We start from the raw sequence: 288,358 nt of genomic DNA, 5'->3' as shown, positions 1-288,358 counted from the left end.
TTACTTTATTGTTATAAGAGTTTCCATGGTAAGTAAGCATGAATATTCCACATGGATTAAATTTTTCCGGATGAGCCAATAGAGAGCTTCGACCTGATTACATTGAGTGTAAAATCACTTCTGTATCTTCTATAGTAACGGAGATAAGCAAGTTTGAAATTTTATATAATGTTTTTGTAAAATGTGATTCCAATTATGTATTACATTGTTTCAACAATCAAAGTGGTTATTTAAAATCTCCACGACGACGACTACAATCATGCACAAATAGATTGTTTACTTTATTGTTATGAGAGTTTCCATGGTAACTAAGCATGAATATTCCACATGGATTAAATTTTTCCTGATGAGCCAATAGAGAGCTTCGACCTGATTACATTGAGTGTAAAATCACTGCTGTATCTTCCATAATAACGGAGATATGCGAGTTTGAAATGTTATATAATGTTTCTGTAAAATATGTTTCCAAGGATGTATTACATTGTTTCAACAATGAAAGTGGTTATTTCAAATCTCCACGAAGACGACTACAATCATGCACAAATAGATTGTTTACTTTATTGTTATGAGAGTTTCCATGGTACCTAAGCATGAATATTCCACATGGATTAAATTTTTCCGGATGAGCCAATAGAGAGCTTCGACTTGATTAATTTGAGTGTAAAATCACTGCTGTATCTTCTATAGTAACGGAGATATGCGAGTTTGAAATGTTATTTAATGTTTCTGTAAAATATGTTTCCAAGGATGTATTACATTGTTTCAACAATGAAAGTGGTTATTTCAAATCTCCACGAAGACGACTACAATCATGCACAAATAGATTGTTTACATTATTGTTATAAAAGTTTCCATGGTAACTAAGCATGAATATTCCACATGGATTAAATTTTTCCGGATGAGCCAATAGAGAGCTTCGACCTGATTACATTGAGTGTAAAATCACTGCTGTATCTTCGATAGTATCGGAGATATGCGAGTTTGAAATTTTATATAATGTTTTTGTAAAATATGTTTCCAAGGATGTATTACATTGTTTCAACAATGAAAGTGGTTATTTCAAATCTCCACGAAGACGACTACAATCATGCACAAATAGATTGTTTACTTTATTGTTATGAGAGTTTCCATGGTACCTAAGCATGAATATTCCACATGGATTAAATTTTTCCGGATGAGCCAATAGAGAGCTTCGACCTGATTACATTGAGTGTAAAATCACTTCTGTATCTTCTATAGTAACGGTGATAAGCAAGTTTGAAATTTTATATAATGTTTCTGTAAAATATGTTTCCAAGGATGTATTACATTGTTTCAACAATGAAAGTGGTTATTTCAAATCTCCACGAAGACGACTACAATCATGCACAAATAGATTGTTTACTTTATTGTTATAAGAGTTTCCATGGTAAGTAAGCATGAATATTCCACATGGATTAAATTTTTCCGGATGAGCCAATAGAGAGCTTCGACCTGATTACATTGAGTGTAAAATCTCTTCTGTATCTTCTATAGTAACGGAGATAAGCAAGTTTGAAATTTTATATAATGTTTTTGTAAAATGTGATTCCAATTATGTATTACATTGTTTCAACAATCAAAGTGGTTATTTAAAATCTCCACGACGACGACTACAATCATGCACAAATAGATTGTTTACTTTATTGTTATGAGAGTTTCCATGGTAACTAAGCATGAATATTCCACATGGATTAAATTTTTCCTGATGAGCCAATAGAGAGCTTCGACCTGATTACATTGAGTGTAAAATCACTTCTGTATCTTCTATAGTAACGGAGATAAGCAAGTTTGAAATTTTATATAATGTTTTTGTAAAATGTGATTCCAATTATGTATTACATTGTTTCAACAATCAAAGTGGTTATTTAAAATCTCCACGACGACGACTACAATCATGCACAAATAGATTGTTTACTTTATTGTTATGAGAGTTTCCATGGTAACTAAGCATGAATATTCCACATGGATTAAATTTTTCCTGATGAGCCAATAGAGAGCTTCGACCTGATTACATTGAGTGTAAAATCACTGCTGTATCTTCCATAATAACGGAGATATGCGAGTTTGAAATGTTATATAATGTTTCTGTAAAATATGTTTCCAAGGATGTATTACATTGTTTCAACAATGAAAGTGGTTATTTCAAATCTCCACGACGACGACTACAATCATGCAAAATAGATTGTTTACTTTATTGTTATAAGAGTTTCCATGGTAACTAAGCATGAATATTCCACATGGATTAAATTTATCCGGATGAGCCAATAGAGAGCTTCGACCTGATTAATTTGAGTGTAAAATCACTGCTGTATCTTCTATAGTAACGGAGATATGCGAGTTTGAAATGTTATTTAATGTTTCTGTAAAATATGTTTCCAAGGATGTATTACATTGTTTCAACAATGAAAGTGGTTATTTCAAATCTCCACGAAGACGACTACAATCATGCACAAATAGATTGTTTACTTTATTGTTATAAGAGTTTCCATGGTAAGTAAGCATGAATATTCCACATGGATTAAATTTTTCCGGATGAGCCAATAGAGAGCTTCGACCTGATTACATTGAGTGTAAAATCACTTCTGTATCTTCTATAGTAACGGAGATAAGCAAGTTTGAAATTTTATATAATGTTTTTGTAAAATGTGATTCCAATTATGTATTACATTGTTTCAACAATCAAAGTGGTTATTTAAAATCTCCACGACGACGACTACAATCATGCACAAATAGATTGTTTACTTTATTGTTATGAGAGTTTCCATGGTAACTAAGCATGAATATTCCACATGGATTAAATTTTTCCGGATGAGCCAATAGAGAGCTTCGACTTGATTAATTTGAGTGTAAAATCACTGCTGTATCTTCTATAGTAACGGAGATATGCGAGTTTGAAATGTTATTTAATGTTTCTGTAAAATATGTTTCCAAGGATGTATTACATTGTTTCAACAATGAAAGTGGTTATTTCAAATCTCCACGAAGACGACTACAATCATGCACAAATAGATTGTTTACATTATTGTTATAAAAGTTTCCATGGTAACTAAGCATGAATATTCCACATGGATTAAATTTTTCCGGATGAGCCAATAGAGAGCTTCGACCTGATTACATTGAGTGTAAAATCACTGCTGTATCTTCGATAGTATCGGAGATATGCGAGTTTGAAATTTTATATAATGTTTTTGTAAAATATGTTTCCAAGGATGTATTACATTGTTTCAACAATGAAAGTGGTTATTTCAAATCTCCACGAAGACGACTACAATCATGCACAAATAGATTGTTTACTTTATTGTTATGAGAGTTTCCATGGTACCTAAGCATGAATATTCCACATGGATTAAATTTTTCCGGATGAGCCAATAGAGAGCTTCGACCTGATTACATTGAGTGTAAAATCACTTCTGTATCTTCTATAGTAACGGTGATAAGCAAGTTTGAAATTTTATATAATGTTTCTGTAAAATATGTTTCCAAGGATGTATTACATTGTTTCAACAATGAAAGTGGTTATTTCAAATCTCCACGAAGACGACTACAATCATGCACAAATAGATTGTTTACTTTATTGTTATAAGAGTTTCCATGGTAAGTAAGCATGAATATTCCACATGGATTAAATTTTTCCGGATGAGCCAATAGAGAGCTTCGACCTGATTACATTGAGTGTAAAATCACTTCTGTATCTTCTATAGTATCGGAGATAAGCAAGTTTGAAATTTTATATAATGTTTTTGTAAAATGTGATTCCAATTATGTATTACATTGTTTCAACAATCAAAGTGGTTATTTAAAATCTCCACGACGACGACTACAATCATGCACAAATAGATTGTTTACTTTATTGTTATGAGAGTTTCCATGGTAACTAAGCATGAATATTCCACATGGATTAAATTTTTCCTGATGAGCCAATAGAGAGCTTCGACCTGATTACATTGAGTGTAAAATCACTGCTGTATCTTCCATAATAACGGAGATATGCGAGTTTGAAATGTTATATAATGTTTCTGTAAAATATGTTTCCAAGGATGTATTACATTGTTTCAACAATGAAAGTGGTTATTTCAAATCTCCACGAAGACGACTACAATCATGCACAAATAGATTGTTTACTTTATTGTTATGAGAGTTTCCATGGTACCTAAGCATGAATATTCCACATGGATTAAATTTTTCCGGATGAGCCAATAGAGAGCTTCGACCTGATTACATTGAGTGTAAAATCACTTCTGTATCTTCTATAGTAACGGAGATAAGCAAGTTTGAAATTTTATATAATGTTTCTGTAAAATATGTTTCCAAGGATGTATTACATTGTTTCAACAATGAAAGTGGTTATTTCAAATCTCCACGAAGACGACTACAATCATGCACAAATAGATTGTTTACTTTATTGTTATAAGAGTTTCCATGGTAAGTAAGCATGAATATTCCACATGGATTAAAATTTTCCGGATGAGCCAATAGAGAGCTTCGACCTGATTACATTGAGTGTAAAATCACTTCTGTATCTTCTATAGTAACGGAGATAAGCAAGTTTGAAATTTTATATAATGTTTTTGTAAAATGTGATTCCAATTATGTATTACATTGTTTCAACAATCAAAGTGGTTATTTAAAATCTCCACGACGACGACTACAATCATGCACAAATAGATTGTTTACTTTATTGTTATGAGAGTTTCCATGGTAACTAAGCATGAATATTCCACATGGATTAAATTTTTCCTGATGAGCCAATAGAGAGCTTCGACCTGATTACATTGAGTGTAAAATCACTGCTGTATCTTCCATAATAACGGAGATATGTGAGTTTGAAATGTTATATAATGTTTCTGTAAAATATGTTTCCAAGGATGTATTACATTGTTTCAACAATGAAAGTGCTTATTTCAAATCTCCACGAAGACGACTACAATCATGCACAAATAGATTGTTTACATTATTGTTATAAAAGTTTCCATGGTAACTAAGCATGAATATTCCACATGGATTAAATTTTTCCGGATGAGCCAATAGAGAGCTTCGACCTGATTAATTTGAGTGTAAAATCACTGCTGTATCTTCTATAGTAACGGAGATATGCGAGTTTGAAATGTTATTTAATGTTTCTGTAAAATATGTTTCCAAGGATGTATTACATTGTTTCAACAATGAAAGTGGTTATTTCAAATCTCCACGAAGACGACTACAATCATGCACAAATAGATTGTTTACATTATTGTTATAAAAGTTTCCATGGTAACAAAGCATGAATATTCCACATGGATTAAATTTTTCCGGATGAGCCAATAGAGAGCTTCGACCTGATTACATTGAGTGTAAAATCACTGCTGTATCTTCGATAGTATCGGAGATATGCGAGTTTGAAATTTTATATAATGTTTTTGTAAAATGTGATTCCAAATATGTATTACATTGTTTCAACAATCAAAGTGGTTATTTCAAATCTCCACGACGACGACTACAATCATGCAAAATAGATTGTTTACTTTATTGTTATAAGAGTTTCCATGGTAACTAAGCATGAATATTCCACATGGATTAAATTTTTCCTGATGAGCCAATAGAGAGCTTCGACCTGATTACATTGAGTGTAAAATCACTGCTGTATCTTCCATAATAACGGAGATATGCGAGTTTGAAATGTTATATAATGTTTCTGTAAAATATGTTTCCAAGGATGTATTACATTGTTTCAACAATGAAAGTGGTTATTTCAAATCTCCACGAAGACGACTACAATCATGCACAAATAGATTGTTTACTTTATTGTTATGAGAGTTTCCATGGTACCTAAGCATGAATATTCCACATGGATTAAATTTTTCCGGATGAGCCAATAGAGAGCTTCGACCTGATTAATTTGAGTGTAAAATCACTGCTGTATCTTCTATAGTAACGGAGATATGCGAGTTTGAAATGTTATTTAATGTTTCTGTAAAATATGTTTCCAAGGATGTATTACACTGTTTCAACAATGAAAGTGGTTATTTCAAATCTCCACGAAGACGACTACAATCATGCACAAATAGATTGTTTACTTTATTGTTATAAGAGTTTCCATGGTAAGTAAGCATGAATATTCCACATGGATTAAATTTTTCCGGATGAGCCAATAGAGAGCTTCGACCTGATTACATTGAGTGTAAAATCACTTCTGTATCTTCTATAGTAACGGAGATAAGCAAGTTTGAAATTTTATATAATGTTTTTGTAAAATGTGATTCCAATTATGTATTACATTGTTTCAACAATCAAAGTGGTTATTTAAAATCTCCACGACGACGACTACAATCATGCACAAATAGATTGTTTACTTTATTGTTATGAGAGTTTCCATGGTAACTAAGCATGAATATTCCACATGGATTAAATTTTTCCGGATGAGCCAATAGAGAGCTTCGACCTGATTAATTTGAGTGTAAAATCACTGCTGTATCTTCTATAGTAACGGAGATATGCGAGTTTGAAATGTTATTTAATGTTTCTGTAAAATATGTTTCCAAGGATGTATTACATTGTTTCAACAATGAAAGTGGTTATTTCAAATCTCCACGAAGACGACTACAAACATGCACAAATAGATTGTTTACATTATTGTTATAAAAGTTTCCATGGTAACTAAGCATGAATATTCCACATGGATTAAATTTTTCCGGATGAGCCAATAGAGAGCTTCGACCTGATTACATTGAGTGTAAAATCACTGCTGTATCTTCGATAGTATCGGAGATATGCGAGTTTGAAATTTTATATAATGTTTTTGTAAAATGTGATTCCAAATATGTATTACATTGTTTCAACAATCAAAGTGGTTATTTCAAATCTCCACGACGACGACTACAATCATGCAAAATAGATTGTTTACTTTATTGTTATAAGAGTTTCCATGGTAACTAAGCATGAATATTCCACATGGATTAAATTTTTCCGGATGAGCCAATAGAGAGCTTCGACCTGATTAATTTGAGTGTAAAATCACTGCTGTATCTTCTATAGTAACGGAGATATGCGAGTTTGAAATGTTATTTAATGTTTCTGTAAAATATGTTTCCAAGGATGTATTACATTGTTTCAACAATGAAAGTGGTTATTTCAAATCTCCACGAAGACGACTACAATCATGCACAAATAGATTGTTTACTTTATTGTTATGAGAGTTTCCATGGTACCTAAGCATGAATATTCCACATGGATTAAATTTTTCCTGATGAGCCAATAGAGAGCTTCGACCTGATTACATTGAGTGTAAAATCACTGCTGTATCTTCTATAGTAACGGAGATATGCGAGTTTGAAATGTTATTTAATGTTTCTGTAAAATATGTTTCCAAGGATGTATTACATTGTTTCAACAATGAAAGTGGTTATTTCAAATCTCCACGACGACGACTACAATCATGCACAAATAGATTGTTTACTTTATTGTTATGAGAGTTTCCATGGTAACTAAGCATGAATATTCCACATGGATTAAATTTTTCCTGATGAGCCAATAGAGAGCTTCGACCTGATTACATTGAGTGTAAAATCACTGCTGTATCTTCCATAATAACGGAGATATGCGAGTTTGAAATGTTATATAATGTTTCTGTAAAATATGTTTCCAAGGATGTATTACATTGTTTCAACAATGAAAGTGGTTATTTCAAATCTCCACGAAGACGACTACAATCATGCACAAATAGATTGTTTACTTTATTGTTATGAGAGTTTCCATGGTACCTAAGCATGAATATTCCACATGGATTAAATTTTTCCGGATGAGCCAATAGAGAGCTTCGACCTGATTAATTTGAGTGTAAAATCACTGCTGTATCTTCTATAGTAACGGAGATATGCGAGTTTGAAATGTTATTTAATGTTTCTGTAAAATATGTTTCCAAGGATGTATTACATTGTTTCAACAATGAAAGTGGTTATTTCAAATCTCCACGAAGACGACTACAATCATGCACAAATAGATTGTTTACTTTATTGTTATAAGAGTTTCCATGGTAAGTAAGCATGAATATTCCACATGGATTAAATTTTTCCGTATGAGCCAATAGAGAGCTTCGACCTGATTACATTGAGTGTAAAATCACTTCTGTATCTTCTATAGTAACGGAGATAAGCAAGTTTGAAATTTTATATAATGTTTTTGTAAAATGTGATTCCAATTATGTATTACATTGTTTCAACAATCAAAGTGGTTATTTAAAATCTCCACGACGACGACTACAATCATGCACAAATAGATTGTTTACTTTATTGTTATGAGAGTTTCCATGGTAACTAAGCATGAATATTCCACATGGATTAAATTTTTCCTGATGAGCCAATAGAGAGCTTCGACCTGATTACATTGAGTGTAAAATCACTGCTGTATCTTCCATAATAACGGAGATATGCGAGTTTGAAATGTTATATAATGTTTCTGTAAAATATGTTTCCAAGGATGTATTACATTGTTTCAACAATGAAAGTGGTTATTTCAAATCTCCACGAAGACGACTACAATCATGCACAAATAGATTGTTTACTTTATTGTTATAAGAGTTTCCATGGTAAGTAAGCATGAATATTCCACATGGATTAAATTTTTCCGGATGAGCCAATAGAGAGCTTCGACCTGATTACATTGAGTGTAAAATCACTTCTGTATCTTCTATAGTAACGGAGATAAGCAAGTTTGAAATTTTATATAATGTTTTTGTAAAATGTGATTCCAATTATGTATTACATTGTTTCAACAATCAAAGTGGTTATTTAAAATCTCCACGACGACGACTACAATCATGCACAAATAGATTGTTTACTTTATTGTTATGAGAGTTTCCATGGTAACTAAGCATGAATATTCCACATGGATTAAATTTTTCCGGATGAGCCAATAGAGAGCTTCGACTTGATTAATTTGAGTGTAAAATCACTGCTGTATCTTCTATAGTAACGGAGATATGCGAGTTTGAAATGTTATTTAATGTTTCTGTAAAATATGTTTCCAAGGATGTATTACATTGTTTCAACAATGAAAGTGGTTATTTCAAATCTCCACGAAGACGACTACAATCATGCACAAATAGATTGTTTACATTATTGTTATAAAAGTTTCCATGGTAACTAAGCATGAATATTCCACATGGATTAAATTTTTCCGGATGAGCCAATAGAGAGCTTCGACCTGATTACATTGAGTGTAAAATCACTGCTGTATCTTCGATAGTATCGGAGATATGCGAGTTTGAAATTTTATATAATGTTTTTGTAAAATATGTTTCCAAGGATGTATTACATTGTTTCAACAATGAAAGTGGTTATTTCAAATCTCCACGAAGACGACTACAATCATGCACAAATAGATTGTTTACTTTATTGTTATGAGAGTTTCCATGGTACCTAAGCATGAATATTCCACATGGATTAAATTTTTCCGGATGAGCCAATAGAGAGCTTCGACCTGATTACATTGAGTGTAAAATCACTTCTGTATCTTCTATAGTAACGGTGATAAGCAAGTTTGAAATTTTATATAATGTTTCTGTAAAATATGTTTCCAAGGATGTATTACATTGTTTCAACAATGAAAGTGGTTATTTCAAATCTCCACGAAGACGACTACAATCATGCACAAATAGATTGTTTACTTTATTGTTATAAGAGTTTCCATGGTAAGTAAGCATGAATATTCCACATGGATTAAATTTTTCCGGATGAGCCAATAGAGAGCTTCGACCTGATTACATTGAGTGTAAAATCACTTCTGTATCTTCTATAGTAACGGAGATAAGCAAGTTTGAAATTTTATATAATGTTTTTGTAAAATGTGATTCCAATTATGTATTACATTGTTTCAACAATCAAAGTGGTTATTTAAAATCTCCACGACGACGACTACAATCATGCACAAATAGATTGTTTACTTTATTGTTATGAGAGTTTCCATGGTAACTAAGCATGAATATTCCACATGGATTAAATTTTTCCTGATGAGCCAATAGAGAGCTTCGACCTGATTACATTGAGTGTAAAATCACTGCTGTATCTTCCATAATAACGGAGATATGCGAGTTTGAAATGTTATATAATGTTTCTGTAAAATATGTTTCCAAGGATGTATTACATTGTTTCAACAATGAAAGTGGTTATTTCAAATCTCCACGAAGACGACTACAATCATGCACAAATAGATTGTTTACTTTATTGTTATGAGAGTTTCCATGGTACCTAAGCATGAATATTCCACATGGATTAAATTTTTCCGGATGAGCCAATAGAGAGCTTCGACCTGATTACATTGAGTGTAAAATCACTTCTGTATCTTCTATAGTAACGGAGATAAGCAAGTTTGAAATTTTATATAATGTTTCTGTAAAATATGTTTCCAAGGATGTATTACATTGTTTCAACAATGAAAGTGGTTATTTCAAATCTCCACGAAGACGACTACAATCATGCACAAATAGATTGTTTACTTTATTGTTATAAGAGTTTCCATGGTAAGTAAGCATGAATATTCCACATGGATTAAAATTTTCCGGATGAGCCAATAGAGAGCTTCGACCTGATTACATTGAGTGTAAAATCACTTCTGTATCTTCTATAGTAACGGAGATAAGCAAGTTTGAAATTTTATATAATGTTTTTGTAAAATGTGATTCCAATTATGTATTACATTGTTTCAACAATCAAAGTGGTTATTTAAAATCTCCACGACGACGACTACAATCATGCACAAATAGATTGTTTACTTTATTGTTATGAGAGTTTCCATGGTAACTAAGCATGAATATTCCACATGGATTAAATTTTTCCTGATGAGCCAATAGAGAGCTTCGACCTGATTACATTGAGTGTAAAATCACTGCTGTATCTTCCATAATAACGGAGATATGCGAGTTTGAAATGTTATATAATGTTTCTGTAAAATATGTTTCCAAGGATGTATTACATTGTTTCAACAATGAAAGTGGTTATTTCAAATCTCCACGAAGACGACTACAATCATGCACAAATAGATTGTTTACATTATTGTTATAAAAGTTTCCATGGTAACTAAGCATGAATATTCCACATGGATTAAATTTTTCCGGATGAGCCAATAGAGAGCTTCGACCTGATTAATTTGAGTGTAAAATCACTGCTGTATCTTCTATAGTAACGGAGATATGCGAGTTTGAAATGTTATTTAATGTTTCTGTAAAATATGTTTCCAAGGATGTATTACATTGTTTCAACAATGAAAGTGGTTATTTCAAATCTCCACGAAGACGACTACAATCATGCACAAATAGATTGTTTACATTATTGTTATAAAAGTTTCCATGGTAACAAAGCATGAATATTCCACATGGATTAAATTTTTCCGGATGAGCCAATAGAGAGCTTCGACCTGATTACATTGAGTGTAAAATCACTGCTGTATCTTCGATAGTATCGGAGATATGCGAGTTTGAAATTTTATATAATGTTTTTGTAAAATGTGATTCCAAATATGTATTACATTGTTTCAACAATCAAAGTGGTTATTTCAAATCTCCACGACGACGACTACAATCATGCAAAATAGATTGTTTACTTTATTGTTATAAGAGTTTCCATGGTAACTAAGCATGAATATTCCACATGGATTAAATTTTTCCTGATGAGCCAATAGAGAGCTTCGACCTGATTACATTGAGTGTAAAATCACTGCTGTATCTTCCATAATAACGGAGATATGCGAGTTTGAAATGTTATATAATGTTTCTGTAAAATATGTTTCCAAGGATGTATTACATTGTTTCAACAATGAAAGTGGTTATTTCAAATCTCCACGAAGACGACTACAATCATGCACAAATAGATTGTTTACTTTATTGTTATGAGAGTTTCCATGGTACCTAAGCATGAATATTCCACATGGATTAAATTTTTCCGGATGAGCCAATAGAGAGCTTCGACCTGATTAATTTGAGTGTAAAATCACTGCTGTATCTTCTATAGTAACGGAGATATGCGAGTTTGAAATGTTATTTAATGTTTCTGTAAAATATGTTTCCAAGGATGTATTACACTGTTTCAACAATGAAAGTGGTTATTTCAAATCTCCACGAAGACGACTACAATCATGCACAAATAGATTGTTTACTTTATTGTTATAAGAGTTTCCATGGTAAGTAAGCATGAATATTCCACATGGATTAAATTTTTCCGGATGAGCCAATAGAGAGCTTCGACCTGATTACATTGAGTGTAAAATCACTTCTGTATCTTCTATAGTAACGGAGATAAGCAAGTTTGAAATTTTATATAATGTTTTTGTAAAATGTGATTCCAATTATGTATTACATTGTTTCAACAATCAAAGTGGTTATTTAAAATCTCCACGACGACGACTACAATCATGCACAAATAGATTGTTTACTTTATTGTTATGAGAGTTTCCATGGTAACTAAGCATGAATATTCCACATGGATTAAATTTTTCCGGATGAGCCAATAGAGAGCTTCGACCTGATTAATTTGAGTGTAAAATCACTGCTGTATCTTCTATAGTAACGGAGATATGCGAGTTTGAAATGTTATTTAATGTTTCTGTAAAATATGTTTCCAAGGATGTATTACATTGTTTCAACAATGAAAGTGGTTATTTCAAATCTCCACGAAGACGACTACAAACATGCACAAATAGATTGTTTACATTATTGTTATAAAAGTTTCCATGGTAACTAAGCATGAATATTCCACATGGATTAAATTTTTCCGGATGAGCCAATAGAGAGCTTCGACCTGATTACATTGAGTGTAAAATCACTGCTGTATCTTCGATAGTATCGGAGATATGCGAGTTTGAAATTTTATATAATGTTTTTGTAAAATGTGATTCCAAATATGTATTACATTGTTTCAACAATCAAAGTGGTTATTTCAAATCTCCACGACGACGACTACAATCATGCAAAATAGATTGTTTACTTTATTGTTATAAGAGTTTCCATGGTAACTAAGCATGAATATTCCACATGGATTAAATTTTTCCGGATGAGCCAATAGAGAGCTTCGACCTGATTAATTTGAGTGTAAAATCACTGCTGTATCTTCTATAGTAACGGAGATATGCGAGTTTGAAATGTTATTTAATGTTTCTGTAAAATATGTTTCCAAGGATGTATTACATTGTTTCAACAATGAAAGTGGTTATTTCAAATCTCCACGAAGACGACTACAATCATGCACAAATAGATTGTTTACTTTATTGTTATGAGAGTTTCCATGGTACCTAAGCATGAATATTCCACATGGATTAAATTTTTCCTGATGAGCCAATAGAGAGCTTCGACCTGATTACATTGAGTGTAAAATCACTGCTGTATCTTCTATAGTAACGGAGATATGCGAGTTTGAAATGTTATTTAATGTTTCTGTAAAATATGTTTCCAAGGATGTATTACATTGTTTCAACAATGAAAGTGGTTATTTCAAATCTCCACGACGACGACTACAATCATGCACAAATAGATTGTTTACTTTATTGTTATGAGAGTTTCCATGGTAACTAAGCATGAATATTCCACATGGATTAAATTTTTCCTGATGAGCCAATAGAGAGCTTCGACCTGATTACATTGAGTGTAAAATCACTGCTGTATCTTCCATAATAACGGAGATATGCGAGTTTGAAATGTTATATAATGTTTCTGTAAAATATGTTTCCAAGGATGTATTACATTGTTTCAACAATGAAAGTGGTTATTTCAAATCTCCACGAAGACGACTACAATCATGCACAAATAGATTGTTTACTTTATTGTTATGAGAGTTTCCATGGTACCTAAGCATGAATATTCCACATGGATTAAATTTTTCCGGATGAGCCAATAGAGAGCTTCGACCTGATTAATTTGAGTGTAAAATCACTGCTGTATCTTCTATAGTAACGGAGATATGCGAGTTTGAAATGTTATTTAATGTTTCTGTAAAATATGTTTCCAAGGATGTATTACATTGTTTCAACAATGAAAGTGGTTATTTCAAATCTCCACGAAGACGACTACAATCATGCACAAATAGATTGTTTACTTTATTGTTATAAGAGTTTCCATGGTAAGTAAGCATGAATATTCCACATGGATTAAATTTTTCCGTATGAGCCAATAGAGAGCTTCGACCTGATTACATTGAGTGTAAAATCACTTCTGTATCTTCTATAGTAACGGAGATAAGCAAGTTTGAAATTTTATATAATGTTTTTGTAAAATGTGATTCCAATTATGTATTACATTGTTTCAACAATCAAAGTGGTTATTTAAAATCTCCACGACGACGACTACAATCATGCACAAATAGATTGTTTACTTTATTGTTATGAGAGTTTCCATGGTAACTAAGCATGAATATTCCACATGGATTAAATTTTTCCTGATGAGCCAATAGAGAGCTTCGACCTGATTACATTGAGTGTAAAATCACTGCTGTATCTTCCATAATAACGGAGATATGCGAGTTTGAAATGTTATATAATGTTTCTGTAAAATATGTTTCCAAGGATGTATTACATTGTTTCAACAATGAAAGTGGTTATTTCAAATCTCCACGAAGACGACTACAATCATGCACAAATAGATTGTTTACTTTATTGTTATAAGAGTTTCCATGGTAAGTAAGCATGAATATTCCACATGGATTAAATTTTTCCGGATGAGCCAATAGAGAGCTTCGACCTGATTACATTGAGTGTAAAATCACTTCTGTATCTTCTATAGTAACGGAGATAAGCAAGTTTGAAATTTTATATAATGTTTTTGTAAAATGTGATTCCAATTATGTATTACATTGTTTCAACAATCAAAGTGGTTATTTAAAATCTCCACGACGACGACTACAATCATGCACAAATAGATTGTTTACTTTATTGTTATGAGAGTTTCCATGGTAACTAAGCATGAATATTCCACATGGATTAAATTTTTCCGGATGAGCCAATAGAGAGCTTCGACTTGATTAATTTGAGTGTAAAATCACTGCTGTATCTTCTATAGTAACGGAGATATGCGAGTTTGAAATGTTATTTAATGTTTCTGTAAAATATGTTTCCAAGGATGTATTACATTGTTTCAACAATGAAAGTGGTTATTTCAAATCTCCACGAAGACGACTACAATCATGCACAAATAGATTGTTTACATTATTGTTATAAAAGTTTCCATGGTAACTAAGCATGAATATTCCACATGGATTAAATTTTTCCGGATGAGCCAATAGAGAGCTTCGACCTGATTACATTGAGTGTAAAATCACTGCTGTATCTTCGATAGTATCGGAGATATGCGAGTTTGAAATTTTATATAATGTTTTTGTAAAATATGTTTCCAAGGATGTATTACATTGTTTCAACAATGAAAGTGGTTATTTCAAATCTCCACGAAGACGACTACAATCATGCACAAATAGATTGTTTACTTTATTGTTATGAGAGTTTCCATGGTACCTAAGCATGAATATTCCACATGGATTAAATTTTTCCGGATGAGCCAATAGAGAGCTTCGACCTGATTACATTGAGTGTAAAATCACTTCTGTATCTTCTATAGTAACGGTGATAAGCAAGTTTGAAATTTTATATAATGTTTCTGTAAAATATGTTTCCAAGGATGTATTACATTGTTTCAACAATGAAAGTGGTTATTTCAAATCTCCACGAAGACGACTACAATCATGCACAAATAGATTGTTTACTTTATTGTTATAAGAGTTTCCATGGTAAGTAAGCATGAATATTCCACATGGATTAAATTTTTCCGGATGAGCCAATAGAGAGCTTCGACCTGATTACATTGAGTGTAAAATCACTTCTGTATCTTCTATAGTAACGGAGATAAGCAAGTTTGAAATTTTATATAATGTTTTTGTAAAATGTGATTCCAATTATGTATTACATTGTTTCAACAATCAAAGTGGTTATTTAAAATCTCCACGACGACGACTACAATCATGCACAAATAGATTGTTTACTTTATTGTTATGAGAGTTTCCATGGTAACTAAGCATGAATATTCCACATGGATTAAATTTTTCCTGATGAGCCAATAGAGAGCTTCGACCTGATTACATTGAGTGTAAAATCACTGCTGTATCTTCCATAATAACGGAGATATGCGAGTTTGAAATGTTATATAATGTTTCTGTAAAATATGTTTCCAAGGATGTATTACATTGTTTCAACAATGAAAGTGGTTATTTCAAATCTCCACGAAGACGACTACAATCATGCACAAATAGATTGTTTACTTTATTGTTATGAGAGTTTCCATGGTACCTAAGCATGAATATTCCACATGGATTAAATTTTTCCGGATGAGCCAATAGAGAGCTTCGACCTGATTACATTGAGTGTAAAATCACTTCTGTATCTTCTATAGTAACGGAGATAAGCAAGTTTGAAATTTTATATAATGTTTCTGTAAAATATGTTTCCAAGGATGTATTACATTGTTTCAACAATGAAAGTGGTTATTTCAAATCTCCACGAAGACGACTACAATCATGCACAAATAGATTGTTTACTTTATTGTTATAAGAGTTTCCATGGTAAGTAAGCATGAATATTCCACATGGATTAAAATTTTCCGGATGAGCCAATAGAGAGCTTCGACCTGATTACATTGAGTGTAAAATCACTTCTGTATCTTCTATAGTAACGGAGATAAGCAAGTTTGAAATTTTATATAATGTTTTTGTAAAATGTGATTCCAATTATGTATTACATTGTTTCAACAATCAAAGTGGTTATTTAAAATCTCCACGACGACGACTACAATCATGCACAAATAGATTGTTTACTTTATTGTTATGAGAGTTTCCATGGTAACTAAGCATGAATATTCCACATGGATTAAATTTTTCCTGATGAGCCAATAGAGAGCTTCGACCTGATTACATTGAGTGTAAAATCACTGCTGTATCTTCCATAATAACGGAGATATGCGAGTTTGAAATGTTATATAATGTTTCTGTAAAATATGTTTCCAAGGATGTATTACATTGTTTCAACAATGAAAGTGGTTATTTCAAATCTCCACGAAGACGACTACAATCATGCACAAATAGATTGTTTACATTATTGTTATAAAAGTTTCCATGGTAACTAAGCATGAATATTCCACATGGATTAAATTTTTCCGGATGAGCCAATAGAGAGCTTCGACCTGATTAATTTGAGTGTAAAATCACTGCTGTATCTTCTATAGTAACGGAGATATGCGAGTTTGAAATGTTATTTAATGTTTCTGTAAAATATGTTTCCAAGGATGTATTACATTGTTTCAACAATGAAAGTGGTTATTTCAAATCTCCACGAAGACGACTACAATCATGCACAAATAGATTGTTTACATTATTGTTATAAAAGTTTCCATGGTAACAAAGCATGAATATTCCACATGGATTAAATTTTTCCGGATGAGCCAATAGAGAGCTTCGACCTGATTACATTGAGTGTAAAATCACTGCTGTATCTTCGATAGTATCGGAGATATGCGAGTTTGAAATTTTATATAATGTTTTTGTAAAATGTGATTCCAAATATGTATTACATTGTTTCAACAATCAAAGTGGTTATTTCAAATCTCCACGACGACGACTACAATCATGCAAAATAGATTGTTTACTTTATTGTTATAAGAGTTTCCATGGTAACTAAGCATGAATATTCCACATGGATTAAATTTTTCCTGATGAGCCAATAGAGAGCTTCGACCTGATTACATTGAGTGTAAAATCACTGCTGTATCTTCCATAATAACGGAGATATGCGAGTTTGAAATGTTATATAATGTTTCTGTAAAATATGTTTCCAAGGATGTATTACATTGTTTCAACAATGAAAGTGGTTATTTCAAATCTCCACGAAGACGACTACAATCATGCACAAATAGATTGTTTACTTTATTGTTATGAGAGTTTCCATGGTACCTAAGCATGAATATTCCACATGGATTAAATTTTTCCGGATGAGCCAATAGAGAGCTTCGACCTGATTAATTTGAGTGTAAAATCACTGCTGTATCTTCTATAGTAACGGAGATATGCGAGTTTGAAATGTTATTTAATGTTTCTGTAAAATATGTTTCCAAGGATGTATTACACTGTTTCAACAATGAAAGTGGTTATTTCAAATCTCCACGAAGACGACTACAATCATGCACAAATAGATTGTTTACTTTATTGTTATAAGAGTTTCCATGGTAAGTAAGCATGAATATTCCACATGGATTAAATTTTTCCGGATGAGCCAATAGAGAGCTTCGACCTGATTACATTGAGTGTAAAATCACTTCTGTATCTTCTATAGTAACGGAGATAAGCAAGTTTGAAATTTTATATAATGTTTTTGTAAAATGTGATTCCAATTATGTATTACATTGTTTCAACAATCAAAGTGGTTATTTAAAATCTCCACGACGACGACTACAATCATGCACAAATAGATTGTTTACTTTATTGTTATGAGAGTTTCCATGGTAACTAAGCATGAATATTCCACATGGATTAAATTTTTCCGGATGAGCCAATAGAGAGCTTCGACCTGATTAATTTGAGTGTAAAATCACTGCTGTATCTTCTATAGTAACGGAGATATGCGAGTTTGAAATGTTATTTAATGTTTCTGTAAAATATGTTTCCAAGGATGTATTACATTGTTTCAACAATGAAAGTGGTTATTTCAAATCTCCACGAAGACGACTACAAACATGCACAAATAGATTGTTTACATTATTGTTATAAAAGTTTCCATGGTAACTAAGCATGAATATTCCACATGGATTAAATTTTTCCGGATGAGCCAATAGAGAGCTTCGACCTGATTACATTGAGTGTAAAATCACTGCTGTATCTTCGATAGTATCGGAGATATGCGAGTTTGAAATTTTATATAATGTTTTTGTAAAATGTGATTCCAAATATGTATTACATTGTTTCAACAATCAAAGTGGTTATTTCAAATCTCCACGACGACGACTACAATCATGCAAAATAGATTGTTTACTTTATTGTTATAAGAGTTTCCATGGTAACTAAGCATGAATATTCCACATGGATTAAATTTTTCCGGATGAGCCAATAGAGAGCTTCGACCTGATTAATTTGAGTGTAAAATCACTGCTGTATCTTCTATAGTAACGGAGATATGCGAGTTTGAAATGTTATTTAATGTTTCTGTAAAATATGTTTCCAAGGATGTATTACATTGTTTCAACAATGAAAGTGGTTATTTCAAATCTCCACGAAGACGACTACAATCATGCACAAATAGATTGTTTACTTTATTGTTATGAGAGTTTCCATGGTACCTAAGCATGAATATTCCACATGGATTAAATTTTTCCTGATGAGCCAATAGAGAGCTTCGACCTGATTACATTGAGTGTAAAATCACTGCTGTATCTTCTATAGTAACGGAGATATGCGAGTTTGAAATGTTATTTAATGTTTCTGTAAAATATGTTTCCAAGGATGTATTACATTGTTTCAACAATGAAAGTGGTTATTTCAAATCTCCACGACGACGACTACAATCATGCACAAATAGATTGTTTACTTTATTGTTATGAGAGTTTCCATGGTAACTAAGCATGAATATTCCACATGGATTAAATTTTTCCTGATGAGCCAATAGAGAGCTTCGACCTGATTACATTGAGTGTAAAATCACTGCTGTATCTTCCATAATAACGGAGATATGCGAGTTTGAAATGTTATATAATGTTTCTGTAAAATATGTTTCCAAGGATGTATTACATTGTTTCAACAATGAAAGTGGTTATTTCAAATCTCCACGAAGACGACTACAATCATGCACAAATAGATTGTTTACTTTATTGTTATGAGAGTTTCCATGGTACCTAAGCATGAATATTCCACATGGATTAAATTTTTCCGGATGAGCCAATAGAGAGCTTCGACCTGATTACATTGAGTGTAAAATCACTTCTGTATCTTCTATAGTAACGGTGATAAGCAAGTTTGAAATTTTATATAATGTTTCTGTAAAATATGTTTCCAAGGATGTATTACATTGTTTCAACAATGAAAGTGGTTATTTCAAATCTCCACGAAGACGACTACAATCATGCACAAATAGATTGTTTACTTTATTGTTATAAGAGTTTCCATGGTAAGTAAGCATGAATATTCCACATGGATTAAATTTTTCCGGATGAGCCAATAGAGAGCTTCGACCTGATTACATTGAGTGTAAAATCACTTCTGTATCTTCTATAGTAACGGAGATAAGCAAGTTTGAAATTTTATATAATGTTTTTGTAAAATGTGATTCCAATTATGTATTACATTGTTTCAACAATCAAAGTGGTTATTTAAAATCTCCACGACGACGACTACAATCATGCACAAATAGATTGTTTACTTTATTGTTATGAGAGTTTCCATGGTAACTAAGCATGAATATTCCACATGGATTAAATTTTTCCTGATGAGCCAATAGAGAGCTTCGACCTGATTACATTGAGTGTAAAATCACTGCTGTATCTTCCATAATAACGGAGATATGCGAGTTTGAAATGTTATATAATGTTTCTGTAAAATATGTTTCCAAGGATGTATTACATTGTTTCAACAATGAAAGTGGTTATTTCAAATCTCCACGAAGACGACTACAATCATGCACAAATAGATTGTTTACTTTATTGTTATGAGAGTTTCCATGGTACCTAAGCATGAATATTCCACATGGATTAAATTTTTCCGGATGAGCCAATAGAGAGCTTCGACCTGATTACATTGAGTGTAAAATCACTTCTGTATCTTCTATAGTAACGGAGATAAGCAAGTTTGAAATTTTATATAATGTTTCTGTAAAATATGTTTCCAAGGATGTATTACATTGTTTCAACAATGAAAGTGGTTATTTCAAATCTCCACGAAGACGACTACAATCATGCACAAATAGATTGTTTACTTTATTGTTATAAGAGTTTCCATGGTAAGTAAGCATGAATATTCCACATGGATTAAAATTTTCCGGATGAGCCAATAGAGAGCTTCGACCTGATTACATTGAGTGTAAAATCACTTCTGTATCTTCTATAGTAACGGAGATAAGCAAGTTTGAAATTTTATATAATGTTTTTGTAAAATGTGATTCCAATTATGTATTACATTGTTTCAACAATCAAAGTGGTTATTTAAAATCTCCACGACGACGACTACAATCATGCACAAATAGATTGTTTACTTTATTGTTATGAGAGTTTCCATGGTAACTAAGCATGAATATTCCACATGGATTAAATTTTTCCTGATGAGCCAATAGAGAGCTTCGACCTGATTACATTGAGTGTAAAATCACTGCTGTATCTTCCATAATAACGGAGATATGCGAGTTTGAAATGTTATATAATGTTTCTGTAAAATATGTTTCCAAGGATGTATTACATTGTTTCAACAATGAAAGTGGTTATTTCAAATCTCCACGAAGACGACTACAATCATGCACAAATAGATTGTTTACATTATTGTTATAAAAGTTTCCATGGTAACTAAGCATGAATATTCCACATGGATTAAATTTTTCCGGATGAGCCAATAGAGAGCTTCGACCTGATTAATTTGAGTGTAAAATCACTGCTGTATCTTCTATAGTAACGGAGATATGCGAGTTTGAAATGTTATTTAATGTTTCTGTAAAATATGTTTCCAAGGATGTATTACATTGTTTCAACAATGAAAGTGGTTATTTCAAATCTCCACGAAGACGACTACAATCATGCACAAATAGATTGTTTACATTATTGTTATAAAAGTTTCCATGGTAACAAAGCATGAATATTCCACATGGATTAAATTTTTCCGGATGAGCCAATAGAGAGCTTCGACCTGATTACATTGAGTGTAAAATCACTGCTGTATCTTCGATAGTATCGGAGATATGCGAGTTTGAAATTTTATATAATGTTTTTGTAAAATGTGATTCCAAATATGTATTACATTGTTTCAACAATCAAAGTGGTTATTTCAAATCTCCACGACGACGACTACAATCATGCAAAATAGATTGTTTACTTTATTGTTATAAGAGTTTCCATGGTAACTAAGCATGAATATTCCACATGGATTAAATTTTTCCTGATGAGCCAATAGAGAGCTTCGACCTGATTACATTGAGTGTAAAATCACTGCTGTATCTTCCATAATAACGGAGATATGCGAGTTTGAAATGTTATATAATGTTTCTGTAAAATATGTTTCCAAGGATGTATTACATTGTTTCAACAATGAAAGTGGTTATTTCAAATCTCCACGAAGACGACTACAATCATGCACAAATAGATTGTTTACTTTATTGTTATGAGAGTTTCCATGGTACCTAAGCATGAATATTCCACATGGATTAAATTTTTCCGGATGAGCCAATAGAGAGCTTCGACTTGATTAATTTGAGTGTAAAATCACTGCTGTATCTTCTATAGTAACGGAGATATGCGAGTTTGAAATGTTATTTAATGTTTCTGTAAAATATGTTTCCAAGGATGTATTACACTGTTTCAACAATGAAAGTGGTTATTTCAAATCTCCACGAAGACGACTACAATCATGCACAAATAGATTGTTTACTTTATTGTTATAAGAGTTTCCATGGTAAGTAAGCATGAATATTCCACATGGATTAAATTTTTCCGGATGAGCCAATAGAGAGCTTCGACCTGATTACATTGAGTGTAAAATCACTTCTGTATCTTCTATAGTAACGGAGATAAGCAAGTTTGAAATTTTATATAATGTTTTTGTAAAATGTGATTCCAATTATGTATTACATTGTTTCAACAATCAAAGTGGTTATTTAAAATCTCCACGACGACGACTACAATCATGCACAAATAGATTGTTTACTTTATTGTTATGAGAGTTTCCATGGTAACTAAGCATGAATATTCCACATGGATTAAATTTTTCCGGATGAGCCAATAGAGAGCTTCGACCTGATTAATTTGAGTGTAAAATCACTGCTGTATCTTCTATAGTAACGGAGATATGCGAGTTTGAAATGTTATTTAATGTTTCTGTAAAATATGTTTCCAAGGATGTATTACATTGTTTCAACAATGAAAGTGGTTATTTCAAATCTCCACGAAGACGACTACAAACATGCACAAATAGATTGTTTACATTATTGTTATAAAAGTTTCCATGGTAACTAAGCATGAATATTCCACATGGATTAAATTTTTCCGGATGAGCCAATAGAGAGCTTCGACCTGATTACATTGAGTGTAAAATCACTGCTGTATCTTCGATAGTATCGGAGATATGCGAGTTTGAAATTTTATATAATGTTTTTGTAAAATGTGATTCCAAATATGTATTACATTGTTTCAACAATCAAAGTGGTTATTTCAAATCTCCACGACGACGACTACAATCATGCAAAATAGATTGTTTACTTTATTGTTATAAGAGTTTCCATGGTAACTAAGCATGAATATTCCACATGGATTAAATTTTTCCGGATGAGCCAATAGAGAGCTTCGACCTGATTAATTTGAGTGTAAAATCACTGCTGTATCTTCTATAGTAACGGAGATATGCGAGTTTGAAATGTTATTTAATGTTTCTGTAAAATATGTTTCCAAGGATGTATTACATTGTTTCAACAATGAAAGTGGTTATTTCAAATCTCCACGAAGACGACTACAATCATGCACAAATAGATTGTTTACTTTATTGTTATGAGAGTTTCCATGGTACCTAAGCATGAATATTCCACATGGATTAAATTTTTCCTGATGAGCCAATAGAGAGCTTCGACCTGATTACATTGAGTGTAAAATCACTGCTGTATCTTCTATAGTAACGGAGATATGCGAGTTTGAAATGTTATTTAATGTTTCTGTAAAATATGTTTCCAAGGATGTATTACATTGTTTCAACAATGAAAGTGGTTATTTCAAATCTCCACGACGACGACTACAATCATGCACAAATAGATTGTTTACTTTATTGTTATGAGAGTTTCCATGGTAACTAAGCATGAATATTCCACATGGATTAAATTTTTCCTGATGAGCCAATAGAGAGCTTCGACCTGATTACATTGAGTGTAAAATCACTGCTGTATCTTCCATAATAACGGAGATATGCGAGTTTGAAATGTTATATAATGTTTCTGTAAAATATGTTTCCAAGGATGTATTACATTGTTTCAACAATGAAAGTGGTTATTTCAAATCTCCACGAAGACGACTACAATCATGCACAAATAGATTGTTTACTTTATTGTTATGAGAGTTTCCATGGTACCTAAGCATGAATATTCCACATGGATTAAATTTTTCCGGATGAGCCAATAGAGAGCTTCGACCTGATTAATTTGAGTGTAAAATCACTGCTGTATCTTCTATAGTAACGGAGATATGCGAGTTTGAAATGTTATTTAATGTTTCTGTAAAATATGTTTCCAAGGATGTATTACATTGTTTCAACAATGAAAGTGGTTATTTCAAATCTCCACGAAGACGACTACAATCATGCACAAATAGATTGTTTACTTAATTGTTATAAGAGTTTCCATGGTAAGTAAGCATGAATATTCCACATGGATTAAATTTTTCCGTATGAGCCAATAGAGAGCTTCGACCTGATTACATTGAGTGTAAAATCACTTCTGTATCTTCTATAGTAACGGAGATATGCGAGTTTGAAATGTTATTTAATGTTTCTGTAAAATATGTTTCCAAGGATGTATTACATTGTTTCAACAATGAAAGTGGTTATTTCAAATCTCCACGAAGACGACTACAATCATGCACAAATAGATTGTTTACTTTATTGTTATGAGAGTTTCCATGGTACCTAAGCATGAATATTCCACATGGATTAAATTTTTCCGGATGAGCCAATAGAGAGCTTCGACCTGATTAATTTGAGTGTAAAATCACTGCTGTATCTTCTATAGTAACGGAGATATGCGAGTTTGAAATGTTATTTAATGTTTCTGTAAAATATGTTTCCAAGGATGTATTACATTGTTTCAACAATGAAAGTGGTTATTTCAAATCTCCACGAAGACGACTACAAACATGCACAAATAGATTGTTTACATTATTGTTATAAAAGTTTCCATGGTAACTAAGCATGAATATTCCACATGGATTAAATTTTTCCGGATGAGCCAATAGAGAGCTTCGACCTGATTACATTGAGTGTAAAATCACTGCTGTATCTTCGATAGTATCGGAGATATGCGAGTTTGAAATTTTATATAATGTTTTTGTAAAATGTGATTCCAAATATGTATTACATTGTTTCAACAATCAAAGTGGTTATTTCAAATCTCCACGACGACGACTACAATCATGCAAAATAGATTGTTTACTTTATTGTTATAAGAGTTTCCATGGTAACTAAGCATGAATATTCCACATGGATTAAATTTTTCCGGATGAGCCAATAGAGAGCTTCGACCTGATTAATTTGAGTGTAAAATCACTGCTGTATCTTCTATAGTAACGGAGATATGCGAGTTTGAAATGTTATTTAATGTTTCTGTAAAATATGTTTCCAAGGATGTATTACATTGTTTCAACAATGAAAGTGGTTATTTCAAATCTCCACGAAGACGACTACAATCATGCACAAATAGATTGTTTACTTTATTGTTATGAGAGTTTCCATGGTACCTAAGCATGAATATTCCACATGGATTAAATTTTTCCTGATGAGCCAATAGAGAGCTTCGACCTGATTACATTGAGTGTAAAATCACTGCTGTATCTTCTATAGTAACGGAGATATGCGAGTTTGAAATGTTATTTAATGTTTCTGTAAAATATGTTTCCAAGGATGTATTACATTGTTTCAACAATGAAAGTGGTTATTTCAAATCTCCACGACGACGACTACAATCATGCACAAATAGATTGTTTACTTTATTGTTATGAGAGTTTCCATGGTAACTAAGCATGAATATTCCACATGGATTAAATTTTTCCTGATGAGCCAATAGAGAGCTTCGACCTGATTACATTGAGTGTAAAATCACTGCTGTATCTTCCATAATAACGGAGATATGCGAGTTTGAAATGTTATATAATGTTTCTGTAAAATATGTTTCCAAGGATGTATTACATTGTTTCAACAATGAAAGTGGTTATTTCAAATCTCCACGAAGACGACTACAATCATGCACAAATAGATTGTTTACTTTATTGTTATGAGAGTTTCCATGGTACCTAAGCATGAATATTCCACATGGATTAAATTTTTCCGGATGAGCCAATAGAGAGCTTCGACCTGATTAATTTGAGTGTAAAATCACTGCTGTATCTTCTATAGTAACGGAGATATGCGAGTTTGAAATGTTATTTAATGTTTCTGTAAAATATGTTTCCAAGGATGTATTACATTGTTTCAACAATGAAAGTGGTTATTTCAAATCTCCACGAAGACGACTACAATCATGCACAAATAGATTGTTTACTTTATTGTTATAAGAGTTTCCATGGTAAGTAAGCATGAATATTCCACATGGATTAAATTTTTCCGTATGAGCCAATAGAGAGCTTCGACCTGATTACATTGAGTGTAAAATCACTTCTGTATCTTCTATAGTAACGGAGATAAGCAAGTTTGAAATTTTATATAATGTTTTTGTAAAATGTGATTCCAATTATGTATTACATTGTTTCAACAATCAAAGTGGTTATTTAAAATCTCCACGACGACGACTACAATCATGCACAAATAGATTGTTTACTTTATTGTTATGAGAGTTTCCATGGTAACTAAGCATGAATATTCCACATGGATTAAATTTTTCCTGATGAGCCAATAGAGAGCTTCGACCTGATTACATTGAGTGTAAAATCACTGCTGTATCTTCCATAATAACGGAGATATGCGAGTTTGAAATGTTATATAATGTTTCTGTAAAATATGTTTCCAAGGATGTATTACATTGTTTCAACAATGAAAGTGGTTATTTCAAATCTCCACGAAGACGACTACAATCATGCACAAATAGATTGTTTACTTTATTGTTATAAGAGTTTCCATGGTAAGTAAGCATGAATATTCCACATGGATTAAATTTTTCCGGATGAGCCAATAGAGAGCTTCGACCTGATTACATTGAGTGTAAAATCACTTCTGTATCTTCTATAGTAACGGAGATAAGCAAGTTTGAAATTTTATATAATGTTTTTGTAAAATGTGATTCCAATTATGTATTACATTGTTTCAACAATCAAAGTGGTTATTTAAAATCTCCACGACGACGACTACAATCATGCACAAATAGATTGTTTACTTTATTGTTATGAGAGTTTCCATGGTAACTAAGCATGAATATTCCACATGGATTAAATTTTTCCGGATGAGCCAATAGAGAGCTTCGACTTGATTAATTTGAGTGTAAAATCACTGCTGTATCTTCTATAGTAACGGAGATATGCGAGTTTGAAATGTTATTTAATGTTTCTGTAAAATATGTTTCCAAGGATGTATTACATTGTTTCAACAATGAAAGTGGTTATTTCAAATCTCCACGAAGACGACTACAATCATGCACAAATAGATTGTTTACATTATTGTTATAAAAGTTTCCATGGTAACTAAGCATGAATATTCCACATGGATTAAATTTTTCCGGATGAGCCAATAGAGAGCTTCGACCTGATTACATTGAGTGTAAAATCACTGCTGTATCTTCGATAGTATCGGAGATATGCGAGTTTGAAATTTTATATAATGTTTTTGTAAAATATGTTTCCAAGGATGTATTACATTGTTTCAACAATGAAAGTGGTTATTTCAAATCTCCACGAAGACGACTACAATCATGCACAAATAGATTGTTTACTTTATTGTTATGAGAGTTTCCATGGTACCTAAGCATGAATATTCCACATGGATTAAATTTTTCCGGATGAGCCAATAGAGAGCTTCGACCTGATTACATTGAGTGTAAAATCACTTCTGTATCTTCTATAGTAACGGTGATAAGCAAGTTTGAAATTTTATATAATGTTTCTGTAAAATATGTTTCCAAGGATGTATTACATTGTTTCAACAATGAAAGTGGTTATTTCAAATCTCCACGAAGACGACTACAATCATGCACAAATAGATTGTTTACTTTATTGTTATAAGAGTTTCCATGGTAAGTAAGCATGAATATTCCACATGGATTAAATTTTTCCGGATGAGCCAATAGAGAGCTTCGACCTGATTACATTGAGTGTAAAATCACTTCTGTATCTTCTATAGTAACGGAGATAAGCAAGTTTGAAATTTTATATAATGTTTTTGTAAAATGTGATTCCAATTATGTATTACATTGTTTCAACAATCAAAGTGGTTATTTAAAATCTCCACGACGACGACTACAATCATGCACAAATAGATTGTTTACTTTATTGTTATGAGAGTTTCCATGGTAACTAAGCATGAATATTCCACATGGATTAAATTTTTCCTGATGAGCCAATAGAGAGCTTCGACCTGATTACATTGAGTGTAAAATCACTGCTGTATCTTCCATAATAACGGAGATATGCGAGTTTGAAATGTTATATAATGTTTCTGTAAAATATGTTTCCAAGGATGTATTACATTGTTTCAACAATGAAAGTGGTTATTTCAAATCTCCACGAAGACGACTACAATCATGCACAAATAGATTGTTTACTTTATTGTTATGAGAGTTTCCATGGTACCTAAGCATGAATATTCCACATGGATTAAATTTTTCCGGATGAGCCAATAGAGAGCTTCGACCTGATTACATTGAGTGTAAAATCACTTCTGTATCTTCTATAGTAACGGAGATAAGCAAGTTTGAAATTTTATATAATGTTTCTGTAAAATATGTTTCCAAGGATGTATTACATTGTTTCAACAATGAAAGTGGTTATTTCAAATCTCCACGAAGACGACTACAATCATGCACAAATAGATTGTTTACTTTATTGTTATAAGAGTTTCCATGGTAAGTAAGCATGAATATTCCACATGGATTAAAATTTTCCGGATGAGCCAATAGAGAGCTTCGACCTGATTACATTGAGTGTAAAATCACTTCTGTATCTTCTATAGTAACGGAGATAAGCAAGTTTGAAATTTTATATAATGTTTTTGTAAAATGTGATTCCAATTATGTATTACATTGTTTCAACAATCAAAGTGGTTATTTAAAATCTCCACGACGACGACTACAATCATGCACAAATAGATTGTTTACTTTATTGTTATGAGAGTTTCCATGGTAACTAAGCATGAATATTCCACATGGATTAAATTTTTCCTGATGAGCCAATAGAGAGCTTCGACCTGATTACATTGAGTGTAAAATCACTGCTGTATCTTCCATAATAACGGAGATATGCGAGTTTGAAATGTTATATAATGTTTCTGTAAAATATGTTTCCAAGGATGTATTACATTGTTTCAACAATGAAAGTGGTTATTTCAAATCTCCACGAAGACGACTACAATCATGCACAAATAGATTGTTTACATTATTGTTATAAAAGTTTCCATGGTAACTAAGCATGAATATTCCACATGGATTAAATTTTTCCGGATGAGCCAATAGAGAGCTTCGACCTGATTAATTTGAGTGTAAAATCACTGCTGTATCTTCTATAGTAACGGAGATATGCGAGTTTGAAATGTTATTTAATGTTTGTGTAAAATATGTTTCCAAGGATGTATTACATTGTTTCAACAATGAAAGTGGTTATTTCAAATCTCCACGAAGACGACTACAATCATGCACAAATAGATTGTTTACATTATTGTTATAAAAGTTTCCATGGTAACAAAGCATGAATATTCCACATGGATTAAATTTTTCCGGATGAGCCAATAGAGAGCTTCGACCTGATTACATTGAGTGTAAAATCACTGCTGTATCTTCGATAGTATCGGAGATATGCGAGTTTGAAATTTTATATAATGTTTTTGTAAAATGTGATTCCAAATATGTATTACATTGTTTCAACAATCAAAGTGGTTATTTCAAATCTCCACGACGACGACTACAATCATGCAAAATAGATTGTTTACTTTATTGTTATAAGAGTTTCCATGGTAACTAAGCATGAATATTCCACATGGATTAAATTTTTCCTGATGAGCCAATAGAGAGCTTCGACCTGATTACATTGAGTGTAAAATCACTGCTGTATCTTCCATAATAACGGAGATATGCGAGTTTGAAATGTTATATAATGTTTCTGTAAAATATGTTTCCAAGGATGTATTACATTGTTTCAACAATGAAAGTGGTTATTTCAAATCTCCACGAAGACGACTACAATCATGCACAAATAGATTGTATACTTTATTGTTATGAGAGTTTCCATGGTACCTAAGCATGAATATTCCACATGGATTAAATTTTTCCGGATGAGCCAATAGAGAGCTTCGACCTGATTAATTTGAGTGTAAAATCACTGCTGTATCTTCTATAGTAACGGAGATATGCGAGTTTGAAATGTTATTTAATGTTTCTGTAAAATATGTTTCCAAGGATGTATTACACTGTTTCAACAATGAAAGTGGTTATTTCAAATCTCCACGAAGACGACTACAATCATGCACAAATAGATTGTTTACTTTATTGTTATAAGAGTTTCCATGGTAAGTAAGCATGAATATTCCACATGGATTAAATTTTTCCGGATGAGCCAATAGAGAGCTTCGACCTGATTACATTGAGTGTAAAATCACTTCTGTATCTTCTATAGTAACGGAGATAAGCAAGTTTGAAATTTTATATAATGTTTTTGTAAAATGTGATTCCAATTATGTATTACATTGTTTCAACAATCAAAGTGGTTATTTAAAATCTCCACGACGACGACTACAATCATGCACAAATAGATTGTTTACTTTATTGTTATGAGAGTTTCCATGGTAACTAAGCATGAATATTCCACATGGATTAAATTTTTCCGGATGAGCCAATAGAGAGCTTCGACCTGATTAATTTGAGTGTAAAATCACTGCTGTATCTTCTATAGTAACGGAGATATGCGAGTTTGAAATGTTATTTAATGTTTCTGTAAAATATGTTTCCAAGGATGTATTACATTGTTTCAACAATGAAAGTGGTTATTTCAAATCTCCACGAAGACGACTACAAACATGCACAAATAGATTGTTTACATTATTGTTATAAAAGTTTCCATGGTAACTAAGCATGAATATTCCACATGGATTAAATTTTTCCGGATGAGCCAATAGAGAGCTTCGACCTGATTACATTGAGTGTAAAATCACTGCTGTATCTTCGATAGTATCGGAGATATGCGAGTTTGAAATTTTATATAATGTTTTTGTAAAATGTGATTCCAAATATGTATTACATTGTTTCAACAATCAAAGTGGTTATTTCAAATCTCCACGACGACGACTACAATCATGCAAAATAGATTGTTTACTTTATTGTTATAAGAGTTTCCATGGTAACTAAGCATGAATATTCCACATGGATTAAATTTTTCCGGATGAGCCAATAGAGAGCTTCGACCTGATTAATTTGAGTGTAAAATCACTGCTGTATCTTCTATAGTAACGGAGATATGCGAGTTTGAAATGTTATTTAATGTTTCTGTAAAATATGTTTCCAAGGATGTATTACATTGTTTCAACAATGAAAGTGGTTATTTCAAATCTCCACGAAGACGACTACAATCATGCACAAATAGATTGTTTACTTTATTGTTATGAGAGTTTCCATGGTACCTAAGCATGAATATTCCACATGGATTAAATTTTTCCTGATGAGCCAATAGAGAGCTTCGACCTGATTACATTGAGTGTAAAATCACTGCTGTATCTTCTATAGTAACGGAGATATGCGAGTTTGAAATGTTATTTAATGTTTCTGTAAAATATGTTTCCAAGGATGTATTACATTGTTTCAACAATGAAAGTGGTTATTTCAAATCTCCACGACGACGACTACAATCATGCACAAATAGATTGTTTACTTTATTGTTATGAGAGTTTCCATGGTAACTAAGCATGAATATTCCACATGGATTAAATTTTTCCTGATGAGCCAATAGAGAGCTTCGACCTGATTACATTGAGTGTAAAATCACTGCTGTATCTTCCATAATAACGGAGATATGCGAGTTTGAAATGTTATATAATGTTTCTGTAAAATATGTTTCCAAGGATGTATTACATTGTTTCAACAATGAAAGTGGTTATTTCAAATCTCCACGAAGACGACTACAATCATGCACAAATAGATTGTTTACTTTATTGTTATGAGAGTTTCCATGGTACCTAAGCATGAATATTAGTAGTATAATCAACCCGGTTCACAGCCCGAAAATGGCGCTCGGTGGCGCTCGCAGTGTTGCCAACGCCTTACTCGAAAAAATCACCAAGGTTTTTATCTTGGTCTAACCTAATTTAAAGCAAGGAGCTGGCAATACTGCGAGTCTCACCGAGCGCCATTTTCTCGCAGTGTTGCCAACTTGTTCTTGACCTATTTTTTATTTTACGATGTTTTATGCACTAAACTAACCTACAATGAGAGTAGTACAGTGGCACGGGTTCACCAACCGAAAATGGCGCTCGGTGGCGCTCGCAGTGTTGCTAACTCCTCACTTGAAAAAATCACCAAGGTTTTTGTTTTTGGGTATAACCTAACCTCAAGCAAGCTGGCAACACTGCTTGAGGGCTTGTTCTGCAGTGTTGCCAACTTTTTACTCGAAAAAGTCACCAAGGTTTGTTTTTGGGTCTAATGTAACCTAAAGCAAGGAGCTGGCAACACTGCTTGAGGCTTGTTCTGCTCGGGCGAGGCGTAGTTTTTTACAGTGTATGTTAACCTCACCCGTTGCCAACTCGTCGTAGCTTTTCACGGTGTATAATTTTTTAGCTTTTTTTTGTGTGTGAGTGTACGTGTTCGGGCGAAGCGTAGCTTTTTACGGTGTATGTTAACCTCACCACTGTTTCCAACTCGTTGTTGTTTTTCACGGTGTATGTTAACCTCACCAGCGTTGCCAACTCGGGCGAGGCGTAGCCTTTTACAGTGTATGTTAACCTCACTACTGTTTCCAACTCGTCGTAGCCTTTCACGGTGTATGTTAACCTCACCAGCGTTGCCAACTCGGGCGAGGCGTAGCTTTTTACGGTGTATGTTAACCTCACCAGTGTTGCCAACTCACCCCACGAAAATTTCACCAACTGATATTTTGAAGCTTTTCACGGTGTATGTTAACCTCACCACTGTTTCCAACTCGTTGTAGCCTTTCACGGTGTATGTTAACCTCACCAGCGTTGCCAACCTCTTACTCGAAAAAATCACCAAGGTTTTTGGTCTAACTTAACCTAAAGCAAGAAGCTGACAACCTTGCTTGAGGCTTGCCTTGCAGCGTTGCCAACATCTTACTCGAAAAGTCACCAAGGTTTTTATTTGGTCTAACCTAACCTAAAGCAAGGAGCTGGCAACTTTGCTTGAGGCCTTATAGTGCATAAAGCAGTGTTGCTAACCTACTGGTATTTTTGCCATAGCTTTTTTTTACAAAAAAAAGAGAGAGGGAAGAGTTAAACAACCGACAGTGTTGCCAACGCCTACAGTTTTTTTTTCTTACTTGGCAAGGGCTACCTTGCTTGAGGCTTAGCCAATTTATATACTGACGTAACATACATATGCTGGGTAAGGAGAACCGGCAACAAATATATACTGCCGTAAAAGAGAGAGATGGATGGATGGATGGATGGCAACACAGTATGTGCGTGCGTGTGTGTGTATAATATGTAGCATTATTAACTAGAGTGTGTTGGCAACCCACCTGCAACTAAAAAAATAGAGATAGAGATGCCAATGTTGCTGTAAGATAAAAGGAGAGAGACCTATCGTGACTTTTGTAAACCTCTCTCGCGGAAACGATGTGCTGCACATGTATACGTGCGCGCGTGCTTATTTTTATTTTCGTATTGTGAGGCAAACAAACAAATAATAATTGTTGTTTTTTAGGATGCCTGGCCCCTACAACCTCGCCAGGGTGCGTGGTGCCCAACCAAAAAAGTAAAAGGTTTTCTAACGGCTGCGGTTCTAGATAGCCGCACCTCTGTAGAGTTTCACGTGTTTTTTTTCTTGTATGGTAGTGGTAGTGCTGGCAATAGTGGGTGGGTTAATTGTTGTTGTAGTATTTTGGTTATTTGGCAGAGTGCTACAACCTATTGGAAACATAATGATTAGTGCTTACTGTTTTTGAGTTATTTTAAATTTAAATTTCAAGATGTAATTTCTAAGTTGTTTTGTAACTCGTAAACTATGGGTTGTAGAAAACCCATTCTTGTTTTATCTGCTATTGCCCGACAAATACTATAAACACAAATAATGTTTATTGCTTGATTTAAAAAAATAAAGATCGAAAATAATTTTGTTTTCTGAAAATAAAAAAAAATGTGTGTATGGAAAATACGATTGTGTAATTTTTTTATGATGTATGTTTGCATGTAAAAATAAGTATACCTGAAAGTTTTAGAATTTCAAAATAGCTATATATATTTGCTATTATATCAGCCAAAATAATAGAATATATATAAACAAGTATATTTTCATAGTTTCATACCTCTACTAGATTGGTAGAAAAATATACTAATAGGCAATAAAATCTGAAGAAAATTTGTGTCTAACAAAAATAAACTAAATAGAATTACACATGCATACAATATTTATTGTGTTTTTTTTCTATCTACAATTATATTTTTCTTATATATTTTTTTAATTTTTTTTATAGAGTTGATTAAAGCATATATTTGAGGAAAGCAACACCACCCATATATAAATAAACATACCCCGAAAAAATGCGCTCCATGAAAAGTTGCCCTGTGTGCGAAAAAACTATATCAAGCGAACATTTTGCAAGACATTGTCGCACCTGCGCGCCAGGCAAGCATTTGGCTGCCACCGAATTATGTTCTGGATGCAATAAACACATCACAATTGCGTATGCCAAAAAACATAAGCTTACTTGTTTAAGCAAAAGTACATCTGGGGCTCAACCGTCGACCAGCTCAACCAAGAGGAAGGCAGAAGCAGCCTCCATCAATGCACCACCCGCCAAACGCGTCAAGCCTGCGATAAAAGCAGACCAGTCTGCTTTCCAGCGTTCGTTAGAGGACTTTCCTTTTATTTCGGAGGGCTCATGCGACGTGCGTAGCTTTTTGGAGAACGTGCAAGCGCAAATTATTTCCGTCCTCGGCGATGCGCTTGCAACACACTCCGCCAAATTCTACGCATCGCTACGTTGTCAGTACAAAAAGCCGTCTGATGAAATTTACAGCTTCTGCCACAACACCAAGGCGAAGACGCTGCATCTGACGGATGTCGAAAACCTCGAGGACATCTACAACAAGTTTGTCGAGGAGCTGCTGGCAAAGCAAGAGGGGCATGAAGCTAAGGGTTCGGGGGGTTCGCTGTGTGGCAAGCCTCACGAACTGCGCGTCAAACTTTCCAAGTTTATGCCTCTCTCCGCCTCCAGCTACGTCCGTTTACCATCTGCTATTTAGGATAAAAAGGCCGTCCTGAATATTCAGAACAGTGACGCCAAGTGCTTCCTATGGTGTGTGCTTGCAGTGTTACACCCTGTCCACTGGAAAAACCACCCATACCGAGTTAATCACTACATGCAGTACGAGTTGGAGCTGGAAGATGCGATGGCTGGGATCGACTACCCGGTGGCGCTTTCGGACATTCGAAAGTTCGAGGCCCGTACACACAACTCTCGGTTGGCCATCAACGTTTATGGCCTCACCGACGAAAATGTGGTGTACCCTATCCGGGTGAGTGACGTGGACGACGACGGTGCGCAGGAAATTCATCTTCTGCTCATCAAGGACGAGACCCACCACCATTACACCCTCATTCGCTCGCTCTCTCGGCTTGTTTCGAGCCAACGGAGCAGTGATAGTCACCACGTCGAGGTGTGTCGCAGGTGCTTGTCAATGTTCGACGGACAAGATCAACGCAGTTACCAACACATCAGAGGTCCCAACATCGCTGCCGAGAAGCTCGCTAACCACAAGCTCTACTGCAATGCTAACGAACCGGGGGTGGCAGACTTGCCCAAACCTGGCACCATGGAGCGTTTCCACATGCACGGTGCCATGGTGGAGCACCCTGCTATCATCATCGCGGATTTCGAGGCCTTCCTCAAACCCCTGTCTACTTGCGATCCCGATCCCGAAGTTTCTTCCACTACCCCTTACCAACTCCACGAGGCATCCAGTTTCGCATACGTTGTGGTGCGACGAGACCAGTACATCGCCCCCGAGCCTTATGTGTACCGTGGTCCCGACGCAGCCAAACACTTCCTCGAGAGGATGGTTGTCGAGGCCATCGAAATAGGGAAGGTATTGTTGGCCCCCAAGTCTATGCTCCCGCTGTCCACCGACGATCAACATAGACATGACGAGGCCATCGCTTGCCCTGTCTGCGTCAAGGAGTACACTACCAAAAACCATAAAGTCCGTCACCACGATCACTTTAACGGTAGGTACGTTGGTCCTTGGTGCAACGATTGCAACCGCTTGGCCCGGGACCCGCGCTTCATCCCTGTGTTTTTTCACAACGGCTCGGGGTACGATTTTCACCACCTGATCAAGCATCTTGGGTACGACGACATGCGAATCAACGTCCTGGCACAAAACGAGGAGCGTTACATCAGTGTGAGCAAACTAGTGTCGATCCCGGGAGCAGACTCTACCGTCGAACTTCGCTTCCTCGACTCCCTGAGGTTCCTCCCGGCCAGCCTCGATGCCCTTGCAGGGAAGCTTAGCGACGAGAAAATGCTCATCACCTCTGCGAATTTTCCGAACTTGGACGCCAGTCTCTTCAGGCGTAAGGGGGTCTACCCCTACGAATACGTCACCGACTCTACCAAGTTTGCGGAGACGTCGCTTCCTCCTCGAGCAAACTTCTATAGCAAACTGCGAGGCTCGGGCATCTCTGAGGATGACTATAACCATGCTCAGTCCATGTGGCGCGAGCTGGATTGCCAAAATCTCGGAGACTACCACGACGCCTACCTCAGACTTGATGTGACGCTCCTCGCCGACGTGATCCAGGCGTTTCGTGCAACTGCGAAGACCATCTACCACCTGGATCCCGCCTACTTCTATAGTCTCCCCGGACTGGCATGGTCAGCCATGTTTCTGGTGACGAAAATTGAGCTGGAGCTTCTTTCGGACGTGGACATGATGCTGTTTGTGGAACGTGCCGTGCGGGGTGGAATGGTCCAGGTGTCGCAACGGCACGCGCGCGCCAACAATCACCACACGGCCATCGGTTACGACCCCTCACAACCGTCGAGCTACATCATGCACACGGACGTTAATAACCTCTACGGACACTCCATGATGCAGCCACTCCCCTTTAGAGGGTTCGAGTGGGCCGATCCTTCCAAATTCGACATCGAAAGCTTCGACGATTCGGAACATGGGTTCTTCGCCGAGGTGGACCTTGAGTTCTCCGAGAAGCTGCAGGATTTGTTCTGCGATCTTCCCCCTGCACCCGAGTTCAAGTGTCCACCCAATTCCAACCAGAAGAAGCTCGTCATGGATTTCGAACCCAAGAAGAATTACGTTCTGCACTACCAGAATCTCCGGTGCTTGATGCAGCGAGGGGTCACGGTCCACGCAGTTCACCACATCCTCAAGTTCGAGCATTCTTCATGGTTGCGTCCATATATCGAAGTCAACACTAAACACCGCACCGCAGCCACGTCCGAGCTTGATAAGGATTTCTTCAAGCTCATGAATAATGCGGTGTTTGGCAAGACCATGGAGAATGTGCGAAATCATGTAGATGTGAGGCTAATATCAAACAAAGCACAATGTCGCAGGCTCGTAGCAAACCCGTTATTCAAATCGAGGACTATTTATAATGAGCAGCTTGCTCTGGTGCATATGAGGAAGAACAAGGTGATGCTCAACAAGCCAATTTATGTTGGTGCCTCAGTATTAGACCTGAGCAAACTGCACATGTTTCAAATATATTATGGGATACTACGCCAGCACTATAACGACAATATCAACCTACTCTACACGGACACAGATAGTTTGATGTACCACGTTCACACAACCGACGCATACGGGGATATAGCCACAGTTCCAGCTCTTGAAGAGCTCTTCGACACCTCGGGCTATCCCCAGCCGAACCAGTACGACATCCTGGTCCGCAACAAGAAGGTGCCTGGCAAACTCAAAGATGAGAAGGACGGAGATGTGATTCTTGAGTTTGCAGGTCTTCGCGCCAAGGCCTATACCATCAAAGCCGAGGGTAGCGTTACCAAGAAGGCCAAGGGTGTCGGCAGACAGGTGGTTCGGCAGCATCTCACATTCGAGGACTTCGTGGATTGCCTCAAGACCAGGTCGTCGGTTCTAAGAGCAGAACAGCGCATCCAGAGCGTCGACCATGTGTTGACCACCAACAAAGTGAGGAAGATTGCCCTGGATCCCAACGACGACAAGAGGTGCGTTCTCCAATGTGGAATCCACACACTGCCGTGGGGGCACTATCGCTTAGCAGAAAGCAAAACCTGCAACATATGCCCATCTTCAACAGAAGATTCATAAAAACAAAACAAAAAAAAAAGAAAACAAAAAAAAAACAACACTGACTGTTATTACAAAAAAAAAAAAACACTGACTGTCATTACAAAAAAACTTTGACCGTATTTTAAATAACCAGCATACCTATGAATCTCTTTGGTTTCCGAAAACAAACCAACATGGAGACTGTACACCGCGCGACGACAGATCATGAATTTCTACCTTCCATGTTAACTAAACTCAACGGTCTACTGATTGTTCACCTTAATAGCATTTGGACGAAATTGGATGACGATGTAGGCAAGATGTTTTACGTCTTCAACAACAATTTACATTTTTACAAAATTCCGATCGATGGAAAACTTCAAATCACCGTGAATCCGGAAAACGTAGGCGAAATCAAAATATCTACCGGCAAGAACATTTTTCGAATCAAGCACGACAAGATGCTTTCTAACATTACGTACGATGTTTCTGCAGGAGATTGTTTATACGTTGAACTCCTAGGAGATTACGACAAACTCATTCCTCTCTTCGTTGAATTACGAATCGTCTATCCTATTATAAATAACCGTTAACCAAAATGCCTAACGACATTTTCGGCAACACTAAGCGTGTAGACCACGCAGAAGAGATTCTCATGTTGGACGTCCGAATTAAAAAGTTGAGGAGCGATTTGATCGCTTTGCAGGAGACCTTAAACAAAAGTTTAGAGTCGGAAATCGCTACGCTCCAAACGCAATGTCTCGACCCCATTCTGAAAATCGATTCCGAACTGAAAACGCTCATAAAAAATTATGTCGACGTACCTTCTTACGACAACGTTCAAAATATACAGTTGAGCGTGGATAAGCTTCAAAATGATTTGGCCAAATTGCAGCAATTTCAATCGAAAAATGAAGATTTGGAAAAATTGAAACTCGAAATCGAAGAACGAACTTCGACAATCGAAAAGAATTTCTCTGAACTTCAAACCGTCGTGAAGGATATTGATGTAGAACGCTTACATGTTGTTGTTTCCAAATTACAAGAAGAATTCGCCGGCACGTTGGAAGAAATTAAATCCAAGTTACAGACTTTGGAAGATACCATGACGAACCTACCATCGTCAGACGAACTCCAAGTCATCAGCAAAAGCGTTGCGAACATAAAAATTCAATTGGAGGCTTATCAAGATTTCGAACACATTCAAACCACCATCGCTACGCTTCAGGCGTCTCTGGAGTTGATCAACGAAGAAATTAAAAATATTCACACTGAAGCCAGTGCGTTGACGAGCATACAAGACACGTTAAGCACGGTTCAGCAGAAGATCGAATATTTAGAAAATTTGAACGTCGAAACGAATCTTGCTCATTTTCATCACGTACTGGACAACATACAGGCCGACTTGGAATCGTTACGGACGAGCGTACCTTCGAGCGAAGATTTGGAAAAATTGAAAACGGCGGTGACGGCACTATCCGATTCGAGCGACATCAAAAGTTCGTTGAGCGATCTCGAGAGTAGGGTGGCCAATCTCCCCACCTCAAAAGAATTACACGCTTTGAAAAGGAACATATCACGTATGCTGAAACGACTGGAAACGGAAACGGCGAACGTGGAACAGATTCGAGACGAACTTACTTCGCTGGTGTCGATGCTGCCCACTTCGCAGAGCGTCGCCGACCTTCACATGCAGTTTACCGAGATGCGAAGCATCGTGAACGATCTTACCGAGAAAAGTTCGAAATTGAATCAAGTCGAGAATCTTCAGAGTATTGTCGTCAACATCAGAGATCAAGTTGGAGTGCTGGAATCCACGCAGGAATCGACGCTGGCCTCTTTCGGTGCCAAGTTGCAAGAACTCAACGAAAACTTCAAGCAGTTGAACGTGGAAGTGAAAATCAAACCGTCATTTTCTACAGTAACAAATACCATCGTCGAACATTTGTTGCCCGTACAAAATACACTGGGACAGCTTCACAGCAACCTCGTTAGCGTTGATACTAAATTCGCTAAACTGCATTCTCTGCAAGCCATCGAAATCAACAGCGTACCCAATCAACAGAGAATCTCCACGTTTGTCGAAGGTAACAAACTGTACATGTTGCATCCTTATCATCCGTACTACAAGTTTCTCCTCGATGGCACGATTCAGATAAATGAATTTTCGTACTGGTCTCACGGCAGAAAAGCTAGCGTTCCCACCATGACCTTGATATCGAATCGTGGTGTCCAGAAAGCAGGAAACATTCCTCTGGCACGTTGGAACGAAACGCGCAACATATATGAAATACACGAAGACGAAGATCTCACCGTTTTTGACGTGAGTGCCGGCGATAAGCTGATCATTCAAAACACGAGCGAAGTGCCACCCTCTTTGAATCCCATCACGCTGGTGCTTCTCTTCAAACGTAATCTCTAAAAAATGTCTAGGCAAGCCATCGTCGAAGAATTGCATAAACCTGCACGCCGCAACTACGAACGTTTAGCTGTGGTAACCAAGGGAATCGACGACCTCTGGCAAAGTGACCTCGTGGAGATGAGTAGCGGCAATCTAAAAAATTTGCATAAATTGAACAAGGGCAACAAGTATCTCCTCACCGTCATAGACACGTTTTCGAAATTCGCATGGGCTCTACCTTTGAAAGCCAAAACGGGAACGTGCGTCACGGAAGCATTCAAGACAATTTTTCGCGAAAGCGGCAGACGGCCACGGTTTTTGCAAACGGACAAGGGGAAGGAATTTTACAACGCCGTATTCCAAAAGTTTATTCGGAAACACGACATTCGACATTATTCAACCTTCAGTCACATCAAAGCCAGCATCGTGGAAAGATTTAATCGAACCTTGAAAACACACATGTGGAAACGATTCACGCTTCGAGGAAATTACAAATGGGTCGACATACTGCCGGAACTCGTCGACACCTATAATGATAGGGTACACAGAACGATAGGCATGAAGCCAGCTGACGTTACGAAATCCGACGAGCAGCGTTTAATTTCTACAGTTTACTGTCCAAAGTACACTCCCACGACTACCAAGAAATCAAAATACAAAATTGGAGACCAGGTGAGGATCAGTAAATTCAAACGCACCTTCGAGAAGGGTTTCACACGAAACTGGAGCACAGAACTTTTTACGGTGGTTCGAGTTTTACCCGGAAACCGGCACACGTATATAATAAAAGATAGTAGCGACTTGATTTTGAAAGGAAGATTTTACGAAGAGGAACTCTCTAAAACAAAACATCCCGACACGTACCTCATCGAGAAAGTATTGCGTAGGAAAGGCGACAAACTGTTTGTCAAATGGCTGGGACTTCCGGAAAAGAGTTGGATCGACGCGAACGAAGTAATCTTGTGAGTACGTGGAACGTGGTGAAGCGTCTACCGGATTCGGAAAGTCAAACGAAAAAAAAGAACGGTGAGTTGCTTCCCGACAGCATCCGCTGTCTGATCGTAGGTCCTTCGGGGTGTGGGAAAACAACACTGCTCGTGGACAATTTTCTCCTCGCACCGAATTGGTTAGATTGGAAGAACAGGCACCTCTACGTGTTCTCGAAAAGTTTGGAGCAAGCGAAATACCAGCAACTGATGAAACTGTACGATGGTCTGGACATTGCAACGTTCTCTTCGGAAATAAAACCACTCGACGATTGTCGTGAAAATTCAGTTGTTGTGTTCGACGATGTTATCCTGGAAAATCAAAATGAAATTCGCAATTTTTTCACGCAAGGTCGTCACAAAGGAATAGATTGCTTCTTCCTAGCTCAAACGTTTTCCAAAATTCCAAAACAGTTAGTACGCGACAACGCTAATTTTATATGTTTGTTTCGTCAAGATCACACCAACCTCAAGCACGCGTACGATGACTACGTAGGCGGAGACATGAACTACAATCAATTTTCGGAACGCTGCTGCTCCCACTGTTGGAACAGTGACGATTTCGGATTCGCGACGATCGACATGACGAGGAAACCCAACGATGGAAAATACAGAAACAAAATCAACGACTTTCTAAACGTTGCAACGTTGTGAGAAACGACGTGTATAAATAACGTTATGACGAAACGAAAAATCGAAGACGAAAATCTCAAGCTTCGCGATTACCTCGCGAAACGCTTCAAAGGGTGGAAATCCGAGAATCGCGGATTCTACGAAGAGAAGAAACGTCAAGATCAACCTGTGATCGACGCCATCAGCGATCTAGGTAAAGAAATTAAAGGCGTCACGGAACAAAATAAAAATTTGATCAACGAACTCGTACCACTTGCAGCTAAAAGTTACACCGTACCCACGCCCATTTCGAGCATTCCTTCGACGCCGTTTGAATTGAAGGACGTACCGGCACGACATCGAGCCATAGGTAACACACCGTCGTCTTTGGATAAAATCGAGTTGGGGCCTTTGGCACGAGACTACCTGAGCACGGGAAAATTCGACAAGGATGAAGTGTTCGGATTGTATCCGAGCATGGAGAGCAACGAAGGCGGCGGTGTGGTTTGGAAGATTGGAAAATCGAAGGTGAGTTTCGAAGGCAACGACATTAAAGTTAATTTAGGCGAGAAGGATAGTTGGAACAGGTATCCGGGTACGGTGGGACTGTGGGAACTCGTTGCCAAAAAGCAGCCGAAAGATTACACCGACGAAGATTACCAGAGTTACAAGGAAATTTTGATCATGACGGATGCCTTGTACCAGAACAACGACGCCTCGCAGAATAGGGTGAAATCGAGCAGCGGTGAGAAGTACAGAAATCTCATCAAACCGATATGGAACCAGGTGAAAACGGGTAGTGGCGTCAAACTCTACAACACCCTGCCCAAAGAGTTTGTGTGGGTGGACGACGTACGCAAGCTCATAGACCGTTTGTTGGTTATTGCAGGAGAGGAGAATGCAGGCAATCGTAATTTCTACAACGAGAAGATAGGAATTGTGGACATGATCAGCACAAAACTTTCCAACTTCATCGTGAACGACGACAAGGGCATAGGTTACCTCATTAAAATTATCAACACGCTGCCTCCGAGATTCTGGAACGTGGCCGAAGGAAAGGGACTCGTGAACGACATCATCAACAAGTTACCTTTCGAGATGCATTTACCCGGCTACCAGTACTGCGGACCGGGTACCAAACTCGAGAAAAGATTGGAGAGAGGAGACAAGGGCGTGAATCCGTTGGACGCCGCATGCAAAGATCACGACATCGCCTACAACACCACTCGCACCGATCTGGATGCACGTCACGAAGCAGACAGAAAGTTAGAGCACGCAGCTTTCGAAAGATTCGTCAGCAGAGACGCTTCGCTGGGAGAAAGAATTGCAGCACTGGGCACCACCATCGCCATGAACACGAAACAAAAATTTGGATGGGGTGTGTAGAAATAAAAAAATTTCTCGAACCGTGAAAAAAATTTCTTCGGCATATAAATAACACTACGTAAAAAAAAAAAACTCCAGTTGTGTTTGCCATTTATAAAATGAGTAAACAATCACTAGACGCCCAAGCATTAAAACAAATGCTAAATTCATCAATCGAATATGTAAAAATTCAGGAATTGGAAGTGGACAAACCTTACACGATAACTTCCGGTTCAATTGTTTCTACCCAGTATGGTCCCAAGGCGCGTCTGTTCCTCAACGCACAATACAGTCTATTTTTACCAGATCGATACGCTAACATGTTATCCGACGAGAAGCTAGCTATTTTAATCGAGAACAAAACTCAAATCGTGTACAAGGGTACAAAGGAACTTCTTGGTAAGAAAACAAAGCACGTAATAGAATTTGTGTAACGACTCTGCGCGAAGTATATCCTTGAAAAAAATTACACGGAACAAAAAAATCTCAGAACATTTATATATAAATAACATACCAAAAAAAATTACACAAAAAAAATCCTAGAACATATATATAAATAACATACCGTGAAGATAACATATAGAGCATCAACATGAAGCCCAAAGGTGTCGTGTACCAGATACCATACTCCAATCTGAAAAATCTAGGTGCCCTCGATGGGTTACTCACCAAGAAACAACGCGAGAAGAAACGTTCTTGCTTGATGAAAGGACACGGAATGAAATTACTTCTCAGCACACCTCAATTGAGACGCTTGCAGCGTTCGCGGAAACAGCAAAAGATCGGAGGTTTCATATTCAGCATCCCAGCCATCCTGGCAGCATTGGGGGCCGTTGGAAGTTTGGCTGGCGGAAGTGCCGCCATCGCGAAAACAGTCATCGACTCGAAGAAGAACAAGGCGGAATTGGAAGAACAGAAACGTCACAACCTGGCTATGGAGAAGAAGGGGAAAGGTATAACCAAAAAACAAAAAAATAACCTCGATGTTTTGAAGAAATATAAAAAAAAGAAGAAGCCCTGTCCAACTTCGATATTGAATCTCTGATCGAACTGTTGGGAATAAAAAACTTCAGGGGTGTTTTCATGTCCGATTCTCTACCCTCTGCTGTGAAGAAAAAAGAGTATGGCGTGGTCAACCTGGACAGTTACAAAAATCCTGGTACACATTGGATATGCTACCTCAAAATTGATGATAACAATGCATTTGTTTTCGATTCGTTCGGTGGCACACCACCTGCCAGGTTGGTGAAGTATCTCAGTGTTGCCAACCTCTACTACAATGACAAACGCATCCAGGGTTTCACCGATGTTAACTGCGGCCACCTATGCCTTTCCGTTCTCGCATACATGTCTAAAATAAATAACCCGTCGGTGGAACATTTTCAGAAAGCATTGTGGAATCTTAAACACGATGGGCGTGTTCCATCTCACGAGCGAATCTTCGATCTTGAAACTCACGCTGCACGACGACATCGTCTATCCTAAATCCATAGCTCTGCGTGCATTCTACAGCATGTACCTCATACCTAACGTCACGCAGCACAACAACAAAATTAGCGTCGGAAGCGAACACATCGTCGTCACGCCAGGCCAATACAATCTTTCCACTTTGCAAGCTCAATTACCCAAAGGCACGTACCTTTCTCAAAATTCGGTCACGCACAGAGTGGAAATCCTATCGGCGACGGAGACCGTGGACCTGGGTACCATGGGTGAACTTTTAGGTTTCGAGAACAACACAAAACTCGAAGCTGGCATCAAGCACACAGCAGTCAATATTCCTAAATTTCTAGCCATAGAGACTCTAAACGTTCACTGCAACGTGGCGGAAGGCATGATCACGAAATCCTCGGACGGATTGTTAGGAAGTCACAAGCAGACGGGAATCATAGCCACTTTCAAACCCAGTTCCGAATTCATGGAACCGATCATCTACACGCCCTCTTCGCCGATCTATTTTCCAGTATGTCGCAACCGCATAGACGACATAGAGTTGGTGGTGACGAACGAGAAAGGAGAGGTGGTGGATTTCGCAGGTGCCACTACGACGGCCATCGTGGAGATCAACGTATAATAAATAACACACATAGTGAAAATGGAACAAATCGAAAGTTACGAATTGCAATCTTTTCCTCCGAACCGTCGCACGTTCGCCAATCTCAACGAAGCAAACAGGGAGATCGAATACGACGTGGACGTAGGCGACGGGTTCGTTCATCCTCACAGAGCGGACCTCTACCTTCAATTCGACGTGGTGAAGAAGGAAAGCGGAGACGCATTTTCGCCCAATGCAAATTTGATACTCGTGGACAACTTCGTGCCTCATCTGTTCTCGCAGGTGGAGGTGAGGAAACACAACACCGTCATAGACAGAATAGACTATCCAGGCATCACGTCGACGGCAGTGGGAACATTGAAATTATCCAAAACAGACGCGGCATACTACCAGGCGGGAGGATTCGAAGCAGGGACGAAAATATCAACAAAAAGTCACACGGTACTCTTTCCCATGCGTCTGCTACAGGGATTCTTCTCCGACTACAAAGAGATCATGTGGAAGGGAGGATTGCGCGTCACGTTTCGAAGAGCAGCCAACGACAACGACGCGCTGATGCGATACACCAACTTGAACGCCGACGGCACGCCGATAGCCAACACATTACCCGAAGCAGCCAAGTGCGTCATCCGGAGCATGGAGTTGAGAATGCCGATCGTAGAATACGAAACAAACTACGCCCTCAAGTACAAAGCGGAGATCTTGAAGAGTCCGCAGGTGCCGATTCGCTTTCACGGTTACCAGTGCGTGCAGAAGGTGGCGTCGGGAAGTCACATGGAATTCGACGTGACAACGCAGTTCAACAACATACAGTTCGACATGCCAGATTTCGTCGTGGTACTCTTTCAGACCGGGCGCGATAAAAATCAGGAAAAAAATTCCAGCAAATTCGACAACTGCAAAATCAAGAATGTTTATCTGAAGAATGGAAGAAACGAAGTGTTCCCGCGCGAGAATTACAACCTCGACATGACCAAAGACGATTACCTAAAACTTTACGAAGCTTACACCTCTTTCAAACGCGTGACCGAGGGAAACGTGGACATGTACTACACGCCCAGCGAATTCATAACCCACAGACCCATGTCCGTCATCAATACCACGAAGAGGAAGCAGGTGGTGGTCAACGATCGCACCAACATCAAGGTCGTCTGCGAGTTCAACAGTCCGCTGCCCGAGGACACCGTATGCAGTGTGATCCTAGTCGCCGAAAAGTCCTTCGTCCACGACGTGAAGAACGAGAGAGTCACAGAGCAATTTTAACAAGTTTTTAATATTTTTTCTTGCACAATAAAAAAATTTTGTACTAGCACAATCAGTTTCAATAGCACAATACAAAAAATTTCACTAGTTCAAGATCAGTTACAATATCAATTTCATCACTTATCAGTTACAATATCTTTTTTTTTCTCATCAGTTTTTGCACTATAACACAAGACAATCAGAAATTTTTGCACAAAAATTTTGTTGTTGTTGTTTTTACATGGGAAAATTAACAATAAAATTCTTTTTTTATTGTTTCAGATGCTGTCGAACATCAAAAAAAAACACATACACATACAAACACACTAAAAAAATAAGCATGCAACTTTATTTGTAACACACACATACATTCACCATCTTCATCAAGAAAATATTATAATAAACATAATTATTTTTATCTATCACACAATAAAACTCTATATCCAAAATATTACAACATCAAATAACACTAGAGTCGTTAGTACACGTTGCATGTATTACGGAGGTCCTCTGTAGGGTTTCATGGAAGTTTGGGGGAAAAAAAAAAAACACGTGAAACTCTACAGAGGTGCGGCTATCTAGAACCGCAGCCGTTAGAAAACCTTTTACTTTTTTGGTTGGGCACCACGCACCCTGGCGAGGTTGTAGGGGCCAGGCATCCTAAAAAACAACAATTATTATTTGTTTGTTTGCCTCACAATACGAAAATAAAAATAAGCACGCGCGCACGTATACATGTGCAGCACATCGTTTCCGCGAGAGAGGTTTACAAAAGTCACGATAGGTCTCTCTCCTTTTATCTTACAGCAACATTGGCATCTCTATCTCTATTTTTTTAGTTGCAGGTGGGTTGCCAACACACTCTAGTTAATAATGCTACATATTATACACACACACGCACGCACATACTGTGTTGCCATCCATCCATCCATCCATCTCTCTCTTTTACGGCAGTATATATTTGTTGCCGGTTCTCCTTACCCAGCATATGTATGTTACGTCAGTATATAAATTGGCTAAGCCTCAAGCAAGGTAGCCCTTGCCAAGTAAGAAAAAAAAACTGTAGGCGTTGGCAACACTGTCGGTTGTTTAACTCTTCCCTCTCTCTTTTTTTTGTAAAAAAAAGCTATGGCAAAAATACCAGTAGGTTAGCAACACTGCTTTATGCACTATAAGGCCTCAAGCAAAGTTGCCAGCTCCTTGCTTTAGGTTAGGTTAGACCAAATAAAAACCTTGGTGACTTTTCGAGTAAGATGTTGGCAACGCTGCAAGGCAAGCCTCAAGCAAGGTTGTCAGCTTCTTGCTTTAGGTTAAGTTAGACCAAAAACCTTGGTGATTTTTTCGAGTAAGAGGTTGGCAACGCTGGTGAGGTTAACATACACCGTGAAAGGCTACAACGAGTTGGAAACAGTGGTGAGGTTAACATACACCGTGAAAAGCTTCAAAATATCAGTTGGTGAAATTTTCGTGGGGTGAGTTGGCAACACTGGTGAGGTTAACATACACCGTAAAAAGCTACGCCTCGCCCGAGTTGGCAACGCTGGTGAGGTTAACATACACCGTGAAAGGCTACGACGAGTTGGAAACAGTAGTGAGGTTAACATACACTGTAAAAGGCTACGCCTCGCCCGAGTTGGCAACGCTGGTGAGGTTAACATACACCGTGAAAAACAACAACGAGTTGGAAACAGTGGTGAGGTTAACATACACCGTAAAAAGCTACGCTTCGCCCGAACACGTACACTCACACACAAAAAAAAAGCTAAAAAATTATACACCGTGAAAAGCTACGACGAGTTGGCAACGGGTGAGGTTAACATACACTGTAAAAAACTACGCCTCGCCCGAGCAGAACAAGCCTCAAGCAGTGTTGCCAGCTCCTTGCTTTAGGTTACATTAGACCCAAAAACAAACCTTGGTGACTTTTTCGAGTAAAAAGTTGGCAACACTGCAGAACAAGCCCTCAAGCAGTGTTGCCAGCTTGCTTGAGGTTAGGTTATACCCAAAAACAACCTTGGTGATTTTTTCAAGTGAGGAGTTAGCAACACTGCGAGCGCCACCGAGCGCCATTTTCGGTTGGTGAACCCGTGCCACTGTACTACTCTCATTGTAGGTTAGTTTAGTGCATAAAACATCGTAAAATAAAAAATAGGTCAAGAACAAGTTGGCAACACTGCGAGAAAATGGCGCTCGGTGAGACTCGCAGTATTGCCAGCTCCTTGCTTTAAATTAGGTTAGACCAAGATAAAAACCTTGGTGATTTTTTCGAGTAAGGCGTTGGCAACACTGCGAGCGCCACCGAGCGCCATTTTCGGGCTGTGAACCGGGTTGATTATACTACTAATATTCCACATGGATTAAATTTTTCCGGATGAGCCAATAGAGAGCTTCGACCTGATTAATTTGAGTGTAAAATCACTGCTGTATCTTCTATAGTAACGGAGATATGCGAGTTTGAAATGTTATTTAATGTTTCTGTAAAATATGTTTCCAAGGATGTATTACATTGTTTCAACAATGAAAGTGGTTATTTCAAATCTCCACGAAGACGACTACAATCATGCACAAATAGATTGTTTACTTAATTGTTATAAGAGTTTCCATGGTAAGTAAGCATGAATATTCCACATGGATTAAATTTTTCCGTATGAGCCAATAGAGAGCTTCGACCTGATTACATTGAGTGTAAAATCACTTCTGTATCTTCTATAGTAACGGAGATAAGCAAGTTTGAAATTTTATATAATGTTTTTGTAAAATGTGATTCCAATTATGTATTACATTGTTTCAACAATCAAAGTGGTTATTTAAAATCTCCACGACGACGACTACAATCATGCACAAATAGATTGTTTACTTTATTGTTATGAGAGTTTCCATGGTAACTAAGCATGAATATTCCACATGGATTAAATTTTTCCTGATGAGCCAATAGAGAGCTTCGACCTGATTACATTGAGTGTAAAATCACTGCTGTATCTTCCATAATAACGGAGATATGCGAGTTTGAAATGTTATATAATGTTTCTGTAAAATATGTTTCCAAGGATGTATTACATTGTTTCAACAATGAAAGTGGTTATTTCAAATCTCCACGAAGACGACTACAATCATGCACAAATAGATTGTTTACTTTATTGTTATGAGAGTTTCCATGGTACCTAAGCATGAATATTCCACATGGATTAAATTTTTCCAGATGAGCCAATAGAGAGCTTCGACCTGATTAATTTGAGTGTAAAATCACTGCTGTATCTTCTATAGTAACGGAGATATGCGAGTTTGAAATGTTATTTAATGTTTCTGTAAAATATGTTTCCAAGGATGTATTACATTGTTTCAACAATGAAAGTGGTTATTTCAAATCTCCACGAAGACGACTACAATCATGCACAAATAGATTGTTTACATTATTGTTATAAAAGTTTCCATGGTAACTAAGCATGAATATTCCACATGGATTAAATTTTTCCGGATGAGCCAATAGAGAGCTTCGACCTGATTACATTGAGTGTAAAATCACTGCTGTATCTTCGATAGTATCGGAGATATGCGAGTTTGAAATTTTATATAATGTTTTTGTAAAATGTGATTCCAAATATGTATTACATTGTTTCAACAATCAAAGTGGTTATTTCAAATCTCCACGACGACGACTACAATCATGCAAAATAGATTGTTTACTTTATTGTTATAAGAGTTTCCATGGTAACTAAGCATGAATATTCCACATGGATTAAATTTTTCCGGATGAGCCAATAGAGAGCTTCGACCTGATTAATTTGAGTGTAAAATCACTGCTGTATCTTCTATAGTAACGGAGATATGCGAGTTTGAAATGTTATTTAATGTTTCTGTAAAATATGTTTCCAAGGATGTATTACACTGTTTCAACAATGAAAGTGGTTATTTCAAATCTCCACGAAGACGACTACAATCATGCACAAATAGATTGTTTACTTTATTGTTATAAGAGTTTCCATGGTAAGTAAGCATGAATATTCCACATGGATTAAATTTTTCCGGATGAGCCAATAGAGAGCTTCGACCTGATTACATTGAGTGTAAAATCACTGCTGTATCTTCTATAGTAACGGAGATAAGCAAGTTTGAAATTTTATATAATGTTTTTGTAAAATGTGATTCCAATTATGTATTACATTGTTTCAACAATCAAAGTGGTTATTTAAAATCTCCACGACGACGACTACAATCATGCACAAATAGATTGTTTACTTTATTGTTATGAGAGTTTCCATGGTAACTAAGCATGAATATTCCACATGGATTAAATTTTTCCGGATGAGCCAATAGAGAGCTTCGACCTGATTAATTTGAGTGTAAAATCACTGCTGTATCTTCTATAGTAACGGAGATATGCGAGTTTGAAATGTTATTTAATGTTCCTGTAAAATATGTTTCCAAGGATGTATTACATTGTTTCAACAATGAAAGTGGTTATTTCAAATCTCCACGAAGACGACTACAATCATGCACAAATAGATTGTTTACATTATTGTTATAAAAGTTTCCATGGTAACTAAGCATGAATATTCCACATGGATTAAATTTTTCCGGATGAGCCAATAGAGAGCTTCGACCTGATTACATTGAGTGTAAAATCACTGCTGTATCTTCGATAGTATCGGAGATATGCGAGTTTGAAATTTTATATAATGTTTTTGTAAAATGTGATTCCAAATATGTATTACATTGTTTCAACAATCAAAGTGGTTATTTCAAATCTCCACGACGACGACTACAATCATGCAAAATAGATTGTTTACTTTATTGTTATAAGAGTTTCCATGGTAACTAAGCATGAATATTCCACATGGATTAAATTTTTCCGGATGAGCCAATAGAGAGCTTCGACCTGATTACATTGAGTGTAAAATCACTGCTGTATCTTCGATAGTATCGGAGATATGCGAGTTTGAAATTTTATATAATGTTTTTGTAAAATATGTTTCCAAGGATGTATTACATTGTTTCAACAATGAAAGTGGTTATTTCAAATCTCCACGAAGACGACTACAATCATGCACAAATAGATTGTTTACTTTATTGTTATGAGAGTTTCCATGGTACCTAAGCATGAATATTCCACATGGATTAAATTTTTCCGGATGAGCCAATAGAGAGCTTCGACCTGATTACATTGAGTGTAAAATCACTTCTGTATCTTCTATAGTAACGGTGATAAGCAAGTTTGAAATTTTATATAATGTTTCTGTAAAATATGTTTCCAAGGATGTATTACATTGTTTCAACAATGAAAGTGGTTATTTCAAATCTCCACGAAGACGACTACAATCATGCACAAATAGATTGTTTACTTTATTGTTATAAGAGTTTCCATGGTAAGTAAGCATGAATATTCCACATGGATTAAATTTTTCCGGATGAGCCAATAGAGAGCTTCGACCTGATTACATTGAGTGTAAAATCACTTCTGTATCTTCTATAGTAACGGAGATAAGCAAGTTTGAAATTTTATATAATGTTTTTGTAAAATGTGATTCCAATTATGTATTACATTGTTTCAACAATCAAAGTGCTTATTTAAAATCTCCACGACGACGACTACAATCATGCACAAATAGATTGTTTACTTTATTGTTATGAGAGTTTCCATGGTAACTAAGCATGAATATTCCACATGGATTAAATTTTTCCTGATGAGCCAATAGAGAGCTTCGACCTGATTACATTGAGTGTAAAATCACTGCTGTATCTTCCATAATAACGGAGATATGCGAGTTTGAAATGTTATATAATGTTTCTGTAAAATATGTTTCCAAGGATGTATTACATTGTTTCAACAATGAAAGTGGTTATTTCAAATCTCCACGAAGACGACTACAATCATGCACAAATAGATTGTTTACTTTATTGTTATGAGAGTTTCCATGGTACCTAAGCATGAATATTCCACATGGATTAAATTTTTCCGGATGAGCCAATAGAGAGCTTCGACCTGATTAATTTGAGTGTAAAATCACTGCTGTATCTTCTATAGTAACGGAGATATGCGAGTTTGAAATGTTATTTAATGTTTCTGTAAAATATGTTTCCAAGGATGTATTACATTGTTTCAACAATGAAAGTGGTTATTTCAAATCTCCACGAAGACGACTACAATCATGCACAAATAGATTGTTTACTTTATTGTTATAAGAGTTTCCATGGTAAGTAAGCATGAATATTCCACATGGATTAAATTTTTCCGGATGAGCCAATAGAGAGCTTCGACCTGATTACATTGAGTGTAAAATCACTTCTGTATCTTCTATAGTAACGGAGATAAGCAAGTTTGAAATTTTATATAATGTTTTTGTAAAATGTGATTCCAATTATGTATTACATTGTTTCAACAATCAAAGTGGTTATTTAAAATCTCCACGACGACGACTACAATCATGCACAAATAGATTGTTTACTTTATTGTTATAAAAGTTTCCATGGTAACTAAGCATGAATATTCCACATGGATTAAATTTTTCCGGATGAGCCAATAGAGAGCTTCGACCTGATTAATTTGAGTGTAAAATCACTGCTGTATCTTCTATAGTAACGGAGATATGCGAGTTTGAAATGTTATTTAATGTTTCTGTAAAATATGTTTCCAAGGATGTATTACATTGTTTCAACAATGAAAGTGGTTATTTCAAATCTCCACGAAGACGACTACAATCATGCACAAATAGATTGTTTACATTATTGTTATAAAAGTTTCCATGGTAACAAAGCATGAATATTCCACATGGATTAAATTTTTCCGGATGAGCCAATAGAGAGCTTCGACCTGATTACATTGAGTGTAAAATCACTGCTGTATCTTCGATAGTATCGGAGATATGCGAGTTTGAAATTTTATATAATGTTTTTGTAAAATGTGATTCCAAATATGTATTACATTGTTTCAACAATCAAAGTGGTTATTTCAAATCTCCACGACGACGACTACAATCATGCAAAATAGATTGTTTACTTTATTGTTATAAGAGTTTCCATGGTAACTAAGCATGAATATTCCACATGGATTAAATTTTTCCTGATGAGCCAATAGAGAGCTTCGACCTGATTACATTGAGTGTAAAATCACTGCTGTATCTTCCATAATAACGGAGATATGCGAGTTTGAAATGTTATATAATGTTTCTGTAAAATATGTTTCCAAGGATGTATTACATTGTTTCAACAATGAAAGTGGTTATTTCAAATCTCCACGAAGACGACTACAATCATGCACAAATAGATTGTTTACTTTATTGTTATGAGAGTTTCCATGGTACCTAAGCATGAATATTCCACATGGATTAAATTTTTCCGGATGAGCCAATAGAGAGCTTCGACCTGATTAATTTGAGTGTAAAATCACTGCTGTATCTTCTATAGTAACGGAGATATGCGAGTTTGAAATGTTATTTAATGTTTCTGTAAAATATGTTTCCAAGGATGTATTACATTGTTTCAACAATGAAAGTGGTTATTTCAAATCTCCACGAAGACGACTACAATCATGCACAAATAGATTGTTTACATTATTGTTATAAAAGTTTCCATGGTAACTAAGCATGAATATTCCACATGGATTAAATTTTTCCGGATGAGCCAATAGAGAGCTTCGACCTGATTACATTGAGTGTAAAATCACTGCTGTATCTTCGATAGTATCGGAGATATGCGAGTTTGAAATTTTATATAATGTTTTTGTAAAATGTGATTCCAAATATGTATTACATTGTTTCAACAATCAAAGTGGTTATTTCAAATCTCCACGACGACGACTACAATCATGCAAAATAGATTGTTTACTTTATTGTTATAAGAGTTTCCATGGTAACTAAGCATGAATATTCCACATGGATTAAATTTTTCCGGATGAGCCAATAGAGAGCTTCGACCTGATTAATTTGAGTGTAAAATCACTGCTGTATCTTCTATAGTAACGGAGATATGCGAGTTTGAAATGTTATTTAATGTTTCTGTAAAATATGTTTCCAAGGATGTATTACATTGTTTCAACAATGAAAGTGGTTATTTCAAATCTCCACGAAGACGACTACAATCATGCACAAATAGATTGTTTACTTTATTGTTATGAGAGTTTCCATGGTACCTAAGCATGAATATTCCACATGGATTAAATTTTTCCTGATGAGCCAATAGAGAGCTTCGACCTGATTACATTGAGTGTAAAATCACTGCTGTATCTTCCATAATAACGGAGATATGCGAGTTTGAAATGTTATATAATGTTTCTGTAAAATATGTTTCCAAGGATGTATTACATTGTTTCAACAATGAAAGTGGTTATTTCAAATCTCCACGAAGACGACTACAATCATGCACAAATAGATTGTTTACTTTATTGTTATGAGAGTTTCCATGGTACCTAAGCATGAATATTCCACATGGATTAAATTTTTCCGGATGAGCCAATAGAGAGCTTCGACCTGATTAATTTGAGTGTAAAATCACTGCTGTATCTTCTATAGTAACGGAGATATGCGAGTTTGAAATGTTATTTAATGTTTCTGTAAAATATGTTTCCAAGGATGTATTACATTGTTTCAACAATGAAAGTGGTTATTTCAAATCTCCACGAAGACGACTACAATCATGCACAAATAGATTGTTTACTTTATTGTTATGAGAGTTTCCATGGTACCTAAGCATGAATATTCCACATGGATTAAATTTTTCCGGATGAGCCAATAGAGAGCTTCGACCTGATTAATTTGAGTGTAAAATCACTGCTGTATCTTCTATAGTAACGGAGATATGCGAGTTTGAAATGTTATTTAATGTTTCTGTAAAATATGTTTCCAAGGATGTATTACATTGTTTCAACAATGAAAGTGGTTATTTCAAATCTCCACGAAGACGACTACAATCATGCACAAATAGATTGTTTACTTTATTGTTATAAGAGTTTCCATGGTAAGTAAGCATGAATATTCCACATGGATTAAATTTTTCCGGATGAGCCAATAGAGAGCTTCGACCTGATTACATTGAGTGTAAAATCACTTCTGTATCTTCTATAGTAACGGAGATAAGCAAGTTTGAAATTTTATATAATGTTTTTGTAAAATGTGATTCCAATTATGTATTACATTGTTTCAACAATCAAAGTGGTTATTTAAAATCTCCACGACGACGACTACAATCATGCACAAATAGATTGTTTACTTTATTGTTATGAGAGTTTCCATGGTAACTAAGCATGAATATTCCACATGGATTAAATTTTTCCTGATGAGCCAATAGAGAGCTTCGACCTGATTACATTGAGTGTAAAATCACTGCTGTATCTTCCATAATAACGGAGATATGCGAGTTTGAAATGTTATATAATGTTTCTGTAAAATATGTTTCCAAGGATGTATTACATTGTTTCAACAATGAAAGTGGTTATTTCAAATCTCCACGAAGACGACTACAATCATGCACAAATAGATTGTTTACTTTATTGTTATGAGAGTTTCCATGGTACCTAAGCATGAATATTCCACATGGATTAAATTTTTCCAGATGAGCCAATAGAGAGCTTCGACCTGATTAATTTGAGTGTAAAATCACTGCTGTATCTTCTATAGTAACGGAGATATGCGAGTTTGAAATGTTATTTAATGTTTCTGTAAAATATGTTTCCAAGGATGTATTACATTGTTTCAACAATGAAAGTGGTTATTTCAAATCTCCACGAAGACGACTACAATCATGCACAAATAGATTGTTTACATTATTGTTATAAAAGTTTCCATGGTAACTAAGCATGAATATTCCACATGGATTAAATTTTTCCGGATGAGCCAATAGAGAGCTTCGACCTGATTACATTGAGTGTAAAATCACTGCTGTATCTTCGATAGTATCGGAGATATGCGAGTTTGAAATTTTATATAATGTTTTTGTAAAATGTGATTCCAAATATGTATTACATTGTTTCAACAATCAAAGTGGTTATTTCAAATCTCCACGACGACGACTACAATCATGCAAAATAGATTGTTTACTTTATTGTTATAAGAGTTTCCATGGTAACTAAGCATGAATATTCCACATGGATTAAATTTTTCCTGATGAGCCAATAGAGAGCTTCGACCTGATTACATTGAGTGTAAAATCACTGCTGTATCTTCCATAATAACGGAGATATGCGAGTTTGAAATGTTATATAATGTTTCTGTAAAATATGTTTCCAAGGATGTATTACATTGTTTCAACAATGAAAGTGGTTATTTCAAATCTCCACGAAGACGACTACAATCATGCACAAATAGATTGTTTACTTTATTGTTATGAGAGTTTCCATGGTACCTAAGCATGAATATTCCACATGGATTAAATTTTTCCGGATGAGCCAATAGAGAGCTTCGACCTGATTAATTTGAGTGTAAAATCACTGCTGTATCTTCTATAGTAACGGAGATATGCGAGTTTGAAATGTTATTTAATGTTTCTGTAAAATATGTTTCCAAGGATGTATTACACTGTTTCAACAATGAAAGTGGTTATTTCAAATCTCCACGAAGACGACTACAATCATGCACAAATAGATTGTTTACTTTATTGTTATAAGAGTTTCCATGGTAAGTAAGCATGAATATTCCACATGGATTAAATTTTTCCGGATGAGCCAATAGAGAGCTTCGACCTGATTACATTGAGTGTAAAATCACTGCTGTATCTTCTATAGTAACGGAGATAAGCAAGTTTGAAATTTTATATAATGTTTTTGTAAAATGTGATTCCAATTATGTATTACATTGTTTCAACAATCAAAGTGGTTATTTAAAATCTCCACGACGACGACTACAATCATGCACAAATAGATTGTTTACTTTATTGTTATGAGAGTTTCCATGGTAACTAAGCATGAATATTCCACATGGATTAAATTTTTCCGGATGAGCCAATAGAGAGCTTCGACCTGATTAATTTGAGTGTAAAATCACTGCTGTATCTTCTATAGTAACGGAGATATGCGAGTTTGAAATGTTATTTAATGTTTCTGTAAAATATGTTTCCAAGGATGTATTACATTGTTTCAACAATGAAAGTGGTTATTTCAAATCTCCACGAAGACGACTACAAACATGCACAAATAGATTGTTTACATTATTGTTATAAAAGTTTCCATGGTAACTAAGCATGAATATTCCACATGGATTAAATTTTTCCGGATGAGCCAATAGAGAGCTTCGACCTGATTACATTGAGTGTAAAATCACTGCTGTATCTTCGATAGTATCGGAGATATGCGAGTTTGAAATTTTATATAATGTTTTTGTAAAATGTGATTCCAAATATGTATTACATTGTTTCAACAATCAAAGTGGTTATTTCAAATCTCCACGACGACGACTACAATCATGCAAAATAGATTGTTTACTTTATTGTTATAAGAGTTTCCATGGTAACTAAGCATGAATATTCCACATGGATTAAATTTTTCCGGATGAGCCAATAGAGAGCTTCGACCTGATTAATTTGAGTGTAAAATCACTGCTGTATCTTCTATAGTAACGGAGATATGCGAGTTTGAAATGTTATTTAATGTTTCTGTAAAATATGTTTCCAAGGATGTATTACATTGTTTCAACAATGAAAGTGGTTATTTCAAATCTCCACGAAGACGACTACAATCATGCACAAATAGATTGTTTACTTTATTGTTATGAGAGTTTCCATGGTACCTAAGCATGAATATTCCACATGGATTAAATTTTTCCTGATGAGCCAATAGAGAGCTTCGACCTGATTACATTGAGTGTAAAATCACTGCTGTATCTTCTATAGTAACGGAGATATGCGAGTTTGAAATGTTATTTAATGTTTCTGTAAAATATGTTTCCAAGGATGTATTACATTGTTTCAACAATGAAAGTGGTTATTTCAAATCTCCACGAAGACGACTACAATCATGCACAAATAGATTGTTTACATTATTGTTATAAAAGTTTCCATGGTAACTAAGCATGAATATTCCACATGGATTAAATTTTTCCGGATGAGCCAATAGAGAGCTTCGACCTGATTACATTGAGTGTAAAATCACTGCTGTATCTTCGATAGTATCGGAGATATGCGAGTTTGAAATTTTATATAATGTTTTTGTAAAATGTGATTCCAAATATGTATTACATTGTTTCAACAATCAAAGTGGTTATTTCAAATCTCCACGACGACGACTACAATCATGCAAAATAGATTGTTTACTTTATTGTTATAAGAGTTTCCATGGTAACTAAGCATGAATATTCCACATGGATTAAATTTTTCCTGATGAGCCAATAGAGAGCTTCGACCTGATTACATTGAGTGTAAAATCACTGCTGTATCTTCCATAATAACGGAGATATGCGAGTTTGAAATGTTATATAATGTTTCTGTAAAATATGTTTCCAAGGATGTATTACATTGTTTCAACAATGAAAGTGGTTATTTCAAATCTCCACGAAGACGACTACAATCATGCACAAATAGATTGTTTACTTTATTGTTATGAGAGTTTCCATGGTACCTAAGCATGAATATTCCACATGGATTAAATTTTTCCGGATGAGCCAATAGAGAGCTTCGACCTGATTACATTGAGTGTAAAATCACTGCTGTATCTTCGATAGTATCGGAGATATGCGAGTTTGAAATTTTATATAATGTTTTTGTAAAATGTGATTCCAAATATGTATTACATTGTTTCAACAATCAAAGTGGTTATTTCAAATCTCCACGACGACGACTACAATCATGCAAAATAGATTGTTTACTTTATTGTTATAAGAGTTTCCATGGTAACTAAGCATGAATATTCCACATGGATTAAATTTTTCCGGATGAGCCAATAGAGAGCTTCGACCTGATTAATTTGAGTGTAAAATCACTGCTGTATCTTCTATAGTAACGGAGATATGCGAGTTTGAAATGTTATTTAATGTTTCTGTAAAATATGTTTCCAAGGATGTATTACACTGTTTCAACAATGAAAGTGGTTATTTCAAATCTCCACGAAGACGACTACAATCATGCACAAATAGATTGTTTACTTTATTGTTATAAGAGATTCCATGGTAAGTAAGCATGAATATTCCACATGGATTAAATTTTTCCGGATGAGCCAATAGAGAGCTACGACCTGATTACATTGAGTGTAAAATCACTTCTGTATCTTCTATAGTAACGGAGATAAGCAAGTTTGAAATTTTATATAATGTTTTTGTAAAATGTGATTCCAATTATGTATTACATTGTTTCAACAATGAAAGTGGTTATTTCAAATCTCCACGAAGACGACTACAATCATGCACAAATAGATTGTTTACTTTATTGTTATGAGAGTTTCCATGGTACCTAAGCATGAATATTCCACATGGATTAAATTTTTCCTGATGAGCCAATAGAGAGCTTCGACCTGATTACATTGAGTGTAAAATCACTGCTGTATCTTCTATAGTAACGGAGATATGCGAGTTTGAAATGTTATTTAATGTTTCTGTAAAATATGTTTCCAAGGATGTATTACATTGTTTCAACAATGAAAGTGGTTATTTCAAATCTCCACGAAGACGACTACAATCATGCACAAATAGATTGTTTACATTATTGTTATAAAAGTTTCCATGGTAACTAAGCATGAATATTCCACATGGATTAAATTTTTCCGGATGAGCCAATAGAGAGCTTCGACCTGATTACATTGAGTGTAAAATCACTGCTGTATCTTCGATAGTATCGGAGATATGCGAGTTTGAAATTTTATATAATGTTTTTGTAAAATGTGATTCCAAATATGTATTACATTGTTTCAACAATCAAAGTGGTTATTTCAAATCTCCACGACGACGACTACAATCATGCAAAATAGATTGTTTACTTTATTGTTATAAGAGTTTCCATGGTAACTAAGCATGAATATTCCACATGGATTAAATTTTTCCTGATGAGCCAATAGAGAGCTTCGACCTGATTACATTGAGTGTAAAATCACTGCTGTATCTTCCATAATAACGGAGATATGCGAGTTTGAAATGTTATATAATGTTTCTGTAAAATATGTTTCCAAGGATGTATTACATTGTTTCAACAATGAAAGTGGTTATTTCAAATCTCCACGAAGACGACTACAATCATGCACAAATAGATTGTTTACTTTATTGTTATGAGAGTTTCCATGGTACCTAAGCATGAATATTCCACATGGATTAAATTTTTCCGGATGAGCCAATAGAGAGCTTCGACCTGATTAATTTGAGTGTAAAATCACTGCTGTATCTTCTATAGTAACGGAGATATGCGAGTTTGAAATGTTATTTAATGTTTCTGTAAAATATGTTTCCAAGGATGTATTACATTGTTTCAACAATGAAAGTGGTTATTTCAAATCTCCACGAAGACGACTACAATCATGCACAAATAGATTGTTTACATTATTGTTATAAAAGTTTCCATGGTAACTAAGCATGAATATTCCACATGGATTAAATTTTTCCGGATGAGCCAATAGAGAGCTTCGACCTGATTACATTGAGTGTAAAATCACTGCTGTATCTTCGATAGTATCGGAGATATGCGAGTTTGAAATTTTATATAATGTTTTTGTAAAATGTGATTCCAAATATGTATTACATTGTTTCAACAATCAAAGTGGTTATTTCAAATCTCCACGACGACGACTACAATCATGCAAAATAGATTGTTTACTTTATTGTTATAAGAGTTTCCATGGTAACTAAGCATGAATATTCCACATGGATTAAATTTTTCCGGATGAGCCAATAGAGAGCTTCGACCTGATTAATTTGAGTGTAAAATCACTGCTGTATCTTCTATAGTAACGGAGATATGCGAGTTTGAAATGTTATTTAATGTTTCTGTAAAATATGTTTCCAAGGATGTATTACATTGTTTCAACAATGAAAGTGGTTATTTCAAATCTCCACGAAGACGACTACAATCATGCACAAATAGATTGTTTACTTTATTGTTATAAGAGTTTCCATGGTAAGTAAGCATGAATATTCCACATGGATTAAATTTTTCCGGATGAGCCAATAGAGAGCTTCGACCTGATTACATTGAGTGTAAAATCACTTCTGTATCTTCTATAGTAACGGAGATAAGCAAGTTTGAAATTTTATATAATGTTTTTGTAAAATGTGATTCCAATTATGTATTACATTGTTTCAACAATCAAAGTGGTTATTTCAAATCTCCACGAAGACGACTACAATCATGCACAAATAGATTGTTTACATTATTGTTATAAAAGTTTCCATGGTAACTAAGCATGAATATTCCACATGGATTAAATTTTTCCGGATGAGCCAATAGAGAGCTTCGACCTGATTACATTGAGTGTAAAATCACTGCTGTATCTTCGATAGTATCGGAGATATGCGAGTTTGAAATTTTATATAATGTTTTTGTAAAATGTGATTCCAAATATGTATTACATTGTTTCAACAATCAAAGTGGTTATTTCAAATCTCCACGACGACGACTACAATCATGCAAAATAGATTGTTTACTTTATTGTTATAAGAGTTTCCATGGTAACTAAGCATGAATATTCCACATGGATTAAATTTTTCCGGATGAGCCAATAGAGAGCTTCGACCTGATTAATTTGAGTGTAAAATCACTGCTGTATCTTCTATAGTAACGGAGATATGCGAGTTTGAAATGTTATTTAATGTTTCTGTAAAATATGTTTCCAAGGATGTATTACACTGTTTCAACAATGAAAGTGGTTATTTCAAATCTCCACGAAGACGACTACAATCATGCACAAATAGATTGTTTACTTTATTGTTATAAGAGATTCCATGGTAAGTAAGCATGAATATTCCACATGGATTAAATTTTTCCGGATGAGCCAATAGAGAGCTACGACCTGATTACATTGAGTGTAAAATCACTGCTGTATCTTCCATAATAACGGAGATATGCGAGTTTGAAATGTTATATAATGTTTCTGTAAAATATGTTTCCAAGGATGTATTACATTGTTTCAACAATGAAAGTGGTTATTTCAAATCTCCACGAAGACGACTACAATCATGCACAAATAGATTGTTTACTTTATTGTTATGAGAGTTTCCATGGTACCTAAGCATGAATATTCCACATGGATTAAATTTTTCCGGATGAGCCAATAGAGAGCTTCGACCTGATTAATTTGAGTGTAAAATCACTGCTGTATCTTCTATAGTAACGGAGATATGCGAGTTTGAAATGTTATTTAATGTTTCTGTAAAATATGTTTCCAAGGATGTATTACATTGTTTCAACAATGAAAGTGGTTATTTCAAATCTCCACGAAGACGACTACAAACATGCACAAATAGATTGTTTACATTATTGTTATAAAAGTTTCCATGGTAACTAAGCATGAATATTCCACATGGATTAAATTTTTCCGGATGAGCCAATAGAGAGCTTCGACCTGATTACATTGAGTGTAAAATCACTGCTGTATCTTCGATAGTATCGGAGATATGCGAGTTTGAAATTTTATATAATGTTTTTGTAAAATGTGATTCCAAATATGTATTACATTGTTTCAACAATCAAAGTGGTTATTTCAAATCTCCACGACGACGACTACAATCATGCAAAATAGATTGTTTACTTTATTGTTATAAGAGTTTCCATGGTAACTAAGCATGAATATTCCACATGGATTAAATTTTTCCGGATGAGCCAATAGAGAGCTTCGACCTGATTAATTTGAGTGTAAAATCACTGCTGTATCTTCTATAGTAACGGAGATATGCGAGTTTGAAATGTTATTTAATGTTTCTGTAAAATATGTTTCCAAGGATGTATTACATTGTTTCAACAATGAAAGTGGTTATTTCAAATCTCCACGAAGACGACTACAATCATGCACAAATAGATTGTTTACTTTATTGTTATGAGAGTTTCCATGGTACCTAAGCATGAATATTCCACATGGATTAAATTTTTCCGGATGAGCCAATAGAGAGCTTCGACCTGATTACATTGAGTGTAAAATCACTTCTGTATCTTCTATAGTAACGGAGATAAGCAAGTTTGAAATTTTATATAATGTTTATGTAAAATATGTTTCCAAGGATGTATTACATTGTTTCAACAATGAAAGTGGTTATTTCAAATCTCCACGAAGACGACTACAATCATGCACAAATAGATTGTTTACTTTATTGTTATAAGAGTTTCCATGGTAAGTAAGCATGAATATTCCACATGGATTAAATTTTTCCGGATGAGCCAATAGAGAGCTTCGACCTGATTACATTGAGTGTAAAATCACTTCTGTATCTTCTATAGTAACGGAGATAAGCAAGTTTGAAATTTTATATAATGTTTTTGTAAAATGTGATTCCAATTATGTATTACATTGTTTCAACAATCAAAGTGGTTATTTAAAATCTCCACGACGACGACTACAATCATGCACAAATAGATTGTTTACTTTATTGTTATGAGAGTTTCCATGGTAACTAAGCATGAATATTCCACATGGATTAAATTTTTCCTGATGAGCCAATAGAGAGCTTCGACCTGATTACATTGAGTGTAAAATCACTGCTGTATCTTCCATAATAACGGAGATATGCGAGTTTGAAATGTTATATAATGTTTCTGTAAAATATGTTTCCAAGGATGTATTACATTGTTTCAACAATGAAAGTGGTTATTTCAAATCTCCACGAAGACGACTACAATCATGCACAAATAGATTGTTTACTTTATTGTTATGAGAGTTTCCATGGTACCTAAGCATGAATATTCCACATGGATTAAATTTTTCCTGATGAGCCAATAGAGAGCTTCGACCTGATTACATTGAGTGTAAAATCACTGCTGTATCTTCCATAATAACGGAGATATGCGAGTTTGAAATGTTATATAATGTTTCTGTAAAATATGTTTCCAAGGATGTATTACATTGTTTCAACAATGAAAGTGGTTATTTCAAATCTCCACGAAGACGACTACAATCATGCACAAATAGATTGTTTACTTTATTGTTATGAGAGTTTCCATGGTACCTAAGCATGAATATTCCACATGGATTAAATTTTTCCGGATGAGCCAATAGAGAGCTTCGACCTGATTAATTTGAGTGTAAAATCACTGCTGTATCTTCTATAGTAACGGAGATATGCGAGTTTGAAATGTTATTTAATGTTTCTGTAAAATATGTTTCCAAGGATGTATTACATTGTTTCAACAATGAAAGTGGTTATTTCAAATCTCCACGAAGACGACTACAAACATGCACAAATAGATTGTTTACATTATTGTTATAAAAGTTTCCATGGTAACTAAGCATGAATATTCCACATGGATTAAATTTTTCCGGATGAGCCAATAGAGAGCTTCGACCTGATTACATTGAGTGTAAAATCACTGCTGTATCTTCGATAGTATCGGAGATATGCGAGTTTGAAATTTTATATAATGTTTTTGTAAAATGTGATTCCAAATATGTATTACATTGTTTCAACAATCAAAGTGGTTATTTCAAATCTCCACGACGACGACTACAATCATGCAAAATAGATTGTTTACTTTATTGTTATAAGAGTTTCCATGGTAGCTAAGCATGAATATTCCACATGGATTAAATTTTTCCGGATGAGCCAATAGAGAGCTTCGACCTGATTAATTTGAGTGTAAAATCACTGCTGTATCTTCTATAGTAACGGAGATATGCGAGTTTGAAATGTTATTTAATGTTTCTGTAAAATATGTTTCCAAGGATGTATTACATTGTTTCAACAATGAAAGTGGTTATTTCAAATCTCCACGAAGACGACTACAATCATGCACAAATAGATTGTTTACTTTATTGTTATGAGAGTTTCCATGGTACCTAAGCATGAATATTCCACATGGATTAAATTTTTCCGGATGAGCCAATAGAGAGCTTCGACCTGATTACATTGAGTGTAAAATCACTTCTGTATCTTCTATAGTAACGGAGATAAGCAAGTTTGAAATTTTATATAATGTTTCTGTAAAATATGTTTCCAAGGATGTATTACATTGTTTCAACAATGAAAGTGGTTATTTCAAATCTCCACGAAGACGACTACAATCATGCACAAATAGATTGTTTACTTTATTGTTATAAGAGTTTCCATGGTAAGTAAGCATGAATATTCCACATGGATTAAATTTTTCCGGATGAGCCAATAGAGAGCTTCGACCTGATTACATTGAGTGTAAAATCACTTCTGTATCTTCTATAGTAACGGAGATAAGCAAGTTTGAAATTTTATATAATGTTTTTGTAAAATGTGATTCCAATTATGTATTACATTGTTTCAACAATCAAAGTGGTTATTTAAAATCTCCACGACGACGACTACAATCATGCACAAATAGATTGTTTACTTTATTGTTATGAGAGTTTCCATGGTAACTAAGCATGAATATTCCACATGGATTAAATTTTTCCTGATGAGCCAATAGAGAGCTTCGACCTGATTACATTGAGTGTAAAATCACTGCTGTATCTTCCATAATAACGGAGATATGCGAGTTTGAAATGTTATATAATGTTTCTGTAAAATATGTTTCCAAGGATGTATTACATTGTTTCAACAATGAAAGTGGTTATTTCAAATCTCCACGAAGACGACTACAATCATGCACAAATAGATTGTTTACTTTATTGTTATGAGAGTTTCCATGGTACCTAAGCATGAATATTCCACATGGATTAAATTTTTCCTGATGAGCCAATAGAGAGCTTCGACCTGATTACATTGAGTGTAAAATCACTGCTGTATCTTCCATAATAACGGAGATATGCGAGTTTGAAATGTTATATAATGTTTCTGTAAAATATGTTTCCAAGGATGTATTACATTGTTTCAACAATGAAAGTGGTTATTTCAAATCTCCACGAAGACGACTACAATCATGCACAAATAGATTGTTTACTTTATTGTTATGAGAGTTTCCATGGTACCTAAGCATGAATATTCCACATGGATTAAATTTTTCCGGATGAGCCAATAGAGAGCTTCGACCTGATTAATTTGAGTGTAAAATCACTGCTGTATCTTCTATAGTAACGGAGATATGCGAGTTTGAAATGTTATTTAATGTTTCTGTAAAATATGTTTCCAAGGATGTATTACATTGTTTCAACAATGAAAGTGGTTATTTCAAATCTCCACGAAGACGACTACAAACATGCACAAATAGATTGTTTACATTATTGTTATAAAAGTTTCCATGGTAACTAAGCATGAATATTCCACATGGATTAAATTTTTCCGGATGAGCCAATAGAGAGCTTCGACCTGATTACATTGAGTGTAAAATCACTGCTGTATCTTCGATAGTATCGGAGATATGCGAGTTTGAAATTTTATATAATGTTTTTGTAAAATGTGATTCCAAATATGTATTACATTGTTTTAACAATCAAAGTGGTTATTTCAAATCTCCACGACGACGACTACAATCATGCAAAATAGATTGTTTACTTTATTGTTATAAGAGTTTCCATGGTAACTAAGCATGAATATTCCACATGGATTAAATTTTTCCGGATGAGCCAATAGAGAGCTTCGACCTGATTAATTTGAGTGTAAAATCACTGCTGTATCTTCTATAGTAACGGAGATATGCGAGTTTGAAATGTTATTTAATGTTTCTGTAAAATATGTTTCCAAGGATGTATTACATTGTTTCAACAATGAAAGTGGTTATTTCAAATCTCCACGAAGACGACTACAATCATGCACAAATAGATTGTTTACTTTATTGTTATGAGAGTTTCCATGGTACCTAAGCATGAATATTCCACATGGATTAAATTTTTCCGGATGAGCCAATAGAGAGCTTCGACCTGATTACATTGAGTGTAAAATCACTTCTGTATCTTCTATAGTAACGGAGATAAGCAAGTTTGAAATTTTATATAATGTTTCTGTAAAATATGTTTCCAAGGATGTATTACATTGTTTCAACAATGAAAGTGGTTATTTCAAATCTCCACGAAGACGACTACAATCATGCACAAATAGATTGTTTACTTTATTGTTATAAGAGTTTCCATGGTAAGTAAGCATGAATATTCCACATGGATTAAATTTTTCCGGATGAGCCAATAGAGAGCTTCGACCTGATTACATTGAGTGTAAAATCACTTCTGTATCTTCTATAGTAACGGAGATAAGCAAGTTTGAAATTTTATATAATGTTTTTGTAAAATGTGATTCCAATTATGTATTACATTGTTTCAACAATCAAAGTGGTTATTTAAAATCTCCACGACGACGACTACAATCATGCACAAATAGATTGTTTACTTTATTGTTATGAGAGTTTCCATGGTAACTAAGCATGAATATTCCACATGGATTAAATTTTTCCTGATGAGCCAATAGAGAGCTTCGACCTGATTACATTGAGTGTAAAATCACTGCTGTATCTTCCATAATAACGGAGATATGCGAGTTTGAAATGTTATATAATGTTTCTGTAAAATATGTTTCCAAGGATGTATTACATTGTTTCAACAATGAAAGTGGTTATTTCAAATCTCCACGAAGACGACTACAATCATGCACAAATAGATTGTTTACTTTATTGTTATGAGAGTTTCCATGGTACCTAAGCATGAATATTCCACATGGATTAAATTTTTCCGGATGAGCCAATAGAGAGCTTCGACCTGATTAATTTGAGTGTAAAATCACTGCTGTATCTTCTATAGTAACGGAGATATGCGAGTTTGAAATGTTATTTAATGTTTCTGTAAAATATGTTTCCAAGGATGTATTACATTGTTTCAACAATGAAAGTGGTTATTTCAAATCTCCACGAAGACGACTACAATCATGCACAAATAGATTGTTTACATTATTGTTATAAAAGTTTCCATGGTAACTAAGCATGAATATTCCACATGGATTAAATTTTTCCGGATGAGCCAATAGAGAGCTTCGACCTGATTAATTTGAGTGTAAAATCACTGCTGTATCTTCTATAGTAACGGAGATATGCGAGTTTGAAATGTTATTTAATGTTTCTGTAAAATATGTTTCCAAGGATGTATTACATTGTTTCAACAATGAAAGTGGTTATTTCAAATCTCCACGAAGACGACTACAATCATGCACAAATAGATTGTTTACTTTATTGTTATAAGAGTTTCCATGGTAAGTAAGCATGAATATTCCACATGGATTAAATTTTTCCGGATGAGCCAATAGAGAGCTTCGACCTGATTACATTGAGTGTAAAATCACTTCTGTATCTTCTATAGTAACGGAGATAAGCAAGTTTGAAATTTTATATAATGTTTTTGTAAAATGTGATTCCAATTATGTATTACATTGTTTCAACAATCAAAGTGGTTATTTAAAATCTCCACGACGACGACTACAATCATGCACAAATAGATTGTTTACTTTATTGTTATGAGAGTTTCCATGGTAACTAAGCATGAATATTCCACATGGATTAAATTTTTCCTGATGAGCCAATAGAGAGCTTCGACCTGATTACATTGAGTGTAAAATCACTGCTGTATCTTCCATAATAACGGAGATATGCGAGTTTGAAATGTTATATAATGTTTCTGTAAAATATGTTTCCAAGGATGTATTACATTGTTTCAACAATGAAAGTGGTTATTTCAAATCTCCACGAAGACGACTACAATCATTCACAAATAGATTGTTTACTTTATTGTTATGAGAGTTTCCATGGTACCTAAGCATGAATATTCCACATGGATTAAATTTTTCCAGATGAGCCAATAGAGAGCTTCGACCTGATTAATTTGAGTGTAAAATCACTGCTGTATCTTCTATAGTAACGGAGATATGCGAGTTTGAAATGTTATTTAATGTTTCTGTAAAATATGTTTCCAAGGATGTATTACATTGTTTCAACAATGAAAGTGGTTATTTCAAATCTCCACGAAGACGACTACAATCATGCACAAATAGATTGTTTACATTATTGTTATAAAAGTTTCCATGGTAACTAAGCATGAATATTCCACATGGATTAAATTTTTCCGGATGAGCCAATAGAGAGCTTCGACCTGATTACATTGAGTGTAAAATCACTGCTGTATCTTCGATAGTATCGGAGATATGCGAGTTTGAAATTTTATATAATGTTTTTGTAAAATGTGATTCCAAATATGTATTACATTGTTTCAACAAAGTGGTTATTTCAAATCTCCACGACGACGACTACAATCATTCAAAATAGATTGTTTACTTTATTGTTATAAGAGTTTCCATGGTAACTAAGCATGAATATTCCACATGGATTAAATTTTTCCGGATGAGCCAATAGAGAGCTTCGACCTGATTAATTTGAGTGTAAAATCACTGCTGTATCTTCTATAGTAACGGAGATATGCGAGTTTGAAATGTTATTTAATGTTTCTGTAAAATATGTTTCCAAGGATGTATTACATTGTTTCAACAATGAAAGTGGTTATTTCAAATCTCCACGAAGACGACTACAATCATGCACAAATAGATTGTTTACATTATTGTTATAAAAGTTTCCATGGTAACTAAGCATGAATATTCCACATGGATTAAATTTTTCCGGATGAGCCAATAGAGAGCTTCGACCTGATTACATTGAGTGTAAAATCACTGCTGTATCTTCGATAGTATCGGAGATATGCGAGTTTGAAATTTTATATAATGTTTTTGTAAAATGTGATTCCAAATATGTATTACATTGTTTCAACAATCAAAGTGGTTATTTCAAATCTCCACGACGACGACTACAATCATGCAAAATAGATTGTTTACTTTATTGTTATAAGAGTTTCCATGGTAACTAAGCATGAATATTCCACATGGATTAAATTTTTCCGGATGAGCCAATAGAGAGCTTCGACCTGATTAATTTGAGTGTAAAATCACTGCTGTATCTTCTATAGTAACGGAGATATGCGAGTTTGAAATGTTATTTAATGTTTCTGTAAAATATGTTTCCAAGGATGTATTACATTGTTTCAACAATGAAAGTGGTTATTTCAAATCTCCACGAAGACGACTACAATCATGCACAAATAGATTGTTTACTTTATTGTTATGAGAGTTTCCATGGTACCTAAGCATGAATATTCCACATGGATTAAATTTTTCCGGATGAGCCAATAGAGAGCTTCGACCTGATTATATTGAGTGTAAAATCACTTCTGTATCTTCTATAGTAACGGAGATAAGCAAGTTTGAAATTTTATATAATGTTTCTGTAAAATATGTTTCCAAGGATGTATTACATTGTTTCAACAATGAAAGTGGTTATTTCAAATCTCCACGAAGACGACTACAATCATGCACAAATAGATTGTTTACTTTATTGTTATAAGAGTTTCCATGGTAAGTAAGCATGAATATTCCACATGGATTAAATTTTTCCGGATGAGCCAATAGAGAGCTTCGACCTGATTACATTGAGTGTAAAATCACTGCTGTATCTTCCATAATAACGGAGATATGCGAGTTTGAAATGTTATATAATGTTTCTGTAAAATATGTTTCCAAGGATGTATTACATTGTTTCAACAATGAAAGTGGTTATTTCAAATCTCCACGAAGACGACTACAATCATGCACAAATAGATTGTTTACTTTATTGTTATGAGAGTTTCCATGGTACCTAAGCATGAATATTCCACATGGATTAAATTTTTCCGGATGAGCCAATAGAGAGCTTCGACCTGATTAATTTGAGTGTAAAATCACTGCTGTATCTTCTATAGTAACGGAGATATGCGAGTTTGAAATGTTATTTAATGTTTCTGTAAAATATGTTTCCAAGGATGTATTACATTGTTTCAACAATGAAAGTGGTTATTTCAAATCTCCACGAAGACGACTACAAACATGCACAAATAGATTGTTTACATTATTGTTATAAAAGTTTCCATGGTAACTAAGCATGAATATTCCACATGGATTAAATTTTTCCGGATGAGCCAATAGAGAGCTTCGACCTGATTACATTGAGTGTAAAATCACTGCTGTATCTTCGATAGTATCGGAGATATGCGAGTTTGAAATTTTATATAATGTTTTTGTAAAATGTGATTCCAAATATGTATTACATTGTTTTAACAATCAAAGTGGTTATTTCAAATCTCCACGACGACGACTACAATCATGCAAAATAGATTGTTTACTTTATTGTTATAAGAGTTTCCATGGTAACTAAGCATGAATATTCCACATGGATTAAATTTTTCCGGATGAGCCAATAGAGAGCTTCGACCTGATTAATTTGAGTGTAAAATCACTGCTGTATCTTCTATAGTAACGGAGATATGCGAGTTTGAAATGTTATTTAATGTTTCTGTAAAATATGTTTCCAAGGATGTATTACATTGTTTCAACAATGAAAGTGGTTATTTCAAATCTCCACGAAGACGACTACAATCATGCACAAATAGATTGTTTACTTTATTGTTATGAGAGTTTCCATGGTACCTAAGCATGAATATTCCACATGGATTAAATTTTTCCGGATGAGCCAATAGAGAGCTTCGACCTGATTACATTGAGTGTAAAATCACTTCTGTATCTTCTATAGTAACGGAGATAAGCAAGTTTGAAATTTTATATAATGTTTCTGTAAAATATGTTTCCAAGGATGTATTACATTGTTTCAACAATGAAAGTGGTTATTTCAAATCTCCACGAAGACGACTACAATCATGCACAAATAGATTGTTTACTTTATTGTTATAAGAGTTTCCATGGTAAGTAAGCATGAATATTCCACATGGATTAAATTTTTCCGGATGAGCCAATAGAGAGCTTCGACCTGATTACATTGAGTGTAAAATCACTTCTGTATCTTCTATAGTAACGGAGATAAGCAAGTTTGAAATTTTATATAATGTTTTTGTAAAATGTGATTCCAATTATGTATTACATTGTTTCAACAATCAAAGTGGTTATTTAAAATCTCCACGACGACGACTACAATCATGCACAAATAGATTGTTTACTTTATTGTTATGAGAGTTTCCATGGTAACTAAGCATGAATATTCCACATGGATTAAATTTTTCCTGATGAGCCAATAGAGAGCTTCGACCTGATTACATTGAGTGTAAAATCACTGCTGTATCTTCCATAATAACGGAGATATGCGAGTTTGAAATGTTATATAATGTTTCTGTAAAATATGTTTCCAAGGATGTATTACATTGTTTCAACAATGAAAGTGGTTATTTCAAATCTCCACGAAGACGACTACAATCATGCACAAATAGATTGTTTACTTTATTGTTATGAGAGTTTCCATGGTACCTAAGCATGAATATTCCACATGGATTAAATTTTTCCGGATGAGCCAATAGAGAGCTTCGACCTGATTAATTTGAGTGTAAAATCACTGCTGTATCTTCTATAGTAACGGAGATATGCGAGTTTGAAATGTTATTTAATGTTTCTGTAAAATATGTTTCCAAGGATGTATTACATTGTTTCAACAATGAAAGTGGTTATTTCAAATCTCCACGAAGACGACTACAATCATGCACAAATAGATTGTTTACATTATTGTTATAAAAGTTTCCATGGTAACTAAGCATGAATATTCCACATGGATTAAATTTTTCCGGATGAGCCAATAGAGAGCTTCGACCTGATTAATTTGAGTGTAAAATCACTGCTGTATCTTCTATAGTAACGGAGATATGCGAGTTTGAAATGTTATTTAATGTTTCTGTAAAATATGTTTCCAAGGATGTATTACATTGTTTCAACAATGAAAGTGGTTATTTCAAATCTCCACGAAGACGACTACAATCATGCACAAATAGATTGTTTACTTTATTGTTATAAGAGTTTCCATGGTAAGTAAGCATGAATATTCCACATGGATTAAATTTTTCCGGATGAGCCAATAGAGAGCTTCGACCTGATTACATTGAGTGTAAAATCACTTCTGTATCTTCTATAGTAACGGAGATAAGCAAGTTTGAAATTTTATATAATGTTTTTGTAAAATGTGATTCCAATTATGTATTACATTGTTTCAACAATCAAAGTGGTTATTTAAAATCTCCACGACGACGACTACAATCATGCACAAATAGATTGTTTACTTTATTGTTATGAGAGTTTCCATGGTAACTAAGCATGAATATTCCACATGGATTAAATTTTTCCTGATGAGCCAATAGAGAGCTTCGACCTGATTACATTGAGTGTAAAATCACTGCTGTATCTTCCATAATAACGGAGATATGCGAGTTTGAAATGTTATATAATGTTTCTGTAAAATATGTTTCCAAGGATGTATTACATTGTTTCAACAATGAAAGTGGTTATTTCAAATCTCCACGAAGACGACTACAATCATGCACAAATAGATTGTTTACTTTATTGTTATGAGAGTTTCCATGGTAACTAAGCATGAATATTCCACATGGATTAAATTTTTCCTGATGAGCCAATAGAGAGCTTCGACCTGATTACATTGAGTGTAAAATCACTGCTGTATCTTCCATAATAACGGAGATATGCGAGTTTGAAATGTTATATAATGTTTCTGTAAAATATGTTTCCAAGGATGTATTACATTGTTTCAACAATGAAAGTGGTTATTTCAAATCTCCACGAAGACGACTACAATCATGCACAAATAGATTGTTTACTTTATTGTTATGAGAGTTTCCATGGTACCTAAGCATGAATATTCCACATGGATTAAATTTTTCCGGATGAGCCAATAGAGAGCTTCGACCTGATTAATTTGAGTGTAAAATCACTGCTGTATCTTCTATAGTAACGGAGATATGCGAGTTTGAAATGTTATTTAATGTTTCTGTAAAATATGTTTCCAAGGATGTATTACATTGTTTCAACAATGAAAGTGGTTATTTCAAATCTCCACGAAGACGACTACAATCATGCACAAATAGATTGTTTACATTATTGTTATAAAAGTTTCCATGGTAACTAAGCATGAATATTCCACATGGATTAAATTTTTCCGGATGAGCCAATAGAGAGCTTCGACCTGATTAATTTGAGTGTAAAATCACTGCTGTATCTTCTATAGTAACGGAGATATGCGAGTTTGAAATGTTATTTAATGTTTCTGTAAAATATGTTTCCAAGGATGTATTACATTGTTTCAACAATGAAAGTGGTTATTTCAAATCTCCACGAAGACGACTACAATCATGCACAAATAGATTGTTTACTTTATTGTTATAAGAGTTTCCATGGTAAGTAAGCATGAATATTCCACATGGATTAAATTTTTCCGGATGAGCCAATAGAGAGCTTCGACCTGATTACATTGAGTGTAAAATCACTGCTGTATCTTCGATAGTATCGGAGATATGCGAGTTTGAAATTTTATATAATGTTTTTGTAAAATGTGATTCCAAATATGTATTACATTGTTTTAACAATCAAAGTGGTTATTTCAAATCTCCACGACGACGACTACAATCATGCAAAATAGATTGTTTACTTTATTGTTATAAGAGTTTCCATGGTAACTAAGCATGAATATTCCACATGGATTAAATTTTTCCGGATGAGCCAATAGAGAGCTTCGACCTGATTAATTTGAGTGTAAAATCACTGCTGTATCTTCTATAGTAACGGAGATATGCGAGTTTGAAATGTTATTTAATGTTTCTGTAAAATATGTTTCCAAGGATGTATTACATTGTTTCAACAATGAAAGTGGTTATTTCAAATCTCCACGAAGACGACTACAATCATGCACAAATAGATTGTTTACTTTATTGTTATGAGAGTTTCCATGGTACCTAAGCATGAATATTCCACATGGATTAAATTTTTCCGGATGAGCCAATAGAGAGCTTCGACCTGATTACATTGAGTGTAAAATCACTTCTGTATCTTCTATAGTAACGGAGATAAGCAAGTTTGAAATTTTATATAATGTTTCTGTAAAATATGTTTCCAAGGATGTATTACATTGTTTCAACAATGAAAGTGGTTATTTCAAATCTCCACGAAGACGACTACAATCATGCACAAATAGATTGTTTACTTTATTGTTATAAGAGTTTCCATGGTAAGTAAGCATGAATATTCCACATGGATTAAATTTTTCCGGATGAGCCAATAGAGAGCTTCGACCTGATTACATTGAGTGTAAAATCACTTCTGTATCTTCTATAGTAACGGAGATAAGCAAGTTTGAAATTTTATATAATGTTTTTGTAAAATGTGATTCCAATTATGTATTACATTGTTTCAACAATCAAAGTGGTTATTTAAAATCTCCACGACGACGACTACAATCATGCACAAATAGATTGTTTACTTTATTGTTATGAGAGTTTCCATGGTAACTAAGCATGAATATTCCACATGGATTAAATTTTTCCTGATGAGCCAATAGAGAGCTTCGACCTGATTACATTGAGTGTAAAATCACTGCTGTATCTTCCATAATAACGGAGATATGCGAGTTTGAAATGTTATATAATGTTTCTGTAAAATATGTTTCCAAGGATGTATTACATTGTTTCAACAATGAAAGTGGTTATTTCAAATCTCCACGAAGACGACTACAATCATGCACAAATAGATTGTTTACTTTATTGTTATGAGAGTTTCCATGGTACCTAAGCATGAATATTCCACATGGATTAAATTTTTCCGGATGAGCCAATAGAGAGCTTCGACCTGATTAATTTGAGTGTAAAATCACTGCTGTATCTTCTATAGTAACGGAGATATGCGAGTTTGAAATGTTATTTAATGTTTCTGTAAAATATGTTTCCAAGGATGTATTACATTGTTTCAACAATGAAAGTGGTTATTTCAAATCTCCACGAAGACGACTACAATCATGCACAAATAGATTGTTTACATTATTGTTATAAAAGTTTCCATGGTAACTAAGCATGAATATTCCACATGGATTAAATTTTTCCGGATGAGCCAATAGAGAGCTTCGACCTGATTAATTTGAGTGTAAAATCACTGCTGTATCTTCTATAGTAACGGAGATATGCGAGTTTGAAATGTTATTTAATGTTTCTGTAAAATATGTTTCCAAGGATGTATTACATTGTTTCAACAATGAAAGTGGTTATTTCAAATCTCCACGAAGACGACTACAATCATGCACAAATAGATTGTTTACTTTATTGTTATAAGAGTTTCCATGGTAAGTAAGCATGAATATTCCACATGGATTAAATTTTTCCGGATGAGCCAATAGAGAGCTTCGACCTGATTACATTGAGTGTAAAATCACTTCTGTATCTTCTATAGTAACGGAGATAAGCAAGTTTGAAATTTTATATAATGTTTTTGTAAAATGTGATTCCAATTATGTATTACATTGTTTCAACAATCAAAGTGGTTATTTAAAATCTCCACGACGACGACTACAATCATGCACAAATAGATTGTTTACTTTATTGTTATGAGAGTTTCCATGGTAACTAAGCATGAATATTCCACATGGATTAAATTTTTCCTGATGAGCCAATAGAGAGCTTCGACCTGATTACATTGAGTGTAAAATCACTGCTGTATCTTCCATAATAACGGAGATATGCGAGTTTGAAATGTTATATAATGTTTCTGTAAAATATGTTTCCAAGGATGTATTACATTGTTTCAACAATGAAAGTGGTTATTTCAAATCTCCACGAAGACGACTACAATCATGCACAAATAGATTGTTTACTTTATTGTTATGAGAGTTTCCATGGTAACTAAGCATGAATATTCCACATGGATTAAATTTTTCCTGATGAGCCAATAGAGAGCTTCGACCTGATTACATTGAGTGTAAAATCACTGCTGTATCTTCCATAATAACGGAGATATGCGAGTTTGAAATGTTATATAATGTTTCTGTAAAATATGTTTCCAAGGATGTATTACATTGTTTCAACAATGAAAGTGGTTATTTCAAATCTCCACGAAGACGACTACAATCATGCACAAATAGATTGTTTACTTTATTGTTATGAGAGTTTCCATGGTACCTAAGCATGAATATTCCACATGGATTAAATTTTTCCGGATGAGCCAATAGAGAGCTTCGACCTGATTAATTTGAGTGTAAAATCACTGCTGTATCTTCTATAGTAACGGAGATATGCGAGTTTGAAATGTTATTTAATGTTTCTGTAAAATATGTTTCCAAGGATGTATTACATTGTTTCAACAATGAAAGTGGTTATTTCAAATCTCCACGAAGACGACTACAATCATGCACAAATAGATTGTTTACATTATTGTTATAAAAGTTTCCATGGTAACTAAGCATGAATATTCCACATGGATTAAATTTTTCCGGATGAGCCAATAGAGAGCTTCGACCTGATTAATTTGAGTGTAAAATCACTGCTGTATCTTCTATAGTAACGGAGATATGCGAGTTTGAAATGTTATTTAATGTTTCTGTAAAATATGTTTCCAAGGATGTATTACATTGTTTCAACAATGAAAGTGGTTATTTCAAATCTCCACGAAGACGACTACAATCATGCACAAATAGATTGTTTACTTTATTGTTATAAGAGTTTCCATGGTAAGTAAGCATGAATATTCCACATGGATTAAATTTTTCCGGATGAGCCAATAGAGAGCTTCGACCTGATTACATTGAGTGTAAAATCACTTCTGTATCTTCTATAGTAACGGAGATAAGCAAGTTTGAAATTTTATATAATGTTTTTGTAAAATGTGATTCCAATTATGTATTACATTGTTTCAACAATCAAAGTGGTTATTTAAAATCTCCACGACGACGACTACAATCATGCACAAATAGATTGTTTACTTTATTGTTATGAGAGTTTCCATGGTAACTAAGCATGAATATTCCACATGGATTAAATTTTTCCTGATGAGCCAATAGAGAGCTTCGACCTGATTACATTGAGTGTAAAATCACTGCTGTATCTTCCATAATAACGGAGATATGCGAGTTTGAAATGTTATATAATGTTTCTGTAAAATATGTTTCCAAGGATGTATTACATTGTTTCAACAATGAAAGTGGTTATTTCAAATCTCCACGAAGACGACTACAATCATTCACAAATAGATTGTTTACTTTATTGTTATGAGAGTTTCCATGGTACCTAAGCATGAATATTCCACATGGATTAAATTTTTCCAGATGAGCCAATAGAGAGCTTCGACCTGATTAATTTGAGTGTAAAATCACTGCTGTATCTTCTATAGTAACGGAGATATGCGAGTTTGAAATGTTATTTAATGTTTCTGTAAAATATGTTTCCAAGGATGTATTACATTGTTTCAACAATGAAAGTGGTTATTTCAAATCTCCACGAAGACGACTACAATCATGCACAAATAGATTGTTTACATTATTGTTATAAAAGTTTCCATGGTAACTAAGCATGAATATTCCACATGGATTAAATTTTTCCGGATGAGCCAATAGAGAGCTTCGACCTGATTACATTGAGTGTAAAATCACTGCTGTATCTTCGATAGTATCGGAGATATGCGAGTTTGAAATTTTATATAATGTTTTTGTAAAATGTGATTCCAAATATGTATTACATTGTTTCAACAATCAAAGTGGTTATTTCAAATCTCCACGACGACGACTACAATCATTCAAAATAGATTGTTTACTTTATTGTTATAAGAGTTTCCATGGTAACTAAGCATGAATATTCCACATGGATTAAATTTTTCCGGATGAGCCAATAGAGAGCTTCGACCTGATTAATTTGAGTGTAAAATCACTGCTGTATCTTCTATAGTAACGGAGATATGCGAGTTTGAAATGTTATTTAATGTTTCTGTAAAATATGTTTCCAAGGATGTATTACATTGTTTCAACAATGAAAGTGGTTATTTCAAATCTCCACGAAGACGACTACAATCATGCACAAATAGATTGTTTACATTATTGTTATAAAAGTTTCCATGGTAACTAAGCATGAATATTCCACATGGATTAAATTTTTCCGGATGAGCCAATAGAGAGCTTCGACCTGATTACATTGAGTGTAAAATCACTGCTGTATCTTCGATAGTATCGGAGATATGCGAGTTTGAAATTTTATATAATGTTTTTGTAAAATGTGATTCCAAATATGTATTACATTGTTTCAACAATCAAAGTGGTTATTTCAAATCTCCACGACGACGACTACAATCATGCAAAATAGATTGTTTACTTTATTGTTATAAGAGTTTCCATGGTAACTAAGCATGAATATTCCACATGGATTAAATTTTTCCGGATGAGCCAATAGAGAGCTTCGACCTGATTAATTTGAGTGTAAAATCACTGCTGTATCTTCTATAGTAACGGAGATATGCGAGTTTGAAATGTTATTTAATGTTTCTGTAAAATATGTTTCCAAGGATGTATTACATTGTTTCAACAATGAAAGTGGTTATTTCAAATCTCCACGAAGACGACTACAATCATGCACAAATAGATTGTTTACTTTATTGTTATGAGAGTTTCCATGGTACCTAAGCATGAATATTCCACATGGATTAAATTTTTCCGGATGAGCCAATAGAGAGCTTCGACCTGATTACATTGAGTGTAAAATCACTTCTGTATCTTCTATAGTAACGGAGATAAGCAAGTTTGAAATTTTATATAATGTTTCTGTAAAATATGTTTCCAAGGATGTATTACATTGTTTCAACAATGAAAGTGGTTATTTCAAATCTCCACGAAGACGACTACAATCATGCACAAATAGATTGTTTACTTTATTGTTATAAGAGTTTCCATGGTAAGTAAGCATGAATATTCCACATGGATTAAATTTTTCCGGATGAGCCAATAGAGAGCTTCGACCTGATTACATTGAGTGTAAAATCACTTCTGTATCTTCTATAGTAACGGAGATAAGCAAGTTTGAAATTTTATATAATGTTTTTGTAAAATGTGATTCCAATTATGTATTACATTGTTTCAACAATCAAAGTGGTTATTTAAAATCTCCACGACGACGACTACAATCATGCACAAATAGATTGTTTACTTTATTGTTATGAGAGTTTCCATGGTAACTAAGCATGAATATTCCACATGGATTAAATTTTTCCTGATGAGCCAATAGAGAGCTTCGACCTGATTACATTGAGTGTAAAATCACTGCTGTATCTTCCATAATAACGGAGATATGCGAGTTTGAAATGTTATATAATGTTTCTGTAAAATATGTTTCCAAGGATGTATTACATTGTTTCAACAATGAAAGTGGTTATTTCAAATCTCCACGAAGACGACTACAATCATGCACAAATAGATTGTTTACTTTATTGTTATGAGAGTTTCCATGGTACCTAAGCATGAATATTCCACATGGATTAAATTTTTCCGGATGAGCCAATAGAGAGCTTCGACCTGATTAATTTGAGTGTAAAATCACTGCTGTATCTTCTATAGTAACGGAGATATGCGAGTTTGAAATGTTATTTAATGTTTCTGTAAAATATGTTTCCAAGGATGTATTACATTGTTTCAACAATGAAAGTGGTTATTTCAAATCTCCACGAAGACGACTACAATCATGCACAAATAGATTGTTTACATTATTGTTATAAAAGTTTCCATGGTAACTAAGCATGAATATTCCACATGGATTAAATTTTTCCGGATGAGCCAATAGAGAGCTTCGACCTGATTAATTTGAGTGTAAAATCACTGCTGTATCTTCTATAGTAACGGAGATATGCGAGTTTGAAATGTTATTTAATGTTTCTGTAAAATATGTTTCCAAGGATGTATTACATTGTTTCAACAATGAAAGTGGTTATTTCAAATCTCCACGAAGACGACTACAATCATGCACAAATAGATTGTTTACTTTATTGTTATAAGAGTTTCCATGGTAAGTAAGCATGAATATTCCACATGGATTAAATTTTTCCGGATGAGCCAATAGAGAGCTTCGACCTGATTACATTGAGTGTAAAATCACTTCTGTATCTTCTATAGTAACGGAGATAAGCAAGTTTGAAATTTTATATAATGTTTTTGTAAAATGTGATTCCAATTATGTATTACATTGTTTCAACAATCAAAGTGGTTATTTAAAATCTCCACGACGACGACTACAATCATGCACAAATAGATTGTTTACTTTATTGTTATGAGAGTTTCCATGGTAACTAAGCATGAATATTCCACATGGATTAAATTTTTCCTGATGAGCCAATAGAGAGCTTCGACCTGATTACATTGAGTGTAAAATCACTGCTGTATCTTCCATAATAACGGAGATATGCGAGTTTGAAATGTTATATAATGTTTCTGTAAAATATGTTTCCAAGGATGTATTACATTGTTTCAACAATGAAAGTGGTTATTTCAAATCTCCACGAAGACGACTACAATCATTCACAAATAGATTGTTTACTTTATTGTTATGAGAGTTTCCATGGTACCTAAGCATGAATATTCCACATGGATTAAATTTTTCCAGATGAGCCAATAGAGAGCTTCGACCTGATTAATTTGAGTGTAAAATCACTGCTGTATCTTCTATAGTAACGGAGATATGCGAGTTTGAAATGTTATTTAATGTTTCTGTAAAATATGTTTCCAAGGATGTATTACATTGTTTCAACAATGAAAGTGGTTATTTCAAATCTCCACGAAGACGACTACAATCATGCACAAATAGATTGTTTACATTATTGTTATAAAAGTTTCCATGGTAACTAAGCATGAATATTCCACATGGATTAAATTTTTCCGGATGAGCCAATAGAGAGCTTCGACCTGATTACATTGAGTGTAAAATCACTGCTGTATCTTCGATAGTATCGGAGATATGCGAGTTTGAAATTTTATATAATGTTTTTGTAAAATGTGATTCCAAATATGTATTACATTGTTTTAACAATCAAAGTGGTTATTTCAAATCTCCACGACGACGACTACAATCATGCAAAATAGATTGTTTACTTTATTGTTATAAGAGTTTCCATGGTAACTAAGCATGAATATTCCACATGGATTAAATTTTTCCGGATGAGCCAATAGAGAGCTTCGACCTGATTAATTTGAGTGTAAAATCACTGCTGTATCTTCTATAGTAACGGAGATATGCGAGTTTGAAATGTTATTTAATGTTTCTGTAAAATATGTTTCCAAGGATGTATTACATTGTTTCAACAATGAAAGTGGTTATTTCAAATCTCCACGAAGACGACTACAATCATGCACAAATAGATTGTTTACTTTATTGTTATGAGAGTTTCCATGGTACCTAAGCATGAATATTCCACATGGATTAAATTTTTCCGGATGAGCCAATAGAGAGCTTCGACCTGATTACATTGAGTGTAAAATCACTTCTGTATCTTCTATAGTAACGGAGATAAGCAAGTTTGAAATTTTATATAATGTTTCTGTAAAATATGTTTCCAAGGATGTATTACATTGTTTCAACAATGAAAGTGGTTATTTCAAATCTCCACGAAGACGACTACAATCATGCACAAATAGATTGTTTACTTTATTGTTATAAGAGTTTCCATGGTAAGTAAGCATGAATATTCCACATGGATTAAATTTTTCCGGATGAGCCAATAGAGAGCTTCGACCTGATTACATTGAGTGTAAAATCACTTCTGTATCTTCTATAGTAACGGAGATAAGCAAGTTTGAAATTTTATATAATGTTTTTGTAAAATGTGATTCCAATTATGTATTACATTGTTTCAACAATCAAAGTGGTTATTTAAAATCTCCACGACGACGACTACAATCATGCACAAATAGATTGTTTACTTTATTGTTATGAGAGTTTCCATGGTAACTAAGCATGAATATTCCACATGGATTAAATTTTTCCTGATGAGCCAATAGAGAGCTTCGACCTGATTACATTGAGTGTAAAATCACTGCTGTATCTTCCATAATAACGGAGATATGCGAGTTTGAAATGTTATATAATGTTTCTGTAAAATATGTTTCCAAGGATGTATTACATTGTTTCAACAATGAAAGTGGTTATTTCAAATCTCCACGAAGACGACTACAATCATGCACAAATAGATTGTTTACTTTATTGTTATGAGAGTTTCCATGGTACCTAAGCATGAATATTCCACATGGATTAAATTTTTCCGGATGAGCCAATAGAGAGCTTCGACCTGATTAATTTGAGTGTAAAATCACTGCTGTATCTTCTATAGTAACGGAGATATGCGAGTTTGAAATGTTATTTAATGTTTCTGTAAAATATGTTTCCAAGGATGTATTACATTGTTTCAACAATGAAAGTGGTTATTTCAAATCTCCACGAAGACGACTACAATCATGCACAAATAGATTGTTTACATTATTGTTATAAAAGTTTCCATGGTAACTAAGCATGAATATTCCACATGGATTAAATTTTTCCGGATGAGCCAATAGAGAGCTTCGACCTGATTAATTTGAGTGTAAAATCACTGCTGTATCTTCTATAGTAACGGAGATATGCGAGTTTGAAATGTTATTTAATGTTTCTGTAAAATATGTTTCCAAGGATGTATTACATTGTTTCAACAATGAAAGTGGTTATTTCAAATCTCCACGAAGACGACTACAATCATGCACAAATAGATTGTTTACTTTATTGTTATAAGAGTTTCCATGGTAAGTAAGCATGAATATTCCACATGGATTAAATTTTTCCGGATGAGCCAATAGAGAGCTTCGACCTGATTACATTGAGTGTAAAATCACTTCTGTATCTTCTATAGTAACGGAGATAAGCAAGTTTGAAATTTTATATAATGTTTTTGTAAAATGTGATTCCAATTATGTATTACATTGTTTCAACAATCAAAGTGGTTATTTAAAATCTCCACGACGACGACTACAATCATGCACAAATAGATTGTTTACTTTATTGTTATGAGAGTTTCCATGGTAACTAAGCATGAATATTCCACATGGATTAAATTTTTCCTGATGAGCCAATAGAGAGCTTCGACCTGATTACATTGAGTGTAAAATCACTGCTGTATCTTCCATAATAACGGAGATATGCGAGTTTGAAATGTTATATAATGTTTCTGTAAAATATGTTTCCAAGGATGTATTACATTGTTTCAACAATGAAAGTGGTTATTTCAAATCTCCACGAAGACGACTACAATCATGCACAAATAGATTGTTTACTTTATTGTTATGAGAGTTTCCATGGTAACTAAGCATGAATATTCCACATGGATTAAATTTTTCCTGATGAGCCAATAGAGAGCTTCGACCTGATTACATTGAGTGTAAAATCACTGCTGTATCTTCCATAATAACGGAGATATGCGAGTTTGAAATGTTATATAATGTTTCTGTAAAATATGTTTCCAAGGATGTATTACATTGTTTCAACAATGAAAGTGGTTATTTCAAATCTCCACGAAGACGACTACAATCATGCACAAATAGATTGTTTACTTTATTGTTATGAGAGTTTCCATGGTACCTAAGCATGAATATTCCACATGGATTAAATTTTTCCGGATGAGCCAATAGAGAGCTTCGACCTGATTAATTTGAGTGTAAAATCACTGCTGTATCTTCTATAGTAACGGAGATATGCGAGTTTGAAATGTTATTTAATGTTTCTGTAAAATATGTTTCCAAGGATGTATTACATTGTTTCAACAATGAAAGTGGTTATTTCAAATCTCCACGAAGACGACTACAATCATGCACAAATAGATTGTTTACATTATTGTTATAAAAGTTTCCATGGTAACTAAGCATGAATATTCCACATGGATTAAATTTTTCCGGATGAGCCAATAGAGAGCTTCGACCTGATTAATTTGAGTGTAAAATCACTGCTGTATCTTCTATAGTAACGGAGATATGCGAGTTTGAAATGTTATTTAATGTTTCTGTAAAATATGTTTCCAAGGATGTATTACATTGTTTCAACAATGAAAGTGGTTATTTCAAATCTCCACGAAGACGACTACAATCATGCACAAATAGATTGTTTACTTTATTGTTATAAGAGTTTCCATGGTAAGTAAGCATGAATATTCCACATGGATTAAATTTTTCCGGATGAGCCAATAGAGAGCTTCGACCTGATTACATTGAGTGTAAAATCACTTCTGTATCTTCTATAGTAACGGAGATAAGCAAGTTTGAAATTTTATATAATGTTTTTGTAAAATGTGATTCCAATTATGTATTACATTGTTTCAACAATCAAAGTGGTTATTTAAAATCTCCACGACGACGACTACAATCATGCACAAATAGATTGTTTACTTTATTGTTATGAGAGTTTCCATGGTAACTAAGCATGAATATTCCACATGGATTAAATTTTTCCTGATGAGCCAATAGAGAGCTTCGACCTGATTACATTGAGTGTAAAATCACTGCTGTATCTTCCATAATAACGGAGATATGCGAGTTTGAAATGTTATATAATGTTTCTGTAAAATATGTTTCCAAGGATGTATTACATTGTTTCAACAATGAAAGTGGTTATTTCAAATCTCCACGAAGACGACTACAATCATTCACAAATAGATTGTTTACTTTATTGTTATGAGAGTTTCCATGGTACCTAAGCATGAATATTCCACATGGATTAAATTTTTCCAGATGAGCCAATAGAGAGCTTCGACCTGATTAATTTGAGTGTAAAATCACTGCTGTATCTTCTATAGTAACGGAGATATGCGAGTTTGAAATGTTATTTAATGTTTCTGTAAAATATGTTTCCAAGGATGTATTACATTGTTTCAACAATGAAAGTGGTTATTTCAAATCTCCACGAAGACGACTACAATCATGCACAAATAGATTGTTTACATTATTGTTATAAAAGTTTCCATGGTAACTAAGCATGAATATTCCACATGGATTAAATTTTTCCGGATGAGCCAATAGAGAGCTTCGACCTGATTACATTGAGTGTAAAATCACTGCTGTATCTTCGATAGTATCGGAGATATGCGAGTTTGAAATTTTATATAATGTTTTTGTAAAATGTGATTCCAAATATGTATTACATTGTTTCAACAATCAAAGTGGTTATTTCAAATCTCCACGACGACGACTACAATCATTCAAAATAGATTGTTTACTTTATTGTTATAAGAGTTTCCATGGTAACTAAGCATGAATATTCCACATGGATTAAATTTTTCCGGATGAGCCAATAGAGAGCTTCGACCTGATTAATTTGAGTGTAAAATCACTGCTGTATCTTCTATAGTAACGGAGATATGCGAGTTTGAAATGTTATTTAATGTTTCTGTAAAATATGTTTCCAAGGATGTATTACATTGTTTCAACAATGAAAGTGGTTATTTCAAATCTCCACGAAGACGACTACAATCATGCACAAATAGATTGTTTACATTATTGTTATAAAAGTTTCCATGGTAACTAAGCATGAATATTCCACATGGATTAAATTTTTCCGGATGAGCCAATAGAGAGCTTCGACCTGATTACATTGAGTGTAAAATCACTGCTGTATCTTCGATAGTATCGGAGATATGCGAGTTTGAAATTTTATATAATGTTTTTGTAAAATGTGATTCCAAATATGTATTACATTGTTTCAACAATCAAAGTGGTTATTTCAAATCTCCACGACGACGACTACAATCATGCAAAATAGATTGTTTACTTTATTGTTATAAGAGTTTCCATGGTAACTAAGCATGAATATTCCACATGGATTAAATTTTTCCGGATGAGCCAATAGAGAGCTTCGACCTGATTAATTTGAGTGTAAAATCACTGCTGTATCTTCTATAGTAACGGAGATATGCGAGTTTGAAATGTTATTTAATGTTTCTGTAAAATATGTTTCCAAGGATGTATTACATTGTTTCAACAATGAAAGTGGTTATTTCAAATCTCCACGAAGACGACTACAATCATGCACAAATAGATTGTTTACTTTATTGTTATGAGAGTTTCCATGGTACCTAAGCATGAATATTCCACATGGATTAAATTTTTCCGGATGAGCCAATAGAGAGCTTCGACCTGATTACATTGAGTGTAAAATCACTTCTGTATCTTCTATAGTAACGGAGATAAGCAAGTTTGAAATTTTATATAATGTTTCTGTAAAATATGTTTCCAAGGATGTATTACATTGTTTCAACAATGAAAGTGGTTATTTCAAATCTCCACGAAGACGACTACAATCATGCACAAATAGATTGTTTACTTTATTGTTATAAGAGTTTCCATGGTAAGTAAGCATGAATATTCCACATGGATTAAATTTTTCCGGATGAGCCAATAGAGAGCTTCGACCTGATTACATTGAGTGTAAAATCACTTCTGTATCTTCTATAGTAACGGAGATAAGCAAGTTTGAAATTTTATATAATGTTTTTGTAAAATGTGATTCCAATTATGTATTACATTGTTTCAACAATCAAAGTGGTTATTTAAAATCTCCACGACGACGACTACAATCATGCACAAATAGATTGTTTACTTTATTGTTATGAGAGTTTCCATGGTAACTAAGCATGAATATTCCACATGGATTAAATTTTTCCTGATGAGCCAATAGAGAGCTTCGACCTGATTACATTGAGTGTAAAATCACTGCTGTATCTTCCATAATAACGGAGATATGCGAGTTTGAAATGTTATATAATGTTTCTGTAAAATATGTTTCCAAGGATGTATTACATTGTTTCAACAATGAAAGTGGTTATTTCAAATCTCCACGAAGACGACTACAATCATGCACAAATAGATTGTTTACTTTATTGTTATGAGAGTTTCCATGGTACCTAAGCATGAATATTCCACATGGATTAAATTTTTCCGGATGAGCCAATAGAGAGCTTCGACCTGATTAATTTGAGTGTAAAATCACTGCTGTATCTTCTATAGTAACGGAGATATGCGAGTTTGAAATGTTATTTAATGTTTCTGTAAAATATGTTTCCAAGGATGTATTACATTGTTTCAACAATGAAAGTGGTTATTTCAAATCTCCACGAAGACGACTACAATCATGCACAAATAGATTGTTTACATTATTGTTATAAAAGTTTCCATGGTAACTAAGCATGAATATTCCACATGGATTAAATTTTTCCGGATGAGCCAATAGAGAGCTTCGACCTGATTAATTTGAGTGTAAAATCACTGCTGTATCTTCTATAGTAACGGAGATATGCGAGTTTGAAATGTTATTTAATGTTTCTGTAAAATATGTTTCCAAGGATGTATTACATTGTTTCAACAATGAAAGTGGTTATTTCAAATCTCCACGAAGACGACTACAATCATGCACAAATAGATTGTTTACTTTATTGTTATAAGAGTTTCCATGGTAAGTAAGCATGAATATTCCACATGGATTAAATTTTTCCGGATGAGCCAATAGAGAGCTTCGACCTGATTACATTGAGTGTAAAATCACTTCTGTATCTTCTATAGTAACGGAGATAAGCAAGTTTGAAATTTTATATAATGTTTTTGTAAAATGTGATTCCAATTATGTATTACATTGTTTCAACAATCAAAGTGGTTATTTAAAATCTCCACGACGACGACTACAATCATGCACAAATAGATTGTTTACTTTATTGTTATGAGAGTTTCCATGGTAACTAAGCATGAATATTCCACATGGATTAAATTTTTCCTGATGAGCCAATAGAGAGCTTCGACCTGATTACATTGAGTGTAAAATCACTGCTGTATCTTCCATAATAACGGAGATATGCGAGTTTGAAATGTTATATAATGTTTCTGTAAAATATGTTTCCAAGGATGTATTACATTGTTTCAACAATGAAAGTGGTTATTTCAAATCTCCACGAAGACGACTACAATCATTCACAAATAGATTGTTTACTTTATTGTTATGAGAGTTTCCATGGTACCTAAGCATGAATATTCCACATGGATTAAATTTTTCCAGATGAGCCAATAGAGAGCTTCGACCTGATTAATTTGAGTGTAAAATCACTGCTGTATCTTCTATAGTAACGGAGATATGCGAGTTTGAAATGTTATTTAATGTTTCTGTAAAATATGTTTCCAAGGATGTATTACATTGTTTCAACAATGAAAGTGGTTATTTCAAATCTCCACGAAGACGACTACAATCATGCACAAATAGATTGTTTACATTATTGTTATAAAAGTTTCCATGGTAACTAAGCATGAATATTCCACATGGATTAAATTTTTCCGGATGAGCCAATAGAGAGCTTCGACCTGATTACATTGAGTGTAAAATCACTGCTGTATCTTCGATAGTATCGGAGATATGCGAGTTTGAAATTTTATATAATGTTTTTGTAAAATGTGATTCCAAATATGTATTACATTGTTTCAACAATCAAAGTGGTTATTTCAAATCTCCACGACGACGACTACAATCATTCAAAATAGATTGTTTACTTTATTGTTATAAGAGTTTCCATGGTAACTAAGCATGAATATTCCACATGGATTAAATTTTTCCTGATGAGCCAATAGAGAGCTTCGACCTGATTACATTGAGTGTAAAATCACTGCTGTATCTTCCATAATAACGGAGATATGCGAGTTTGAAATGTTATATAATGTTTCTGTAAAATATGTTTCCAAGGATGTATTACATTGTTTCAACAATGAAAGTGGTTATTTCAAATCTCCACGAAGACGACTACAATCATGCACAAATAGATTGTTTACTTTATTGTTATGAGAGTTTCCATGGTACCTAAGCATGAATATTCCACATGGATTAAATTTTTCCGGATGAGCCAATAGAGAGCTTCGACCTGATTAATTTGAGTGTAAAATCACTGCTGTATCTTCTATAGTAACGGAGATATGCGAGTTTGAAATGTTATTTAATGTTTCTGTAAAATATGTTTCCAAGGATGTATTACACTGTTTCAACAATGAAAGTGGTTATTTCAAATCTCCACGAAGACGACTACAATCATGCACAAATAGATTGTTTACTTTATTGTTATAAGAGTTTCCATGGTAAGTAAGCATGAATATTCCACATGGATTAAATTTTTCCGGATGAGCCAATAGAGAGCTTCGACCTGATTACATTGAGTGTAAAATCACTTCTGTATCTTCTATAGTAACGGAGATAAGCAAGTTTGAAATTTTATATAATGTTTTTGTAAAATGTGATTCCAATTATGTATTACATTGTTTCAACAATCAAAGTGGTTATTTAAAATCTCCACGACGACGACTACAATCATGCACAAATAGATTGTTTACTTTATTGTTATGAGAGTTTCCATGGTAACTAAGCATGAATATTCCACATGGATTAAATTTTTCCGGATGAGCCAATAGAGAGCTTCGACCTGATTAATTTGAGTGTAAAATCACTGCTGTATCTTCTATAGTAACGGAGATATGCGAGTTTGAAATGTTATTTAATGTTTCTGTAAAATATGTTTCCAAGGATGTATTACATTGTTTCAACAATGAAAGTGGTTATTTCAAATCTCCACGAAGACGACTACAAACATGCACAAATAGATTGTTTACATTATTGTTATAAAAGTTTCCATGGTAACTAAGCATGAATATTCCACATGGATTAAATTTTTCCGGATGAGCCAATAGAGAGCTTCGACCTGATTACATTGAGTGTAAAATCACTGCTGTATCTTCGATAGTATCGGAGATATGCGAGTTTGAAATTTTATATAATGTTTTTGTAAAATGTGATTCCAAATATGTATTACATTGTTTCAACAATCAAAGTGGTTATTTCAAATCTCCACGACGACGACTACAATCATGCAAAATAGATTGTTTACTTTATTGTTATAAGAGTTTCCATGGTAACTAAGCATGAATATTCCACATGGATTAAATTTTTCCGGATGAGCCAATAGAGAGCTTCGACCTGATTAATTTGAGTGTAAAATCACTGCTGTATCTTCTATAGTAACGGAGATATGCGAGTTTGAAATGTTATTTAATGTTTCTGTAAAATATGTTTCCAAGGATGTATTACATTGTTTCAACAATGAAAGTGGTTATTTCAAATCTCCACGAAGACGACTACAATCATGCACAAATAGATTGTTTACTTTATTGTTATGAGAGTTTCCATGGTACCTAAGCATGAATATTCCACATGGATTAAATTTTTCCTTATGAGCCAATAGAGAGCTTCGACCTGATTACATTGAGTGTAAAATCACTGCTGTATCTTCCATAATAACGGAGATATGCGAGTTTGAAATGTTATATAATGTTTCTGTAAAATATGTTTCCAAGGATGTATTACATTGTTTCAACAATGAAAGTGGTTATTTCAAATCTCCACGAAGACGACTACAAACATGCACAAATAGATTGTTTACATTATTGTTATAAAAGTTTCCATGGTAACTAAGCATGAATATTCCACATGGATTAAATTTTTCCGGATGAGCCAATAGAGAGCTTCGACCTGATTACATTGAGTGTAAAATCACTGCTGTATCTTCGATAGTATCGGAGATATGCGAGTTTGAAATTTTATATAATGTTTTTGTAAAATGTGATTCCAAATATGTATTACATTGTTTCAACAATCAAAGTGGTTATTTCAAATCTCCACGACGACGACTACAATCATGCAAAATAGATTGTTTACTTTATTGTTATAAGAGTTTCCATGGTAACTAAGCATGAATATTCCACATGGATTAAATTTTTCCGGATGAGCCAATAGAGAGCTTCGACCTGATTAATTTGAGTGTAAAATCACTGCTGTATCTTCTATAGTAACGGAGATATGCGAGTTTGAAATGTTATTTAATGTTTCTGTAAAATATGTTTCCAAGGATGTATTACATTGTTTCAACAATGAAAGTGGTTATTTCAAATCTCCACGAAGACGACTACAATCATGCACAAATAGATTGTTTACTTTATTGTTATGAGAGTTTCCATGGTACCTAAGCATGAATATTCCACATGGATTAAATTTTTCCGGATGAGCCAATAGAGAGCTTCGACCTGATTACATTGAGTGTAAAATCACTTCTGTATCTTCTATAGTAACGGAGATAAGCAAGTTTGAAATTTTATATAATGTTTCTGTAAAATATGTTTCCAAGGATGTATTACATTGTTTCAACAATGAAAGTGGTTATTTCAAATCTCCACGAAGACGACTACAATCATGCACAAATAGATTGTTTACTTTATTGTTATAAGAGTTTCCATGGTAAGTAAGCATGAATATTCCACATGGATTAAATTTTTCCGGATGAGCCAATAGAGAGCTTCGACCTGATTACATTGAGTGTAAAATCACTTCTGTATCTTCTATAGTAACGGAGATAAGCAAGTTTGAAATTTTATATAATGTTTTTGTAAAATGTGATTCCAATTATGTATTACATTGTTTCAACAATCAAAGTGGTTATTTAAAATCTCCACGACGACGACTACAATCATGCACAAATAGATTGTTTACTTTATTGTTATGAGAGTTTCCATGGTAACTAAGCATGAATATTCCACATGGATTAAATTTTTCCTGATGAGCCAATAGAGAGCTTCGACCTGATTACATTGAGTGTAAAATCACTGCTGTATCTTCCATAATAACGGAGATATGCGAGTTTGAAATGTTATATAATGTTTCTGTAAAATATGTTTCCAAGGATGTATTACATTGTTTCAACAATGAAAGTGGTTATTTCAAATCTCCACGAAGACGACTACAATCATGCACAAATAGATTGTTTACTTTATTGTTATGAGAGTTTCCATGGTACCTAAGCATGAATATTCCACATGGATTAAATTTTTCCGGATGAGCCAATAGAGAGCTTCGACCTGATTAATTTGAGTGTAAAATCACTGCTGTATCTTCTATAGTAACGGAGATATGCGAGTTTGAAATGTTATTTAATGTTTCTGTAAAATATGTTTCCAAGGATGTATTACATTGTTTCAACAATGAAAGTGGTTATTTCAAATCTCCACGAAGACGACTACAATCATGCACAAATAGATTGTTTACATTATTGTTATAAAAGTTTCCATGGTAACTAAGCATGAATATTCCACATGGATTAAATTTTTCCGGATGAGCCAATAGAGAGCTTCGACCTGATTAATTTGAGTGTAAAATCACTGCTGTATCTTCTATAGTAACGGAGATATGCGAGTTTGAAATGTTATTTAATGTTTCTGTAAAATATGTTTCCAAGGATGTATTACATTGTTTCAACAATGAAAGTGGTTATTTCAAATCTCCACGAAGACGACTACAATCATGCACAAATAGATTGTTTACTTTATTGTTATAAGAGTTTCCATGGTAAGTAAGCATGAATATTCCACATGGATTAAATTTTTCCGGATGAGCCAATAGAGAGCTTCGACCTGATTACATTGAGTGTAAAATCACTTCTGTATCTTCTATAGTAACGGAGATAAGCAAGTTTGAAATTTTATATAATGTTTTTGTAAAATGTGATTCCAATTATGTATTACATTGTTTCAACAATCAAAGTGGTTATTTAAAATCTCCACGACGACGACTACAATCATGCACAAATAGATTGTTTACTTTATTGTTATGAGAGTTTCCATGGTAACTAAGCATGAATATTCCACATGGATTAAATTTTTCCTGATGAGCCAATAGAGAGCTTCGACCTGATTACATTGAGTGTAAAATCACTGCTGTATCTTCCATAATAACGGAGATATGCGAGTTTGAAATGTTATATAATGTTTCTGTAAAATATGTTTCCAAGGATGTATTACATTGTTTCAACAATGAAAGTGGTTATTTCAAATCTCCACGAAGACGACTACAATCATGCACAAATAGATTGTTTACTTTATTGTTATGAGAGTTTCCATGGTACCTAAGCATGAATATTCCACATGGATTAAATTTTTCCAGATGAGCCAATAGAGAGCTTCGACCTGATTAATTTGAGTGTAAAATCACTGCTGTATCTTCTATAGTAACGGAGATATGCGAGTTTGAAATGTTATTTAATGTTTCTGTAAAATATGTTTCCAAGGATGTATTACATTGTTTCAACAATGAAAGTGGTTATTTCAAATCTCCACGAAGACGACTACAATCATGCACAAATAGATTGTTTACATTATTGTTATAAAAGTTTCCATGGTAACTAAGCATGAATATTCCACATGGATTAAATTTTTCCGGATGAGCCAATAGAGAGCTTCGACCTGATTACATTGAGTGTAAAATCACTGCTGTATCTTCGATAGTATCGGAGATATGCGAGTTTGAAATTTTATATAATGTTTTTGTAAAATGTGATTCCAAATATGTATTACATTGTTTCAACAATCAAAGTGGTTATTTCAAATCTCCACGACGACGACTACAATCATTCAAAATAGATTGTTTACTTTATTGTTATAAGAGTTTCCATGGTAACTAAGCATGAATATTCCACATGGATTAAATTTTTCCTGATGAGCCAATAGAGAGCTTCGACCTGATTACATTGAGTGTAAAATCACTGCTGTATCTTCCATAATAACGGAGATATGCGAGTTTGAAATGTTATATAATGTTTCTGTAAAATATGTTTCCAAGGATGTATTACATTGTTTCAACAATGAAAGTGGTTATTTCAAATCTCCACGAAGACGACTACAATCATGCACAAATAGATTGTTTACTTTATTGTTATGAGAGTTTCCATGGTACCTAAGCATGAATATTCCACATGGATTAAATTTTTCCGGATGAGCCAATAGAGAGCTTCGACCTGATTAATTTGAGTGTAAAATCACTGCTGTATCTTCTATAGTAACGGAGATATGCGAGTTTGAAATGTTATTTAATGTTTCTGTAAAATATGTTTCCAAGGATGTATTACACTGTTTCAACAATGAAAGTGGTTATTTCAAATCTCCACGAAGACGACTACAATCATGCACAAATAGATTGTTTACTTTATTGTTATAAGAGTTTCCATGGTAAGTAAGCATGAATATTCCACATGGATTAAATTTTTCCGGATGAGCCAATAGAGAGCTTCGACCTGATTACATTGAGTGTAAAATCACTTCTGTATCTTCTATAGTAACGGAGATAAGCAAGTTTGAAATTTTATATAATGTTTTTGTAAAATGTGATTCCAATTATGTATTACATTGTTTCAACAATCAAAGTGGTTATTTAAAATCTCCACGACGACGACTACAATCATGCACAAATAGATTGTTTACTTTATTGTTATGAGAGTTTCCATGGTAACTAAGCATGAATATTCCACATGGATTAAATTTTTCCGGATGAGCCAATAGAGAGCTTCGACCTGATTAATTTGAGTGTAAAATCACTGCTGTATCTTCTATAGTAACGGAGATATGCGAGTTTGAAATGTTATTTAATGTTTCTGTAAAATATGTTTCCAAGGATGTATTACATTGTTTCAACAATGAAAGTGGTTATTTCAAATCTCCACGAAGACGACTACAAACATGCACAAATAGATTGTTTACATTATTGTTATAAAAGTTTCCATGGTAACTAAGCATGAATATTCCACATGGATTAAATTTTTCCGGATGAGCCAATAGAGAGCTTCGACCTGATTACATTGAGTGTAAAATCACTGCTGTATCTTCGATAGTATCGGAGATATGCGAGTTTGAAATTTTATATAATGTTTTTGTAAAATGTGATTCCAAATATGTATTACATTGTTTCAACAATCAAAGTGGTTATTTCAAATCTCCACGACGACGACTACAATCATGCAAAATAGATTGTTTACTTTATTGTTATAAGAGTTTCCATGGTAACTAAGCATGAATATTCCACATGGATTAAATTTTTCCGGATGAGCCAATAGAGAGCTTCGACCTGATTAATTTGAGTGTAAAATCACTGCTGTATCTTCTATAGTAACGGAGATATGCGAGTTTGAAATGTTATTTAATGTTTCTGTAAAATATGTTTCCAAGGATGTATTACATTGTTTCAACAATGAAAGTGGTTATTTCAAATCTCCACGAAGACGACTACAATCATGCACAAATAGATTGTTTACTTTATTGTTATGTGAGTTTCCATGGTACCTAAGCATGAATATTCCACATGGATTAAATTTTTCCTGATGAGCCAATAGAGAGCTTCGACCTGATTACATTGAGTGTAAAATCACTGCTGTATCTTCCATAATAACGGAGATATGCGAGTTTGAAATGTTATATAATGTTTCTGTAAAATATGTTTCCAAGGATGTATTACATTGTTTCAACAATGAAAGTGGTTATTTCAAATCTCCACGAAGACGACTACAATCATGCACAAATAGATTGTTTACTTTATTGTTATGAGAGTTTCCATGGTACCTAAGCATGAATATTCCACATGGATTAAATTTTTCCGGATGAGCCAATAGAGAGCTTCGACCTGATTAATTTGAGTGTAAAATCACTGCTGTATCTTCTATAGTAACGGAGATATGCGAGTTTGAAATGTTATTTAATGTTTCTGTAAAATATGTTTCCAAGGATGTATTACATTGTTTCAACAATGAAAGTGGTTATTTCAAATCTCCACGAAGACGACTACAATCATGCACAAATAGATTGTTTACATTATTGTTATAAAAGTTTCCATGGTAACTAAGCATGAATATTCCACATGGATTAAATTTTTCCGGATGAGCCAATAGAGAGCTTCGACCTGATTACATTGAGTGTAAAATCACTGCTGTATCTTCGATAGTATCGGAGATATGCGAGTTTGAAATATTATATGTAATGTTTTTGTAAAATGTGATTCCAAATATGTATTACATTGTTTCAACAATCAAAGTGGTTATTTCAAATCTCCACGACGACGACTACAATCATGCAAAATAGATTGTTTACTTTATTGTTATAAGAGTTTCCATGGTAACTAAGCATGAATATTCCACATGGATTAAATTTTTCCGGATGAGCCAATAGAGAGCTTCGACCTGATTAATTTGAGTGTAAAATCACTGCTGTATCTTCTATAGTAACGGAGATATGCGAGTTTGAAATGTTATTTAATGTTTCTGTAAAATATGTTTCCAAGGATGTATTACATTGTTTCAACAATGAAAGTGGTTATTTCAAATCTCCACGAAGACGACTACAATCATGCACAAATAGATTGTTTACTTTATTGTTATGTGAGTTTCCATGGTACCTAAGCATGAATATTCCACATGGATTAAATTTTTCCTGATGAGCCAATAGAGAGCTTCGACCTGATTACATTGAGTGTAAAATCACTGCTGTATCTTCCATAATAACGGAGATATGCGAGTTTGAAATGTTATATAATGTTTCTGTAAAATATGTTTCCAAGGATGTATTACATTGTTTCAACAATGAAAGTGGTTATTTCAAATCTCCACGAAGACGACTACAATCATGCACAAATAGATTGTTTACTTTATTGTTATGAGAGTTTCCATGGTACCTAAGCATGAATATTCCACATGGATTAAATTTTTCCGGATGAGCCAATAGAGAGCTTCGACCTGATTAATTTGAGTGTAAAATCACTGCTGTATCTTCTATAGTAACGGAGATATGCGAGTTTGAAATGTTATTTAATGTTTCTGTAAAATATGTTTCCAAGGATGTATTACATTGTTTCAACAATGAAAGTGGTTATTTCAAATCTCCACGAAGACGACTACAATCATGCACAAATAGATTGTTTACATTATTGTTATAAAAGTTTCCATGGTAACTAAGCATGAATATTCCACATGGATTAAATTTTTCCGGATGAGCCAATAGAGAGCTTCGACCTGATTACATTGAGTGTAAAATCACTGCTGTATCTTCGATAGTATCGGAGATATGCGAGTTTGAAATATTATATGTAATGTTTTTGTAAAATGTGTTTCCAAATATGTATTACATTGTTTCAACAATCAAAGTGGTTATTTCAAATCTCCACGACGACGACTACAATCATGCAAAATAGATTGTTTACTTTATTGTTATAAGAGTTTCCATGGTAACTAAGCATGAATATTCCACATGGATTAAATTTTTCCTGATGAGCCAATAGAGAGCTTCGACCTGATTACATTGAGTGTAAAATCACTGCTGTATCTTCCATAATAACGGAGATATGCGAGTTTGAAATGTTATATAATGTTTCTGTAAAATATGTTTCCAAGGATGTATTACATTGTTTCAACAATGAAAGTGGTTATTTCAAATCTCCACGAAGACGACTACAATCATGCACAAATAGATTGTTTACTTTATTGTTATGAGAGTTTCCATGGTACCTAAGCATGAATATTCCACATGGATTAAATTTTTCCGGATGAGCCAATAGAGAGCTTCGACCTGATTAATTTGAGTGTAAAATCACTGCTGTATCTTCTATAGTAACGGAGATATGCGAGTTTGAAATGTTATTTAATGTTTCTGTAAAATATGTTTCCAAGGATGTATTACATTGTTTCAACAATGAAAGTGGTTATTTCAAATCTCCACGAAGACGACTACAATCATGCACAAATAGATTGTTTACATTATTGTTATAAAAGTTTCCATGGTAACTAAGCATGAATATTCCACATGGATTAAATTTTTCCGGATGAGCCAATAGAGAGCTTCGACCTGATTACATTGAGTGTAAAATCACTGCTGTATCTTCGATAGTATCGGAGATATGCGAGTTTGAAATTTTATATAATGTTTTTGTAAAATGTGATTCCAAATATGTATTACATTGTTTCAACAATCAAAGTGGTTATTTCAAATCTCCACGACGACGACTACAATCATGCAAAATAGATTGTTTACTTTATTGTTATAAGAGTTTCCATGGTAACTAAGCATGAATATTCCACATGGATTAAATTTTTCCGGATGAGCCAATAGAGAGCTTCGACCTGATTAATTTGAGTGTAAAATCACTGCTGTATCTTCTATAGTAACGGAGATATGCGAGTTTGAAATGTTATTTAATGTTTCTGTAAAATATGTTTCCAAGGATGTATTACATTGTTTCAACAATGAAAGTGGTTATTTCAAATCTCCACGAAGACGACTACAATCATGCACAAATAGATTGTTTACTTTATTGTTATAAGAGTTTCCATGGTAAGTAAGCATGAATATTCCACATGGATTAAATTTTTCCGGATGAGCCAATAGAGAGCTTCGACCTGATTACATTGAGTGTAAAATCACTTCTGTATCTTCTATAGTAACGGAGATAAGCAAGTTTGAAATTTTATATAATGTTTTTGTAAAATGTGATTCCAATTATGTATTACATTGTTTCAACAATCAAAGTGGTTATTTCAAATCTCCACGAAGACGACTACAATCATGCACAAATAGATTGTTTACATTATTGTTATAAAAGTTTCCATGGTAACTAAGCATGAATATTCCACATGGATTAAATTTTTCCGGATGAGCCAATAGAGAGCTTCGACCTGATTAATTTGAGTGTAAAATCACTGCTGTATCTTCTATAGTAACGGAGATATGCGAGTTTGAAATGTTATTTAATGTTTCTGTAAAATATGTTTCCAAGGATGTATTACATTGTTTCAACAATGAAAGTGGTTATTTCAAATCTCCACGAAGACGACTACAAACATGCACAAATAGATTGTTTACATTATTGTTATAAAAGTTTCCATGGTAACTAAGCATGAATATTCCACATGGATTAAATTTTTCCGGATGAGCCAATAGAGAGCTTCGACCTGATTACATTGAGTGTAAAATCACTGCTGTATCTTCGATAGTATCGGAGATATGCGAGTTTGAAATTTTATATAATGTTTTTGTAAAATGTGATTCCAAATATGTATTACATTGTTTCAACAATCAAAGTGGTTATTTCAAATCTCCACGACGACGACTACAATCATGCAAAATAGATTGTTTACTTTATTGTTATAAGAGTTTCCATGGTAACTAAGCATGAATATTCCACATGGATTAAATTTTTCCGGATGAGCCAATAGAGAGCTTCGACCTGATTAATTTGAGTGTAAAATCACTGCTGTATCTTCTATAGTAACGGAGATATGCGAGTTTGAAATGTTATTTAATGTTTCTGTAAAATATGTTTCCAAGGATGTATTACATTGTTTCAACAATGAAAGTGGTTATTTCAAATCTCCACGAAGACGACTACAATCATGCACAAATAGATTGTTTACTTTATTGTTATGTGAGTTTCCATGGTACCTAAGCATGAATATTCCACATGGATTAAATTTTTCCTGATGAGCCAATAGAGAGCTTCGACCTGATTACATTGAGTGTAAAATCACTGCTGTATCTTCCATAATAACGGAGATATGCGAGTTTGAAATGTTATATAATGTTTCTGTAAAATATGTTTCCAAGGATGTATTACATTGTTTCAACAATGAAAGTGGTTATTTCAAATCTCCACGAAGACGACTACAATCATGCACAAATAGATTGTTTACTTTATTGTTATGAGAGTTTCCATGGTACCTAAGCATGAATATTCCACATGGATTAAATTTTTCCGGATGAGCCAATAGAGAGCTTCGACCTGATTAATTTGAGTGTAAAATCACTGCTGTATCTTCTATAGTAACGGAGATATGCGAGTTTGAAATGTTATTTAATGTTTCTGTAAAATATGTTTCCAAGGATGTATTACATTGTTTCAACAATGAAAGTGGTTATTTCAAATCTCCACGAAGACGACTACAATCATGCACAAATAGATTGTTTACATTATTGTTATAAAAGTTTCCATGGTAACTAAGCATGAATATTCCACATGGATTAAATTTTTCCGGATGAGCCAATAGAGAGCTTCGACCTGATTACATTGAGTGTAAAATCACTGCTGTATCTTCGATAGTATCGGAGATATGCGAGTTTGAAATATTATATGTAATGTTTTTGTAAAATGTGATTCCAAATATGTATTACATTGTTTCAACAATCAAAGTGGTTATTTCAAATCTCCACGACGACGACTACAATCATGCAAAATAGATTGTTTACTTTATTGTTATAAGAGTTTCCATGGTAACTAAGCATGAATATTCCACATGGATTAAATTTTTCCGGATGAGCCAATAGAGAGCTTCGACCTGATTAATTTGAGTGTAAAATCACTGCTGTATCTTCTATAGTAACGGAGATATGCGAGTTTGAAATGTTATTTAATGTTTCTGTAAAATATGTTTCCAAGGATGTATTACATTGTTTCAACAATGAAAGTGGTTATTTCAAATCTCCACGAAGACGACTACAATCATGCACAAATAGATTGTTTACTTTATTGTTATGTGAGTTTCCATGGTACCTAAGCATGAATATTCCACATGGATTAAATTTTTCCTGATGAGCCAATAGAGAGCTTCGACCTGATTACATTGAGTGTAAAATCACTGCTGTATCTTCCATAATAACGGAGATATGCGAGTTTGAAATGTTATATAATGTTTCTGTAAAATATGTTTCCAAGGATGTATTACATTGTTTCAACAATGAAAGTGGTTATTTCAAATCTCCACGAAGACGACTACAATCATGCACAAATAGATTGTTTACTTTATTGTTATGAGAGTTTCCATGGTACCTAAGCATGAATATTCCACATGGATTAAATTTTTCCGGATGAGCCAATAGAGAGCTTCGACCTGATTAATTTGAGTGTAAAATCACTGCTGTATCTTCTATAGTAACGGAGATATGCGAGTTTGAAATGTTATTTAATGTTTCTGTAAAATATGTTTCCAAGGATGTATTACATTGTTTCAACAATGAAAGTGGTTATTTCAAATCTCCACGAAGACGACTACAATCATGCACAAATAGATTGTTTACATTATTGTTATAAAAGTTTCCATGGTAACTAAGCATGAATATTCCACATGGATTAAATTTTTCCGGATGAGCCAATAGAGAGCTTCGACCTGATTACATTGAGTGTAAAATCACTGCTGTATCTTCGATAGTATCGGAGATATGCGAGTTTGAAATATTATATGTAATGTTTTTGTAAAATGTGTTTCCAAATATGTATTACATTGTTTCAACAATCAAAGTGGTTATTTCAAATCTCCACGACGACGACTACAATCATGCAAAATAGATTGTTTACTTTATTGTTATAAGAGTTTCCATGGTAACTAAGCATGAATATTCCACATGGATTAAATTTTTCCTGATGAGCCAATAGAGAGCTTCGACCTGATTACATTGAGTGTAAAATCACTGCTGTATCTTCCATAATAACGGAGATATGCGAGTTTGAAATGTTATATAATGTTTCTGTAAAATATGTTTCCAAGGATGTATTACATTGTTTCAACAATGAAAGTGGTTATTTCAAATCTCCACGAAGACGACTACAATCATGCACAAATAGATTGTTTACTTTATTGTTATGAGAGTTTCCATGGTACCTAAGCATGAATATTCCACATGGATTAAATTTTTCCGGATGAGCCAATAGAGAGCTTCGACCTGATTAATTTGAGTGTAAAATCACTGCTGTATCTTCTATAGTAACGGAGATATGCGAGTTTGAAATGTTATTTAATGTTTCTGTAAAATATGTTTCCAAGGATGTATTACATTGTTTCAACAATGAAAGTGGTTATTTCAAATCTCCACGAAGACGACTACAATCATGCACAAATAGATTGTTTACATTATTGTTATAAAAGTTTCCATGGTAACTAAGCATGAATATTCCACATGGATTAAATTTTTCCGGATGAGCCAATAGAGAGCTTCGACCTGATTACATTGAGTGTAAAATCACTGCTGTATCTTCGATAGTATCGGAGATATGCGAGTTTGAAATTTTATATAATGTTTTTGTAAAATGTGATTCCAAATATGTATTACATTGTTTCAACAATCAAAGTGGTTATTTCAAATCTCCACGACGACGACTACAATCATGCAAAATAGATTGTTTACTTTATTGTTATAAGAGTTTCCATGGTAACTAAGCATGAATATTCCACATGGATTAAATTTTTCCGGATGAGCCAATAGAGAGCTTCGACCTGATTAATTTGAGTGTAAAATCACTGCTGTATCTTCTATAGTAACGGAGATATGCGAGTTTGAAATGTTATTTAATGTTTCTGTAAAATATGTTTCCAAGGATGTATTACATTGTTTCAACAATGAAAGTGGTTATTTCAAATCTCCACGAAGACGACTACAATCATGCACAAATAGATTGTTTACTTTATTGTTATAAGAGTTTCCATGGTAAGTAAGCATGAATATTCCACATGGATTAAATTTTTCCGGATGAGCCAATAGAGAGCTTCGACCTGATTACATTGAGTGTAAAATCACTTCTGTATCTTCTATAGTAACGGAGATAAGCAAGTTTGAAATTTTATATAATGTTTTTGTAAAATGTGATTCCAATTATGTATTACATTGTTTCAACAATCAAAGTGGTTATTTCAAATCTCCACGAAGACGACTACAATCATGCACAAATAGATTGTTTACATTATTGTTATAAAAGTTTCCATGGTAACTAAGCATGAATATTCCACATGGATTAAATTTTTCCGGATGAGCCAATAGAGAGCTTCGACCTGATTACATTGAGTGTAAAATCACTGCTGTATCTTCGATAGTATCGGAGATATGCGAGTTTGAAATTTTATATAATGTTTTTGTAAAATGTGATTCCAAATATGTATTACATTGTTTCAACAATCAAAGTGGTTATTTCAAATCTCCACGACGACGACTACAATCATGCAAAATAGATTGTTTACTTTATTGTTATAAGAGTTTCCATGGTAACTAAGCATGAATATTCCACATGGATTAAATTTTTCCGGATGAGCCAATAGAGAGCTTCGACCTGATTAATTTGAGTGTAAAATCACTGCTGTATCTTCTATAGTAACGGAGATATGCGAGTTTGAAATGTTATTTAATGTTTCTGTAAAATATGTTTCCAAGGATGTATTACACTGTTTCAACAATGAAAGTGGTTATTTCAAATCTCCACGAAGACGACTACAATCATGCACAAATAGATTGTTTACTTTATTGTTATAAGAGTTTCCATGGTAAGTAAGCATGAATATTCCACATGGATTAAATTTTTCCGGATGAGCCAATAGAGAGCTTCGACCTGATTACATTGAGTGTAAAATCACTTCTGTATCTTCTATAGTAACGGAGATAAGCAAGTTTGAAATTTTATATAATGTTTTTGTAAAATGTGATTCCAATTATGTATTACATTGTTTCAACAATCAAAGTGGTTATTTAAAATCTCCACGACGACGACTACAATCATGCACAAATAGATTGTTTACTTTATTGTTATGAGAGTTTCCATGGTAACTAAGCATGAATATTCCACATGGATTAAATGTTTCCTGATGAGCCAATAGAGAGCTTCGACCTGATTACATTGAGTGTAAAATCACTGCTGTATCTTCCATAATAACGGAGATATGCGAGTTTGAAATGTTATATAATGTTTCTGTAAAATATGTTTCCAAGGATGTATTACATTGTTTCAACAATGAAAGTGGTTATTTCAAATCTCCACGAAGACGACTACAATCATGCACAAATAGATTGTTTACTTTATTGTTATGAGAGTTTCCATGGTACCTAAGCATGAATATTCCACATGGATTAAATTTTTCCTGATGAGCCAATAGAGAGCTTCGACCTGATTACATTGAGTGTAAAATCACTGCTGTATCTTCCATAATAACGGAGATATGCGAGTTTGAAATGTTATATAATGTTTCTGTAAAATATGTTTCCAAGGATGTATTACATTGTTTCAACAATGAAAGTGGTTATTTCAAATCTCCACGAAGACGACTACAATCATGCACAAATAGATTGTTTACTTTATTGTTATGAGAGTTTCCATGGTACCTAAGCATGAATATTCCACATGGATTAAATTTTTTCGGATGAGCCAATAGAGAGCTTCGACCTGATTAATTTGAGTGTAAAATCACTGCTGTATCTTCTATAGTAACGGAGATATGCGAGTTTGAAATGTTATTTAATGTTTCTGTAAAATATGTTTCCAAGGATGTATTACATTGTTTCAACAATGAAAGTGGTTATTTCAAATCTCCACGAAGACGACTACAAACATGCACAAATAGATTGTTTACATTATTGTTATAAAAGTTTCCATGGTAACTAAGCATGAATATTCCACATGGATTAAATTTTTCCGGATGAGCCAATAGAGAGCTTCGACCTGATTACATTGAGTGTAAAATCACTGCTGTATCTTCGATAGTATCGGAGATATGCGAGTTTGAAATTTTATATAATGTTTTTGTAAAATGTGATTCCAAATATGTATTACATTGTTTCAACAATCAAAGTGGTTATTTCAAATCTCCACGACGACGACTACAATCATGCAAAATAGATTGTTTACTTTATTGTTATAAGAGTTTCCATGGTAACTAAGCATGAATATTCCACATGGATTAAATTTTTCCGGATGAGCCAATAGAGAGCTTCGACCTGATTAATTTGAGTGTAAAATCACTGCTGTATCTTCTATAGTAACGGAGATATGCGAGTTTGAAATGTTATTTAATGTTTCTGTAAAATATGTTTCCAAGGATGTATTACATTGTTTCAACAATGAAAGTGGTTATTTCAAATCTCCACGAAGACGACTACAATCATGCACAAATAGATTGTTTACTTTATTGTTATGAGAGTTTCCATGGTACCTAAGCATGAATATTCCACATGGATTAAATTTTTCCTGATGAGCCAATAGAGAGCTTCGACCTGATTACATTGAGTGTAAAATCACTGCTGTATCTTCCATAATAACGGAGATATGCGAGTTTGAAATGTTATATAATGTTTCTGTAAAATATGTTTCCAAGGATGTATTACATTGTTTCAACAATGAAAGTGGTTATTTCAAATCTCCACGAAGACGACTACAATCATGCACAAATAGATTGTTTACTTTATTGTTATGAGAGTTTCCATGGTACCTAAGCATGAATATTCCACATGGATTAAATTTTTCCGGATGAGCCAATAGAGAGCTTCGACCTGATTAATTTGAGTGTAAAATCACTGCTGTATCTTCTATAGTAACGGAGATATGCGAGTTTGAAATGTTATTTAATGTTTCTGTAAAATATGTTTCCAAGGATGTATTACATTGTTTCAACAATGAAAGTGGTTATTTCAAATCTCCACGAAGACGACTACAATCATGCACAAATAGATTGTTTACATTATTGTTATAAAAGTTTCCATGGTAACTAAGCATGAATATTCCACATGGATTAAATTTTTCCGGATGAGCCAATAGAGAGCTTCGACCTGATTACATTGAGTGTAAAATCACTGCTGTATCTTCGATAGTATCGGAGATATGCGAGTTTGAAATTTTATATAATGTTTTTGTAAAATGTGATTCCAAATATGTATTACATTGTTTCAACAATCAAAGTGGTTATTTCAAATCTCCACGACGACGACTACAATCATGCAAAATAGATTGTTTACTTTATTGTTATAAGAGTTTCCATGGTAACTAAGCATGAATATTCCACATGGATTAAATTTTTCCGGATGAGCCAATAGAGAGCTTCGACCTGATTACATTGAGTGTAAAATCACTGCTGTATCTTCCATAATAACGGAGATATGCGAGTTTGAAATGTTATATAATGTTTCTGTAAAATATGTTTCCAAGGATGTATTACATTGTTTCAACAATGAAAGTGGTTATTTAAAATCTCCACGAAGACGACTACAATCATGCACAAATAGATTGTTTACTTTATTGTTATGAGAGTTTCCATGGTACCTAAGCATGAATATTCCACATGGATTAAATTTTTCCGGATGAGCCAATAGAGAGCTTCGACCTGATTAATTTGAGTGTAAAATCACTGCTGTATCTTCTATAGTAACGGAGATATGCGAGTTTGAAATGTTATTTAATGTTTCTGTAAAATATGTTTCCAAGGATGTATTACATTGTTTCAACAATGAAAGTGGTTATTTCAAATCTCCACGAAGACGACTACAAACATGCACAAATAGATTGTTTACATTATTGTTATAAAAGTTTCCATGGTAACTAAGCATGAATATTCCACATGGATTAAATTTTTCCGGATGAGCCAATAGAGAGCTTCGACCTGATTACATTGAGTGTAAAATCACTGCTGTATCTTCGATAGTATCGGAGATATGCGAGTTTGAAATTTTATATAATGTTTTTGTAAAATGTGATTCCAAATATGTATTACATTGTTTCAACAATCAAAGTGGTTATTTCAAATCTCCACGACGACGACTACAATCATGCAAAATAGATTGTTTACTTTATTGTTATAAGAGTTTCCATGGTAACTAAGCATGAATATTCCACATGGATTAAATTTTTCCGGATGAGCCAATAGAGAGCTTCGACCTGATTAATTTGAGTGTAAAATCACTGCTGTATCTTCTATAGTAACGGAGATATGCGAGTTTGAAATGTTATTTAATGTTTCTGTAAAATATGTTTCCAAGGATGTATTACATTGTTTCAACAATGAAAGTGGTTATTTCAAATCTCCACGAAGACGACTACAATCATGCACAAATAGATTGTTTACTTTATTGTTATAAGAGTTTCCATGGTAAGTAAGCATGAATATTCCACATGGATTAAATTTTTCCGGATGAGCCAATAGAGAGCTTCGACCTGATTACATTGAGTGTAAAATCACTTCTGTATCTTCTATAGTAACGGAGATAAGCAAGTTTGAAATTTTATATAATGTTTTTGTAAAATGTGATTCCAATTATGTATTACATTGTTTCAACAATCAAAGTGGTTATTTAAAATCTCCACGACGACGACTACAATCATGCACAAATAGATTGTTTACTTTATTGTTATGAGAGTTTCCATGGTAACTAAGCATGAATATTCCACATGGATTAAATTTTTCCTGATGAGCCAATAGAGAGCTTCGACCTGATTACATTGAGTGTAAAATCACTGCTGTATCTTCCATAATAACGGAGATATGCGAGTTTGAAATGTTATATAATGTTTCTGTAAAATATGTTTCCAAGGATGTATTACATTGTTTCAACAATGAAAGTGGTTATTTCAAATCTCCACGAAGACGACTACAATCATGCACAAATAGATTGTTTACTTTATTGTTATGAGAGTTTCCATGGTACCTAAGCATGAATATTCCACATGGATTAAATTTTTCCAGATGAGCCAATAGAGAGCTTCGACCTGATTAATTTGAGTGTAAAATCACTGCTGTATCTTCTATAGTAACGGAGATATGCGAGTTTGAAATGTTATTTAATGTTTCTGTAAAATATGTTTCCAAGGATGTATTACATTGTTTCAACAATGAAAGTGGTTATTTCAAATCTCCACGAAGACGACTACAATCATGCACAAATAGATTGTTTACATTATTGTTATAAAAGTTTCCATGGTAACTAAGCATGAATATTCCACATGGATTAAATTTTTCCGGATGAGCCAATAGAGAGCTTCGACCTGATTACATTGAGTGTAAAATCACTGCTGTATCTTCGATAGTATCGGAGATATGCGAGTTTGAAATTTTATATAATGTTTTTGTAAAATGTGATTCCAAATATGTATTACATTGTTTCAACAATCAAAGTGGTTATTTCAAATCTCCACGACGACGACTACAATCATTCAAAATAGATTGTTTACTTTATTGTTATAAGAGTTTCCATGGTAACTAAGCATGAATATTCCACATGGATTAAATTTTTCCTGATGAGCCAATAGAGAGCTTCGACCTGATTACATTGAGTGTAAAATCACTGCTGTATCTTCCATAATAACGGAGATATGCGAGTTTGAAATGTTATATAATGTTTCTGTAAAATATGTTTCCAAGGATGTATTACATTGTTTCAACAATGAAAGTGGTTATTTCAAATCTCCACGAAGACGACTACAATCATGCACAAATAGATTGTTTACTTTATTGTTATGAGAGTTTCCATGGTACCTAAGCATGAATATTCCACATGGATTAAATTTTTCCGGATGAGCCAATAGAGAGCTTCGACCTGATTAATTTGAGTGTAAAATCACTGCTGTATCTTCTATAGTAACGGAGATATGCGAGTTTGAAATGTTATTTAATGTTTCTGTAAAATATGTTTCCAAGGATGTATTACACTGTTTCAACAATGAAAGTGGTTATTTCAAATCTCCACGAAGACGACTACAATCATGCACAAATAGATTGTTTACTTTATTGTTATAAGAGTTTCCATGGTAAGTAAGCATGAATATTCCACATGGATTAAATTTTTCCGGATGAGCCAATAGAGAGCTTCGACCTGATTACATTGAGTGTAAAATCACTTCTGTATCTTCTATAGTAACGGAGATAAGCAAGTTTGAAATTTTATATAATGTTTTTGTAAAATGTGATTCCAATTATGTATTACATTGTTTCAACAATCAAAGTGGTTATTTAAAATCTCCACGACGACGACTACAATCATGCACAAATAGATTGTTTACTTTATTGTTATGAGAGTTTCCATGGTAACTAAGCATGAATATTCCACATGGATTAAATTTTTCCGGATGAGCCAATAGAGAGCTTCGACCTGATTAATTTGAGTGTAAAATCACTGCTGTATCTTCTATAGTAACGGAGATATGCGAGTTTGAAATGTTATTTAATGTTTCTGTAAAATATGTTTCCAAGGATGTATTACATTGTTTCAACAATGAAAGTGGTTATTTCAAATCTCCACGAAGACGACTACAAACATGCACAAATAGATTGTTTACATTATTGTTATAAAAGTTTCCATGGTAACTAAGCATGAATATTCCACATGGATTAAATTTTTCCGGATGAGCCAATAGAGAGCTTCGACCTGATTACATTGAGTGTAAAATCACTGCTGTATCTTCGATAGTATCGGAGATATGCGAGTTTGAAATTTTATATAATGTTTTTGTAAAATGTGATTCCAAATATGTATTACATTGTTTCAACAATCAAAGTGGTTATTTCAAATCTCCACGACGACGACTACAATCATGCAAAATAGATTGTTTACTTTATTGTTATAAGAGTTTCCATGGTAACTAAGCATGAATATTCCACATGGATTAAATTTTTCCGGATGAGCCAATAGAGAGCTTCGACCTGATTAATTTGAGTGTAAAATCACTGCTGTATCTTCTATAGTAACGGAGATATGCGAGTTTGAAATGTTATTTAATGTTTCTGTAAAATATGTTTCCAAGGATGTATTACATTGTTTCAACAATGAAAGTGGTTATTTCAAATCTCCACGAAGACGACTACAATCATGCACAAATAGATTGTTTACTTTATTGTTATGTGAGTTTCCATGGTACCTAAGCATGAATATTCCACATGGATTAAATTTTTCCTGATGAGCCAATAGAGAGCTTCGACCTGATTACATTGAGTGTAAAATCACTGCTGTATCTTCCATAATAACGGAGATATGCGAGTTTGAAATGTTATATAATGTTTCTGTAAAATATGTTTCCAAGGATGTATTACATTGTTTCAACAATGAAAGTGGTTATTTCAAATCTCCACGAAGACGACTACAATCATGCACAAATAGATTGTTTACTTTATTGTTATGAGAGTTTCCATGGTACCTAAGCATGAATATTCCACATGGATTAAATTTTTCCGGATGAGCCAATAGAGAGCTTCGACCTGATTAATTTGAGTGTAAAATCACTGCTGTATCTTCTATAGTAACGGAGATATGCGAGTTTGAAATGTTATTTAATGTTTCTGTAAAATATGTTTCCAAGGATGTATTACATTGTTTCAACAATGAAAGTGGTTATTTCAAATCTCCACGAAGACGACTACAATCATGCACAAATAGATTGTTTACATTATTGTTATAAAAGTTTCCATGGTAACTAAGCATGAATATTCCACATGGATTAAATTTTTCCGGATGAGCCAATAGAGAGCTTCGACCTGATTACATTGAGTGTAAAATCACTGCTGTATCTTCGATAGTATCGGAGATATGCGAGTTTGAAATATTATATGTAATGTTTTTGTAAAATGTGTTTCCAAATATGTATTACATTGTTTCAACAATCAAAGTGGTTATTTCAAATCTCCACGACGACGACTACAATCATGCAAAATAGATTGTTTACTTTATTGTTATAAGAGTTTCCATGGTAACTAAGCATGAATATTCCACATGGATTAAATTTTTCCTGATGAGCCAATAGAGAGCTTCGACCTGATTACATTGAGTGTAAAATCACTGCTGTATCTTCCATAATAACGGAGATATGCGAGTTTGAAATGTTATATAATGTTTCTGTAAAATATGTTTCCAAGGATGTATTACATTGTTTCAACAATGAAAGTGGTTATTTCAAATCTCCACGAAGACGACTACAATCATGCACAAATAGATTGTTTACTTTATTGTTATGAGAGTTTCCATGGTACCTAAGCATGAATATTCCACATGGATTAAATTTTTCCGGATGAGCCAATAGAGAGCTTCGACCTGATTAATTTGAGTGTAAAATCACTGCTGTATCTTCTATAGTAACGGAGATATGCGAGTTTGAAATGTTATTTAATGTTTCTGTAAAATATGTTTCCAAGGATGTATTACATTGTTTCAACAATGAAAGTGGTTATTTCAAATCTCCACGAAGACGACTACAATCATGCACAAATAGATTGTTTACATTATTGTTATAAAAGTTTCCATGGTAACTAAGCATGAATATTCCACATGGATTAAATTTTTCCGGATGAGCCAATAGAGAGCTTCGACCTGATTACATTGAGTGTAAAATCACTGCTGTATCTTCGATAGTATCGGAGATATGCGAGTTTGAAATTTTATATAATGTTTTTGTAAAATGTGATTCCAAATATGTATTACATTGTTTCAACAATCAAAGTGGTTATTTCAAATCTCCACGACGACGACTACAATCATGCAAAATAGATTGTTTACTTTATTGTTATAAGAGTTTCCATGGTAACTAAGCATGAATATTCCACATGGATTAAATTTTTCCGGATGAGCCAATAGAGAGCTTCGACCTGATTAATTTGAGTGTAAAATCACTGCTGTATCTTCTATAGTAACGGAGATATGCGAGTTTGAAATGTTATTTAATGTTTCTGTAAAATATGTTTCCAAGGATGTATTACATTGTTTCAACAATGAAAGTGGTTATTTCAAATCTCCACGAAGACGACTACAATCATGCACAAATAGATTGTTTACTTTATTGTTATAAGAGTTTCCATGGTAAGTAAGCATGAATATTCCACATGGATTAAATTTTTCCGGATGAGCCAATAGAGAGCTTCGACCTGATTACATTGAGTGTAAAATCACTTCTGTATCTTCTATAGTAACGGAGATAAGCAAGTTTGAAATTTTATATAATGTTTTTGTAAAATGTGATTCCAATTATGTATTACATTGTTTCAACAATCAAAGTGGTTATTTCAAATCTCCACGAAGACGACTACAATCATGCACAAATAGATTGTTTACATTATTGTTATAAAAGTTTCCATGGTAACTAAGCATGAATATTCCACATGGATTAAATTTTTCCGGATGAGCCAATAGAGAGCTTCGACCTGATTACATTGAGTGTAAAATCACTGCTGTATCTTCGATAGTATCGGAGATATGCGAGTTTGAAATTTTATATAATGTTTTTGTAAAATGTGATTCCAAATATGTATTACATTGTTTCAACAATCAAAGTGGTTATTTCAAATCTCCACGACGACGACTACAATCATGCAAAATAGATTGTTTACTTTATTGTTATAAGAGTTTCCATGGTAACTAAGCATGAATATTCCACATGGATTAAATTTTTCCGGATGAGCCAATAGAGAGCTTCGACCTGATTAATTTGAGTGTAAAATCACTGCTGTATCTTCTATAGTAACGGAGATATGCGAGTTTGAAATGTTATTTAATGTTTCTGTAAAATATGTTTCCAAGGATGTATTACACTGTTTCAACAATGAAAGTGGTTATTTCAAATCTCCACGAAGACGACTACAATCATGCACAAATAGATTGTTTACTTTATTGTTATAAGAGTTTCCATGGTAAGTAAGCATGAATATTCCACATGGATTAAATTTTTCCGGATGAGCCAATAGAGAGCTTCGACCTGATTACATTGAGTGTAAAATCACTTCTGTATCTTCTATAGTAACGGAGATAAGCAAGTTTGAAATTTTATATAATGTTTTTGTAAAATGTGATTCCAATTATGTATTACATTGTTTCAACAATCAAAGTGGTTATTTAAAATCTCCACGACGACGACTACAATCATGCACAAATAGATTGTTTACTTTATTGTTATGAGAGTTTCCATGGTAACTAAGCATGAATATTCCACATGGATTAAATGTTTCCTGATGAGCCAATAGAGAGCTTCGACCTGATTACATTGAGTGTAAAATCACTGCTGTATCTTCCATAATAACGGAGATATGCGAGTTTGAAATGTTATATAATGTTTCTGTAAAATATGTTTCCAAGGATGTATTACATTGTTTCAACAATGAAAGTGGTTATTTCAAATCTCCACGAAGACGACTACAATCATGCACAAATAGATTGTTTACTTTATTGTTATGAGAGTTTCCATGGTACCTAAGCATGAATATTCCACATGGATTAAATTTTTCCTGATGAGCCAATAGAGAGCTTCGACCTGATTACATTGAGTGTAAAATCACTGCTGTATCTTCCATAATAACGGAGATATGCGAGTTTGAAATGTTATATAATGTTTCTGTAAAATATGTTTCCAAGGATGTATTACATTGTTTCAACAATGAAAGTGGTTATTTCAAATCTCCACGAAGACGACTACAATCATGCACAAATAGATTGTTTACTTTATTGTTATGAGAGTTTCCATGGTACCTAAGCATGAATATTCCACATGGATTAAATTTTTTCGGATGAGCCAATAGAGAGCTTCGACCTGATTAATTTGAGTGTAAAATCACTGCTGTATCTTCTATAGTAACGGAGATATGCGAGTTTGAAATGTTATTTAATGTTTCTGTAAAATATGTTTCCAAGGATGTATTACATTGTTTCAACAATGAAAGTGGTTATTTCAAATCTCCACGAAGACGACTACAAACATGCACAAATAGATTGTTTACATTATTGTTATAAAAGTTTCCATGGTAACTAAGCATGAATATTCCACATGGATTAAATTTTTCCGGATGAGCCAATAGAGAGCTTCGACCTGATTACATTGAGTGTAAAATCACTGCTGTATCTTCGATAGTATCGGAGATATGCGAGTTTGAAATTTTATATAATGTTTTTGTAAAATGTGATTCCAAATATGTATTACATTGTTTCAACAATCAAAGTGGTTATTTCAAATCTCCACGACGACGACTACAATCATGCAAAATAGATTGTTTACTTTATTGTTATAAGAGTTTCCATGGTAACTAAGCATGAATATTCCACATGGATTAAATTTTTCCTGATGAGCCAATAGAGAGCTTCGACCTGATTACATTGAGTGTAAAATCACTGCTGTATCTTCCATAATAACGGAGATATGCGAGTTTGAAATGTTATATAATGTTTCTGTAAAATATGTTTCCAAGGATGTATTACATTGTTTCAACAATGAAAGTGGTTATTTCAAATCTCCACGAAGACGACTACAATCATGCACAAATAGATTGTTTACTTTATTGTTATGAGAGTTTCCATGGTACCTAAGCATGAATATTCCACATGGATTAAATTTTTCCGGATGAGCCAATAGAGAGCTTCGACCTGATTAATTTGAGTGTAAAATCACTGCTGTATCTTCTATAGTAACGGAGATATGCGAGTTTGAAATGTTATTTAATGTTTCTGTAAAATATGTTTCCAAGGATGTATTACATTGTTTCAACAATGAAAGTGGTTATTTCAAATCTCCACGAAGACGACTACAATCATGCACAAATAGATTGTTTACATTATTGTTATAAAAGTTTCCATGGTAACTAAGCATGAATATTCCACATGGATTAAATTTTTCCGGATGAGCCAATAGAGAGCTTCGACCTGATTACATTGAGTGTAAAATCACTGCTGTATCTTCGATAGTATCGGAGATATGCGAGTTTGAAATTTTATATAATGTTTTTGTAAAATGTGATTCCAAATATGTATTACATTGTTTCAACAATCAAAGTGGTTATTTCAAATCTCCACGACGACGACTACAATCATGCAAAATAGATTGTTTACTTTATTGTTATAAGAGTTTCCATGGTAACTAAGCATGAATATTCCACATGGATTAAATTTTTCCGGATGAGCCAATAGAGAGCTTCGACCTGATTACATTGAGTGTAAAATCACTGCTGTATCTTCCATAATAACGGAGATATGCGAGTTTGAAATGTTATATAATGTTTCTGTAAAATATGTTTCCAAGGATGTATTACATTGTTTCAACAATGAAAGTGGTTATTTCAAATCTCCACGAAGACGACTACAATCATGCACAAATAGATTGTTTACTTTATTGTTATGAGAGTTTCCATGGTACCTAAGCATGAATATTCCACATGGATTAAATTTTTCCGGATGAGCCAATAGAGAGCTTCGACCTGATTAATTTGAGTGTAAAATCACTGCTGTATCTTCTATAGTAACGGAGATATGCGAGTTTGAAATGTTATTTAATGTTTCTGTAAAATATGTTTCCAAGGATGTATTACATTGTTTCAACAATGAAAGTGGTTATTTCAAATCTCCACGAAGACGACTACAATCATGCACAAATAGATTGTTTACATTATTGTTATAAAAGTTTCCATGGTAACTAAGCATGAATATTCCACATGGATTAAATTTTTCCGGATGAGCCAATAGAGAGCTTCGACCTGATTACATTGAGTGTAAAATCACTGCTGTATCTTCGATAGTATCGGAGATATGCGAGTTTGAAATTTTATATAATGTTTTTGTAAAATGTGATTCCAAATATGTATTACATTGTTTCAACAATCAAAGTGGTTATTTCAAATCTCCACGACGACGACTACAATCATGCAAAATAGATTGTTTACTTTATTGTTATAAGAGTTTCCATGGTAACTAAGCATGAATATTCCACATGGATTAAATTTTTCCGGATGAGCCAATAGAGAGCTTCGACCTGATTAATTTGAGTGTAAAATCACTGCTGTATCTTCTATAGTAACGGAGATATGTGAGTTTGAAATGTTATTTAATGTTTCTGTAAAATATGTTTCCAAGGATGTATTACATTGTTTCAACAATGAAAGTGGTTATTTCAAATCTCCACGAAGACGACTACAATCATGCACAAATAGATTGTTTACTTTATTGTTATAAGAGTTTCCATGGTAAGTAAGCATGAATATTCCACATGGATTAAATTTTTCCGGATGAGCCAATAGAGAGCTTCGACCTGATTACATTGAGTGTAAAATCACTTCTGTATCTTCTATAGTAACGGAGATAAGCAAGTTTGAAATTTTATATAATGTTTTTGTAAAATGTGATTCCAATTATGTATTACATTGTTTCAACAATCAAAGTGGTTATTTAAAATCTCCACGACGACGACTACAATCATGCACAAATAGATTGTTTACTTTATTGTTATGAGAGTTTCCATGGTAACTAAGCATGAATATTCCACATGGATTAAATTTTTCCTGATGAGCCAATAGAGAGCTTCGACCTGATTACATTGAGTGTAAAATCACAGCTGTATCTTCCATAATAACGGAGATATGCGAGTTTGAAATGTTATATAATGTTTCTGTAAAATATGTTTCCAAGGATGTATTACATTGTTTCAACAATGAAAGTGGTTATTTCAAATCTCCACGAAGACGACTACAATCATGCACAAATAGATTGTTTACTTTATTGTTATGAGAGTTTCCATGGTACCTAAGCATGAATATTCCACATGGATTAAATTTTTCCTGATGAGCCAATAGAGAGCTTCGACCTGATTACATTGAGTGTAAAATCACTGCTGTATCTTCCATAATAACGGAGATATGCGAGTTTGAAATGTTATATAATGTTTCTGTAAAATATGTTTCCAAGGATGTATTACATTGTTTCAACAATGAAAGTGGTTATTTCAAATCTCCACGAAGACGACTACAATCATGCACAAATAGATTGTTTACTTTATTGTTATGAGAGTTTCCATGGTACCTAAGCATGAATATTCCACATGGATTAAATTTTTCCGGATGAGCCAATAGAGAGCTTCGACCTGATTAATTTGAGTGTAAAATCACTGCTGTATCTTCTATAGTAACGGAGATATGCGAGTTTGAAATGTTATTTAATGTTTCTGTAAAATATGTTTCCAAGGATGTATTACATTGTTTCAACAATGAAAGTGGTTATTTCAAATCTCCACGAAGACGACTACAAACATGCACAAATAGATTGTTTACATTATTGTTATAAAAGTTTCCATGGTAACTAAGCATGAATATTCCACATGGATTAAATTTTTCCGGATGAGCCAATAGAGAGCTTCGACCTGATTACATTGAGTGTAAAATCACTGCTGTATCTTCGATAGTATCGGAGATATGCGAGTTTGAAATTTTATATAATGTTTTTGTAAAATGTGGTTCCAAATATGTATTACATTGTTTCAACAATCAAAGTGGTTATTTCAAATCTCCACGACGACGACTACAATCATGCAAAATAGATTGTTTACTTTATTGTTATAAGAGTTTCCATGGTAACTAAGCATGAATATTCCACATGGATTAAATTTTTCCGGATGAGCCAATAGAGAGCTTCGACCTGATTAATTTGAGTGTAAAATCACTGCTGTATCTTCTATAGTAACGGAGATATGCGAGTTTGAAATGTTATTTAATGTTTCTGTAAAATATGTTTCCAAGGATGTATTACATTGTTTCAACAATGAAAGTGGTTATTTCAAATCTCCACGAAGACGACTACAATCATGCACAAATAGATTGTTTACTTTATTGTTATAAGAGTTTCCATGGTAAGTAAGCATGAATATTCCACATGGATTAAATTTTTCCGGATGAGCCAATAGAGAGCTTCGACCTGATTACATTGAGTGTAAAATCACTTCTGTATCTTCTATAGTAACGGAGATAAGCAAGTTTGAAATTTTATATAATGTTTTTGTAAAATGTGATTCCAATTATGTATTACATTGTTTCAACAATCAAAGTGGTTATTTAAAATCTCCACGACGACGACTACAATCATGCACAAATAGATTGTTTACTTTATTGTTATGAGAGTTTCCATGGTAACTAAGCATGAATATTCCACATGGATTAAATTTTTCCTGATGAGCCAATAGAGAGCTTCGACCTGATTACATTGAGTGTAAAATCACTGCTGTATCTTCCATAATAACGGAGATATGCGAGTTTGAAATGTTATATAATGTTTCTGTAAAATATGTTTCCAAGGATGTATTACATTGTTTCAACAATGAAAGTGGTTATTTCAAATCTCCACGAAGACGACTACAATCATGCACAAATAGATTGTTTACTTTATTGTTATGAGAGTTTCCATGGTACCTAAGCATGAATATTCCACATGGATTAAATTTTTCCGGATGAGCCAATAGAGAGCTTCGACCTGATTAATTTGAGTGTTAAATCACTGCTGTATCTTCTATAGTAACGGAGATATGCGAGTTTGAAATGTTATTTAATGTTTCTGTAAAATATGTTTCCAAGGATGTATTACATTGTTTCAACAATGAAAGTGGTTATTTCAAATCTCCACGAAGACGACTACAATCATGCACAAATAGATTGTTTACATTATTGTTATAAAAGTTTCCATGGTAACTAAGCATGAATATTCCACATGGATTAAATTTTTCCGGATGAGCCAATAGAGAGCTTCGACCTGATTACATTGAGTGTAAAATCACTGCTGTATCTTCGATAGTATCGGAGATATGCGAGTTTGAAATTTTATATAATGTTTTTGTAAAATGTGATTCCAAATATGTATTACATTGTTTCAACAATCAAAGTGGTTATTTCAAATCTCCACGACGACGACTACAATCATGCAAAATAGATTGTTTACTTTATTGTTATAAGAGTTTCCATGGTAACTAAGCATGAATATTCCACATGGATTAAATTTTTCCTGACGCGCCAATAGAGAGCTTCGACCTGATTACATTGAGTGTAAAATCACTGCTGTATCTTCCATAATAACGGAGATATGCGAGTTTGAAATGTTATATAATGTTTCTGTAAAATATGTTTCCAAGGATGTATTACATTGTTTCAACAATGAAAGTGGTTATTTCAAATCTCCACGAAGACGACTACAATCATGCACAAATAGATTGTTTACTTTATTGTTATGAGAGTTTCCATGGTACCTAAGCATGAATATTCCACATGGATTAAATTTTTCCGGATGAGCCAATAGAGAGCTTCGACCTGATTACATTGAGTGTAAAATCACTTCTGTATCTTCTATAGTAACGGAGATAAGCAAGTTTGAAATTTTATATAATGTTTTTGTAAAATATGTTTCCAAGGATGTATTACATTGTTTCAACAATGAAAGTGGTTATTTCAAATCTCCACGAAGACGACTACAATCATGCACAAATAGATTGTTTACTTTATTGTTATAAGAGTTTCCATGGTAAGTAAGCATGAATATTCCACATGGATTAAATTTTTCCGGATGAGCCAATAGAGAGCTTCGACCTGATTACATTGAGTGTAAAATCACTTCTGTATCTTCTATAGTAACGGAGATAAGTAAGTTTGAAATTTTATATAATGTTTTTGTAAAATGTGATTCCAATTATGTATTACATTGTTTCAACAATCAAAGTGGTTATTTAAAATCTCCACGACGACGACTACAATCATGCACAAATAGATTGTTTACTTTATTGTTATGAGAGTTTCCATGGTAACTAAGCATGAATATTCCACATGGATTAAATTTTTCCTGATGAGCCAATAGAGAGCTTCGACCTGATTACATTGAGTGTAAAATCACTGCTGTATCTTCCATAATAACGGAGATATGCGAGTTTGAAATGTTATATAATGTTTCTGTAAAATATGTTTCCAAGGATGTATTACATTGTTTCAACAATGAAAGTGGTTATTTCAAATCTCCACGAAGACGACTACAATCATGCACAAATAGATTGTTTACTTTATTGTTATGAGAGTTTCCATGGTACCTAAGCATGAATATTCCACATGGATTAAATTTTTCCTGATGAGCCAATAGAGAGCTTCGACCTGATTACATTGAGTGTAAAATCACTGCTGTATCTTCCATAATAACGGAGATATGCGAGTTTGAAATGTTATATAATGTTTCTGTAAAATATGTTTCCAAGGATGTATTACATTGTTTCAACAATGAAAGTGGTTATTTCAAATCTCCACGAAGACGACTACAATCATGCACAAATAGATTGTTTACTTTATTGTTATGAGAGTTTCCATGGTACCTAAGCATGAATATTCCACATGGATTAAATTTTTCCGGATGAGCCAATAGAGAGCTTCGACCTGATTAATTTGAGTGTAAAATCACTGCTGTATCTTCTATAGTAACGGAGATATGCGAGTTTGAAATGTTATTTAATGTTTCTGTAAAATATGTTTCCAAGGATGTATTACATTGTTTCAACAATGAAAGTGGTTATTTCAAATCTCCACGAAGACGACTACAATCATGCACAAATAGAATGTTTACATTATTGTTATAAAAGTTTCCATGGTAACTAAGCATGAATATTCCACATGGATTAAATTTTTCCGGATGAGCCAATAGAGAGCTTCGACCTGATTACATTGAGTGTAAAATCACTGCTGTATCTTCGATAGTATCGGAGATATGCGAGTTTGAAATTTTATATAATGTTTTTGTAAAATGTGATTCCAAATATGTATTACATTGTTTCAACAATCAAAGTGGTTATTTCAAATCTCCACGACGACGACTACAATCATGCAAAATAGATTGTTTACTTTATTGTTATAAGAGTTTCCATGGTAACTAAGCATGAATATTCCACATGGATTAAATTTTTCCTGATGAGCCAATAGAGAGCTTCGACCTGATTACATTGAGTGTAAAATCACTGCTGTATCTTCCATAATAACGGAGATATGCGAGTTTGAAATGTTATATAATGTTTCTGTAAAATATGTTTCCAAGGATGTATTACATTGTTTCAACAATGAAAGTGGTTATTTCAAATCTCCACGAAGACGACTACAATCATGCACAAATAGATTGTTTACTTTATTGTTATGAGAGTTTCCATGGTACCTAAGCATGAATATTCCACATGGATTAAATTTTTCCGGATGAGCCAATAGAGAGCTTCGACCTGATTAATTTGAGTGTAAAATCACTGCTGTATCTTCTATAGTAACGGAGATATGCGAGTTTGAAATGTTATTTAATGTTTCTGTAAAATATGTTTCCAAGGATGTATTACATTGTTTCAACAATGAAAGTGGTTATTTCAAATCTCCACGAAGACGACTACAATCATGCACAAATAGATTGTTTACATTATTGTTATAAAAGTTTCCATGGTAACTAAGCATGAATATTCCACATGGATTAAATTTTTCCGGATGAGCCAATAGAGAGCTTCGACCTGATTACATTGAGTGTAAAATCACTGCTGTATCTTCGATAGTATCGGAGATATGCGAGTTTGAAATTTTATATAATGTTTTTGTAAAATGTGATTCCAAATATGTATTACATTGTTTCAACAATCAAAGTGGTTATTTCAAATCTCCACGACGACGACTACAATCATGCAAAATAGATTGTTTACTTTATTGTTATAAGAGTTTCCATGGTAACTAAGCATGAATATTCCACATGGATTAAATTTTTCCGGATGAGCCAATAGAGAGCTTCGACCTGATTAATTTGAGTGTAAAATCACTGCTGTATCTTCTATAGTAACGGAGATATGCGAGTTTGAAATGTTATTTAATGTTTCTGTAAAATATGTTTCCAAGGATGTATTACACTGTTTCAACAATGAAAGTGGTTATTTCAAATCTCCACGAAGACGACTACAATCATGCACAAATAGATTGTTTACTTTATTGTTATAAGAGTTTCCATGGTAAGTAAGCATGAATATTCCACATGGATTAAATTTTTCCGGATGAGCCAATAGAGAGCTTCGACCTGATTACATTGAGTGTAAAATCACTTCTGTATCTTCTATAGTAACGGAGATAAGCAAGTTTGAAATTTTATATAATGTTTTTGTAAAATGTGATTCCAATTATGTATTACATTGTTTCAACAATCAAAGTGGTTATTTAAAATCTCCACGACGACGACTACAATCATGCACAAATAGATTGTTTACTTTATTGTTATGAGAGTTTCCATGGTAACTAAGCATGAATATTCCACATGGATTAAATTTTTCCTGATGAGCCAATAGAGAGCTTCGACCTGATTACATTGAGTGTAAAATCACTGCTGTATCTTCCATAATAACGGAGATATGCGAGTTTGAAATGTTATATAATGTTTCTGTAAAATATGTTTCCAAGGATGTATTACATTGTTTCAACAATGAAAGTGGTTATTTCAAATCTCCACGAAGACGACTACAATCATGCACAAATAGATTGTTTACTTTATTGTTATGAGAGTTTCCATGGTACCTAAGCATGAATATTCCACATGGATTAAATTTTTCCGGATGAGCCAATAGAGAGCTTCGACCTGATTAATTTGAGTGTAAAATCACTGCTGTATCTTCTATAGTAACGGAGATATGCGAGTTTGAAATGTTATTTAATGTTTCTGTAAAATATGTTTCCAAGGATGTATTACATTGTTTCAACAATGAAAGTGGTTATTTCAAATCTCCACGAAGACGACTACAATCATGCACAAATAGAATGTTTACATTATTGTTATAAAAGTTTCCATGGTAACTAAGCAAGAATATTCCACATGGATTAAATTTTTCCGGATGAGCCAATAGAGAGCTTCGACCTGATTACATTGAGTGTAAAATCACTGCTGTATCTTCGATAGTATCGGAGATATGCGAGTTTGAAATTTTATATAATGTTTTTGTAAAATGTGATTCCAAATATGTATTACATTGTTTCAACAATCAAAGTGGTTATTTCAAATCTCCACGACGACGACTACAATCATGCAAAATAGATTGTTTACTTTATTGTTATAAGAGTTTCCATGGTAACTAAGCATGAATATTCCACATGGATTAAATTTTTCCTGATGAGCCAATAGAGAGCTTCGACCTGATTACATTGAGTGTAAAATCACTGCTGTATCTTCCATAATAACGGAGATATGCGAGTTTGAAATGTTATATAATGTTTCTGTAAAATATGTTTCCAAGGATGTATTACATTGTTTCAACAATGAAAGTGGTTATTTCAAATCTCCACGAAGACGACTACAATCATGCACAAATAGATTGTTTACTTTATTGTTATGAGAGTTTCCATGGTACCTAAGCATGAATATTCCACATGGATTAAATTTTTCCGGATGAGCCAATAGAGAGCTTCGACCTGATTACATTGAGTGTAAAATCACTTCTGTATCTTCTATAGTAACGGAGATAAGCAAGTTTGAAATTTTATATAATGTTTCTGTAAAATATGTTTCCAAGGATGTATTACATTGTTTCAACAATGAAAGTGGTTATTTCAAATCTCCACGAAGACGACTACAATCATGCACAAATAGATTGTTTACTTTATTGTTATAAGAGTTTCCATGGTAAGTAAGCATGAATATTCCACATGGATTAAATTTTTCCGGATGAGCCAATAGAGAGCTTCGACCTGATTACATTGAGTGTAAAATCACTTCTGTATCTTCTATAGTAACGGAGATAAGTAAGTTTGAAATTTTATATAATGTTTTTGTAAAATGTGATTCCAATTATGTATTACATTGTTTCAACAATCAAAGTGGTTATTTAAAATCTCCACGACGACGACTACAATCATGCACAAATAGATTGTTTACTTTATTGTTATGAGAGTTTCCATGGTAACTAAGCATGAATATTCCACATGGATTAAATTTTTCCTGATGAGCCAATAGAGAGCTTCGACCTGATTACATTGAGTGTAAAATCACTGCTGTATCTTCCATAATAACGGAGATATGCGAGTTTGAAATGTTATATAATGTTTCTGTAAAATATGTTTCCAAGGATGTATTACATTGTTTCAACAATGAAAGTGGTTATTTCAAATCTCCACGAAGACGACTACAATCATGCACAAATAGATTGTTTACTTTATTGTTATGAGAGTTTCCATGGTACCTAAGCATGAATATTCCACATGGATTAAATTTTTCCTGATGAGCCAATAGAGAGCTTCGACCTGATTACATTGAGTGTAAAATCACTGCTGTATCTTCCATAATAACGGAGATATGCGAGTTTGAAATGTTATATAATGTTTCTGTAAAATATGTTTCCAAGGATGTATTACATTGTTTCAACAATGAAAGTGGTTATTTCAAATCTCCACGAAGACGACTACAATCATGCACAAATAGATTGTTTACTTTATTGTTATGAGAGTTTCCATGGTACCTAAGCATGAATATTCCACATGGATTAAATTTTTCCGGATGAGCCAATAGAGAGCTTCGACCTGATTAATTTGAGTGTAAAATCACTGCTGTATCTTCTATAGTAACGGAGATATGCGAGTTTGAAATGTTATTTAATGTTTCTGTAAAATATGTTTCCAAGGATGTATTACATTGTTTCAACAATGAAAGTGGTTATTTCAAATCTCCACGAAGACGACTACAATCATGCACAAATAGAATGTTTACATTATTGTTATAAAAGTTTCCATGGTAACTAAGCATGAATATTCCACATGGATTAAATTTTTCCGGATGAGCCAATAGAGAGCTTCGACCTGATTACATTGAGTGTAAAATCACTGCTGTATCTTCGATAGTATCGGAGATATGCGAGTTTGAAATTTTATATAATGTTTTTGTAAAATGTGCTTCCAAATATGTATTACATTGTTTCAACAATCAAAGTGGTTATTTCAAATCTCCACGACGACGACTACAATCATGCAAAATAGATTGTTTACTTTATTGTTATAAGAGTTTCCATGGTAACTAAGCATGAATATTCCACATGGATTAAATTTTTCCTGATGAGCCAATAGAGAGCTTCGACCTGATTACATTGAGTGTAAAATCACTGCTGTATCTTCCATAATAACGGAGATATGCGAGTTTGAAATGTTATATAATGTTTCTGTAAAATATGTTTCCAAGGATGTATTACATTGTTTCAACAATGAAAGTGGTTATTTCAAATCTCCACGAAGACGACTACAATCATGCACAAATAGATTGTTTACTTTATTGTTATGAGAGTTTCCATGGTACCTAAGCATGAATATTCCACATGGATTAAATTTTTCCGGATGAGCCAATAGAGAGCTTCGACCTGATTAATTTGAGTGTAAAATCACTGCTGTATCTTCTATAGTAACGGAGATATGCGAGTTTGAAATGTTATTTAATGTTTCTGTAAAATATGTTTCCAAGGATGTATTACATTGTTTCAACAATGAAAGTGGTTATTTCAAATCTCCACGAAGACGACTACAATCATGCACAAATAGATTGTTTACATTATTGTTATAAAAGTTTCCATGGTAACTAAGCATGAATATTCCACATGGATTAAATTTTTCCGGATGAGCCAATAGAGAGCTTCGACCTGATTACATTGAGTGTAAAATCACTGCTGTATCTTCGATAGTATCGGAGATATGCGAGTTTGAAATTTTATATAATGTTTTTGTAAAATGTGATTCCAAATATGTATTACATTGTTTCAACAATCAAAGTGGTTATTTCAAATCTCCACGACGACGACTACAATCATGCAAAATAGATTGTTTACTTTATTGTTATAAGAGTTTCCATGGTAACTAAGCATGAATATTCCACATGGATTAAATTTTTCCGGATGAGCCAATAGAGAGCTTCGACCTGATTAATTTGAGTGTAAAATCACTGCTGTATCTTCTATAGTAACGGAGATATGCGAGTTTGAAATGTTATTTAATGTTTCTGTAAAATATGTTTCCAAGGATGTATTGCACTGTTTCAACAATGAAAGTGGTTATTTCAAATCTCCACGAAGACGACTACAATCATGCACAAATAGATTGTTTACTTTATTGTTATAAGAGTTTCCATGGTAAGTAAGCATGAATATTCCACATGGATTAAATTTTTCCGGATGAGCCAATAGAGAGCTTCGACCTGATTACATTGAGTGTAAAATCACTTCTGTATCTTCTATAGTAACGGAGATAAGCAAGTTTGAAATTTTATATAATGTTTTTGTAAAATGTGATTCCAATTATGTATTACATTGTTTCAACAATCAAAGTGGTTATTTAAAATCTCCACGACGACGACTACAATCATGCACAAATAGATTGTTTACTTTATTGTTATGAGAGTTTCCATGGTAACTAAGCATGAATATTCCACATGGATTAAATTTTTCCTGATGAGCCAATAGAGAGCTTCGACCTGATTACATTGAGTGTAAAATCACTGCTGTATCTTCCATAATAACGGAGATATGCGAGTTTGAAATGTTATATAATGTTTCTGTAAAATATGTTTCCAAGGATGTATTACATTGTTTCAACAATGAAAGTGGTTATTTCAAATCTCCACGAAGACGACTACAATCATGCACAAATAGATTGTTTACTTTATTGTTATGAGAGTTTCCATGGTACCTAAGCATGAATATTCCACATGGATTAAATTTTTCCGGATGAGCCAATAGAGAGCTTCGACCTGATTAATTTGAGTGTAAAATCACTGCTGTATCTTCCATAATAACGGAGATATGCGAGTTTGAAATGTTATATAATGTTTCTGTAAAATATGTTTCCAAGGATGTATTACATTGTTTCAACAATGAAAGTGGTTATTTCAAATCTCCACGAAGACGACTACAATCATGCACAAATAGATTGTTTACTTTATTGTTATGAGAGTTTCCATGGTACCTAAGCATGAATATTCCACATGGATTAAATTTTTCCGGATGAGCCAATAGAGAGCTTCGACCTGATTAATTTGAGTGTAAAATCACTGCTGTATCTTCTATAGTAACGGAGATATGCGAGTTTGAAATGTTATTTAATGTTTCTGTAAAATATGTTTCCAAGGATGTATTACACTGTTTCAACAATGAAAGTGGTTATTTCAAATCTCCACGAAGACGACTACAATCATGCACAAATAGATTGTTTACTTTATTGTTATAAGAGTTTCCATGGTAAGTAAGCATGAATATTCCACATGGATTAAATTTTTCCGGATGAGCCAATAGAGAGCTTCGACCTGATTACATTGAGTGTAAAATCACTTCTGTATCTTCTATAGTAACGGAGATAAGCAAGTTTGAAATTTTATATAATGTTTTTGTAAAATGTGATTCCAATTATGTATTACATTGTTTCAACAATCAAAGTGGTTATTTAAAATCTCCACGACGACGACTACAATCATGCACAAATAGATTGTTTACTTTATTGTTATGAGAGTTTCCATGGTAACTAAGCATGAATATTCCACATGGATTAAATTTTTCCGGATGAGCCAATAGAGAGCTTCGACCTGATTAATTTGAGTGTAAAATCACTGCTGTATCTTCTATAGTAACGGAGATATGCGAGTTTGAAATGTTATTTAATGTTTCTGTAAAATATGTTTCCAAGGATGTATTACATTGTTTCAACAATGAAAGTGGTTATTTCAAATCTCCACGAAGACGACTACAAACATGCACAAATAGATTGTTTACATTATTGTTATAAAAGTTTCCATGGTAACTAAGCATGAATATTCCACATGGATTAAATTTTTCCGGATGAGCCAATAGAGAGCTTCGACCTGATTACATTGAGTGTAAAATCACTGCTGTATCTTCGATAGTATCGGAGATATGCGAGTTTGAAATTTTATATAATGTTTTTGTAAAATGTGATTCCAAATATGTATTACATTGTTTCAACAATCAAAGTGGTTATTTCAAATCTCCACGACGACGACTACAATCATGCAAAATAGATTGTTTACTTTATTGTTATAAGAGTTTCCATGGTAACTAAGCATGAATATTCCACATGGATTAAATTTTTCCGGATGAGCCAATAGAGAGCTTCGACCTGATTAATTTGAGTGTAAAATCACTGCTGTATCTTCTATAGTAACGGAGATATGCGAGTTTGAAATGTTATTTAATGTTTCTGTAAAATATGTTTCCAAGGATGTATTACATTGTTTCAACAATGAAAGTGGTTATTTCAAATCTCCACGAAGACGACTACAATCATGCACAAATAGATTGTTTACTTTATTGTTATGTGAGTTTCCATGGTACCTAAGCATGAATATTCCACATGGATTAAATTTTTCCTGATGAGCCAATAGAGAGCTTCGACCTGATTACATTGAGTGTAAAATCACTGCTGTATCTTCCATAATAACGGAGATATGCGAGTTTGAAATGTTATATAATGTTTCTGTAAAATATGTTTCCAAGGATGTATTACATTGTTTCAACAATGAAAGTGGTTATTTCAAATCTCCACGAAGACGACTACAATCATGCACAAATAGATTGTTTACTTTATTGTTATGAGAGTTTCCATGGTACCTAAGCATGAATATTCCACATGGATTAAATTTTTCCGGATGAGCCAATAGAGAGCTTCGACCTGATTAATTTGAGTGTAAAATCACTGCTGTATCTTCTATAGTAACGGAGATATGCGAGTTTGAAATGTTATTTAATGTTTCTGTAAAATATGTTTCCAAGGATGTATTACATTGTTTCAACAATGAAAGTGGTTATTTCAAATCTCCACGAAGACGACTACAATCATGCACAAATAGATTGTTTACATTATTGTTATAAAAGTTTCCATGGTAACTAAGCATGAATATTCCACATGGATTAAATTTTTCCGGATGAGCCAATAGAGAGCTTCGACCTGATTACATTGAGTGTAAAATCACTGCTGTATCTTCGATAGTATCGGAGATATGCGAGTTTGAAATATTATATGTAATGTTTTTGTAAAATGTGTTTCCAAATATGTATTACATTGTTTCAACAATCAAAGTGGTTATTTCAAATCTCCACGACGACGACTACAATCATGCAAAATAGATTGTTTACTTTATTGTTATAAGAGTTTCCATGGTAACTAAGCATGAATATTCCACATGGATTAAATTTTTCCTGATGAGCCAATAGAGAGCTTCGACCTGATTACATTGAGTGTAAAATCACTGCTGTATCTTCCATAATAACGGAGATATGCGAGTTTGAAATGTTATATAATGTTTCTGTAAAATATGTTTCCAAGGATGTATTACATTGTTTCAACAATGAAAGTGGTTATTTCAAATCTCCACGAAGACGACTACAATCATGCACAAATAGATTGTTTACTTTATTGTTATGAGAGTTTCCATGGTACCTAAGCATGAATATTCCACATGGATTAAATTTTTCCGGATGAGCCAATAGAGAGCTTCGACCTGATTAATTTGAGTGTAAAATCACTGCTGTATCTTCTATAGTAACGGAGATATGCGAGTTTGAAATGTTATTTAATGTTTCTGTAAAATATGTTTCCAAGGATGTATTACATTGTTTCAACAATGAAAGTGGTTATTTCAAATCTCCACGAAGACGACTACAATCATGCACAAATAGATTGTTTACATTATTGTTATAAAAGTTTCCATGGTAACTAAGCATGAATATTCCACATGGATTAAATTTTTCCGGATGAGCCAATAGAGAGCTTCGACCTGATTACATTGAGTGTAAAATCACTGCTGTATCTTCGATAGTATCGGAGATATGCGAGTTTGAAATTTTATATAATGTTTTTGTAAAATGTGATTCCAAATATGTATTACATTGTTTCAACAATCAAAGTGGTTATTTCAAATCTCCACGACGACGACTACAATCATGCAAAATAGATTGTTTACTTTATTGTTATAAGAGTTTCCATGGTAACTAAGCATGAATATTCCACATGGATTAAATTTTTCCGGATGAGCCAATAGAGAGCTTCGACCTGATTAATTTGAGTGTAAAATCACTGCTGTATCTTCTATAGTAACGGAGATATGCGAGTTTGAAATGTTATTTAATGTTTCTGTAAAATATGTTTCCAAGGATGTATTACATTGTTTCAACAATGAAAGTGGTTATTTCAAATCTCCACGAAGACGACTACAATCATGCACAAATAGATTGTTTACTTTATTGTTATAAGAGTTTCCATGGTAAGTAAGCATGAATATTCCACATGGATTAAATTTTTCCGGATGAGCCAATAGAGAGCTTCGACCTGATTACATTGAGTGTAAAATCACTTCTGTATCTTCTATAGTAACGGAGATAAGCAAGTTTGAAATTTTATATAATGTTTTTGTAAAATGTGATTCCAATTATGTATTACATTGTTTCAACAATCAAAGTGGTTATTTCAAATCTCCACGAAGACGACTACAATCATGCACAAATAGATTGTTTACATTATTGTTATAAAAGTTTCCATGGTAACTAAGCATGAATATTCCACATGGATTAAATTTTTCCGGATGAGCCAATAGAGAGCTTCGACCTGATTACATTGAGTGTAAAATCACTGCTGTATCTTCGATAGTATCGGAGATATGCGAGTTTGAAATTTTATATAATGTTTTTGTAAAATGTGATTCCAAATATGTATTACATTGTTTCAACAATCAAAGTGGTTATTTCAAATCTCCACGACGACGACTACAATCATGCAAAATAGATTGTTTACTTTATTGTTATAAGAGTTTCCATGGTAACTAAGCATGAATATTCCACATGGATTAAATTTTTCCGGATGAGCCAATAGAGAGCTTCGACCTGATTAATTTGAGTGTAAAATCACTGCTGTATCTTCTATAGTAACGGAGATATGCGAGTTTGAAATGTTATTTAATGTTTCTGTAAAATATGTTTCCAAGGATGTATTACACTGTTTCAACAATGAAAGTGGTTATTTCAAATCTCCACGAAGACGACTACAATCATGCACAAATAGATTGTTTACTTTATTGTTATAAGAGTTTCCATGGTAAGTAAGCATGAATATTCCACATGGATTAAATTTTTCCGGATGAGCCAATAGAGAGCTTCGACCTGATTACATTGAGTGTAAAATCACTTCTGTATCTTCTATAGTAACGGAGATAAGCAAGTTTGAAATTTTATATAATGTTTTTGTAAAATGTGATTCCAATTATGTATTACATTGTTTCAACAATCAAAGTGGTTATTTAAAATCTCCACGACGACGACTACAATCATGCACAAATAGATTGTTTACTTTATTGTTATGAGAGTTTCCATGGTAACTAAGCATGAATATTCCACATGGATTAAATGTTTCCTGATGAGCCAATAGAGAGCTTCGACCTGATTACATTGAGTGTAAAATCACTGCTGTATCTTCCATAATAACGGAGATATGCGAGTTTGAAATGTTATATAATGTTTCTGTAAAATATGTTTCCAAGGATGTATTACATTGTTTCAACAATGAAAGTGGTTATTTCAAATCTCCACGAAGACGACTACAATCATGCACAAATAGATTGTTTACTTTATTGTTATGAGAGTTTCCATGGTACCTAAGCATGAATATTCCACATGGATTAAATTTTTCCTGATGAGCCAATAGAGAGCTTCGACCTGATTACATTGAGTGTAAAATCACTGCTGTATCTTCCATAATAACGGAGATATGCGAGTTTGAAATGTTATATAATGTTTCTGTAAAATATGTTTCCAAGGATGTATTACATTGTTTCAACAATGAAAGTGGTTATTTCAAATCTCCACGAAGACGACTACAATCATGCACAAATAGATTGTTTACTTTATTGTTATGAGAGTTTCCATGGTACCTAAGCATGAATATTCCACATGGATTAAATTTTTTCGGATGAGCCAATAGAGAGCTTCGACCTGATTAATTTGAGTGTAAAATCACTGCTGTATCTTCTATAGTAACGGAGATATGCGAGTTTGAAATGTTATTTAATGTTTCTGTAAAATATGTTTCCAAGGATGTATTACATTGTTTCAACAATGAAAGTGGTTATTTCAAATCTCCACGAAGACGACTACAAACATGCACAAATAGATTGTTTACATTATTGTTATAAAAGTTTCCATGGTAACTAAGCATGAATATTCCACATGGATTAAATTTTTCCGGATGAGCCAATAGAGAGCTTCGACCTGATTACATTGAGTGTAAAATCACTGCTGTATCTTCGATAGTATCGGAGATATGCGAGTTTGAAATTTTATATAATGTTTTTGTAAAATGTGATTCCAAATATGTATTACATTGTTTCAACAATCAAAGTGGTTATTTCAAATCTCCACGACGACGACTACAATCATGCAAAATAGATTGTTTACTTTATTGTTATAAGAGTTTCCATGGTAACTAAGCATGAATATTCCACATGGATTAAATTTTTCCTGATGAGCCAATAGAGAGCTTCGACCTGATTACATTGAGTGTAAAATCACTGCTGTATCTTCCATAATAACGGAGATATGCGAGTTTGAAATGTTATATAATGTTTCTGTAAAATATGTTTCCAAGGATGTATTACATTGTTTCAACAATGAAAGTGGTTATTTCAAATCTCCACGAAGACGACTACAATCATGCACAAATAGATTGTTTACTTTATTGTTATGAGAGTTTCCATGGTACCTAAGCATGAATATTCCACATGGATTAAATTTTTCCGGATGAGCCAATAGAGAGCTTCGACCTGATTAATTTGAGTGTAAAATCACTGCTGTATCTTCTATAGTAACGGAGATATGCGAGTTTGAAATGTTATTTAATGTTTCTGTAAAATATGTTTCCAAGGATGTATTACATTGTTTCAACAATGAAAGTGGTTATTTCAAATCTCCACGAAGACGACTACAATCATGCACAAATAGATTGTTTACATTATTGTTATAAAAGTTTCCATGGTAACTAAGCATGAATATTCCACATGGATTAAATTTTTCCGGATGAGCCAATAGAGAGCTTCGACCTGATTACATTGAGTGTAAAATCACTGCTGTATCTTCGATAGTATCGGAGATATGCGAGTTTGAAATTTTATATAATGTTTTTGTAAAATGTGATTCCAAATATGTATTACATTGTTTCAACAATCAAAGTGGTTATTTCAAATCTCCACGACGACGACTACAATCATGCAAAATAGATTGTTTACTTTATTGTTATAAGAGTTTCCATGGTAACTAAGCATGAATATTCCACATGGATTAAATTTTTCCGGATGAGCCAATAGAGAGCTTCGACCTGATTACATTGAGTGTAAAATCACTGCTGTATCTTCCATAATAACGGAGATATGCGAGTTTGAAATGTTATATAATGTTTCTGTAAAATATGTTTCCAAGGATGTATTACATTGTTTCAACAATGAAAGTGGTTATTTCAAATCTCCACGAAGACGACTACAATCATGCACAAATAGATTGTTTACTTTATTGTTATGAGAGTTTCCATGGTACCTAAGCATGAATATTCCACATGGATTAAATTTTTCCGGATGAGCCAATAGAGAGCTTCGACCTGATTAATTTGAGTGTAAAATCACTGCTGTATCTTCTATAGTAACGGAGATATGCGAGTTTGAAATGTTATTTAATGTTTCTGTAAAATATGTTTCCAAGGATGTATTACATTGTTTCAACAATGAAAGTGGTTATTTCAAATCTCCACGAAGACGACTACAATCATGCACAAATAGATTGTTTACATTATTGTTATAAAAGTTTCCATGGTAACTAAGCATGAATATTCCACATGGATTAAATTTTTCCGGATGAGCCAATAGAGAGCTTCGACCTGATTACATTGAGTGTAAAATCACTGCTGTATCTTCGATAGTATCGGAGATATGCGAGTTTGAAATTTTATATAATGTTTTTGTAAAATGTGATTCCAAATATGTATTACATTGTTTCAACAATCAAAGTGGTTATTTCAAATCTCCACGACGACGACTACAATCATGCAAAATAGATTGTTTACTTTATTGTTATAAGAGTTTCCATGGTAACTAAGCATGAATATTCCACATGGATTAAATTTTTCCGGATGAGCCAATAGAGAGCTTCGACCTGATTAATTTGAGTGTAAAATCACTGCTGTATCTTCTATAGTAACGGAGATATGTGAGTTTGAAATGTTATTTAATGTTTCTGTAAAATATGTTTCCAAGGATGTATTACATTGTTTCAACAATGAAAGTGGTTATTTCAAATCTCCACGAAGACGACTACAATCATGCACAAATAGATTGTTTACTTTATTGTTATAAGAGTTTCCATGGTAAGTAAGCATGAATATTCCACATGGATTAAATTTTTCCGGATGAGCCAATAGAGAGCTTCGACCTGATTACATTGAGTGTAAAATCACTTCTGTATCTTCTATAGTAACGGAGATAAGCAAGTTTGAAATTTTATATAATGTTTTTGTAAAATGTGATTCCAATTATGTATTACATTGTTTCAACAATCAAAGTGGTTATTTAAAATCTCCACGACGACGACTACAATCATGCACAAATAGATTGTTTACTTTATTGTTATGAGAGTTTCCATGGTAACTAAGCATGAATATTCCACATGGATTAAATTTTTCCTGATGAGCCAATAGAGAGCTTCGACCTGATTACATTGAGTGTAAAATCACAGCTGTATCTTCCATAATAACGGAGATATGCGAGTTTGAAATGTTATATAATGTTTCTGTAAAATATGTTTCCAAGGATGTATTACATTGTTTCAACAATGAAAGTGGTTATTTCAAATCTCCACGAAGACGACTACAATCATGCACAAATAGATTGTTTACTTTATTGTTATGAGAGTTTCCATGGTACCTAAGCATGAATATTCCACATGGATTAAATTTTTCCTGATGAGCCAATAGAGAGCTTCGACCTGATTACATTGAGTGTAAAATCACTGCTGTATCTTCCATAATAACGGAGATATGCGAGTTTGAAATGTTATATAATGTTTCTGTAAAATATGTTTCCAAGGATGTATTACATTGTTTCAACAATGAAAGTGGTTATTTCAAATCTCCACGAAGACGACTACAATCATGCACAAATAGATTGTTTACTTTATTGTTATGAGAGTTTCCATGGTACCTAAGCATGAATATTCCACATGGATTAAATTTTTCCGGATGAGCCAATAGAGAGCTTCGACCTGATTAATTTGAGTGTAAAATCACTGCTGTATCTTCTATAGTAACGGAGATATGCGAGTTTGAAATGTTATTTAATGTTTCTGTAAAATATGTTTCCAAGGATGTATTACATTGTTTCAACAATGAAAGTGGTTATTTCAAATCTCCACGAAGACGACTACAAACATGCACAAATAGATTGTTTACATTATTGTTATAAAAGTTTCCATGGTAACTAAGCATGAATATTCCACATGGATTAAATTTTTCCGGATGAGCCAATAGAGAGCTTCGACCTGATTACATTGAGTGTAAAATCACTGCTGTATCTTCGATAGTATCGGAGATATGCGAGTTTGAAATTTTATATAATGTTTTTGTAAAATGTGGTTCCAAATATGTATTACATTGTTTCAACAATCAAAGTGGTTATTTCAAATCTCCACGACGACGACTACAATCATGCAAAATAGATTGTTTACTTTATTGTTATAAGAGTTTCCATGGTAACTAAGCATGAATATTCCACATGGATTAAATTTTTCCGGATGAGCCAATAGAGAGCTTCGACCTGATTAATTTGAGTGTAAAATCACTGCTGTATCTTCTATAGTAACGGAGATATGCGAGTTTGAAATGTTATTTAATGTTTCTGTAAAATATGTTTCCAAGGATGTATTACATTGTTTCAACAATGAAAGTGGTTATTTCAAATCTCCACGAAGACGACTACAATCATGCACAAATAGATTGTTTACTTTATTGTTATAAGAGTTTCCATGGTAAGTAAGCATGAATATTCCACATGGATTAAATTTTTCCGGATGAGCCAATAGAGAGCTTCGACCTGATTACATTGAGTGTAAAATCACTTCTGTATCTTCTATAGTAACGGAGATAAGCAAGTTTGAAATTTTATATAATGTTTTTGTAAAATGTGATTCCAATTATGTATTACATTGTTTCAACAATCAAAGTGGTTATTTAAAATCTCCACGACGACGACTACAATCATGCACAAATAGATTGTTTACTTTATTGTTATGAGAGTTTCCATGGTAACTAAGCATGAATATTCCACATGGATTAAATTTTTCCTGATGAGCCAATAGAGAGCTTCGACCTGATTACATTGAGTGTAAAATCACTGCTGTATCTTCCATAATAACGGAGATATGCGAGTTTGAAATGTTATATAATGTTTCTGTAAAATATGTTTCCAAGGATGTATTACATTGTTTCAACAATGAAAGTGGTTATTTCAAATCTCCACGAAGACGACTACAATCATGCACAAATAGATTGTTTACTTTATTGTTATGAGAGTTTCCATGGTACCTAAGCATGAATATTCCACATGGATTAAATTTTTCCGGATGAGCCAATAGAGAGCTTCGACCTGATTAATTTGAGTGTTAAATCACTGCTGTATCTTCTATAGTAACGGAGATATGCGAGTTTGAAATGTTATTTAATGTTTCTGTAAAATATGTTTCCAAGGATGTATTACATTGTTTCAACAATGAAAGTGGTTATTTCAAATCTCCACGAAGACGACTACAATCATGCACAAATAGATTGTTTACATTATTGTTATAAAAGTTTCCATGGTAACTAAGCATGAATATTCCACATGGATTAAATTTTTCCGGATGAGCCAATAGAGAGCTTCGACCTGATTACATTGAGTGTAAAATCACTGCTGTATCTTCGATAGTATCGGAGATATGCGAGTTTGAAATTTTATATAATGTTTTTGTAAAATGTGATTCCAAATATGTATTACATTGTTTCAACAATCAAAGTGGTTATTTCAAATCTCCACGACGACGACTACAATCATGCAAAATAGATTGTTTACTTTATTGTTATAAGAGTTTCCATGGTAACTAAGCATGAATATTCCACATGGATTAAATTTTTCCTGACGCGCCAATAGAGAGCTTCGACCTGATTACATTGAGTGTAAAATCACTGCTGTATCTTCCATAATAACGGAGATATGCGAGTTTGAAATGTTATATAATGTTTCTGTAAAATATGTTTCCAAGGATGTATTACATTGTTTCAACAATGAAAGTGGTTATTTCAAATCTCCACGAAGACGACTACAATCATGCACAAATAGATTGTTTACTTTATTGTTATGAGAGTTTCCATGGTACCTAAGCATGAATATTCCACATGGATTAAATTTTTCCGGATGAGCCAATAGAGAGCTTCGACCTGATTACATTGAGTGTAAAATCACTTCTGTATCTTCTATAGTAACGGAGATAAGCAAGTTTGAAATTTTATATAATGTTTTTGTAAAATATGTTTCCAAGGATGTATTACATTGTTTCAACAATGAAAGTGGTTATTTCAAATCTCCACGAAGACGACTACAATCATGCACAAATAGATTGTTTACTTTATTGTTATAAGAGTTTCCATGGTAAGTAAGCATGAATATTCCACATGGATTAAATTTTTCCGGATGAGCCAATAGAGAGCTTCGACCTGATTACATTGAGTGTAAAATCACTTCTGTATCTTCTATAGTAACGGAGATAAGTAAGTTTGAAATTTTATATAATGTTTTTGTAAAATGTGATTCCAATTATGTATTACATTGTTTCAACAATCAAAGTGGTTATTTAAAATCTCCACGACGACGACTACAATCATGCACAAATAGATTGTTTACTTTATTGTTATGAGAGTTTCCATGGTAACTAAGCATGAATATTCCACATGGATTAAATTTTTCCTGATGAGCCAATAGAGAGCTTCGACCTGATTACATTGAGTGTAAAATCACTGCTGTATCTTCCATAATAACGGAGATATGCGAGTTTGAAATGTTATATAATGTTTCTGTAAAATATGTTTCCAAGGATGTATTACATTGTTTCAACAATGAAAGTGGTTATTTCAAATCTCCACGAAGACGACTACAATCATGCACAAATAGATTGTTTACTTTATTGTTATGAGAGTTTCCATGGTACCTAAGCATGAATATTCCACATGGATTAAATTTTTCCTGATGAGCCAATAGAGAGCTTCGACCTGATTACATTGAGTGTAAAATCACTGCTGTATCTTCCATAATAACGGAGATATGCGAGTTTGAAATGTTATATAATGTTTCTGTAAAATATGTTTCCAAGGATGTATTACATTGTTTCAACAATGAAAGTGGTTATTTCAAATCTCCACGAAGACGACTACAATCATGCACAAATAGATTGTTTACTTTATTGTTATGAGAGTTTCCATGGTACCTAAGCATGAATATTCCACATGGATTAAATTTTTCCGGATGAGCCAATAGAGAGCTTCGACCTGATTAATTTGAGTGTAAAATCACTGCTGTATCTTCTATAGTAACGGAGATATGCGAGTTTGAAATGTTATTTAATGTTTCTGTAAAATATGTTTCCAAGGATGTATTACATTGTTTCAACAATGAAAGTGGTTATTTCAAATCTCCACGAAGACGACTACAATCATGCACAAATAGAATGTTTACATTATTGTTATAAAAGTTTCCATGGTAACTAAGCATGAATATTCCACATGGATTAAATTTTTCCGGATGAGCCAATAGAGAGCTTCGACCTGATTACATTGAGTGTAAAATCACTGCTGTATCTTCGATAGTATCGGAGATATGCGAGTTTGAAATTTTATATAATGTTTTTGTAAAATGTGATTCCAAATATGTATTACATTGTTTCAACAATCAAAGTGGTTATTTCAAATCTCCACGACGACGACTACAATCATGCAAAATAGATTGTTTACTTTATTGTTATAAGAGTTTCCATGGTAACTAAGCATGAATATTCCACATGGATTAAATTTTTCCTGATGAGCCAATAGAGAGCTTCGACCTGATTACATTGAGTGTAAAATCACTGCTGTATCTTCCATAATAACGGAGATATGCGAGTTTGAAATGTTATATAATGTTTCTGTAAAATATGTTTCCAAGGATGTATTACATTGTTTCAACAATGAAAGTGGTTATTTCAAATCTCCACGAAGACGACTACAATCATGCACAAATAGATTGTTTACTTTATTGTTATGAGAGTTTCCATGGTACCTAAGCATGAATATTCCACATGGATTAAATTTTTCCGGATGAGCCAATAGAGAGCTTCGACCTGATTAATTTGAGTGTAAAATCACTGCTGTATCTTCTATAGTAACGGAGATATGCGAGTTTGAAATGTTATTTAATGTTTCTGTAAAATATGTTTCCAAGGATGTATTACATTGTTTCAACAATGAAAGTGGTTATTTCAAATCTCCACGAAGACGACTACAATCATGCACAAATAGATTGTTTACATTATTGTTATAAAAGTTTCCATGGTAACTAAGCATGAATATTCCACATGGATTAAATTTTTCCGGATGAGCCAATAGAGAGCTTCGACCTGATTACATTGAGTGTAAAATCACTGCTGTATCTTCGATAGTATCGGAGATATGCGAGTTTGAAATTTTATATAATGTTTTTGTAAAATGTGATTCCAAATATGTATTACATTGTTTCAACAATCAAAGTGGTTATTTCAAATCTCCACGACGACGACTACAATCATGCAAAATAGATTGTTTACTTTATTGTTATAAGAGTTTCCATGGTAACTAAGCATGAATATTCCACATGGATTAAATTTTTCCGGATGAGCCAATAGAGAGCTTCGACCTGATTAATTTGAGTGTAAAATCACTGCTGTATCTTCTATAGTAACGGAGATATGCGAGTTTGAAATGTTATTTAATGTTTCTGTAAAATATGTTTCCAAGGATGTATTACACTGTTTCAACAATGAAAGTGGTTATTTCAAATCTCCACGAAGACGACTACAATCATGCACAAATAGATTGTTTACTTTATTGTTATAAGAGTTTCCATGGTAAGTAAGCATGAATATTCCACATGGATTAAATTTTTCCGGATGAGCCAATAGAGAGCTTCGACCTGATTACATTGAGTGTAAAATCACTTCTGTATCTTCTATAGTAACGGAGATAAGCAAGTTTGAAATTTTATATAATGTTTTTGTAAAATGTGATTCCAATTATGTATTACATTGTTTCAACAATCAAAGTGGTTATTTAAAATCTCCACGACGACGACTACAATCATGCACAAATAGATTGTTTACTTTATTGTTATGAGAGTTTCCATGGTAACTAAGCATGAATATTCCACATGGATTAAATTTTTCCTGATGAGCCAATAGAGAGCTTCGACCTGATTACATTGAGTGTAAAATCACTGCTGTATCTTCCATAATAACGGAGATATGCGAGTTTGAAATGTTATATAATGTTTCTGTAAAATATGTTTCCAAGGATGTATTACATTGTTTCAACAATGAAAGTGGTTATTTCAAATCTCCACGAAGACGACTACAATCATGCACAAATAGATTGTTTACTTTATTGTTATGAGAGTTTCCATGGTACCTAAGCATGAATATTCCACATGGATTAAATTTTTCCGGATGAGCCAATAGAGAGCTTCGACCTGATTAATTTGAGTGTAAAATCACTGCTGTATCTTCTATAGTAACGGAGATATGCGAGTTTGAAATGTTATTTAATGTTTCTGTAAAATATGTTTCCAAGGATGTATTACATTGTTTCAACAATGAAAGTGGTTATTTCAAATCTCCACGAAGACGACTACAATCATGCACAAATAGAATGTTTACATTATTGTTATAAAAGTTTCCATGGTAACTAAGCAAGAATATTCCACATGGATTAAATTTTTCCGGATGAGCCAATAGAGAGCTTCGACCTGATTACATTGAGTGTAAAATCACTGCTGTATCTTCGATAGTATCGGAGATATGCGAGTTTGAAATTTTATATAATGTTTTTGTAAAATGTGATTCCAAATATGTATTACATTGTTTCAACAATCAAAGTGGTTATTTCAAATCTCCACGACGACGACTACAATCATGCAAAATAGATTGTTTACTTTATTGTTATAAGAGTTTCCATGGTAACTAAGCATGAATATTCCACATGGATTAAATTTTTCCTGATGAGCCAATAGAGAGCTTCGACCTGATTACATTGAGTGTAAAATCACTGCTGTATCTTCCATAATAACGGAGATATGCGAGTTTGAAATGTTATATAATGTTTCTGTAAAATATGTTTCCAAGGATGTATTACATTGTTTCAACAATGAAAGTGGTTATTTCAAATCTCCACGAAGACGACTACAATCATGCACAAATAGATTGTTTACTTTATTGTTATGAGAGTTTCCATGGTACCTAAGCATGAATATTCCACATGGATTAAATTTTTCCGGATGAGCCAATAGAGAGCTTCGACCTGATTACATTGAGTGTAAAATCACTTCTGTATCTTCTATAGTAACGGAGATAAGCAAGTTTGAAATTTTATATAATGTTTCTGTAAAATATGTTTCCAAGGATGTATTACATTGTTTCAACAATGAAAGTGGTTATTTCAAATCTCCACGAAGACGACTACAATCATGCACAAATAGATTGTTTACTTTATTGTTATAAGAGTTTCCATGGTAAGTAAGCATGAATATTCCACATGGATTAAATTTTTCCGGATGAGCCAATAGAGAGCTTCGACCTGATTACATTGAGTGTAAAATCACTTCTGTATCTTCTATAGTAACGGAGATAAGTAAGTTTGAAATTTTATATAATGTTTTTGTAAAATGTGATTCCAATTATGTATTACATTGTTTCAACAATCAAAGTGGTTATTTAAAATCTCCACGACGACGACTACAATCATGCACAAATAGATTGTTTACTTTATTGTTATGAGAGTTTCCATGGTAACTAAGCATGAATATTCCACATGGATTAAATTTTTCCTGATGAGCCAATAGAGAGCTTCGACCTGATTACATTGAGTGTAAAATCACTGCTGTATCTTCCATAATAACGGAGATATGCGAGTTTGAAATGTTATATAATGTTTCTGTAAAATATGTTTCCAAGGATGTATTACATTGTTTCAACAATGAAAGTGGTTATTTCAAATCTCCACGAAGACGACTACAATCATGCACAAATAGATTGTTTACTTTATTGTTATGAGAGTTTCCATGGTACCTAAGCATGAATATTCCACATGGATTAAATTTTTCCTGATGAGCCAATAGAGAGCTTCGACCTGATTACATTGAGTGTAAAATCACTGCTGTATCTTCCATAATAACGGAGATATGCGAGTTTGAAATGTTATATAATGTTTCTGTAAAATATGTTTCCAAGGATGTATTACATTGTTTCAACAATGAAAGTGGTTATTTCAAATCTCCACGAAGACGACTACAATCATGCACAAATAGATTGTTTACTTTATTGTTATGAGAGTTTCCATGGTACCTAAGCATGAATATTCCACATGGATTAAATTTTTCCGGATGAGCCAATAGAGAGCTTCGACCTGATTAATTTGAGTGTAAAATCACTGCTGTATCTTCTATAGTAACGGAGATATGCGAGTTTGAAATGTTATTTAATGTTTCTGTAAAATATGTTTCCAAGGATGTATTACATTGTTTCAACAATGAAAGTGGTTATTTCAAATCTCCACGAAGACGACTACAATCATGCACAAATAGAATGTTTACATTATTGTTATAAAAGTTTCCATGGTAACTAAGCATGAATATTCCACATGGATTAAATTTTTCCGGATGAGCCAATAGAGAGCTTCGACCTGATTACATTGAGTGTAAAATCACTGCTGTATCTTCGATAGTATCGGAGATATGCGAGTTTGAAATTTTATATAATGTTTTTGTAAAATGTGCTTCCAAATATGTATTACATTGTTTCAACAATCAAAGTGGTTATTTCAAATCTCCACGACGACGACTACAATCATGCAAAATAGATTGTTTACTTTATTGTTATAAGAGTTTCCATGGTAACTAAGCATGAATATTCCACATGGATTAAATTTTTCCTGATGAGCCAATAGAGAGCTTCGACCTGATTACATTGAGTGTAAAATCACTGCTGTATCTTCCATAATAACGGAGATATGCGAGTTTGAAATGTTATATAATGTTTCTGTAAAATATGTTTCCAAGGATGTATTACATTGTTTCAACAATGAAAGTGGTTATTTCAAATCTCCACGAAGACGACTACAATCATGCACAAATAGATTGTTTACTTTATTGTTATGAGAGTTTCCATGGTACCTAAGCATGAATATTCCACATGGATTAAATTTTTCCGGATGAGCCAATAGAGAGCTTCGACCTGATTAATTTGAGTGTAAAATCACTGCTGTATCTTCTATAGTAACGGAGATATGCGAGTTTGAAATGTTATTTAATGTTTCTGTAAAATATGTTTCCAAGGATGTATTACATTGTTTCAACAATGAAAGTGGTTATTTCAAATCTCCACGAAGACGACTACAATCATGCACAAATAGATTGTTTACATTATTGTTATAAAAGTTTCCATGGTAACTAAGCATGAATATTCCACATGGATTAAATTTTTCCGGATGAGCCAATAGAGAGCTTCGACCTGATTACATTGAGTGTAAAATCACTGCTGTATCTTCGATAGTATCGGAGATATGCGAGTTTGAAATTTTATATAATGTTTTTGTAAAATGTGATTCCAAATATGTATTACATTGTTTCAACAATCAAAGTGGTTATTTCAAATCTCCACGACGACGACTACAATCATGCAAAATAGATTGTTTACTTTATTGTTATAAGAGTTTCCATGGTAACTAAGCATGAATATTCCACATGGATTAAATTTTTCCGGATGAGCCAATAGAGAGCTTCGACCTGATTAATTTGAGTGTAAAATCACTGCTGTATCTTCTATAGTAACGGAGATATGCGAGTTTGAAATGTTATTTAATGTTTCTGTAAAATATGTTTCCAAGGATGTATTGCACTGTTTCAACAATGAAAGTGGTTATTTCAAATCTCCACGAAGACGACTACAATCATGCACAAATAGATTGTTTACTTTATTGTTATAAGAGTTTCCATGGTAAGTAAGCATGAATATTCCACATGGATTAAATTTTTCCGGATGAGCCAATAGAGAGCTTCGACCTGATTACATTGAGTGTAAAATCACTTCTGTATCTTCTATAGTAACGGAGATAAGCAAGTTTGAAATTTTATATAATGTTTTTGTAAAATGTGATTCCAATTATGTATTACATTGTTTCAACAATCAAAGTGGTTATTTAAAATCTCCACGACGACGACTACAATCATGCACAAATAGATTGTTTACTTTATTGTTATGAGAGTTTCCATGGTAACTAAGCATGAATATTCCACATGGATTAAATTTTTCCTGATGAGCCAATAGAGAGCTTCGACCTGATTACATTGAGTGTAAAATCACTGCTGTATCTTCCATAATAACGGAGATATGCGAGTTTGAAATGTTATATAATGTTTCTGTAAAATATGTTTCCAAGGATGTATTACATTGTTTCAACAATGAAAGTGGTTATTTCAAATCTCCACGAAGACGACTACAATCATGCACAAATAGATTGTTTACTTTATTGTTATGAGAGTTTCCATGGTACCTAAGCATGAATATTCCACATGGATTAAATTTTTCCGGATGAGCCAATAGAGAGCTTCGACCTGATTAATTTGAGTGTAAAATCACTGCTGTATCTTCCATAATAACGGAGATATGCGAGTTTGAAATGTTATATAATGTTTCTGTAAAATATGTTTCCAAGGATGTATTACATTGTTTCAACAATGAAAGTGGTTATTTCAAATCTCCACGAAGACGACTACAATCATGCACAAATAGATTGTTTACTTTATTGTTATGAGAGTTTCCATGGTACCTAAGCATGAATATTCCACATGGATTAAATTTTTCCGGATGAGCCAATAGAGAGCTTCGACCTGATTAATTTGAGTGTAAAATCACTGCTGTATCTTCTATAGTAACGGAGATATGCGAGTTTGAAATGTTATTTAATGTTTCTGTAAAATATGTTTCCAAGGATGTATTACATTGTTTCAACAATGAAAGTGGTTATTTCAAATCTCCACGAAGACGACTACAATCATGCACAAATAGAATGTTTACATTATTGTTATAAAAGTTTCCATGGTAACTAAGCAAGAATATTCCACATGGATTAAATTTTTCCGGATGAGCCAATAGAGAGCTTCGACCTGATTACATTGAGTGTAAAATCACTGCTGTATCTTCGATAGTATCGGAGATATGCGAGTTTGAAATTTTATATAATGTTTTTGTAAAATGTGATTCCAAATATGTATTACATTGTTTCAACAATCAAAGTGGTTATTTCAAATCTCCACGACGACGACTACAATCATGCAAAATAGATTGTTTACTTTATTGTTATAAGAGTTTCCATGGTAACTAAGCATGAATATTCCACATGGATTAAATTTTTCCTGATGAGCCAATAGAGAGCTTCGACCTGATTACATTGAGTGTAAAATCACTGCTGTATCTTCCATAATAACGGAGATATGCGAGTTTGAAATGTTATATAATGTTTCTGTAAAATATGTTTCCAAGGATGTATTACATTGTTTCAACAATGAAAGTGGTTATTTCAAATCTCCACGAAGACGACTACAATCATGCACAAATAGATTGTTTACTTTATTGTTATGAGAGTTTCCATGGTACCTAAGCATGAATATTCCACATGGATTAAATTTTTCCGGATGAGCCAATAGAGAGCTTCGACCTGATTAATTTGAGTGTAAAATCACTGCTGTATCTTCTATAGTAACGGAGATATGCGAGTTTGAAATGTTATTTAATGTTTCTGTAAAATATGTTTCCAAGGATGTATTACATTGTTTCAACAATGAAAGTGGTTATTTCAAATCTCCACGAAGACGACTACAATCATGCACAAATAGATTGTTTACATTATTGTTATAAAAGTTTCCATGGTAACTAAGCATGAATATTCCACATGGATTAAATTTTTCCGGATGAGCCAATAGAGAGCTTCGACCTGATTACATTGAGTGTAAAATCACTGCTGTATCTTCGATAGTATCGGAGATATGCGAGTTTGAAATTTTATATAATGTTTTTGTAAAATGTGATTCCAAATATGTATTACATTGTTTCAACAATCAAAGTGGTTATTTCAAATCTCCACGACGACGACTACAATCATGCAAAATAGATTGTTTACTTTATTGTTATAAGAGTTTCCATGGTAACTAAGCATGAATATTCCACATGGATTAAATTTTTCCGGATGAGCCAATAGAGAGCTTCGACCTGATTAATTTGAGTGTAAAATCACTGCTGTATCTTCTATAGTAACGGAGATATGCGAGTTTGAAATGTTATTTAATGTTTCTGTAAAATATGTTTCCAAGGATGTATTACACTGTTTCAACAATGAAAGTGGTTATTTCAAATCTCCACGAAGACGACTACAATCATGCACAAATAGATTGTTTACTTTATTGTTATAAGAGTTTCCATGGTAAGTAAGCATGAATATTCCACATGGATTAAATTTTTCCGGATGAGCCAATAGAGAGCTTCGACCTGATTACATTGAGTGTAAAATCACTTCTGTATCTTCTATAGTAACGGAGATAAGCAAGTTTGAAATTTTATATAATGTTTTTGTAAAATGTGATTCCAATTATGTATTACATTGTTTCAACAATCAAAGTGGTTATTTAAAATCTCCACGACGACGACTACAATCATGCACAAATAGATTGTTTACTTTATTGTTATGAGAGTTTCCATGGTAACTAAGCATGAATATTCCACATGGATTAAATTTTTCCTGATGAGCCAATAGAGAGCTTCGACCTGATTACATTGAGTGTAAAATCACTGCTGTATCTTCCATAATAACGGAGATATGCGAGTTTGAAATGTTATATAATGTTTCTGTAAAATATGTTTCCAAGGATGTATTACATTGTTTCAACAATGAAAGTGGTTATTTCAAATCTCCACGAAGACGACTACAATCATGCACAAATAGATTGTTTACTTTATTGTTATGAGAGTTTCCATGGTACCTAAGCATGAATATTCCACATGGATTAAATTTTTCCGGATGAGCCAATAGAGAGCTTCGACCTGATTAATTTGAGTGTAAAATCACTGCTGTATCTTCTATAGTAACGGAGATATGCGAGTTTGAAATGTTATTTAATGTTTCTGTAAAATATGTTTCCAAGGATGTATTACATTGTTTCAACAATGAAAGTGGTTATTTCAAATCTCCACGAAGACGACTACAAACATGCACAAATAGATTGTTTACATTATTGTTATAAAAGTTTCCATGGTAACTAAGCATGAATATTCCACATGGATTAAATTTTTCCGGATGAGCCAATAGAGAGCTTCGACCTGATTACATTGAGTGTAAAATCACTGCTGTATCTTCGATAGTATCGGAGATATGCGAGTTTGAAATTTTATATAATGTTTTTGTAAAATGTGATTCCAAATATGTATTACATTGTTTCAACAATCAAAGTGGTTATTTCAAATCTCCACGACGACGACTACAATCATGCAAAATAGATTGTTTACTTTATTGTTATAAGAGTTTCCATGGTAACTAAGCATGAATATTCCACATGGATTAAATTTTTCCGGATGAGCCAATAGAGAGCTTCGACCTGATTAATTTGAGTGTAAAATCACTGCTGTATCTTCTATAGTAACGGAGATATGCGAGTTTGAAATGTTATTTAATGTTTCTGTAAAATATGTTTCCAAGGATGTATTACATTGTTTCAACAATGAAAGTGGTTATTTCAAATCTCCACGAAGACGACTACAATCATGCACAAATAGATTGTTTACTTTATTGTTATGAGAGTTTCCATGGTACCTAAGCATGAATATTCCACATGGATTAAATTTTTCCTGATGAGCCAATAGAGAGCTTCGACCTGATTACATTGAGTGTAAAATCACTGCTGTATCTTCCATAATAACGGAGATATGCGAGTTTGAAATGTCATATAATGTTTCTGTAAAATATGTTTCCAAGGATGTATTACATTGTTTCAACAATGAAAGTGGTTATTTCAAATCTCCACGAAGACGACTACAATCATGCACAAATAGATTGTTTACTTTATTGTTATGAGAGTTTCCATGGTACCTAAGCATGAATATTCCACATGGATTAAATTTTTCCGGATGAGCCAATAGAGAGCTTCGACCTGATTAATTTGAGTGTAAAATCACTGCTGTATCTTCTATAGTAACGGAGATATGCGAGTTTGAAATGTTATTTAATGTTTCTGTAAAATATGTTTCCAAGGATGTATTACATTGTTTCAACAATGAAAGTGGTTATTTCAAATCTCCACGAAGACGACTACAATCATGCACAAATAGATTGTTTACATTATTGTTATAAAAGTTTCCATGGTAACTAAGCATGAATATTCCACATGGATTAAATTTTTCCGGATGAGCCAATAGAGAGCTTCGACCTGATTACATTGAGTGTAAAATCACTTCTGTATCTTCTATAGTAACGGAGATAAGCAAGTTTGAAATTTTATATAATGTTTTTGTAAAATGTGATTCCAATTATGTATTACATTGTTTCAACAATCAAAGTGGTTATTTAAAATCTCCACGACGACGACTACAATCATGCACAAATAGATTGTTTACTTTATTGTTATGAGAGTTTCCATGGTAACTAAGCATGAATATTCCACATGGATTAAATTTTTCCTGATGAGCCAATAGAGAGCTTCGACCTGATTACATTGAGTGTAAAATCACTGCTGTATCTTCCATAATAACGGAGATATGCGAGTTTGAAATGTTATATAATGTTTCTGTAAAATATGTTTCCAAGGATGTATTACATTGTTTCAACAATGAAAGTGGTTATTTCAAATCTCCACGAAGACGACTACAATCATGCACAAATAGATTGTTTACTTTATTGTTATGAGAGTTTCCATGGTACCTAAGCATGAATATTCCACATGGATTAAATTTTTCCGGATGAGCCAATAGAGAGCTTCGACCTGATTAATTTGAGTGTAAAATCACTGCTGTATCTTCCATAATAACGGAGATATGCGAGTTTGAAATGTTATATAATGTTTCTGTAAAATATGTTTCCAAGGATGTATTACATTGTTTCAACAATGAAAGTGGTTATTTCAAATCTCCACGAAGACGACTACAATCATGCACAAATAGATTGTTTACTTTATTGTTATGAGAGTTTCCATGGTACCTAAGCATGAATATTCCACATGGATTAAATTTTTCCGGATGAGCCAATAGAGAGCTTCGACCTGATTAATTTGAGTGTAAAATCACTGCTGTATCTTCTATAGTAACGGAGATATGCGAGTTTGAAATGTTATTTAATGTTTCTGTAAAATATGTTTCCAAGGATGTATTACATTGTTTCAACAATGAAAGTGGTTATTTCAAATCTCCACGAAGACGACTACAATCATGCACAAATAGAATGTTTACATTATTGTTATAAAAGTTTCCATGGTAACTAAGCATGAATATTCCACATGGATTAAATTTTTCCGGATGAGCCAATAGAGAGCTTCGACCTGATTACATTGAGTGTAAAATCACTGCTGTATCTTCGATAGTATCGGAGATATGCGAGTTTGAAATTTTATATAATGTTTTTGTAAAATGTGATTCCAAATATGTATTACATTGTTTCAACAATCAAAGTGGTTATTTCAAATCTCCACGACGACGACTACAATCATGCAAAATAGATTGTTTACTTTATTGTTATAAGAGTTTCCATGGTAACTAAGCATGAATATTCCACATGGATTAAATTTTTCCGGATGAGCCAATAGAGAGCTTCGACCTGATTAATTTGAGTGTAAAATCACTGCTGTATCTTCTATAGTAACGGAGATATGCGAGTTTGAAATGTTATTTAATGTTTCTGTAAAATATGTTTCCAAGGATGTATTACACTGTTTCAACAATGAAAGTGGTTATTTCAAATCTCCACGAAGACGACTACAATCATGCACAAATAGATTGTTTACTTTATTGTTATAAGAGTTTCCATGGTAAGTAAGCATGAATATTCCACATGGATTAAATTTTTCCGGATGAGCCAATAGAGAGCTTCGACCTGATTACATTGAGTGTAAAATCACTTCTGTATCTTCTATAGTAACGGAGATAAGCAAGTTTGAAATTTTATATAATGTTTTTGTAAAATGTGATTCCAATTATGTATTACATTGTTTCAACAATCAAAGTGGTTATTTAAAATCTCCACGACGACGACTACAATCATGCACAAATAGATTGTTTACTTTATTGTTATGAGAGTTTCCATGGTAACTAAGCATGAATATTCCACATGGATTAAATTTTTCCTGATGAGCCAATAGAGAGCTTCGACCTGATTACATTGAGTGTAAAATCACTGCTGTATCTTCCATAATAACGGAGATATGCGAGTTTGAAATGTTATATAATGTTTCTGTAAAATATGTTTCCAAGGATGTATTACATTGTTTCAACAATGAAAGTGGTTATTTCAAATCTCCACGAAGACGACTACAATCATGCACAAATAGATTGTTTACTTTATTGTTATGAGAGTTTCCATGGTACCTAAGCATGAATATTCCACATGGATTAAATTTTTCCTGATGAGCCAATAGAGAGCTTCGACCTGATTACATTGAGTGTAAAATCACTGCTGTATCTTCCATAATAACGGAGATATGCGAGTTTGAAATGTTATATAATGTTTCTGTAAAATATGTTTCCAAGGATGTATTACATTGTTTCAACAATGAAAGTGGTTATTTCAAATCTCCACGAAGACGACTACAATCATGCACAAATAGATTGTTTACTTTATTGTTATGAGAGTTTCCATGGTACCTAAGCATGAATATTCCACATGGATTAAATTTTTCCGGATGAGCCAATAGAGAGCTTCGACCTGATTAATTTGAGTGTAAAATCACTGCTGTATCTTCTATAGTAACGGAGATATGCGAGTTTGAAATGTTATTTAATGTTTCTGTAAAATATGTTTCCAAGGATGTATTACATTGTTTCAACAATGAAAGTGGTTATTTCAAATCTCCACGAAGACGACTACAAACATGCACAAATAGATTGTTTACATTATTGTTATAAAAGTTTCCATGGTAACTAAGCATGAATATTCCACATGGATTACATTTTTCCGGATGAGCCAATAGAGAGCTTCGACCTGATTACATTGAGTGTAAAATCACTGCTGTATCTTCGATAGTATCGGAGATATGCGAGTTTGAAATTTTATATAATGTTTTTGTAAAATGTGATTCCAAATATGTATTACATTGTTTCAACAATCAAAGTGGTTATTTCAAATCTCCACGACGACGACTACAATCATGCAAAATAGATTGTTTACTTTATTGTTATAAGAGTTTCCATGGTAACTAAGCATGAATATTCCACATGGATTAAATTTTTCCGGATGAGCCAATAGAGAGCTTCGACCTGATTAATTTGAGTGTAAAATCACTGCTGTATCTTCTATAGTAACGGAGATATGCGAGTTTGAAATGTTATTTAATGTTTCTGTAAAATATGTTTCCAAGGATGTATTACATTGTTTCAACAATGAAAGTGGTTATTTCAAATCTCCACGAAGACGACTACAATCATGCACAAATAGATTGTTTACTTTATTGTTATGAGAGTTTCCATGGTACCTAAGCATGAATATTCCACATGGATTAAATTTTTCCTGATGAGCCAATAGAGAGCTTCGACCTGATTACATTGAGTGTAAAATCACTGCTGTATCTTCCATAATAACGGAGATATGCGAGTTTGAAATGTCATATAATGTTTCTGTAAAATATGTTTCCAAGGATGTATTACATTGTTTCAACAATGAAAGTGGTTATTTCAAATCTCCACGAAGACGACTACAATCATGCACAAATAGATTGTTTACTTTATTGTTATGAGAGTTTCCATGGTACCTAAGCATGAATATTCCACATGGATTAAATTTTTCCGGATGAGCCAATAGAGAGCTTCGACCTGATTAATTTGAGTGTAAAATCACTGCTGTATCTTCTATAGTAACGGAGATATGCGAGTTTGAAATGTTATTTAATGTTTCTGTAAAATATGTTTCCAAGGATGTATTACATTGTTTCAACAATGAAAGTGGTTATTTCAAATCTCCACGAAGACGACTACAATCATGCACAAATAGATTGTTTACATTATTGTTATAAAAGTTTCCATGGTAACTAAGCATGAATATTCCACATGGATTAAATTTTTCCGGATGAGCCAATAGAGAGCTTCGACCTGATTACATTGAGTGTAAAATCACTGCTGTATCTTCGATAGTATCGGAGATATGCGAGTTTGAAATTTTATATAATGTTTTTGTAAAATGTGATTCCAAATATGTATTACATTGTTTCAACAATCAAAGTGGTTATTTCAAATCTCCACGACGACGACTACAATCATGCAAAATAGATTGTTTACTTTATTGTTATAAGAGTTTCCATGGTAACTAAGCATGAATATTCCACATGGATTAAATTTTTCCTGATGAGCCAATAGAGAGCTTCGACCTGATTACATTGAGTGTAAAATCACTGCTGTATCTTCCATAATAACGGAGATATGCGAGTTTGAAATGTTATATAATGTTTCTGTAAAATATGTTTCCAAGGATGTATTACATTGTTTCAACAATGAAAGTGGTTATTTCAAATCTCCACGAAGACGACTACAATCATGCACAAATAGATTGTTTACTTTATTGTTATGAGAGTTTCCATGGTACCTAAGCATGAATATTCCACATGGATTAAATTTTTCCGGATGAGCCAATAGAGAGCTTCGACCTGATTAATTTGAGTGTAAAATCACTGCTGTATCTTCTATAGTAACGGAGATATGCGAGTTTGAAATGTTATTTAATGTTTCTGTAAAATATGTTTCCAAGGATGTATTACATTGTTTCAACAATGAAAGTGGTTATTTCAAATCTCCACGAAGACGACTACAATCATGCACAAATAGATTGTTTACATTATTGTTATAAAAGTTTCCATGGTAACTAAGCATGAATATTCCACATGGATTAAATTTTTCCGGATGAGCCAATAGAGAGCTTCGACCTGATTACATTGAGTGTAAAATCACTGCTGTATCTTCGATAGTATCGGAGATATGCGAGTTTGAAATTTTATATAATGTTTTTGTAAAATGTGATTCCAAATATGTATTACATTGTTTCAACAATCAAAGTGGTTATTTCAAATCTCCACGACGACGACTACAATCATGCAAAATAGATTGTTTACTTTATTGTTATAAGAGTTTCCATGGTAACTAAGCATGAATATTCCACATGGATTAAATTTTTCCGGATGAGCCAATAGAGAGCTTCGACCTGATTAATTTGAGTGTAAAATCACTGCTGTATCTTCTATAGTAACGGAGATATGCGAGTTTGAAATGTTATTTAATGTTTCTGTAAAATATGTTTCCAAGGATGTATTACACTGTTTCAACAATGAAAGTGGTTATTTCAAATCTCCACGAAGACGACTACAATCATGCACAAATAGATTGTTTACTTTATTGTTATAAGAGTTTCCATGGTAAGTAAGCATGAATATTCCACATGGATTAAATTTTTCCGGATGAGCCAATAGAGAGCTTCGACCTGATTACATTGAGTGTAAAATCACTTCTGTATCTTCTATAGTAACGGAGATAAGCAAGTTTGAAATTTTATATAATGTTTTTGTAAAATGTGATTCCAATTATGTATTACATTGTTTCAACAATCAAAGTGGTTATTTAAAATCTCCACGACGACGACTACAATCATGCACAAATAGATTGTTTACTTTATTGTTATGAGAGTTTCCATGGTAACTAAGCATGAATATTCCACATGGATTAAATTTTTCCTGATGAGCCAATAGAGAGCTTCGACCTGATTACATTGAGTGTAAAATAACTGCTGTATCTTCCATAATAACGGAGATATGCGAGTTTGAAATGTTATATAATGTTTCTGTAAAATATGTTTCCAAGGATGTATTACATTGTTTCAACAATGAAAGTGGTTATTTCAAATCTCCACGAAGACGACTACAATCATGCACAAATAGATTGTTTACTTTATTGTTATGAGAGTTTCCATGGTACCTAAGCATGAATATTCCACATGGATTAAATTTTTCCTGATGAGCCAATAGAGAGCTTCGACCTGATTACATTGAGTGTAAAATCACTGCTGTATCTTCCATAATAACGGAGATATGCGAGTTTGAAATGTTATATAATGTTTCTGTAAAATATGTTTCCAAGGATGTATTACATTGTTTCAACAATGAAAGTGGTTATTTCAAATCTCCACGAAGACGACTACAATCATGCACAAATAGATTGTTTACTTTATTGTTATGAGAGTTTCCATGGTACCTAAGCATGAATATTCCACATGGATTAAATTTTTCCGGATGAGCCAATAGAGAGCTTCGACCTGATTACATTGAGTGTAAAATCACTGCTGTATCTTCGATAGTATCGGAGATATGCGAGTTTGAAATTTTATATAATGTTTTTGTAAAATGTGATTCCAAATATGTATTACATTGTTTCAACAATCAAAGTGGTTATTTCAAATCTCCACGACGACGACTACAATCATGCAAAATAGATTGTTTACTTTATTGTTATAAGAGTTTCCATGGTAACTAAGCATGAATATTCCACATGGATTAAATTTTTCCGGATGAGCCAATAGAGAGCTTCGACCTGATTAATTTGAGTGTAAAATCACTGCTGTATCTTCTATAGTAACGGAGATATGCGAGTTTGAAATGTTATTTAATGTTTCTGTAAAATATGTTTCCAAGGATGTATTACATTGTTTCAACAATGAAAGTGGTTATTTCAAATCTCCACGAAGACGACTACAATCATGCACAAATAGATTGTTTACTTTATTGTTATGAGAGTTTCCATGGTACCTAAGCATGAATATTCCACATGGATTAAATTTTTCCTGATGAGCCAATAGAGAGCTTCGACCTGATTAATTTGAGTGTAAAATCACTGCTGTATCTTCTATAGTAACGGAGATATGCGAGTTTGAAATGTTATTTAATGTTTCTGTAAAATATGTTTCCAAGGATGTATTACATTGTTTCAACAATGAAAGTGGTTATTTCAAATCTCCACGAAGACGACTACAATCATGCACAAATAGATTGTTTACTTTATTGTTATGAGAGTTTCCATGGTACCTAAGCATGAATATTCCACATGGATTAAATTTTTCCGGATGAGCCAATAGAGAGCTTCGACCTGATTAATTTGAGTGTAAAATCACTGCTGTATCTTCTATAGTAACGGAGATATGCGAGTTTGAAATGTTATTTAATGTTTCTGTAAAATATGTTTCCAAGGATGTATTACATTGTTTCAACAATGAAAGTGGTTATTTCAAATCTCCACGAAGACGACTACAATCATGCACAAATAGATTGTTTACATTATTGTTATAAAAGTTTCCATGGTAACTAAGCATGAATATTCCACATGGATTAAATTTTTCCGGATGAGCCAATAGAGAGCTTCGACCTGATTACATTGAGTGTAAAATCACTGCTGTATCTTCCATAATAACGGAGATATGCGAGTTTGAAATGTTATATAATGTTTCTGTAAAATATGTTTCCAAGGATGTATTACATTGTTTCAACAATGAAAGTGGTTATTTCAAATCTCCACGAAGACGACTACAATCATGCACAAATAGATTGTTTACTTTATTGTTATGAGAGTTTCCATGGTACCTAAGCATGAATATTCCACATGGATTAAATTTTTCCTGATGAGCCAATAGAGAGCTTCGACCTGATTACATTGAGTGTAAAATCACTGCTGTATCTTCCATAATAACGGAGATATGCGAGTTTGAAATGTCATATAATGTTTCTGTAAAATATGTTTCCAAGGATGTATTACATTGTTTCAACAATGAAAGTGGTTATTTCAAATCTCCACGAAGACGACTACAATCATGCACAAATAGATTGTTTACTTTATTGTTATGAGAGTTTCCATGGTACCTAAGCATGAATATTCCACATGGATTAAATTTTTCCGGATGAGCCAATAGAGAGCTTCGACCTGATTAATTTGAGTGTAAAATCACTGCTGTATCTTCTATAGTAACGGAGATATGCGAGTTTGAAATGTTATTTAATGTTTCTGTAAAATATGTTTCCAAGGATGTATTACATTGTTTCAACAATGAAAGTGGTTATTTCAAATCTCCACGAAGACGACTACAATCATGCACAAATAGATTGTTTACATTATTGTTATAAAAGTTTCCATGGTAACTAAGCATGAATATTCCACATGGATTAAATTTTTCCGGATGAGCCAATAGAGAGCTTCGACCTGATTACATTGAGTGTAAAATCACTGCTGTATCTTCGATAGTATCGGAGATATGCGAGTTTGAAATTTTATATAATGTTTTTGTAAAATGTGATTCCAAATATGTATTACATTGTTTCAACAATCAAAGTGGTTATTTCAAATCTCCACGACGACGACTACAATCATGCAAAATAGATTGTTTACTTTATTGTTATAAGAGTTTCCATGGTAACTAAGCATGAATATTCCACATGGATTAAATTTTTCCTGATGAGCCAATAGAGAGCTTCGACCTGATTACATTGAGTGTAAAATCACTGCTGTATCTTCCATAATAACGGAGATATGCGAGTTTGAAATGTTATATAATGTTTCTGTAAAATATGTTTCCAAGGATGTATTACATTGTTTCAACAATGAAAGTGGTTATTTCAAATCTCCACGAAGACGACTACAATCATGCACAAATAGATTGTTTACTTTATTGTTATGAGAGTTTCCATGGTACCTAAGCATGAATATTCCACATGGATTAAATTTTTCCGGATGAGCCAATAGAGAGCTTCGACCTGATTACATTGAGTGTAAAATCACTGCTGTATCTTCGATAGTATCGGAGATATGCGAGTTTGAAATTTTATATAATGTTTTTGTAAAATGTGATTCCAAATATGTATTACATTGTTTCAACAATCAAAGTGGTTATTTCAAATCTCCACGACGACGACTACAATCATGCAAAATAGATTGTTTACTTTATTGTTATAAGAGTTTCCATGGTAACTAAGCATGAATATTCCACATGGATTAAATTTTTCCGGATGAGCCAATAGAGAGCTTCGACCTGATTAATTTGAGTGTAAAATCACTGCTGTATCTTCTATAGTAACGGAGATATGCGAGTTTGAAATGTTATTTAATGTTTCTGTAAAATATGTTTCCAAGGATGTATTACACTGTTTCAACAATCAAAGTGGTTATTTAAAATCTCCACGATGACGACTACAATCATGCACAAATAGATTGTTTACTTTATTGTTATGAGAGTTTCCATGGTAACTAAGCATGAATATTCCACATGGATTAAATTTTTCCTGATGAGCCAATAGAGAGCTTCGACCTGATTACATTGAGTGTAAAATCACTGCTGTATCTTCCATAATAACGGAGATATGCGAGTTTGAAATGTTATATAATGTTTCTGTAAAATATGTTTCCAAGGATGTATTACATTGTTTCAACAATGAAAGTGGTTATTTCAAATCTCCACGAAGACGACTACAATCATGCACAAATAGATTGTTTACTTTATTGTTATGAGAGTTTCCATGGTACCTAAGCATGAATATTCCACATGGATTAAATTTTTCCTGATGAGCCAATAGAGAGCTTCGACCTGATTACATTGAGTGTAAAATCACTGCTGTATCTTCCATAATAACGGAGATATGCGAGTTTGAAATGTTATATAATGTTTCTGTAAAATATGTTTCCAAGGATGTATTACATTGTTTCAACAATGAAAGTGGTTATTTCAAATCTCCACGAAGACGACTACAATCATGCACAAATAGATTGTTTACTTTATTGTTATGAGAGTTTCCATGGTACCTAAGCATGAATATTCCACATGGATTAAATTTTTCCGGATGAGCCAATAGAGAGCTTCGACCTGATTAATTTGAGTGTAAAATCACTGCTGTATCTTCTATAGTAACGGAGATATGCGAGTTTGAAATTTTATATAATGTTTTTGTAAAATGTGATTCCAAATATGTATTACATTGTTTCAACAATCAAAGTGGTTATTTCAAATCTCCACGACGACGACTACAATCATGCAAAATAGATTGTTTACTTTATTGTTATAAGAGTTTCCATGGTAACTAAGCATGAATATTCCACATGGATTAAATTTTTCCGGATGAGCCAATAGAGAGCTTCGACCTGATTAATTTGAGTGTAAAATCACTGCTGTATCTTCTATAGTAACGGAGATATGCGAGTTTGAAATGTTATTTAATGTTTCTGTAAAATATGTTTCCAAGGATGTATTACATTGTTTCAACAATGAAAGTGGTTATTTCAAATCTCCACGAAGACGACTACAATCATGCACAAATAGATTGTTTACTTTATTGTTATGAGAGTTTCCATGGTACCTAAGCATGAATATTCCACATGGATTAAATTTTTCCTGATGAGCCAATAGAGAGCTTCGACCTGATTACATTGAGTGTAAAATCACTGCTGTATCTTCCATAATAACGGAGATATGCGAGTTTGAAATGTCATATAATGTTTCTGTAAAATATGTTTCCAAGGATGTATTACATTGTTTCAACAATGAAAGTGGTTATTTCAAATCTCCACGAAGACGACTACAATCATGCACAAATAGATTGTTTACTTTATTGTTATGAGAGTTTCCATGGTACCTAAGCATGAATATTCCACATGGATTAAATTTTTCCGGATGAGCCAATAGAGAGCTTCGACCTGATTAATTTGAGTGTAAAATCACTGCTGTATCTTCTATAGTAACGGAGATATGCGAGTTTGAAATGTTATTTAATGTTTCTGTAAAATATGTTTCCAAGGATGTATTACATTGTTTCAACAATGAAAGTGGTTATTTCAAATCTCCACGAAGACGACTACAATCATGCACAAATAGATTGTTTACATTATTGTTATAAAAGTTTCCATGGTAACTAAGCATGAATATTCCACATGGATTAAATTTTTCCGGATGAGCCAATAGAGAGCTTCGACCTGATTACATTGAGTGTAAAATCACTGCTGTATCTTCGATAGTATCGGAGATATGCGAGTTTGAAATTTTATATAATGTTTTTGTAAAATGTGATTCCAAATATGTATTACATTGTTTCAACAATCAAAGTGGTTATTTCAAATCTCCACGACGACGACTACAATCATGCAAAATAGATTGTTTACTTTATTGTTATAAGGGTTTCCATGGTAACTAAGCATGAATATTCCACATGGATTAAATTTTTCCTGATGAGCCAATAGAGAGCTTCGACCTGATTACATTGAGTGTAAAATCACTGCTGTATCTTCCATAATAACGGAGATATGCGAGTTTGAAATGTTATATAATGTTTCTGTAAAATATGTTTCCAAGGATGTATTACATTGTTTCAACAATGAAAGTGGTTATTTCAAATCTCCACGAAGACGACTACAATCATGCACAAATAGATTGTTTACTTTATTGTTATGAGAGTTTCCATGGTACCTAAGCATGAATATTCCACATGGATTAAATTTTTCCTGATGAGCCAATAGAGAGCTTCGACCTGATTAATTTGAGTGTAAAATCACTGCTGTATCTTCTATAGTAACGGAGATATGCGAGTTTGAAATGTTATTTAATGTTTCTGTAAAATATGTTTCCAAGGATGTATTACATTGTTTCAACAATGAAAGTGGTTATTTCAAATCTCCACGAAGACGACTACAAACATGCACAAATAGATTGTTTACATTATTGTTATAAAAGTTTCCATGGTAACTAAGCATGAATATTCCACATGGATTAAATTTTTCCGGATGAGCCAATAGAGAGCTTCGACCTGATTACATTGAGTGTAAAATCACTGCTGTATCTTCGATAGTATCGGAGATATGCGAGTTTGAAATTTTATATAATGTTTTTGTAAAATGTGATTCCAAATATGTATTACATTGTTTCAACAATCAAAGTGGTTATTTCAAATCTCCACGACGACGACTACAATCATGCAAAATAGATTGTTTACTTTATTGTTATGAGAGTTTCCATGGTACCTAAGCATGAATATTCCACATGGATTAAATTTTTCCGGATGAGCCAATAGAGAGCTTCGACCTGATTAATTTGAGTGTAAAATCACTGCTGTATCTTCTATAGTAACGGAGATATGCGAGTTTGAAATGTTATTTAATGTTTCTGTAAAATATGTTTCCAAGGATGTATTACATTGTTTCAACAATCAAAGTGGTTATTTCAAATCTCCACGACGACGACTACAATCATGCAAAATAGATTGTTTACTTTATTGTTATAAGGGTTTCCATGGTAACTAAGCATGAATATTCCACATGGATTAAATTTTTCCTGATGAGCCAATAGAGAGCTTCGACCTGATTACATTGAGTGTAAAATCACTGCTGTATCTTCCATAATAACGGAGATATGCGAGTTTGAAATGTTATATAATGTTTCTGTAAAATATGTTTCCAAGGATGTATTACATTGTTTCAACAATGAAAGTGGTTATTTCAAATCTCCACGAAGACGACTACAATCATGCACAAATAGATTGTTTACTTTATTGTTATGAGAGTTTCCATGGTACCTAAGCATGAATATTCCACATGGATTAAATTTTTCCGGATGAGCCAATAGAGAGCTTCGACCTGATTAATTTGAGTGTAAAATCACTGCTGTATCTTCTATAGTAACGGAGATATGCGAGTTTGAAATGTTATTTAATGTTTCTGTAAAATATGTTTCCAAGGATGTATTACATTGTTTCAACAATGAAAGTGGTTATTTCAAATCTCCACGAAGACGACTACAATCATGCACAAATAGATTGTTTACATTATTGTTATAAAAGTTTCCATGGTAACTAAGCATGAATATTCCACATGGATTAAATTTTTCCGGATGAGCCAATAGAGAGCTTCGACCTGATTACATTGAGTGTAAAATCACTGCTGTATCTTCGATAGTATCGGAGATATGCGAGTTTGAAATTTTATATAATGTTTTTGTAAAATGTGATTCCAAATATGTATTACATTGTTTCAACAATCAAAGTGGTTATTTCAAATCTCCACGACGACGACTACAATCATGCAAAATAGATTGTTTACTTTATTGTTATAAGAGTTTCCATGGTAACTAAGCATGAATATTCCACATGGATTAAATTTTTCCGGATGAGCCAATAGAGAGCTTCGACCTGATTAATTTGAGTGTAAAATCACTGCTGTATCTTCTATAGTAACGGAGATATGCGAGTTTGAAATGTTATTTAATGTTTCTGTAAAATATGTTTCCAAGGATGTATTACACTGTTTCAACAATGAAAGTGGTTATTTCAAATCTCCACGAAGACGACTACAATCATGCACAAATAGATTGTTTACTTTATTGTTATAAGAGTTTCCATGGTAAGTAAGCATGAATATTCCACATGGATTAAATTTTTCCGGATGAGCCAATAGAGAGCTTCGACCTGATTACATTGAGTGTAAAATCACTTCTGTATCTTCTATAGTAACGGAGATAAGCAAGTTTGAAATTTTATATAATGTTTTTGTAAAATGTGATTCCAATTATGTATTACATTGTTTCAACAATCAAAGTGGTTATTTAAAATCTCCACGACGACGACTACAATCATGCACAAATAGATTGTTTACTTTATTGTTATGAGAGTTTCCATGGTAACTAAGCATGAATATTCCACATGGATTAAATTTTTCCTGATGAGCCAATAGAGAGCTTCGACCTGATTACATTGAGTGTAAAATCACTGCTGTATCTTCCATAATAACGGAGATATGCGAGTTTGAAATGTCATATAATGTTTCTGTAAAATATGTTTCCAAGGATGTATTACATTGTTTCAACAATGAAAGTGGTTATTTCAAATCTCCACGAAGACGACTACAATCATGCACAAATAGATTGTTTACTTTATTGTTATGAGAGTTTCCATGGTACCTAAGAATGAATATTCCACATGGATTAAATTTTTCCGGATGAGCCAATAGAGAGCTTCGACCTGATTAATTTGAGTGTAAAATCACTGCTGTATCTTCTATAGTAACGGAGATATGCGAGTTTGAAATGTTATTTAATGTTTCTGTAAAATATGTTTCCAAGGATGTATTACATTGTTTCAACAATGAAAGTGGTTATTTCAAATCTCCACGAAGACGACTACAATCATGCACAAATAGATTGTTTACTTTATTGTTATGAGAGTTTCCATGGTACCTAAGCATGAATATTCCACATGGATTAAATTTTTCCGGATGAGCCAATAGAGAGCTTCGACCTGATTAATTTGAGTGTAAAATCACTGCTGTATCTTCTATAGTAACGGAGATATGCGAGTTTGAAATGTTATTTAATGTTTCTGTAAATATGTTTCCAAGGATGTATTACATTGTTTCAACAATGAAAGTGGTTATTTCAAATCTCCACGAAGACGACTACAATCATGCACAAATAGATTGTTTACATTATTGTTATAAAAGTTTCCATGGTAACTAAGCATGAATATTCCACATGGATTAAATTTTTCCGGATGAGCCAATAGAGAGCTTCGACCTGATTACATTGAGTGTAAAATCACTGCTGTATCTTCGATAGTATCGGAGATATGCGAGTTTGAAATTTTATATAATGTTTTTGTAAAATGTGATTCCAAATATGTATTACATTGTTTCAACAATCAAAGTGGTTATTTCAAATCTCCACGACGACGACTACAATCATGCAAAATAGATTGTTTACTTTATTGTTATGAGAGTTTCCATGGTAACTAAGCATGAATATTCCACATGGATTAAATTTTTCCTGATGAGCCAATAGAGAGCTTCGACCTGATTACATTGAGTGTAAAATCACTGCTGTATCTTCCATAATAACGGAGATATGCGAGTTTGAAATGTTATATAATGTTTCTGTAAAATATGTTTCCAAGGATGTATTACATTGTTTCAACAATGAAAGTGGTTATTTCAAATCTCCACGAAGACGACTACAATCATGCACAAATAGATTGTTTACTTTATTGTTATGAGAGTTTCCATGGTACCTAAGCATGAATATTCCACATGGATTAAATTTTTCCGGATGAGCCAATAGAGAGCTTCGACCTGATTAATTTGAGTGTAAAATCACTGCTGTATCTTCTATAGTAACGGAGATATGCGAGTTTGAAATGTTATTTAATGTTTCTGTAAAATATGTTTCCAAGGATGTATTACATTGTTTCAACAATGAAAGTGGTTATTTCAAATCTCCACGAAGACGACTACAATCATGCACAAATAGATTGTTTACATTATTGTTATAAAAGTTTCCATGGTAACTAAGCATGAATATTCCACATGGATTAAATTTTTCCGGATGAGCCAATAGAGAGCTTCGACCTGATTAATTTGAGTGTAAAATCACTGCTGTATCTTCTATAGTAACGGAGATATGCGAGTTTGAAATGTTATATAATGTTTCTGTAAAATATGTTTCCAAGGATGTATTACATTGTTTCAACAATGAAAGTGGTTATTTCAAATCTCCACGAAGACGACTACAATCATGCACAAATAGATTGTTTACTTTATTGTTATGAGAGTTTCCATGGTACCTAAGCATGAATATTCCACATGGATTAAATTTTTCCTGATGAGCCAATAGAGAGCTTCGACCTGATTACATTGAGTGTAAAATCACTGCTGTATCTTCCATAATAACGGAGATATGCGAGTTTGAAATGTTATATAATGTTTCTGTAAAATATGTTTCCAAGGATGTATTACATTGTTTCAACAATGAAAGTGGTTATTTCAAATCTCCACGAAGACGACTACAATCATGCACAAATAGATTGTTTACTTTATTGTTATGAGAGTTTCCATGGTACCTAAGCATGAATATTCCACATGGATTAAATATTTCCGGATGAGCCAATAGAGAGCTTCGACCTGATTAATTTGAGTGTAAAATCACTGCTGTATCTTCTATAGTAACGGAGATATGCGAGTTTGAAATGTTATTTAATGTTTCTGTAAAATATGTTTCCAAGGATGTATTACATTGTTTCAACAATGAAAGTGGTTATTTCAAATCTCCACGAAGACGACTACAATCATGCACAAATAGATTGTTTACATTATTGTTATAAAAGTTTCCATGGTAACTAAGCATGAATATTCCACATGGATTAAATTTTTCCGGATGAGCCAATAGAGAGCTTCGACCTGATTACATTGAGTGTAAAATCACTGCTGTATCTTCGATAGTATCGGAGATATGCGAGTTTGAAATTTTATATAATGTTTTTGTAAAATGTGATTCCAAATATGTATTACATTGTTTCAACAATCAAAGTGGTTATTTCAAATCTCCACGACGACGACTACAATCATGCAAAATAGATTGTTTACTTTATTGTTATGAGAGTTTCCATGGTAACTAAGCATGAATATTCCACATGGATTAAATTTTTCCTGATGAGCCAATAGAGAGCTTCGACCTGATTACATTGAGTGTAAAATCACTGCTGTATCTTCCATAATAACGGAGATATGCGAGTTTGAAATGTTATATAATGTTTCTGTAAAATATGTTTCCAAGGATGTATTACATTGTTTCAACAATGAAAGTGGTTATTTCAAATCTCCACGAAGACGACTACAATCATGCACAAATAGATTGTTTACTTTATTGTTATGAGAGTTTCCATGGTACCTAAGCATGAATATTCCACATGGATTAAATTTTTCCGGATGAGCCAATAGAGAGCTTCGACCTGATTAATTTGAGTGTAAAATCACTGCTGTATCTTCTATAGTAACGGAGATATGCGAGTTTGAAATGTTATTTAATGTTTCTGTAAAATATGTTTCCAAGGATGTATTACATTGTTTCAACAATGAAAGTGGTTATTTCAAATCTCCACGAAGACGACTACAATCATGCACAAATAGATTGTTTACTTTATTGTTATGAGAGTTTCCATGGTACCTAAGCATGAATATTCCACATGGATTAAATTTTTCCGGATGAGCCAATAGAGAGCTTCGACCTGATTAATTTGAGTGTAAAATCACTGCTGTATCTTCTATAGTAACGGAGATATGCGAGTTTGAAATGTTATTTAATGTTTCTGTAAAATATGTTTCCAAGGATGTATTACATTGTTTCAACAATGAAAGTGGTTATTTCAAATCTCCACGAAGACGACTACAATCATGCACAAATAGATTGTTTACATTATTGTTATAAAAGTTTCCATGGTAACTAAGCATGAATATTCCACATGGATTAAATTTTTCCGGATGAGCCAATAGAGAGCTTCGACCTGATTACATTGAGTGTAAAATCACTGCTGTATCTTCGATAGTATCGGAGATATGCGAGTTTGAAATTTTATATAATGTTTTTGTAAAATGTGATTCCAAATATGTATTACATTGTTTCAACAATCAAAGTGGTTATTTCAAATCTCCACGACGACGACTACAATCATGCAAAATAGATTGTTTACTTTATTGTTATGAGAGTTTCCATGGTAACTAAGCATGAATATTCCACATGGATTAAATTTTTCCTGATGAGCCAATAGAGAGCTTCGACCTGATTACATTGAGTGTAAAATCACTGCTGTATCTTCCATAATAACGGAGATATGCGAGTTTGAAATGTTATATAATGTTTCTGTAAAATATGTTTCCAAGGATGTATTACATTGTTTCAACAATGAAAGTGGTTATTTCAAATCTCCACGAAGACGACTACAAACATGCACAAATAGATTGTTTACATTATTGTTATAAAAGTTTCCATGGTAACTAAGCATGAATATTCCACATGGATTAAATTTTTCCGGATGAGCCAATAGAGAGCTTCGACCTGATTACATTGAGTGTAAAATCACTGCTGTATCTTCGATAGTATCGGAGATATGCGAGTTTGAAATTTTATATAATGTTTTTGTAAAATGTGATTCCAAATATGTATTACATTGTTTCAACAATCAAAGTGGTTATTTCAAATCTCCACGACGACGACTACAATCATGCAAAATAGATTGTTTACTTTATTGTTATAAGAGTTTCCATGGTAACTAAGCATGAATATTCCACATGGATTAAATTTTTCCGGATGAGCCAATAGAGAGCTTCGACCTGATTAATTTGAGTGTAAAATCACTGCTGTATCTTCTATAGTAACGGAGATATGCGAGTTTGAAATGTTATTTAATGTTTCTGTAAAATATGTTTCCAAGGATGTATTACATTGTTTCAACAATGAAAGTGGTTATTTCAAATCTCCACGAAGACGACTACAATCATGCACAAATAGATTGTTTACTTTATTGTTATGAGAGTTTCCATGGTACCTAAGCATGAATATTCCACATGGATTAAATTTTTCCGGATGAGCCAATAGAGAGCTTCGACCTGATTACATTGAGTGTAAAATCACTTCTGTATCTTCTATAGTAACGGAGATAAGCAAGTTTGAAATTTTATATAATGTTTCTGTAAAATATGTTTCCAAGGATGTATTACATTGTTTCAACAATGAAAGTGGTTATTTCAAATCTCCACGAAGACGACTACAATCATGCACAAATAGATTGTTTACTTTATTGTTATAAGAGTTTCCATGGTAAGTAAGCATGAATATTCCACATGGATTAAATTTTTCCGGATGAGCCAATAGAGAGCTTCGACCTGATTACATTGAGTGTAAAATCACTTCTGTATCTTCTATAGTAACGGAGATAAGCAAGTTTGAAATTTTATATAATGTTTTTGTAAAATGTGATTCCAATTATGTATTACATTGTTTCAACAATCAAAGTGGTTATTTAAAATCTCCACGACGACGACTACAATCATGCACAAATAGATTGTTTACTTTATTGTTATGAGAGTTTCCATGGTAACTAAGCATGAATATTCCACATGGATTAAATTTTTCCTGATGAGCCAATAGAGAGCTTCGACCTGATTACATTGAGTGTAAAATCACTGCTGTATCTTCCATAATAACGGAGATATGCGAGTTTGAAATGTTATATAATGTTTCTGTAAAATATGTTTCCAAGGATGTATTACATTGTTTCAACAATGAAAGTGGTTATTTCAAATCTCCACGAAGACGACTACAATCATGCACAAATAGATTGTTTACTTTATTGTTATGAGAGTTTCCATGGTACCTAAGCATGAATATTCCACATGGATTAAATTTTTCCGGATGAGCCAATAGAGAGCTTCGACCTGATTAATTTGAGTGTAAAATCACTGCTGTATCTTCTATAGTAACGGAGATATGCGAGTTTGAAATGTTATTTAATGTTTCTGTAAAATATGTTTCCAAGGATGTATTACATTGTTTCAACAATGAAAGTGGTTATTTCAAATCTCCACGAAGACGACTACAATCATGCACAAATAGATTGTTTACATTATTGTTATAAAAGTTTCCATGGTAACTAAGCATGAATATTCCACATGGATTAAATTTTTCCGGATGAGCCAATAGAGAGCTTCGACCTGATTACATTGAGTGTAAAATCACTGCTGTATCTTCGATAGTATCGGAGATATGCGAGTTTGAAATTTTATATAATGTTTTTGTAAAATGTGATTCCAAATATGTATTACATTGTTTCAACAATCAAAGTGGTTATTTCAAATCTCCACGACGACGACTACAATCATGCAAAATAGATTGTTTACTTTATTGTTATGAGAGTTTCCATGGTAACTAAGCATGAATATTCCACATGGATTAAATTTTTCCTGATGAGCCAATAGAGAGCTTCGACCTGATTACATTGAGTGTAAAATCACTGCTGTATCTTCCATAATAACGGAGATATGCGAGTTTGAAATGTTATATAATGTTTCTGTAAAATATGTTTCCAAGGATGTATTACATTGTTTCAACAATGAAAGTGGTTATTTCAAATCTCCACGAAGACGACTACAAACATGCACAAATAGATTGTTTACATTATTGTTATAAAAGTTTCCATGGTAACTAAGCATGAATATTCCACATGGATTAAATTTTTCCGGATGAGCCAATAGAGAGCTTCGACCTGATTACATTGAGTGTAAAATCACTGCTGTATCTTCGATAGTATCGGAGATATGCGAGTTTGAAATTTTATATAATGTTTTTGTAAAATGTGATTCCAAATATGTATTACATTGTTTCAACAATCAAAGTGGTTATTTCAAATCTCCACGACGACGACTACAATCATGCAAAATAGATTGTTTACTTTATTGTTATGAGAGTTTCCATGGTAACTAAGCATGAATATTCCACATGGATTAAATTTTTCCTGATGAGCCAATAGAGAGCTTCGACCTGATTACATTGAGTGTAAAATCACTGCTGTATCTTCCATAATAACGGAGATATGCGAGTTTGAAATGTCATATAATGTTTCTGTAAAATATGTTTCCAAGGATGTATTACATTGTTTCAACAATGAAAGTGGTTATTTCAAATCTCCACGAAGACGACTACAATCATGCACAAATAGATTGTTTACTTTATTGTTATGAGAGTTTCCATGGTACCTAAGCATGAATATTCCACATGGATTAAATTTTTCCGGATGAGCCAATAGAGAGCTTCGACCTGATTAATTTGAGTGTAAAATCACTGCTGTATCTTCTATAGTAACGGAGATATGCGAGTTTGAAATGTTATTTAATGTTTCTGTAAAATATGTTTCCAAGGATGTATTACATTGTTTCAACAATGAAAGTGGTTATTTCAAATCTCCACGAAGACGACTACAATCATGCACAAATAGATTGTTTACTTTATTGTTATGAGAGTTTCCATGGTACCTAAGCATGAATATTCCACATGGATTAAATTTTTCCGGATGATCCAATAGAGAGCTTCGACCTGATTAATTTGAGTGTAAAATCACTGCTGTATCTTCTATAGTAACGGAGATATGCGAGTTTGAAATGTTATTTAATGTTTCTGTAAAATATGTTTCCAAGGATGTATTACATTGTTTCAACAATGAAAGTGGTTATTTCAAATCTCCACGAAGACGACTACAATCATGCACAAATAGATTGTTTACATTATTGTTATAAAAGTTTCCATGGTAACTAAGCATGAATATTCCACATGGATTAAATTTTTCCGGATGAGCCAATAGAGAGCTTCGACCTGATTAATTTGAGTGTAAAATCACTGCTGTATCTTCTATAGTAACGGAGATATGCGAGTTTGAAATGTTATATAATGTTTCTGTAAAATATGTTTCCAAGGATGTATTACATTGTTTCAACAATGAAAGTGGTTATTTCAAATCTCCACGAAGACGACTACAATCATGCACAAATAGATTGTTTACTTTATTGTTATGAGAGTTTCCATGGTACCTAAGCATGAATATTCCACATGGATTAAATTTTTCCTGATGAGCCAATAGAGAGCTTCGACCTGATTACATTGAGTGTAAAATCACTGCTGTATCTTCCATAATAACGGAGATATGCGAGTTTGAAATGTTATATAATGTTTCTGTAAAATATGTTTCCAAGGATGTATTACATTGTTTCAACAATGAAAGTGGTTATTTCAAATCTCCACGAAGACGACTACAATCATGCACAAATAGATTGTTTACTTTATTGTTATGAGAGTTTCCATGGTACCTAAGCATGAATATTCCACATGGATTAAATTTTTCCGGATGAGCCAATAGAGAGCTTCGACCTGATTAATTTGAGTGTAAAATCACTGCTGTATCTTCTATAGTAACGGAGATATGCGAGTTTGAAATGTTATTTAATGTTTCTGTAAAATATGTTTCCAAGGATGTATTACATTGTTTCAACAATGAAAGTGGTTATTTCAAATCTCCACGAAGACGACTACAATCATGCACAAATAGATTGTTTACATTATTGTTATAAAAGTTTCCATGGTAACTAAGCATGAATATTCCACATGGATTAAATTTTTCCGGATGAGCCAATAGAGAGCTTCGACCTGATTACATTGAGTGTAAAATCACTGCTGTATCTTCGATAGTATCGGAGATATGCGAGTTTGAAATTTTATATAATGTTTTTGTAAAATGTGATTCCAAATATGTATTACATTGTTTCAACAATCAAAGTGGTTATTTCAAATCTCCACGACGACGACTACAATCATGCAAAATAGATTGTTTACTTTATTGTTATGAGAGTTTCCATGGTAACTAAGCATGAATATTCCACATGGATTAAATTTTTCCTGATGAGCCAATAGAGAGCTTCGACCTGATTACATTGAGTGTAAAATCACTGCTGTATCTTCCATAATAACGGAGATATGCGAGTTTGAAATGTTATATAATGTTTCTGTAAAATATGTTTCCAAGGATGTATTACATTGTTTCAACAATGAAAGTGGTTATTTCAAATCTCCACGAAGACGACTACAGTCATGCACAAATAGATTGTTTACTTTATTGTTATGAGAGTTTCCATGGTACCTAAGCATGAATATTCCACATGGATTAAATTTTTCCGGATGAGCCAATAGAGAGCTTCGACCTGATTAATTTGAGTGTAAAATCACTGCTGTATCTTCTATAGTAACGGAGATATGCGAGTTTGAAATGTTATTTAATGTTTCTGTAAAATATGTTTCCAAGGATGTATTACATTGTTTCAACAATGAAAGTGGTTATTTCAAATCTCCACGAAGACGACTACAATCATGCACAAATAGATTGTTTACTTTATTGTTATGAGAGTTTCCATGGTACCTAAGCATGAATATTCCACATGGATTAAATTTTTCCTGATGAGCCAATAGAGAGCTTCGACCTGATTACATTGAGTGTAAAATCACTGCTGTATCTTCCATAATAACGGAGATATGCGAGTTTGAAATGTTATATAATGTTTCTGTAAAATATGTTTCCAAGGATGTATTACATTGTTTCAACAATGAAAGTGGTTATTTCAAATCTCCACGAAGACGACTACAATCATGCACAAATAGATTGTTTACTTTATTGTTATGAGAGTTTCCATGGTACCTAAGCATGAATATTCCACATGGATTAAATTTTTCCGGATGAGCCAATAGAGAGCTTCGACCTGATTAATTTGAGTGTAAAATCACTGCTGTATCTTCTATAGTAACGGAGATATGCGAGTTTGAAATGTTATTTAATGTTTCTGTAAAATATGTTTCCAAGGATGTATTACATTGTTTCAACAATGAAAGTGGTTATTTCAAATCTCCACGAAGACGACTACAATCATGCACAAATAGATTGTTTACATTATTGTTATAAAAGTTTCCATGGTAACTAAGCATGAATATTCCACATGGATTAAATTTTTCCGGATGAGCCAATAGAGAGCTTCGACCTGATTACATTGAGTGTAAAATCACTGCTGTATCTTCGATAGTATCGGAGATATGCGAGTTTGAAATTTTATATAATGTTTTTGTAAAATGTGATTCCAAATATGTATTACATTGTTTCAACAATCAAAGTGGTTATTTCAAATCTCCACGACGACGACTACAATCATGCAAAATAGATTGTTTACTTTATTGTTATGAGAGTTTCCATGGTAACTAAGCATGAATATTCCACATGGATTAAATTTTTCCTGATGAGCCAATAGAGAGCTTCGACCTGATTACATTGAGTGTAAAATCACTGCTGTATCTTCCATAATAACGGAGATATGCGAGTTTGAAATGTTATATAATGTTTCTGTAAAATATGTTTCCAAGGATGTATTACATTGTTTCAACAATGAAAGTGGTTATTTCAAATCTCCACGAAGACGACTACAAACATGCACAAATAGATTGTTTACATTATTGTTATAAAAGTTTCCATGGTAACTAAGCATGAATATTCCACATGGATTAAATTTTTCCGGATGAGCCAATAGAGAGCTTCGACCTGATTACATTGAGTGTAAAATCACTGCTGTATCTTCGATAGTATCGGAGATATGCGAGTTTGAAATTTTATATAATGTTTTTGTAAAATGTGATTCCAAATATGTATTACATTGTTTCAACAATCAAAGTGGTTATTTCAAATCTCCACGACGACGACTACAATCATGCAAAATAGATTGTTTACTTTATTGTTATGAGAGTTTCCATGGTAACTAAGCATGAATATTCCACATGGATTAAATTTTTCCTGATGAGCCAATAGAGAGCTTCGACCTGATTACATTGAGTGTAAAATCACTGCTGTATCTTCCATAATAACGGAGATATGCGAGTTTGAAATGTCATATAATGTTTCTGTAAAATATGTTTCCAAGGATGTATTACATTGTTTCAACAATGAAAGTGGTTATTTCAAATCTCCACGAAGACGACTACAATCATGCACAAATAGATTGTTTACTTTATTGTTATGAGAGTTTCCATGGTACCTAAGCATGAATATTCCACATGGATTAAATTTTTCCGGATGAGCCAATAGAGAGCTTCGACCTGATTAATTTGAGTGTAAAATCACTGCTGTATCTTCTATAGTAACGGAGATATGCGAGTTTGAAATGTTATTTAATGTTTCTGTAAAATATGTTTCCAAGGATGTATTACATTGTTTCAACAATGAAAGTGGTTATTTCAAATCTCCACGAAGACGACTACAATCATGCACAAATAGATTGTTTACTTTATTGTTATGAGAGTTTCCATGGTACCTAAGCATGAATATTCCACATGGATTAAATTTTTCCGGATGAGCCAATAGAGAGCTTCGACCTGATTAATTTGAGTGTAAAATCACTGCTGTATCTTCTATAGTAACGGAGATATGCGAGTTTGAAATGTTATTTAATGTTTCTGTAAAATATGTTTCCAAGGATGTATTACATTGTTTCAACAATGAAAGTGGTTATTTCAAATCTCCACGAAGACGACTACAATCATGCACAAATAGATTGTTTACATTATTGTTATAAAAGTTTCCATGGTAACTAAGCATGAATATTCCACATGGATTAAATTTTTCCGGATGAGCCAATAGAGAGCTTCGACCTGATTAATTTGAGTGTAAAATCACTGCTGTATCTTCTATAGTAACGGAGATTTGCGAGTTTGAAATGTTATATAATGTTTCTGTAAAATATGTTTCCAAGGATGTATTACATTGTTTCAACAATGAAAGTGGTTATTTCAAATCTCCACGAAGACGACTACAATCATGCACAAATAGATTGTTTACTTTATTGTTTTGAGAGTTTCCATGGTACCTAAGCATGAATATTCCACATGGATTAAATTTTTCCTGATGAGCCAATAGAGAGCTTCGACCTGATTACATTGAGTGTAAAATCACTGCTGTATCTTCCATAATAACGGAGATATGCGAGTTTGAAATGTTATATAATGTTTCTGTAAAATATGTTTCCAAGGATGTATTACATTGTTTCAACAATGAAAGTGGTTATTTCAAATCTCCACGAAGACGACTACAATCATGCACAAATAGATTGTTTACTTTATTGTTATGAGAGTTTCCATGGTACCTAAGCATGAATATTCCACATGGATTAAATTTTTCCGGATGAGCCAATAGAGAGCTTCGACCTGATTAATTTGAGTGTAAAATCACTGCTGTATCTTCTATAGTAACGGAGATATGCGAGTTTGAAATGTTATTTAATGTTTCTGTAAAATATGTTTCCAAGGATGTATTACATTGTTTCAACAATGAAAGTGGTTATTTCAAATCTCCACGAAGACGACTACAATCATGCACAAATAGATTGTTTACATTATTGTTATAAAAGTTTCCATGGTAACTAAGCATGAATATTCCACATGGATTAAATTTTTCCGGATGAGCCAATAGAGAGCTTCGACCTGATTACATTGAGTGTAAAATCACTGCTGTATCTTCGATAGTATCGGAGATATGCGAGTTTGAAATTTTATATAATGTTTTTGTAAAATGTGATTCCAAATATGTATTACATTGTTTCAACAATCAAAGTGGTTATTTCAAATCTCCACGACGACGACTACAATCATGCAAAATAGATTGTTTACTTTATTGTTATGAGAGTTTCCATGGTAACTAAGCATGAATATTCCACATGGATTAAATTTTTCCTGATGAGCCAATAGAGAGCTTCGACCTGATTACATTGAGTGTAAAATCACTGCTGTATCTTCCATAATAACGGAGATATGCGAGTTTGAAATGTTATATAATGTTTCTGTAAAATATGTTTCCAAGGATGTATTACATTGTTTCAACAATGAAAGTGGTTATTTCAAATCTCCACGAAGACGACTACAATCATGCACAAATAGATTGTTTACTTTATTGTTATGAGAGTTTCCATGGTACCTAAGCATGAATATTCCACATGGATTAAATTTTTCCGGATGAGCCAATAGAGAGCTTCGACCTGATTAATTTGAGTGTAAAATCACTGCTGTATCTTCTATAGTAACGGAGATATGCGAGTTTGAAATGTTATTTAATGTTTCTGTAAAATATGTTTCCAAGGATGTATTACATTGTTTCAACAATGAAAGTGGTTATTTCAAATCTCCACGAAGACGACTACAATCATGCACAAATAGATTGTTTACTTTATTGTTATGAGAGTTTCCATGGTACCTAAGCATGAATATTCCACATGGATTAAATTTTTCCGGATGAGCCAATAGAGAGCTTCGACCTGATTAATTTGAGTGTAAAATCACTGCTGTATCTTCTATAGTAACGGAGATATGCGAGTTTGAAATGTTATTTAATGTTTCTGTAAAATATGTTTCCAAGGATGTATTACATTGTTTCAACAATGAAAGTGGTTATTTCAAATCTCCACGAAGACGACTACAATCATGCACAAATAGATTGTTTACATTATTGTTATAAAAGTTTCCATGGTAACTAAGCATGAATATTCCACATGGATTAAATTTTTCCGGATGAGCCAATAGAGAGCTTCGACCTGATTACATTGAGTGTAAAATCACTGCTGTATCTTCGATAGTATCGGAGATATGCGAGTTTGAAATTTTATATAATGTTTTTGTAAAACGTGATTCCAAATATGTATTACATTGTTTCAACAATCAAAGTGGTTATTTCAAATCTCCACGACGACGACTACAATCATGCAAAATAGATTGTTTACTTTATTGTTATGAGAGTTTCCATGGTAACTAAGCATGAATATTCCACATGGATTAAATTTTTCCTGATGAGCCAATAGAGAGCTTCGACCTGATTACATTGAGTGTAAAATCACTGCTGTATCTTCCATAATAACGGAGATATGCGAGTTTGAAATGTTATATAATGTTTCTGTAAAATATGTTTCCAAGGATGTATTACATTGTTTCAACAATGAAAGTGGTTATTTCAAATCTCCACGAAGACGACTACAAACATGCACAAATAGATTGTTTACATTATTGTTATAAAAGTTTCCATGGTAACTAAGCATGAATATTCCACATGGATTAAATTTTTCCGGATGAGCCAATAGAGAGCTTCGACCTGATTACATTGAGTGTAAAATCACTGCTGTATCTTCGATAGTATCGGAGATATGCGAGTTTGAAATTTTATATAATGTTTTTGTAAAATGTGATTCCAAATATGTATTACATTGTTTCAACAATCAAAGTGGTTATTTCAAATCTCCACGACGACGACTACAATCATGCAAAATAGATTGTTTACTTTATTGTTATAAGAGTTTCCATGGTAACTAAGCATGAATATTCCACATGGATTAAATTTTTCCGGATGAGCCAATAGAGAGCTTCGACCTGATTAATTTGAGTGTAAAATCACTGCTGTATCTTCTATAGTAACGGAGATATGCGAGTTTGAAATGTTATTTAATGTTTCTGTAAAATATGTTTCCAAGGATGTATTACATTGTTTCAACAATGAAAGTGGTTATTTCAAATCTCCACGAAGACGACTACAATCATGCACAAATAGATTGTTTACTTTATTGTTATGAGAGTTTCCATGGTACCTAAGCATGAATATTCCACATGGATTAAATTTTTCCGGATGAGCCAATAGAGAGCTTCGACCTGATTACATTGAGTGTAAAATCACTTCTGTATCTTCTATAGTAACGGAGATAAGCAAGTTTGAAATTTTATATAATGTTTCTGTAAAATATGTTTCCAAGGATGTATTACATTGTTTCAACAATGAAAGTGGTTATTTCAAATCTCCACGAAGACGACTACAATCATGCACAAATAGATTGTTTACTTTATTGTTATAAGAGTTTCCATGGTAAGTAAGCATGAATATTCCACATGGATTAAATTTTTCCGGATGAGCCAATAGAGAGCTTCGACCTGATTACATTGAGTGTAAAATCACTTCTGTATCTTCTATAGTAACGGAGATAAGCAAGTTTGAAATTTTATATAATGTTTTTGTAAAATGTGATTCCAATTATGTATTACATTGTTTCAACAATCAAAGTGGTTATTTAAAATCTCCACGACGACGACTACAATCATGCACAAATAGATTGTTTACTTTATTGTTATGAGAGTTTCCATGGTAACTAAGCATGAATATTCCACATGGATTAAATTTTTCCTGATGAGCCAATAGAGAGCTTCGACCTGATTACATTGAGTGTAAAATCACTGCTGTATCTTCCATAATAACGGAGATATGCGAGTTTGAAATGTTATATAATGTTTCTGTAAAATATGTTTCCAAGGATGTATTACATTGTTTCAACAATGAAAGTGGTTATTTCAAATCTCCACGAAGACGACTACAATCATGCACAAATAGATTGTTTACTTTATTGTTATGAGAGTTTCCATGGTACCTAAGCATGAATATTCCACATGGATTAAATTTTTCCGGATGAGCCAATAGAGAGCTTCGACCTGATTAATTTGAGTGTAAAATCACTGCTGTATCTTCTATAGTAACGGAGATATGCGAGTTTGAAATGTTATTTAATGTTTCTATAAAATATGTTTCCAAGGATGTATTACATTGTTTCAACAATGAAAGTGGTTATTTCAAATCTCCACGAAGACGACTACAATCATGCACAAATAGATTGTTTACATTATTGTTATAAAAGTTTCCATGGTAACTAAGCATGAATATTCCACATGGATTAAATTTTTCCGGATGAGCCAATAGAGAGCTTCGACCTGATTACATTGAGTGTAAAATCACTGCTGTATCTTCGATAGTATCGGAGATATGCGAGTTTGAAATTTTATATAATGTTTTTGTAAAATGTGATTCCAAATATGTATTACATTGTTTCAACAATCAAAGTGGTTATTTCAAATCTCCACGACGACGACTACAATCATGCAAAATAGATTGTTTACTTTATTGTTATGAGAGTTTCCATGGTAACTAAGCATGAATATTCCACATGGATTAAATTTTTCCTGATGAGCCAATAGAGAGCTTCGACCTGATTACATTGAGTGTAAAATCACTGCTGTATCTTCCATAATAACGGAGATATGCGAGTTTGAAATGTTATATAATGTTTCTGTAAAATATGTTTCCAAGGATGTATTACATTGTTTCAACAATGAAAGTGGTTATTTCAAATCTCCACGAAGACGACTACAAACATGCACAAATAGATTGTTTACATTATTGTTATAAAAGTTTCCATGGTAACTAAGCATGAATATTCCACATGGATTAAATTTTTCCGGATGAGCCAATAGAGAGCTTCGACCTGATTACATTGAGTGTAAAATCACTGCTGTATCTTCGATAGTATCGGAGATATGCGAGTTTGAAATTTTATATAATGTTTTTGTAAAATGTGATTCCAAATATGTATTACATTGTTTCAACAATCAAAGTGGTTATTTCAAATCTCCACGACGACGACTACAATCATGCAAAATAGATTGTTTACTTTATTGTTATAAGAGTTTCCATGGTAACTAAGCATGAATATTCCACATGGATTAAATTTTTCCGGATGAGCCAATAGAGAGCTTCGACCTGATTAATTTGAGTGTAAAATCACTGCTGTATCTTCTATAGTAACGGAGATATGCGAGTTTGAAATGTTATTTAATGTTTCTGTAAAATATGTTTCCAAGGATGTATTACATTGTTTCAACAATGAAAGTGGTTATTTCAAATCTCCACGAAGACGACTACAATCATGCACAAATAGATTGTTTACTTTATTGTTATGAGAGTTTCCATGGTACCTAAGCATGAATATTCCACATGGATTAAATTTTTCCGGATGAGCCAATAGAGAGCTTCGACCTGATTAATTTGAGTGTAAAATCACTGCTGTATCTTCTATAGTAACGGAGATATGCGAGTTTGAAATGTTATTTAATGTTTCTGTAAAATATGTTTCCAAGGATGTATTACATTGTTTCAACAATGAAAGTGGTTATTTCAAATCTCCACGAAGACGACTACAATCATGCACAAATAGATTGTTTACATTATTGTTATAAAAGTTTCCATGGTAACTAAGCATGAATATTCCACATGGATTAAATTTTTCCGGATGAGCCAATAGAGAGCTTCGACCTGATTAATTTGAGTGTAAAATCACTGCTGTATCTTCTATAGTAACGGAGATATGCGAGTTTGAAATGTTATTTAATGTTTCTGTAAAATATGTTTCCAAGGATGTATTACATTGTTTCAACAATGAAAGTGGTTATTTCAAATCTCCACGAAGACGACTACAATCATGCACAAATAGATTGTTTACATTATTGTTATAAAAGTTTCCATGGTAACTAAGCATGAATATTCCACATGGATTAAATTTTTCCGGATGAGCCAATAGAGAGCTTCGACCTGATTACATTGAGTGTAAAATCACTGCTGTATCTTCGATAGTATCGGAGATATGCGAGTTTGAAATTTTATATAATGTTTTTGTAAAATGTGATTCCAAATATGTATTACATTGTTTCAACAATCAAAGTGGTTATTTCAAATCTCCACGACGACGACTACAATCATGCAAAATAGATTGTTTACTTTATTGTTATAAGAGTTTCCATGGTAACTAAGCATGAATATTCCACATGGATTAAATTTTTCCGGATGAGCCAATAGAGAGCTTCGACCTGATTAATTTGAGTGTAAAATCACTGCTGTATCTTCTATAGTAACGGTGATATGCGAGTTTGAAATGTTATTTAATGTTTCTGTAAAATATGTTTCCAAGGATGTATTACATTGTTTCAACAATGAAAGTGGTTATTTCAAATCTCCACGAAGACGACTACAATCATGCACAAATAGATTGTTTACTTTATTGTTATGAGAGTTTCCATGGTACCTAAGCATGAATATTCCACATGGATTAAATTTTTCCGGATGAGCCAATAGAGAGCTTCGACCTGATTACATTGAGTGTAAAATCACTTCTGTATCTTCTATAGTAACGGAGATAAGCAAGTTTGAAATTTTATATAATGTTTCTGTAAAATATGTTTCCAAGGATGTATTACATTGTTTCAACAATGAAAGTGGTTATTTCAAATCTCCACGAAGACGACTACAATCATGCACAAATAGATTGTTTACTTTATTGTTATGAGAGTTTCCATGGTACCTAAGCATGAATATTCCACATGGATTAAATTTTTCCGGATGAGCCAATAGAGAGCTTCGACCTGATTACATTGAGTGTAAAATCACTTCTGTATCTTCTATAGTAACGGAGATAAGCAAGTTTGAAATTTTATATAATGTTTCTGTAAAATATGTTTCCAAGGATGTATTACATTGTTTCAACAATGAAAGTGGTTATTTCAAATCTCCACGAAGACGACTACAATCATGCACAAATAGATTGTTTACTTTATTGTTATGAGAGTTTCCATGGTACCTAAGCATGAATATTCCACATGGATTAAATTTTTCCGGATGAGCCAATAGAGAGCTTCGACCTGATTACATTGAGTGTAAAATCACTTCTGTATCTTCTATAGTAACGGAGATAAGCAAGTTTGAAATTTTATATAATGTTTCTGTAAAATATGTTTCCAAGGATGTATTACATTGTTTCAACAATGAAAGTGGTTATTTCAAATCTCCACGAAGACGACTACAATCATGCACAAATAGATTGTTTACTTTATTGTTATAAGAGTTTCCATGGTAAGTAAGCATGAATATTCCACATGGATTAAATTTTTCCGGATGAGCCAATAGAGAGCTTCGACCTGATTACATTGAGTGTAAAATCACTTCTGTATCTTCTATAGTAACGGAGATAAGCAAGTTTGAAATTTTATATAATGTTTTTGTAAAATGTGATTCCAATTATGTATTACATTGTTTCAACAATCAAAGTGGTTATTTAAAATCTCCACGACGACGACTACAATCATGCACAAATAGATTGTTTACTTTATTGTTATGAGAGTTTCCATGGTAACTAAGCATGAATATTCCACATGGATTAAATTTTTCCTGATGAGCCAATAGAGAGCTTCGACCTGATTACATTGAGTGTAAAATCACTGCTGTATCTTCCATAATAACGGAGATATGCGAGTTTGAAATGTTATATAATGTTTCTGTAAAATATGTTTCCAAGGATGTATTACATTGTTTCAACAATGAAAGTGGTTATTTCAAATCTCCACGAAGACGACTACAATCATGCACAAATAGATTGTTTACTTTATTGTTATGAGAGTTTCCATGGTACCTAAGCATGAATATTCCACATGGATTAAATTTTTCCGGATGAGCCAATAGAGAGCTTCGACCTGATTAATTTGAGTGTAAAATCACTGCTGTATCTTCTATAGTAACGGAGATATGCGAGTTTGAAATGTTATTTAATGTTTCTGTAAAATATGTTTCCAAGGATGTATTACATTGTTTCAACAATGAAAGTGGTTATTTCAAATCTCCACGAAGACGACTACAATCATGCACAAATAGATTGTTTACATTATTGTTATAAAAGTTTCCATGGTAACTAAGCATGAATATTCCACATGGATTAAATTTTTCCGGATGAGCCAATAGAGAGCTTCGACCTGATTACATTGAGTGTAAAATCACTGCTGTATCTTCGATAGTATCGGAGATATGCGAGTTTGAAATTTTATATAATGTTTTTGTAAAATGTGATTCCAAATATGTATTACATTGTTTCAACAATCAAAGTGGTTATTTCAAATCTCCACGACGACGACTACAATCATGCAAAATAGATTGTTTACTTTATTGTTATGAGAGTTTCCATGGTAACTAAGCATGAATATTCCACATGGATTAAATTTTTCCTGATGAGCCAATAGAGAGCTTCGACCTGATTACATTGAGTGTAAAATCACTGCTGTATCTTCCATAATAACGGAGATATGCGAGTTTGAAATGTTATATAATGTTTCTGTAAAATATGTTTCCAAGGATGTATTACATTGTTTCAACAATGAAAGTGGTTATTTCAAATCTCCACGAAGACGACTACAAACATGCACAAATAGATTGTTTACATTATTGTTATAAAAGTTTCCATGGTAACTAAGCATGAATATTCCACATGGATTAAATTTTTCCGGATGAGCCAATAGAGAGCTTCGACCTGATTACATTGAGTGTAAAATCACTGCTGTATCTTCGATAGTATCGGAGATATGCGAGTTTGAAATTTTATATAATGTTTTTGTAAAATGTGATTCCAAATATGTATTACATTGTTTCAACAATCAAAGTGGTTATTTCAAATCTCCACGACGACGACTACAATCATGCAAAATAGATTGTTTACTTTATTGTTATAAGAGTTTCCATGGTAACTAAGCATGAATATTCCACATGGATTAAATTTTTCCGGATGAGCCAATAGAGAGCTTCGACCTGATTAATTTGAGTGTAAAATCACTGCTGTATCTTCTATAGTAACGGAGATATGCGAGTTTGAAATGTTATTTAATGTTTCTGTAAAATATGTTTCCAAGGATGTATTACATTGTTTCAACAATGAAAGTGGTTATTTCAAATCTCCACGAAGACGACTACAATCATGCACAAATAGATTGTTTACTTTATTGTTATGAGAGTTTCCATGGTACCTAAGCATGAATATTCCACATGGATTAAATTTTTCCGGATGAGCCAATAGAGAGCTTCGACCTGATTACATTGAGTGTAAAATCACTTCTGTATCTTCTATAGTAACGGAGATAAGCAAGTTTGAAATTTTATATAATGTTTCTGTAAAATATGTTTCCAAGGATGTATTACATTGTTTCAACAATGAAAGTGGTTATTTCAAATCTCCACGAAGACGACTACAATCATGCACAAATAGATTGTTTACTTTATTGTTATAAGAGTTTCCATGGTAAGTAAGCATGAATATTCCACATGGATTAAATTTTTCCGGATGAGCCAATAGAGAGCTTCGACCTGATTACATTGAGTGTAAAATCACTTCTGTATCTTCTATAGTAACGGAGATAAGCAAGTTTGAAATTTTATATAATGTTTTTGTAAAATGTGATTCCAATTATGTATTACATTGTTTCAACAATCAAAGTGGTTATTTAAAATCTCCACGACGACGACTACAATCATGCACAAATAGATTGTTTACTTTATTGTTATGAGAGTTTCCATGGTAACTAAGCATGAATATTCCACATGGATTAAATTTTTCCTGATGAGCCAATAGAGAGCTTCGACCTGATTACATTGAGTGTAAAATCACTGCTGTATCTTCCATAATAACGGAGATATGCGAGTTTGAAATGTTATATAATGTTTCTGTAAAATATGTTTCCAAGGATGTATTACATTGTTTCAACAATGAAAGTGGTTATTTCAAATCTCCACGAAGACGACTACAATCATGCACAAATAGATTGTTTACTTTATTGTTATGAGAGTTTCCATGGTACCTAAGCATGAATATTCCACATGGATTAAATTTTTCCGGATGAGCCAATAGAGAGCTTCGACCTGATTAATTTGAGTGTAAAATCACTGCTGTATCTTCTATAGTAACGGAGATATGCGAGTTTGAAATGTTATTTAATGTTTCTGTAAAATATGTTTCCAAGGATGTATTACATTGTTTCAACAATGAAAGTGGTTATTTCAAATCTCCACGAAGACGACTACAATCATGCACAAATAGATTGTTTACATTATTGTTATAAAAGTTTCCATGGTAACTAAGCATGAATATTCCACATGGATTAAATTTTTCCGGATGAGCCAATAGAGAGCTTCGACCTGATTACATTGAGTGTAAAATCACTGCTGTATCTTCGATAGTATCGGAGATATGCGAGTTTGAAATTTTATATAATGTTTTTGTAAAATGTGATTCCAAATATGTATTACATTGTTTCAACAATCAAAGTGGTTATTTCAAATCTCCACGACGACGACTACAATCATGCAAAATAGATTGTTTACTTTATTGTTATGAGAGTTTCCATGGTAACTAAGCATGAATATTCCACATGGATTAAATTTTTCCTGATGAGCCAATAGAGAGCTTCGACCTGATTACATTGAGTGTAAAATCACTGCTGTATCTTCCATAATAACGGAGATATGCGAGTTTGAAATGTTATATAATGTTTCTGTAAAATATGTTTCCAAGGATGTATTACATTGTTTCAACAATGAAAGTGGTTATTTCAAATCTCCACGAAGACGACTACAAACATGCACAAATAGATTGTTTACATTATTGTTATAAAAGTTTCCATGGTAACTAAGCATGAATATTCCACATGGATTAAATTTTTCCGGATGAGCCAATAGAGAGCTTCGACCTGATTACATTGAGTGTAAAATCACTGCTGTATCTTCGATAGTATCGGAGATATGCGAGTTTGAAATTTTATATAATGTTTTTGTAAAATGTGATTCCAAATATGTATTACATTGTTTCAACAATCAAAGTGGTTATTTCAAATCTCCACGACGACGACTACAATCATGCAAAATAGATTGTTTACTTTATTGTTATAAGAGTTTCCATGGTAACTAAGCATGAATATTCCACATGGATTAAATTTTTCCGGATGAGCCAATAGAGAGCTTCGACCTGATTAATTTGAGTGTAAAATCACTGCTGTATCTTCTATAGTAACGGAGATATGCGAGTTTGAAATGTTATTTAATGTTTCTGTAAAATATGTTTCCAAGGATGTATTACATTGTTTCAACAATGAAAGTGGTTATTTCAAATCTCCACGAAGACGACTACAATCATGCACAAATAGATTGTTTACTTTATTGTTATGAGAGTTTCCATGGTACCTAAGCATGAATATTCCACATGGATTAAATTTTTCCGGATGAGCCAATAGAGAGCTTCGACCTGATTACATTGAGTGTAAAATCACTTCTGTATCTTCTATAGTAACGGAGATAAGCAAGTTTGAAATTTTATATAATGTTTCTGTAAAATATGTTTCCAAGGATGTATTACATTGTTTCAACAATGAAAGTGGTTATTTCAAATCTCCACGAAGACGACTACAATCATGCACAAATAGATTGTTTACTTTATTGTTATAAGAGTTTCCATGGTAAGTAAGCATGAATATTCCACATGGATTAAATTTTTCCGGATGAGCCAATAGAGAGCTTCGACCTGATTACATTGAGTGTAAAATCACTTCTGTATCTTCTATAGTAACGGAGATAAGCAAGTTTGAAATTTTATATAATGTTTTTGTAAAATGTGATTCCAATTATGTATTACATTGTTTCAACAATCAAAGTGGTTATTTAAAATCTCCACGACGACGACTACAATCATGCACAAATAGATTGTTTACTTTATTGTTATGAGAGTTTCCATGGTAACTAAGCATGAATATTCCACATGGATTAAATTTTTCCTGATGAGCCAATAGAGAGCTTCGACCTGATTACATTGAGTGTAAAATCACTGCTGTATCTTCCATAATAACGGAGATATGCGAGTTTGAAATGTTATATAATGTTTCTGTAAAATATGTTTCCAAGGATGTATTACATTGTTTCAACAATGAAAGTGGTTATTTCAAATCTCCACGAAGACGACTACAAACATGCACAAATAGATTGTTTACATTATTGTTATAAAAGTTTCCATGGTAACTAAGCATGAATATTCCACATGGATTAAATTTTTCCGGATGAGCCAATAGAGAGCTTCGACCTGATTACATTGAGTGTAAAATCACTGCTGTATCTTCGATAGTATCGGAGATATGCGAGTTTGAAATTTTATATAATGTTTTTGTAAAATGTGATTCCAAATATGTATTACATTGTTTCAACAATCAAAGTGGTTATTTCAAATCTCCACGACGACGACTACAATCATGCAAAATAGATTGTTTACTTTATTGTTATAAGAGTTTCCATGGTAACTAAGCATGAATATTCCACATGGATTAAATTTTTCCGGATGAGCCAATAGAGAGCTTCGACCTGATTAATTTGAGTGTAAAATCACTGCTGTATCTTCTATAGTAACGGAGATATGCGAGTTTGAAATGTTATTTAATGTTTCTGTAAAATATGTTTCCAAGGATGTATTACATTGTTTCAACAATGAAAGTGGTTATTTCAAATCTCCACGAAGACGACTACAATCATGCACAAATAGATTGTTTACTTTATTGTTATGAGAGTTTCCATGGTACCTAAGCATGAATATTCCACATGGATTAAATTTTTCCGGATGAGCCAATAGAGAGCTTCGACCTGATTACATTGAGTGTAAAATCACTTCTGTATCTTCTATAGTAACGGAGATAAGCAAGTTTGAAATTTTATATAATGTTTCTGTAAAATATGTTTCCAAGGATGTATTACATTGTTTCAACAATGAAAGTGGTTATTTCAAATCTCCACGAAGACGACTACAATCATGCACAAATAGATTGTTTACTTTATTGTTATAAGAGTTTCCATGGTAAGTAAGCATGAATATTCCACATGGATTAAATTTTTCCGGATGAGCCAATAGAGAGCTTCGACCTGATTACATTGAGTGTAAAATCACTTCTGTATCTTCTATAGTAACGGAGATAAGCAAGTTTGAAATTTTATATAATGTTTTTGTAAAATGTGATTCCAATTATGTATTACATTGTTTCAACAATCAAAGTGGTTATTTAAAATCTCCACGACGACGACTACAATCATGCACAAATAGATTGTTTACTTTATTGTTATGAGAGTTTCCATGGTAACTAAGCATGAATATTCCACATGGATTAAATTTTTCCTGATGAGCCAATAGAGAGCTTCGACCTGATTACATTGAGTGTAAAATCACTGCTGTATCTTCCATAATAACGGAGATATGCGAGTTTGAAATGTTATATAATGTTTCTGTAAAATATGTTTCCAAGGATGTATTACATTGTTTCAACAATGAAAGTGGTTATTTCAAATCTCCACGAAGACGACTACAATCATGCACAAATAGATTGTTTACTTTATTGTTATGCGAGTTTCCATGGTACCTAAGCATGAATATTCCACATGGATTAAATTTTTCCGGATGAGCCAATAGAGAGCTTCGACCTGATTAATTTGAGTGTAAAATCACTGCTGTATCTTCTATAGTAACGGAGATATGCGAGTTTGAAATGTTATTTAATGTTTCTGTAAAATATGTTTCCAAGGATGTATTACATTGTTTCAACAATGAAAGTGGTTATTTCAAATCTCCACGAAGACGACTACAATCATGCACAAATAGATTGTTTACATTATTGTTATAAAAGTTTCCATGGTAACTAAGCATGAATATTCCACATGGATTAAATTTTTCCGGATGAGCCAATAGAGAGCTTCGACCTGATTACATTGAGTGTAAAATCACTGCTGTATCTTCGATAGTATCGGAGATATGCGAGTTTGAAATTTTATATAATGTTTTTGTAAAATGTGATTCCAAATATGTATTACATTGTTTCAACAATCAAAGTGGTTATTTCAAATCTCCACGACGACGACTACAATCATGCAAAATAGATTGTTTACTTTATTGTTATGAGAGTTTCCATGGTAACTAAGCATGAATATTCCACATGGATTAAATTTTTCCTGATGAGCCAATAGAGAGCTTCGACCTGATTACATTGAGTGTAAAATCACTGCTGTATCTTCCATAATAACGGAGATATGCGAGTTTGAAATGTTATATAATGTTTCTGTAAAATATGTTTCCAAGGATGTATTACATTGTTTCAACAATGAAAGTGGTTATTTCAAATCTCCACGAAGACGACTACAATCATGCACAAATAGATTGTTTACATTATTGTTATAAAAGTTTCCATGGTAACTAAGCATGAATATTCCACATGGATTAAATTTTTCCGGATGAGCCAATAGAGAGCTTCGACCTGATTACATTGAGTGTAAAATCACTGCTGTATCTTCGATAGTATCGGAGATATGCGAGTTTGAAATTTTATATAATGTTTTTGTAAAATGTGATTCCAAATATGTATTACATTGTTTCAACAATCAAAGTGGTTATTTCAAATCTCCACGACGACGACTACAATCATGCAAAATAGATTGTTTACTTTATTGTTATAAGAGTTTCCATGGTAACTAAGCATGAATATTCCACATGGATTAAATTTTTCCGGATGAGCCAATAGAGAGCTTCGACCTGATTAATTTGAGTGTAAAATCACTGCTGTATCTTCTATAGTAACGGAGATATGCGAGTTTGAAATGTTATTTAATGTTTCTGTAAAATATGTTTCCAAGGATGTATTACATTGTTTCAACAATGAAAGTGGTTATTTCAAATCTCCACGAAGACGACTACAATCATGCACAAATAGATTGTTTACTTTATTGTTATGAGAGTTTCCATGGTACCTAAGCATGAATATTCCACATGGATTAAATTTTTCCGGATGAGCCAATAGAGAGCTTCGACCTGATTACATTGAGTGTAAAATCACTTCTGTATCTTCTATAGTAACGGAGATAAGCAAGTTTGAAATTTTATATAATGTTTCTGTAAAATATGTTTCCAAGGATGTATTACATTGTTTCAACAATGAAAGTGGTTATTTCAAATCTCCACGAAGACGACTACAATCATGCACAAATAGATTGTTTACTTTATTGTTATAAGAGTTTCCATGGTAAGTAAGCATGAATATTCCACATGGATTAAATTTTTCCGGATGAGCCAATAGAGAGCTTCGACCTGATTACATTGAGTGTAAAATCACTTCTGTATCTTCTATAGTAACGGAGATAAGCAAGTTTGAAATTTTATATAATGTTTTTGTAAAATGTGATTCCAATTATGTATTACATTGTTTCAACAATCAAAGTGGTTATTTAAAATCTCCACGACGACGACTACAATCATGCACAAATAGATTGTTTACTTTATTGTTATGAGAGTTTCCATGGTAACTAAGCATGAATATTCCACATGGATTAAATTTTTCCTGATGAGCCAATAGAGAGCTTCGACCTGATTACATTGAGTGTAAAATCACTGCTGTATCTTCCATAATAACGGAGATATGCGAGTTTGAAATGTTATATAATGTTTCTGTAAAATATGTTTCCAAGGATGTATTACATTGTTTCAACAATGAAAGTGGTTATTTCAAATCTCCACGAAGACGACTACAATCATGCACAAATAGATTGTTTACTTTATTGTTATGAGAGTTTCCATGGTACCTAAGCATGAATATTCCACATGGATTAAATTTTTCCGGATGAGCCAATAGAGAGCTTCGACCTGATTAATTTGAGTGTAAAATCACTGCTGTATCTTCTATAGTAACGGAGATATGCGAGTTTGAAATGTTATTTAATGTTTCTGTAAAATATGTTTCCAAGGATGTATTACATTGTTTCAACAATGAAAGTGGTTATTTCAAATCTCCACGAAGACGACTACAATCATGCACAAATAGATTGTTTACATTATTGTTATAAAAGTTTCCATGGTAACTAAGCATGAATATTCCACATGGATTAAATTTTTCCGGATGAGCCAATAGAGAGCTTCGACCTGATTACATTGAGTGTAAAATCACTGCTGTATCTTCGATAGTATCGGAGATATGCGAGTTTGAAATTTTATATAATGTTTTTGTAAAATGTGATTCCAAATATGTATTACATTGTTTCAACAATCAAAGTGGTTATTTCAAATCTCCACGACGACGACTACAATCATGCAAAATAGATTGTTTACTTTATTGTTATGAGAGTTTCCATGGTAACTAAGCATGAATATTCCACATGGATTAAATTTTTCCTGATGAGCCAATAGAGAGCTTCGACCTGATTACATTGAGTGTAAAATCACTGCTGTATCTTCCATAATAACGGAGATATGCGAGTTTGAAATGTTATATAATGTTTCTGTAAAATATGTTTCCAAGGATGTATTACATTGTTTCAACAATGAAAGTGGTTATTTCAAATCTCCACGAAGACGACTACAAACATGCACAAATAGATTGTTTACATTATTGTTATAAAAGTTTCCATGGTAACTAAGCATGAATATTCCACATGGATTAAATTTTTCCGGATGAGCCAATAGAGAGCTTCGACCTGATTACATTGAGTGTAAAATCACTGCTGTATCTTCGATAGTATCGGAGATATGCGAGTTTGAAATTTTATATAATGTTTTTGTAAAATGTGATTCCAAATATGTATTACATTGTTTCAACAATCAAAGTGGTTATTTCAAATCTCCACGACGACGACTACAATCATGCAAAATAGATTGTTTACTTTATTGTTATAAGAGTTTCCATGGTAACTAAGCATGAATATTCCACATGGATTAAATTTTTCCGGATGAGCCAATAGAGAGCTTCGACCTGATTAATTTGAGTGTAAAATCACTGCTGTATCTTCTATAGTAACGGAGATATGCGAGTTTGAAATGTTATTTAATGTTTCTGTAAAATATGTTTCCAAGGATGTATTACATTGTTTCAACAATGAAAGTGGTTATTTCAAATCTCCACGAAGACGACTACAATCATGCACAAATAGATTGTTTACTTTATTGTTATGAGAGTTTCCATGGTACCTAAGCATGAATATTCCACATGGATTAAATTTTTCCGGATGAGCCAATAGAGAGCTTCGACCTGATTACATTGAGTGTAAAATCACTTCTGTATCTTCTATAGTAACGGAGATAAGCAAGTTTGAAATTTTATATAATGTTTCTGTAAAATATGTTTCCAAGGATGTATTACATTGTTTCAACAATGAAAGTGGTTATTTCAAATCTCCACGAAGACGACTACAATCATGCACAAATAGATTGTTTACTTTATTGTTATAAGAGTTTCCATGGTAAGTAAGCATGAATATTCCACATGGATTAAATTTTTCCGGATGAGCCAATAGAGAGCTTCGACCTGATTACATTGAGTGTAAAATCACTTCTGTATCTTCTATAGTAACGGAGATAAGCAAGTTTGAAATTTTATATAATGTTTTTGTAAAATGTGATTCCAATTATGTATTACATTGTTTCAACAATCAAAGTGGTTATTTAAAATCTCCACGACGACGACTACAATCATGCACAAATAGATTGTTTACTTTATTGTTATGAGAGTTTCCATGGTAACTAAGCATGAATATTCCACATGGATTAAATTTTTCCTGATGAGCCAATAGAGAGCTTCGACCTGATTACATTGAGTGTAAAATCACTGCTGTATCTTCCATAATAACGGAGATATGCGAGTTTGAAATGTTATATAATGTTTCTGTAAAATATGTTTCCAAGGATGTATTACATTGTTTCAACAATGAAAGTGGTTATTTCAAATCTCCACGAAGACGACTACAAACATGCACAAATAGATTGTTTACATTATTGTTATAAAAGTTTCCATGGTAACTAAGCATGAATATTCCACATGGATTAAATTTTTCCGGATGAGCCAATAGAGAGCTTCGACCTGATTACATTGAGTGTAAAATCACTGCTGTATCTTCGATAGTATCGGAGATATGCGAGTTTGAAATTTTATATAATGTTTTTGTAAAATGTGATTCCAAATATGTATTACATTGTTTCAACAATCAAAGTGGTTATTTCAAATCTCCACGACGACGACTACAATCATGCAAAATAGATTGTTTACTTTATTGTTATAAGAGTTTCCATGGTAACTAAGCATGAATATTCCACATGGATTAAATTTTTCCGGATGAGCCAATAGAGAGCTTCGACCTGATTAATTTGAGTGTAAAATCACTGCTGTATCTTCTATAGTAACGGAGATATGCGAGTTTGAAATGTTATTTAATGTTTCTGTAAAATATGTTTCCAAGGATGTATTACATTGTTTCAACAATGAAAGTGGTTATTTCAAATCTCCACGAAGACGACTACAATCATGCACAAATAGATTGTTTACTTTATTGTTATGAGAGTTTCCATGGTACCTAAGCATGAATATTCCACATGGATTAAATTTTTCCGGATGAGCCAATAGAGAGCTTCGACCTGATTACATTGAGTGTAAAATCACTTCTGTATCTTCTATAGTAACGGAGATAAGCAAGTTTGAAATTTTATATAATGTTTCTGTAAAATATGTTTCCAAGGATGTATTACATTGTTTCAACAATGAAAGTGGTTATTTCAAATCTCCACGAAGACGACTACAATCATGCACAAATAGATTGTTTACTTTATTGTTATAAGAGTTTCCATGGTAAGTAAGCATGAATATTCCACATGGATTAAATTTTTCCGGATGAGCCAATAGAGAGCTTCGACCTGATTACATTGAGTGTAAAATCACTTCTGTATCTTCTATAGTAACGGAGATAAGCAAGTTTGAAATTTTATATAATGTTTTTGTAAAATGTGATTCCAATTATGTATTACATTGTTTCAACAATCAAAGTGGTTATTTAAAATCTCCACGACGACGACTACAATCATGCACAAATAGATTGTTTACTTTATTGTTATGAGAGTTTCCATGGTAACTAAGCATGAATATTCCACATGGATTAAATTTTTCCTGATGAGCCAATAGAGAGCTTCGACCTGATTACATTGAGTGTAAAATCACTGCTGTATCTTCCATAATAACGGAGATATGCGAGTTTGAAATGTTATATAATGTTTCTGTAAAATATGTTTCCAAGGATGTATTACATTGTTTCAACAATGAAAGTGGTTATTTCAAATCTCCACGAAGACGACTACAATCATGCACAAATAGATTGTTTACTTTATTGTTATGAGAGTTTCCATGGTACCTAAGCATGAATATTCCACATGGATTAAATTTTTCCGGATGAGCCAATAGAGAGCTTCGACCTGATTAATTTGAGTGTAAAATCACTGCTGTATCTTCTATAGTAACGGAGATATGCGAGTTTGAAATGTTATTTAATGTTTCTGTAAAATATGTTTCCAAGGATGTATTACATTGTTTCAACAATGAAAGTGGTTATTTCAAATCTCCACGAAGACGACTACAATCATGCACAAATAGATTGTTTACATTATTGTTATAAAAGTTTCCATGGTAACTAAGCATGAATATTCCACATGGATTAAATTTTTCCGGATGAGCCAATAGAGAGCTTCGACCTGATTACATTGAGTGTAAAATCACTGCTGTATCTTCGATAGTATCGGAGATATGCGAGTTTGAAATTTTATATAATGTTTTTGTAAAATGTGATTCCAAATATGTATTACATTGTTTCAACAATCAAAGTGGTTATTTCAAATCTCCACGACGACGACTACAATCATGCAAAATAGATTGTTTACTTTATTGTTATGAGAGTTTCCATGGTAACTAAGCATGAATATTCCACATGGATTAAATTTTTCCTGATGAGCCAATAGAGAGCTTCGACCTGATTACATTGAGTGTAAAATCACTGCTGTATCTTCCATAATAACGGAGATATGCGAGTTTGAAATGTTATATAATGTTTCTGTAAAATATGTTTCCAAGGATGTATTACATTGTTTCAACAATGAAAGTGGTTATTTCAAATCTCCACGAAGACGACTACAAACATGCACAAATAGATTGTTTACATTATTGTTATAAAAGTTTCCATGGTAACTAAGCATGAATATTCCACATGGATTAAATTTTTCCGGATGAGCCAATAGAGAGCTTCGACCTGATTACATTGAGTGTAAAATCACTGCTGTATCTTCGATAGTATCGGAGATATGCGAGTTTGAAATTTTATATAATGTTTTTGTAAAATGTGATTCCAAATATGTATTACATTGTTTCAACAATCAAAGTGGTTATTTCAAATCTCCACGACGACGACTACAATCATGCAAAATAGATTGTTTACTTTATTGTTATAAGAGTTTCCATGGTAACTAAGCATGAATATTCCACATGGATTAAATTTTTCCGGATGAGCCAATAGAGAGCTTCGACCTGATTAATTTGAGTGTAAAATCACTGCTGTATCTTCTATAGTAACGGAGATATGCGAGTTTGAAATGTTATTTAATGTTTCTGTAAAATATGTTTCCAAGGATGTATTACATTGTTTCAACAATGAAAGTGGTTATTTCAAATCTCCACGAAGACGACTACAATCATGCACAAATAGATTGTTTACTTTATTGTTATGAGAGTTTCCATGGTACCTAAGCATGAATATTCCACATGGATTAAATTTTTCCGGATGAGCCAATAGAGAGCTTCGACCTGATTACATTGAGTGTAAAATCACTTCTGTATCTTCTATAGTAACGGAGATAAGCAAGTTTGAAATTTTATATAATGTTTCTGTAAAATATGTTTCCAAGGATGTATTACATTGTTTCAACAATGAAAGTGGTTATTTCAAATCTCCACGAAGACGACTACAATCATGCACAAATAGATTGTTTACTTTATTGTTATAAGAGTTTCCATGGTAAGTAAGCATGAATATTCCACATGGATTAAATTTTTCCGGATGAGCCAATAGAGAGCTTCGACCTGATTACATTGAGTGTAAAATCACTTCTGTATCTTCTATAGTAACGGAGATAAGCAAGTTTGAAATTTTATATAATGTTTTTGTAAAATGTGATTCCAATTATGTATTACATTGTTTCAACAATCAAAGTGGTTATTTAAAATCTCCACGACGACGACTACAATCATGCACAAATAGATTGTTTACTTTATTGTTATGAGAGTTTCCATGGTAACTAAGCATGAATATTCCACATGGATTAAATTTTTCCTGATGAGCCAATAGAGAGCTTCGACCTGATTACATTGAGTGTAAAATCACTGCTGTATCTTCCATAATAACGGAGATATGCGAGTTTGAAATGTTATATAATGTTTCTGTAAAATATGTTTCCAAGGATGTATTACATTGTTTCAACAATGAAAGTGGTTATTTCAAATCTCCACGAAGACGACTACAATCATGCACAAATAGATTGTTTACTTTATTGTTATGAGAGTTTCCATGGTACCTAAGCATGAATATTCCACATGGATTAAATTTTTCCGGATGAGCCAATAGAGAGCTTCGACCTGATTAATTTGAGTGTAAAATCACTGCTGTATCTTCTATAGTAACGGAGATATGCGAGTTTGAAATGTTATTTAATGTTTCTGTAAAATATGTTTCCAAGGATGTATTACATTGTTTCAACAATGACAGTGGTTATTTCAAATCTCCACGAAGACGACTACAATCATGCACAAATAGATTGTTTACATTATTGTTATAAAAGTTTCCATGGTAACTAAGCATGAATATTCCACATGGATTAAATTTTTCCGGATGAGCCAATAGAGAGCTTCGACCTGATTAATTTGAGTGTAAAATCACTGCTGTATCTTCTATAGTAACGGAGATATGCGAGTTTGAAATGTTATTTAATGTTTCTGTAAAATATGTTTCCAAGGATGTATTACATTGTTTCAACAATGACAGTGGTTATTTCAAATCTCCACGAAGACGACTACAATCATGCACAAATAGATTGTTTACTTTATTGTTATAAGAGTTTCCATGGTAACTAAGCATGAATATTCCACATGGATTAAATTTTTCCGGATGAGCCAATAGAGAGCTTCGACCTGATTACATTGAGTGTAAAATCACTTCTGTATCTTCTATAGTAACGGAGATAAGCAAGTTTGAAATTTTATATAATGTTTTTGTAAAATGTGATTCCAATTATGTATTACATTGTTTCAACAATCAAAGTGGTTATTTAAAATCTCCACGACGACGACTACAATCATGCACAAATAGATTGTTTACTTTATTGTTATGAGAGTTTCCATGGTAACTAAGCATGAATATTCCACATGGATTAAATTTTTCCTGATGAGCCAATAGAGAGCTTCGACCTGATTACATTGAGTGTAAAATCACTGCTGTATCTTCCATAATAACGGAGATATGCGAGTTTGAAATGTTATATAATGTTTCTGTAAAATATGTTTCCAAGGATGTATTACATTGTTTCAACAATGAAAGTGGTTATTTCAAATCTCCACGAAGACGACTACAATCATGCACAAATAGATTGTTTACATTATTGTTATAAAAGTTTCCATGGTAACTAAGCATGAATATTCCACATGGATTAAATTTTTCCGGATGAGCCAATAGAGAGCTTCGACCTGATTACATTGAGTGTAAAATCACTGCTGTATCTTCGATAGTATCGGAGATATGCGAGTTTGAAATTTTATATAATGTTTTTGTAAAATGTGATTCCAAATATGTATTACATTGTTTCAACAATCAAAGTGGTTATTTCAAATCTCCACGACGACGACTACAATCATGCAAAATAGATTGTTTACTTTATTGTTATGAGAGTTTCCATGGTAACTAAGCATGAATATTCCACATGGATTAAATTTTTCCTGATGAGCCAATAGAGAGCTTCGACCTGATTACATTGAGTGTAAAATCACTGCTGTATCTTCCATAATAACGGAGATATGCGAGTTTGAAATGTTATATAATGTTTCTGTAAAATATGTTTCCAAGGATGTATTACATTGTTTCAACAATGAAAGTGGTTATTTCAAATCTCCACGAAGACGACTACAAACATGCACAAATAGATTGTTTACATTATTGTTATAAAAGTTTCCATGGTAACTAAGCATGAATATTCCACATGGATTAAATTTTTCCGGATGAGCCAATAGAGAGCTTCGACCTGATTACATTGAGTGTAAAATCACTGCTGTATCTTCGATAGTATCGGAGATATGCGAGTTTGAAATTTTATATAATGTTTTTGTAAAATGTGATTCCAAATATGTATTACATTGTTTCAACAATCAAAGTGGTTATTTCAAATCTCCACGACGACGACTACAATCATGCAAAATAGATTGTTTACTTTATTGTTATAAGAGTTTCCATGGTAACTAAGCATGAATATTCCACATGGATTAAATTTTTCCGGATGAGCCAATAGAGAGCTTCGACCTGATTAATTTGAGTGTAAAATCACTGCTGTATCTTCTATAGTAACGGAGATATGCGAGTTTGAAATGTTATTTAATGTTTCTGTAAAATATGTTTCCAAGGATGTATTACATTGTTTCAACAATGAAAGTGGTTATTTCAAATCTCCACGAAGACGACTACAATCATGCACAAATAGATTGTTTACTTTATTGTTATGAGAGTTTCCATGGTACCTAAGCATGAATATTCCACATGGATTAAATTTTTCCGGATGAGCCAATAGAGAGCTTCGACCTGATTACATTGAGTGTAAAATCACTTCTGTATCTTCTATAGTAACGGAGATAAGCAAGTTTGAAATTTTATATAATGTTTCTGTAAAATATGTTTCCAAGGATGTATTACATTGTTTCAACAATGAAAGTGGTTATTTCAAATCTCCACGAAGACGACTACAATCATGCACAAATAGATTGTTTACTTTATTGTTATAAGAGTTTCCATGGTAAGTAAGCATGAATATTCCACATGGATTAAATTTTTCCGGATGAGCCAATAGAGAGCTTCGACCTGATTACATTGAGTGTAAAATCACTTCTGTATCTTCTATAGTAACGGAGATAAGCAAGTTTGAAATTTTATATAATGTTTTTGTAAAATGTGATTCCAATTATGTATTACATTGTTTCAACAATCAAAGTGGTTATTTAAAATCTCCACGACGACGACTACAATCATGCACAAATAGATTGTTTACTTTATTGTTATGAGAGTTTCCATGGTAACTAAGCATGAATATTCCACATGGATTAAATTTTTCCTGATGAGCCAATAGAGAGCTTCGACCTGATTACATTGAGTGTAAAATCACTGCTGTATCTTCCATAATAACGGAGATATGCGAGTTTGAAATGTTATATAATGTTTCTGTAAAATATGTTTCCAAGGATGTATTACATTGTTTCAACAATGAAAGTGGTTATTTCAAATCTCCACGAAGACGACTACAATCATGCACAAATAGATTGTTTACTTTATTGTTATGAGAGTTTCCATGGTACCTAAGCATGAATATTCCACATGGATTAAATTTTTCCGGATGAGCCAATAGAGAGCTTCGACCTGATTAATTTGAGTGTAAAATCACTGCTGTATCTTCTATAGTAACGGAGATATGCGAGTTTGAAATGTTATTTAATGTTTCTGTAAAATATGTTTCCAAGGATGTATTACATTGTTTCAACAATGAAAGTGGTTATTTCAAATCTCCACGAAGACGACTACAATCATGCACAAATAGATTGTTTACATTATTGTTATAAAAGTTTCCATGGTAACTAAGCATGAATATTCCACATGGATTAAATTTTTCCGGATGAGCCAATAGAGAGCTTCGACCTGATTACATTGAGTGTAAAATCACTGCTGTATCTTCGATAGTATCGGAGATATGCGAGTTTGAAATTTTATATAATGTTTTTGTAAAATGTGATTCCAAATATGTATTACATTGTTTCAACAATCAAAGTGGTTATTTCAAATCTCCACGACGACGACTACAATCATGCAAAATAGATTGTTTACTTTATTGTTATGAGAGTTTCCATGGTAACTAAGCATGAATATTCCACATGGATTAAATTTTTCCTGATGAGCCAATAGAGAGCTTCGACCTGATTACATTGAGTGTAAAATCACTGCTGTATCTTCCATAATAACGGAGATATGCGAGTTTGAAATGTTATATAATGTTTCTGTAAAATATGTTTCCAAGGATGTATTACATTGTTTCAACAATGAAAGTGGTTATTTCAAATCTCCACGAAGACGACTACAAACATGCACAAATAGATTGTTTACATTATTGTTATAAAAGTTTCCATGGTAACTAAGCATGAATATTCCACATGGATTAAATTTTTCCGGATGAGCCAATAGAGAGCTTCGACCTGATTACATTGAGTGTAAAATCACTGCTGTATCTTCGATAGTATCGGAGATATGCGAGTTTGAAATTTTATATAATGTTTTTGTAAAATGTGATTCCAAATATGTATTACATTGTTTCAACAATCAAAGTGGTTATTTCAAATCTCCACGACGACGACTACAATCATGCAAAATAGATTGTTTACTTTATTGTTATAAGAGTTTCCATGGTAACTAAGCATGAATATTCCACATGGATTAAATTTTTCCGGATGAGCCAATAGAGAGCTTCGACCTGATTAATTTGAGTGTAAAATCACTGCTGTATCTTCTATAGTAACGGAGATATGCGAGTTTGAAATGTTATTTAATGTTTCTGTAAAATATGTTTCCAAGGATGTATTACATTGTTTCAACAATGAAAGTGGTTATTTCAAATCTCCACGAAGACGACTACAATCATGCACAAATAGATTGTTTACTTTATTGTTATGAGAGTTTCCATGGTACCTAAGCATGAATATTCCACATGGATTAAATTTTTCCGGATGAGCCAATAGAGAGCTTCGACCTGATTACATTGAGTGTAAAATCACTTCTGTATCTTCTATAGTAACGGAGATAAGCAAGTTTGAAATTTTATATAATGTTTCTGTAAAATATGTTTCCAAGGATGTATTACATTGTTTCAACAATGAAAGTGGTTATTTCAAATCTCCACGAAGACGACTACAATCATGCACAAATAGATTGTTTACTTTATTGTTATAAGAGTTTCCATGGTAAGTAAGCATGAATATTCCACATGGATTAAATTTTTCCGGATGAGCCAATAGAGAGCTTCGACCTGATTACATTGAGTGTAAAATCACTTCTGTATCTTCTATAGTAACGGAGATAAGCAAGTTTGAAATTTTATATAATGTTTTTGTAAAATGTGATTCCAATTATGTATTACATTGTTTCAACAATCAAAGTGGTTATTTAAAATCTCCACGACGACGACTACAATCATGCACAAATAGATTGTTTACTTTATTGTTATGAGAGTTTCCATGGTAACTAAGCATGAATATTCCACATGGATTAAATTTTTCCTGATGAGCCAATAGAGAGCTTCGACCTGATTACATTGAGTGTAAAATCACTGCTGTATCTTCCATAATAACGGAGATATGCGAGTTTGAAATGTTATATAATGTTTCTGTAAAATATGTTTCCAAGGATGTATTACATTGTTTCAACAATGAAAGTGGTTATTTCAAATCTCCACGAAGACGACTACAATCATGCAACAAATAGATTGTTTACTTTATTGTTATGAGAGTTTCCATGGTACCTAAGCATGAATATTCCACATGGATTAAATTTTTCCGGATGAGCCAATAGAGAGCTTCGACCTGATTAATTTGAGTGTAAAATCACTGCTGTATCTTCTATAGTAACGGAGATATGCGAGTTTGAAATGTTATTTAATGTTTCTGTAAAATATGTTTCCAAGGATGTATTACATTGTTTCAACAATGAAAGTGGTTATTTCAAATCTCCACGAAGACGACTACAATCATGCACAAATAGATTGTTTACATTATTGTTATAAAAGTTTCCATGGTAACTAAGCATGAATATTCCACATGGATTAAATTTTTCCGGATGAGCCAATAGAGAGCTTCGACCTGATTAATTTGAGTGTAAAATCACTGCTGTATCTTCTATAGTAACGGAGATATGCGAGTTTGAAATGTTATTTAATGTTTCTGTAAAATATGTTTCCAAGGATGTATTACATTGTTTCAACAATGAAAGTGGTTATTTCAAATCTCCACGAAGACGACTACAATCATGCACAAATAGATTGTTTACTTTATTGTTATAAGAGTTTCCATGGTAAGTAAGCATGAATATTCCACATGGATTAAATTTTTCCGGATGAGCCAATAGAGAGCTTCGACCTGATTACATTGAGTGTAAAATCACTTCTGTATCTTCTATAGTAACGGAGATAAGCAAGTTTGAAATTTTATATAATGTTTTTGTAAAATGTGATTCCAATTATGTATTACATTGTTTCAACAATCAAAGTGGTTATTTAAAATCTCCACGACGACGACTACAATCATGCACAAATAGATTGTTTACTTTATTGTTATGAGAGTTTCCATGGTAACTAAGCATGAATATTCCACATGGATTAAATTTTTCCTGATGAGCCAATAGAGAGCTTCGACCTGATTACATTGAGTGTAAAATCACTGCTGTATCTTCCATAATAACGGAGATATGCGAGTTTGAAATGTTATATAATGTTTCTGTAAAATATGTTTCCAAGGATGTATTACATTGTTTCAACAATGAAAGTGGTTATTTCAAATCTCCACGAAGACGACTACAATCATGCACAAATAGATTGTTTACTTTATTGTTATGAGAGTTTCCATGGTACCTAAGCATGAATATTCCACATGGATTAAATTTTTCCAGATGAGCCAATAGAGAGCTTCGACCTGATTAATTTGAGTGTAAAATCACTGCTGTATCTTCTATAGTAACGGAGATATGCGAGTTTGAAATGTTATTTAATGTTTCTGTAAAATATGTTTCCAAGGATGTATTACATTGTTTCAACAATGAAAGTGGTTATTTCAAATCTCCACGAAGACGACTACAATCATGCACAAATAGATTGTTTACATTATTGTTATAAAAGTTTCCATGGTAACTAAGCATGAATATTCCACATGGATTAAATTTTTCCGGATGAGCCAATAGAGAGCTTCGACCTGATTACATTGAGTGTAAAATCACTGCTGTATCTTCGATAGTATCGGAGATATGCGAGTTTGAAATTTTATATAATGTTTTTGTAAAATGTGATTCCAAATATGTATTACATTGTTTCAACAATCAAAGTGGTTATTTCAAATCTCCACGACGACGACTACAATCATTCAAAATAGATTGTTTACTTTATTGTTATAAGAGTTTCCATGGTAACTAAGCATGAATATTCCACATGGATTAAATTTTTCCTGATGAGCCAATAGAGAGCTTCGACCTGATTACATTGAGTGTAAAATCACTGCTGTATCTTCCATAATAACGGAGATATGCGAGTTTGAAATGTTATATAATGTTTCTGTAAAATATGTTTCCAAGGATGTATTACATTGTTTCAACAATGAAAGTGGTTATTTCAAATCTCCACGAAGACGACTACAATCATGCACAAATAGATTGTTTACTTTATTGTTATGAGAGTTTCCATGGTACCTAAGCATGAATATTCCACATGGATTAAATTTTTCCGGATGAGCCAATAGAGAGCTTCGACCTGATTAATTTGAGTGTAAAATCACTGCTGTATCTTCTATAGTAACGGAGATATGCGAGTTTGAAATGTTATTTAATGTTTCTGTAAAATATGTTTCCAAGGATGTATTACACTGTTTCAACAATGAAAGTGGTTATTTCAAATCTCCACGAAGACGACTACAATCATGCACAAATAGATTGTTTACTTTATTGTTATAAGAGTTTCCATGGTAAGTAAGCATGAATATTCCACATGGATTAAATTTTTCCGGATGAGCCAATAGAGAGCTTCGACCTGATTACATTGAGTGTAAAATCACTTCTGTATCTTCTATAGTAACGGAGATAAGCAAGTTTGAAATTTTATATAATGTTTTTGTAAAATGTGATTCCAATTATGTATTACATTGTTTCAACAATCAAAGTGGTTATTTAAAATCTCCACGACGACGACTACAATCATGCACAAATAGATTGTTTACTTTATTGTTATGAGAGTTTCCATGGTAACTAAGCATGAATATTCCACATGGATTAAATTTTTCCGGATGAGCCAATAGAGAGCTTCGACCTGATTAATTTGAGTGTAAAATCACTGCTGTATCTTCTATAGTAACGGAGATATGCGAGTTTGAAATGTTATTTAATGTTTCTGTAAAATATGTTTCCAAGGATGTATTACATTGTTTCAACAATGAAAGTGGTTATTTCAAATCTCCACGATGACGACTACAAACATGCACAAATAGATTGTTTACATTATTGTTATAAAAGTTTCCATGGTAACTAAGCATGAATATTCCACATGGATTAAATTTTTCCGGATGAGCCAATAGAGAGCTTCGACCTGATTACATTGAGTGTAAAATCACTGCTGTATCTTCGATAGTATCGGAGATATGCGAGTTTGAAATTTTATATAATGTTTTTGTAAAATGTGATTCCAAATATGTATTACATTGTTTCAACAATCAAAGTGGTTATTTCAAATCTCCACGACGACGACTACAATCATGCAAAATAGATTGTTTACTTTATTGTTATAAGAGTTTCCATGGTAACTAAGCATGAATATTCCACATGGATTAAATTTTTCCGGATGAGCCAATAGAGAGCTTCGACCTGATTAATTTGAGTGTAAAATCACTGCTGTATCTTCTATAGTAACGGAGATATGCGAGTTTGAAATGTTATTTAATGTTTCTGTAAAATATGTTTCCAAGGATGTATTACATTGTTTCAACAATGAAAGTGGTTATTTCAAATCTCCACGAAGACGACTACAATCATGCACAAATAGATTGTTTACTTTATTGTTATGTGAGTTTCCATGGTACCTAAGCATGAATATTCCACATGGATTAAATTTTTCCTGATGAGCCAATAGAGAGCTTCGACCTGATTACATTGAGTGTAAAATCACTGCTGTATCTTCCATAATAACGGAGATATGCGAGTTTGAAATGTTATATAATGTTTCTGTAAAATATGTTTCCAAGGATGTATTACATTGTTTCAACAATGAAAGTGGTTATTTCAAATCTCCACGAAGACGACTACAATCATGCACAAATAGATTGTTTACTTTATTGTTATGAGAGTTTCCATGGTACCTAAGCATGAATATTCCACATGGATTAAATTTTTCCTGATGAGCCAATAGAGAGCTTCGACCTGATTAATTTGAGTGTAAAATCACTGCTGTATCTTCTATAGTAACGGAGATATGCGAGTTTGAAATGTTATTTAATGTTTCTGTAAAATATGTTTCCAAGGATGTATTACATTGTTTCAACAATGAAAGTGGTTATTTCAAATCTCCACGAAGACGACTACAATCATGCACAAATAGATTGTTTACATTATTGTTATAAAAGTTTCCATGGTAACTAAGCATGAATATTCCACATGGATTAAATTTTTCCGGATGAGCCAATAGAGAGCTTCGACCTGATTACATTGAGTGTAAAATCACTGCTGTATCTTCGATAGTATCGGAGATATGCGAGTTTGAAATTTTATATAATGTTTTTGTAAAATGTGATTCCAAATATGTATTACATTGTTTCAACAATCAAAGTGGTTATTTCAAATCTCCACGACGACGACTACAATCATGCAAAATAGATTGTTTACTTTATTGTTATAAGAGTTTCCATGGTAACTAAGCATGAATATTCCACATGGATTAAATTTTTCCTGATGAGCCAATAGAGAGCTTCGACCTGATTACATTGAGTGTAAAATCACTGCTGTATCTTCCATAATAACGGAGATATGCGAGTTTGAAATGTTATATAATGTTTCTGTAAAATATGTTTCCAAGGATGTATTACATTGTTTCAACAATGAAAGTGGTTATTTCAAATCTCCACGAAGACGACTACAATCATGCACAAATAGATTGTTTACTTTATTGTTATGAGAGTTTCCATGGTACCTAAGCATGAATATTCCACATGGATTAAATTTTTCCGGATGAGCCAATAGAGAGCTTCGACCTGATTAATTTGAGTGTAAAATCACTGCTGTATCTTCTATAGTAACGGAGATATGCGAGTTTGAAATGTTATTTAATGTTTCTGTAAAATATGTTTCCAAGGATGTATTACATTGTTTCAACAATGAAAGTGGTTATTTCAAATCTCCACGAAGACGACTACAATCATGCACAAATAGATTGTTTACATTATTGTTATAAAAGTTTCCATGGTAACTAAGCATGAATATTCCACATGGATTAAATTTTTCCGGATGAGCCAATAGAGAGCTTCGACCTGATTACATTGAGTGTAAAATCACTGCTGTATCTTCGATAGTATCGGAGATATGCGAGTTTGAAATTTTATATAATGTTTTTGTAAAATGTGATTCCAAATATGTATTACATTGTTTCAACAATCAAAGTGGTTATTTCAAATCTCCACGACGACGACTACAATCATGCAAAATAGATTGTTTACTTTATTGTTATAAGAGTTTCCATGGTAACTAAGCATGAATATTCCACATGGATTAAATTTTTCCGGATGAGCCAATAGAGAGCTTCGACCTGATTAATTTGAGTGTAAAATCACTGCTGTATCTTCTATAGTAACGGAGATATGCGAGTTTGAAATGTTATTTAATGTTTCTGTAAAATATGTTTCCAAGGATGTATTACATTGTTTCAACAATGAAAGTGGTTATTTCAAATCTCCACGAAGACGACTACAATCATGCACAAATAGATTGTTTACTTTATTGTTATAAGAGTTTCCATGGTAAGTAAGCATGAATATTCCACATGGATTAAATTTTTCCGGATGAGCCAATAGAGAGCTTCGACCTGATTACATTGAGTGTAAAATCACTTCTGTATCTTCTATAGTAACGGAGATAAGCAAGTTTGAAATTTTATATAATGTTTTTGTAAAATGTGATTCCAAATATGTATTACATTGTTTCAACAATCAAAGTGGTTATTTCAAATCTCCACGACGACGACTACAATCATGCAAAATAGATTGTTTACTTTATTGTTATAAGAGTTTCCATGGTAACTAAGCATGAATATTCCACATGGATTAAATTTTTCCTGATGAGCCAATAGAGAGCTTCGACCTGATTACATTGAGTGTAAAATCACTGCTGTATCTTCCATAATAACGGAGATATGCGAGTTTGAAATGTTATATAATGTTTCTGTAAAATATGTTTCCAAGGATGTATTACATTGTTTCAACAATGAAAGTGGTTATTTCAAATCTCCACGAAGACGACTACAATCATGCACAAATAGATTGTTTACTTTATTGTTATGAGAGTTTCCATGGTACCTAAGCATGAATATTCCACATGGATTAAATTTTTCCGGATGAGCCAATAGAGAGCTTCGACCTGATTAATTTGAGTGTAAAATCACTGCTGTATCTTCTATAGTAACGGAGATATGCGAGTTTGAAATGTTATTTAATGTTTCTGTAAAATATGTTTCCAAGGATGTATTACATTGTTTCAACAATGAAAGTGGTTATTTCAAATCTCCACGAAGACGACTACAAACATGCACAAATAGATTGTTTACATTATTGTTATAAAAGTTTCCATGGTAACTAAGCATGAATATTCCACATGGATTAAATTTTTCCGGATGAGCCAATAGAGAGCTTCGACCTGATTACATTGAGTGTAAAATCACTGCTGTATCTTCGATAGTATCGGAGATATGCGAGTTTGAAATTTTATATAATGTTTTTGTAAAATGTGATTCCAAATATGTATTACATTGTTTCAACAATCAAAGTGGTTATTTCAAATCTCCACGACGACGACTACAATCATGCAAAATAGATTGTTTACTTTATTGTTATAAGAGTTTCCATGGTAACTAAGCATGAATATTCCACATGGATTAAATTTTTCCGGATGAGCCAATAGAGAGCTTCGACCTGATTAATTTGAGTGTAAAATCACTGCTGTATCTTCTATAGTAACGGAGATATGCGAGTTTGAAATGTTATTTAATGTTTCTGTAAAATATGTTTCCAAGGATGTATTACATTGTTTCAACAATGAAAGTGGTTATTTCAAATCTCCACGAAGACGACTACAATCATGCACAAATAGATTGTTTACTTTATTGTTATGAGAGTTTCCATGGTACCTAAGCATGAATATTCCACATGGATTAAATTTTTCCTGATGAGCCAATAGAGAGCTTCGACCTGATTACATTGAGTGTAAAATCACTGCTGTATCTTCCATAATAACGGAGATATGCGAGTTTGAAATGTTATATAATGTTTCTGTAAAATATGTTTCCAAGGATGTATTACATTGTTTCAACAATGAAAGTGGTTATTTCAAATCTCCACGAAGACGACTACAATCATGCACAAATAGATTGTTTACTTTATTGTTATGAGAGTTTCCATGGTACCTAAGCATGAATATTCCACATGGATTAAATTTTTCCGGATGAGCCAATAGAGAGCTTCGACCTGATTAATTTGAGTGTAAAATCACTGCTGTATCTTCTATAGTAACGGAGATATGCGAGTTTGAAATGTTATTTAATGTTTCTGTAAAATATGTTTCCAAGGATGTATTACATTGTTTCAACAATGAAAGTGGTTATTTCAAATCTCCACGAAGACGACTACAATCATGCACAAATAGATTGTTTACATTATTGTTATAAAAGTTTCCATGGTAACTAAGCATGAATATTCCACATGGATTAAATTTTTCCGGATGAGCCAATAGAGAGCTTCGACCTGATTACATTGAGTGTAAAATCACTGCTGTATCTTCGATAGTATCGGAGATATGCGAGTTTGAAATTTTATATAATGTTTTTGTAAAATGTGATTCCAAATATGTATTACATTGTTTCAACAATCAAAGTGGTTATTTCAAATCTCCACGACGACGACTACAATCATGCAAAATAGATTGTTTACTTTATTGTTATAAGAGTTTCCATGGTAACTAAGCATGAATATTCCACATGGATTAAATTTTTCCGGATGAGCCAATAGAGAGCTTCGACCTGATTACATTGAGTGTAAAATCACTGCTGTATCTTCCATAATAACGGAGATATGCGAGTTTGAAATGTTATATAATGTTTCTGTAAAATATGTTTCCAAGGATGTATTACATTGTTTCAACAATGAAAGTGGTTATTTCAAATCTCCACGAAGACGACTACAATCATGCACAAATAGATTGTTTACTTTATTGTTATGAGAGTTTCCATGGTACCTAAGCATGAATATTCCACATGGATTAAATTTTTCCGGATGAGCCAATAGAGAGCTTCGACCTGATTAATTTGAGTGTAAAATCACTGCTGTATCTTCTATAGTAACGGAGATATGCGAGTTTGAAATGTTATTTAATGTTTCTGTAAAATATGTTTCCAAGGATGTATTACATTGTTTCAACAATGAAAGTGGTTATTTCAAATCTCCACGAAGACGACTACAATCATGCACAAATAGATTGTTTACATTATTGTTATAAAAGTTTCCATGGTAACTAAGCATGAATATTCCACATGGATTAAATTTTTCCGGATGAGCCAATAGAGAGCTTCGACCTGATTACATTGAGTGTAAAATCACTGCTGTATCTTCGATAGTATCGGAGATATGCGAGTTTGAAATTTTATATAATGTTTTTGTAAAATGTGATTCCAAATATGTATTACATTGTTTCAACAATCAAAGTGGTTATTTCAAATCTCCACGACGACGACTACAATCATGCAAAATAGATTGTTTACTTTATTGTTATAAGAGTTTCCATGGTAACTAAGCATGAATATTCCACATGGATTAAATTTTTCCGGATGAGCCAATAGAGAGCTTCGACCTGATTAATTTGAGTGTAAAATCACTGCTGTATCTTCTATAGTAACGGAGATATGTGAGTTTGAAATGTTATTTAATGTTTCTGTAAAATATGTTTCCAAGGATGTATTACATTGTTTCAACAATGAAAGTGGTTATTTCAAATCTCCACGAAGACGACTACAATCATGCACAAATAGATTGTTTACTTTATTGTTATAAGAGTTTCCATGGTAACTAAGCATGAATATTCCACATGGATTAAATTTTTCCGGATGAGCCAATAGAGAGCTTCGACCTGATTACATTGAGTGTAAAATCACTGCTGTATCTTCCATAATAACGGAGATATGCGAGTTTGAAATGTTATATAATGTTTCTGTAAAATATGTTTCCAAGGATGTATTACATTGTTTCAACAATGAAAGTGGTTATTTCAAATCTCCACGAAGACGACTACAATCATGCACAAATAGATTGTTTACTTTATTGTTATGAGAGTTTCCATGGTACCTAAGCATGAATATTCCACATGGATTAAATTTTTCCGGATGAGCCAATAGAGAGCTTCGACCTGATTAATTTGATTGTAAAATCACTGCTGTATCTTCTATAGTAACGGAGATATGCGAGTTTGAAATGTTATTTAATGTTTCTGTAAAATATGTTTCCAAGGATGTATTACATTGTTTCAACAATGAAAGTGGTTATTTCAAATCTCCACGAAGACGACTACAATCATGCACAAATAGATTGTTTACATTATTGTTATAAAAGTTTCCATGGTAACTAAGCATGAATATTCCACATGGATTAAATTTTTCCGGATGAGCCAATAGAGAGCTTCGACCTGATTACATTGAGTGTAAAATCACTGCTGTATCTTCGATAGTATCGGAGATATGCGAGTTTGAAATTTTATATAATGTTTTTGTAAAATGTGATTCCAAATATGTATTACATTGTTTCAACAATCAAAGTGGTTATTTCAAATCTCCACGACGACGACTACAATCATGCAAAATAGATTGTTTACTTTATTGTTATAAGAATTTCCATGGTAACTAAGCATGAATATTCCACATGGATTAAATTTTTCCGGATGAGCCAATAGAGAGCTTCGACCTGATTAATTTGAGTGTAAAATCACTGCTGTATCTTCTATAGTAACGGAGATATGCGAGTTTGAAATGTAATTTAATGTTTCTGTAAAATATGTTTCCAAGGATGTATTACATTGTTTCAACAATGAAAGTGGTTATTTCAAATCTCCACGAAGACGACTACAATCATGCACAAATAGATTGTTTACTTTATTGTTATAAGAGTTTCCATGGTAAGTAAGCATGAATATTCCACATGGATTAAATTTTTCCGGATGAGCCAATAGAGAGCTTCAACCTGATTACATTGAGTGTAAAATCACTTATGTATCTTCTATAGTAACGGAGATAAGCAAGTTTGAAATTTTATATAATGTTTTTGTAAAATGTGATTCCAATTATGTATTACATTGTTTCAACAATCAAAGTGGTTATTTAAAATCTCCACGACGACGACTACAATCATGCACAAATAGATTGTTTACTTTATTGTTATGAGAGTTTCCATGGTAACTAAGCATGAATATTCCACATGGATTAAATTTTTCCGGATGAGCCAATAGAGAGCTTCGACCTGATTAATTTGAGTGTAAAATCACTTCTGTATCTTCCATAATAACGGAGATATGCGAGTTTGAAATGTTATATAATGTTTCTGTAAAATATGTTTCCAAGGATGTATTACATTGTTTCAACAATGAAAGTGGTTATTTCAAATCTCCACGAAGACGACTACAATCATGCACAAATATATTGTTTACTTTATTGTTATGAGAGTTTCCATGGTAACTAAGCATGAATATTCCACATGGATTAAATTTTTCCGGATGAGCCAATAGAGAGCTTCGACCTGATTACATTGAGTGTAAAATCACTGCTGTATCTTCCATAATAACGGAGATATGCGAGTTTGAAATGTTATATAATGTTTCTGTAAAATATGTTTCCAAGGATGTATTACATTGTTTCAACAATGAAAGTGGTTATTTCAAATCTCCACGAAGACGACTACAATCATGCACAAATAGATTGTTTACTTTATTGTTATAAGAGTTTCCATGGTAACTAAGCATGAATATTCCACATGGATTAAATTTTTCCGGATGAGCCAATAGAGAGCTTCGACCTGATTACATTGAGTGTAAAATCACTTCTGTATCTTCTATAGTAACGGAGATAAGCAAGTTTGAAATTTTATATAATGTTTTTGTAAAATGTGATTCCAATTATGTATTACATTGTTTCAACAATCAAAGTGGTTATTTAAAATCTCCACGACGACGACTACAATCATGCACAAATAGATTGTTTACTTTATTGTTATGAGAGTTTCCATGGTACCTAAGCATGAATATTCCACATGGATTAAATTTTTCCGGATGAGCCAATAGAGAGCTTCGACCTGATTAATTTGATTGTAAAATCACTGCTGTATCTTCTATAGTAACGGAGATATGCGAGTTTGAAATGTTATTTAATGTTTCTGTAAAATATGTTTCCAAGGATGTATTACATTGTTTCAACAATGAAAGTGGTTATTTCAAATCTCCACGAAGACGACTACAATCATGCACAAATAGATTGTTTACTTTATTGTTATGAGAGTTTCCATGGTAACTAAGCATGAAAATTCCACATGGATTAAATTTTTCCGGATGAGCCAATAGAGAGCTTCGACCTGATTACATTGAGTGTAAAATCACTGCTGTATCTTCGATAGTATCGGAGATATGCGAGTTTGAAATTTTATATAATGTTTTTGTAAAATGTGATTCCAAATATGTATTACATTGTTTCAACAATCAAAGTGGTTATTTCAAATCTCCACGACGACGACTACAATCATGCAAAATAGATTGTTTACTTTATTGTTATAAGAGTTTCCATGGTAACTAAGCATGAATATTCCACATGGATTAAATTTTTCCGGATGAGCCAATAGAGAGCTTCGACCTGATTAATTTGAGTGTAAAATCACTGCTGTATCTTCTATAGTAACGGAGATATGCGAGTTTGAAATGTTATTTAATGTTTCTGTAAAATATGTTTCCAAGGATGTATTACATTGTTTCAACAATGAAAGTGGTTATTTCAAATCTCCACGAAGACGACTACAATCATGCACAAATAGATTGTTTACTTTATTGTTATAAGAGTTTCCATGGTAACTAAGCATGAATATTCCACATGGATTAAATTTTTCCGGATGAGCCAATAGAGAGCTTCGACCTGATTACATTGAGTGTAAAATCACTGCTGTATCTTCCATAATAACGGAGATATGCGAGTTTGAAATGTTATATAATGTTTCTGTAAAATATGTTTCCAAGGATGTATTACATTGTTTCAACAATGAAAGTGGTTATTTCAAATCTCCACGAAGACGACTACAATCATGCACAAATAGATTGTTTACTTTATTGTTATGAGAGTTTCCATGGTACCTAAGCATGAATATTCCACATGGATTAAATTTTTCCGGATGAGCCAATAGAGAGCTTCGACCTGATTAATTTGATTGTAAAATCACTGCTGTATCTTCTATAGTAACGGAGATATGCGAGTTTGAAATGTTATTTAATGTTTCTGTAAAATATGTTTCCAAGGATGTATTACATTGTTTCAACAATGAAAGTGGTTATTTCAAATCTCCACGAAGACGACTACAATCATGCACAAATAGATTGTTTACATTATTGTTATAAAAGTTTCCATGGTAACTAAGCATGAATATTCCACATGGATTAAATTTTTCCGGATGAGCCAATAGAGAGCTTCGACCTGATTACATTGAGTGTAAAATCACTGCTGTATCTTCGATAGTATCGGAGATATGCGAGTTTGAAATTTTATATAATGTTTTTGTAAAATGTGATTCCAAATATGTATTACATTGTTTCAACAATCAAAGTGGTTATTTCAAATCTCCACGACGACGACTACAATCATGCAAAATAGATTGTTTACTTTATTGTTATAAGAATTTCCATGGTAACTAAGCATGAATATTCCACATGGATTAAATTTTTCCGGATGAGCCAATAGAGAGCTTCGACCTGATTAATTTGAGTGTAAAATCACTGCTGTATCTTCTATAGTAACGGAGATATGCGAGTTTGAAATGTTATTTAATGTTTCTGTAAAATATGTTTCCAAGGATGTATTACATTGTTTCAACAATGAAAGTGGTTATTTCAAATCTCCACGAAGACGACTACAATCATGCACAAATAGATTGTTTACTTTATTGTTATAAGAGTTTCCATGGTAAGTAAGCATGAATATTCCACATGGATTAAATTTTTCCGGATGAGCCAATAGAGAGCTTCAACCTGATTACATTGAGTGTAAAATCACTTATGTATCTTCTATAGTAACGGAGATAAGCAAGTTTGAAATTTTATATAATGTTTTTGTAAAATGTGATTCCAATTATGTATTACATTGTTTCAACAATCAAAGTGGTTATTTAAAATCTCCACGACGACGACTACAATCATGCACAAATAGATTGTTTACTTTATTGTTATGAGAGTTTCCATGGTAACTAAGCATGAATATTCCACATGGATTAAATTTTTCCGGATGAGCCAATAGAGAGCTTCGACCTGATTAATTTGAGTGTAAAATCACTTCTGTATCTTCCATAATAACGGAGATATGCGAGTTTGAAATGTTATATAATGTTTCTGTAAAATATGTTTCCAAGGATGTATTACATTGTTTCAACAATGAAAGTGGTTATTTCAAATCTCCACGAAGACGACTACAATCATGCACAAATATATTGTTTACTTTATTGTTATGAGAGTTTCCATGGTAACTAAGCATGAATATTCCACATGGATTAAATTTTTCCGGATGAGCCAATAGAGAGCTTCGACCTGATTACATTGAGTGTAAAATCACTGCTGTATCTTCCATAATAACGGAGATATGCGAGTTTGAAATGTTATATAATGTTTCTGTAAAATATGTTTCCAAGGATGTATTACATTGTTTCAACAATGAAAGTGGTTATTTCAAATCTCCACGAAGACGACTACAATCATGCACAAATAGATTGTTTACTTTATTGTTATAAGAGTTTCCATGGTAACTAAGCATGAATATTCCACATGGATTAAATTTTTCCGGATGAGCCAATAGAGAGCTTCGACCTGATTACATTGAGTGTAAAATCACTTCTGTATCTTCTATAGTAACGGAGATAAGCAAGTTTGAAATTTTATATAATGTTTTTGTAAAATGTGATTCCAATTATGTATTACATTGTTTCAACAATCAAAGTGGTTATTTAAAATCTCCACGACGACGACTACAATCATGCACAAATAGATTGTTTACTTTATTGTTATGAGAGTTTCCATGGTACCTAAGCATGAATATTCCACATGGATTAAATTTTTCCGGATGAGCCAATAGAGAGCTTCGACCTGATTAATTTGATTGTAAAATCACTGCTGTATCTTCTATAGTAACGGAGATATGCGAGTTTGAAATGTTATTTAATGTTTCTGTAAAATATGTTTCCAAGGATGTATTACATTGTTTCAACAATGAAAGTGGTTATTTCAAATCTCCACGAAGACGACTACAATCATGCACAAATAGATTGTTTACTTTATTGTTATGAGAGTTTCCATGGTAACTAAGCATGAAAATTCCACATGGATTAAATTTTTCCGGATGAGCCAATAGAGAGCTTCGACCTGATTACATTGAGTGTAAAATCACTGCTGTATCTTCGATAGTATCGGAGATATGCGAGTTTGAAATTTTATATAATGTTTTTGTAAAATGTGATTCCAAATATGTATTACATTGTTTCAACAATCAAAGTGGTTATTTCAAATCTCCACGACGACGACTACAATCATGCAAAATAGATTGTTTACTTTATTGTTATAAGAGTTTCCATGGTAACTAAGCATGAATATTCCACATGGATTAAATTTTTCCGGATGAGCCAATAGAGAGCTTCGACCTGATTAATTTGAGTGTAAAATCACTGCTGTATCTTCTATAGTAACGGAGATATGCGAGTTTGAAATGTTATTTAATGTTTCTGTAAAATATGTTTCCAAGGATGTATTACATTGTTTCAACAATGAAAGTGGTTATTTCAAATCTCCACGAAGACGACTACAATCATGCACAAATAGATTGTTTACTTTATTGTTATGAGAGTTTCCATGGTAACTAAGCATGAAAATTCCACATGGATTAAATTTTTCCGGATGAGCCAATAGAGAGCTTCGACCTGATTAATTTGAGTGTAAAATCACTTCTGTATCTTCCATAATAACGGAGATATGCGAGTTTGAAATGTTATATAATGTTTCTGTAAAATATGTTTCCAAGGATGTATTACATTGTTTCAACAATGAAAGTGGTTATTTCAAATCTCCACGAAGACGACTACAATCATGCACAAATATATTGTTTACTTTATTGTTATGAGAGTTTCCATGGTAACTAAGCATGAATATTCCACATGGATTAAATTTTTCCGGATGAGCCAATAGAGAGCTTCGACCTGATTACATTGAGTGTAAAATCACTGCTGTATCTTCCATAATAACGGAGATATGCGAGTTTGAAATGTTATATAATGTTTCTGTAAAATATGTTTCCAAGGATGTATTACATTGTTTCAACAATGAAAGTGGTTATTTCAAATCTCCACGAAGACGACTACAATCATGCACAAATAGATTGTTTACTTTATTGTTATAAGAGTTTCCATGGTAACTAAGCATGAATATTCCACATGGATTAAATTTTTCCGGATGAGCCAATAGAGAGCTTCGACCTGATTACATTGAGTGTAAAATCACTGCTGTATCTTCCATAATAACGGAGATATGCGAGTTTGAAATGTTATATAATGTTTCTGTAAAATATGTTTCCAAGGATGTATTACATTGTTTCAACAATGAAAGTGGTTATTTCAAATCTCCACGAAGACGACTACAATCATGCACAAATAGATTGTTTACTTTATTGTTATGAGAGTTTCCATGGTACCTAAGCATGAATATTCCACATGGATTAAATTTTTCCGGATGAGCCAATAGAGAGCTTCGACCTGATTAATTTGATTGTAAAATCACTGCTGTATCTTCTATAGTAACGGAGATATGCGAGTTTGAAATGTTATTTAATGTTTCTGTAAAATATGTTTCCAAGGATGTATTACATTGTTTCAACAATGAAAGTGGTTATTTCAAATCTCCACGAAGACGACTACAATCATGCACAAATAGATTGTTTACATTATTGTTATAAAAGTTTCCATGGTAACTAAGCATGAATATTCCACATGGATTAAATTTTTCCGGATGAGCCAATAGAGAGCTTCGACCTGATTACATTGAGTGTAAAATCACTGCTGTATCTTCGATAGTATCGGAGATATGCGAGTTTGAAATTTTATATAATGTTTTTGTAAAATGTGATTCCAAATATGTATTACATTGTTTCAACAATCAAAGTGGTTATTTCAAATCTCCACGACGACGACTACAATCATGCAAAATAGATTGTTTACTTTATTGTTATAAGAATTTCCATGGTAACTAAGCATGAATATTCCACATGGATTAAATTTTTCCGGATGAGCCAATAGAGAGCTTCGACCTGATTAATTTGAGTGTAAAATCACTGCTGTATCTTCTATAGTAACGGAGATATGCGAGTTTGAAATGTTATTTAATGTTTCTGTAAAATATGTTTCCAAGGATGTATTACATTGTTTCAACAATGAAAGTGGTTATTTCAAATCTCCACGAAGACGACTACAATCATGCACAAATAGATTGTTTACTTTATTGTTATAAGAGTTTCCATGGTAACTAAGCATGAATATTCCACATGGATTAAATTTTTCCGGATGAGCCAATAGAGAGCTTCGACCTGATTACATTGAGTGTAAAATCACTTCTGTATCTTCTATAGTAACGGAGATAAGCAAGTTTGAAATTTTATATAATGTTTTTGTAAAATGTGATTCCAATTATGTATTACATTGTTTCAACAATCAAAGTGGTTATTTAAAATCTCCACGACGACGACTACAATCATGCACAAATAGATTGTTTACTTTATTGTTATGAGAGTTTCCATGGTACCTAAGCATGAATATTCCACATGGATTAAATTTTTCCGGATGAGCCAATAGAGAGCTTCGACCTGATTAATTTGATTGTAAAATCACTGCTGTATCTTCTATAGTAACGGAGATATGCGAGTTTGAAATGTTATTTAATGTTTCTGTAAAATATGTTTCCAAGGATGTATTACATTGTTTCAACAATGAAAGTGGTTATTTCAAATCTCCACGAAGACGACTACAATCATGCACAAATAGATTGTTTACTTTATTGTTATGAGAGTTTCCATGGTAACTAAGCATGAAAATTCCACATGGATTAAATTTTTCCGGATGAGCCAATAGAGAGCTTCGACCTGATTACATTGAGTGTAAAATCACTGCTGTATCTTCGATAGTATCGGAGATATGCGAGTTTGAAATTTTATATAATGTTTTTGTAAAATGTGATTCCAAATATGTATTACATTGTTTCAACAATCAAAGTGGTTATTTCAAATCTCCACGACGACGACTACAATCATGCAAAATAGATTGTTTACTTTATTGTTATAAGAGTTTCCATGGTAACTAAGCATGAATATTCCACATGGATTAAATTTTTCCGGATGAGCCAATAGAGAGCTTCGACCTGATTAATTTGAGTGTAAAATCACTGCTGTATCTTCTATAGTAACGGAGATATGCGAGTTTGAAATGTTATTTAATGTTTCTGTAAAATATGTTTCCAAGGATGTATTACATTGTTTCAACAATGAAAGTGGTTATTTCAAATCTCCACGAAGACGACTACAATCATGCACAAATAGATTGTTTACTTTATTGTTATGAGAGTTTCCATGGTAACTAAGCATGAAAATTCCACATGGATTAAATTTTTCCGGATGAGCCAATAGAGAGCTTCGACCTGATTAATTTGAGTGTAAAATCACTTCTGTATCTTCCATAATAACGGAGATATGCGAGTTTGAAATGTTATATAATGTTTCTGTAAAATATGTTTCCAAGGATGTATTACATTGTTTCAACAATGAAAGTGGTTATTTCAAATCTCCACGAAGACGACTACAATCATGCACAAATATATTGTTTACTTTATTGTTATGAGAGTTTCCATGGTAACTAAGCATGAATATTCCACATGGATTAAATTTTTCCGGATGAGCCAATAGAGAGCTTCGACCTGATTACATTGAGTGTAAAATCACTGCTGTATCTTCCATAATAACGGAGATATGCGAGTTTGAAATGTTATATAATGTTTCTGTAAAATATGTTTCCAAGGATGTATTACATTGTTTCAACAATGAAAGTGGTTATTTCAAATCTCCACGAAGACGACTACAATCATGCACAAATAGATTGTTTACTTTATTGTTATAAGAGTTTCCATGGTAACTAAGCATGAATATTCCACATGGATTAAATTTTTCCGGATGAGCCAATAGAGAGCTTCGACCTGATTACATTGAGTGTAAAATCACTGCTGTATCTTCCATAATAACGGAGATATGCGAGTTTGAAATGTTATATAATGTTTCTGTAAAATATGTTTCCAAGGATGTATTACATTGTTTCAACAATGAAAGTGGTTATTTCAAATCTCCACGAAGACGACTACAATCATGCACAAATAGATTGTTTACTTTATTGTTATGAGAGTTTCCATGGTACCTAAGCATGAATATTCCACATGGATTAAATTTTTCCGGATGAGCCAATAGAGAGCTTCGACCTGATTAATTTGATTGTAAAATCACTGCTGTATCTTCTATAGTAACGGAGATATGCGAGTTTGAAATGTTATTTAATGTTTCTGTAAAATATGTTTCCAAGGATGTATTACATTGTTTCAACAATGAAAGTGGTTATTTCAAATCTCCACGAAGACGACTACAATCATGCACAAATAGATTGTTTACATTATTGTTATAAAAGTTTCCATGGTAACTAAGCATGAATATTCCACATGGATTAAATTTTTCCGGATGAGCCAATAGAGAGCTTCGACCTGATTACATTGAGTGTAAAATCACTGCTGTATCTTCGATAGTATCGGAGATATGCGAGTTTGAAATTTTATATAATGTTTTTGTAAAATGTGATTCCAAATATGTATTACATTGTTTCAACAATCAAAGTGGTTATTTCAAATCTCCACGACGACGACTACAATCATGCAAAATAGATTGTTTACTTTATTGTTATAAGAATTTCCATGGTAACTAAGCATGAATATTCCACATGGATTAAATTTTTCCGGATGAGCCAATAGAGAGCTTCGACCTGATTAATTTGAGTGTAAAATCACTGCTGTATCTTCTATAGTAACGGAGATATGCGAGTTTGAAATGTTATTTAATGTTTCTGTAAAATATGTTTCCAAGGATGTATTACATTGTTTCAACAATGAAAGTGGTTATTTCAAATCTCCACGAAGACGACTACAATCATGCACAAATAGATTGTTTACTTTATTGTTATAAGAGTTTCCATGGTAAGTAAGCATGAATATTCCACATGGATTAAATTTTTCCGGATGAGCCAATAGAGAGCTTCAACCTGATTACATTGAGTGTAAAATCACTTATGTATCTTCTATAGTAACGGAGATAAGCAAGTTTGAAATTTTATATAATGTTTTTGTAAAATGTGATTCCAATTATGTATTACATTGTTTCAACAATCAAAGTGGTTATTTAAAATCTCCACGACGACGACTACAATCATGCACAAATAGATTGTTTACTTTATTGTTATGAGAGTTTCCATGGTAACTAAGCATGAATATTCCACATGGATTAAATTTTTCCGGATGAGCCAATAGAGAGCTTCGACCTGATTACATTAAGTGTAAAATCACTGCTGTATCTTCTATAGTAGCGGAGATATGCGAGTTTGAAATTTTATATAATGTTTTTGTAAAATGTGATTCCAAATATGTATTACATTGTTTCAACAATCAAAGTGGTTATTTCAAATCTCCACGACGACGACTACAATCATGCAAAATAGATTGTTTACTTTATTGTTATAAGAGTTTCCATGGTAACTAAGCATGAATATTCCACATGGATTAAATTTTTCCGGATGAGCCAATAGAGAGCTTCGACCTGATTAATTTGAGTGTAAAATCACTGCTGTATCTTCTATAGTAACGGAGATATGCGAGTTTCAAATGTTATTTAATGTTTCTGTAAAATATGTTTCCAAGGATGTATTACATTGTTTCAACAATGAAAGTGGTTATTTCAAATCTCCACGAAGACGACTACAATCATGCACAAATAGATTGTTTACTTTATTGTTATGAGAGTTTCCATGGTAACTAAGCATGAATATTCCACATGGATTAAATTTTTCCGGATGAGCCAATAGAGAGCTTCGACCTGATTAATTTGAGTGTAAAATCACTTCTCTATCTTCCATAATAACGGAGATATGCGAGTTTGAAATGTTATATAATGTTTCTGTAAAATATGTTTCCAAGGATGTATTACATTGTTTCAACAATGAAAGTGGTTATTTCAAATCTCCACGAAGACGACTACAATCATGCACAAATAGATTGTTTACTTTATTGTTATGAGAGTTTCCATGGTAACTAAGCATGAATATTCCACATGGATTAAATTTTTCCGGATGAGCCAATAGAGAGCTTCGACCTGATTACATTGAGTGTAAAATCACTGCTGTATCTTCCATAATAACGGAGATATGCGAGTTTGAAATGTTATATAATGTTTCTGTAAAATATGTTTCCAAGGATGTATTACATTGTTTCAACAATGAAAGTGGTTATTTCAAATCTCCACGAAGACGACTACAATCATGCACAAATAGATTGTTTACTTTATTGTTATAAGAGTTTCCATGGTAACTAAGCATGAATATTCCACATGGATTAAATTTTTCCGGATGAGCCAATAGAGAGCTTCGACCTGATTACATTGAGTGTAAAATCACTTCTGTATCTTCTATAGTAACGGAGATAAGCAAGTTTGAAATTTTATATAATGTTTTTGTAAAATGTGATTCCAATTATGTATTACATTGTTTCAACAATCAAAGTGGTTATTTAAAATCTCCACGACGACGACTACAATCATGCACAAATAGATTGTTTACTTTATTGTTATGAGAGTTTCCATGGTAACTAAGCATGAATATTCCACATGGATTAAATTTTTCCGGATGAGCCAATAGAGAGCTTCGACCTGATTAATTTGATTGTAAAATCACTGCTGTATCTTCTATAGTAACGGAGATATGCGAGTTTGAAATGTTATTTAATGTTTCTGTAAAATATGTTTCCAAGGATGTATTACATTGTTTCAACAATGAAAGTGGTTATTTCAAATCTCCACGAAGACGACTACAATCATGCACAAATAGATTGTTTACATTATTGTTATAAAAGTTTCCATGGTAACTAAGCATGAATATTCCACATGGATTAAATTTTTCCGGATGAGCCAATAGAGAGCTTCGACCTGATTACATTGAGTGTAAAATCACTGCTGTATCTTCGATAGTATCGGAGATATGCGAGTTTGAAATTTTATATAATGTTTTTGTAAAATGTGATTCCAAATATGTATTACATTGTTTCAACAATCAAAGTGGTTATTTCAAATCTCCACGACGACGACTACAATCATGCAAAATAGATTGTTTACTTTATTGTTATAAGAGTTTCCATGGTAACTAAGCATGAATATTCCACATGGATTAAATTTTTCCGGATGAGCCAATAGAGAGCTTCGACCTGATTAATTTGAGTGTAAAATCACTGCTGTATCTTCTATAGTAACGGAGATATGCGAGTTTGAAATGTTATTTAATGTTTCTGTAAAATATGTTTCCAAGGATGTATTACATTGTTTCAACAATGAAAGTGGTTATTTCAAATCTCCACGAAGACGACTACAATCATGCACAAATAGATTGTTTACTTTATTGTTATAAGAGTTTCCATGGTAAGTAAGCATGAATATTCCACATGGATTAAATTTTTCCGGATGAGCCAATAGAGAGCTTCAACCTGATTACATTGAGTGTAAAATCACTTATGTATCTTCTATAGTAACGGAGATAAGCAAGTTTGAAATTTTATATAATGTTTTTGTAAAATGTGATTCCAATTATGTATTACATTGTTTCAACAATCAAAGTGGTTATTTAAAATCTCCACGACGACGACTACAATCATGCACAAATAGATTGTTTACTTTATTGTTATGAGAGTTTCCATGGTAACTAAGCATGAATATTCCACATGGATTAAATTTTTCCGGATGAGCCAATAGAGAGCTTCGACCTGATTACATTGAGTGTAAAATCACTGCTGTATCTTCGATAGTATCGGAGATATGCGAGTTTGAAATTTTATATAATGTTTTTGTAAAATGTGATTCCAAATATGTATTACATTGTTTCAACAATCAAAGTGGTTATTTCAAATCTCCACGACGACGACTACAATCATGCAAAATAGATTGTTTACTTTATTGTTATAAGAGTTTCCATGGTAACTAAGCATGAATATTCCACATGGATTAAATTTTTCCGGATGAGCCAATAGAGAGCTTCGACCTGATTAATTTGAGTGTAAAATCACTGCTGTATCTTCTATAGTAACGGAGATATGCGAGTTTGAAATGTTATTTAATGTTTCTGTAAAATATGTTTCCAAGGATGTATTACATTGTTTCAACAATGAAAGTGGTTATTTCAAATCTCCACGAAGACGACTACAATCATGCACAAATAGATTGTTTACTTTATTGTTATAAGAGTTTCCATGGTAAGTAAGCATGAATATTCCACATGGATTAAATTTTTCCGGATGAGCCAATAGAGAGCTTCAACCTGATTACATTGAGTGTAAAATCACTTATGTATCTTCTATAGTAACGGAGATAAGCAAGTTTGAAATTTTATATAATGTTTTTGTAAAATGTGATTCCAATTATGTATTACATTGTTTCAACAATCAAAGTGGTTATTTAAAATCTCCACGACGACGACTACAATCATGCACAAATAGATTGTTTACTTTATTGTTATGAGAGTTTCCATGGTAACTAAGCATGAATATTCCACATGGATTAAATTTTTCCGGATGAGCCAATAGAGAGCTTCGACCTGATTACATTAAGTGTAAAATCACTGCTGTATCTTCTATAGTAGCGGAGATATGCGAGTTTGAAATTTTATATAATGTTTTTGTAAAATGTGATTCCAAATATGTATTACATTGTTTCAACAATCAAAGTGGTTATTTCAAATCTCCACGACGACGACTACAATCATGCAAAATAGATTGTTTACTTTATTGTTATAAGAGTTTCCATGGTAACTAAGCATGAATATTCCACATGGATTAAATTTTTCCGGATGAGCCAATAGAGAGCTTCGACCTGATTAATTTGAGTGTAAAATCACTGCTGTATCTTCTATAGTAACGGAGATATGCGAGTTTCAAATGTTATTTAATGTTTCTGTAAAATATGTTTCCAAGGATGTATTACATTGTTTCAACAATGAAAGTGGTTATTTCAAATCTCCACGAAGACGACTACAATCATGCACAAATAGATTGTTTACTTTATTGTTATGAGAGTTTCCATGGTAACTAAGCATGAATATTCCACATGGATTAAATTTTTCCGGATGAGCCAATAGAGAGCTTCGACCTGATTAATTTGAGTGTAAAATCACTTCTCTATCTTCCATAATAACGGAGATATGCGAGTTTGAAATGTTATATAATGTTTCTGTAAAATATGTTTCCAAGGATGTATTACATTGTTTCAACAATGAAAGTGGTTATTTCAAATCTCCACGAAGACGACTACAATCATGCACAAATATATTGTTTACTTTATTGTTATGAGAGTTTCCATGGTAACTAAGCATGAATATTCCACATGGATTAAATTTTTCCGGATGAGCCAATAGAGAGCTTCGACCTGATTACATTGAGTGTAAAATCACTGCTGTATCTTCCATAATAACGGAGATATGCGAGTTTGAAATGTTATATAATGTTTCTGTAAAATATGTTTCCAAGGATGTATTACATTGTTTCAACAATGAAAGTGGTTATTTCAAATCTCCACGAAGACGACTACAATCATGCACAAATAGATTGTTTACTTTATTGTTATAAGAGTTTCCATGGTAACTAAGCATGAATATTCCACATGGATTAAATTTTTCCGGATGAGCCAATAGAGAGCTTCGACCTGATTACATTGAGTGTAAAATCACTTCTGTATCTTCTATAGTAACGGAGATAAGCAAGTTTGAAATTTTATATAATGTTTTTGTAAAATGTGATTCCAATTATGTATTACATTGTTTCAACAATCAAAGTGGTTATTTAAAATCTCCACGACGACGACTACAATCATGCACAAATAGATTGTTTACTTTATTGTTATGAGAGTTTCCATGGTAAGTAAGCATGAATATTCCACATGGATTAAATTTTTCCGGATGAGCCAATAGAGAGCTTCAACCTGATTACATTGAGTGTAAAATCACTTATGTATCTTCTATAGTAACGGAGATAAGCAAGTTTGAAATTTTATATAATGTTTTTGTAAAATGTGATTCCAATTATGTATTACATTGTTTCAACAATCAAAGTGGTTATTTAAAATCTCCACGACGACGACTACAATCATGCACAAATAGATTGTTTACTTTATTGTTATGAGAGTTTCCATGGTAACTAAGCATGAATATTCCACATGGATTAAATTTTTCCGGATGAGCCAATAGAGAGCTTCGACCTGATTAATTTGAGTGTAAAATCACTTCTGTATCTTCCATAATAACGGAGATATGCGAGTTTGAAATGTTATATAATGTTTCTGTAAAATATGTTTCCAAGGATGTATTACATTGTTTCAACAATGAAAGTGGTTATTTCAAATCTCCACGAAGACGACTACAATCATGCACAAATATATTGTTTACTTTATTGTTATGAGAGTTTCCATGGTAACTAAGCATGAATATTCCACATGGATTAAATTTTTCCGGATGAGCCAATAGAGAGCTTCGACCTGATTACATTGAGTGTAAAATCACTGCTGTATCTTCCATAATAACGGAGATATGCGAGTTTGAAATGTTATATAATGTTTCTGTAAAATATGTTTCCAAGGATGTATTACATTGTTTCAACAATGAAAGTGGTTATTTCAAATCTCCACGAAGACGACTACAATCATGCACAAATAGATTGTTTACTTTATTGTTATAAGAGTTTCCATGGTAACTAAGCATGAATATTCCACATGGATTAAATTTTTCCGGATGAGCCAATAGAGAGCTTCGACCTGATTACATTGAGTGTAAAATCACTTCTGTATCTTCTATAGTAACGGAGATAAGCAAGTTTGAAATTTTATATAATGTTTTTGTAAAATGTGATTCCAATTATGTATTACATTGTTTCAACAATCAAAGTGGTTATTTAAAATCTCCACGACGACGACTACAATCATGCACAAATAGATTGTTTACTTTATTGTTATGAGAGTTTCCATGGTACCTAAGCATGAATATTCCACATGGATTAAATTTTTCCGGATGAGCCAATAGAGAGCTTCGACCTGATTAATTTGATTGTAAAATCACTGCTGTATCTTCTATAGTAACGGAGATATGCGAGTTTGAAATGTTATTTAATGTTTCTGTAAAATATGTTTCCAAGGATGTATTACATTGTTTCAACAATGAAAGTGGTTATTTCAAATCTCCACGAAGACGACTACAATCATGCACAAATAGATTGTTTACTTTATTGTTATGAGAGTTTCCATGGTAACTAAGCATGAAAATTCCACATGGATTAAATTTTTCCGGATGAGCCAATAGAGAGCTTCGACCTGATTACATTGAGTGTAAAATCACTGCTGTATCTTCGATAGTATCGGAGATATGCGAGTTTGAAATTTTATATAATGTTTTTGTAAAATGTGATTCCAAATATGTATTACATTGTTTCAACAATCAAAGTGGTTATTTCAAATCTCCACGACGACGACTACAATCATGCAAAATAGATTGTTTACTTTATTGTTATAAGAGTTTCCATGGTAACTAAGCATGAATATTCCACATGGATTAAATTTTTCCGGATGAGCCAATAGAGAGCTTCGACCTGATTAATTTGAGTGTAAAATCACTGCTGTATCTTCTATAGTAACGGAGATATGCGAGTTTGAAATGTTATTTAATGTTTCTGTAAAATATGTTTCCAAGGATGTATTACATTGTTTCAACAATGAAAGTGGTTATTTCAAATCTCCACGAAGACGACTACAATCATGCACAAATAGATTGTTTACTTTATTGTTATGAGAGTTTCCATGGTAACTAAGCATGAAAATTCCACATGGATTAAATTTTTCCGGATGAGCCAATAGAGAGCTTCGACCTGATTAATTTGAGTGTAAAATCACTTCTGTATCTTCCATAATAACGGAGATATGCGAGTTTGAAATGTTATATAATGTTTCTGTAAAATATGTTTCCAAGGATGTATTACATTGTTTCAACAATGAAAGTGGTTATTTCAAATCTCCACGAAGACGACTACAATCATGCACAAATATATTGTTTACTTTATTGTTATGAGAGTTTCCATGGTAACTAAGCATGAATATTCCACATGGATTAAATTTTTCCGGATGAGCCAATAGAGAGCTTCGACCTGATTACATTGAGTGTAAAATCACTGCTGTATCTTCCATAATAACGGAGATATGCGAGTTTGAAATGTTATATAATGTTTCTGTAAAATATGTTTCCAAGGATGTATTACATTGTTTCAACAATGAAAGTGGTTATTTCAAATCTCCACGAAGACGACTACAATCATGCACAAATAGATTGTTTACTTTATTGTTATAAGAGTTTCCATGGTAACTAAGCATGAATATTCCACATGGATTAAATTTTTCCGGATGAGCCAATAGAGAGCTTCGACCTGATTACATTGAGTGTAAAATCACTGCTGTATCTTCCATAATAACGGAGATATGCGAGTTTGAAATGTTATATAATGTTTCTGTAAAATATGTTTCCAAGGATGTATTACATTGTTTCAACAATGAAAGTGGTTATTTCAAATCTCCACGAAGACGACTACAATCATGCACAAATAGATTGTTTACTTTATTGTTATGAGAGTTTCCATGGTACCTAAGCATGAATATTCCACATGGATTAAATTTTTCCGGATGAGCCAATAGAGAGCTTCGACCTGATTAATTTGATTGTAAAATCACTGCTGTATCTTCTATAGTAACGGAGATATGCGAGTTTGAAATGTTATTTAATGTTTCTGTAAAATATGTTTCCAAGGATGTATTACATTGTTTCAACAATGAAAGTGGTTATTTCAAATCTCCACGAAGACGACTACAATCATGCACAAATAGATTGTTTACATTATTGTTATAAAAGTTTCCATGGTAACTAAGCATGAATATTCCACATGGATTAAATTTTTCCGGATGAGCCAATAGAGAGCTTCGACCTGATTACATTGAGTGTAAAATCACTGCTGTATCTTCGATAGTATCGGAGATATGCGAGTTTGAAATTTTATATAATGTTTTTGTAAAATGTGATTCCAAATATGTATTACATTGTTTCAACAATCAAAGTGGTTATTTCAAATCTCCACGACGACGACTACAATCATGCAAAATAGATTGTTTACTTTATTGTTATAAGAATTTCCATGGTAACTAAGCATGAATATTCCACATGGATTAAATTTTTCCGGATGAGCCAATAGAGAGCTTCGACCTGATTAATTTGAGTGTAAAATCACTGCTGTATCTTCTATAGTAACGGAGATATGCGAGTTTGAAATGTTATTTAATGTTTCTGTAAAATATGTTTCCAAGGATGTATTACATTGTTTCAACAATGAAAGTGGTTATTTCAAATCTCCACGAAGACGACTACAATCATGCACAAATAGATTGTTTACTTTATTGTTATAAGAGTTTCCATGGTAAGTAAGCATGAATATTCCACATGGATTAAATTTTTCCGGATGAGCCAATAGAGAGCTTCAACCTGATTACATTGAGTGTAAAATCACTTATGTATCTTCTATAGTAACGGAGATAAGCAAGTTTGAAATTTTATATAATGTTTTTGTAAAATGTGATTCCAATTATGTATTACATTGTTTCAACAATCAAAGTGGTTATTTAAAATCTCCACGACGACGACTACAATCATGCACAAATAGATTGTTTACTTTATTGTTATGAGAGTTTCCATGGTAACTAAGCATGAATATTCCACATGGATTAAATTTTTCCGGATGAGCCAATAGAGAGCTTCGACCTGATTACATTAAGTGTAAAATCACTGCTGTATCTTCTATAGTAGCGGAGATATGCGAGTTTGAAATTTTATATAATGTTTTTGTAAAATGTGATTCCAAATATGTATTACATTGTTTCAACAATCAAAGTGGTTATTTCAAATCTCCACGACGACGACTACAATCATGCAAAATAGATTGTTTACTTTATTGTTATAAGAGTTTCCATGGTAACTAAGCATGAATATTCCACATGGATTAAATTTTTCCGGATGAGCCAATAGAGAGCTTCGACCTGATTAATTTGAGTGTAAAATCACTGCTGTATCTTCTATAGTAACGGAGATATGCGAGTTTCAAATGTTATTTAATGTTTCTGTAAAATATGTTTCCAAGGATGTATTACATTGTTTCAACAATGAAAGTGGTTATTTCAAATCTCCACGAAGACGACTACAATCATGCACAAATAGATTGTTTACTTTATTGTTATGAGAGTTTCCATGGTAACTAAGCATGAATATTCCACATGGATTAAATTTTTCCGGATGAGCCAATAGAGAGCTTCGACCTGATTAATTTGAGTGTAAAATCACTTCTCTATCTTCCATAATAACGGAGATATGCGAGTTTGAAATGTTATATAATGTTTCTGTAAAATATGTTTCCAAGGATGTATTACATTGTTTCAACAATGAAAGTGGTTATTTCAAATCTCCACGAAGACGACTACAATCATGCACAAATAGATTGTTTACTTTATTGTTATGAGAGTTTCCATGGTAACTAAGCATGAATATTCCACATGGATTAAATTTTTCCGGATGAGCCAATAGAGAGCTTCGACCTGATTACATTGAGTGTAAAATCACTGCTGTATCTTCCATAATAACGGAGATATGCGAGTTTGAAATGTTATATAATGTTTCTGTAAAATATGTTTCCAAGGATGTATTACATTGTTTCAACAATGAAAGTGGTTATTTCAAATCTCCACGAAGACGACTACAATCATGCACAAATAGATTGTTTACTTTATTGTTATAAGAGTTTCCATGGTAACTAAGCATGAATATTCCACATGGATTAAATTTTTCCGGATGAGCCAATAGAGAGCTTCGACCTGATTACATTGAGTGTAAAATCACTTCTGTATCTTCTATAGTAACGGAGATAAGCAAGTTTGAAATTTTATATAATGTTTTTGTAAAATGTGATTCCAATTATGTATTACATTGTTTCAACAATCAAAGTGGTTATTTAAAATCTCCACGACGACGACTACAATCATGCACAAATAGATTGTTTACTTTATTGTTATGAGAGTTTCCATGGTAACTAAGCATGAATATTCCACATGGATTAAATTTTTCCTGATGAGCCAATAGAGAGCTTCGACCTGATTACATTGAGTGTAAAATCACTGCTGTATCTTCCATAATAACGGAGATATGCGAGTTTGAAATGTTATATAATGTTTCTGTAAAATATGTTTCCAAGGATGTATTACATTGTTTCAACAATGAAAGTGGTTATTTCAAATCTCCACGAAGACGACTACAATCATGCACAAATAGATTGTTTACTTTATTGTTATGAGAGTTTCCATGGTACCTAAGCATGAATATTCCACATGGATTAAATTTTTCCGGATGAGCCAATAGAGAGCTTCGACCTGATTAATTTGATTGTAAAATCACTGCTGTATCTTCTATAGTAACGGAGATATGCGAGTTTGAAATGTTATTTAATGTTTCTGTAAAATATGTTTCCAAGGATGTATTACATTGTTTCAACAATGAAAGTGGTTATTTCAAATCTCCACGAAGACGACTACAATCATGCACAAATAGATTGTTTACATTATTGTTATAAAAGTTTCCATGGTAACTAAGCATGAATATTCCACATGGATTAAATTTTTCCGGATGAGCCAATAGAGAGCTTCGACCTGATTACATTGAGTGTAAAATCACTGCTGTATCTTCGATAGTATCGGAGATATGCGAGTTTGAAATTTTATATAATGTTTTTGTAAAATGTGATTCCAAATATGTATTACATTGTTTCAACAATCAAAGTGGTTATTTCAAATCTCCACGACGACGACTACAATCATGCAAAATAGATTGTTTACTTTATTGTTATAAGAGTTTCCATGGTAACTAAGCATGAATATTCCACATGGATTAAATTTTTCCGGATGAGCCAATAGAGAGCTTCGACCTGATTAATTTGAGTGTAAAATCACTGCTGTATCTTCTATAGTAACGGAGATATGCGAGTTTGAAATGTTATTTAATGTTTCTGTAAAATATGTTTCCAAGGATGTATTACATTGTTTCAACAATGAAAGTGGTTATTTCAAATCTCCACGAAGACGACTACAATCATGCACAAATAGATTGTTTACTTTATTGTTATAAGAGTTTCCATGGTAAGTAAGCATGAATATTCCACATGGATTAAATTTTTCCGGATGAGCCAATAGAGAGCTTCAACCTGATTACATTGAGTGTAAAATCACTTATGTATCTTCTATAGTAACGGAGATAAGCAAGTTTGAAATTTTATATAATGTTTTTGTAAAATGTGATTCCAATTATGTATTACATTGTTTCAACAATCAAAGTGGTTATTTAAAATCTCCACGACGACGACTACAATCATGCACAAATAGATTGTTTACTTTATTGTTATGAGAGTTTCCATGGTAACTAAGCATGAATATTCCACATGGATTAAATTTTTCCGGATGAGCCAATAGAGAGCTTCGACCTGATTACATTGAGTGTAAAATCACTGCTGTATCTTCGATAGTATCGGAGATATGCGAGTTTGAAATTTTATATAATGTTTTTGTAAAATGTGATTCCAAATATGTATTACATTGTTTCAACAATCAAAGTGGTTATTTCAAATCTCCACGACGACGACTACAATCATGCAAAATAGATTGTTTACTTTATTGTTATAAGAGTTTCCATGGTAACTAAGCATGAATATTCCACATGGATTAAATTTTTCCGGATGAGCCAATAGAGAGCTTCGACCTGATTAATTTGAGTGTAAAATCACTGCTGTATCTTCTATAGTAACGGAGATATGCGAGTTTGAAATGTTATTTAATGTTTCTGTAAAATATGTTTCCAAGGATGTATTACATTGTTTCAACAATGAAAGTGGTTATTTCAAATCTCCACGAAGACGACTACAATCATGCACAAATAGATTGTTTACTTTATTGTTATAAGAGTTTCCATGGTAAGTAAGCATGAATATTCCACATGGATTAAATTTTTCCGGATGAGCCAATAGAGAGCTTCAACCTGATTACATTGAGTGTAAAATCACTTATGTATCTTCTATAGTAACGGAGATAAGCAAGTTTGAAATTTTATATAATGTTTTTGTAAAATGTGATTCCAATTATGTATTACATTGTTTCAACAATCAAAGTGGTTATTTAAAATCTCCACGACGACGACTACAATCATGCACAAATAGATTGTTTACTTTATTGTTATGAGAGTTTCCATGGTAACTAAGCATGAATATTCCACATGGATTAAATTTTTCCGGATGAGCCAATAGAGAGCTTCGACCTGATTACATTAAGTGTAAAATCACTGCTGTATCTTCTATAGTAGCGGAGATATGCGAGTTTGAAATTTTATATAATGTTTTTGTAAAATGTGATTCCAAATATGTATTACATTGTTTCAACAATCAAAGTGGTTATTTCAAATCTCCACGACGACGACTACAATCATGCAAAATAGATTGTTTACTTTATTGTTATAAGAGTTTCCATGGTAACTAAGCATGAATATTCCACATGGATTAAATTTTTCCGGATGAGCCAATAGAGAGCTTCGACCTGATTAATTTGAGTGTAAAATCACTGCTGTATCTTCTATAGTAACGGAGATATGCGAGTTTCAAATGTTATTTAATGTTTCTGTAAAATATGTTTCCAAGGATGTATTACATTGTTTCAACAATGAAAGTGGTTATTTCAAATCTCCACGAAGACGACTACAATCATGCACAAATAGATTGTTTACTTTATTGTTATGAGAGTTTCCATGGTAACTAAGCATGAATATTCCACATGGATTAAATTTTTCCGGATGAGCCAATAGAGAGCTTCGACCTGATTAATTTGAGTGTAAAATCACTTCTCTATCTTCCATAATAACGGAGATATGCGAGTTTGAAATGTTATATAATGTTTCTGTAAAATATGTTTCCAAGGATGTATTACATTGTTTCAACAATGAAAGTGGTTATTTCAAATCTCCACGAAGACGACTACAATCATGCACAAATATATTGTTTACTTTATTGTTATGAGAGTTTCCATGGTAACTAAGCATGAATATTCCACATGGATTAAATTTTTCCGGATGAGCCAATAGAGAGCTTCGACCTGATTACATTGAGTGTAAAATCACTGCTGTATCTTCCATAATAACGGAGATATGCGAGTTTGAAATGTTATATAATGTTTCTGTAAAATATGTTTCCAAGGATGTATTACATTGTTTCAACAATGAAAGTGGTTATTTCAAATCTCCACGAAGACGACTACAATCATGCACAAATAGATTGTTTACTTTATTGTTATAAGAGTTTCCATGGTAACTAAGCATGAATATTCCACATGGATTAAATTTTTCCGGATGAGCCAATAGAGAGCTTCGACCTGATTACATTGAGTGTAAAATCACTTCTGTATCTTCTATAGTAACGGAGATAAGCAAGTTTGAAATTTTATATAATGTTTTTGTAAAATGTGATTCCAATTATGTATTACATTGTTTCAACAATCAAAGTGGTTATTTAAAATCTCCACGACGACGACTACAATCATGCACAAATAGATTGTTTACTTTATTGTTATGAGAGTTTCCATGGTAACTAAGCATGAATATTCCACATGGATTAAATTTTTCCTGATGAGCCAATAGAGAGCTTCGACCTGATTACATTGAGTGTAAAATCACTGCTGTATCTTCCATAATAACGGAGATATGCGAGTTTGAAATGTTATATAATGTTTCTGTAAAATATGTTTCCAAGGATGTATTACATTGTTTCAACAATGAAAGTGGTTATTTCAAATCTCCACGAAGACGACTACAATCATGCACAAATAGATTGTTTACTTTATTGTTATGAGAGTTTCCATGGTACCTAAGCATGAATATTCCACATGGATTAAATTTTTCCGGATGAGCCAATAGAGAGCTTCGACCTGATTAATTTGATTGTAAAATCACTGCTGTATCTTCTATAGTAACGGAGATATGCGAGTTTGAAATGTTATTTAATGTTTCTGTAAAATATGTTTCCAAGGATGTATTACATTGTTTCAACAATGAAAGTGGTTATTTCAAATCTCCACGAAGACGACTACAATCATGCACAAATAGATTGTTTACTTTATTGTTATAAGAGTTTCCATGGTAAGTAAGCATGAATATTCCACATGGATTAAATTTTTCCGGATGAGCCAATAGAGAGCTTCAACCTGATTACATTGAGTGTAAAATCACTTATGTATCTTCTATAGTAACGGAGATAAGCAAGTTTGAAATTTTATATAATGTTTTTGTAAAATGTGATTCCAATTATGTGTTACATTGTTTCAACAATCAAAGTGGTTATTTAAAATCTCCACGACGACGACTACAATCATGCACAAATAGATTGTTTACTTTATTGTTATGAGAGTTTCCATGGTAACTAAGCATGAATATTCCACATGGATTAAATTTTTCCGGATGAGCCAATAGAGAGCTTCGACCTGATTAATTTGAGTGTAAAATCACTTCTGTATCTTCCATAATAACGGAGATATGCGAGTTTGAAATGTTATATAATGTTTCTGTAAAATATGTTTCCAAGGATGTATTACATTGTTTCAACAATGAAAGTGGTTATTTCAAATCTCCACGAAGACGACTACAATCATGCACAAATATATTGTTTACTTTATTGTTATGAGAGTTTCCATGGTAACTAAGCATGAATATTCCACATGGATTAAATTTTTCCGGATGAGCCAATAGAGAGCTTCGACCTGATTACATTGAGTGTAAAATCACTGCTGTATCTTCCATAATAACGGAGATATGCGAGTTTGAAATGTTATATAATGTTTCTGTAAAATATGTTTCCAAGGATGTATTACATTGTTTCAACAATGAAAGTGGTTATTTCAAATCTCCACGAAGACGACTACAATCATGCACAAATAGATTGTTTACTTTATTGTTATAAGAGTTTCCATGGTAACTAAGCATGAATATTCCACATGGATTAAATTTTTCCGGATGAGCCAATAGAGAGCTTCGACCTGATTACATTGAGTGTAAAATCACTTCTGTATCTTCTATAGTAACGGAGATAAGCAAGTTTGAAATTTTATATAATGTTTTTGTAAAATGTGATTCCAATTATGTATTACATTGTTTCAACAATCAAAGTGGTTATTTAAAATCTCCACGACGACGACTACAATCATGCACAAATAGATTGTTTACTTTATTGTTATGAGAGTTTCCATGGTACCTAAGCATGAATATTCCACATGGATTAAATTTTTCCGGATGAGCCAATAGAGAGCTTCGACCTGATTAATTTGATTGTAAAATCACTGCTGTATCTTCTATAGTAACGGAGATATGCGAGTTTGAAATGTTATTTAATGTTTCTGTAAAATATGTTTCCAAGGATGTATTACATTGTTTCAACAATGAAAGTGGTTATTTCAAATCTCCACGAAGACGACTACAATCATGCACAAATAGATTGTTTACTTTATTGTTATGAGAGTTTCCATGGTAACTAAGCATGAAAATTCCACATGGATTAAATTTTTCCGGATGAGCCAATAGAGAGCTTCGACCTGATTACATTGAGTGTAAAATCACTGCTGTATCTTCGATAGTATCGGAGATATGCGAGTTTGAAATTTTATATAATGTTTTTGTAAAATGTGATTCCAAATATGTATTACATTGTTTCAACAATCAAAGTGGTTATTTCAAATCTCCACGACGACGACTACAATCATGCAAAATAGATTGTTTACTTTATTGTTATAAGAATTTCCATGGTAACTAAGCATGAATATTCCACATGGATTAAATTTTTCCGGATGAGCCAATAGAGAGCTTCGACCTGATTAATTTGAGTGTAAAATCACTGCTGTATCTTCTATAGTAACGGAGATATGCGAGTTTGAAATGTTATTTAATGTTTCTGTAAAATATGTTTCCAAGGATGTATTACATTGTTTCAACAATGAAAGTGGTTATTTCAAATCTCCACGAAGACGACTACAATCATGCACAAATAGATTGTTTACTTTATTGTTATAAGAGTTTCCATGGTAAGTAAGCATGAATATTCCACATGGATTAAATTTTTCCGGATGAGCCAATAGAGAGCTTCAACCTGATTACATTGAGTGTAAAATCACTTATGTATCTTCTATAGTAACGGAGATAAGCAAGTTTGAAATTTTATATAATGTTTTTGTAAAATGTGATTCCAATTATGTATTACATTGTTTCAACAATCAAAGTGGTTATTTAAAATCTCCACGACGACGACTACAATCATGCACAAATAGATTGTTTACTTTATTGTTATGAGAGTTTCCATGGTAACTAAGCATGAATATTCCACATGGATTAAATTTTTCCGGATGAGCCAATAGAGAGCTTCGACCTGATTAATTTGAGTGTAAAATCACTTCTGTATCTTCCATAATAACGGAGATATGCGAGTTTGAAATGTTATATAATGTTTCTGTAAAATATGTTTCCAAGGATGTATTACATTGTTTCAACAATGAAAGTGGTTATTTCAAATCTCCACGAAGACGACTACAATCATGCACAAATATATTGTTTACTTTATTGTTATGAGAGTTTCCATGGTAACTAAGCATGAATATTCCACATGGATTAAATTTTTCCGGATGAGCCAATAGAGAGCTTCGACCTGATTACATTGAGTGTAAAATCACTGCTGTATCTTCCATAATAACGGAGATATGCGAGTTTGAAATGTTATATAATGTTTCTGTAAAATATGTTTCCAAGGATGTATTACATTGTTTCAACAATGAAAGTGGTTATTTCAAATCTCCACGAAGACGACTACAATCATGCACAAATAGATTGTTTACTTTATTGTTATAAGAGTTTCCATGGTAACTAAGCATGAATATTCCACATGGATTAAATTTTTCCGGATGAGCCAATAGAGAGCTTCGACCTGATTACATTGAGTGTAAAATCACTTCTGTATCTTCTATAGTAACGGAGATAAGCAAGTTTGAAATTTTATATAATGTTTTTGTAAAATGTGATTCCAATTATGTATTACATTGTTTCAACAATCAAAGTGGTTATTTAAAATCTCCACGACGACGACTACAATCATGCACAAATAGATTGTTTACTTTATTGTTATGAGAGTTTCCATGGTACCTAAGCATGAATATTCCACATGGATTAAATTTTTCCGGATGAGCCAATAGAGAGCTTCGACCTGATTAATTTGATTGTAAAATCACTGCTGTATCTTCTATAGTAACGGAGATATGCGAGTTTGAAATGTTATTTAATGTTTCTGTAAAATATGTTTCCAAGGATGTATTACATTGTTTCAACAATGAAAGTGGTTATTTCAAATCTCCACGAAGACGACTACAATCATGCACAAATAGATTGTTTACTTTATTGTTATGAGAGTTTCCATGGTAACTAAGCATGAAAATTCCACATGGATTAAATTTTTCCGGATGAGCCAATAGAGAGCTTCGACCTGATTACATTGAGTGTAAAATCACTGCTGTATCTTCGATAGTATCGGAGATATGCGAGTTTGAAATTTTATATAATGTTTTTGTAAAATGTGATTCCAAATATGTATTACATTGTTTCAACAATCAAAGTGGTTATTTCAAATCTCCACGACGACGACTACAATCATGCAAAATAGATTGTTTACTTTATTGTTATAAGAGTTTCCATGGTAACTAAGCATGAATATTCCACATGGATTAAATTTTTCCGGATGAGCCAATAGAGAGCTTCGACCTGATTAATTTGAGTGTAAAATCACTGCTGTATCTTCTATAGTAACGGAGATATGCGAGTTTGAAATGTTATTTAATGTTTCTGTAAAATATGTTTCCAAGGATGTATTACATTGTTTCAACAATGAAAGTGGTTATTTCAAATCTCCACGAAGACGACTACAATCATGCACAAATAGATTGTTTACTTTATTGTTATGAGAGTTTCCATGGTAACTAAGCATGAAAATTCCACATGGATTAAATTTTTCCGGATGAGCCAATAGAGAGCTTCGACCTGATTAATTTGAGTGTAAAATCACTTCTGTATCTTCCATAATAACGGAGATATGCGAGTTTGAAATGTTATATAATGTTTCTGTAAAATATGTTTCCAAGGATGTATTACATTGTTTCAACAATGAAAGTGGTTATTTCAAATCTCCACGAAGACGACTACAATCATGCACAAATATATTGTTTACTTTATTGTTATGAGAGTTTCCATGGTAACTAAGCATGAATATTCCACATGGATTAAATTTTTCCGGATGAGCCAATAGAGAGCTTCGACCTGATTACATTGAGTGTAAAATCACTGCTGTATCTTCCATAATAACGGAGATATGCGAGTTTGAAATGTTATATAATGTTTCTGTAAAATATGTTTCCAAGGATGTATTACATTGTTTCAACAATGAAAGTGGTTATTTCAAATCTCCACGAAGACGACTACAATCATGCACAAATAGATTGTTTACTTTATTGTTATAAGAGTTTCCATGGTAACTAAGCATGAATATTCCACATGGATTAAATTTTTCCGGATGAGCCAATAGAGAGCTTCGACCTGATTACATTGAGTGTAAAATCACTGCTGTATCTTCCATAATAACGGAGATATGCGAGTTTGAAATGTTATATAATGTTTCTGTAAAATATGTTTCCAAGGATGTATTACATTGTTTCAACAATGAAAGTGGTTATTTCAAATCTCCACGAAGACGACTACAATCATGCACAAATAGATTGTTTACTTTATTGTTATGAGAGTTTCCATGGTACCTAAGCATGAATATTCCACATGGATTAAATTTTTCCGGATGAGCCAATAGAGAGCTTCGACCTGATTAATTTGATTGTAAAATCACTGCTGTATCTTCTATAGTAACGGAGATATGCGAGTTTGAAATGTTATTTAATGTTTCTGTAAAATATGTTTCCAAGGATGTATTACATTGTTTCAACAATGAAAGTGGTTATTTCAAATCTCCACGAAGACGACTACAATCATGCACAAATAGATTGTTTACATTATTGTTATAAAAGTTTCCATGGTAACTAAGCATGAATATTCCACATGGATTAAATTTTTCCGGATGAGCCAATAGAGAGCTTCGACCTGATTACATTGAGTGTAAAATCACTGCTGTATCTTCGATAGTATCGGAGATATGCGAGTTTGAAATTTTATATAATGTTTTTGTAAAATGTGATTCCAAATATGTATTACATTGTTTCAACAATCAAAGTGGTTATTTCAAATCTCCACGACGACGACTACAATCATGCAAAATAGATTGTTTACTTTATTGTTATAAGAATTTCCATGGTAACTAAGCATGAATATTCCACATGGATTAAATTTTTCCGGATGAGCCAATAGAGAGCTTCGACCTGATTAATTTGAGTGTAAAATCACTGCTGTATCTTCTATAGTAACGGAGATATGCGAGTTTGAAATGTTATTTAATGTTTCTGTAAAATATGTTTCCAAGGATGTATTACATTGTTTCAACAATGAAAGTGGTTATTTCAAATCTCCACGAAGACGACTACAATCATGCACAAATAGATTGTTTACTTTATTGTTATAAGAGTTTCCATGGTAAGTAAGCATGAATATTCCACATGGATTAAATTTTTCCGGATGAGCCAATAGAGAGCTTCAACCTGATTACATTGAGTGTAAAATCACTTATGTATCTTCTATAGTAACGGAGATAAGCAAGTTTGAAATTTTATATAATGTTTTTGTAAAATGTGATTCCAATTATGTATTACATTGTTTCAACAATCAAAGTGGTTATTTAAAATCTCCACGACGACGACTACAATCATGCACAAATAGATTGTTTACTTTATTGTTATGAGAGTTTCCATGGTAACTAAGCATGAATATTCCACATGGATTAAATTTTTCCGGATGAGCCAATAGAGAGCTTCGACCTGATTACATTAAGTGTAAAATCACTGCTGTATCTTCTATAGTAGCGGAGATATGCGAGTTTGAAATTTTATATAATGTTTTTGTAAAATGTGATTCCAAATATGTATTACATTGTTTCAACAATCAAAGTGGTTATTTCAAATCTCCACGACGACGACTACAATCATGCAAAATAGATTGTTTACTTTATTGTTATAAGAGTTTCCATGGTAACTAAGCATGAATATTCCACATGGATTAAATTTTTCCGGATGAGCCAATAGAGAGCTTCGACCTGATTAATTTGAGTGTAAAATCACTGCTGTATCTTCTATAGTAACGGAGATATGCGAGTTTCAAATGTTATTTAATGTTTCTGTAAAATATGTTTCCAAGGATGTATTACATTGTTTCAACAATGAAAGTGGTTATTTCAAATCTCCACGAAGACGACTACAATCATGCACAAATAGATTGTTTACTTTATTGTTATAAGAGTTTCCATGGTAAGTAAGCATGAATATTCCACATGGATTAAATTTTTCCGGATGAGCCAATAGAGAGCTTCAACCTGATTACATTGAGTGTAAAATCACTTATGTATCTTCTATAGTAACGGAGATAAGCAAGTTTGAAATTTTATATAATGTTTTTGTAAAATGTGATTCCAATTATGTATTACATTGTTTCAACAATCAAAGTGGTTATTTAAAATCTCCACGACGACGACTACAATCATGCACAAATAGATTGTTTACTTTATTGTTATGAGAGTTTCCATGGTAACTAAGCATGAATATTCCACATGGATTAAATTTTTCCGGATGAGCCAATAGAGAGCTTCGACCTGATTACATTAAGTGTAAAATCACTGCTGTATCTTCTATAGTAGCGGAGATATGCGAGTTTGAAATTTTATATAATGTTTTTGTAAAATGTGATTCCAAATATGTATTACATTGTTTCAACAATCAAAGTGGTTATTTCAAATCTCCACGACGACGACTACAATCATGCAAAATAGATTGTTTACTTTATTGTTATAAGAGTTTCCATGGTAACTAAGCATGAATATTCCACATGGATTAAATTTTTCCGGATGAGCCAATAGAGAGCTTCGACCTGATTAATTTGAGTGTAAAATCACTGCTGTATCTTCTATAGTAACGGAGATATGCGAGTTTCAAATGTTATTTAATGTTTCTGTAAAATATGTTTCCAAGGATGTATTACATTGTTTCAACAATGAAAGTGGTTATTTCAAATCTCCACGAAGACGACTACAATCATGCACAAATAGATTGTTTACTTTATTGTTATGAGAGTTTCCATGGTAACTAAGCATGAATATTCCACATGGATTAAATTTTTCCGGATGAGCCAATAGAGAGCTTCGACCTGATTAATTTGAGTGTAAAATCACTTCTCTATCTTCCATAATAACGGAGATATGCGAGTTTGAAATGTTATATAATGTTTCTGTAAAATATGTTTCCAAGGATGTATTACATTGTTTCAACAATGAAAGTGGTTATTTCAAATCTCCACGAAGACGACTACAATCATGCACAAATATATTGTTTACTTTATTGTTATGAGAGTTTCCATGGTAACTAAGCATGAATATTCCACATGGATTAAATTTTTCCGGATGAGCCAATAGAGAGCTTCGACCTGATTACATTGAGTGTAAAATCACTGCTGTATCTTCCATAATAACGGAGATATGCGAGTTTGAAATGTTATATAATGTTTCTGTAAAATATGTTTCCAAGGATGTATTACATTGTTTCAACAATGAAAGTGGTTATTTCAAATCTCCACGAAGACGACTACAATCATGCACAAATAGATTGTTTACTTTATTGTTATAAGAGTTTCCATGGTAACTAAGCATGAATATTCCACATGGATTAAATTTTTCCGGATGAGCCAATAGAGAGCTTCGACCTGATTACATTGAGTGTAAAATCACTTCTGTATCTTCTATAGTAACGGAGATAAGCAAGTTTGAAATTTTATATAATGTTTTTGTAAAATGTGATTCCAATTATGTATTACATTGTTTCAACAATCAAAGTGGTTATTTAAAATCTCCACGACGACGACTACAATCATGCACAAATAGATTGTTTACTTTATTGTTATGAGAGTTTCCATGGTAACTAAGCATGAATATTCCACATGGATTAAATTTTTCCTGATGAGCCAATAGAGAGCTTCGACCTGATTACATTGAGTGTAAAATCACTGCTGTATCTTCCATAATAACGGAGATATGCGAGTTTGAAATGTTATATAATGTTTCTGTAAAATATGTTTCCAAGGATGTATTACATTGTTTCAACAATGAAAGTGGTTATTTCAAATCTCCACGAAGACGACTACAATCATGCACAAATAGATTGTTTACTTTATTGTTATGAGAGTTTCCATGGTACCTAAGCATGAATATTCCACATGGATTAAATTTTTCCGGATGAGCCAATAGAGAGCTTCGACCTGATTAATTTGATTGTAAAATCACTGCTGTATCTTCTATAGTAACGGAGATATGCGAGTTTGAAATGTTATTTAATGTTTCTGTAAAATATGTTTCCAAGGATGTATTACATTGTTTCAACAATGAAAGTGGTTATTTCAAATCTCCACGAAGACGACTACAATCATGCACAAATAGATTGTTTACATTATTGTTATAAAAGTTTCCATGGTAACTAAGCATGAATATTCCACATGGATTAAATTTTTCCGGATGAGCCAATAGAGAGCTTCGACCTGATTACATTGAGTGTAAAATCACTGCTGTATCTTCGATAGTATCGGAGATATGCGAGTTTGAAATTTTATATAATGTTTTTGTAAAATGTGATTCCAAATATGTATTACATTGTTTCAACAATCAAAGTGGTTATTTCAAATCTCCACGACGACGACTACAATCATGCAAAATAGATTGTTTACTTTATTGTTATAAGAGTTTCCATGGTAACTAAGCATGAATATTCCACATGGATTAAATTTTTCCGGATGAGCCAATAGAGAGCTTCGACCTGATTAATTTGAGTGTAAAATCACTGCTGTATCTTCTATAGTAACGGAGATATGCGAGTTTGAAATGTTATTTAATGTTTCTGTAAAATATGTTTCCAAGGATGTATTACATTGTTTCAACAATGAAAGTGGTTATTTCAAATCTCCACGAAGACGACTACAATCATGCACAAATAGATTGTTTACTTTATTGTTATAAGAGTTTCCATGGTAAGTAAGCATGAATATTCCACATGGATTAAATTTTTCCGGATGAGCCAATAGAGAGCTTCAACCTGATTACATTGAGTGTAAAATCACTTATGTATCTTCTATAGTAACGGAGATAAGCAAGTTTGAAATTTTATATAATGTTTTTGTAAAATGTGATTCCAATTATGTATTACATTGTTTCAACAATCAAAGTGGTTATTTAAAATCTCCACGACGACGACTACAATCATGCACAAATAGATTGTTTACTTTATTGTTATGAGAGTTTCCATGGTAACTAAGCATGAATATTCCACATGGATTAAATTTTTCCGGATGAGCCAATAGAGAGCTTCGACCTGATTACATTGAGTGTAAAATCACTGCTGTATCTTCGATAGTATCGGAGATATGCGAGTTTGAAATTTTATATAATGTTTTTGTAAAATGTGATTCCAAATATGTATTACATTGTTTCAACAATCAAAGTGGTTATTTCAAATCTCCACGACGACGACTACAATCATGCAAAATAGATTGTTTACTTTATTGTTATAAGAGTTTCCATGGTAACTAAGCATGAATATTCCACATGGATTAAATTTTTCCGGATGAGCCAATAGAGAGCTTCGACCTGATTAATTTGAGTGTAAAATCACTGCTGTATCTTCTATAGTAACGGAGATATGCGAGTTTGAAATGTTATTTAATGTTTCTGTAAAATATGTTTCCAAGGATGTATTACATTGTTTCAACAATGAAAGTGGTTATTTCAAATCTCCACGAAGACGACTACAATCATGCACAAATAGATTGTTTACTTTATTGTTATAAGAGTTTCCATGGTAAGTAAGCATGAATATTCCACATGGATTAAATTTTTCCGGATGAGCCAATAGAGAGCTTCAACCTGATTACATTGAGTGTAAAATCACTTATGTATCTTCTATAGTAACGGAGATAAGCAAGTTTGAAATTTTATATAATGTTTTTGTAAAATGTGATTCCAATTATGTATTACATTGTTTCAACAATCAAAGTGGTTATTTAAAATCTCCACGACGACGACTACAATCATGCACAAATAGATTGTTTACTTTATTGTTATGAGAGTTTCCATGGTAACTAAGCATGAATATTCCACATGGATTAAATTTTTCCGGATGAGCCAATAGAGAGCTTCGACCTGATTACATTAAGTGTAAAATCACTGCTGTATCTTCTATAGTAGCGGAGATATGCGAGTTTGAAATTTTATATAATGTTTTTGTAAAATGTGATTCCAAATATGTATTACATTGTTTCAACAATCAAAGTGGTTATTTCAAATCTCCACGACGACGACTACAATCATGCAAAATAGATTGTTTACTTTATTGTTATAAGAGTTTCCATGGTAACTAAGCATGAATATTCCACATGGATTAAATTTTTCCGGATGAGCCAATAGAGAGCTTCGACCTGATTAATTTGAGTGTAAAATCACTGCTGTATCTTCTATAGTAACGGAGATATGCGAGTTTCAAATGTTATTTAATGTTTCTGTAAAATATGTTTCCAAGGATGTATTACATTGTTTCAACAATGAAAGTGGTTATTTCAAATCTCCACGAAGACGACTACAATCATGCACAAATAGATTGTTTACTTTATTGTTATGAGAGTTTCCATGGTAACTAAGCATGAATATTCCACATGGATTAAATTTTTCCGGATGAGCCAATAGAGAGCTTCGACCTGATTAATTTGAGTGTAAAATCACTTCTCTATCTTCCATAATAACGGAGATATGCGAGTTTGAAATGTTATATAATGTTTCTGTAAAATATGTTTCCAAGGATGTATTACATTGTTTCAACAATGAAAGTGGTTATTTCAAATCTCCACGAAGACGACTACAATCATGCACAAATATATTGTTTACTTTATTGTTATGAGAGTTTCCATGGTAACTAAGCATGAATATTCCACATGGATTAAATTTTTCCGGATGAGCCAATAGAGAGCTTCGACCTGATTACATTGAGTGTAAAATCACTGCTGTATCTTCCATAATAACGGAGATATGCGAGTTTGAAATGTTATATAATGTTTCTGTAAAATATGTTTCCAAGGATGTATTACATTGTTTCAACAATGAAAGTGGTTATTTCAAATCTCCACGAAGACGACTACAATCATGCACAAATAGATTGTTTACTTTATTGTTATAAGAGTTTCCATGGTAACTAAGCATGAATATTCCACATGGATTAAATTTTTCCGGATGAGCCAATAGAGAGCTTCGACCTGATTACATTGAGTGTAAAATCACTTCTGTATCTTCTATAGTAACGGAGATAAGCAAGTTTGAAATTTTATATAATGTTTTTGTAAAATGTGATTCCAATTATGTATTACATTGTTTCAACAATCAAAGTGGTTATTTAAAATCTCCACGACGACGACTACAATCATGCACAAATAGATTGTTTACTTTATTGTTATGAGAGTTTCCATGGTAACTAAGCATGAATATTCCACATGGATTAAATTTTTCCTGATGAGCCAATAGAGAGCTTCGACCTGATTACATTGAGTGTAAAATCACTGCTGTATCTTCCATAATAACGGAGATATGCGAGTTTGAAATGTTATATAATGTTTCTGTAAAATATGTTTCCAAGGATGTATTACATTGTTTCAACAATGAAAGTGGTTATTTCAAATCTCCACGAAGACGACTACAATCATGCACAAATAGATTGTTTACTTTATTGTTATGAGAGTTTCCATGGTACCTAAGCATGAATATTCCACATGGATTAAATTTTTCCGGATGAGCCAATAGAGAGCTTCGACCTGATTAATTTGATTGTAAAATCACTGCTGTATCTTCTATAGTAACGGAGATATGCGAGTTTGAAATGTTATTTAATGTTTCTGTAAAATATGTTTCCAAGGATGTATTACATTGTTTCAACAATGAAAGTGGTTATTTCAAATCTCCACGAAGACGACTACAATCATGCACAAATAGATTGTTTACATTATTGTTATAAAAGTTTCCATGGTAACTAAGCATGAATATTCCACATGGATTAAATTTTTCCGGATGAGCCAATAGAGAGCTTCGACCTGATTACATTGAGTGTAAAATCACTGCTGTATCTTCGATAGTATCGGAGATATGCGAGTTTGAAATTTTATATAATGTTTTTGTAAAATGTGATTCCAATTATGTATTACATTGTTTCAACAATCAAAGTGGTTATTTAAAATCTCCACGACGACGACTACAATCATGCACAAATAGATTGTTTACTTTATTGTTATGAGAGTTTCCATGGTAACTAAGCATGAATATTCCACATGGATTAAATTTTTCCGGATGAGCCAATAGAGAGCTTCGACCTGATTACATTAAGTGTAAAATCACTGCTGTATCTTCTATAGTAGCGGAGATATGCGAGTTTGAAATTTTATATAATGTTTTTGTAAAATGTGATTCCAAATATGTATTACATTGTTTCAACAATCAAAGTGGTTATTTCAAATCTCCACGACGACGACTACAATCATGCAAAATAGATTGTTTACTTTATTGTTATAAGAGTTTCCATGGTAACTAAGCATGAATATTCCACATGGATTAAATTTTTCCGGATGAGCCAATAGAGAGCTTCGACCTGATTAATTTGAGTGTAAAATCACTGCTGTATCTTCTATAGTAACGGAGATATGCGAGTTTGAAATGTTATTTAATGTTTCTGTAAAATATGTTTCCAAGGATGTATTACATTGTTTCAACAATGAAAGTGGTTATTTCAAATCTCCACGAAGACGACTACAATCATGCACAAATAGATTGTTTACTTTATTGTTATAAGAGTTTCCATGGTAAGTAAGCATGAATATTCCACATGGATTAAATTTTTCCGGATGAGCCAATAGAGAGTTTCGACCTGATTACATTGAGTGTAAAATCACTTCTGTATCTTCTATAGTAACGGAGATAAGCAAGTTTGAAATTTTATATAATGTTTTTGTAAAATGTGATTCCAATTATGTATTACATTGTTTCAACAATCAAAGTGGTTATTTAAAATCTCCACGACGACGACTACAATCATGCACAAATAGATTGTTTACTTTATTGTTATGAGAGTTTCCATGGTAACTAAGCATGAATATTCCACATGGATTAAATTTTTCCGGATGAGCCAATAGAGAGCTTCGACCTGATTAATTTGAGTGTAAAATCACTTCTGTATCTTCCATAATAACGGAGATATGCGAGTTTGAAATGTTATATAATGTTTCTGTAAAATATGTTTCCAAGGATGTATTACATTGTTTCAACAATGAAAGTGGTTATTTCAAATCTCCACGAAGACGACTACAATCATGCACAAATAGATTGTTTACTTTATTGTTATGAGAGTTTCCATGGTAACTAAGCATGAATATTCCACATGGATTAAATTTTTCCGGATGAGCCAATAGAGAGCTTCGACCTGATTAATTTGAGTGTAAAATCACTTCTCTATCTTCCATAATAACGGAGATATGCGAGTTTGAAATGTTATATAATGTTTCTGTAAAATATGTTTCCAAGGATGTATTACATTGTTTCAACAATGAAAGTGGTTATTTCAAATCTCCACGAAGACGACTACAATCATGCACAAATATATTGTTTACTTTATTGTTATGAGAGTTTCCATGGTAACTAAGCATGAATATTCCACATGGATTAAATTTTTCCGGATGAGCCAATAGAGAGCTTCGACCTGATTACATTGAGTGTAAAATCACTGCTGTATCTTCCATAATAACGGAGATATGCGAGTTTGAAATGTTATATAATGTTTCTGTAAAATATGTTTCCAAGGATGTATTACATTGTTTCAACAATGAAAGTGGTTATTTCAAATCTCCACGAAGACGACTACAATCATGCACAAATAGATTGTTTACTTTATTGTTATAAGAGTTTCCATGGTAACTAAGCATGAATATTCCACATGGATTAAATTTTTCCGGATGAGCCAATAGAGAGCTTCGACCTGATTACATTGAGTGTAAAATCACTTCTGTATCTTCTATAGTAACGGAGATAAGCAAGTTTGAAATTTTATATAATGTTTTTGTAAAATGTGATTCCAATTATGTATTACATTGTTTCAACAATCAAAGTGGTTATTTAAAATCTCCACGACGACGACTACAATCATGCACAAATAGATTGTTTACTTTATTGTTATGAGAGTTTCCATGGTAACTAAGCATGAATATTCCACATGGATTAAATTTTTCCTGATGAGCCAATAGAGAGCTTCGACCTGATTACATTGAGTGTAAAATCACTGCTGTATCTTCCATAATAACGGAGATATGCGAGTTTGAAATGTTATATAATGTTTCTGTAAAATATGTTTCCAAGGATGTATTACATTGTTTCAACAATGAAAGTGGTTATTTCAAATCTCCACGAAGACGACTACAATCATGCACAAATAGATTGTTTACTTTATTGTTATGAGAGTTTCCATGGTACCTAAGCATGAATATTCCACATGGATTAAATTTTTCCGGATGAGCCAATAGAGAGCTTCGACCTGATTAATTTGATTGTAAAATCACTGCTGTATCTTCTATAGTAACGGAGATATGCGAGTTTGAAATGTTATTTAATGTTTCTGTAAAATATGTTTCCAAGGATGTATTACATTGTTTCAACAATGAAAGTGGTTATTTCAAATCTCCACGAAGACGACTACAATCATGCACAAATAGATTGTTTACATTATTGTTATAAAAGTTTCCATGGTAACTAAGCATGAATATTCCACATGGATTAAATTTTTCCGGATGAGCCAATAGAGAGCTTCGACCTGATTACATTGAGTGTAAAATCACTGCTGTATCTTCGATAGTATCGGAGATATGCGAGTTTGAAATTTTATATAATGTTTTTGTAAAATGTGATTCCAATTATGTATTACATTGTTTCAACAATCAAAGTGGTTATTTAAAATCTCCACGACGACGACTACAATCATGCACAAATAGATTGTTTACTTTATTGTTATGAGAGTTTCCATGGTAACTAAGCATGAATATTCCACATGGATTAAATTTTTCCGGATGAGCCAATAGAGAGCTTCGACCTGATTACATTAAGTGTAAAATCACTGCTGTATCTTCTATAGTAGCGGAGATATGCGAGTTTGAAATTTTATATAATGTTTTTGTAAAATGTGATTCCAAATATGTATTACATTGTTTCAACAATCAAAGTGGTTATTTCAAATCTCCACGACGACGACTACAATCATGCAAAATAGATTGTTTACTTTATTGTTATAAGAGTTTCCATGGTAACTAAGCATGAATATTCCACATGGATTAAATTTTTCCGGATGAGCCAATAGAGAGCTTCGACCTGATTAATTTGAGTGTAAAATCACTGCTGTATCTTCTATAGTAACGGAGATATGCGAGTTTGAAATGTTATTTAATGTTTCTGTAAAATATGTTTCCAAGGATGTATTACATTGTTTCAACAATGAAAGTGGTTATTTCAAATCTCCACGAAGACGACTACAATCATGCACAAATAGATTGTTTACTTTATTGTTATAAGAGTTTCCATGGTAAGTAAGCATGAATATTCCACATGGATTAAATTTTTCCGGATGAGCCAATAGAGAGTTTCGACCTGATTACATTGAGTGTAAAATCACTTCTGTATCTTCTATAGTAACGGAGATAAGCAAGTTTGAAATTTTATATAATGTTTTTGTAAAATGTGATTCCAATTATGTATTACATTGTTTCAACAATCAAAGTGGTTATTTAAAATCTCCACGACGACGACTACAATCATGCACAAATAGATTGTTTACTTTATTGTTATGAGAGTTTCCATGGTAACTAAGCATGAATATTCCACATGGATTAAATTTTTCCGGATGAGCCAATAGAGAGCTTCGACCTGATTAATTTGAGTGTAAAATCACTTCTGTATCTTCCATAATAACGGAGATATGCGAGTTTGAAATGTTATATAATGTTTCTGTAAAATATGTTTCCAAGGATGTATTACATTGTTTCAACAATGAAAGTGGTTATTTCAAATCTCCACGAAGACGACTACAATCATGCACAAATATATTGTTTACTTTATTGTTATGAGAGTTTCCATGGTAACTAAGCATGAATATTCCACATGGATTAAATTTTTCCGGATGAGCCAATAGAGAGCTTCGACCTGATTACATTGAGTGTAAAATCACTGCTGTATCTTCCATAATAACGGAGATATGCGAGTTTGAAATGTTATATAATGTTTCTGTAAAATATGTTTCCAAGAATGTATTACATTGTTTCAACAATGAAAGTGGTTATTTCAAATCTCCACGAAGACGACTACAATCATGCACAAATAGATTGTTTACTTTATTGTTATAAGAGTTTCCATGGTAACTAAGCATGAATATTCCACATGGATTAAATTTTTCCGGATGAGCCAATAGAGAGCTTCGACCTGATTACATTGAGTGTAAAATCACTTCTGTATCTTCTATAGTAACGGAGATAAGCAAGTTTGAAATTTTATATAATGTTTTTGTAAAATGTGATTCCAATTATGTATTACATTGTTTCAACAATGAAAGTGGTTATTTCAAATCTCCACGAAGACGACTACAATCATGCACAAATAGATTGTTTACTTTATTGTTATGAGAGTTTCCATGGTACCTAAGCATGAATATTCCACATGGATTAAATTTTTCCGGATGAGCCAATAGAGAGCTTCGACCTGATTAATTTGATTGTAAAATCACTGCTGTATCTTCTATAGTAACGGAGATATGCGAGTTTGAAATGTTATTTAATGTTTCTGTAAAATATGTTTCCAAGGATGTATTACATTGTTTCAACAATGAAAGTGGTTATTTCAAATCTCCACGAAGACGACTACAATCATGCACAAATAGATTGTTTACATTATTGTTATAAAAGTTTCCATGGTAACTAAGCATGAATATTCCACATGGATTAAATTTTTCCGGATGAGCCAATAGAGAGCTTCGACCTGATTACATTGAGTGTAAAATCACTGCTGTATATTCGATAGTATCGGAGATATGCGAGTTTGAAATTTTATATAATGTTTTTGTAAAATGTGATTCCAAATATGTATTACATTGTTTCAACAATCAAAGTGGTTATTTCAAATCTCCACGACGACGACTACAATCATGCAAAATAGATTGTTTACTTTATTGTTATAAGAGTTTCCATGGTAACTAAGCATGAATATTCCACATGGATTAAATTTTTCCGGATGAGCCAATAGAGAGCTTCGACCTGATTAATTTGAGTGTAAAATCACTGCTGTATCTTCTATAGTAACGGAGATATGCGAGTTTGAAATGTTATTTAATGTTTCTGTAAAATATGTTTCCAAGGATGTATTACATTGTTTCAACAATGAAAGTGGTTATTTCAAATCTCCACGAAGACGACTACAATCATGCACAAATAGATTGTTTACTTTATTGTTATAAGAGTTTCCATGGTAAGTAAGCATGAATATTCCACATGGATTAAATTTTTCCGGATGAGCCAATAGAGAGCTTCAACCTGATTACATTGAGTGTAAAATCACTTATGTATCTTCTATAGTAACGGAGATAAGCAAGTTTGAAATTTTATATAATGTTTTTGTAAAATGTGATTCCAATTATGTATTACATTGTTTCAACAATCAAAGTGGTTATTTAAAATCTCCACGACGACGACTACAATCATGCACAAATAGATTGTTTACTTTATTGTTATGAGAGTTTCCATGGTAACTAAGCATGAATATTCCACATGGATTAAATTTTTCCTGATGAGCCAATAGAGAGCTTCGACCTGATTACATTGAGTGTAAAATCACTGCTGTATCTTCCATAATAACGGAGATATGCGAGTTTGAAATGTTATATAATGTTTCTGTAAAATATGTTTCCAAGGATGTATTACATTGTTTCAACAATGAAAGTGGTTATTTCAAATCTCCACGAAGACGACTACAATCATGCACAAATAGATTGTTTACTTTATTGTTATGAGAGTTTCCATGGTACCTAAGCATGAATATTCCACATGGATTAAATTTTTCCGGATGAGCCAATAGAGAGCTTCAACCTGATTACATTGAGTGTAAAATCACTTATGTATCTTCTATAGTAACGGAGATAAGCAAGTTTGAAATTTTATATAATGTTTTTGTAAAATGTGATTCCAATTATGTATTACATTGTTTCAACAATCAAAGTGGTTATTTAAAATCTCCACGACGACGACTACAATCATGCACAAATAGATTGTTTACTTTATTGTTATGAGAGTTTCCATGGTAACTAAGCATGAATATTCCACATGGATTAAATTTTTCCTGATGAGCCAATAGAGAGCTTCGACCTGATTACATTGAGTGTAAAATCACTGCTGTATCTTCCATAATAACGGAGATATGCGAGTTTGAAATGTTATATAATGTTTCTGTAAAATATGTTTCCAAGGATGTATTACATTGTTTCAACAATGAAAGTGGTTATTTCAAATCTCCACGAAGACGACTACAATCATGCACAAATAGATTGTTTACATTATTGTTATAAAAGTTTCCATGGTAACTAAGCATGAATATTCCACATGGATTACATTTTTCCGGATGAGCCAATAGAGAGCTTCGACCTGATTACATTGAGTGTAAAATCACTTCTGTATCTTCTATAGTAACGGAGATAATCAAGTTTGAAATTTTATATAATGTTTCTGTAAAATATGTTTCCAAGGATGTATTACATTGTTTCAACAATGAAAGTGGTTATTTCAAATCTCCACGAAGACGACTACAATCATGCACAAATAGGTTGTTTACATTATTGTTATAAAAGTTTCCATGGTAACTAAGCATGAATATTCCACATGGATTAAATTTTTCCGGATGAGCCAATAGAGAGCTTCGACCTGATTACATTGAGTGTAAAATCACTGCTGTATCTTCCATAATAACGGAGATATGCGAGTTTGAAATGTTATATAATGTTTCTGTAAAATATGTTTCCAGGGATGTATTACATTGTTTCAACAATGAAAGTGGTTATTTCAAATCTCCACGAAGACGACTACAATCATGCACAAATAGATTGTTTACTTTATTGTTATGAGAGTTTCCATGGTACCTAAGCATGAATATTCCACATGGATTAAATTTTTCCGGATGAGCCAATAGAGAGCTTCGACCTGATTACATTAAGTGTAAAATCACTGCTGTATCTTCTATAGTAGCGGAGATATGCGAGTTTGAAATTTTATATAATGTTTTTGTAAAATGTGATTCCAAATATGTATTACATTGTTTCAACAATGAAAGTGGTTATTTCAAATCTCCACGACGACGACTACAATCATGCAAAATAGATTGTTTACTTTATTGTTATAAGAGTTTCCATGGTAACTAAGCATGAATATTCCACATGGATTAAATTTATCCGGATGAGCCAATAGAGAGCTTCGACCTGATTAATTTGAGTGTAAAATCACTGCTGTATCTTCTATAGTAACGGAGATATGCGAGTTTGAAATGTTATTTAATGTTTCTGTAAAATATGTTTCCAAGGATGTATTACATTGTTTCAACAATGAAAGTGGTTATTTCAAATCTCCACGAAGACGACTACAATCATGCACAAATAGATTGTTTACATTATTGTTATAAAAGTTTCCATGGTAACTAAGCATGAATATTCCACATGGATTAAATTTTTCCGGATGAGCCAATAGAGAGCTTCGACCTGATTACATTGAGTGTAAAATCACTGCTGTATCTTCGATAGTATCGGAGATATGCGAGTTTGAAATTTTATATAATGTTTTTGTAAAATGTGATTCCAAATATGTATTACATTGTTTCAACAATCAAAGTGGTTATTTCAAATCTCCACGACGACGACTACAATCATGCAAAATAGATTGTTTACTTTATTGTTATGAGAGTTTCCATGGTAACTAAGCATGAATATTCCACATGGATTAAATTTTTCCGGATGAGCCAATAGAGAGCTTCGACCTGATTAATTTGAGTGTAAAATCACTTCTGTATCTTCCATAATAACGGAGATATGCGAGTTTGAAATGTTATATAATGTTTCTGTAAAATATGTTTCCAAGGATGTATTACATTGTTTCAACAATGAAAGTGGTTATTTCAAATCTCCACGAAGACGACTACAATCATGCACAAATATATTGTTTACTTTATTGTTATGAGAGTTTCCATGGTAACTAAGCATGAATATTCCACATGGATTAAATTTTTCCGGATGAGCCAATAGAGAGCTTCGACCTGATTACATTGAGTGTAAAATCACTGCTGTATCTTCCATAATAACGGAGATATGCGAGTTTGAAATGTTATATAATGTTTCTGTAAAATATGTTTCCAAGGATGTATTACATTGTTTCAACAATGAAAGTGGTTATTTCAAATCTCCACGAAGACGACTACAATCATGCACAAATAGATTGTTTACTTTATTGTTATAAGAGTTTCCATGGTAACTAAGCATGAATATTCCACATGGATTAAATTTTTCCGGATGAGCCAATAGAGAGCTTCGACCTGATTACATTGAGTGTAAAATCACTTCTGTATCTTCTATAGTAACGGAGATAAGCAAGTTTGAAATTTTATATAATGTTTTTGTAAAATGTGATTCCAATTATGTATTACATTGTTTCAACAATGAAAGTGGTTATTTCAAATCTCCACGAAGACGACTACAATCATGCACAAATAGATTGTTTACTTTATTGTTATGAGAGTTTCCATGGTACCTAAGCATGAATATTCCACATGGATTAAATTTTTCCGGATGAGCCAATAGAGAGCTTCGACCTGATTAATTTGATTGTAAAATCACTGCTGTATCTTCTATAGTAACGGAGATATGCGAGTTTGAAATGTTATTTAATGTTTCTGTAAAATATGTTTCCAAGGATGTATTACATTGTTTCAACAATGAAAGTGGTTATTTCAAATCTCCACGAAGACGACTACAATCATGCACAAATAGATTGTTTACATTATTGTTATAAAAGTTTCCATGGTAACTAAGCATGAATATTCCACATGGATTAAATTTTTCCGGATGAGCCAATAGAGAGCTTCGACCTGATTACATTGAGTGTAAAATCACTGCTGTATATTCGATAGTATCGGAGATATGCGAGTTTGAAATTTTATATAATGTTTTTGTAAAATGTGATTCCAAATATGTATTACATTGTTTCAACAATCAAAGTGGTTATTTCAAATCTCCACGACGACGACTACAATCATGCAAAATAGATTGTTTACTTTATTGTTATAAGAGTTTCCATGGTAACTAAGCATGAATATTCCACATGGATTAAATTTTTCCGGATGAGCCAATAGAGAGCTTCGACCTGATTAATTTGAGTGTAAAATCACTGCTGTATCTTCTATAGTAACGGAGATATGCGAGTTTGAAATGTTATTTAATGTTTCTGTAAAATATGTTTCCAAGGATGTATTACATTGTTTCAACAATGAAAGTGGTTATTTCAAATCTCCACGAAGACGACTACAATCATGCACAAATAGATTGTTTACTTTATTGTTATAAGAGTTTCCATGGTAAGTAAGCATGAATATTCCACATGGATTAAATTTTTCCGGATGAGCCAATAGAGAGCTTCAACCTGATTACATTGAGTGTAAAATCACTTATGTATCTTCTATAGTAACGGAGATAAGCAAGTTTGAAATTTTATATAATGTTTTTGTAAAATGTGATTCCAATTATGTATTACATTGTTTCAACAATCAAAGTGGTTATTTAAAATCTCCACGACGACGACTACAATCATGCACAAATAGATTGTTTACTTTATTGTTATGAGAGTTTCCATGGTAACTAAGCATGAATATTCCACATGGATTAAATTTTTCCTGATGAGCCAATAGAGAGCTTCGACCTGATTACATTGAGTGTAAAATCACTGCTGTATCTTCCATAATAACGGAGATATGCGAGTTTGAAATGTTATATAATGTTTCTGTAAAATATGTTTCCAAGGATGTATTACATTGTTTCAACAATGAAAGTGGTTATTTCAAATCTCCACGAAGACGACTACAATCATGCACAAATAGATTGTTTACTTTATTGTTATGAGAGTTTCCATGGTACCTAAGCATGAATATTCCACATGGATTAAATTTTTCCGGATGAGCCAATAGAGAGCTTCAACCTGATTACATTGAGTGTAAAATCACTTATGTATCTTCTATAGTAACGGAGATAAGCAAGTTTGAAATTTTATATAATGTTTTTGTAAAATGTGATTCCAATTATGTATTACATTGTTTCAACAATCAAAGTGGTTATTTAAAATCTCCACGACGACGACTACAATCATGCACAAATAGATTGTTTACTTTATTGTTATGAGAGTTTCCATGGTAACTAAGCATGAATATTCCACATGGATTAAATTTTTCCTGATGAGCCAATAGAGAGCTTCGACCTGATTACATTGAGTGTAAAATCACTGCTGTATCTTCCATAATAACGGAGATATGCGAGTTTGAAATGTTATATAATGTTTCTGTAAAATATGTTTCCAAGGATGTATTACATTGTTTCAACAATGAAAGTGGTTATTTCAAATCTCCACGAAGACGACTACAATCATGCACAAATAGATTGTTTACATTATTGTTATAAAAGTTTCCATGGTAACTAAGCATGAATATTCCACATGGATTACATTTTTCCGGATGAGCCAATAGAGAGCTTCGACCTGATTACATTGAGTGTAAAATCACTTCTGTATCTTCTATAGTAACGGAGATAATCAAGTTTGAAATTTTATATAATGTTTCTGTAAAATATGTTTCCAAGGATGTATTACATTGTTTCAACAATGAAAGTGGTTATTTCAAATCTCCACGAAGACGACTACAATCATGCACAAATAGGTTGTTTACATTATTGTTATAAAAGTTTCCATGGTAACTAAGCATGAATATTCCACATGGATTAAATTTTTCCGGATGAGCCAATAGAGAGCTTCGACCTGATTACATTGAGTGTAAAATCACTGCTGTATCTTCCATAATAACGGAGATATGCGAGTTTGAAATGTTATATAATGTTTCTGTAAAATATGTTTCCAGGGATGTATTACATTGTTTCAACAATGAAAGTGGTTATTTCAAATCTCCACGAAGACGACTACAATCATGCACAAATAGATTGTTTACTTTATTGTTATGAGAGTTTCCATGGTACCTAAGCATGAATATTCCACATGGATTAAATTTTTCCGGATGAGCCAATAGAGAGCTTCGACCTGATTACATTAAGTGTAAAATCACTGCTGTATCTTCTATAGTAGCGGAGATATGTGAGTTTGAAATTTTATATAATGTTTTTGTAAAATGTGATTCCAAATATGTATTACATTGTTTCAACAATGAAAGTGGTTATTTCAAATCTCCACGACGACGACTACAATCATGCAAAATAGATTGTTTACTTTATTGTTATAAGAGTTTCCATGGTAACTAAGCATGAATATTCCACATGGATTAAATTTATCCGGATGAGCCAATAGAGAGCTTCGACCTGATTAATTTGAGTGTAAAATCACTGCTGTATCTTCTATAGTAACGGAGATATGCGAGTTTGAAATGTTATTTAATGTTTCTGTAAAATATGTTTCCAAGGATGTATTACATTGTTTCAACAATGAAAGTGGTTATTTCAAATCTCCACGAAGACGACTACAATCATGCACAAATAGATTGTTTACATTATTGTTATAAAAGTTTCCATGGTAACTAAGCATGAATATTCCACATGGATTAAATTTTTCCGGATGAGCCAATAGAGAGCTTCGACCTGATTACATTGAGTGTAAAATCACTGCTGTATCTTCGATAGTATCGGAGATATGCGAGTTTGAAATTTTATATAATGTTTTTGTAAAATGTGATTCCAAATATGTATTACATTGTTTCAACAATCAAAGTGGTTATTTCAAATCTCCACGACGACGACTACAATCATGCAAAATAGATTGTTTACTTTATTGTTATAAGAGTTTCCATGGTAACTAAGCATGAATATTCCACATGGATTAAATTTTTCCGGATGAGCCAATAGAGAGCTTCGACCTGATTAATTTGAGTGTAAAATCACTGCTGTATCTTCTATAGTAACGGAGATATGCGAGTTTGAAATGTTATTTAATGTTTCTGTAAAATATGTTTCCAAGGATGTATTACATTGTTTCAACAATGAAAGTGGTTATTTCAAATCTCCACGAAGACGACTACAATCATGCACAAATAGATTGTTTACTTTATTGTTATAAGAGTTTCCATGGTAAGTAAGCATGAATATTCCACATGGATTAAATTTTTCCGGATGAGCCAATAGAGAGCTTCAACCTGATTACATTGAGTGTAAAATCACTTATGTATCTTCTATAGTAACGGAGATAAGCAAGTTTGAAATTTTATATAATGTTTTTGTAAAATGTGATTCCAATTATGTATTACATTGTTTCAACAATCAAAGTGGTTATTTAAAATCTCCACGACGACGACTACAATCATGCACAAATAGATTGTTTACTTTATTGTTATGAGAGTTTCCATGGTAACTAAGCATGAATATTCCACATGGATTAAATTTTTCCGGATGAGCCAATAGAGAGCTTCGACCTGATTACATTAAGTGTAAAATCACTGCTGTATCTTCTATAGTAGCGGAGATATGCGAGTTTGAAATTTTATATAATGTTTTTGTAAAATGTGATTCCAAATATGTATTACATTGTTTCAACAATCAAAGTGGTTATTTCAAATCTCCACGACGACGACTACAATCATGCAAAATAGATTGTTTACTTTATTGTTATGAGAGTTTCCATGGTAACTAAGCATGAATATTCCACATGGATTAAATTTTTCCTGATGAGCCAATAGAGAGCTTCGACCTGATTACATTGAGTGTAAAATCACTGCTGTATCTTCCATAATAACGGAGATATGCGAGTTTGAAATGTTATATAATGTTTCTGTAAAATATGTTTCCAAGGATGTATTACATTGTTTCAACAATGAAAGTGGTTATTTCAAATCTCCACGAAGACGACTACAATCATGCACAAATAGATTGTTTACTTTATTGTTATGAGAGTTTCCATGGTACCTAAGCATGAATATTCCACATGGATTAAATTTTTCCGGATGAGCCAATAGAGAGCTTCGACCTGATTAATTTGATTGTAAAATCACTGCTGTATCTTCTATAGTAACGGAGATATGCGAGTTTGAAATGTTATTTAATGTTTCTGTAAAATATGTTTCCAAGGATGTATTACATTGTTTCAACAATGAAAGTGGTTATTTCAAATCTCCACGAAGACGACTACAATCATGCACAAATAGATTGTTTACATTATTGTTATAAAAGTTTCCATGGTAACTAAGCATGAATATTCCACATGGATTAAATTTTTCCGGATGAGCCAATAGAGAGCTTCGACCTGATTACATTGAGTGTAAAATCACTGCTGTATCTTCGATAGTATCGGAGATATGCGAGTTTGAAATTTTATATAATGTTTTTGTAAAATGTGATTCCAATTATGTATTACATTGTTTCAACAATCAAAGTGGTTATTTAAAATCTCCACGACGACGACTACAATCATGCACAAATAGATTGTTTACTTTATTGTTATGAGAGTTTCCATGGTAACTAAGCATGAATATTCCACATGGATTAAATTTTTCCGGATGAGCCAATAGAGAGCTTCGACCTGATTACATTAAGTGTAAAATCACTGCTGTATCTTCTATAGTAGCGGAGATATGCGAGTTTGAAATTTTATATAATGTTTTTGTAAAATGTGATTCCAAATATGTATTACATTGTTTCAACAATCAAAGTGGTTATTTCAAATCTCCACGACGACGACTACAATCATGCAAAATAGATTGTTTACTTTATTGTTATAAGAGTTTCCATGGTAACTAAGCATGAATATTCCACATGGATTAAATTTTTCCGGATGAGCCAATAGAGAGCTTCGACCTGATTAATTTGAGTGTAAAATCACTGCTGTATCTTCTATAGTAACGGAGATATGCGAGTTTGAAATGTTATTTAATGTTTCTGTAAAATATGTTTCCAAGGATGTATTACATTGTTTCAACAATGAAAGTGGTTATTTCAAATCTCCACGAAGACGACTACAATCATGCACAAATAGATTGTTTACTTTATTGTTATAAGAGTTTCCATGGTAAGTAAGCATGAATATTCCACATGGATTAAATTTTTCCGGATGAGCCAATAGAGAGTTTCGACCTGATTACATTGAGTGTAAAATCACTTCTGTATCTTCTATAGTAACGGAGATAAGCAAGTTTGAAATTTTATATAATGTTTTTGTAAAATGTGATTCCAATTATGTATTACATTGTTTCAACAATCAAAGTGGTTATTTAAAATCTCCACGACGACGACTACAATCATGCACAAATAGATTGTTTACTTTATTGTTATGAGAGTTTCCATGGTAACTAAGCATGAATATTCCACATGGATTAAATTTTTCCGGATGAGCCAATAGAGAGCTTCGACCTGATTAATTTGAGTGTAAAATCACTTCTGTATCTTCCATAATAACGGAGATATGCGAGTTTGAAATGTTATATAATGTTTCTGTAAAATATGTTTCCAAGGATGTATTACATTGTTTCAACAATGAAAGTGGTTATTTCAAATCTCCACGAAGACGACTACAATCATGCACAAATATATTGTTTACTTTATTGTTATGAGAGTTTCCATGGTAACTAAGCATGAATATTCCACATGGATTAAATTTTTCCGGATGAGCCAATAGAGAGCTTCGACCTGATTACATTGAGTGTAAAATCACTGCTGTATCTTCCATAATAACGGAGATATGCGAGTTTGAAATGTTATATAATGTTTCTGTAAAATATGTTTCCAAGGATGTATTACATTGTTTCAACAATGAAAGTGGTTATTTCAAATCTCCACGAAGACGACTACAATCATGCACAAATAGATTGTTTACTTTATTGTTATAAGAGTTTCCATGGTAACTAAGCATGAATATTCCACATGGATTAAATTTTTCCGGATGAGCCAATAGAGAGCTTCGACCTGATTACATTGAGTGTAAAATCACTTCTGTATCTTCTATAGTAACGGAGATAAGCAAGTTTGAAATTTTATATAATGTTTTTGTAAAATGTGATTCCAATTATGTATTACATTGTTTCAACAATGAAAGTGGTTATTTCAAATCTCCACGAAGACGACTACAATCATGCACAAATAGATTGTTTACTTTATTGTTATGAGAGTTTCCATGGTACCTAAGCATGAATATTCCACATGGATTAAATTTTTCCGGATGAGCCAATAGAGAGCTTCGACCTGATTAATTTGATTGTAAAATCACTGCTGTATCTTCTATAGTAACGGAGATATGCGAGTTTGAAATGTTATTTAATGTTTCTGTAAAATATGTTTCCAAGGATGTATTACATTGTTTCAACAATGAAAGTGGTTATTTCAAATCTCCACGAAGACGACTACAATCATGCACAAATAGATTGTTTACATTATTGTTATAAAAGTTTCCATGGTAACTAAGCATGAATATTCCACATGGATTAAATTTTTCCGGATGAGCCAATAGAGAGCTTCGACCTGATTACATTGAGTGTAAAATCACTGCTGTATATTCGATAGTATCGGAGATATGCGAGTTTGAAATTTTATATAATGTTTTTGTAAAATGTGATTCCAAATATGTATTACATTGTTTCAACAATCAAAGTGGTTATTTCAAATCTCCACGACGACGACTACAATCATGCAAAATAGATTGTTTACTTTATTGTTATAAGAGTTTCCATGGTAACTAAGCATGAATATTCCACATGGATTAAATTTTTCCGGATGAGCCAATAGAGAGCTTCGACCTGATTAATTTGAGTGTAAAATCACTGCTGTATCTTCTATAGTAACGGAGATATGCGAGTTTGAAATGTTATTTAATGTTTCTGTAAAATATGTTTCCAAGGATGTATTACATTGTTTCAACAATGAAAGTGGTTATTTCAAATCTCCACGAAGACGACTACAATCATGCACAAATAGATTGTTTACTTTATTGTTATAAGAGTTTCCATGGTAAGTAAGCATGAATATTCCACATGGATTAAATTTTTCCGGATGAGCCAATAGAGAGCTTCAACCTGATTACATTGAGTGTAAAATCACTTATGTATCTTCTATAGTAACGGAGATAAGCAAGTTTGAAATTTTATATAATGTTTTTGTAAAATGTGATTCCAATTATGTATTACATTGTTTCAACAATCAAAGTGGTTATTTAAAATCTCCACGACGACGACTACAATCATGCACAAATAGATTGTTTACTTTATTGTTATGAGAGTTTCCATGGTAACTAAGCATGAATATTCCACATGGATTAAATTTTTCCTGATGAGCCAATAGAGAGCTTCGACCTGATTACATTGAGTGTAAAATCACTGCTGTATCTTCCATAATAACGGAGATATGCGAGTTTGAAATGTTATATAATGTTTCTGTAAAATATGTTTCCAAGGATGTATTACATTGTTTCAACAATGAAAGTGGTTATTTCAAATCTCCACGAAGACGACTACAATCATGCACAAATAGATTGTTTACTTTATTGTTATGAGAGTTTCCATGGTACCTAAGCATGAATATTCCACATGGATTAAATTTTTCCGGATGAGCCAATAGAGAGCTTCAACCTGATTACATTGAGTGTAAAATCACTTATGTATCTTCTATAGTAACGGAGATAAGCAAGTTTGAAATTTTATATAATGTTTTTGTAAAATGTGATTCCAATTATGTATTACATTGTTTCAACAATCAAAGTGGTTATTTAAAATCTCCACGACGACGACTACAATCATGCACAAATAGATTGTTTACTTTATTGTTATGAGAGTTTCCATGGTAACTAAGCATGAATATTCCACATGGATTAAATTTTTCCTGATGAGCCAATAGAGAGCTTCGACCTGATTACATTGAGTGTAAAATCACTGCTGTATCTTCCATAATAACGGAGATATGCGAGTTTGAAATGTTATATAATGTTTCTGTAAAATATGTTTCCAAGGATGTATTACATTGTTTCAACAATGAAAGTGGTTATTTCAAATCTCCACGAAGACGACTACAATCATGCACAAATAGATTGTTTACATTATTGTTATAAAAGTTTCCATGGTAACTAAGCATGAATATTCCACATGGATTACATTTTTCCGGATGAGCCAATAGAGAGCTTCGACCTGATTACATTGAGTGTAAAATCACTTCTGTATCTTCTATAGTAACGGAGATAATCAAGTTTGAAATTTTATATAATGTTTCTGTAAAATATGTTTCCAAGGATGTATTACATTGTTTCAACAATGAAAGTGGTTATTTCAAATCTCCACGAAGACGACTACAATCATGCACAAATAGGTTGTTTACATTATTGTTATAAAAGTTTCCATGGTAACTAAGCATGAATATTCCACATGGATTAAATTTTTCCGGATGAGCCAATAGAGAGCTTCGACCTGATTACATTGAGTGTAAAATCACTGCTGTATCTTCCATAATAACGGAGATATGCGAGTTTGAAATGTTATATAATGTTTCTGTAAAATATGTTTCCAGGGATGTATTACATTGTTTCAACAATGAAAGTGGTTATTTCAAATCTCCACGAAGACGACTACAATCATGCACAAATAGATTGTTTACTTTATTGTTATGAGAGTTTCCATGGTACCTAAGCATGAATATTCCACATGGATTAAATTTTTCCGGATGAGCCAATAGAGAGCTTCGACCTGATTACATTAAGTGTAAAATCACTGCTGTATCTTCTATAGTAGCGGAGATATGCGAGTTTGAAATTTTATATAATGTTTTTGTAAAATGTGATTCCAAATATGTATTACATTGTTTCAACAATGAAAGTGGTTATTTCAAATCTCCACGACGACGACTACAATCATGCAAAATAGATTGTTTACTTTATTGTTATAAGAGTTTCCATGGTAACTAAGCATGAATATTCCACATGGATTAAATTTATCCGGATGAGCCAATAGAGAGCTTCGACCTGATTAATTTGAGTGTAAAATCACTGCTGTATCTTCTATAGTAACGGAGATATGCGAGTTTGAAATGTTATTTAATGTTTCTGTAAAATATGTTTCCAAGGATGTATTACATTGTTTCAACAATGAAAGTGGTTATTTCAAATCTCCACGAAGACGACTACAATCATGCACAAATAGATTGTTTACATTATTGTTATAAAAGTTTCCATGGTAACTAAGCATGAATATTCCACATGGATTAAATTTTTCCGGATGAGCCAATAGAGAGCTTCGACCTGATTACATTGAGTGTAAAATCACTGCTGTATCTTCGATAGTATCGGAGATATGCGAGTTTGAAATTTTATATAATGTTTTTGTAAAATGTGATTCCAAATATGTATTACATTGTTTCAACAATCAAAGTGGTTATTTCAAATCTCCACGACGACGACTACAATCATGCAAAATAGATTGTTTACTTTATTGTTATGAGAGTTTCCATGGTAACTAAGCATGAATATTCCACATGGATTAAATTTTTCCGGATGAGCCAATAGAGAGCTTCGACCTGATTAATTTGAGTGTAAAATCACTTCTGTATCTTCCATAATAACGGAGATATGCGAGTTTGAAATGTTATATAATGTTTCTGTAAAATATGTTTCCAAGGATGTATTACATTGTTTCAACAATGAAAGTGGTTATTTCAAATCTCCACGAAGACGACTACAATCATGCACAAATATATTGTTTACTTTATTGTTATGAGAGTTTCCATGGTAACTAAGCATGAATATTCCACATGGATTAAATTTTTCCGGATGAGCCAATAGAGAGCTTCGACCTGATTACATTGAGTGTAAAATCACTGCTGTATCTTCCATAATAACGGAGATATGCGAGTTTGAAATGTTATATAATGTTTCTGTAAAATATGTTTCCAAGGATGTATTACATTGTTTCAACAATGAAAGTGGTTATTTCAAATCTCCACGAAGACGACTACAATCATGCACAAATAGATTGTTTACTTTATTGTTATAAGAGTTTCCATGGTAACTAAGCATGAATATTCCACATGGATTAAATTTTTCCGGATGAGCCAATAGAGAGCTTCGACCTGATTACATTGAGTGTAAAATCACTTCTGTATCTTCTATAGTAACGGAGATAAGCAAGTTTGAAATTTTATATAATGTTTTTGTAAAATGTGATTCCAATTATGTATTACATTGTTTCAACAATGAAAGTGGTTATTTCAAATCTCCACGAAGACGACTACAATCATGCACAAATAGATTGTTTACTTTATTGTTATGAGAGTTTCCATGGTACCTAAGCATGAATATTCCACATGGATTAAATTTTTCCGGATGAGCCAATAGAGAGCTTCGACCTGATTAATTTGATTGTAAAATCACTGCTGTATCTTCTATAGTAACGGAGATATGCGAGTTTGAAATGTTATTTAATGTTTCTGTAAAATATGTTTCCAAGGATGTATTACATTGTTTCAACAATGAAAGTGGTTATTTCAAATCTCCACGAAGACGACTACAATCATGCACAAATAGATTGTTTACATTATTGTTATAAAAGTTTCCATGGTAACTAAGCATGAATATTCCACATGGATTAAATTTTTCCGGATGAGCCAATAGAGAGCTTCGACCTGATTACATTGAGTGTAAAATCACTGCTGTATATTCGATAGTATCGGAGATATGCGAGTTTGAAATTTTATATAATGTTTTTGTAAAATGTGATTCCAAATATGTATTACATTGTTTCAACAATCAAAGTGGTTATTTCAAATCTCCACGACGACGACTACAATCATGCAAAATAGATTGTTTACTTTATTGTTATAAGAGTTTCCATGGTAACTAAGCATGAATATTCCACATGGATTAAATTTTTCCGGATGAGCCAATAGAGAGCTTCGACCTGATTAATTTGAGTGTAAAATCACTGCTGTATCTTCTATAGTAACGGAGATATGCGAGTTTGAAATGTTATTTAATGTTTCTGTAAAATATGTTTCCAAGGATGTATTACATTGTTTCAACAATGAAAGTGGTTATTTCAAATCTCCACGAAGACGACTACAATCATGCACAAATAGATTGTTTACTTTATTGTTATAAGAGTTTCCATGGTAAGTAAGCATGAATATTCCACATGGATTAAATTTTTCCGGATGAGCCAATAGAGAGCTTCAACCTGATTACATTGAGTGTAAAATCACTTATGTATCTTCTATAGTAACGGAGATAAGCAAGTTTGAAATTTTATATAATGTTTTTGTAAAATGTGATTCCAATTATGTATTACATTGTTTCAACAATCAAAGTGGTTATTTAAAATCTCCACGACGACGACTACAATCATGCACAAATAGATTGTTTACTTTATTGTTATGAGAGTTTCCATGGTAACTAAGCATGAATATTCCACATGGATTAAATTTTTCCTGATGAGCCAATAGAGAGCTTCGACCTGATTACATTGAGTGTAAAATCACTGCTGTATCTTCCATAATAACGGAGATATGCGAGTTTGAAATGTTATATAATGTTTCTGTAAAATATGTTTCCAAGGATGTATTACATTGTTTCAACAATGAAAGTGGTTATTTCAAATCTCCACGAAGACGACTACAATCATGCACAAATAGATTGTTTACTTTATTGTTATGAGAGTTTCCATGGTACCTAAGCATGAATATTCCACATGGATTAAATTTTTCCGGATGAGCCAATAGAGAGCTTCAACCTGATTACATTGAGTGTAAAATCACTTATGTATCTTCTATAGTAACGGAGATAAGCAAGTTTGAAATTTTATATAATGTTTTTGTAAAATGTGATTCCAATTATGTATTACATTGTTTCAACAATCAAAGTGGTTATTTAAAATCTCCACGACGACGACTACAATCATGCACAAATAGATTGTTTACTTTATTGTTATGAGAGTTTCCATGGTAACTAAGCATGAATATTCCACATGGATTAAATTTTTCCTGATGAGCCAATAGAGAGCTTCGACCTGATTACATTGAGTGTAAAATCACTGCTGTATCTTCCATAATAACGGAGATATGGGAGTTTGAAATGTTATATAATGTTTCTGTAAAATATGTTTCCAAGGATGTATTACATTGTTTCAACAATGAAAGTGGTTATTTCAAATCTCCACGAAGACGACTACAATCATGCACAAATAGATTGTTTACATTATTGTTATAAAAGTTTCCATGGTAACTAAGCATGAATATTCCACATGGATTACATTTTTCCGGATGAGCCAATAGAGAGCTTCGACCTGATTACATTGAGTGTAAAATCACTTCTGTATCTTCTATAGTAACGGAGATAATCAAGTTTGAAATTTTATATAATGTTTCTGTAAAATATGTTTCCAAGGATGTATTACATTGTTTCAACAATGAAAGTGGTTATTTCAAATCTCCACGAAGACGACTACAATCATGCACAAATAGGTTGTTTACATTATTGTTATAAAAGTTTCCATGGTAACTAAGCATGAATATTCCACATGGATTAAATTTTTCCGGATGAGCCAATAGAGAGCTTCGACCTGATTACATTGAGTGTAAAATCACTGCTGTATCTTCCATAATAACGGAGATATGCGAGTTTGAAATGTTATATAATGTTTCTGTAAAATATGTTTCCAGGGATGTATTACATTGTTTCAACAATGAAAGTGGTTATTTCAAATCTCCACGAAGACGACTACAATCATGCACAAATAGATTGTTTACTTTATTGTTATGAGAGTTTCCATGGTACCTAAGCATGAATATTCCACATGGATTAAATTTTTCCGGATGAGCCAATAGAGAGCTTCGACCTGATTACATTAAGTGTAAAATCACTGCTGTATCTTCTATAGTAGCGGAGATATGTGAGTTTGAAATTTTATATAATGTTTTTGTAAAATGTGATTCCAAATATGTATTACATTGTTTCAACAATGAAAGTGGTTATTTCAAATCTCCACGACGACGACTACAATCATGCAAAATAGATTGTTTACTTTATTGTTATAAGAGTTTCCATGGTAACTAAGCATGAATATTCCACATGGATTAAATTTATCCGGATGAGCCAATAGAGAGCTTCGACCTGATTAATTTGAGTGTAAAATCACTGCTGTATCTTCTATAGTAACGGAGATATGCGAGTTTGAAATGTTATTTAATGTTTCTGTAAAATATGTTTCCAAGGATGTATTACATTGTTTCAACAATGAAAGTGGTTATTTCAAATCTCCACGAAGACGACTACAATCATGCACAAATAGATTGTTTACATTATTGTTATAAAAGTTTCCATGGTAACTAAGCATGAATATTCCACATGGATTAAATTTTTCCGGATGAGCCAATAGAGAGCTTCGACCTGATTACATTGAGTGTAAAATCACTGCTGTATCTTCGATAGTATCGGAGATATGCGAGTTTGAAATTTTATATAATGTTTTTGTAAAATGTGATTCCAAATATGTATTACATTGTTTCAACAATCAAAGTGGTTATTTCAAATCTCCACGACGACGACTACAATCATGCAAAATAGATTGTTTACTTTATTGTTATAAGAGTTTCCATGGTAACTAAGCATGAATATTCCACATGGATTAAATTTTTCCGGATGAGCCAATAGAGAGCTTCGACCTGATTAATTTGAGTGTAAAATCACTGCTGTATCTTCTATAGTAACGGAGATATGCGAGTTTGAAATGTTATTTAATGTTTCTGTAAAATATGTTTCCAAGGATGTATTACATTGTTTCAACAATGAAAGTGGTTATTTCAAATCTCCACGAAGACGACTACAATCATGCACAAATAGATTGTTTACTTTATTGTTATAAGAGTTTCCATGGTAAGTAAGCATGAATATTCCACATGGATTAAATTTTTCCGGATGAGCCAATAGAGAGCTTCAACCTGATTACATTGAGTGTAAAATCACTTATGTATCTTCTATAGTAACGGAGATAAGCAAGTTTGAAATTTTATATAATGTTTTTGTAAAATGTGATTCCAATTATGTATTACATTGTTTCAACAATCAAAGTGGTTATTTAAAATCTCCACGACGACGACTACAATCATGCACAAATAGATTGTTTACTTTATTGTTATGAGAGTTTCCATGGTAACTAAGCATGAATATTCCACATGGATTAAATTTTTCCTGATGAGCCAATAGAGAGCTTCGACCTGATTACATTGAGTGTAAAATCACTGCTGTATCTTCCATAATAACGGAGATATGCGAGTTTGAAATGTTATATAATGTTTCTGTAAAATATGTTTCCAAGGATGTATTACATTGTTTCAACAATGAAAGTGGTTATTTCAAATCTCCACGAAGACGACTACAATCATGCACAAATAGATTGTTTACTTTATTGTTATGAGAGTTTCCATGGTAACTAAGCATGAATATTCCACATGGATTAAATTTTTCCGGATGAGCCAATAGAGAGCTTCGACCTGATTAATTTGATTGTAAAATCACTGCTGTATCTTCTATAGTAACGGAGATATGCGAGTTTGAAATGTTATTTAATGTTTCTGTAAAATATGTTTCCAAGGATGTATTACATTGTTTCAACAATGAAAGTGGTTATTTCAAATCTCCACGAAGACGACTACAATCATGCACAAATAGATTGTTTACATTATTGTTATAAAAGTTTCCATGGTAACTAAGCATGAATATTCCACATGGATTAAATTTTTCCGGATGAGCCAATAGAGAGCTTCGACCTGATTACATTGAGTGTAAAATCACTGCTGTATATTCGATAGTATCGGAGATATGCGAGTTTGAAATTTTATATAATGTTTTTGTAAAATGTGATTCCAAATATGTATTACATTGTTTCAACAATCAAAGTGGTTATTTCAAATCTCCACGACGACGACTACAATCATGCAAAATAGATTGTTTACTTTATTGTTATAAGAGTTTCCATGGTAACTAAGCATGAATATTCCACATGGATTAAATTTTTCCGGATGAGCCAATAGAGAGCTTCGACCTGATTAATTTGAGTGTAAAATCACTGCTGTATCTTCTATAGTAACGGAGATATGCGAGTTTGAAATGTTATTTAATGTTTCTGTAAAATATGTTTCCAAGGATGTATTACATTGTTTCAACAATGAAAGTGGTTATTTCAAATCTCCACGAAGACGACTACAATCATGCACAAATAGATTGTTTACTTTATTGTTATAAGAGTTTCCATGGTAAGTAAGCATGAATATTCCACATGGATTAAATTTTTCCGGATGAGCCAATAGAGAGCTTCAACCTGATTACATTGAGTGTAAAATCACTTATGTATCTTCTATAGTAACGGAGATAAGCAAGTTTGAAATTTTATATAATGTTTTTGTAAAATGTGATTCCAATTATGTATTACATTGTTTCAACAATCAAAGTGGTTATTTAAAATCTCCACGACGACGACTACAATCATGCACAAATAGATTGTTTACTTTATTGTTATGAGAGTTTCCATGGTAACTAAGCATGAATATTCCACATGGATTAAATTTTTCCTGATGAGCCAATAGAGAGCTTCGACCTGATTACATTGAGTGTAAAATCACTGCTGTATCTTCCATAATAACGGAGATATGCGAGTTTGAAATGTTATATAATGTTTCTGTAAAATATGTTTCCAAGGATGTATTACATTGTTTCAACAATGAAAGTGGTTATTTCAAATCTCCACGAAGACGACTACAATCATGCACAAATAGATTGTTTACTTTATTGTTATGGGAGTTTCCATGGTACCTAAGCATGAATATTCCACATGGATTAAATTTTTCCGGATGAGCCAATAGAGAGCTTCAACCTGATTACATTGAGTGTAAAATCACTTATGTATCTTCTATAGTAACGGAGATAAGCAAGTTTGAAATTTTATATAATGTTTTTGTAAAATGTGATTCCAATTATGTATTACATTGTTTCAACAATCAAAGTGGTTATTTAAAATCTCCACGACGACGACTACAATCATGCACAAATAGATTGTTTACTTTATTGTTATGAGAGTTTCCATGGTAACTAAGCATGAATATTCCACATGGATTAAATTTTTCCTGATGAGCCAATAGAGAGCTTCGACCTGATTACATTGAGTGTAAAATCACTGCTGTATCTTCCATAATAACGGAGATATGCGAGTTTGAAATGTTATATAATGTTTCTGTAAAATATGTTTCCAAGGATGTATTACATTGTTTCAACAATGAAAGTGGTTATTTCAAATCTCCACGAAGACGACTACAATCATGCACAAATAGATTGTTTACATTATTGTTATAAAAGTTTCCATGGTAACTAAGCATGAATATTCCACATGGATTACATTTTTCCGGATGAGCCAATAGAGAGCTTCGACCTGATTACATTGAGTGTAAAATCACTTCTGTATCTTCTATAGTAACGGAGATAATCAAGTTTGAAATTTTATATAATGTTTCTGTAAAATATGTTTCCAAGGATGTATTACATTGTTTCAACAATGAAAGTGGTTATTTCAAATCTCCACGAAGACGACTACAATCATGCACAAATAGGTTGTTTACATTATTGTTATAAAAGTTTCCATGGTAACTAAGCATGAATATTCCACATGGATTAAATTTTTCCGGATGAGCCAATAGAGAGCTTCGACCTGATTACATTGAGTGTAAAATCACTGCTGTATCTTCCATAATAACGGAGATATGCGAGTTTGAAATGTTATATAATGTTTCTGTAAAATATGTTTCCAGGGATGTATTACATTGTTTCAACAATGAAAGTGGTTATTTCAAATCTCCACGAAGACGACTACAATCATGCACAAATAGATTGTTTACTTTATTGTTATGAGAGTTTCCATGGTACCTAAGCATGAATATTCCACATGGATTAAATTTTTCCGGATGAGCCAATAGAGAGCTTCGACCTGATTACATTAAGTGTAAAATCACTGCTGTATCTTCTATAGTAGCGGAGATATGTGAGTTTGAAATTTTATATAATGTTTTTGTAAAATGTGATTCCAAATATGTATTACATTGTTTCAACAATGAAAGTGGTTATTTCAAATCTCCACGACGACGACTACAATCATGCAAAATAGATTGTTTACTTTATTGTTATAAGAGTTTCCATGGTAACTAAGCATGAATATTCCACATGGATTAAATTTATCCGGATGAGCCAATAGAGAGCTTCGACCTGATTAATTTGAGTGTAAAATCACTGCTGTATCTTCTATAGTAACGGAGATATGCGAGTTTGAAATGTTATTTAATGTTTCTGTAAAATATGTTTCCAAGGATGTATTACATTGTTTCAACAATGAAAGTGGTTATTTCAAATCTCCACGAAGACGACTACAATCATGCACAAATAGATTGTTTACATTATTGTTATAAAAGTTTCCATGGTAACTAAGCATGAATATTCCACATGGATTAAATTTTTCCGGATGAGCCAATAGAGAGCTTCGACCTGATTACATTGAGTGTAAAATCACTGCTGTATCTTCGATAGTATCGGAGATATGCGAGTTTGAAATTTTATATAATGTTTTTGTAAAATGTGATTCCAAATATGTATTACATTGTTTCAACAATCAAAGTGGTTATTTCAAATCTCCACGACGACGACTACAATCATGCAAAATAGATTGTTTACTTTATTGTTATAAGAGTTTCCATGGTAACTAAGCATGAATATTCCACATGGATTAAATTTTTCCGGATGAGCCAATAGAGAGCTTCGACCTGATTAATTTGAGTGTAAAATCACTGCTGTATCTTCTATAGTAACGGAGATATGCGAGTTTGAAATGTTATTTAATGTTTCTGTAAAATATGTTTCCAAGGATGTATTACATTGTTTCAACAATGAAAGTGGTTATTTCAAATCTCCACGAAGACGACTACAATCATGCACAAATAGATTGTTTACTTTATTGTTATAAGAGTTTCCATGGTAAGTAAGCATGAATATTCCACATGGATTAAATTTTTCCGGATGAGCCAATAGAGAGCTTCAACCTGATTACATTAAGTGTAAAATCACTTATGTATCTTCTATAGTAACGGAGATAAGCAAGTTTGAAATTTTATATAATGTTTTTGTAAAATGTGATTCCAATTATGTATTACATTGTTTCAACAATCAAAGTGGTTATTTAAAATCTCCACGACGACGACTACAATCATGCACAAATAGATTGTTTACTTTATTGTTATGAGAGTTTCCATGGTAACTAAGCATGAATATTCCACATGGATTAAATTTTTCCTGATGAGCCAATAGAGAGCTTCGACCTGATTACATTGAGTGTAAAATCACTGCTGTATCTTCCATAATAACGGAGATATGCGAGTTTGAAATGTTATATAATGTTTCTGTAAAATATGTTTCCAAGGATGTATTACATTGTTTCAACAATGAAAGTGGTTATTTCAAATCTCCACGAAGACGACTACAATCATGCACAAATAGATTGTTTACTTTATTGTTATGAGAGTTTCCATGGTACCTAAGCATGAATATTCCACATGGATTAAATTTTTCCGGATGAGCCAATAGAGAGCTTCGACCTGATTAATTTGAGTGTAAAATCACTGCTGTATCTTCTATAGTAACGGAGATATGCGAGTTTGAAATGTTATTTAATGTTTCTGTAAAATATGTTTCCAAGGATGTATTACATTGTTTCAACAATGAAAGTGGTTATTTCAAATCTCCACGAAGACGACTACAATCATGCACAAATAGATTGTTTACATTATTGTTATAAAAGTTTCCATGGTAACTAAGCATGAATATTCCACATGGATTAAATTTTTCCGGATGAGCCAATAGAGAGCTTCGACCTGATTACATTGAGTGTAAAATCACTGCTGTATCTTCGATAGTATCGGAGATATGCGAGTTTGAAATTTTATATAATGTTTTTGTAAAATGTGATTCCAAATATATATTACATTGTTTCAACAATCAAAGTGGTTATTTCAAATCTCCACGACGACGACTACAATCATGCAAAATAGATTGTTTACTTTATTGTTATAAGAGTTTCCATGGTAACTAAGCATGAATATTCCACATGGATTAAATTTTTCCGGATGAGCCAATAGAGAGCTTCGACCTGATTAATTTGAGTGTAAAATCACTGCTGTATCTTCTATAGTAACGGAGATATGCGAGTTTGAAATGTTATTTAATGTTTCTGTAAAATATGTTTCCAAGGATGTATTACATTGTTTCAACAATGAAAGTGGTTATTTCAAATCTCCACGAAGACGACTACAATCATGCACAAATAGATTGTTTACTTTATTGTTATAAGAGTTTCCATGGTAAGTAAGCATGAATATTCCACATGGATTAAATTTTTCCGGATGAGCCAATAGAGAGCTTCGACCTGATTACATTGAGTGTAAAATCACTTCTGTATCTTCTATAGTAACGGAGATAAGCAAGTTTGAAATTTTATATAATGTTTTTGTAAAATGTGATTCCAATTATGTATTACATTGTTTCAACAATCAAAGTGGTTATTTAAAATCTCCACGACGACGACTACAATCATGCACAAATAGATTGTTTACTTTATTGTTATGAGAGTTTCCATGGTAACTAAGCATGAATATTCCACATGGATTAAATTTTTCCTGATGAGCCAATAGAGAGCTTCGACCTGATTACATTGAGTGTAAAATCACTGCTGTATCTTCCATAATAACGGAGATATGCGAGTTTGAAATGTTATATAATGTTTCTGTAAAATATGTTTCCAAGGATGTATTACATTGTTTCAACAATGAAAGTGGTTATTTCAAATCTCCACGAAGACGACTACAATCATGCACAAATAGATTGTTTACTTTATTGTTATGAGAGTTTCCATGGTACCTAAGCATGAATATTCCACATGGATTAAATTTTTCCGGATGAGCCAATAGAGAGCTTCGACCTGATTAATTTGAGTGTAAAATCACTGCTGTATCTTCTATAGTAACGGAGATATGCGAGTTTGAAATGTTATTTAATGTTTCTGTAAAATATGTTTCCAAGGATGTATTACATTGTTTCAACAATGAAAGTGGTTATTTCAAATCTCCACGAAGACGACTACAATCATGCACAAATAGATTGTTTACATTATTGTTATAAAAGTTTCCATGGTAACTAAGCATGAATATTCCACATGGATTAAATTTTTCCGGATGAGCCAATAGAGAGCATCGACCTGATTACATTGAGTGTAAAATCACTGCTGTATCTTCGATAGTATCGGAGATATGCGAGTTTGAAATTTTATATAATGTTTTTGTAAAATGTGATTCCAAATATATATTACATTGTTTCAACAATCAAAGTGGTTATTTCAAATCTGCACGACGACGACTACAATCATGCAAAATAGATTGTTTACTTTATTGTTATAAGAGTTTCCATGGTAACTAAGCATGAATATTCCACATGGATTAAATTTTTCCGGATGAGCCAATAGAGAGCTTCGACCTGATTAATTTGAGTGTAAAATCACTGCTGTATCTTCTATAGTAACGGAGATATGCGAGTTTGAAATGTTATTTAATGTTTCTGTAAAATATGTTTCCAAGGATGTATTACATTGTTTCAACAATGAAAGTGGTTATTTCAAATCTCCACGAAGACGACTACAATCATGCACAAATAGATTGTTTACTTTATTGTTATAAGAGTTTCCATGGTAAGTAAGCATGAATATTCCACATGGATTAAATTTTTCCGGATGAGCCAATAGAGAGCTTCGACCTGATTACATTGAGTGTAAAATCACTTCTGTATCTTCTATAGTAACGGAGATAAGCAAGTTTGAAATTTTATATAATGTTTTTGTAAAATGTGATTCCAATTATGTATTACATTGTTTCAACAATCAAAGTGGTTATTTAAAATCTCCACGACGACGACTACAATCATGCACAAATAGATTGTTTACTTTATTGTTATGAGAGTTTCCATGGTAACTAAGCATGAATATTCCACATGGATTAAATTTTTCCTGATGAGCCAATAGAGAGCTTCGACCTGATTACATTGAGTGTAAAATCACTGCTGTATCTTCGATAGTATCGGAGATATGCGAGTTTGAAATTTTATATAATGTTTTTGTAAAATATGTTTCCAAGGATGTATTACATTGTTTCAACAATGAAAGTGGTTATTTCAAATCTCCACGAAGACGACTACAATCATGCACAAATAGATTGTTTACTTTATTGTTATGAGAGTATCCATGGTACCTAAGCATGAATATTCCACATGGATTAAATTTTTCCGGATGAGCCAATAGAGAGCTTCGACCTGATTACATTGAGTGTAAAATCACTTCTGTATCTTCTATAGTAACGGAGATAAGCAAGTTTGAAATTTTATATAATGTTTCTGTAAAATATGTTTCCAAGGATGTATTACATTGTTTCAACAATGAAAGTGGTTATTTAAAATCTCCACGACGACGACTACAATCATGCAAAATAGATTGTTTACTTTATTGTTATAAGAGTTTCCATGGTAACTAAGCATGAATATTCCACATGGATTAAATTTTTCCGGATGAGCCAATAGAGAGCTTCGACCTGATTACATTAAGTGTAAAATCACTGCTGTATCTTCTATAGTAGCGGAGATATGCGAGTTTGAAATTTTATATAATGTTTTTGTAAAATGTGATTCCAAATATGTATTACATTGTTTCAACAATGAAAGTGGTTATTTCAAATCTCCACGACGACGACTACAATCATGCAAAATAGATTGTTTACTTTATTGTTATAAGAGTTTCCATGGTAACTAAGCATGAATATTCCACATGGATTAAATTTATCCGGATGAGCCAATAGAGAGCTTCGACCTGATTAATTTGAGTGTAAAATCACTGCTGTATCTTCTATAGTAACGGAGATATGCGAGTTTGAAATGTTATTTAATGTTTCTGTAAAATATGTTTCCAAGGATGTATTACATTGTTTCAACAATGAAAGTGGTTATTTCAAATCTCCACGAAGACGACTACAATCATGCACAAATAGATTGTTTACTTTATTGTTATAAGAGTTTCCATGGTAAGTAAGCATGAATATTCCACATGGATTAAATTTTTCCGGATGAGCCAATAGAGAGCTTCGACCTGATTACATTGAGTGTAAAATCACTTCTGTATCTTCTATAGTAACGGAGATAAGCAAGTTTGAAATTTTATATAATGTTTTTGTAAAATGTGATTCCAATTATGTATTACATTGTTTCAACAATCAAAGTGGTTATTTAAAATCTCCACGACGACGACTACAATCATGCACAAATAGATTGTTTACTTTATTGTTATGAGAGTTTCCATGGTAACTAAGCATGAATATTCCACATGGATTAAATTTTTCCTGATGAGCCAATAGAGAGCTTCGACCTGATTACATTGAGTGTAAAATCACTGCTGTATCTTCCATAATAACGGAGATATGCGAGTTTGAAATGTTATATAATGTTTCTGTAAAATATGTTTCCAAGGATGTATTACATTGTTTCAACAATGAAAGTGGTTATTTCAAATCTCCACGAAGACGACTACAATCATGCACAAATAGATTGTTTACTTTATTGTTATGAGAGTTTCCATGGTACCTAAGCATGAATATTCCACATGGATTAAATTTTTCCGGATGAGCCAATAGAGAGCTTCGACTTGATTAATTTGAGTGTAAAATCACTGCTGTATCTTCTATAGTAACGGAGATATGCGAGTTTGAAATGTTATTTAATGTTTCTGTAAAATATGTTTCCAAGGATGTATTACATTGTTTCAACAATGAAAGTGGTTATTTCAAATCTCCACGAAGACGACTACAATCATGCACAAATAGATTGTTTACATTATTGTTATAAAAGTTTCCATGGTAACTAAGCATGAATATTCCACATGGATTAATTTTTTCCGGATGAGCCAATAGAGAGCTTCGACCTGATTACATTGAGTGTAAAATCACTGCTGTATCTTCGATAGTATCGGAGATATGCGAGTTTGAAATTTTATATAATGTTTTTGTAAAATGTGATTCCAAATATATATTACATTGTTTCAACAATCAAAGTGGTTATTTCAAATCTCCACGACGACGACTACAATCATGCAAAATAGATTGTTTACTTTATTGTTATAAGAGTTTCCATGGTAACTAAGCATGAATATTCCACATGGATTAAATTTTTCCGGATGAGCCAATAGAGAGCTTCGACCTGATTAATTTGAGTGTAAAATCACTGCTGTATCTTCTATAGTAACGGAGATATGCGAGTTTGAAATGTTATTTAATGTTTCTGTAAAATATGTTTCCAAGGATGTATTACATTGTTTCAACAATGAAAGTGGTTATTTCAAATCTCCACGAAGACGACTACAATCATGCACAAATAGATTGTTTACTTTATTGTTATAAGAGTTTCCATGGTAAGTAAGCATGAATATTCCACATGGATTAAATTTTTCCGGATGAGCCAATAGAGAGCTTCGACCTGATTACATTGAGTGTAAAATCACTTCTGTATCTTCTATAGTAACGGAGATAAGCAAGTTTGAAATTTTATATAATGTTTTTGTAAAATGTGATTCCAATTATGTATTACATTGTTTCAACAATCAAAGTGGTTATTTAAAATCTCCACGACGACGACTACAATCATGCACAAATAGATTGTTTACTTTATTGTTATGAGAGTTTCCATGGTAACTAAGCATGAATATTCCACATGGATTAAATTTTTCCTGATGAGCCAATAGAGAGCTTCGACCTGATTACATTGAGTGTAAAATCACTGCTGTATCTTCCATAATAACGGAGATATGCGAGTTTGAAATGTTATATAATGTTTCTGTAAAATATGTTTCCAAGGATGTATTACATTGTTTCAACAATGAAAGTGGTTATTTCAAATCTCCACGAAGACGACTACAATCATGCACAAATAGATTGTTTACATTATTGTTATAAAAGTTTCCATGGTAACTAAGCATGAATATTCCACATGGATTAAATTTTTCCGGATGAGCCAATAGAGAGCTTCGACCTGATTACATTGAGTGTAAAATCACTGCTGTATCTTCGATAGTATCGGAGATATGCGAGTTTGAAATTTTATATAATGTTTTTGTAAAATATGTTTCCAAGGATGTATTACATTGTTTCAACAATGAAAGTGGTTATTTCAAATCTCCACGAAGACGACTACAATCATGCACAAATAGATTGTTTACTTTATTGTTATGAGAGTATCCATGGTACCTAAGCATGAATATTCCACATGGATTAAATTTTTCCGGATGAGCCAATAGAGAGCTTCGACCTGATTACATTGAGTGTAAAATCACTTCTGTATCTTCTATAGTAACGGAGATAAGCAAGTTTGAAATTTTATATAATGTTTCTGTAAAATATGTTTCCAAGGATGTATTACATTGTTTCAACAATGAAAGTGGTTATTTCAAATCTCCACGACGACGACTACAATCATGCAAAATAGATTGTTTACTTTATTGTTATAAGAGTTTCCATGGTAACTAAGCATGAATATTCCACATGGATTAAATTTTTCCGGATGAGCCAATAGAGAGCTTCGACCTGATTACATTAAGTGTAAAATCACTGCTGTATCTTCTATAGTAGCGGAGATATGCGAGTTTGAAATTTTATATAATGTTTTTGTAAAATGTGATTCCAAATATGTATTACATTGTTTCAACAATGAAAGTGGTTATTTCAAATCTCCACGACGACGACTACAATCATGCAAAATAGATTGTTTACTTTATTGTTATAAGAGTTTCCATGGTAACTAAGCATGAATATTCCACATGGATTAAATTTATCCGGATGAGCCAATAGAGAGCTTCGACCTGATTAATTTGAGTGTAAAATCACTGCTGTATCTTCTATAGTAACGGAGATATGCGAGTTTGAAATGTTATTTAATGTTTCTGTAAAATATGTTTCCAAGGATGTATTACATTGTTTCAACAATGAAAGTGGTTATTTCAAATCTCCACGAAGACGACTACAATCATGCACAAATAGATTGTTTACTTTATTGTTATAAGAGTTTCCATGGTAAGTAAGCATGAATATTCCACATGGATTAAATTTTTCCGGATGAGCCAATAGAGAGCTTCGACCTGATTACATTGAGTGTAAAATCACTTCTGTATCTTCTATAGTAACGGAGATAAGCAAGTTTGAAATTTTATATAATGTTTTTGTAAAATGTGATTCCAATTATGTATTACATTGTTTCAACAATCAAAGTGGTTATTTAAAATCTCCACGACGACGACTACAATCATGCACAAATAGATTGTTTACTTTATTGTTATGAGAGTTTCCATGGTAACTAAGCATGAATATTCCACATGGATTAAATTTTTCCTGATGAGCCAATAGAGAGCTTCGACCTGATTACATTGAGTGTAAAATCACTGCTGTATCTTCCATAATAACGGAGATATGCGAGTTTGAAATGTTATATAATGTTTCTGTAAAATATGTTTCCAAGGATGTATTACATTGTTTCAACAATGAAAGTGGTTATTTCAAATCTCCACGAAGACGACTACAATCATGCACAAATAGATTGTTTACTTTATTGTTATGAGAGTTTCCATGGTACCTAAGCATGAATATTCCACATGGATTAAATTTTTCCGGATGAGCCAATAGAGAGCTTCGACTTGATTAATTTGAGTGTAAAATCACTGCTGTATCTTCTATAGTAACGGAGATATGCGAGTTTGAAATGTTATTTAATGTTTCTGTAAAATATGTTTCCAAGGATGTATTACATTGTTTCAACAATGAAAGTGGTTATTTCAAATCTCCACGAAGACGACTACAATCATGCACAAATAGATTGTTTACATTATTGTTATAAAAGTTTCCATGGTAACTAAGCATGAATATTCCACATGGATTAATTTTTTCCGGATGAGCCAATAGAGAGCTTCGACCTGATTACATTGAGTGTAAAATCACTGCTGTATCTTCGATAGTATCGGAGATATGCGAGTTTGAAATTTTATATAATGTTTTTGTAAAATGTGATTCCAAATATATATTACATTGTTTCAACAATCAAAGTGGTTATTTCAAATCTCCACGACGACGACTACAATCATGCAAAATAGATTGTTTACTTTATTGTTATAAGAGTTTCCATGGTAACTAAGCATGAATATTCCACATGGATTAAATTTTTCCGGATGAGCCAATAGAGAGCTTCGACCTGATTAATTTGAGTGTAAAATCACTGCTGTATCTTCTATAGTAACGGAGATATGCGAGTTTGAAATGTTATTTAATGTTTCTGTAAAATATGTTTCCAAGGATGTATTACATTGTTTCAACAATGAAAGTGGTTATTTCAAATCTCCACGAAGACGACTACAATCATGCACAAATAGATTGTTTACTTTATTGTTATAAGAGTTTCCATGGTAACTAAGCATGAATATTCCACATGGATTAAATTTTTCCGGATGAGCCAATAGAGAGCTTCGACCTGATTAATTTGAGTGTAAAATCACTGCTGTATCTTCTATAGTAACGGAGATATGCGAGTTTGAAATGTTATTTAATGTTTCTGTAAAATATGTTTCCAAGGATGTATTACATTGTTTCAACAATGAAAGTGGTTATTTCAAATCTCCACGAAGACGACTACAATCATGCACAAATAGATTGTTTACTTTATTGTTATAAGAGTTTCCATGGTAAGTAAGCATGAATATTCCACATGGATTAAATTTTTCCGGATGAGCCAATAGAGAGCTTCGACCTGATTACATTGAGTGTAAAATCACTTCTGTATCTTCTATAGTAACGGAGATAAGCAAGTTTGAAATTTTATATAATGTTTTTGTAAAATGTGATTCCAATTATGTATTACATTGTTTCAACAATCAAAGTGGTTATTTAAAATCTCCACGACGACGACTACAATCATGCACAAATAGATTGTTTACTTTATTGTTATGAGAGTTTCCATGGTAACTAAGCATGAATATTCCACATGGATTAAATTTTTCCTGATGAGCCAATAGAGAGCTTCGACCTGATTACATTGAGTGTAAAATCACTGCTGTATCTTCCATAATAACGGAGATATGCGAGTTTGAAATGTTATATAATGTTTCTGTAAAATATGTTTCCAAGGATGTATTACATTGTTTCAACAATGAAAGTGGTTATTTCAAATCTCCACGAAGACGACTACAATCATGCACAAATAGATTGTTTACTTTATTGTTATGAGAGTTTCCATGGTACCTAAGCATGAATATTCCACATGGATTAAATTTTTCCGGATGAGCCAATAGAGAGCTTCGACTTGATTAATTTGAGTGTAAAATCACTGCTGTATCTTCTATAGTAACGGAGATATGCGAGTTTGAAATGTTATTTAATGTTTCTGTAAAATATGTTTCCAAGGATGTATTACATTGTTTCAACAATGAAAGTGGTTATTTCAAATCTCCACGAAGACGACTACAATCATGCACAAATAGATTGTTTACATTATTGTTATAAAAGTTTCCATGGTAACTAAGCATGAATATTCCACATGGATTAATTTTTTCCGGATGAGCCAATAGAGAGCTTCGACCTGATTACATTGAGTGTAAAATCACTGCTGTATCTTCGATAGTATCGGAGATATGCGAGTTTGAAATTTTATATAATGTTTTTGTAAAATGTGATTCCAAATATATATTACATTGTTTCAACAATCAAAGTGGTTATTTCAAATCTCCACGACGACGACTACAATCATGCAAAATAGATTGTTTACTTTATTGTTATAAGAGTTTCCATGGTAACTAAGCATGAATATTCCACATGGATTAAATTTTTCCGGATGAGCCAATAGAGAGCTTCGACCTGATTAATTTGAGTGTAAAATCACTGCTGTATCTTCTATAGTAACGGAGATATGCGAGTTTGAAATGTTATTTAATGTTTCTGTAAAATATGTTTCCAAGGATGTATTACATTGTTTCAACAATGAAAGTGGTTATTTCAAATCTCCACGAAGACGACTACAATCATGCACAAATAGATTGTTTACTTTATTGTTATAAGAGTTTCCATGGTAAGTAAGCATGAATATTCCACATGGATTAAATTTTTCCGGATGAGCCAATAGAGAGCTTCGACCTGATTACATTGAGTGTAAAATCACTTCTGTATCTTCTATAGTAACGGAGATAAGCAAGTTTGAAATTTTATATAATGTTTTTGTAAAATGTGATTCCAATTATGTATTACATTGTTTCAACAATCAAAGTGGTTATTTAAAATCTCCACGACGACGACTACAATCATGCACAAATAGATTGTTTACTTTATTGTTATGAGAGTTTCCATGGTAACTAAGCATGAATATTCCACATGGATTAAATTTTTCCTGATGAGCCAATAGAGAGCTTCGACCTGATTACATTGAGTGTAAAATCACTGCTGTATCTTCCATAATAACGGAGATATGCGAGTTTGAAATGTTATATAATGTTTCTGTAAAATATGTTTCCAAGGATGTATTACATTGTTTCAACAATGAAAGTGGTTATTTCAAATCTCCACGAAGACGACTACAATCATGCACAAATAGATTGTTTACATTATTGTTATAAAAGTTTCCATGGTAACTAAGCATGAATATTCCACATGGATTAAATTTTTCCGGATGAGCCAATAGAGAGCTTCGACCTGATTACATTGAGTGTAAAATCACTGCTGTATCTTCGATAGTATCGGAGATATGCGAGTTTGAAATTTTATATAATGTTTTTGTAAAATATGTTTCCAAGGATGTATTACATTGTTTCAACAATGAAAGTGGTTATTTCAAATCTCCACGAAGACGACTACAATCATGCACAAATAGATTGTTTACTTTATTGTTATGAGAGTATCCATGGTACCTAAGCATGAATATTCCACATGGATTAAATTTTTCCGGATGAGCCAATAGAGAGCTTCGACCTGATTACATTGAGTGTAAAATCACTTCTGTATCTTCTATAGTAACGGAGATAAGCAAGTTTGAAATTTTATATAATGTTTCTGTAAAATATGTTTCCAAGGATGTATTACATTGTTTCAACAATGAAAGTGGTTATTTCAAATCTCCACGACGACGACTACAATCATGCAAAATAGATTGTTTACTTTATTGTTATAAGAGTTTCCATGGTAACTAAGCATGAATATTCCACATGGATTAAATTTTTCCGGATGAGCCAATAGAGAGCTTCGACCTGATTACATTAAGTGTAAAATCACTGCTGTATCTTCTATAGTAGCGGAGATATGCGAGTTTGAAATTTTATATAATGTTTTTGTAAAATGTGATTCCAAATATGTATTACATTGTTTCAACAATGAAAGTGGTTATTTCAAATCTCCACGACGACGACTACAATCATGCAAAATAGATTGTTTACTTTATTGTTATAAGAGTTTCCATGGTAACTAAGCATGAATATTCCACATGGATTAAATTTATCCGGATGAGCCAATAGAGAGCTTCGACCTGATTAATTTGAGTGTAAAATCACTGCTGTATCTTCTATAGTAACGGAGATATGCGAGTTTGAAATGTTATTTAATGTTTCTGTAAAATATGTTTCCAAGGATGTATTACATTGTTTCAACAATGAAAGTGGTTATTTCAAATCTCCACGAAGACGACTACAATCATGCACAAATAGATTGTTTACTTTATTGTTATAAGAGTTTCCATGGTAAGTAAGCATGAATATTCCACATGGATTAAATTTTTCCGGATGAGCCAATAGAGAGCTTCGACCTGATTACATTGAGTGTAAAATCACTTCTGTATCTTCTATAGTAACGGAGATAAGCAAGTTTGAAATTTTATATAATGTTTTTGTAAAATGTGATTCCAATTATGTATTACATTGTTTCAACAATCAAAGTGGTTATTTAAAATCTCCACGACGACGACTACAATCATGCACAAATAGATTGTTTACTTTATTGTTATGAGAGTTTCCATGGTAACTAAGCATGAATATTCCACATGGATTAAATTTTTCCTGATGAGCCAATAGAGAGCTTCGACCTGATTACATTGAGTGTAAAATCACTGCTGTATCTTCCATAATAACGGAGATATGCGAGTTTGAAATGTTATATAATGTTTCTGTAAAATATGTTTCCAAGGATGTATTACATTGTTTCAACAATGAAAGTGGTTATTTCAAATCTCCACGAAGACGACTACAATCATGCACAAATAGATTGTTTACTTTATTGTTATGAGAGTTTCCATGGTACCTAAGCATGAATATTCCACATGGATTAAATTTTTCCGGATGAGCCAATAGAGAGCTTCGACTTGATTAATTTGAGTGTAAAATCACTGCTGTATCTTCTATAGTAACGGAGATATGCGAGTTTGAAATGTTATTTAATGTTTCTGTAAAATATGTTTCCAAGGATGTATTACATTGTTTCAACAATGAAAGTGGTTATTTCAAATCTCCACGAAGACGACTACAATCATGCACAAATAGATTGTTTACATTATTGTTATAAAAGTTTCCATGGTAACTAAGCATGAATATTCCACATGGATTAATTTTTTCCGGATGAGCCAATAGAGAGCTTCGACCTGATTACATTGAGTGTAAAATCACTGCTGTATCTTCGATAGTATCGGAGATATGCGAGTTTGAAATTTTATATAATGTTTTTGTAAAATGTGATTCCAAATATATATTACATTGTTTCAACAATCAAAGTGGTTATTTCAAATCTCCACGACGACGACTACAATCATGCAAAATAGATTGTTTACTTTATTGTTATAAGAGTTTCCATGGTAACTAAGCATGAATATTCCACATGGATTAAATTTTTCCGGATGAGCCAATAGAGAGCTTCGACCTGATTAATTTGAGTGTAAAATCACTGCTGTATCTTCTATAGTAACGGAGATATGCGAGTTTGAAATGTTATTTAATGTTTCTGTAAAATATGTTTCCAAGGATGTATTACATTGTTTCAACAATGAAAGTGGTTATTTCAAATCTCCACGAAGACGACTACAATCATGCACAAATAGATTGTTTACTTTATTGTTATAAGAGTTTCCATGGTAACTAAGCATGAATATTCCACATGGATTAAATTTTTCCGGATGAGCCAATAGAGAGCTTCGACCTGATTAATTTGAGTGTAAAATCACTGCTGTATCTTCTATAGTAACGGAGATATGCGAGTTTGAAATGTTATTTAATGTTTCTGTAAAATATGTTTCCAAGGATGTATTACATTGTTTCAACAATGAAAGTGGTTATTTCAAATCTCCACGAAGACGACTACAATCATGCACAAATAGATTGTTTACTTTATTGTTATAAGAGTTTCCATGGTAAGTAAGCATGAATATTCCACATGGATTAAATTTTTCCGGATGAGCCAATAGAGAGCTTCGACCTGATTACATTGAGTGTAAAATCACTTCTGTATCTTCTATAGTAACGGAGATAAGCAAGTTTGAAATTTTATATAATGTTTTTGTAAAATGTGATTCCAATTATGTATTACATTGTTTCAACAATCAAAGTGGTTATTTAAAATCTCCACGAC

The sequence above is a fragment of the Lepisma saccharinum genome, chromosome 16, assembly GCF_977018435.1.
Source record: "Lepisma saccharinum chromosome 16, izLepSacc3.1, whole genome shotgun sequence".
NCBI classification, from domain to species: Eukaryota; Metazoa; Arthropoda; class Insecta; order Zygentoma; family Lepismatidae; genus Lepisma; species Lepisma saccharinum.
This window is presented reverse-complemented; position numbering follows the sequence as displayed.